This window comes from Macrosteles quadrilineatus, unplaced genomic scaffold (genome assembly GCF_028750875.1).
Source record: "Macrosteles quadrilineatus isolate MER2022 unplaced genomic scaffold, UCM_ALF_1.0 Scaffold_19__1_contigs__length_3004403, whole genome shotgun sequence".
Taxonomy (NCBI): Eukaryota; Metazoa; Arthropoda; class Insecta; order Hemiptera; family Cicadellidae; genus Macrosteles; species Macrosteles quadrilineatus.
This window is the reverse complement of record NW_026542612.1, coordinates 2,697,959-2,986,316: the sequence shown is the minus strand read 5'-3', so window position 1 is coordinate 2,986,316 and position 288,358 is coordinate 2,697,959. Positions and strand designations below refer to the sequence as shown.

The following is a 288,358-nucleotide window of genomic DNA, read 5'->3' as shown; positions in this document are numbered from 1 at the left end:
CACCATCATAGGGAGCTTACCTTCCCCCCGCTTATCATTCGCGTGCGAATGTCTGGAGGAAGTGCGTGAGGCTGAAATAGCTCGCTCGGCCCCGACCTAGGGTAAGGGCCCCACTGTTAACCCTCTATCGATCAAAGAGCCGAGGACGTTGACCCTACGCACCACTTGCACTTTTGTACTTTTTGCGAAATCGGGTGTACAGACGGGGCCAGCTGCAAGGGGAGCAACAACCGACGTGAGTAGAAGTAGACCCCACACACACTATTGTACACTCGCCTCGCTGCCACTGCCTACCATACCACCAGCGTTAGAGTACTAGTATTGCACAAACAAGTAAGTAAGTGTATAGCGAGACGGGACAGTCACTATGGCTTTCTTACGAATACAGTACTGTAATTTGGTTCGTTTACTAAAAAAACAACGCTAACCAAAGTTAGGCGAAAGATATAAACAAATAAATACAAGAGATACACTAGTATCTATATTGGTTATAATTTAACACCAATGAATGATGCGAAGTTTTCTCATGAGATTTGTTAAACAATTAAAGTAATCTTTGCTGAATTTCCACTAAGTAACTCAAAACAGTTCAGTGTGTAATGTTGGTACGGATGTAAATAAGGTACCATGACGTGTTTCGTTTACGTCATAACGTAAAAATAATTATCTCTAGTAAATCGTTAGTCTTGATCAATGAAAGCATCAGTTTTTGTAAAATTATTTTAATATATGTTATAGTTTGTGTAATGGTCAGAGTTGCTCAATTTGTTCAGCTCATATGTTCTCAACCCCCCCCCCCCCAAGAACGTTTCCAAAGTGTTGGAAATGTGGAGCGATCCGTCTGGTCGAGGAGAGAGAGGGCGCGCCGATGTTTTCAAACTGCATTGTTTGGCCAAGCCATTGACTCCTTTATAGCGCGGCGAGCACCGGGCACCAGTTTTTGCGAACGAAACGCTGACCTACCCGACCAGTCGGACGGCCTAACGCAAGAAATTTCGTGTTGCGACCGGCTCTTTGTCCGCGCGATTTATCGCGAGCCGGCGCTCCTCTCCGCAAATATTTTATCCGAGTTTATTGCCCTCGAAAACGACGAGTCCGAGGTTCGAACAGGAATACTCCAGCAGGGGTCTGAAACAAAGCGTCGCGTCCGTCGCCGGGCAAAAACAACACTGATCTGTGTGATACATGGCGATCTTGGCGTACAAGCTCAATCGTGAAATATTAGAAAACGTTCATGTGTGCACTTTATTTTGTACTATTCCGATTGAGTTCATACAACAGTTAGCATCTCTCAGTAAAACTCGTGTAGTAGTCCAGTAAAATAAGACATTTTGGTATGCAAAAGGTCGGGTAGTTCTGATTTTTGGATATGTTGTTAGTATTATGGGCCCATAACATAAAATCCAAGTTATCCACCTCGAGATACTGCCGCTCGCCGCGGGGCGCGCCACTTGTTATCGAAATATCAAAAATATGACAATTCCTATTGTTTTTCACTCAATCTCGCGAACCGTTGATTTTACCAAAAATTTTATATTATTACATTAAAGAAGAATAAATTTGTGACAGTTTGAGCCCAACAGCAAGTATGTAGCGTAAATAATGGTCAAAATACAGACCATCAAAATAAATAAATTTTCCAAAGACGTATAAAAATTGTGGTTTTTTTCAATATTTCCACAATATAGTTGTTTCAAGCAAACACCGTATTTATTTAGAGATTATACCAGTTTATTTCCTATTATTATAAAATAAATAATTGTATGAATAAAAATACCCCCACGTCAGCAAACCTGCAGACTAAGCGAATTTCCATTTGCTTGATTAGATTTTCACAAACCTATTTAAATAACATTAGGTTTAACTGGTACCTAGGTTTGCTGCTACAGGGAGGGTAATATCGTATATAAAATAATAATAGTATGATAAGAAACAAATAAATTTACCCAATTTTATAAAAATGTGTCTATAAATAAGGAAAAAAACAATAATTAAAAATCTTCGCTTTTGGAATAACTTGAGGTTTTTTAATTTACATTTTTTAATTTTCTCCGTAACCAATAACTGTAAAAAAACATTTTTATGTACTAAATTATTTGTTTTTAAGCTCTACAAAATTCTTTAATATACAATTGTAAAATTTTATGCTTTGAGGGTAAAAAATGAAAAAAATATTCTTACCGGCAAAATACCTATAAGACAACCGTTCCTATGGCCTTATCATGCTGATCATGCTTCGCGATCTCGTTTTAATAAATAAATGTACGTTTACATGATTCAATGATTCAATTATTTACCAGGCCATAAAGCAAACGCAATAGGCTAAGTCACATACAATTCAAAGTAAATGATAAATAGTCCATCTCTTGATTAACAAATAAAAGTAATGCTTGTACCGAACTCCACTAAATCGGACGATTTTTGGGAATCGTCGTGCTAACAGACGATAATAACTTTTTTGGTTACAGTTTAGTAAAATCTTCAGTTATTTTGGATACAAGGGTCTCCAAAAAATTCACCTAGTTTGAAAATTTATTTATTTATTGTAGTAGATACAAACTACTGTTCAACGACTGATACCATAGAGAAGGCTATGCTGATACATTAAATGAAAGGTAATAAAATAACAGTTATTTTAACACTATCACACCTCAATATGCGAACCATTTGTAGCCCTGCAGACATGCAAGCTATTTTTACTCATTTTTATCATTAATGTATTATTATTTGTATTATAATTCATTACCAAAACTGTGTTCAAGGTCAAATAGGTGTACGCAACTTATTGCCAACGTACGAAACTAAAACTTTGAAATATACTCTACACAGCACGAAATGATCATTACTCATCCATTTGAACAATAGTAACGTGAGGTATGTTTAAAACTATGGAGTCTTTTTCGGACATCCTGAATTTCAATTCATATTCAGCATGTCCTGTATAGATGGGCGCACTTGGCTTGGAAAAATTACCCGCTGCATGGAAGATCTGTAGAGTGATTGTAATTGGAAGATCTTATTTGACTGATCTTTCAGCCTCAATAAACTGTTAACTATGTTAAACTGCTTTATTTTGTTTTCATGTGAAAGTATTGTACCCAAAGCCTAGCTTAAATGTTTATGGATAAACATTTGACAGCTTTGGGAAGAGTAGTTTTGCCGTTGAAGGTATATTTTGAAGGTCTGTTTTTCGGCATCTAAACCTACATTTATTAAAACGAGTTCGCGAAGCATGATCTGGTCATGGGAACGGTTGCTTTATAGGGGTTTTTGTTAAGAATGGGTTTTTCGTGTTTTTGACCCACAAAACATAAAATTTTACAATGTGTCTCTAAACCATTTTTTAGAGCTTAAAAACAAATAATTTAGTGCATTAAAATATTTTTTACAGTTATTGATTACGGAGAAAATTAAAAAATGTAAATTAAAAAACCTCAAGTTATTTCAAAAGTGAAGATTTTTAATTATTGTTTTTCCTTATTTATAGACACATTTTTGTAAAATTGGGTAAATTTATTTGTTTCTTATCATACTATTATTATTTTATATACTATATTACCCTCCCTGTAGCAGCAAACCTAGGTGTTAAACCTAATGTTATTTAAATGGGTTTGTGAAAATCTAATCAAGCAAATGGAAATTCGCTTAGTCTGCAGGTTTGCTGACGTGGGGGTATTTTTATTCATACAATTATTTATTTTATAATAATAGGAAATAAACTGGTATAATCTCTAAATAAATACGGTGTTTGCTTGAAACAACTATATTGTGGAAATATTGAAAAAAACCACAATTTTTATACGTCTTTGGAAAATTTATTTATTTTGATGGTCTGTATTTTGACCATTATTTACGCTACATACTTGCTGTTGGGCTCAAACTGTCACAAATTTATTCTTCTTTAATGTAATAATATAAAATTTTTGGTAAAAACAACGGTTCGCGAGATTGAGTGAAAAACAATGGAAATTGCCATATTTTTTATATTTCGATAACAAGTGGCGCGCCCCGCGGCGAGCGGCAGTATCTCGAGGTGGATAACTTGGATTTTATGTTATGGGCCCATAATACTAACAACATATCCAAAAATCAGAACTACCCGACCTTTTGCACAGCAACCCCCTATTTTTTGTACATATTTACTGGACTATAGTTTTATTCCCTTTAAAAAGAGATTAAAGTATCGGGTGGGTATAAAGGAATTTTGCAAGAGTCGCTCCCTGTTTTCTCCATTCTTCTTGCATCGATTCCAGTAGGTTTACCAACTTCATTAATCGCGGCATTGAAAAGGAAATATTTTAAATTCTTTCTAAAAATCCCGTGTTCAACGCTACTTTATATATTGTGTTTTTCATCAGTCTCAAGTCTTGTTGGTTAGCTACTACAAGTATTTCCTCGCATATTGGCGAATACCGTGCGTTCCTGAGGCTTTACCCGTTCCTGTACAATCTTAACTGGATTTGCTTATACCCGCAATTTATAATTAAAAAGTATCCCCACCTTATCTGCATTTATTTAACTCAAATAACCTCAAAATTCCATCAGCACCTAACCTCACGTTATAAAATTACCAAACCATTTCTTTAATTTATGGAATTTTTCAATAAATCCTGCAATAGGGTTCATAAAAGTAAAACTTCGCGTTTTACAGAATAACAAATGGTAATAGAGTTATATGATTGTAGTCATGATATGTATCCTTACCTGGAAGTTACAATTATGAATACAATTTGTTTCTTGGCATTCCAACTACTCGTCCCTCTTTTTGAGAATAATTTCTACGTAGCAATCTAATTCATACCGTACCCAATGAATGCCCAGATTCTACAAAGATGTTCCTATTCTGCTTGTATTTTCATCAACTCACCTAACTCACATGTTCTGAAGAAACAAGATATCTACATGTTCTTTGAAGGTATGCCAGTAATTACTCTTCTCGGTTTGAAGACTACACTGGAACCTTATTTATTTGATTTATGATGGATGATCGAGTTCCATTTGTTCAACAATCTCCTTTGATGAATGGAATAAAAGATTACCAGGCAAAGAGTTTCATGGCTTAATCATTATCTAAAGAGAATCATCTCAAAGTTAAAGTGTATTTGCAGCAAAGTGTTTAAAACCCTTCAATTGGATTGCATGTCAATAAGCATAACATTAAAGAAGCAAAATCAATTTGACGAAAAGACGTTATGAATGCACACTAACCAGGTGGCGTTCGCAGAGGTATCCACAAAATTGAGCGTAGTCATCAGGGTTCATTTTATATTTTCATCGACCTTCATAATTATTTTTACCTACAGATTTAAGTGAAGACAACATTTGTGTAGATATAAATATTGGGGTAATTAGATTGTCTAAATATAGTTTTGTAATTAAGGGGAGTAAAAACACAGAGATGCCATTTAAGGCGTTTTCGGAGACCTGCATTTACATTTTAAGTTTAAAACCTCCCCCAATGGGTTAGTCATCAACTTTTTCCCAAAAAGGGCGATAAAGTTCCAGCTAGTGATATCCTAGAAATTAACCCTTACAGTTTCGGATTCTACCATTTTGGCTACTGATAACTGTATAAGAGGGCTTCATGTGATGATGATTATATAGGTGAAAACACGAAATATATTTCACTCTCTTAAATCTGAGACCTTCTTAACTACTAAAATATAACTAAATAGCCAACTAGATGAATATACAAAGTAAAACAATTTAACGCGTTTTTTACAATATCAAATTTTATAGATTGACTTAAATGAATTTGACTTTATTTTGATTTTAATAAATGTGAACATTTCAAAATTTAAAAACAATTTTACAGAAGTTATATTAATATTCACATTCGCATTGATTCCAGCATAACCGACGTGTTACACGTTATAATCAATCGGAAAGTGATCGGAGACGAAGGGCCTTCGAGTTTTGGCTTCAATAATTAATTGTGCTTCCTAGTTGTCAATGTTGATCTTGATAAGATCGAGCTATTTGCTACGTAGCGTACATAATAAAATCAACAATTATGCAATGAAACCTGTGCATGGATGATACGTAAACTTAGTTTAAGTGTATGGTTTATATTCAACCTAATCCATAACTTTTTTCACAAAAGCTAATATTAAAAATTCAGTTTTTCTCAAGTAAGCCACAAAAGCGCATAAAAACACAATATCAACTAAGACACTATTATTTAAAAAGCTGTATGTACTACCATGTAAACACGTCAACTTTGTTCGCATTGAAACACGTGGTTCTGTTCGCTTTAAACTCCACACTATTCATATACTAATTCACAAACCAATAATTCATCGCTAATATACGGGCTACTAAAAAGATTACAAGCTTTTCCCAAGTAAGCTTAGAACAATTCAAACACAACTTCAACTGTTAATTTAGTTGGATGGACCATGGGATGGACCGAAGGCAAACATGTTTGTTTTTTTATTATTCAAAATGGAATTGTCCAAACCAGATGTTATAGGATCCAAGCTAGTGTCCACCGTTTGATTATATTTATGATCCATACCGTTTCTGTTCTAATATCTGTGGAATTACTCTATCAGCTATTTTTCTTTATCTACTTCATTCAAAAGTCAACAGCTGATCTTATGCCTTAGTTTATATGTCAAATACTGCTTCCATAAGGATTACATTGATACTTTGGGACCCCGTGAAGCGGATTTCTGAGAGATTTTGTTAACGCCATATAGATGTTGGCACTCATAGATATGGTATTTATCACCATGCAAAATTTGAAAACGATTGCTTCAGCCGTCTAGGAGGAGTTTGTGTATTACGAAACGCATAAGACTCGACGTTTTCGCTAACAGAGAAGAAGAGCTTCGCTCGCTCCGCTAACAAAATGGAATATTATTTTAACCCGACCACAGCTCAAGTTCATGATGTTTGTGGAATAACATGGTGATTGCTATTATTTAACCTTCAAATTGCGTTAAACTCGAATAACAGCAAAAACCAATATCAATTGGATTTTTTCCATTAATAAACTTTCTGGACTTAATAGCCCAACATTTAATATCAATCAGGTAGGTTAACATTTTATAAAACAAGTAACTATTTGAAATAAAAAAATATGCCAGTATTTTTAATTTAAATTTACTTTACTTTACGTTCAAAGTAAAGTAAATTTAAATTTCAGATCAAATTAGCTCAATGATACCTTTTCTACATAAATTTCTTTAAAAGACCAAACCAGGCCACATAGTTTAATACCTTCCTAACGTATAATCACTAATATTAGCAAAACAAACTGGAAACAATTTTACTTAGAAAGGTAAAAATATACAACACCATAGACTTATGCAGCACCATAACAAATATAGTTCATCTTGCTGGCCGAAGTGCATTTTTCGATCCCAACTAATTTTCGTCGTTTTAGTCGTTCTTAAGTTCGTGCCAAAAACAGTCACTTTAGCCGCAGTGAAGAAAATTTACAATTTCATAATCTAATATTTGTCTTTTGCAGGATCCATTAATCAACATTCCAATAATCAATTGTTGGCCTTAAAACTCCAAAACAATACAACAATAACCTCTTCAAATGACTCGCCTACAACTACAACTAAGTGAATAACTCATACCAAGAGTGAGACGTGCCACCCACGACGAAAGTAGAGATAGAGTGGTCAAAATGGCATCAAGGGGTTAAGCCTTGTAATGAATGGTAAATATATGTGTGAAAGTCAAATTACAAGGTTCTCGAGTAGCCCATTACAGTGACCGCGCGATAATTATGTCGGGTCTAGGCTGCTGGAACAAGACGTATTAGCGAGGTGAGCAGTGGCAGTAGTAATGCTGGGGCGGGCCGTCTTCATCACGACTAATACAATATAATAGATCTGGGACACGCCTCATCCATCCACCAGTTCACGATATATCAATCCTCCATTGTTTGATTTATCTGCTGACATTGCTAGTAAAGCTTACGTGTGCGTCTTGTTTGTTATTGACTGTAGTGTGTTGCGTCATATTCACTACTGACACCTGTATTTACCTACCTTACTCGAAATTGTGCTGTATACATGAGCTTTTTTACAATGCACTATGTAAGTTAATGTTGTATGGCTTTGGATGGAAGAAGTTTTCAAATAATAGGGTGTTTTTCTTGCCTAAGAGACTATTTTTCTTGCCTAAGAGACTATTTCTCTTGCCTAAGAGGCTATCTCGTATGTTTTCTAAATATGTAGCCCTACAGTAGTTACAGCGGGTCATGGCATAAACACTTAGCAGAACGCCACTGGCGATCAGCGAGGTTTGAACCCGAAAGTACAAGACCAGCAGAGCCCCAACAAGGTAAACATTACAAATACAAATCCATAACAAATTAAAACTCTTTTTGGGTTTCCTATAACATTTTCGTCATCAAATTTATAAAATAATAACGTTTTCCTTGACAAAGCTCACATGAGAAAAACTCAAGTAAAAGGAGATTTAAATAACAACAACCAATACCGAAAATCAAACACACTCTTGTTTGAAAAATGTAGGACATCTGCACTACCTCAGCTCTCACTTCCTGAGTACAAAGATATCTTCCAAAGCCCATTTCCCAATCAAAAAGTGTAAGGATCTCTGCAATGTCTTACAGTGTCTTTCTCCCCCTGAGACTTAGGACCTCTGCAATACCTCATCTCTCTCGTTAACTCTGAGGAACTCTGCAATGCCTCATTTATCTCGCTAACTCTGAGGAGCTCTGCAATACAGTACCTCATCTCTCTCGCTAAGTCTTAGGACCTCTGCAATACCTCATCTCTCTCGCTAACTCTGAGGAACTCTGCAATGCCTCATTTCTCTCGCTAATTCTGAGGAGCTCTGCAATACCTCATCTCTCTCGCTAAGTCTTAGGACCTCTGCAATACCTCATCTCTCTCGCTAACTCTGAGGAGCTCTGCAATACCTCATTTCTCTCGCTAATTCTGAGGAGCTCTGCAATACCTCATCTCTCTCGCTAACTCTGAGGAACTCTGCAATAACTCATCTCTCTCGCTAACTCTGAGGAGCTCTGCAATACCTCATCTCTCTCGCTAAGTCTTAGGACATCTGCAATAACTCATCTCACTCCCTGAGTGTGAGTACCTCGCAATACTTCATCACTCACTCCTTGAGTGTGAGGACCTCTGCAATACTTCATTCCTCACTCCTTGAGTGTGAGGACCACTGCAATACTTCATCCCTTACTCCCTGAGTTCAAGGATATCTGCAATGGTTCATCTCTCACTCCCTGAGTGCAAGGACAATCTGCAATACTTCATCTCTCACTCCCTGAGTGTGAGGGCACCTGCAGTACTTCATACCTCACTCCCTGCGTGTGACGACATCTGCAATACTTCATCCCTGCTCGGATGCTCATTTATTCTTTTTCAATAAATTTCGCGCCAAATCTGGCGCATGTTGTTCTCATTTCGCGGAACAATACCACTGTGTGGCAGCCTATCTCCGCGTGGTGTCTTACGACATTATAGTTATACATTATTACTGTATAAAAGAACAATCCATTTTAAAGTATTAAATTTAAAAGTATCAAATTGTTTGTTAAAAAAATTTGATCTAATTTTTACTTTGTGTTGTTCACTACTTCCCTAACATTTTTACAATAACAAAACAATGCACATTCAGGTGTGGTTATAACTCTTTCAATTTATATAATCCCAGCTGTTTTCACACTAAAAGACATAATAATTGAAGTCAAACGGGGTGAAGCCCGTTTGTAACAGCTAACTTTAACTTTAAATATTACAGTACTGCCATATGCTTTAAATAAAGTTAAACCGCATGTTTTAAAGTAATCAAAGCAGACATAACCTAGATTCCCATGCTATTTAAATAAGAATGATTTTATTCCATAACAACCTTTCGGTGCATAATTAAGAAAAATGAATAATTTTCCCCAAAATTGCATGCCCAGGCCTTAAAAATGAGACCTCTCCCAGCTTTCTACGACCTCCCGTTCATTGTAAAATTTTGGGCTTACTGAATTAGATATATAGATTCATATAAGGTACATCTAAACAAAATCTGGTTATGAGCAATTCTAGTGGTTTTCTTTAGCTTTCTCTAATTAAAATTATCACACATTGTGCACATCGTCACGACAAGTTGTTATTGGAATCGCCAAAATCTTAAGAGAGATAACTTCATTATCACTGACACTTGTACTAAATGAATGGTTTGGCTAGGCGTAGTGTTAAAATAACAATGCTAATCAGGCTAATTTAACACTGGCTGTTTTATGCAATATAGTTAAACTACTAGTAAAAGCCAACAAATATCTTACTACAATTATTTCTAGGTTCTCTGGATGGATTTTACCATCTACACACGTAAAAAAAGCAAACCCATTTATTATTGTGCAACAAATAAAAGATTAAAAGGAATTTCGATCAAAAAGGTAGGGCCTACTATAAAATGAAACTATCAAACAATGGAATTGTACAATTTATTGGTGAATATCACTATGCCTAAATTAATGCAATATTCTTTACATGACTCTCAATACCTTTATCTAATCTGGGAGATAACTAATAGGGTTAAAAAACTTGTATTTTAGCATTGAAGAAAATTATACCAAACTAGCTTTTGTACCCATGCTTTGCAACGGGAAGATGACATGAAATAGAAAAATTTTGATCTTTACATCTGTTGTATAAAATATACACATCCACCAACGCTTTTACAGACAAAACTCAACCTTTATGGCCTTTGCCTTCAATGCAAAAAGGACCAGGTTTCTGCATCTAACCACAGAAAACGTAACGTAACAACAGGCCTAATGAGAGTCTTGTGCAGCTTCATCTTTGTCTTGTGAGTCATCGGCTTGGATTTGAGGATCTCAAGATTAGCATAATATGCTCTGTTACCAACCATGATTCGGTTTGTGGTTTCTTTCGCAACAATGTTTTTGCTATTCAGCTCTGCCCCAAGGTAAACAAACCTATACACACCCTTAAAACATTTTTTTATGTCTTTTAGTACATATTATTTAATTTACAAATGAAATTGAGCATTTAAGATTGCAGACAAAACTAATATGATTATCAAAACATCAAGAACTAAAAAAATTTAAAGTAATACGGTAAATGTTTAATTGCATCTCTGATTCTACTCTACAAAAATATCAAAAAACAACGTAACACTAATATACAAACCAGTTCTTTTATTTAGTTCCATAGCCTTTACATTTACACACTTACCATTAAGTAAACATAGTAACAGATATTTCACATATTTTAGAGCCAAACACTGTGTACAGATAAGTTTTATGATATTTTCCTTAGTTTGATTTAATCAGTGGTGTAGCAAAACACAATTACTAAATTTACTTAAATTTTAAAAATCAATGTGAAGTGCAAGCTATGTTAAGTTTACCCAACACATGTTAAGCAGTTAGAATTTATAAAAAAAACCGCCGCAGCAAACCTGCAGACTAAGCGAATTTCCATTTGACTAATTCGATTTAATAGTTTAGTATGAAATAAATGCATTTTCCAAATGTGATCAAAATATGCTCATAAACAAGCAAACAACATTGTTGTTGGAAATTGTCAATATTCAAACAAAATAGAGGCCAAGAAACCAACCGTTCTAATTCATATACAGTATATATATGAACTAGCTGTAACCCGCGGGCTTTGCCCCGTTTAACTTCTTAATTTTCAAGATTATCTCGTTCGCATGGCTCAATCACGTCCTGGTTGAAGTTTGTTCGCTACGCTCACTCACCTTTAGGTTGGAGCTTGTTCGCTACGCTCACTCACCTTTAGGTTGGAGCTCGTTCGCTACGCTCACTCACCTTTAGGTTGGAGCTCGTTCGCTGCGCTCACTTGCCTTCAGGTTAGCTCGTTCGCTACGCTAACTCGCCTTCAGGTTGAAGTTCGTTCGCTACGCTCACTCACCTTTTGGTTGCAAATTAGCTGTTGTCATAAATGTAAAAGAAATAATAGTGCTGCACCCTATTGGTAATTTTTGTAACTTTAATGCTATTGAACATCACAGAACAGAACCAACTTGTTTAATTGAAACAGCTGTTAAGATTCAATAATTTCATTTCTCATAAGGTTAACATGGGAAACTCCAGAGCCACTGGGGCGGAGCCCGAAAGGATTTTTGAAATAAGAATATGCCTATATGTTAATCGGGAATGTGAGCTATCATCATGCCAAATTTCAGCCCAATCCGACCAGTATTTTTCGCGTTCACTTGTCACAAACATACATCCATACATCCAAACTTTCTCATTTATAATATTAGTAGGATAATATGAATAAATATGTATTTGAACGGTTGGTGTTTTTGGCCTCTAGGGACCTCAAAACGAAAAAGTAAATCGGTCCCGGGTCCAGGTCTTACCATGAGTACTACGGTAATAGCTTATTCCCTATATGGGAAATTCGCTAATAGCCTCCAAATTCATACAAACATTCTATATGTACATTGTAATTTTCATACTGTTTACACGAAAATATATCAATAACATTAATTTCATAACTTAAGACGCTTTAAAAATCCAAGGCAGAGCCGGAGTTGATACAGCAACGGTTATAGAATCTTTTTTTAATTTCTATAATGATAGACATAGTTTTAGAATAAATAATTCATTACATAAAACATTTTTAGATTAAAATAAACCTACCTCATATTTATGGAAAATATTATATTTAATTTGATATTATTTAATGTCAGTGAGTCAGTGTTGTGTTGTTCAAAGTTGCTGTCGTGTTAGTGACATTGTCATTTTATAAGTGGTGTCTCGTGGTGGTTTTTTATGTGTGTTGTAATAATCCGTATACGATTATTAGAAAGTGTTAAGTTCTGTAGCTGTTGATACAGGTTCTTTTACACCTAAAAGTTCTTTGTGGCAGCATTTTGTGCGAATCGCTGACCAAAGCGGTACTTGTTGGCAAACATCCAAATATTTTGCTGAGTTTAAAAAGTCGATTAAAACAAAAATCGATTCCAGTAAGCCTAAACAGCCTAAATCTGTTGATAAGTTGGACAACATACAAGGCCCTTCAACTACATCAGGACCATCAGGTTCATTTACACAGTTGGTTCCATTAAAGGCCGATGTATCAGCAGTTGGTGGTGGGTCTAACGTAAGTATTAAGGAAAGTCAACCAAGCTCGTCAGCATTTATTTGTTCAGTGGGGGCTACACCAAAAGACCCGCACCCTAGGCCATATCAAGTAACTATAGCGAATGCATTCAGAAAGATAGAGTCTTTTAAAGAAGGTGGTGACCGAAGCCAAAAAATAACCCAAGCTATTGTTTATATGATTTGCAAAGACTGCCAGCCTTTTTCAATTGTTGAGCACACTGGCTTCAACAAATTAATGAAAACTGTAGCTCCTCAGTATTAAGTGCCGAGCTGGTTTACGATCAAAAGAATTATTAATAAGGTAAGTTTGTAGTGCAGATAAGGTGCAGATTAATATTTAGTGGGACAATCAGAGATTTTATGTTAGACACTGGACTAAATCTTGCTAATGAGTTGAAGTTAATTTGTTTGGAATGGAATATTTGTGACGAGGATGTCATCGCCGTTGCTACAGATAACGCATCGAATGTAACACTTGCTGTGGAAATTGCGTTCGGTAAAAATAGGCAGGTACCTTGTTTTGCCCACACTATTAGTTACAGAGAAGAGGATAGAGCTCAGTAACGATGCAACTGTCTTGATTGGTGAAGTCAAATCAATTGTGACATGGTTCAAACACAGTGGTGTTGCAAGTGACGAGTTAAGGAAATTAACAGACAAAAGACCAGTTCAATCTGTACCCACCAGGTGGAACTCGGTTTTTTATATATTAGAAAGATTTCTAGAGATCCGGCCTTTAGTAAATCAAATTGTCAATCAACACGCCAGTGCACCGCCTATGCTTAGTGCTGCGGAAATTGAAATGCTCTCAGATATTATTGATGTGTTGCGTCCTCTGGAATCCGCAACATCTGAGATTAGTGGGCATTATTATGTTACAGGAAGTTTGGCAATTCCAATTGCACACATAACTAAGCAAAAGCTTAATTATTTGGAACCGAAAACGAATGCAGGAAAAGAGCTCCGCAAACAAGTTTTGAAGCAATTCAATACAAGATTTGGCAATACTGAGCAAGTACATCTTTTGGCAGTTGCTACCATCTTAGACCCCCGCTTCAAAAAAATGTACTTTGACAATCATGTAGCATATTCAAAGCATATTGGTTTTATTGACAAAAAAATCAAAAATATGGACAAGGAACTCTCTGCAAAGCGATTGGCATCCGATTCGTCCTCCTCCGACTCTGAATTGGACCAGAGGCAGAGGCCAAAGGAACTCTTCAGTGATCACAACAAGACGATCCAGAAGAAGTGGAGGAAACCAGATAACAACAACAAAAACCTGGGAGGAGAACCTCGAAGACTACATCCAGAGCTTTCGTTGTATTTAGATAAGCGTAAGCCTGCGTGTTTATTTTTATTTTTTTATTTTTTTGTATTGGTAATTATGTAGGACATATGGCGCACTTAAAAGATAGGATAATTTTGATGTTTTCTTATAGATTTTTACCTGACGAATCCATTTCAAGCATTATTTTTCGTGGCAAACATTGTTTTAGTGGTCAAAATTGGAATATTCCTAATTCTGCTGGCCACTAAGGCTTTGGGGGGAGGAAGTTAAAAGTTGTCAGAGAGCAGTGTGTTTTACAAGAATATGCGGTAATATATGACGCACATATTGCATTATTTGTTAGTCAAGCTTAAATAACAAAATAAATATTCAAACCTTAACTACTAAACTAACCTAACCTAACCTAACCTAACCTAACCTAACCTAACCTAACCTAATCAAACCAAACCTAACCTAACCAAACCTAACCTAACCAAACCTAACCTAACCTAACCGAACTCGAACCGAACCAAACCTAACAAAACCTAACCAAACCTAACCTAATTTGCCATTATGGCGGTTACTAAATGAGGTGTAAACTTATATTATACTAGCTGTGTACCCGTTCTACGCACGGGGATCTTAGGCTATAGTATCAGTTGAAACCTTCTTATATAAAGAACAGTAGTTGGTTTGCATATTTTCAGATATGCTGGCCAAACTATTTATTATACATAACTTCATTTTATGTCGTTTGTTGTTGTTCCGGATCGGTATGACAATCAATAAAAGGCTAAATTGTGTCCGCCGGTCGATCCTAATGTATCCTATACATATATATGTTGTTGGAGATGCATTTCGGCGAAATTAAATCGCCATCATCAGTCCTAATATAAGATCTTGAGCTTCCCCATTAGGTGCATCTTGGAGTTTTTGAAACACATACACGAACTGTACACTTATACACATAACGAATAAAACATAAATACACGGTAGGCCTACTTTTATTTTTACTATGGACAAGTAGACGCGCGTCGGTCGTGTGCCGAGTCTTGACTGAAAACGCTTATTTAAAAAATGTAAGTTTCCCAGCAATATACAACACTGATTCAAGGTCTATTTCCCGGTTATTAAAACTCAAGAACAATTTTATGCACAAAGAATCTCTATTTTCATTTACTGTTACCCTACAAATTATTGCACTTGCGATTAATTAAATCCGTTATGTAAGGAAAAACGTTTTTAATCTTAATTGGTTTGGATTTGCTTTCAAAACGTGATCGGAAATGGTTGCGGTATTTGTAAACAACATTCAATGTAAACATATCAGTGACAGCTAGAAGAAATAATCTTGATTTGAACAGCTGTTCGTTATTTCATAGAAGAATATGTGCTAAACATTGGGAGAAAACTTTACAAAAATCGCACAAAATTGGGTTTTTAAACGTCCGTCATTTTATTTACAAAGTGGTGACGCCATATTTTAATGGCTAAAGACAATCTCGCCAATCCAGTGAATGCATTAAAATGATTTGGAACTTGATAGGTACTCTCGTTTTTCAGGAGTAGGCCGCGTAAAATGGCTCTTGGGTCGTAACAGACTGGAAGACAGACATAAATTTAGATGAGACTTGTTTCGGTTTCTCTCATGTATAACACGTAAAAATAACCAAAAAGTTTATGATTCTGAGCAATGTACAGACAAAACTCTAATTTTATTTATATAGATAGATAGATTTACTTTTTTGGAGAAACCCATCGTTTGCCACAAAAAAAAATGCTTGAAACGGATTCCCCAGGTAAAAATCTATAAGAAAACGTCAGAATTATCTTATCTGCCAAGTGCGCCATATGTCCTACATAAGCACCTTTGTATTATTATATATATATATATATATATATATATATACATAATTTATATGCTCTCCATCATATTTTGTTTACTTCTGCATAATGTAAACGAGTTCGCACGCAGCAGGTGGTCCAAGACTTAAGTTTCACCATGAGAGTCATGCTAATAGTTCACTTTCCAAAGGAAATGCACTAAAAACAAGTTGAAGTACGATAAAAAATAAATTGTGCAAAGTTTTATAATATTAATTTGGTAATTTGGTTTTCAGGTGCCCCCGCTGAGAAAATTCAACAAATACCCCTGCTTTTCCGGAAGCAGATGGCCACTACCTATTCATTACTAGCAGAATTGGCCAAAACCTATTTGATTACAATGGCCACGTCAGTTCCATCTGAGCAACTGTTCCAAAGTGGGACAAACAGTTACCAAAGCCCGAAACAGACTAGAGGGGAAACTGATTTCCAAAGTGATTTTCCTTCATTCCATTAAAGACACGCTATGGAGCTGGGAATGAATTAAAGTAGGCCTAAAGCCTTTGTAATGTACTAATAACTTGACGAAATTAAATACATTTTTTGATAACGTTTGATTTAAATTTGTTGTGTGTTTACTTGTGGTTTACCTATCCTTTTATACGAAACTATGGAATTTTTACTAAAACAATGATGTTTTGATCCAATGTCCTTTTTTTTACAAAATTAGGGAATTTTTATTGAAACATCGATGTTTCGGTCCGATTTTCATCGATGTTTAGAGGTCGATGTTTTCCACACATCGATGTTAACATCGATGGTCAGCATCGATGTTTTTTTATCGATGCTCATCCCTAATGTAAACACAACAGTGTAGTAGTAGTGTACTAAACATTTTACGATACAAAATATCCTGATGGCATGGCCAAACTTGTGGCCGACTTGTTATATTCTAGTTTGAGGAAGCAGCGCATTCTAGCGGAGTTTTAACCACCAACTTAACAGAAGGTATGCTGCTGCCACCAAGGAGACATTCGGGGAACTAGCAACTATCCTGTATAATGTAGACTAACAACAAATTTATACGCAGTATTTCCTTTGACTATTATTTCCTTTGACAGTATTGCCTACAACTGGTTCATAGATGGGATGGCTACTTCATTATAACACACAATGGTATTACACTATCCTGTTTGAATGTCAGATCAGTGTTAATTATTCGGTCCTTTTTAGCGAATTTCCCATATAGGGAATAAGCTATTACCGTAGGTCTCATGGTAAGACCTAGACCCGGGACCGATTTACTTTTTCGTTTTGAGGTCCCCAGAGGCCAAAAACACCATCCGTTCAAATTCATATATATATATTTATATATATATATATATATATATATATATTTATATATGTGTCCGTTAGCGCGATAACTCGAGCAAAATTGATCCGATGTTGATGAAATTTGGTACAAACGTGTAAACCTACATTTATTCGAACGAGTTCGCGAACCAGCATCATCGGACCATGGGATCAGGGGTTTATGGGGGGTTTTATGGGGTAAAAATGGGTTTTTCTCATTTTTGACCCTAAAAACTTTAAATTTCTAAATTTCTCTCTAGACCATTTTGAAGAGCTTAAAAAAACAAATAATTTAGTATATTGAAGTTTTTTTGAATGTTAATTGACAACGGAGAAAATTAAAGAACTTGTAAATTTAAAATTCCCATGTTTTTCTTATGGAGAATAAATAAACTGTTCTAGTTTGCTTGTTTATGGATATATTTCAATCAAATTTGGCAATTTGGCTTATTTCATACTAAGCTATCAATATTTCAATTGAAAAAACACACCTCAACATCTTTCCCGTAGAAGCAAACCTAACTACTCACTAAAATTAATGTTATTTAAATAGGAAATAAATCTGAAAATTTATAGGGAATATTTTAGTAGAAATCAAGCCGGGTGAATGGAAATTCGCTTAGTATGCAGGTTTGCTGTGACGGGGATATTATTTATGTATCAATTGATATTTTAATCAATTTTAATGCAGTGGAATTTTACTTAAAACAAAAACTAATTCCTACTAATCTACTACTGTACCTACTACAAAAATATTTGCATATCTAATTGTTGGTATGGTTATGGTTGAAAACAATACTATGCTGATACGTATGGTACATACTGTGTCCAGGCAATTGAGGGCTCTAGGGATTACTCTCGCCTAACAAGGGTTATACATGTTTCTAAAATATTAGGGTAGGGTTTCAGCTCACTGGACTGGAACATCACAAAAAAGAAGTATGGTTTTAATTAAATATATTTTTCCTACAGTTACCTAATAATGGACATGTTCTCTCACTGATTTGAGAAAGCAAAGTGGCCAATTCGCTCATCAGTGAGACAATGTTAACATTGTCTCACTCTAATTACTTTGTCTCACTCCAGATTTGCAACGTGAAGGCACGTTTCTTTACCAATTTATTTGTTTTATGGTACCTGTATGAGAAATATAATGTGCAACTCGAGTGCAAAAGTGCAATCGCTTTACTCGAGAAACCATTCCTCACTCGCCTACGGCTCGTGAGTAAGTATTTCTCTGGAGTGAGGCAATTGCTCACTTTGCTCACTAGTTGCACAAATAACTATTGTTTTGACAAAGCAGACAAACAACAACAACAATTTATTATTTTCTAAATAATTTTGTTGTAAGAAAATTCTTGTTTCTTGAATAACTCCCCCCTCCCACGATAATCTGAGCTGTCATTTTTCACCATGTAATGTTAAAACCTCATTAATAACTACTGTATAACTCCAATTCTAATATTTTTGATACTTCTTATTGACTTGCTATTGATTTTGATCTTTAAAGTTATTATTAATTTAAAACTAAACACAATCATATATTATTACCGTAGGTAATCTTATTTTCATCCAAAAGAAGAGCTATGCTTTTATAAACGGGCCTTGTGGCCACAATTAAGAGGTTTTAGGTTTGTTTGGGGGTGCAAGGGAGAGAAACATTCCCGCACAAGGTAGATGGAGATGGTCGCAAAATTATCTCTCGGGCCCATAAATTCAAATTCAAATTCTCTTTATTCATTCACAGTATAATAAGTTCCAATACAATAAATAGCGTCAAATAAATATAAAGATGAATTATGCCTTACTTGAATTGCTAAAACAATTATTATCTTTAAAAACAAGTGTTAAGCTTAAGAAGACTAAACAAAATTAAATAAAATTAAGTCATATTTTAAAACTAGAATTTATGATATACTAGCAGAGCACCCGTCCTTCGTACGGTGTTGGCATATATTATGAGTATAAAATGCTTATTGCAGTTATAATCAAGCATTGCGTTTGCAATGGGGGGAGGACACAGTTTGATAAAATTTTGTTCATAGATTTACGGTTTGATATAGTATAACACATCTACCATTGCCATAATGTTCTACCACTGCACCTAAACAATAGAAAAAAAATATCAAACATTCGCACAACATCACAAATTATACATTAAATTAAAAACTCAAACATAACTGTAAACAATCCTACTTTGACAGTTCTCATTGTGTATCACAGCTTTTTGTTGCTGCTTAGTTCAAATTAGCTGTTGTCATATATGCAAAAACAAAATAATAATAGTGCTGCACCCTGTTGGGAAACCTTATAACTTTTTAATGCTATTGCATATCATAGAACCAACTTGTAAAGTTGAAACAGCTGACTAAATTCTTTAATTCCCTTTAAATAGGAATAGTCATAAGATTAACATGGGGAACTACATAGCCACTGGGGCGGAGCCCAAAAGGATTTTTGAGATAAAAATATGCCTTAATGTTAATTGGGAATGTGAGCTATCATCATGCCAAATTTCAGCCCAATCCGTCCAGTAGTTTATGCGTGATTGAGCAACACACATACAAACACACACACAAACTCACAAACTTTCAGATTTATAATATTAGTAAGATATCTTGAATTCCAAAATTTGTCCAAAGAATACAAAGATAATGAAAGGAGATTATTATTCTTTTTTTTTACATCAAAACTATTTTCCTCTATTATAATTTTAGGTAAATTAAATAAGTATTTTATGCCAATGAAACTAAATTTCTTCTCAAAAACCTATGTTGTTCAACCTGCCTACCATAATTTATAGTGCCGAATATTTGTAGCCTACAATTATTTTGGAGGTTTAATTTTTTTACATGTAATATAGTTTCATAAATGTACAAGTCATAGACTGTGACTCGTAATACCTAATTTAGAAAAGAATGGTTTCACTGGTTTGGTGATTATTTTTGAATTTGAAAATAATAAGGAGTGCTTTTTTTATGAAGAATTTTGTCCAAATTTTTTTTGGTAGGTTCTTCCATAAATTGCTATAGGCCTACAGGATATGTGAGAATGTATGAATGCAAAGTATATGGTTTTTAAAGTATCAATCACACACCCTTGACATTTGCCACAAGGCATATCTACCTTTTGACATTTTACTAATTACTTGCTAAACATGCTTATCCCAATTTAGGTTTTGATCCAATATACAATCCGAGAAATTTTGTGTATACTACTTGACTCAAGTTTGAATTATCAAGGTAAATAGTCGGGTTCAATTTAGATCTTGATTGTTTTGTGGAGAATGATATAAAATTTGATTTACTCTAATTTATCAGGAGATTGTTACTACTTAAAAATCAATAACTAATAACAAATTTCAGTTCGACTTCCTCTTGGGAATTGCCTGTAACTGTGATGTTGGTGTCATCAGCATAAACACACACTGAACTTCCTCCATCACAGCTAGTGGGAACCCTCTCATATAACAAAGAAATAAAAGAGGGCCCAAAATAGATCCCTGGGGTATACCATATTTTATATTTTTGTATTCAGAGTAAACATTTGGAGTGTAAGAGTATTTACTATTTGGATGGTAGAAATAATTTATTTATTTAATTAAATTGTTTTGGACCACATTGTTGCCTTCCTTGCAAGTATGAACTGAAACACTTAAGCTCTTCATTATTTATATTTAAACTATGAGGAATTTCTAGCATTTTCTTATGTGAAACTGAGTCAAAACAACTCGTTAGTGGAAACCATTAATAATCTTGAAAAACAGCTTGACAATGAGAAGATGCTTCGCAGAAAATTAGAGCACACTTTGAAGAATTGGACAAGGAAAAAAAAAGACACGTTAAAAGAATATGAACAAGAAAATCAACAACTCAAACAGAACACATAAAAGATCTGACACAAGAACACAATGCTAAGCTGGATGAAAAAGAGGAAAATCTGGTTAGTACAAAGCCTGCTGTAGCCCAGACCCATCAATGTATAGCTGGTCACAGTCCTTTCCTCTTAGCTGAACTTGCTCAAATTAAAATGAAACAAAATCAAATGGAACACGTAATTAACACCCTGAAAAAACGGATGAACAAAGAGATGTCTAACATTTCTCCGATAACTCATGCAAATCCTTCCACTCCCACATCAAGTTCATAAAAAAAGGGCTCAAAGAAATCATAATAGAACTACATATTATGCGTATCCCTGCAAAATGCAAAATACAGAACCTAGAACAAACAAATCACACACTTGCTACTGACTGCCGAGAAAGAACCAGCAAAACCTTCAAAAGCACAACTTGGAGAGCCAGACAAACACCTACGAAAAAACTGCAAATTGAAACAACAACCATAGGAGAATCAGACAAACTCCTACTAAAAAACTGCCAACCAGGACTGGAAAAGTCGATGGATCCGACCTGGAGGCTGTGGCTAAAACTAAATTGATATTTATATCCAGGCTCGAGAAAAATACAAAGAAACAGTCAGTGGAGGAATATGTGATGAAGATGTGTAGCGGAAAAAACGTCATCTGTGAGGAAATTCAAACAAGGTACCCAACCTACAAATCCTTCAAGGTAGGTTTTCCATTACAGTTCTCTAATATAGTTATGGACTGCGAGAAATGGCCTGAAGGCATTTTAATTAATAATTTCATAGTCTCTAACAGACATGGGAATAACAAAACCAGGCCTAGGCCTACACTTGATAATGGGTTGCCTGAAAAAAACGTGTAGTAGACTCTGATGGATATAGGGAAGCAGAGTTGAATAAAGATAACCCTAAAAGATTAAAGATTATGTTTTTTAATGGAAGATCTATTTTTAATAAAATTGAATTATTAGAATCTCTCTTGTCACAAGATAACTGTGAATTTATTTGTGTAGCTGAGACTTGGTTAAATAATGTGAAGAAAACCTGCTTTAAAATTGGGGACTATTCTATGATAGTAGATTACAGTAGAGAATTGAAATCTGGAGGTAGTGTTGCCATTTTTACTCTAAATAATAACACAAACAAAGTAATTCCAATCAATAAACTGTAGGACCTCTCAGTAGAAGATATTTTTGAGTGCTGTGGAGCATTGGTTAATTGTTGTAAATATAAATTTGTACTTGTAAATATCTATAGACCGCCATGTGAGGCGAATTTTTATCAATTTATTGAACTCCTTGAAGATACCATAACGTACCTAAAACGAACATATTGTGACTTACCTCTGGTGGTCTGTGTGGGCCTAAATGTTGATTATTTGACAAGTAAGTAGCCTACACAGAGACTACTTAAATGATGTTTTGCAGTCAAACGATCTCCATGTTACATTCAATCAATACACTAGGATCGACCCTAATTCAAATCGACACAGCCAACTCGACTACTTTATGACTGATATTCAAAGATGCTCTTATTCCATAGATGTTTTCCCAGACAGCACGTGAGCTTGGACTAAACTTGGTTTTTACATATTTCTGAATTGGTATGACAAACTTGGAGTTTGGAACCCACTACAAATTTAAAACAGCTTTGGTTAAGTGAACTTGTGTAAATGCGCCAAAACTAAACTTGTTTTATTTACATATATAACCTGGTAGGCCAAGTCCACAATTTAAACACCTAACCAGACCCACGACAAGCTTGTTCATGTGAGTCTAAAGTGAGCAGTGCCATATGACAAAAGAATTTTCCCTCCACCCCTACCCAGAACGCTCCTAAAACCTGTTTCTTTGTGCTGAACCACCATTTTTGTTGGATTTAGACTTCCTCACTCTCAGTTGTCAGTTCTCACTTATCTAGTTCTGGTGTTGTGAGTTACTCGTTTCGTTACTAGTTGTGAGTTTTGTTTATGGTTTTGATACCAAGACGAAGCAAAGAAGAACTAAGGGATTCCTGTAAAGGTAAGATTTAAACTCCATTGATAAAAAATATAGGTACTTGTGTTGGTTAGTCTATGATGATATAAGTAAGCTAAGTTAAGCAAACAATTAATTTCATTGCATTAAGAACCCGTAGAATTTTGTTTATAGCCTAAACCTTTTGTGCTTTAACCTTTGACATACTCAGCGCTTCACTGAATCGACAACGTCACTCACTATACTATACTCTATAGTCTACTGCTGAACTCAACAGAACAGTGCCAAAATTTGTGTTTAACCTTAACCATTATAGTCAATGCCTTAACCTAGTCTACAGATAAAAACAGGCCAAACCATTAGTTTACGTTGTTTGTATTCAGTAGCCTTATTGATAAGTGTAAGTTCCATCACACGCTGTAATCATTATAAAAGTAAAATAGTAAGAAATAAAAGTTTGATAACTATTTTAAAAACAAAGGTAGGTTAACACCCTGTGTTTGCAACACCAACAAATTCCAAATAATCAAATTATTATAATAACAAATAAAAATAATGAAAAATGATTTAAATAATAAATTTTAATAAACCAAATAATTCTAATGCAATTGTATTTTTTATAGATCTTCTGAAGCAGGCGGTGGAGTTGATGGGTTCAGAAAAGAAGTTGAAGATGAAGTGGAAGATAGCGGGCATTGTATTTATTATATTAATAAATTGTCTTGAAATGTGAATGTCTTGCTTTCTAAACCTCATATATAACCAATATTTTTTCAAGATCACTCATAAAATAGGCTTCATTTTATCATAAATAATCTTTCTTGGTAAAAAATTAATTATAAGAAAAAATGTGGGCTAGCAAATGAATGGTGTGAAACAGCTTATATGTTAAATAGGTATAAATTATATTACTATTACTATAGCCTATTATAATAAGTATTATTATTATCTCTGATCATGACAGTAATTGAAGTATATAAAACTTCGTACCAAGTTCTGAGTGAGTCTATAGGTGTGAGCTTGTTTGCCCAAGTCTAAAATGTGCTAAAACCAATTCCAATATGAGTCTAAGCCAAGTCCAATATGAGCTTACTAAAATTGGGCTTGGGCCCCCAAGTCCCGAACAAGTCCATAATGAGCCTGCTTAATCCACCAGACCCGTTTTGTATCCATCATTCCAAGCTTAGAGTGGGTTTGTGCCCATGAGTTCACTGTAGGTTTGGGGTTGGGACTTGGGTTGGACTTGGGGAGCCAAACCCATAACAAGTTGAACAACTGCCAACTTCGGTCTCTAAAACAAGTCAAAACCAAGCCTACAGACTTTGGTCCCTGAGTCTAAACCAGGCTTGGGAACTTGGGCCAATGGACTTGGAACAAGTTCCCAGCAAGCCCATTGTGCTGTTGGGGTTACCACCACTTCTCTCAGACCATAGCATATAATTGTTTTTAAATTGGATTCTAGAAATTTCAATGTTGTAAAGAAAATTGAGAAGAGGAAAATTACCAAACCCAACCTAAACACATTTGAGTTTTTAATGAAAAAACAAAGTTGGATCATTGATGAGTCAACCAGTGATGTAGATAGTATTTTTAATACTTTTTATTCCTCCTTTTTATATGTTTTTGACGTGTGCTTTCCCAAGGCCATATATATGTGTAAGGATGACTCACATGTTAGATGGATAAACCAAGAAATAATAGAATCCCAAGAAAACTTGAAAGAATTGTACTGGCGTACAAGAGACAAAACTGATGATAACAACAAAATAGTATATTCCGGGTCTGACTTAGGGGAGGTACAAATGAGGCATTTAGTTCAAAATTCCTCCGTGAACAGCGCTGTAGTAGAGAGCACTTTGGCAATGAAGGTTTACCAGTCGCAAAAATAGTTCTGTTCATAAAATAAAATTATAAATGCCTCAAATTCAATTTTACTATATTTTAATTATAAAATTAAACTATCATAACCTAACCGAACTAACCAAACTTGCTGATAAAGAAATAATATAACAAAAGTTTAGTAATCAGAAAAATAATTCTTTTTATTAAATAAAACTAGAAATTGTTTAATTATTAAAATTTTATAATGACTTAATAATAAAATTAAACTGTAATAACCAAACCAAACCAACCAAACTTGCTGATAATAAAAAAATCTTGGACAAAAAGTTAATGCTACCAGCAGGATTCGAACCCGGGACCTATAGTAGATCAGCCCGGCACGCTAACCAATAGACCACCGTGGCCGATGGCTGATTAACGTTTGTAGCGTTCCCTCAGCTAATAAGAAGCCCTCAGCTGTCATCGTAGCCTCTTCTATACCTCCCCTGAGTAAATACCGTATATTCCAATGCTAAATATCAACACACTTTATTGCTCACTAATAGCACAGAAAACGTACTACTATAGTAAGAAACAATATTTCAAGAATAAAATTGACAATGCAAAGAACATCAGCAAAGAGTCATGGACTATTATTAGAAATCTAACATGTGATGATTATGTAAATAGTTGTAATATATGTTTGAAAATCAATGACGAGCTCATCACCCATCCGGGTACTGTAATGTGGCAAACATTTTTAATGACTATTTTGTTTCTGAAATCATCAAACTGACTGGGCCGGTTAGTGAAACAAATATAGATTTTAATGATAATTTATTGGAGAACGATTTCCATTTGTGGCCTACAAGTGAGAAAGAAATAGCTGACATCATCATTAAAGTAAGCAATAAACATAGTGCTGGAATAGATGAAATACCCTGTAGTTTGTTGAAATGCTGCAAGGACATCATTGCTAAACCCCTTGCCATGATAATTAACAAATCGTTTGAACAAGGTGTCTTTCCAGAAAAAATTAAAACCTCAAAGGTTGTGCCTATCCACAAAGGTAACGAAAAAAATCTCGTTAAAAACTTCAGGCCGGTAGCCGTACAAAGTGTATTCTATAAAATATTTGAAATTGTATTTCTAAGAAGATTAATTCCCTTTTTGGATGATACAAACCTGCTTAATGATCACCAATTTGGTTTTAGAAAGAAGAAATGCCCTACTGATGCGATATTTGACTTAATCATTGATTTGTATGATAATCTTGACGAAATAGGAGATCAGCTATGCATCTTCTATGACATGACTAAGGCGTTTGACCTTCTTTCACATGAGATACTGTTAAATAAATCAAAATTGGTATCAGAGGCAAGCCATTACAATGGATCTCTACATATCTCAAAGACATGAAACAAGTAGTCAATGTTAGACATTTAAGTCAAGATGGGCTATGTCGCCACTACCGTTCAACTCTATCACCTAATATTAATACCGGTGTTCCTCAAGGATCGAACTTAGGCCCTGTCCTATTCCTCCTCTACGTCAAAGACCTGCCTGATTCAATAACGACAGGAAAAACCTGGTTGTTTGCCGATGATGTTTGCCACCTTGTAAGAGGTAGTGATGCTCGATCCTTAAGAATCAACGCCCAAGAAGGGCTTAACGAAATGAGTAGTTGGTGTAACGACAATAAACTGTTACTGAATAGAATGTAATGACTCAAAATTCAATGTTTATAATTATAGTCCTTATTTTAATTTCAAACTCAATCTTGTTATATTTTCAATATTTATCCATGTCCATTGTTAATATTATTAAAACTATATTGTCTCAACATATATATAATTTACTATCAAAATTTATTCATTGGCTTATCCAAAATTATTATTCAAAAACAAATCCTCCAATCAGAACACCATCCATCTGGGTTCAAGATTATTAATAAAATTCAACCATGTTTTTATTTATGTGAACCCCATAACTTGATATGATTTACAACAATGAAAAGGAGTGTGCAGTTTAAAAGCATCCAAGAAGAACATACAAGTTTAAACTCTTAATTGTGCAAATAATTGTCATATTATAAAAGAAAGTAGTGTCAAAATTTCCAAATTTTACTGAAGAAAGAAGAATTTAAGCCTTTAAACTAAGAAGAAAATTATTATTACAGAAGATTGGTGAGAACATTCCATTTTTATTAAGTTATTGACTCAGACTAGACTCTTCAAGCATCCATTTGGACCCAATTTACCTCTCTTAATTAAAATCAAAATCCTTCCTATTTAACTCATTGTTTCTAAAAGATTATTTAATTCAAAACTTACCATAACTTACTTATTGAAAATTTAAATTTGAAATCTTTTGATTCGGCCAGCACGAATCCCCACCCCTGAACAATTTTTTGTAACCCTATTTTAATCATTTAACTTATGTACCATTAAACCTCATGCTTTAAAACCTCTGTCCTCAAATTATTATTGTTTAAGATAAGATTAGAATACAAACCATATTTAAGGGTTTATTTCAAGAAGTAAAACAAAGGCTCTTCAGATACACAATAGAAAAAAACCAGATTGTTGCCCTTTACTGCGCTCAGGAGGATCAACCATTAACATTGATAATTCTGTAAAATATCTTGGCCTAACCATCAGTGATGACCTGAGATGGCACAAACATATCGACAACATATCTGTGAGACTCACGGCAGTTTGCTATATGGTTCGAAGGCTCCAACCACTCCAGGAAAAAGAAGTACTAATGAAGATATACCATGGCTGTTTTCACAGCATCATGAAATATGTGATCCTACTATGGGGAAACAGCCCAGCTGCCCAACGAGTACTTCTCCTATAAAAAAGAATAATAAGATCTATTTTCTTGGAAACATTTCTCGCACACTGTAAGCCACTGTTTGAAGAAGCCAAGGTCCTTACCATGACAGCACTTTTTATCCTGGAGTCAGCACTGAGCGTAAAGAAGAACCCACAACTGTTCCTAATAAATGCAGCATTCCACAACTACAACACAAGGCAATGTAAAAATGTCCACCTAACCCAGGTAAACTCCACTTTAGTAGAAAATGGCCCTAAATTTATGTGCTCCAAAATCTATAACAAGATCCCAACTGAAATCAAAAATATTAAAGAAATAGAAAAATTCAAGACGTTACTCAAGAATTATTTATTGAAGAGGCCATACTACTCACTGACAGTACTTTGAAGATAAATGAAAAGGCCAATATTTTTTTGACGACCACGGCGCAGTGACGCTTCCAGTGGAAAAAAAACCAAAACTACAACTGGGAGAGTCAGACAAACTCCTACTAAAAAACTGCCAACCGAAACTACAACAGGGAGAGTCAGACAAACTCCAACTAAAAAACTGCCAACCGAAACTACAACTGGGAGAGCCAGACAAACTTCTACAGAAAAACTGCCAACGGAAACTGCAACAGGGAGAGTCAGACAAACTCCTACAGAAAAACTGCCAACGGAAACTGCAACAGGGAGAGTCAGACAAACTCCTACAGAAAAACTGCCAACCGAAACTACAACAGGGAGAGTCAGACATACTCCTACAGAAAAACTGCCAACGGAAACTGCAACAGGGAGAGTCAGACAAACTTCTACGAAAAAACTGCCATCTGAGACCTCAACAGAGCAAGTATCAACCGGGGGAACCAGCCAAACCCCGCCAGAAAAACTGTCACAAGTGTCACAAACGGTAAACGCTCGAGAAAGCCTGAAAGAGACTAAAAATAAAAATAAACATCCACCCCTTAATGCTAAGCCAAAGAGCAAAGACGAGGATTACAATGAATTCTTTGTAAAAAATATAGGATTTTATTCAGAACATATGAAGAAGCGTTATGGATACGTAGTAAAAAGCGAGGCAGCATCACTACATGATAATAACTTTGTATTTTCCTCACCTTCTCAGATTATTCCAATGCAGCCTGATTTTACTTTAAGAAAACTGCAAACATCAGCAGACAAGACAAATGCAACCTGGCTGTTTTTTAGACAATCGAGTCAGGATGTAAACTCCAAATTCATCCTGCTGCACCAAAATACACAGGAAGTCTCAAATAAAATAAATAGACTACAGAAAGCACCTTTTAGAAGAAACCAAACCTGACATAGTAATTCTGACAGAACATGGACTGAAACCTGACACAATAAACAGCACCGTCATAGCTGCTGGATTCTGCCTCAAGGCTCACTATAGTAGAATAGAACACAGAAAGGGAGGTGTATGCATTCTTGTAAAAGAAAGCCTTGAGAGTAGCACAGTAGCCATAGATGTTTCCAAGTATGTACTGTAAAGAACTATTTGAAGTAGCTCTTATACAAATAAAATTCAAGAACTCAAACCTGTTTATACTGAGAACCTACAGACCGCCAAACGGAGACCTTGAGGAATCATTAAACACCTTTACACAACTAATTGAGGAAACAAAAATTGAAAATTCTCCTCTCATCATCATGGGAGATTAACGTTGATTTGTGTAACCCTAACAGGAAACACATTATCTTAAATGAAACTCTTGCTATGCACAACATCCAGAGACTACAGCTTCCCCTACAAGAATAACAAATCTAACACAAACCTCCATTGACTGGATATGTACAAATATGGATACAAACAAACTCACTCCAGAAGTCATCAGTGCAGGACTTTCTGATCATACTGCTCAACTCTGTACTGTAAACTTCAACTCACACATCAACTCAAGTTATCCAGCCCAAATTGGACGCTGCCTAAAATATAAAAACCTGCAAGACCTCAAGTTTCTTCTCAGTCAAGAAAACTGGCTTAGTGTTACCTCAATAAACAATGCCGAAGAAGCTTTTAAAACTTTTAGTAACATAGTGAGAGTAGCTATGGATGCAGCCTGCCCCCAAAAGAAGATAAAGACACAAAGAAAGCATAAACTCAAATTCTCTATGGACCCAGAAGCAGTGAGACTCAAAGCCGAATTTCTTAAAGCTCTAAGAAAGTTTGAGGTGACGGGAAATCCAGATGACAGAAGGGTTTCAATTGAAAATAAAAAGAACTATATGACCTGTACTTGAAAACGATGCGGGAAAAGGTTAACTCTGACCAGTTGATGAAAGCTCAAAATAAATCTAAAGCTATATCTGGGAAACAATAAACACAGTGTGGTCCAAAAAGGAAACACCCCTAAATGAAATAACCATTCAAGTAGATGGCAAAATTATAAGTAATGTGACTGATGTTGCAGAGCATTTGAACACATTTTTTACACAGGTAGCAGAAAAAACAGTAGAGAAACAAAAACACCTAAAGAACACAGCTTAAACCCCACACGTAACTCAAACAGGTCCACCGTTTTCCTCCTTTCAAAGCACGGACGAGAGGCAAGTTAAAATGATGATAAACAAACTTAAAGCAAAAACTCGTCTGGAATCGATGAAGTCTCATCAAAAATACATGGCCTACCAATACTGCTACAACAATGATCTCGCAGTAAACATGTCTAAAAAACTCAAATAGCTTTTGGCCGTAAATCTCATGAAGTGCCACAACTTCCAGATGTAGAAGTGGAAGATGAAGCTAAGTTTTTGGGCATTACACTCGACAATAATTTAACCTGGACCCCTCATGTGGACAATGTATGTAAAATATTAAGTTCAAGCATTTATGCTTTTATATAAAAAATGCAACAGATGACATCATAACAAAAGTAGCATACTTTGCACTTTTTGAGTCGCACATTAGATATGGACTTGTAGCATGGGGTGGAACCTCTGCCACTAACATGCAAAGAGTTCTCACAAAACAAAAAAAGGCAGTCAGAATAACTGCAGGACTCCACAGACTCGACAGCTGCAGGGAAGCATTCGGTCACTCAAAGTACTTACCCTTGTAGCACTCTACATAGAGGAAGTTGTGTTATTTGCAGTAAGAAATAACCTTACAAGGTGTGGCAAAATGCACCAACACAACCTGAGAAACACCATGCAGTACAACCTTCCACAACATCGCAGGACACAGTTTGAAAAGAAACCCTCATACGCAGGAATGAAAATCTACAACAGGCTACCACCATCCAGATCTAAGAAGCAAGACAGAAGATGACCTCAAACCAGCTTTGCGTCAATGGCTCATTAATCGACCTTTTTACTCTTTAAAAGAATACTACAGTACCAACAGATCTTTGACTAAACAACACCTCAACCACATATTTAGAAAAAAATGTAAATTGACGCTACTACTATTCTTAATGAATGTGTAAATAAAGATTATTTGTCTATTGTCTATTGTCTTCTGAAAGAGTGTAGGAGTTTTGCCAACGGGTATCAGGTAGAAAGGGTCCCCATCCGTGAATTCCTCATACTGCGGAGTTTTGCCAACGGTTGTGGGTTGCGCGAGAGGGGGGGGGGAAGAGAGAAATTACACGTGACCGTGAGGGTGGCTTCCGCTCGGGGTGGACAAACCAGGCAGGATGCTGACTGTGTTCAAAGTAATGCAGTTATGCACCTCTGACTGTGAAAGGAAATGTATTGAATTTTTAACCTAACCTAACCTAACCTAACCTAACCTAACCTAACCCACTGCGACAAGCGCATAACTGCCGAACGTAGACAACCCTGTCAATCGCTCTCTCTCCCTCCCTCACATTCTTTCTCCCACTACCACCGTTGGCAAATCTCCGCACCAAGAGGTGGCCGAAGCATCCCCCCCATCTACCTAACACCCGTTGGCAAAACTCCGGTTCCCCTTCTGAAAAGTTGAGAAACATTTTAATTACCTTCTCATTTCTGTCGATTGAGTCAATTATTGATTCAATAAAATCGATACCAGCAGTTATCGTAGATTTTCCCTGTCGGGAGCCATGTTATGCTCAGGATCCAACAATGGTTTGATTCGAGGAAGGTTAAAAGCTGGTCATATTCATATACCTACTATTTTCTCAAAAAATGTTGAAAACACAGGCAATAACGAGATTGGTTTATAACTTGTGGGATCATATTCATCCCCCTTTTTATAGACTGGTACTATGGTACTAATTTGGCAACTTTTTATTTATAAGGAAAGATAGAGCAAATTAAATAGGATTTTATGATATGAGTTAATGGTTTTGATATAAGAGGGAAAGCATGTTTAACAATGGTAACTGGTATGTACTCCATCCCTGTTGGAAATTTATTATCAAAAGACTTAACTCTATCTTTTCTATTAGCTTTTCATCAATTTCTCTAAATTTGAAGCTGCAGGTTGGTCGGGGTGGTTTTCTAAGGTTAGATTCAAAACTTGTAGTATTTTTATTAATATTTGGAAGAACAATGTCAAAACTTTACCTACATAAGTTGGGTTTGATTCAATTTTGTCGTTGAGCAAAATTTTCAAATTTTCACCAGGATTTTTTGTAGCATTCACTTCAGAGTTAATAATTTTCCAAATTCATTTGGATTTTTTTGTGGATTTTGTTATTGAAGTATTGTTTTTTATTGTACGTCTATCGGCTGAAATTTTAATTCTTTGTTTAATTGTTTGATTTAATTTTTTTGAGGTTCAGACTTTAGTGTTCTTTATTGTTTTTATAAGTTTACTAAATTTTCCTTTTAGCGATTTTCCCTATAGGGAAGTAGCTGTTACCGTAGGTGGCACGGTAAGACCTAGGCCCGGGACCGATTTACTTTTTCATTTTGATGTCCCCAGAGGCCAAAACCACTATATGCTGAAATTTTAATACATAAAAATATGTGTATACCGGTGAACGGGATAACTTGAGTAATTTTTGTCCGATTGATGTAAGGCGGGAAACTTGAAGGAGTTTGCGAACCAGCATGATCTGACCATGGGAACAGGGTTTTACGGGGGGGTGGGGGTTTATGGGGTAAAAATTGGTTTTTCTAATTTTTAACTTAATACATCAAATTCCCCAATTTCTCTCTAAACCTTTTTAAAGAGCTTAGAAAACAAATAATTTAGTATGTCAAAGTGTTTTGTACGGTTATTGGCAACAGAGAAAATTTTAAAATTGTAAATTTAAAATTCCCATTCTTATGGAGAATATTGTAAAATGTTGTAGGTAGTTTGCTTGTTTATGGATATATTATGATCAAACTTGGCAAATTTTGTTAACTAAACTATTAATATTTTACTAAAAAACACACTTTATCAGTTCCTTGTAGCAGCAAAACCTAGGTACTCGTTAAACCCAATGTTATTTAAATAGATTTAATTGAAAATCGATTCAGACAAATGGAAATTCCCTTAGTCAGCAGGTTTGCTGCGGCGGGTGTATTTCATTTCATGTCATTGAAAATCCATGAATTAGAAGTAGTATTTTTTTTCTATTTGGCATATTTTAGGGAAACTAGTTTCAAAGGCATGTAAAAAGATCGAAATAAAACATCATACTTAGTTGTTACAGTGGCTTATACTTCAGACAAATCTTCTTTAGCTAATATAGTGTTAAAAATGAATTTATACTAGTCTCAGAAAAGCTCCTTCTAAACACTTTTTTATACTCTTTATTTTACTTTTCATTCTATCTATATACCTCAAATAATATTGCCCATCATGGTCAGAAACAGTGGGGTAACTACAGGTGGGGGATGAGGGTGATAGAACCCCCCCCCCCTAAGGAAAATAGTCTGCTTTAGTTAGGCCACAGACAAGGGAGTCAATGGTTAGGCTAAATAACCTCCTCCATATGGTTTAATAATGAACATTGTTCACAGAGGATCAATCAGGAATTGTTGCGGGTAATTTCAATCTTTGCGAATAAAATCGGTGATTTCCAGTGGCGATTGCATGGAAAATCATCTTATTAGGTTGGCAACACTGCCGCTCATGCGCTGTAAGTTCCTGCTCAGTCTGGTGAGTTCACCTGTACCTGTGTTCTGCATTCTGCAGTAATTTGTTGTTACTCACCATTTAGTGATTATGTGTCCTCTACAATGTCAAAGAGGAAAGCTTCACAAAGTTTAATAACAGATTCGTTTAGAAAGGGCCACTCTTTCACCGCGATAATTTTACCTACAGTCAGCGGCGTCGAATGAAAAAAATATTGGGGGGGGGACACTTTGAATTTCCTTAACTATTTTACGTGGATTTCCCAACTATATTACACAGATATCCAAACTATATATTACTCAAATTATCCCAACTATTACACGAATCTCCCAACTACAGTATAGGCTATTAATATCAAGTTTTAACAGTAGCCTAAGGTTATTTTACCTTTAAATCCTCTTTACAGCTGAAATACACAAATAACAAGAAATTATAAAGGTTTCCTCAAATTAGTGGTTTTGGCTCATTGACTGTCAGTCTTCATTGTTGATTGTGTCTTAAGTGTCTCAACAAATGTCCAACTGTAGGTCTACTGATCAATAATACATTAAGTTTTCAGCCTGTTAAAATCAATTTATAATAAAAACTCAGTAGATACAGCTCTTCACGCCCAGCTCAGAAGGCAACAACAACTTAATGATAATTTGTTCGTTTGTTGTGTTGTGATTATGATTTAGTTACTTGCTATTTCCTGATTCTGACCGGCCAAAGACAGCCTCAATTGGGTTGGTTTTTGGAGTTCTTTTGAACGTGATTACACTTCTAGAATGTCTGAAAACGCAAGTTTGGAGTTCTAATCTTTCAAAACTTTCCGGGGGGGCAGTCTTTTCTTGCTTTAAAATGTAAGCCACCATAATGTTAACATTTAATGTTCATTCGTCCGAGTTTGGATGCATCACCACAGTGGTCTAGTGCTGCCGCTCTTGTGCCATCCCTCAATTGTTCCATTGGAAGGGTGATGCAAGCAATCAAGTTCACGTTCCCTTCGGCCACTTACAGTTCCTCTCCTTATAGGGGGCATTTAATTTTTAATTCGTATTAAATACAATGTTAACCAAACAACAGGAAAAAAAATTCAAAGAAATGTTGATACACATTGTAAATTACATGACAATATGGTAAGGTAACAGGTAACTGCAATGCGAATGAGCACTTTTAAACTTTCACTTCGTCATACCGAACTGTAACCAAAACTACATGATGATTCGTTAAAATTATGATGTAAGGTAAATCAGTTCAACTATTACAAATAATAATTTGTCTTGCTAGGGGACTCTTTAACCAGACTTAGTAAGCAGATGTTAAAATAAAAATATAAATTCCGACTTTGCTCTGGAAGTAAGTCCTGCAATCTTTGGTTAACAAAGAACTATTTCATGTTCCAAAAGTTTAGCCCTTAAACTTTACTTGATGCCCTTTCTTAATATTCTGAGACGTATTTGCACATCTTCGTGAAAATACCTTTAATTTGATACTTCAAACGTTAAGTCTGTCCAGCCGTTATCGAGTAACGACTGAGAAAAGAAAACTGCTTGCGTATTAATATATAGATTAAATAAAGAGTTATACACACTTAAGACCAAGATAAGGTAAGTACGTATTAGCTTTGACTATTGATAGAGCTACGCATTCCATTCCAGTTTTAAAGTTGTCGCCAGTTTTGCATTCAAAAGGTAGCTGAAATAATTGAACCGCCAACAGAATGTTAGCGTACATTAGTGATTTCTATCAAATGAGAAAACTTTTTCAGCATTTAAGCCTAACTGACAGAACGACTTGTCATAAGCCACATAATCTTTTATGTCACATCAATTATCTCAGTAACAAAATTAATTTAAGTTAAAAAAATGTATAAAAGGAATCTTGGACTGCACTCCTTGATTAACTCATTCAACCATGTTATTCTTAATAAAAAAATTATCACAGCTAAAATCCAATCGGTATCCAAGAGTCAATAATATTAGTTTTTAACAGTTTTAAAAATTGGCTTACTCAAACCTGTAAACACAACAGCTTCCTAAATTCCAATAATTATTTCATTAATGGAAAAAAAACTTAACTGCTTTATAAAAACGAAACGGATAGCTCAAAGCCCTGTGGACAGATTTTATTTTAACTTGTTATAGTAAAGGCACGTACAGGAAATAAAGAGTTCCATTTAAAACAATAGATGGCTTGTATAATTAGAAATGAAGGGATTTAAAACTTACAATAGTTAAAACCATTTAAATCACAAAAACATAGCTCTTGTAGGACTAAGGATGATTGCAGCTGCTTACTGTGGTCATTTGATAATTTTCAAGCTATTACAAGACCCAAAATCATGTATCTAGCTACAACATTGTTTATTGACATGTTCAACAGAGAAGTCAACCATTAAATAGTGACACAGAAGTTAATACTGTTGTTTGTCCTCATACAAACCAAAACCCCGAATTTAATATTATGTTAACTGCTGGATTAAAGTTTTGCCAGTAGATTCCATTTACAGGGATCATTTTTTTTTCATTCAAAGAGATAATATTGAATGACTCTCAAAGTGCACTGTTATAAAATAAAAAAACTATGTTCTCAGATATTTTTTAAAGCTAGTTTGTCTACTATTTATAATTAACTATATGTTTCCTCATGGTTTAAATTAATTTTAGTCGGTGGACAAGAATAAAAAAGTATTTGACAGCAGCACACTATTGGCAGATCGATTAAACTTATTTTCAATATACATTTATTTTGTATCCTTTATTACTTTTGTTTATAAACACACATATCCCAGTCCCATGTTAAGACAAAAAATAACACAGATTACATCCAAACATAATAAATCTTTACTGCACAAAATCTGTTCATAAAAATACACCATTTATGGCTAAACACATCAAAGTCACGTAAATTAAAAAAGTCTTAACTGAGAATATGAAATCCAACATTGTATACAGCCATAAAAAGCATAGTAAATGACAGGTATTATTTTAAGGTTTAAAATATTTAGCTAAACATCACAGATTGTTTTATCTTTAATTATGGATTCTTTAAATAATGGATCCATGAACAGTAAAAATGTTTGAAAGTAAAATTAAAAATATTTGTTAGATTTTTACAGCTAAATGTTGTGTCAGGCATGTTAATAAAAACCAAACTTCTCTTTTATCAAAACCAGACTACATGTGAGAACTTAATCTAAATATATAAAAGGCAAAGCCCTCACTGACTGACTGACTGACTCACTCACTCATCACTAATTCTCCCACTTCCCATTTACCTAGGAGGCTGAAATTCGGTACACTGATTCTTTGGGCATTAAATAGGAAAACTAAGTAGTTTTTATTCTGATCGGACTCTCCGGCTCCGCCCCAGTGGCTCTGGAGTTTCCCATGTTAAGCTTATGATTTTTCATATTTAAAAGGAATTAATGAATCTTAACAGCTGTTTCAATTAAACAAGCTGTTTCTGTTCTATGATGTTCAATAGCTTTAAATTTACAAGGATTACCAACAGGGTGCAGCACTATATATTTTTTTAAATTTGTAACAGCTAATTTGCAAACAATAGGTGAGTGAGCGTAGCAAACGAACTTCAACCTGAAAGCAAGTGAGCGTAGCGAACGAACTTCAACCAGGACGTGATTGAGGCATGCAAATACGAATATGAAGTTAAACGGGGGCAAAGCCCGCGGGTACAGCTAGTACTTTATAATTTTCTGCTATCTGCTTTAATGCAAGCCTAAGGGTAGAAACACACAAACAGAGACTGGGGGCGGGGCGGAGCGGCACGATTTAGAGAGACAAAATCAAACCCATACAATCAAGTAGTAACGCGCACACAAACAGCTGAAGCGAGTGTAGCGGAGCGGAGCAGTTAACTTTGAAACAATCTCGTTTGTTTTTCTAGAGTTTGAGAGCGGAGCGGGCAAAGATCTTGTGGAAATTTTTAGTTCCACTTTCGCCAGTAGTCCGCTCTGTACCTCCATTCTACTGGAAATGGAACCTACCCAGAGGGTTTTGGAACCTTCTCGAACCTTCTCTTTTTGAAAGAATGTATCTCTTTATGTAAGAGGTCGAGGTAGACATGTATTGCATGAATCGCGATTAATGCTTCTTTAAGAAGTGGAAACAAGTGGTTATATTCACCATGTACCTCCCTTCCTCCATTCATTCCATGTAACCACTCCGATCGGTTTAAAGCATGCAAAATGAATGTTTTTAGTCACGTATTTTCACTGTAATGCAAATTGCGTGAAAACTTACTATGTGATATCTTGGAAATTATCGAGCTCTCATTTGTGTCGCTCTCGCTACTTGCTGAATGTGTGCGATGTCAATCGCTCTCAGTCGCGCCGCTACAGCTTGCACGGAATCGCCCCACAATCGCTGTATGTGTGTTTTTACCCTTATGGTTTAATCCTTGGGTTTGCTCTGAATTTACATTCAACAGTTTTTATTTAAGTTAAAAATTTAAATTAAGAGGTGTTATTAGTGACACCAGTTTTATTTTGTCAATGTAGCAAAACTCATTACAGTGAAACATTCTGTTTGATTTATGTGCCTAGTTTATTTAAATATAACATATTTAAAGAGTAAGTATTTTTTATTAAAAAACCAAATGTTTATTGACAAGTATTTTTTTAAATAACAGTGTCCTGATTTACAATACCGAATTGATTAATATAACTACTTAAAACAAAATGGGAATAAAAAATTGTTTAAATAAATATTCAACAATCCTTTACATTAATATTAATGTTCTTAATCTTTGCTGATATTTTCAGAGAAAACTTCTATGACATTTTCTAGTGAGGAAATATTACTTGAATAAACATGCAACTCCTGTTCACTATTAAGCTTACTCAAGTCTTCAATATTGAAAGTTTTTTGTAACACCCTAGATGTATTTTTCCACTTGGCCGGTCCACCACTTGTAGCTATTACATCTGTCGATTCTATGTTGTATTCATGGCCATTTTCACTTGTGTCAAGAACTACTGTTTCAAGAGATATTGATGCATCTAAATCTTCAGTAGTAGTATACGTTTCAGATGAATCAATACTGGATCCACATTCAACCATGTCTTCATTTTCAGTTGAAATGATTACGTAGTCATCATCTCCTCCTTGGTAGTTTGATATTGTTACTTCATACTGAGATGAGTCGTCTTTTACAGACATCATTGACTGATCCAACCCACCTTCATTATTTTCAGTTTTGATTATTACTGTTTCGGGATCTTCTACAACCTCTTCTACTTCCATCAGCTGTATATATTGGTCCTCAGCTACTTCTGTATAATTTACATTTTCTGTGACACACTCGTCTAGTTTTTCATTGTAGCCTGTTTCATTCTGTGAAGATGTCATTTTGGACTTAAGTAATGTAGACTTATTTGTTGATACTCCCTCTGAAAAGTAATCTTCCGTTTCTTCATTCTTTCTGGTCTCGGACTTAGACAGGGTTTGTGTTTGTTGCGAAACCGTGGTACCATCATCATAAATTATTTTACTTTCATCCATGTTTAAGGCTTTACAAATTTCTATATTACCCTCCTCAGTATAAATTATTTTATGACCAGTGATGCTTTCAAGTTCTCCATTAGCATTGATGATTAAACATGTCCCACCCTCTTCATCACTTTCATCAGCCATTAGTGAATATCCCTCAACATACTGATGGTCTTCATCAACAGGATAATATACTATATTTTCCTGTTTCACTGAAACAACTTGTGTGTCAGTATATTCTTCCTCCTCAGTGTGTTCATAAATCACTTTTTCATCATCAACACTGTTATTCTCTTGGCTATACATGTTCAGTGTATCTGAACTCATTCTTTGTCCATTTTCCAAATCCTGCATCTTCTTCTTTCTTCTTATGTTATTTTTACTGAAAACAACATTTTTGGGATTTATCTTAAAAGAGTCTACTATATTCCAAAGATCCTTTCTAGTTAACAAATGAACTCGCTTCGTATCAATACCATCTCTTCTGAAACTGTTAATATCATCAAGAATTTGATCGAATGGAACTTTTAAAGCAAGTTTTTTTGCTATCAATAATTTGTCATCCGGATCTATGCTCATTCTAGAAATGTCTTGATTGTGACCCAGGTGAGTGTCTATATAACTAACAATTGTGATTTTCTCCCCCATTTCAACTTCAATTTTGGCTGGGCAATGGGCATTTATTTTATTGGATCCTTTTACTTTCATGTGCCTCAAATTTCTCCCTTTAGGTATGAAATTGCCATCTCTGTGACAAAAATATGTACTTCTAATAAATCCATTTTTCCTCATACGACTACTTGACATTTTTACAAATCTTGACTTAGTTTTGTTCTCATACTCACTCTTCCAGACAAAAAACTCTTCAGGAGTTTTGAAATAAACATTTGTTTCCTTCAGATGTATACCATGCCAACTTTGATAGTGTTCACACATCAGCTTCCTGTTTAATGCTTTAAAGACACACAAAGCACAATTAACTGATTCAGAAATATCATGAACAGCACTTTCTAAATGTTTTATCAAGTTATATTTTTTCTGAAATGTTCTTCCGCACTGATCACACATGAATTCATTTGTTTTTTCTGCATGCTTCCACCTTGAATGTGACTCTAAGGTTGAAAGTTTGTAGAATATTTTGCCACATTTGTGGCAGAGAAAAGCATCATCAGTCTCCATCCCCTGTAACAAAACAGTAACATAAGTAAATTGGTACAGCTTAAGATTGCTTAGTGTTAAGAGTCAGTCTCTGCAATTGAACTTCAAATTTTCCTTTTTAATATTGCATGGGAAAATAGTATTTTTCACATTGTGCAGGTTAAACTTTAGTTTTAGTTTACTCAATCGAACTTGTAACTTTAAAACCTTTTATACAAGCATGTTATTTTATTTAAGCATTAAAGCCAGAAGCATCAAACACAGAAACACTAATTCTACTTGAACTAAAGGCCCTAAAAGAAAAACAGAATAATATGGAGTCAAAAATGAAGAAATTAGAAGATAAAATAACAGTAGAAGATTCCCAGCACCTAATAACCGAGAAAAAGGAGACTCCTTGCAAGCCAATTAACACACCAAGACGAGTTTCATATAATAAAAACAAATTGGCAACTACTAAGAAAACCCATTTCAGTGTTTCCTTGCAAATAGCAAAAAGCAAGTTGAGGAAAGAAGCACCAGAACACCAAAGTCAACCACAACAAACACAAAATCAAAATATTAAAGAACCCAAGGCCATCAAAATCCCAAAAGGAGTTTGCTCTACTTTCAAGGGCACTATATCTCCCCCAAACAAATCAACTAAACCAAAGAACACAGGGAAACCCCCGATCACCGCCAAGCTTCTTAAGCCGGGAGAGACCATTGAAGACTTCTTTTTGAAAAATATAGACCTATATAAAAAGAATATTCTGTCACACACCAAGCGACTAAACATGACCGAGATGGACTGCCTCTCTTCTCAAGGAGAACAGAAACATGAGCAGCTGCAGGAACTCAATTCAAGTCAACAATCCAATCACTCTACAGTGTCCCATACTATAACCCCTTTTTTAGAAACAAACAGCCTGAAAAAAGCAAAAGAAAAATCTGCAAATCTCCAAATAATTCTTGTGTAGCAATAATGCACCAAAATATTAGAGGACTTGCTACAAAGACGAACAGACTACACCATATTCTCAATGACACAAAACCAAGCATTCTAGTCTTGACTGAACACGGACTGAAAAAAACAGAGCTAGAAGCTACGAAAATTCCCGGCTACTCTTTAATTACCCACTTTAGTAGAGAAGAACATAAACTTGGAGGTGTTGCAATATATTCCAAGGAATCCCTTGCTGATACAGTATCAGCTATTAACATATCAAACACATGCCAGGAGTTAATTTTCGAAGCAGCAATGATTCGCATGCAGACAACAAAGAAAAAGGATATCTACATTCTGGGAATCTATAGACCCAGTGCCGGATTTAGGGTACTTGCGGCCCTAGGCCAAATTACTTGAGCGGCCCTCCCCCTGTGGTGAAAATTCCTTGCGATAGCGGAAGTAATAGTGACTATCTCCTATACATCAAGGGGACATCATCATCGACACCCGTGATCCTGGATGAAATCGTGGACATCTCTCCTAAACCAAGTCAAAGCCATCATAACTATGATGGCTTAGTGATCATAACCATCCGGGACCGCAGTAAAATCGTGAACATCTCCCGCGGGCCACAATCACGGGGACATCATCATCGAAACTTGCGATCGCGGCAAAGTCGTGTTAAAAACCTCTCCCGTAGACTGCGATCATGAGGACTTCATCATTGACACCCCCAGCCGCGGCGAAATCGTTAACATCTCCCGTGAACCGCGATCACGGGGACATCATCATCAACACTCGCAGCCGCGGTGAAATCATGAACATCTGCCGCGGGCCGCAATCACGTGAACATCATCATCATCGACACTTGCGATCGCGGCAAATTCGTGTTAAAAAAATCTCCCATGGACTGCGATCTTGAGGACTTCATCATTGTCACCCGCGGCCGTGCCGAAATCGTAAACATCCTCCTCGGTAAGCCACCACGGGGACATCCACATTGACACCCCCAGCCACGGCGAAATCGTTAACATCTCCCGTGGGCCGCAATCACGGGGATGCATCGTCAACACTCGCGGCCGTGGTGAAATCATGAACATCTGCCGCGGACCGCAATGACGGGGACATCATCATCGACACTTGTGACCGCGGCGATATCGTGAAAATCTCCCGCACACGGGCCGCAATCACGGGGACATCATCATTGACAGACAACTCGATACAGCATCTAATTCGTGAACGTCACCCGCGGCCGCGGCTAAATCACGAACGTCTCCCGCGGGCCGCAATCACGGGACATCATCACAGGCACCCGAGGCCGCGGCAAAATCGTGAACATCTCCCTCGGTCCACGGAGACATCATTATGGTCACCTGTGATGGCGGCAAACTGGTGGTTTAAAATAAATTATTTTTTTAAAATTTTATCTCAAAAAATGTTTTTCCCAATCCTCTGCGGCCCCCTCTTGCTTGCGGCCCTAGGCCGCGGCCTAATCGGCCTAGTGGTAAATCCGGCACTGTATAGACCACCAATCGAAAATGCAAGAATTGCCCTTGACCTCCTATCAGACACGCTAGAACTACAAGAAGTACACAAGAAAAACCTCATACTCATCGGTGACATAAATATCGACAGGCTCACCCAAGATTCCAAAAACGCCATGCTGGAAGAAGAGTTAACCACACAAAACATCTGGAGATTTCCTCTAGAGGCCACCAGAATAACCCATGACACAGCCACTTCAATAGACTGTATATGCTCAAACATACCATATGCGTATATTACTGGACAAGTTGTGCATACCGGTCTATCTGACCACACTGCGCAGCTGTGCCTGCTGAAAACACACCAAGAAGACACTTCCCAAAGATTTGTAATGAAAAGAAGCCTAAACAACACAAACCTAAACAATCTAAAGGCTCACCTCCATCTACAAAATTGGGAACATGTTTACTCTTCACCGAATCTTGAAACCTCCTACAACAAATTTCATAATATTCTTCAAACAGCACTGGATTATACATGCCCATTAAAGAAAACTAAAATTAGTACAAACAAAAAACATATGAAGTACTACGATCCTGAAGCAAAATACCTTAAAGAGAACTTTTTGAAAGCTCTGCAAAAGTTTGAGTTAACGAACAGAAATGAAGACAAATTAGAAATGATTAATAGAAAAAGGATATACGACATGAAACTAAGAAACCTAAAAATGTTCTCAACAGCTAGCTTCATAGAACAAGCTGACAACAAACCAAAAGCTTTATGGCAAGTTATAAACAAGGAAAGGAAAGGAAAATGTGAAGAGAAAACCCTTACAGAATTAGAAATAAATGGCAAACTCACAAACGACACAAAAGAAATGGCCGAACACTTCAACACATTCTTCTCAAATATAGCAGAAAATACCCTCGACCAAAACAGAGCAATCGTTATAGACCCTGAAACAGTGCTGAATGGAGAGGAACCAGTCTGCCCAATACAGCTTACCCTAACTTCAACATCCTATAAAGAAGTTAAAACGATAATAAACTCCCTAAAAGCCAAAACATCAAGTGGAATAGATGAGTTTTCCTCTAAGATGATAAAGCACTGCTCTCAAGAACTCATCTCTCCTCTGGTTTATCTTATAAATAAATCATTTAAAGAAGGCAAATTCCCATCCGCCATAAAAGTCAGTAAAATATACCCCAAACATAAAAAAGGACCAACTGAAAATGCTCAAAACTACAGGCCCATCTCTCTCATCTCCAGTTTCTCTAAAATCATAGAAAAAATTGCTCTGGCTAGATTAATGGCACATCTTAATCATAACAAACTCTTAACTGACAGCCAACATGGCTTTCGGAAGAATAAATCTACATCCTCAGCTATAACAGCACTAATTGAGTACGTCCTAGACCAGATAGAAAACGAACAATACATTTCCGCCATCTTCCTTGATTACAGTAAGGCTTTTGACTGCCTGGGCCACGACCTGATATGCAAGAAACTCGAAAGACTCGGTATAAAAAACTCTGCGCTAGAATGGTTCAAAAGCTACCTAACGGGACGTTCACAAGTCGTGGAACTGAAAAACTCATCAAATGAAGTCACAGAAAGTTTCAAATCTTCAAAAAGCAAGCAGACGAGAGGAGTTCCACAAGGCTCTGTATTAGGCCCGATTCTATTCATCTTATTGACTAATGACTTCCCCAAACAAATTGAGAGTGAAAATACTGTTGCAATCATGTATGCAGATGACACAACCATTTTGATCAAGGACAACACAGCCCAAAACCTTTACCTTAATTCAAAATCGATCCTAAATAAAGCTATCCTCTACTCAAAGAACAATGACTTAGCAATAAACCCCACAAAAACTACAACTCTGAATTTCAGTAAGAAAAAAGACATAGTACCTCAATTAGAGGATGTAACAATAGAAAACCACACAAAATTTCTCGGTGTTATCCTTGATAACAAACTAACATGGAAAGAGCACATCAACCACTTAAGCAAAAAAATCAGTACTGGAATATATGTCGTCAGAAGAATAAACTACATAGGCGGACTCTCCGTGGCCAAAACAGCTTACTTCGCACTGGTAGAGTCGCATCTTAGATATGGCTTGACAGTGTGGGGTGGAACTTCAACAAAAAATATGAATCGAATTCTTGTCCTTCAAAAGAAAGCCATAAGAGCCCTCGCCAACCTTGTCCCACCACAGACTTGCAGACTAGCATTCGCAAACCTAGGAATCCTCACAGTGGTGTCTCTCTACATACTTGAATCTATAAAGTATGTGAATGAAATAAACCCCCCAAGAAACCGAGACCTGCACCACTACAACACCCGTCATGGCTCCAAATTTGCACTACCAGTTCACCGAACAACTCTTTGGGAGAAAAAACCTTCCTACACCGGTTGCAAGCTGAGGAACCATCTACCTGACTACCTGAGAGACCTGACAGGCAACAAGCTACACCAGGAGTTGAAGAAGTGGCTAATCGCAAGACCCTTCTACTCAATAAAGGAATTTTATGAAAATTAACATGTACAATTCACTATTGTATTGACACTATTGTAATTCTTGACAAATTAACAATAAAGAAAATTGTATTGTATTGTATTGTATTTGTAGAAAACACTAAAATACATGGTCAGCTTTTGAAAAAAAGATAAGATATTTACAAGAAATGATGATTATATCAATCTGTTATGTACATCTTGAGTATTTCCATAATCTTTAAGTCGAATCTTTTAAAGTCATCAGAAATTATGACTGTTATTTGTTTTAAAATAACGCCTGTAATACTTAGCAATTGCTCGAATTCGAGCAACTGGGACCCTAGTAGTCCTTATTCTGCAAAATTGCAATTTATTGCAGACTTTTTAGAGATGTTACTTTGATGTATTCATTCAGCTTAGTGAAAACACAACAGAGCCTTTGGATGTTATTAAAAGTAATAAAAAAGGTTGTATATGTTTACTAGCGCTACTCAGCAACAAAAACCATTTAATTTTTCTCTACAAGAAATTTTTTTAAAGTGCACCGGTAACTTACCCAGATAGTAACATAAACAAAATGCTCAAACTCGATACTACAAAATAAGTTCAGGCCAAAGCAATTTTAATGCGCTTGGATTGTGACATTTATTAATTCAGCTTATATATTTCTCTTAACCAACGGATTATTCATCTGCAGAAGAAGTTCATTATGCTCTTATCGTGAATAACATCCAAACACAGAAACCTTGCCTAAAATAGTAGGCCTACTGTACCTATATCTTGACAGATGGTTTGCAGTGGCCAATTATGGACCGTGGCCCACTTGGTTGGCCTTAAGTGAGATTTGTGAAAATAACAAACTACACTTTGACTGTAAAACAAATTTCACAACCAGTAATTAGGTACCATTTAACCAGTTACTGTCATGCCATAAAGGAGGTGTTCCTTTTGGACTAGATATCCTCATCCTTTCTCAGATAAGTTGATTAACAATAATGCATGTAAACGTCACTATTTACATAATAATTTACAGTATTTGCTTTTTGGAAATGCAGCATTGCTTTGTCATTTACATTACTTGTTGCCAATGAAGGCGCATGACCATATGAAGAAGGTCTCTCATTTCAAGAATAAAAGCCAGCTTCACTACAAGTATATTTCACTACCGTACATCTAACATTCCGAAGATACATTCTATTGAATACTTTATGTAGGCTAATTAATAAGGCTGAGACAACTGACATCCGCATGTCATGGAATCAAAGTTACTAGGTGAAACCCGTCAAAATCGACAGTTACTTTCAAGGCTTACATTAATTCATCTAACTGCGATAAATTGTGTGAAATATACATATTTTGAGCATTTAGCATTGTTTAAAGAGTAATAAGTGCAAAAACAATAATGATATTAATTGCATTAGTTGCCAAATTTGGTTGATCATTCAATGAATAAAATATTCCCCATACCGAACCTCATCGGAGTTATTATTAGTATGTTATATGGCATCTCTTCCTTTGGAAGAACCTTTAAATAGTATTAAAATCGTATTGGTGGATCTTTTGTAGTTAAACACTTCCGTGATTTCATCAGTGTAATACGATTTTATTTCAAAAGAAAATATTTTTTGGGAAGACATATTCTTAATTCAAAGGGAGGTATATCCGCTACAGTGTAAGTTTGATTTTTCCTTCGTCACGTCGCGTCAGTTCATATCGTACTTCTGTGCCAATGAATGAACCCTCTAGCATAGTTTTGAGAAATTGATTGTGGGGTTACTGTTAAAGCTGGAATTCCTTGACATGGGGGATGTCAGTTAGTTGTCTCAGCCTTATCAATAACATGAAGTTGTCAATATAATCTCTCTGCGGAATGTTAGGTGTAGTGGAATACCTAAAGTGAAGTTGGCTTTTATTCTTTAACTGTTAGGGGCCTCCTAGTTCATATGGTCTTGCTTCATTGGCAACAAATAATGCAAATTACATAGCAATATGGGACATTTCCAAACAGCTAAAATACTGAAAATTGGCTGTAACGTATAGGCTATATTGACGTTTACATATTGTTAATCAACGTATCTTATAAAGGATTATGTGATCTAGTTTAAAAGCTATATGACCTTTCTGTCATGACAGTAGCTGTTTAAATAGTATTTTATCTTTTACCATATTTTACAGCCAAAATGTTGTGTTATTTTCAAAAACGTTACCAACCCAGTGCGCCAAAGTTCGTAATATAGACAGGTGCAAATAATTTGTCAAGATGGGTACCATTTTAGGCAAGGTTTCTTCTCTATGTTTGGATTTTATTAGACAAGATAAGAGCAGATATTTGTACATAAATATTTGATATGTGTAGAATAATATGATAAAATGTAGGCAAAAGTGGTGAAAAACGCAGACACCAACCCGTACAATAGATATAAGATAGTTCAATAAGAAATAATTTTAGAATTGCTGTAATAAAAGGATTTTCCACTGATTTCGTAATGGAACGTTATATTGCAAAACATGACATGATAAAGAAGAAAATCAATTTTAAAATCAGAAAATAATATTGCAAATACTTATTTGGTAAAATTCAGTAACTCCCAATATAGTCCAGTCAAATTAAACATAAAAAAGGGTCTTGCTTGCAAAAGGTCATGTAGTTCTAATTTTTTAGTATGTTGTTAGGACCTATACTACAAATAAGAAACCAAGTTTGCAGCTTCGAAATACCTGTGCTACCGGCGTAGTAGCCAAAAATACGTAAAAATCAGACACTTTTTTCACTTTTTGCTAAATATCTTCTAAAGTATGCCTCTAACAGAAAATAATGCCTTATCCTGTCAAAACAGTATAAAATTTGCTAAAGTTTGAGACTATAACGACTCCAATACGTCCATTATCAATGAATCTACAACACTTTAAAAACGATAGAAATCTTCAAAAAAATTAAAAAGTTTAGTCATGGTCTATTATTTTGTGTCATATTGTTAAAAGTACTCATCCAAAAAAAATCTATATGGAATTAAATGAAAGATAATTTAATTAGCTTTCATTTGAACCCCAGCAAGCACTTATAGACCCAATAATTCATTCAAAAACAGCAGATAACATAGAACATGAAAAACGGATGTTAGAACCAGTGTGAAAATTATTTATCAATATCACAGTTTATTTTCCTGTTGCATGTAACCCAATCAGCTGTTAGTTGGTGACATTAATATAAACCAGATGGATCCCAGTGGACACATCTAGACCCAATGGTTCTTTCAAAAACGGCAGATAACATAGAATGTAAGAAGGGGATTTAGCAGAAATGAAAGTAAACTATTTAACGGATCTGGAGGTAGTGATAATTTATTAAATAAAAAGAATAATTATATTACATGAGACTGACAAAAACCCAAGTATATTAGAAAGTATTTAAAATTTTCGGACTTTCACCGGCCTTGGTTCGGGAAAATGTTCAAATGCTTCGTTGCCGATGTTGGCCGGGTCATCCGATGTACACTCAATTCTAAGATCCTTATCCTCATCATCTGAAGCATCGAGTTCCAGTCTGGGAGTATTTGAGCAGGATTTTCCACCACAAGCTTGGCAAAGGATGGAACATTTCAGCCCTGCTTTACGGCAGCTGCATCTTCCGCTGCAACCCTTTTTGCACTTGCATGATATTTTGCGCAGGAGTATTTCGGGAGCAGGATCCATGGTAGACGTAATGGGGGTAAGTCCTTGATATTCGAGCTTCCATCCCCAATCAGTAGGATTTTTGTCAACACCCAACCATTTTTGAACTTGGTGGTAGCACTTGAGAGCGTGGTATCCTGCAGCATCCTCTGACGGTGGTAGACGGGCAAGGTTGATGTTGTTTAAAAAAACCCATCAGGTGGAGGATATTCACTTGTGTCATATACTTGAGACCGAATATCTTCTAATATTAATTCGGCCGCTGCCTTCACCACTCTTAACCGCTCTTGCTGAACATTACTATGTCTTGCCTCATACCAATGATCATACAAAATTTTGTGTCCACTATCTTTAAAACAAACTACTGCACCCCTGTTGGATCCGGCCTCTGATATCACGATGTCATCACCGAAACGTTTCTTGAGACGAGATTTCACTGTTCTTACATCAGGGATGTAATTACCTATTATCAGTTTCAAAAGGCCATCTAATGAGAACTGGCATTCTTCGCTGTTTTCGAATATGTGTTTATAGATACATTCCATCACTTCTTCTACATTATTGGCCGGTCGATACCCTCTCTTCTGCCCACTTGTTCCTGGCAAGGAGAATAGATTTTTATAGCACATACTATGATATCTCGCTTTAGCAGCTACCAAGTCATCCTCATTAACAGAGAGGCGTAGTTCAATTTCCTTACCCCACTCATCCCCTCGGCGTTGCGCTGCATCAAGCACTGTTTTCCTTGCACCCAATTGCTCAACTCTATGGACCAGATTTCTTCGTGAAAGTGGTAGTTTCTGTTGAAGCTTGATAAAGTCTTCAGTGATGTCTTCACCGCACAATAAATAAATACTGTGTAAGGTCGAACGGATACAACTTGATGCTCTTGTAGCATGCCTAGAAGAGGCCCAGCAGAAACTCATTGGTCACTCCCAATTGCCTAGTGCGATGCCAGGATGACAAGAAATAAAATTCCAGAAATAGAAGTTAAACAATTTTAATACATCAATCAATAATCAAGAGTGAACAATATTCCGTAATCAATATCCAATAACTAAACAATTAATCAATAATCATAATAATAATAATCAATAATAAATCAATAATATGCGCTGCATATCAGACCCCCTGATAATCTCAGGTAAAACATTAATAGAACCCAAATTAGCAAGTACGCTTTCACTGGTAGTACTTGACCCTTTTAGAAAAAAAAACACATATTTACAAAATTACAACTAGGCATTTACAAATTTATATGGAAGCAGTCAAGAGACAAGTTCAAAATGAGGTTACAAAACAAGAAACAAGTTACATGAAAATCAAAGTGTAGTCAGAAATACAAGTTAGGCCTACATATCAAAATACGAATTCATAAGAAGTAGTTACTTTTAGATAGGCCTAAGAAAAGTGAACAACTTAACAAGATATCCAGTTAGATTTGAAATTAAAGAAAATTGAGACAAATGCAGTCCAGCCTGCCCTAAAAGAAATATTACAAGGAATTTAAAACAAGAATCAAGGATGGGCCTATTTAATAGCCTGGTACAAATCTAAGAGCATGAATAATTAAATTTAACAATTGAACATGAAATCATACCAGACAAATTTACAATAAACACAGTACACAGTTACAATGAATTTAAAACTAAACTATAACCGAGCCACCAAGATCATATCCCTTAACGACAATCCATTTTTTGTTTTGTGTTTTTTTTTTTCATTTTAAATAAAATGATATATTAATCAAGGTAGGTTAGGCCTAAATTTAAAATAGTTTCCTTAGATAGACAGATTAATTCCGAAGGCTTTAGATCAACATAGTTGAGATCGGGTTTCGAGTTTATCGCACTTTCCACTGGTCCGCTCAGCATAAGTCCAGTCCCCACTTCCAGCACTGCCCCAAAATGAAATTACTCCAAGAGGATAAATAGGGAAAAGATCCCCAACCTGATGTCAGAATAACCAGTCTATGAGTAAAACTCTTTAAAACAGAATTGGAAATAGGCCGGTACAAAATTTAAATGTTGATTCAAGGTAAACTGCAGTTGAAAAAATTAAAGTCGGTTTGGCGTTATAGATTGAGTATCTAGGTAACTGTTGTTTGATTGATGATCCTGTTGCATGCTTAAAAATGGTTGTAAATGACCTTAGTGTAGAAGTGAAGAATTGACTCTGGAGAGCAGGGCAGCGGAGCCAGCGGGTTCCCAGATCAGCCGACACCTGCCCGACACTGCTTCATGATCAGACCCATCGTGGCACAGGCCCTCGAAACATCTGACAGAGTGTGGGGTGCTGGCCGTTCCGCTAGGTCAGCTTATGTTGGAGTCGTCAAGGTTGTGGGTAGCATGATTTGGTGCGCTCCGGGAGCCCCAGTAGATATGTTTTTAATGCTTCATTTTGAAGTCCAAAGCGTACGACTGAGACACCAAACTAAACTTGACGAAACTTCTCGCCATTATTCTGCTCAAAAGGCAATTTCATGTGTCTTCTCCGCCGTCAGTATCGTGAAAGAGAACGATGAACAGGGCTTACCGGACATAAAACGATTCTTCATTTGACTCTCACCCAAAAAAAAACTTCTAGAAACGATGAGAAGGAAAAGAGAGATTTGTTTGCGTAGCTTCTCTCGATCCCAAAATTACACAGAAGGGAAAAAAAACAGTTCAGTTCAGTTCAGTTTGCTGATTCCGCCTTCTCAACTGGAGTGTTACCAACCCAGTAGAGTGAATTGACAATTGTTCGTGCCGTGAGCGACGAAACTATACTATAACACGGCACACTCTAGTAGATACTGTTGTTTGTGGAATAGAATCCCCTCGTCTACGTACTGCAGCTTCCACATTGCTCACAACAGTATATCTTTTTCTACATGCATCATGAATGGTGACTTCATGAAGCGGACGAAGAAAAGTTAAATTTTCCGTGCGTGAGGCCACGTTTTGCACTCGCGTCTATAAGTGCTCGAATACCACGTTGTTTAACAATTATGACAGGGTCTTTATCTAGAGCCCTAAGGCACACAAAACAAACGCTTGTAGGAATAGACATATCACATCAAATCATTTTTTTAAACCAAGCTCTGCTTCTAGCAAAATAAAAGTAACACCATCACTAAAACTAAATAAACTTTAACAATTGAAATAATAAATAGTAACAGCTGATCAGCTGGTTTATATTAATATCACCAACTAACAGCTGATTGGGTTACATGCAACAGAAGAATAAACTGTGATATTGATAAATAATTTTATACTAGTTCTAACATCCGTTTTTCATGTTCTATGTTATCTGCTGTTTTTGAATGAACCATTGGGTCTATAAGTGCTTGCTGTGGTACAAAATGAAAGCTAATTAAATTATCTTTCCTTTAATTTCATATAGATTTTTTTTCTATGAGTACTTTTAACAATATGACACAAAATAATAGACCATGACTAAACTTTTTAATTTTTTTGAAGATTTCTATCGTTTTTAAAGCGTTGTAGATTCATTGATAATGGACGTATTGGAGTCGTTATAGTCTCAAACTTTAGAAAATTTTATACTGTTTTGACAGGATAAGGCATTATTTTCTGTTAGAGGCATACTTGAGAAGATATTCAGCAAAAAGTGAAAAAAGTGTCTGATTTTTACGGTTTTTTGGCTACTATGCTGGTAGCACAGGTCTTTCGAGGCTGCAAACTTGGTTTCTTATTTGTGGTATAGGTCCTAACAACATACTAAAAAACTAGAACTACATGACCTTTTGCACGCACGGGTGTTTAACTTGACTGGACTAATATGTGTGTTGTTTGAAATACAATTTAAAAATGAACAGCTGTTTCATTAAAAAGTATTATTTACAAGGCCAAAATGTAAACAACTCTGTGGAGGGATCTTTAAAGGCTTCTGGGGCAGAGTCCTAAGGGATTTTGCTTAGTTTTTCTTTTGATAACTCATTTACAGATCAAGACCTTTCTTTGGACACCTCTACCAAGTTTCTACGCCCAGCCGTCCTCTCAAATTAGTGGGGACAAAGTTTCAAATTAAATAATTAGATTCCCCCATGTTAATCTTATGGGAGAATACCCAACTTTGATGGCCTGTGGGGCAAAGCCCGAGGACTTTTATTACAGGAATTTGTGAAAGGGGGCGTCTACAAAAAAATACTTTATTTTGACACGTCTTTTGTAAAAATCCGTCCATTACTAACGGAGGAGTAGTGTTTAGTAGAAATCGCCTTCACGTATTATATATAAGGATGCTAAAAAAATTATTATTGTTGAATATAGAGGTGAGAATGAATAGGCACAGAAGTACGGTATGATGACTGACGTGACGAAGGAAAAATTAAACTTAAGCCTACACAGCTGGTGGGCCTTCCTTTGAAGTAAGAACATGCCTTCTCAACAAATAGATATTTTTCTAAAAAAAAAAAAAAAAAAAAATTCTTCTAAAAGCATTCTTCATTTTAATAAGTTATGGCTATTCATCAAAAAGAAGAACCAGTTAACATAGGAACCATAACACCTATGACAGACGTTATAAGAAATATTATGTTATCATTGAATGATCAACCATATTTTGTAACTAACACAATAGTCATTAATGTTTCTACACTTATTTATTACTCATTAAACTTGCTAAATGCTCACATTTTTTATAATTTCACTCTTTTTATCACAGTTAGAAGAATTGTCGTAAGCCTTTAAAGCAACCGTCGATATCAACAGGTTTCACCTAGTATAATATCAATTGGATTCAGTAATAACTTTAACTGCAGTAAGTTATGCTTTAAGTTAGGCCTTTAAAGAAAATATTTTTGCTAAGCATGGAATTTCTTACTGTTGGGCTTTCATTACACATATGGTACCATATAATATAATTAGGCCTAATTAGTTGCTCATACATGAAATTATGCACTATTGCACGTTGTTGATTTTAGGCACTGTGAGATCATACTTTTGCACATTTTCACTTTTAGGCACTGTGATATTAGGCCTATGCACTATACAGTATGGCAAGTTTTCACTTTTAGGTCAACTGTGAGATTATTAACTATGTTGGTTAGCAGACGTTGAGGGTTGAGGTGAGGACGATCATGATGTTATTGAAGTGGCATTGGGTCTAACTTAAGTTATAGCCTATTTCTTTTATTTTACAAGAAGAAATTCCAATTTTTATTAATGTTGATGTGATTTATACTCCCCGCAAACATTCGTGGCGGCTGAGGGATAAGGACGGCTGGGTGGTGGCCCAGCCCCTAATTAGCCCTCGCTCGGCTGCACTGGGTTTTAACCTAACTTAGGCCTACCGTAAATGTGAAAATTATTGAACATCAATGTTTCGAAAACATCCACTATAGCCTAGATGCTCGTCCCTAAGGCATAACTTAACTAGCCTACTGAGAGAAGTTCCAGGATCCAGATAGGCCCCTAGGCCTAGGCTACAATCAGTACCTATATGATTTGGGAGAAGTTAGGCCTATAGGCTACTTAAAACTCTAGAAATACCTTTTATTTAGGAAACTGGTGCGATTCCTTATTTTTTAAGGAAGGTAGCCTAGTGAGTTAAGTTAATTGAAATGAAACCATAGACCTAGTATAATTTAGTCTACAACTTACACTTCATTTATGTAATTCCCTCGAAGATCAACAATGGCGGATGAAAATTGACAACTCCATAGCAGACTTTTTATTTAATCGTAAAAAGATTAACTTTTTAATTAGGGTATGACAAAAATAAACTTTAAATAAATTATATGTCAGAACAAAATTCAAATTATGTCACAAAATACTTAGGACAGAAGACAAGAAATAAAATCATAAAAGGTTAACGCCAGACCAAAGAAAATGAACATACACGCAGTGAAAAAGCAAAGAGTCGTTCATTTTCCACTCCAAAGATGATCTAACACTAACGAACCAACCAATTGTGTGATCACAGCCTTCTAGAGAACAGAGAAGGTGAATATTTTTGTCGTCATTACTGTAAAAGTTACTAGCCTTGCCTTTTACCTTTTACCTTTTACCTTGGTCCTCTTCTCCGTAGTCGTAGAGACTAGGGAATCGTCATCTTCTTTTTTTGTTGTGTTATTGTAGTGTTAATGTGTGTGTGTATGGTGTAAAGTGGGTTTATTTTAAAGCCTATCTTTGTGGTGAGCAGTGTGCTCTTCAAAGAACTCATCTAATTTGTAGAATGGTTTTTGGACTAAATATTCTTTGAGTGATTTAAAAAAAGGTTTTGGAGATTTGATTTGTTTTATATGTTCTGGGAGAGCATTAAAGATTTTTGACCCCATGATTTGGGGTATTTTGCTGGTTTTTGACAATCTGTGTTGTTGGATATCGAAGTTTGTTTTTGTGTTTCTCAAGCTATATTTGTGGCAGTTTTCCCTAAGCTTTGGGGGGTTTAGTTTTAGGAGGTTTACAACTTCAAGGATGTATAGGTTTGGAACGGTAAGGATTTTGTTTTTAACGAAGTATGGTTTACAATGCTCTTGTGGTTGTAGGTTCTCAATGATTCTTAATGCCATTTTTTGAAGAATTTGGATTATGTAGATGTAACAATCCGCCGCTGTCCCCCAGGCTACTATTCCGAAGCGTAAGTGAGATTCGAAGAGTGCGTAGTAGGCTATTTTAGAAGTATTTTTATCAGTTGTAGAGCGTATTCTTCGTATAGCAAAAAGTGAGGATGATAATTTTTTCCCAAGTTTTTCCAGGTGGTTATTCCAGGTCAGGTGTTGATCAATGGTTATGCCCAGGAAAGTTGTATGAGTTGCTGTTGTTATCAATGCTTCTTCGGTTGATAGTTCAGGTTGTTTACTTGTGGTGGCGAAGTTAACATTTAAAGTTTTGGATTTGTTAATTTTGAGGTCCAGGGTTTAACAAATTTCTATTGCTTGCTCAATTGTTTCTTTTATGTATGATGATTCCTGGCCAATTTTTGTGGGAAAGAGGATGGTTGTGTCGTCGGCGAAGATAATGCTGGTCTTGTCCATTGGTAGAAGGTCTGGTAGGTTATTTATGTAAATTAGTAAATGCCTTAGTACTACCATAGATAAAACATACTCCCTTGTGTTGGTTAGTCTATGGTACTACACATAAAAGTACGTATCTCCACTATAATACAAAACTAATTAACATAGATTAAATACCCCGCCGCAGAAAACCTGCAGACTAGGTGAATTACGATTGAACAGACTCAGTATAATAGATCATAAACATAAACAAATGGAGTAACTGATGAAATTACATTAACATATGGTTTGACAGCTCCATTTAAGTAATGTGTTAAATAATGTTTACATTCGGGCATAGACTAACCAACACAAGTAGACTTCTCATCCCATTGTAAATTTTGAAGCACGTTTTTCGTGTCTAGTTCATGTACGTGACACATGGACGCTAGTGTCGACGAAACTTTGTTTCTATTATTTTAGGGTTAATTTCTTGATTTGTGCTTTACTGTTTGGTTATATAAGGGGACAAGTTATTGTTTATGATTAGATCGTATTATTTGGTAAAACGAGGTTTTAAATGGCTGTAATAACGGGAAACAAATTGTAAACAAAACACGACCTCTACATAAAACGTACAGGAACTAACAATAAAATTGTCTTCAGCTGTTCCATAAGGATGAGAAATCTACTTGGGGGAGTATGTTTTATCTATGATTCGGGCTAGTGACATCATGTCATATCGAACAATATCGAAGCGGAAATAGTTCTATATGTATCCTCGGAACTGTAGCTTCATGTGTGTGCAATTTGAGCCCAGTCGGTTCAGTAGTTTTTGCGTGTTTGAGTAGCAGACAGACACACACACACACAAACAAACACACACACAATCTCATCTTTCTAATGTGAAAGTTTGTGTGTTTGTTTGTTTGTTTGTATGTTTGAAGTTCAATCACGCATTAACTACTGGACGGATTTGGCTGAAATTTGGCATAATGTTGGCTCACATTCCCGATTAACATATAGGCATATTCTTATCTCAAAAATCCTTTCGGGCTCCGCCCCAGTGGCTCTATAATTCCCCATGTTAACCTTATGAGTATTCATATTTAAAGGGAAGAATTTAGTCAGCTGTTTCAACTAAAAAAGTTGGTTCTATGATATGAAAAAGCATTAAAAAGAGTAGTGGAGAACTACCGGTTTTACCCCACTTTAGACACGTTTTTCCCATGTTATTCTTATGGGGATTATTTTTGGCCACCAAATCTAAAATCCTGATCTTTGCCTACAAATCCCTATAAAAATTGTCAAACCTTATTTCTTAGTTATTCCCCATAAATATATTTGATATTAAGCAAAAATAAAAAATAAACCATTTATTGACCCATGTATGTGTATACAGGGTGAGTTTTAATTGTCCCCCCCCCCAACTTTTTTCTACATTTTTTCAAATATCAATCCCAGACCACTTCAAAACATTGTTGGGTAGTAAGTACTTCATTTTGATAAGGTGGCCATTTCCGGCCGCCATCTTGGATCCGCCATATTGGATGCAAAATTTTTTTTTCAAATGTAAAGGTGGGGTTGTGACCCATTATTTCAAACTAAATTTTTACCCTGATTACAATGCCGCAAACCGTTTAAAAAAATCTTCATTCATTCTAAAGTTATGAGGGCTTTTTAAAACTTTATTTTTAGCCCATTTTAACATTGTGCATTTACAAACTAAGACCATAATCTCAAAATAGTGCTAGATAAAGATAAGTATACACTACCAGTAATTGTCGACCTATTTTCACTTGGTTATGACTGATGTATTTTTTTCGGTCGCCATCTTGGATCCGCCATTTTGAAATGTGATAAATTATTTTAAATATGAAGGGGGTGTTGTGACCCATCATTTCGAACTACTTTTTTAAGCTGAAGACAATGCCGCAATCCATTTTTTGTTATCAAGTTTTATTTATGAAATATTGAAATTTTTTTGTTAAAAATGTCAATATTTCAAAATCAAAAAATGAAAATGAAAAACGGATCATGGAATTAAGTTCAGCTTAAAAAAGTAGTTCGAAATGATGGGTCACAACGCCCCCTTCATATTTAAAATAATTTATCACATTTCAAAATGGCGGATCCAAGATGGCGGCCGAAAAAAATACATCAGTCATAACCAAGTGAAAATAGGTCGACAATTACTGGTAGTGTATACTTATCTTTATCTAGCACTATTTTGAGATTATGGTCTTAGTTTGTAAATGCACAATGTTAAAATGGGCTAAAAATAAAGTTTTAAAAAGCCCTCATAACTTTAGAATGGATCAAGATTTTTTTAAACGGTTTGCGGCATTGTAATCAGGGTAAAATTTTAGTTCGAAATAATGGGTCACAACCCCACCTTTACATTTGAAAAAAAAATTTTGCATCCAATATGGCGGATCCAAGATGGCGGCCGGAAATGGCCACCTTGTCAAAATGAAGTACTTACTACCCAACAATGTTTGGAAGTGGTCTGGGATTGATATTTGAAAAAATTTAGAAAAAAGTTGGGGGGGGGGACAATTAAAACTCACCCTGTATGTATAGTAGTATAGTTTGTCGCTGCCGTTTTTTGAGGTGCGAGGTTTTTGGGCCAACTCCCCCCCCCTCACCCCTCACCCCCTAACCACTCCCCTCTGCCCCATGCACAATTGCTAGTACATCTATCATTCCCCTTTCCAGTTGATATATTATATTTCTATTTCAAAATCATGTATGTGCGAACTCGGCTCATGGCGTGGGCACGCTCCGGGCTCCTGCTTCTTGCCTCTAGTGGTGACGTGGTGAAAATGTCACTCCCTTGGGCTTGCTCCTTGCTAGTCTTGGATCTGTTGAAGTAATTTTTAATTTCTAGCTGAAAATTTTTAAAATTTCCAAAATTTTGAAATTTTCGAAAAGTCTATAAATAGAAGTGGCACAAATTTTTTTTGTTATATATAAAAATGAGGCCCACCTGTCAACACTGCTCTGTGTCGCTCTCCACCAAAAGTAACCTGATTCGCCACTACAAGGTAATTCATCAAATGAATGTATGTAAAGTTTGTAATTTAATCTGTGATAGTAACATTGCTCTAAAATCACATACATTACAAAGTCACAAGAGTTGTAGTTTTTGTAAGAAAAATATTGTTGGACATTTTAGAAGACATGTAAATTCTTGCAACAAATGTCCATACACGATGATTAAATTTGTTGGTGAATCGATTAGAGCTGAACTTGAAAATAATCTCAAGTCTTGTCCTCTGCCGATAAAATGGACGTTAGTTAGGAGAATCAAATTTATAAAATATTCAATGGATCAAAATGGAAAATTAGTTAATGCGAAAGATTGTATTGCGGATTTTAGAAGCCTTACTATCTTAACTATTGAGAAGAGAGATTTAAAGCCTCAAATTGAAAATGCACTTTTAAAGATTGATGCTTCCATACACAAATATCAAGCCCAAGGCAGTGGATGGATATATGAACATACTAAATATTGGCAGTTGCACGTTTACAAGTATAAACCCCTAACTCCAAAGTCATATATCCCCACACCAAAAAGTATTCAATCAAAACATGCTGTTTTAAATATAAGGAATTATGATAATAAATGCTTTCTTTGGTCGATTTTAGCAGCTTTACATCCAAGGAACTCTAATGAACATGCTGAAAGGATTTCTAATTATGTACCCTATGAAAGTCAGTTAAATATGGCAAATATAAAATATCCAGTAAAAATATCTGATATAGATAAATTTGAAACACAGAATAATATAAGTGTTAATGTATTTGGGGTTGAATATGATAAATTTATACATCCATTAAGAACAAATAAACTAAATAGTAATACTCATATAGATTTATTATTATTACAAGAAGGTCGTAAATCACATTACTGTTTAATTCGTGATTTTGATAGGTTAATGCTACGGTCTACAAAAGATAACAATAAGAAGTATTTTTGCAAGTTGTGTTTGCAACATTTTTACACTAATGATATATTAGAACGTCACACAACATATTGTAAAAACTTTGATGCCCAACGAGTGGAAATGTCTAAACAAGATACATTACAATTTAAAAACTATAAATATCAACTTAAAGCCCCATTTGTGATTTATGCAGATTTTGAATGTTTTATAAACTCAAACAAGCATACTCCATCTGGATTTGCATTTGTTGTAGTAAAAGATTCTAAGATTATTTCTGAAGAGTTATATAGTGGTGAAAATGTTATGGACATGTTTTTCAAAAGGTTATTTGAGACTTATGACTTCATTAAACGTCAAATGTCAATATACATTCCTCTTGTAATGACTCCAGAGCAAGAGGCGTCTTTCCAAAACTCAACACATTGTCATATTTGTGAAAAGCCCCTATATTTTGATAGGGTGAGAGATCATTGCCATTCCTCTGGGCAATACCGTGGAGCTGCCCACAATGATTGTAATTTAAACCATAAAGTAACAAAGAAAATACCAGTATTCTTCCATAACTTGAAAAATTACGATGGGCATTTAATAATGCAACACTTGGGAAAGTTTAATCGTAAATTAAATTGCATAGCTAAAGATATGGAAAAATATATATCATTCTCTGTAGATGATTTAGTATTTTTAGATTCATACAACTTTCTGTCCCTTCCATTATATAAATTGGCTTCGAATTTAAACACATTTAGATTCATACAAAATCCACTACTACAACGTAAAGGTGTATTTCCCTATGAATATATGAGGGGACCAGATAAGTTTGCAGAGTCTCTACCCCCAATTGAGACATTTTATAGTACTCTAACTAAAGAACATATCTCTCCCAATGAATATGAACATGCTAAAAATGTATGGACCCATTTTAATATAAATAATTTACAAGAATATCATGATTTATATCTTAAAACAGATGTATTGCTACTGGCTGATGTGTTTGAGACATTTAGAGACTTGTGTTTAAAAGATTACAAACTTGACCCTGTACATATGTATTCACTTCCTGGACTTACATGGGAGGCCTGTCTTAGAATGACAGGAATAAAATTACAATTATTCAAAGATATTGACATGCATTTGTTCATAGAAAGTGCGATTCGAGGAGGAGTCAGTATGATTTCTACACGTTATGCTAAAGCAAATAATAGATATATGGGTGAACACTATGATCCCAATCAAGAGAGTGTCTATTTAATATATTTAGATTGTAACTCGCTATACTCAACAGCGATGTGCGAGCCGCTACCTATGGATGGATTTTGTTGCTCGAATGAGATAGACTACAAATATAATCAAAATGATGAGTTTGGATACATTTTAGAAGTTGATTTAAAATATGATAAAAGCTTACATGATTTACATAATGACTATCCATTAGCACCAGAGAAAATGAATGGCAAATTAATGCCAAATTTAAATGACAAAACTAAATATATTTTACATTATAAAGCATTACAAAAATATGAGGAATTGGGTTTGATTGTAACAAAATACCATAGAATTTTAAAATTTAGACAGTCTAAATGGCTTGCGCCCTATATTAATTTTAATATTGAAAAACGCAAATGTGCTAAAACTGATTTCGAAAAAGACTTTTATAAATTGTTAAATAATAGTCTCTTTGGTCGAACAATCATGAATCAACGCAAGTTTCGTGATATATATCTCAAGGATGAGTCACTATTAACAAAATATGTCACTAATCCAAGGTTTGACTGTAGCAAAAAGTTTGATAACAATTTACATGCTATACATTTAAATAAATTAGTTGTAAAGTTTAATAAACCAATATATTTAGGAATGACCATTTTGGATATCAGTAAAGTAATAATGTATAATTTCCACTATAATTATATGTCAAAATTTAAGAATAAAAGATTTCTAATGACAGATACAGATTCATTAATGTATGCTATAGTTACAGAGGACTTTTACAAGGAAATAGAATGTGACTTACACTATTTTGATACCTCTGGATATAGTAAAGACCATTTCTTATACTCTGATAAAAATAAAAAAGTCACTGGAAAGTTTAAAGATGAATTAGGTGGTCATATTATGTATGAATATTGTGGTTTAAGACCAAAGTTATATTCTTACATTCCTCTAAAATGGTTATATGAAGAAGACAAGCAAGCTTTAGAGGTGAAGAAAGCTAAAGGAGCTGATGGTGCCACTGTTAAACATCTCCTCAGACATCAACATTATTTGAACTGTCTTGCAACTGGGCAAGATTACTATGAGAATGTGACAAGAATTAAATCTACAAATCATCATCTTCAAACCTTGACCATGAACAAGAAAGTACTATCTTTTTACGATGACAAGAGGTTTATTCTAGAAGATGGCATCAATACTCTTGCGTTTGGTCATTATAAAATCGATGTTCAAAATGTGTAGATATATAATAAATGCAAATGCTAAAAAAATCTTTCATTTATTTACCCTTACCATCCTCTTGATAGAATTGGTCAAACATAAATCTATATTTGCCATTATTCTTTGACCTTTCTTTGTCTATTACGAAAAAGGCATATTTAGTTTTATCCCAACATTGATGACAGAGATTTTTAAATTGGTCAAATGAAAAGTCATTACCAACATGATTGTGATATACATGTTTTAAATTTAAATCATCTTGTTTGAATAATATTAGGAAATTTACATTATCACGTAAATGTTTGTGTACTTTGCTGTAAGATTGACACAAGTAAAAACAGTTAATATTTTTATGTCGACCCATTGAGAAAAATTGTGTAATATTTGGACTATTTATGTCATCAAATACAACAACTGACTGTGATTTTACATCATTTGGTGTGATTTCACAGTCAGTAAACGTGTGTAATTTCACTTCATCACACAAACTAAATATTTCAATTATTTTTTTATATTTTTCTTGTTCTAACGATTTGGATATTAAATATAAGTTTGTAAATTTTAATCCTTCCTTTCTTACAATTAAGTTATAAATTACAACCGTCTTCCCACTTCCACTTGGACCGCAAATAACACATCGAATATTGGTAGGAAATAGACCCAACTTCTTTGGTATATTTTCCTTAGTATGTACTATTTTAAATTTGTGTTTTTGTTGAATAAAAGACATTTTTTATATAATAAAAATGGTAAAAAATGTTAATAAGAAAACATGTAAAAAGGGCAAAGGTTTATTCCTAAAGCCATACAGGGGTCGAGGGTTATTGAATACTCTTATAAATAACCTTCCATTCCCACTTCACATACCATCATATCGATACTGTGGACCTGGAACGAATATACGTGAGAATCTAGCTAAAAATGTACCTCCAAAAAATAAACTAGACTCTTATTGTAAAGAGCATGACATATTCTACATGAATAATCCCGATACCGCTGCTCGGAATAAAGCAGACATGAGATTAGCAGACTTAGCTTGGACTAGAGTTACAGCCAAGGACGCAAGTCTTGCTGAAAAAGCTGCTGCTTATGCAGTGACAAATTTGATGAAGGCAAAAGCAAAAATGGGAATGGGATTAAAATTTAATAAAAAAGATGGACAACTACCAGCTGTTAGAGGCCGCAAAAGACGTGCCTCACTTCAGAAGGGTGTACCTAAAAAGCGAGCTAAAAAATCTAACACCAAGAGTAAAAGAGTGCGGAATAGTTAATTTAGACAGTTCATCTGGCACACATTGGACAGCATATCGTAAAAATAAAGATATTGTAATTTATTTTGACCCATTTGGAATCCAACCTCCAAAAGAAGTAATTAAATATTTTGAGGGATATAAAATCTACTATACAACTGATCAAATACAAGATTTAAATAGTTCTATTTGTGGAATTTTATGTTTATCATTCATAAAAAATATTTCTTTATAAAAATGGATTCATTTACTATAACATTTTCGGGTACAGAGTCAGAGCTAAAGTCAGTGTTCTTCCCTCCCATAGAATTAAATGATGATTATGTAATTGGATTAGTAGATTTTCAAAGTTATAATTCTATATTTAATGTGAAAAAACCTCTAAATACTTTAACATATTACAAAGTAGAGAAAATAACATTACCAAAAGGAGATATCTCAATTGATGATTTAAACCAGTTATTAAATGGCAAACTTAAAGTTATAATAGATAAAAATGGAGAAGCATTAATTAATACTAAATCCAAACTTTTATTCAAAGGGCTTATTCCAAAATTAAATCAACTTAAAGACAAAAAATTAACCATTAGTGAAGGTGATGATGTTTTCTATTATGACCACAATGCTCCAGTTACAATAGAAATTTCTGAAGGAACATATGAGGTGGTTGAGCTTGCAAAGGAAATTCAAAAGCAAGTCCCAGACTTTTTCCTTACAGCTAATAATAAAACTATGAAAGCTACACTACTTTCTAGCCACGTGTTTGATTTTACAAAACCATGTTTAGGGTCTGTTTTATTGGGATTTAAAGGTGTTTCTACTCCTGGTGTTCAGTTTGAATCTACAAATAAAATAAACATTAATAATGCAAATGTGATTAGAGTAAAATGTAATATTGCAAACGGGTCCTATTTAAATGGCAACAAATCACACACCATACATAGCTTTTATCCAGAAGCTCCTCCTGGCTACAAAATTATTGAAGTTCCAAGAAATATTATATATTTTCCTGTAAATAAGAGAAGTTTAGATGTTGTCAGTATTACATTTGCCGATCAGCATGACAAGGCAATTGACTTTAACGGAGAAGAAACTACAATTACTTGTCATATAAAAAAGATATGAGAATTTATAAGAATTTATCTATAAGTGTACAAAATGCTAGGTTCCTAAAGTCAATAGGACTAAAGTTAAAATTTTCTATTAATAAAAATGGAAGATTTTCTAGACGTTACAGGGAAATCCCAATTCGACGATAGTATGGTTAAAATTACAAATCACTCCTATGTTCCCCACAATACTTTAGCAATAAATAATTCTGATGAAATTCGAATATGTATTAATAATCAAGATTTGCTAACTCTCCCATGTAGAAGTTATCTGTATATTAAGGGAGAAATTGAAAATCATGATAAAGGTCATTTTATAAATAATGCATTTGCGTTCTTATTTGATGAAATTAGATACGAAGTCGCAGGTAAAGAAATAGACATTGTAAGAAACCCAGGAATTTCTAGTCTTATGAAAATATTGAGCTCTTACAATAAAACAACTAAATTGTCAAATGTAGCATTTGATTCTGACACGAATTTAAAAGAGTTCCATAAAGGTGGCAAGTTTAGTACATGTTTACCATTAGAGTTGTTAATGGGTGTATTCGAGGATTTTAATAAGGTATTAGTAAATGTCAAACAAGAATTGGTGTTGAAAAGATCAAAAAATGATTTGTATTGTATATTAACAACCGCTAGTGCTCCAGCCAGTGGCACTGCTGATTTGATTCCTAAAATTACACTTAACTCAATTCAATGGGTTATGCCACATGTGATACCATCAGATGGGGAGAAGTTACAATTACAAAAGATGTTATTGCAAAATAAAAATTTGCAAATTGCATTTAGAAGTTTAGAGCTGCATGAACTTCCATCATATCCTAATACCACAAGACATACATGGTCAGTAAAGACATCTTCAAGTTTGGAGAAGCCTAGGTATATTATATTTTGTTTCCAAACAGCTAGGGATAATAGTGCACGAAAAAGAACTGATGAATTTGATCACTGTAAATTAAAAAATCTCAAAGTATTTCTAAACTCTGAATATTATCCTTACAGTGATTTAAATCTCGACTTTGAAAATGGAGATGTCTCTAAAGCTTATGAGGTTTAGAGGGACTTACTATAATACTATCCCAGATCCTATGATTAGTAGGGCCGAGTTTATGAAGAAATATCCACTAATCGTAATAGATTGTTCTAGACAGAACGAAACAGTGAAGGAAGGAATTGTTGATATTAAATTAGAGATTGAAACTGCAGAAAATGTACCAGCAAATACATCTGCATATTGTTTGATAATACATGATAAAGTGTTTGAGTACAATCCTTTGTCAAATGAGATAAATAAAATGTAAATAAAAGATGAAAAATATTCAACAAGAATTGGTTGACTCTGCAAATCAAATAAGAGAGAAATATAGAGCTTTAAAACGTGGCAAGTTTCTAGATGCTGAAGAGAGGTTCCAAACATTCCAACCTTTACTAGAGCCATTACAAGAATTAAAGAAAATCACATCAGAGAGGCCTCGAATGGAGATACTCCCAATGACTCCATCTAGAATATCAATGATACCAAGATTACAACCATTACAACCATCCACTCCACAGAAATTAGATTTTGGTCTTTTAGCATCAGACTATTTAGGAAATTACCTCAGTAAAAGTAGTATGACAGACACTACATATGGTATTAGACGAGAAGCAAATAAATTTTTTATTGGAAATAAGGAAGTTGATATTGCCAATGATGATGTTACAGTTGCAAATAAAACCTACAAGGGGACAAAAGGTTTATGGGAATTGTTAACGTTAAAAGAACCTGAGAACTATACTCAGGCTGATTTGCAAAATTATAAAGAGATTTTAGAAGCTACAAATGGACATTTAAAGAGTTACAAAGATGGTGCACCAATTTCAAGTAATAGACATACTAAATATCTTAATATAATTAAACCTCTATTTAAATCTGTTGGTGAAGGTTTGAGACAAGTGACTGGTAATAAAATAGACTATATTTATTGGGATGATCCTAATGAGCTTGTAGATAGGTTAAGACTTCTTTGGCTAAGTCGCCAAGCTGGTAACTCAGGAGTGGATAATGAAATAGATTCCATTATTGAGGAATTGAGAGAAAGTGGAATTATTTATTAAATAAAAATATGTTTATAGATAAATTTTATCGTTTATATAATCCATATAATAAGCCTGCAGAACCCAGGGCGGCAACCATGAGTAGTGAACCTACTTTAAATTTACAAGACGATAGTTGGAATTGTTTAAACCGTAAAATTGGTAATGTTAAAGATGGGGAGATTGTAGATGATGTATCAACTTTGGGACAGACATTAACTAGAAAAGGTGATGTCTTTTTACAAGGTAAAACTAAATATGAGTTTTTAGAATCTAAGAATAAAAATTGGAATGCTAAAAAACAGAAAATTACTAATGTGAAAAAGGGTGAAAGTTTAGATGATGTGCCCACTTTACAACAGACTTTAATACGAACAGATGGTGGTACATTTGTACAAGACAATAATAATTATGAATTTTTAGAATCAGAGAATGGTGTTTGGAATGCTAAGAAACGGAAAATTACTAATGTAGAAAAGGGTGAGAGTTTAGATGATGTGCCCACTTTACAACAGACTTTAATACGAAAAGAAGATGGTAAATTTATACAAGATGATAATAATTATGAATTTTTAGAATCAGAGAATGGTGTTTGGAATGCTAAGAAACAGAAACTTAGCAATTTGATGGAAGGTACAGATAGTAAAGATGCTGTGAATGTTTCACAAGTTCCAAAAATGGAAGCAGGCTATTGGAGTTTTTATAATAAAAGGTTAGTACGTGTTAAACCTGCCATTGATGAAACTGACTGTGTTATAAAAGAACAGACTATAACTTTTGATAAAAAAGAAAAATGTTGGGATGCCAAAAAACAATTTATAAGGAATCTACCAGAGGGAGAACATTCGGATGATATTTGTCTAATGTCACAAGCTATGCATTACGATGGATCAAAATTTGTATATGGAGAAAAAATTTTTAATTTGATGGAATATAATCCTGATTTATTAGTTGCTGACCCCACATCTTTGAGTGGATTTAAGTATATAGATAATAGACCATATATACCAGAAAACTATGTATTTAAAAGAATGGAAGATAATCTATTGATTGGGGCTAATGGTGATGTATTTAGAGTTACAGGAAAGGATGATGTTATAAAAAATGAATGAAATTGCATACGAACTTCATAAGCCTGCAAGAAAGAATTTCATTAGAAGGTCTTTTAAAGTATTGGGTATAAACGAAACCATACAAATAGATTTAATTGATATGCAAAACTATGCTAGAGAGAATTCTGGCAATAAATATATTTTAACTTTAATAGATACATTTTCTAAAAAAGCTTATGCTGCTCCACTAAAGAATAAGACGGGTTTGGTGGTTACAGAAGCCATTAAAACCATTCTACCAAAGGGGGTTAAAAACATTCAATCCGACAGTGGAAAAGAATTTTTTAATCAATATTTTAGCAAACTAATGAAAAAATTAAATATTAATCACTATCACACATTTTCTACAACTAAGGCTGCAATTGTGGAGAGGTTTCAGAGAACTTTAAAGAATTGGTTATATAGAGAATTTAGTGCTCAGGGGAGTTATAAATGGTTGGATTTACTTCCAAAGTTAATTCGAAAATATAATAATAAGGTGCATAGATCTATAGGAATGAAGCCTAACCAAGTGAGTATTAAGAATAGTAAATATGTGCATGAGAGGTTGCATGAAAGCACTTCTAAAGTAGTGCAAGTTAAAAAGCCAAGATATAAGGTAGGTGATAGCGTGAGAATTTCCAAGTATAAACATGTTTTTAGTAAAGGATATACCCCAAATTGGACAGGGGAACTATTTACAATAGCAGAAGTAAAGAATACAAAGCCTGTGACTTATATCTTGAAAGATGAAAATGGTAATATAATCAGAGGAGGCTTCTATACAGAGGAGTTGTTAAAGACCAAATATAAAGACATGTATTTAGTAGAAAAGGTAATTAGGAGAAAGGGTGATTTATTGTATGTCAAATGGCTTGGGTTCCCAAGTAGCCAGAACTCGTGGATTTCCACTAAGGATGTCCAAGGGAGCATGCCCACGCCATGAGCCGAGTTCGCACATACATGATTTTGAAATAGAAATATAATATATCAACTGGAAAGGGGAATGATAGATGTACTAGCAATTGTGCATGGGGCAGAGGAAAGTGGTGAGGGGGTGAGGGGTGAGGGGGGGGAGTTGGCCCAAAAACCTCGCACCTCAAAAAACGGCAGCGACAAACTATACTACTATACATATACACATACATGGGTCAATAAATGGTTTATTTTTTATTTTTGCTTAATATCAAATATATTTATGGGGAATAACTAAGAAATAAGGTTTGACAATTTTTATAGGGATTTGTAGGCAAAGATCAGGATTTTAGATTTGGTGGCCAAAAATAATCCCCATAAGAATAACATGGGAAAAACGTGTCTAAAGTGGGGTAAAACCGGTAGTTCTCCACTACTAAAAAGTTTTAAGATTTACCAACAGGGTGCAGCACTATATATTTTTTGCATTTATGAAAAAAGCTAATTTGAACTTAGCAGCAACAAAACACTGTGATTCGCAATGAGAACTGTCAAAGTAGGATTGTTTACAGTTATGTTTATGTTTTTCATTTCATGAATAATTTGTGATGTTTTTCGAATTGTTGATAGTTTATTTTTCTCTTTTGTTTAGGTGAAGTGGTAGAACATTATGGCTATGGTAGATGTGTAATAGGCCTACTATAGAATACTGTAAATTTAAAAAAGCAAATTTTATCAAACTTTGTCCTCCCTTATTGCAAACGCAAAGCTTGAGTATAACTGCAATAAGCATTTTATACTTATATTCCAACCCCGTACGAAGGACGGGTACTCTGCTAGTTTATATATATGTGTCCGTTAGCGCGATAACTCGAAAAAAAATGATCCGATTTTGATGAAATTTGGCACAAACGTGTAAACCTACGTTTATTCGAACGAGTTCGCGATCCAGCATAAATCGGCCCATGGGAACGGGGGTTTATGGGGTAAAGATGGGTTTTCCCCATTTTTCAACAAAAAATTTTGCAATTTATTTCTAAACCGTTTTGTAGAACTCAAAAAAATTTAGTATATAAAAACTAAAAAATAATTTAGTATATTGAAGCGCTGTTGTATGCCTAACGGTAACGGAGAAAATTCAAAAATAGTGTAATTTAAAATTCCCATGTTATTCTTATGGAGAAAATGAAAATTGTTGTAGTTTACTTATTTATGGATATATATTGATAAAATTTGGCAAATGTATTTATTTCATCCTATACTATAGACGTATGGTCAAAAACACTTTTACCTTCCCCGTAGGAGCAAACCTAAGCACTCGTTAAATCTAATGTTATTTAAATAGGGAGTAAATAAGTCTTATTTGTGGAAATATTTGAGTAAAAATGTAATCAGATAAGTTGAAATTCGCTTAGTCTGCAGGTTTTCTGCGGTGGGGGTATTTTGTTGTTGCTTAGTTCAAATTAACTGTTTCTATAAATGAAAAAAAAATAAATGCTGCACCCTTGTTGGTAAATCTTATAACTTTTAATGCTTTTGCATACCATAGAACCAACTTTTTTAAGTTGAAACAGCTGACTAAATTATTTTATTCCCTTTATGAATACTCATAGCATGGGGAACCACAGAGCCGCTGGGGCGGAGCCCGAAATGATTTTTGAGATAAGAGTATGCCATGCCTATATGTAAATCGGGAATGTTAGCTATAATCATACCAAATTTCAGCCTAATCCGTCCAGTAGTTAATGCGTGATTGAACTTCAAACAAACACACAAACTTTCACATTTAATATTAGTAAGATAAGTCTGGGAATGCGTTTTCTATAACAGAATGAATATTTGGCTGCAGTTTACAAAAGTTTTAAGAAAACTAAATCTCTTTTGTGGTTTGGTCTATTTGAAATCGCCAGCCCAATTTAGGTACCCTTCCACCTAGGGCCCATCAACAAAACTCGAAGGTATCCAGAAGAAATACTCAGATTTCTTGGTGTCCGTCAAGGCGTGAAGTCCCAGTGGACATCCTTTAAAATAAACGGTGAATCAGTCATCGTTGCAGCCTGTAGACCTAGCTCACTTGCCGATGTCACAACGTTTTTTGTGGTCCAGTTTACTGTATTTATTTTATGTTGTGTTTACTGTTGATGGTATATTTTGACTGTTGTAGTGTAGTTTTACTGTTTTGTTTCAGTGTAACATTCATTTGTCACTTTAAATTTCAGACATCCGCCAAGCCACGATCGATGTTATTATTGATATTTTCTTGTTTATTTTGTTAATTCTTCTGTGTCATCATTGAACCAGAAATAAATACTGTAAAAAAAGAATTTAATAATATTTTCTGTGGTTAAATAAAATGCCACGAGTATTAAGAATGAGGTTTGAAACCCATAGAAGACTAAGTTTAGTACGTGAATTAGACAAAATTTTGTGAACGCCGCATTGGATTAACTGATAGATCTAGAATCTCATTCTCTTGGACCCATAATCAACATGCAGATTTTGTGATGCATTATATTTCAACGCTGAAAAACACAAGGGGAGTGTATACTGCGTGTTTTCTCAGCGGAAAATTGAGCCAGCTTAATGTAATGTACCTACGTGTAAATGATTATCTGAAACAACTTTCTAACTTACAAACAATGACACCAAGTTGATGCATTTTAAAACCCATGGCAGAAACTTTAATAGTGCTTTACCTATGGTAACTTCGTGCACTAAAATAAAAAATGACGTAGGCGGGCCATACATTTTCACTGTGAGTGAACGGTCAAGTTCAGCATCGTTTAGGGATTAGAAATCTAAACCAGCATGACACAAGCTGCTACGGGTCCGCGGAATTGGCTAACTCTGGAACCCGCTAACCCCATGTTAAACGCCCTATCTTCAAATTTGGTCGATGAGAGGAACTCACTAACTTGTTCGGTTTCGGAATTGGCTAACTCCGGAACCCGCTAACCCGCTCTAGAGCCGGGTTAGCGAATTCCGTCCTCGTACGGAAGTCGCTAACTCGGTCCCTCGGCGGAACTCGCTAACTCCCAATCAGAAGCCTCGCGGGCCGTCCAATGGGAGCCAAGCACGAATATTTTTGGCCAGTGTTGCCGAAAGTGTAGTACCTATATCGTATCGGTACCATAATGTCGTATCCTACGATTAATTAGGAGTAAGAGCAACGTAGTCGATAAAATAAATATATTTAGAAGTATATTTAACATTATTCTTATTACTATTAGGGTGGAAAATGCATTATAGTCTTACCATAGCCTAACCAAGTAAACTTTACATCCCATTGTAAACTTTGAAGCTCGTTTTTCGTGTCTAGTTCATGTCCGGTGACACTGATCGCTAGTGTCGACAAAATTGTGTTTCTATTATTTTATAGTTAACTTCATGATTTGTTCTTTACCGTTTGGTTATATAACTAGGGGACGTGTTATTAGTTGTGATTAGAACGTTTTATTTGGTTAAACGAGGTTTTAAATTACTGAAAACAAGAAACAATTGTAAACAAAACACGACCTCTAAAGACAGTGCGCCGGACAGAACTAACAATACAACTGTCTTCAGATGATCCATAAGGATGAGAAATGTACTAATATAAGGGAGTATGTTTTATATGTGGGTTTCTTACTTAAATAGTAGCTTATTGGTATGCAAAAAGATAAAAATGCACATTTAATTTGGATCTATTACATGTTATGAAATATATTTTCGTAGTCCGCCATTTGTTTCTTTTATTCGAATAAATACCATTTTGTGAACTTCTGCAAATAAAATTATTGAGTTCGTATTTTATATACTGGGCTTGTAACCTTAAATCATAAATCATAATAAAATTTACACGTTAAACGTCATTACAGAATTACATTGTAGTGGTAATGTATTTTTAAATAGAGCTATTGAATTTAAATAAATATTTATCAATACATTATAAAATGGTAGGCCTAATGTGCATTAAAAGTTAGTCTATGCATAAATACAACTTGTAAATTTCTTTTATCGTAGGCTATTAGTGTAGAACCCGGGCCATCCTCTTAATTTTGTTGAATTAATATTAATTTTACGTCTTTCAGTAGGCTTACTTGTTAAAAGTCTGGAGTTTTTCTCCAGGCTGGTTCTAAATGGACCCAGGCGTTCTTGTTTGTTACAATTCTTATGAATGGTGGCCATAGCTAAAATTACTTGATCTTATCCAAAAACAAAGCTATTGTCTATTGTGAAGCTCACTCAGTACTGGGGAACGGTGAACCGAGCAATGGCTTGGTATTGTTTATATCGATTGTGAAAGCAATATAAAGGAAACCCAACACTCAAATCAGGAAAATCCGTCAATTCGTTTATTAAGAATCGTGAATTAAAATAACCCTGTCACGTTTTATTATATGAATATTATATCTTCTCCTATTTTTTACTAGTGGTGCTTAGGTGTACAATCTAAAAACGGTTTTAAAACATGTAACATTATTGCTAAAAAATGCAACACATTTTAGAATTAGGCAACTATTTACCCTCCAGCATTGGTTTAGCATTAGCGCGCAGGTCGTTTTTTAAGCGGCCGAACTATAGTGCTTTGCTACAATGCTTTGGTTCAAACTATTAGGCCTAGATAAAAACTTAGTCTATGTCATCATATTTGTACACGTAAGTTGGACGGTTCAACGACAAACATTTAATTTATAAAATCTATGAATTAGTTATGAAAGTTACGATGGTTGATGACTGTATTAATTAATGGTTTTGGTTCATTACGACATTACAATTAAATCTGTTTTCCCGTGTTTAAGAACTTACGTGTATTTTAGCTTAATTTCGTAGAGGTTTAATTATTTAGTACCAATTAAACTAAATTTTGAATATTTTTCATTTTCTATTATTTTCTTTTATACTGATGGCATTTATATTTAAGATCGAAATCATAAACATTTAACTGGCCATTGTACAGTTTAATAAAAAACACTTTTTCATGATTTTTTAATTGCCTTTTAATTACTTTGGGCTAGTTATCTGTTAAAAGTGGAATTGATAACAAAAAACAATAACATTTACTGTATCTTTATAGACACTGACATTTTGAAATACGGCAGTGTACGATTATTTTGTCGTACAAGTTGGCAACGCTCCGAGCAGTGGGCGCGGCCGGGTTAGCGACTTCCAGAGTTAGCGAATTCCGCCGCGAGACAAAATCGAGTTAGCGGGTTCTGGAGTTAGCCAATTCCTGACTGAGACGGTTAGCCAGTTCCAAAGTTAGCCAGTTCCGACACACGACCGAGTTAGCGAGCTCCTGAGTTAGCCAATTCCTACGTCTCGCTGCTACGTCCAAATTTATTTCTACGACACAGAGCAGGCAAAAGACCAATCGTCGAATAATGTAGCATCAGTGTTCCTGCCAAAACGAGTGTTTTCACATTCACGGATTACCTTGATGTTGCTCCCGATCTGATCTAAGTCTTGTCTTTCAAACGAAGTCAAGATCTTCATTACTAACAATAAGGTGAGGAACATAAGGTACTGCCCAATAGATATTTCGTCACGATGATTACCACCTGTATCAATTTTGTAATAATATTACGGTTGAAATGGAAAAAGAATAAAATAAAATATTGCCATTCTCAAGCTATTTAGGAAATATTTCTGCGACTGTTTCTTTCAGTAAATAATGTACACGCATGTCCGTATAATTTTGTTTAACTCCTATAGTTAATTCCTATAAATCTTGTTTATCAGTCAAATATAACACCTCGAATAGACTTTTTTGCACCTTTAGCCATTTTATGAAATAGAGGATACAATATCCTTCCCTGCTTTCGCATCTGCTCACAGCTACATTAACTTAACTAAACGCAGGAAACTGTTAAAACCAGGAAAACAACAGTGCGTACAGTAGTCGCAGTTAGTCTGGGACCCTTGTGTACTAATCGTCCCTCACACCAAAGCCATGAAGACAGCGCTGAGGCGCTGAACAACCCCAGAGAGCCGTGTGGGCCAGATGTTTTTGGAAATGAGCAATACTCCCCTCTACACCCCCCGCCATAGCGCGGCCGCGCACCCAGACTACTAGCTACGACTACTGTACAAGTACATTGACATGTCTCGAAATGGTCTGAACATAGCATGGTGAAGGGGCCGGAGCCCCCCTGCCTGACACTGAAAACGACAACTATTGTCAATAAAATTGCTGTTGTATTTTGGTACATACATATTAACAATTGTTAGTATTGTTCAATGTCTATGTTCATGTTTGGTCCAAGCTGAGCATAAAAAAACACGAATTAAAAACTTATAATACCCCCGGCGCAGCAAACCTCCCGACTAAGCGAATTTCCACATGCCTGAATTGATGTTCAATTGAATGTATTTAATTAACACTAGGTTTTATGAGTAGGCTTGCTGCTACAGGGTGGGTAAAAAAGAGTTTTTTTTTAATATTAATAGCTTAGTATAAAATAAATAAATTTACCAAGTTTGATAAAAATATATCCATAAACATGCAAACTACAACATTTTACAATATTCTCCATAAAAATAACATGGGAATTAAAAAATAGAATTTTTTTATTTTCTCCGTAACCAATAATTGTACAAAAACACCTTGGTATACTGTTTTTTAAGCTCTTTAAAAAGGTCTGGAGAGAAATTGGGAAATTTTCTGTTTAGAGGGTCAAAAATTAGAAAAAACAATTTTTACCCCATAAGACCCCGTTCCCATGGTCCGATCATGCTATTTCGCGAACTCATTTAAGTGTATGCCGCCTTACACTTTCAAACAAAATGTTATCAAAATCGGACAAAAAATACACTTACACACACACATATATATATATATTTGAACGGATGGTGTTTTTGGCCTCTGGGGACATCAAAAGGAAAAAGTAAATCGGTCCCGGACCTAGGTCTTACCTACCATGCCACCTACGGTAATACCTACTTCCCTTATAGGGAAATTCGCTAAAACCAAAACGAAATAAAATACGAAACGAAAACAACAAATCCGGCCTAAGACGGCCCTGAAGGAGCATTTAGATTATTTTTGTTTTTAATTTACTTTGACTTTTATCTCGAAGTAGTTCGACTTTATTCTTGAAGTACTTCGACTTTATTCTCGAAGTACTTCGACCTTATTCTCGAAGTACTTCGACTTTATTATTCTCGAAGTAGTTTGACATTTCTATTTCTAGTATAATTTCAACACACACAACACTTATCTCTGTTTCTGTCGTTGTCTTTTAAGCGTCCACTCACTTATGCAAATGTCATGCTTCGATAAAGAATTGAAAGTATTTCAGGCTGTTGAAGGCATAAATTAAAATATTGTTCGATCAGTTCATTAATGTCATATTCCATGATGTGTGCTAAAAAAACACTATCTCTATCTGCCAATTCTGATCAAAAATATGTCAACAAAAGCACCCCTACATCAACAGTAAATGCTCATAAGTAAAAGTTTATATAAGTCCTGTGGAGGAACTGTCCAGCAATCTGAACTTGTCACCTCTTGCCCTGCGACGTGACGTGGCTGATGTTGTTCTTCTCTGGAAGATTGTGAATGGTCACATGAACTGTCCAGATCTCCTAGCTGAAATCGACCTCAGAGTTCCTACAAACACAAGATCTCGAGATCTGCTGGGTCGAAGATACCACTCAACCAACTTCGACTTCAACAGCCTTTTCGCAAGGTTTATTCGCCTGGGAAATCGAGTTGCGTCTGGGTGTGACCTGTTCTTCGATGGACTTCACCAAGTTCGTCGGCAGGCCTCCTCTCTCTTCTTTCTGGGAAAGACTAGTAATTAATTATTGTTGTTTGTTTATCGTTATTTTCTGTTGTTGTTATGTTTGAGTAATTATTGTTGTTTAATTGTTAATCTTATTTTTTGTTGTTGTTATGCTTTGGATATTTATAACCTGTTATATTTTTGAAAACTTATATTTATTATCAAACTTTGTATAACTATTTTGTTGTACTCTACCATCATGATTGTCTTTGTAAATTGGCTGCTGCCGTTGGAAATAAATAAATAAAACATAAATAAACAGTTTAAGGCACGTTTTGCTTGGAGCGACAGGTGCGACGGTCGCGCAGCGACTGTCGCCCAGCGGCAGTCGCGGGGTGGTAGACTGTTTTGCTTGGAGCGACTTCTTCTTCCTGGCGTCATGAGACGTGGTAACGCCAGTGCACCTAACCTCAAAAGGGCGCACTATAAAGTCACTAAATAAATTCGATTAATTCACTTAGTAAAACAGGTAAAACTTAACAATTAAGTATTCTTTATAGGCCTAGTTATTTGTTATGAGAAACATTCCAAAACTGTAATGTCACAAGCCAAAATGTAATAAAATTACTTAATTTATCCGTAAATTGCAGTACACAAGCATAACTTGAATTGGAAATCAGTGTTATAAATAACCTCCTCACAGAGTGAAAATTATATTTTGTTGATTGTATTGTTAATGAAAAAATATACCATTATATACTCAATTAATATTTGAATAGCCTCTTCTTACCACATTACTGTAATAATTGGCTTTTTATATATTTAAACATAAAACGCCTGACGTTTAAGCCAATTTGATCAATAACCGTTTATACAGAACAATTTGAATCACCTAAACGAAAATGTAATATTGGAAGTCTTTAAAGTCGACAATCTAAATAATCTACTAAAAATAACTTGTTATATAATAACATAATACTAAGCTAACCTGACGTTGTTGTACTTTATTCTTTGGTCTTTGAAGGAGATATGTTTCAAATCATAAAGCGCAGGGTGTTTTGCCACTTCTTCTAAACGAAAATGTAATATTGAAAGTCTTTAAAGTCGACAATCTAAATAATCTACTAAAAATAACTTGTTATATAATAACATAATACTAAGCTAACCTGACGTTGTTGTACTTTATTCTTTGGTCTTTGAAGGAGATATGTTTCAAATCATAAAGCGCAGGGTGTTTTGCCACTTCTTCTAATAAACGGTCGTCTTCCTCAATCCTCACCACTAAAATTTAACTTAATCCCAGACGTTGTCCGGGTAGCCAACGACGCCATAACGAAAATAAAAGGTAATCAAACTTGTCAAAATGTTGTACACTATAAAAACAATCAGAAATATAACTGTCGCTAAGCGACTGTCGCCCCTGACTGGTCTTGGAGCAGTGCCCAGCGACTGCAGCTCGCGGCTCTAGCGTAGCGACAGTAGCTTCAAGCAAAACAGGACTATGCAAAACCCCTTTGATCAGTGTCCCGCGACTACCGCGCAGCGACCGTCGCACCTGTCGCTCCAGGCAAAACGTACCTTAATAGTTGTGGTTGCAGTTGCCGTGAGGAGAGGAACTACTCAACTACTTCGAGAGATAAAAGTGGAAGTAAATGAAAAACAAAAAGAAACTGAATGTACCTTCAGGGCCTTAGTACCGGCCAGAGTGATTATGATTATGGGGATTCAAGTTCAGAATTAAGTAGGTAGTAATTTTAAAATTAATTTTTTAATTAAAAAGTTAATTTTCTAACTAAAAAATTATAAAATAAATTTAAAGATTTTCTTAAATCGACGTGAGAGGCTCTCCCACAATCCCCCACTTCTTCGCAGAAAAGGTTCTCATCAGTTTCATACCGTATTGTCAATGAATTGCTTTTCCGACATCCCTGCAAAGCACGTTTGTGGCACTGAGCTATAATGTGGCTTCCGCAGGCGTACCAACCCACTATTACAATCCGAAAAAGCGCCGATGACCGATGAAAAGAGCCGCTAACTTCAACTTCACAACGGTGTTCGTTGTTCGTGTTTGTGTGTTTGTGTTTGTGTGTGTCACAACACAAAGTTAGACTGGCCAGGCCTTCCGCTTTATTAGACAATGGAAAATGAAGTTAAATGTGTTGTAAAGTGGAGTGGTAAAGAATATGAAGTTGATTCATTATCTGAAAACGACACAGTCGGAACACTTAAAGATGCAATTTATAAAAGAACCGGAGTAAGGCCTGAGAGACAGAAACTGCTCAATCTAAAATTTAAAGGTTAGAACAGAGTTAGGTTTATAAAGTAGACCTAGGCCTGGAAGCTACATTAAAAACATACCGTGTTTATTAACTTAAGTTATTAATTTATAATTATATTATAACTAATAAAATCTGTTGGCTTAGCTCTTAACTTTACCATAACTTACAACTTTTTACCGGTAAAAATTTGCCGATTTAGGACTAAATAAAAATTTACATCAAATTTATAGAAATTTCAAGGAGAACCTCAATTAAACAACTAGGCCCTAAGTTTATTCTCATTTGTTTTTAAGTTACCGTACTTATTCATTAAAAAAAAGATTTATGAAGATGATTTATGGTAAGTTAAGTTAGGCTATTGGGTTCCCCACTGAGTGCGGCCAAGCGGCAATAATGAGGGTCGAGGCGCCTTGGGGGTGGACAAGGCTGCACTTTAGATTACGTCCTAAATTTACTCACATAGCCTACTGCAGTTTGGTTAAGGTTAGGTTTAGTTTAGAACAGCTTCATTTTATAATCAGCTAATGTATAGGCTACACTAGGGCCTAATGTAGGCCTAAGTTATAATAGTAAATGTAGGACGTAAACTTAAGTGCAACAATGGACAATAGACGGATTATCAGACCTAAAACTCCCCAGTGGTCCAGGGAAAGCTTGTTGTAGAGGGTAAAAACTTATACTTCCAGGTAGTACCGGTAAGTTTATGTAATTGTGACGAGCAAGAAAGCCAGTACGGCAAGCACTATGCGGTAGTTCCTATCACACAGGGCACAGAGTCTTCCTCCAGCGTGCGTAGTAGGCTACAATATGGGAAACGAGTGCAAGGGGGGTTAGGAGAAGCGAAGGTGTTGGACTTTGTGCTAGACACCTTTTAAGTGAAGATATCAAGTTTGAGCTAGACAGTAGTGCCTACTGTGGCGCAAGAGTTTTTTGTTTTGTTGGGGGCGCAAGAAACAGACACTTACTTACGGTACCTTTGGAAAATATCTGGAATAGCTTGACAGTAGAATTCTCCTCACTTCAGTTCCCACTTATGACTCATCTCTGCCACTGTTTGCATATTAGCCTATCATTGACTACATCTTAAGTTAATCCCATTGTTTGTAGGCTATTAATGTTTTATGTCATCTTTTCATTACTCATTAATGTCGGTTGCTTTTGTAAAATCGGGCGAGAAACATATTAACTTATCAATTGGTTACCGTAGCAAAAAGATAAGTTACTGCCGTGTTTTTGCTCTGATTGATTGATTCTGTCGGGGCGGACCTTGTCCTTTACACCATCACGTGTAATGAACCATATTTTTGGTCATATTACATAATTATTTAAACAAACTGAATACAAAACTAAAATAGCCTAACGGATAGTTTTGCGCATGGTTTCTCGTCAGTGACGATGACGAACATTTTAAGTATATGGTTTAAATGGGAGTGTGACTTGTAGTTTTCTCAAAAGTTCATGGGTACTTTGGGCTTTATGGATATCCAATGTCTCTGTTCGGATGTTTGTCCTTTATGCGTTGCCTAACCATTCATCCGAACACCATGAAACTTTAGAAAGTTGCTTTACATTTGACTGGGGTTGTTTGTATAAAAAAAATTGAAAATTCCATCAGAGCTCTGCCCTAGTGGTCATTATAAAGTTACAATGTTATCTTTGTGGATAAAAGATTTGTTTACATTTGAACAGATGAATACTTTTGAATGTAGGGTACACTCTTAGCCCTAGAAGTGGCCAATGGTCCTGGCGGGACCATTTCACCGTGCACCCTTAGAATGGCCATGGTCCCGCCGGGACCATTTATGTCCAAACATTTTTTAACGCTAAAAACTAATTGATAATTATCTTTAAAGTGCATAATTCATATACCATTCGAAAGATAACATTCTAAACTTTCATTTTATTGTATAAACGAACCTTCTAGCGTCAATATGTCAACGTAATTGCAATTTAAATTTGAATGAAAATTTCCGCGCGAATCTACTTCCACTTGTAGTGTTGCGTAAGCGCTAAACACATAAAGTTAAGAAAATCATAGCGAGGTTAGTTTGTTCCCTATCTGGATGCGAGTTATACCACTAGATAGCAGTAGGGTTGCTGAATATTTTGGCATAGATTATTTTATCAATACATCGATAGCAAAGAACATATGATTTTTAGAAAACACGTAATTTTACAAAAAATAACAAATGGCCAATAGTCCCGCCAGGACCATTTCTAAAGTCGAAATATATATATAATGGAATATTTATAACTATTCAAATATAATATCCTTTTGTAGCGTAGGAAACGCAGAATAATTTAGTGTTGAGAAATGGCAGCCCTGCTCACTGTAATTTCTGTGTTCTGTCAGCAACAAAAGAAAATTGCCATCTGACCAAGTTACTCTGTTTGTTTTGTGCGGATCAGCTGACTTACGTTTTGAAAGTAAATATTGTTCGGCGAATATCTTGGGAATCATTCTAATTTCAGATTTTAGCGAATTTCCCATATAGGGAATAAGCTATTACCGTAGTACTCATGGTAAGACCTGGACGCGGGACCGATTTTTTTTTTCGTTTTGAGGTCCCTAGAGGCCAAAAACACCATCCGTTCAAATTCATATATATATATATATATATTTATATATTTATATATATATATATGTGTCCGTTAGCACGATAACTCGAGCAAAAATGATCCGATTTTGATGAAATTTGGTACAAACGTGTAAACCTACGTTTATTCGAACGAGTTCGCAATCCAGCATGATCGGACCATGGGAACGGGGGTTTACGGGGGGTTTTATGGGGTAAAAATAGGTTTTTCCTATTTTTTACCCAAAAAACATAAAATTTAGCAATTTCTTTTCAAACCATTTTGTAGAGCTTAAAAAAACAAATAATTTAGTATATTGAAGCGTTATTATGCGCCTAATGGTTACGGAGAAAATTCCAAAAAATTGTAAATTTAAAATTCCAATGTTATTCTTATGGAGAATAAGTAAACTGTTGTAGTTTGCTTGTTTATGAACATATTTTGATCAAATTTGAAAAATATTTTTATTTCTTACTAACTATTAACATTTTACAAAAAAAGAACAGTTTTACCCTCCCTGATGCAGCAAACCTAAGTACTTGTTAAACTAATTCTATTTAAATAGGGAATAAATGTTATATTTTTAAGTAGACATTTCAGTGTAAATCCAATCAGTCAAATGGAAATTCGCTTAGTCTGCAGGTTTGCTGCGGCGGGGGTATTTTGTAGTTATGTAGTGTATTTTGTTAGTAATGTTTATGTGTTTTAGGCCTAACAGTAATCTTTATGCATGAATATAAACTGGAAAGTCTAATATCTGAATTTTTTTACATAAACGGTAAATTTTTAGTTTTTTTGTATCATAAACGGGTAATCAAAAATTGTTTACTGCCTACAATGTGACATATTTGTATTCCTTAGTTTATAACTTACAAGAATATGTGTAGGCTACTATATTATTATCACTAATTACCTTACATGAGTTATCTCCTAGTTACTAATTATTCGTCTCACGTGACAAACCTTGCGATTTTTCGTATTTTCTTACATAACACATGTAAATAAAAATATTTCCCCCATGTGTTATACATTTCTATAAAGAGAATTGAATGTACTATCACATTTTTATAATATGTTTGGCCTACAAAAATCTGTAAAAAATTTTTTTACAAAAATGTCTTTGAATTTTTTTCTATGTAAACGGTAAATTTTTGGATTTTTGTATTATAAACGGGTAATCAAAAATTTTTTACTGCCTACAATGTGACATATTTGTGTTTCTTAGTTTATAACCTACAAGAATATGTGTACCTACTATATTATTATCACTAATTACCTTACATAAGTCATCTCCGAGTTACTAATTACTCGTCTTATGTGACAAAATTTGAATTTTCTTCATTTTCTTACATAACATTTGTAAAAAAAATATTTTCCCCATGTGTTATACATTTCTATGTAGGGAATTGAATTTACTACAAAATGTATATAATGGTTTTGGTCTAAAAATTATACTGTAATAATAACAAGACTTTACTTTTGAAATTTCAATCAGAATTTTTTATGATTTTTTTATTTCGCAAAAAAGTTACTAACTCAGATTCAATTTTTATTTATATATTCAGATTCTCCTGCTTTTTTTGAATAAAATGAATACAAACATTGATAGGTTGAGTCCATATTTGTAATTTTGACAGATTTTTAAAAAAAGGTCTGCAAAATCACCAAAATGGGTTGGCCATTCCCCACTTCTAACATTGGCCACTGCTAGGGTTAAGGAAACAGCTTGTATTTAATAAGAATCAAAGAAAATTGACAATATTTCAACCGAATTTATAAGTTGGGTTCTCTGATATTCAACAATTTTAAAAAGTGAAGGTTCATCAATAGAGAGTACAGCACTACTTTTTCTTCTCCCCATGGTGAAGCACGGGTAAAGCAGCTAGTGTTATTTAAATTGATTTAGGTAAAAATCCTATAAGGCAATTGGAAATTTGCTTAGTCTGCACGTTTGCTGCGAGGGTTAGGAATAACATTGCCTAATTATTTTACTCATAGACCTATGAATCCTATGATGCTGTAATTTTAATCTCTGCAGTGAAAGAAATGTGCGTGGTGTGAGGCTTACTCTGGCTCCTGATCCAGAGGGATAAAAACATTGTACAATATAAGTTTAGGCCTACGGTACATCTAAAAGAGTTGTGCTTTTATTTCAAAATAGATTACCTTTTCATAAAATTGTAGGGTTGATCTATTATGTTTAGCTTAATGCTTGGATGTACATTTAATTTTAATTTTGATGCAGGAAAAATGCCAGAAAATGAGTGTCAACTCTCACTTATCAAAATCAAACCGGGATTCAAGATCATGATGATGGGATCTTTAGAAGAGGACATTGCTGACGCCAGCACTCCACCTGAGGACTTGCCAGAGGTTTTTGATGACTTTGATATTGAAGATGAAGAGGAAGTCGCAATTGAAAACAAAGAAGTGTATCTTGCCAAAATTGAGAAGCGAATTCGAGAGTATGAGGTAATTTAAGTGGGTTTTAGATAATTTAATGATTTTTTTATACAGCCTATGCCTAATCATGGTATGCCAAGAAGTCAAAAGTTAACTAAAAGAAAGAAATTTATGTTTGGGGATAACCTTTAAAAAATTCCTAATCACAATTTCGGGTTTTCCCAATTTTTCACTCACATAAGCCTATAACAAAGTATATCAAACAAATCAAATAGAATCGCCTTTATTTGTCTTATTATGTCAGTGATGTAGATATAAAAGTAACCTAATTTTGCTTTAGAATTGGAGCAAATCTGTATTGTAATTTAAGAATTTGTATTTAAAAAACTTCCCTGAAAATGTTCAATAAATCCTCCCTAAGGGCACAAACCTCAATTAAAGGCTTGTTTTCAATCACATTTAGCTAGAGATGGGTGTTATAATCTATTTATTTAATACGCGAGCAGGTTTTTTCTGACAATTACTCCTCTGAAACTACTGAACCGATTGACATGTTTTTGGTGTCATTGGAAAGAGTGTAACTTGAAGTTGTGCAGGAAACTTTTTTTAGGAAATAATTAGAGAGTGAGGCCCTGGGGCCCTTTTAAAGTTTTGTATTTCCCCATAAGATTAACTTGGGAAACAAAAATTGTTATGAAACTCCAGCTGCTGTAGGAAATTAAAAGTGAGAAGAAGAACGTATGTTAATTGTAAACAGTCAATAAGTTTGCTTATTAAATGGTTTGCTACAGACATTTACTGACTCGGTTGAAATGAAATATTTAGGCCTACTATTTGAATTTGGGTTGGCGTAAATATTACAGTGGAAAAAAGCGAGAGAGCCTGGATAATTTTATATACTAAAAAGAAAACTGAATTAACACTGTGCTGCATTTCTTGGTAATCATTGAAAGAGCCGATTTGCAAACTATGGAAACATAGGAAAGTCATAGAACACCACCAAGGAGAAGAAATAGAAATAATGTTTTTTTTTTTAGAATTTATAATCGTTAAAAAACATGATCAGCTTTTGAAAAATAATATTTACAAGAAATGTTGATTATATCGATCTGTTATGTAGGCTACATGTTGAGAATTTCAATAATCTTTGAGTCAAATCTTTTAAAGCCATAAGAAATTATGACTGTTATTCGTTTTAAAATAACACCTGTAATACTTAGCAATTGCTTGAATTCGAGCAACAGGTACACTAGTAGATTATAATAGATAAATTTTATTAGACAAGCTACATAGAATAGGTATAAAAGATAGAGCTTTTGATTGGATGAAATCATATTTCACCAAATAGGAAACAGTTTGTCCAAATCGTAAACCTTTCTAACAACTTCAAACATTATTACAACTCTCAACTTAGAAATTAAAAATGGCATAACACAGGGATCAATACTCTCAACTTTATTTTTCAACTGTTATTTGGCAGACATACCAACACCGACTGGCACAAGTAAATTAGTTCTATATGCTGATGATGCCACTTAAACAATATCAGATAAAACTCAGATAAATATCAGTTAAGAATAATATGACCACTTTGACTAGTTACTTCACTCAGAATAATTTAGCAATAAATAAAGAAAAAACAATTTTCATGAACTTTAAAACCCCACGGTCTGCAAAATATCCATTTGAAAGTCTATATATCGGAACAAATCAAGTACCTAATTAGTAAAACAAATAAAACTAAATTTGTAGGTCTAATAATAGATTAAAATCTAAACTGGAACTCCCATGTACAAGAATTAATTGCTAAAATATCTTCAGGTGTTTTTGCCATTAGCAGATTGCAGTATTTCTGTGAAACTGAAACCTCAAAACTAGTTTATTTTTCATATATACATTCAATAATATCTTATGGCATCTCCTTATACGGTTGTACAAGCTTAAATAATATGTATACAATTCTTAAATATAAAAAAAGCGGTGAGGCGTATATTGAAACCTCAACGAAAAACACATGTAAAAGAATATTTTATTTCACTTAAAATAATGACAGTTTATGGGATGTATATATATGAAACTATCATCCACTTCAAAATGGGAACATACTCTAAAACCATTAGGAAGTACTCGTGAGTATAATACTAGAAATAGAACCATTTCACCGATCTCACTCAGCATTATCGCCCCAAACAGGAAACGAGTAGACGGTCAGACACTAGGTTGGATATCCCAAGGATTTGGTTATTCCAAGGTCGGATATGAGGGGTTCTACTGTATTAGCGAATTTCCCAATAGTAAAGTAGCTATTATGGTAGGTGGCACGGTAAGACCCTAGACCCTGGACCGATATGCTTTCTCATTTTGATGTCCCTAGAGGCCAAAAACACTATCTTTCAAATTGTTATATCTTATCTTACTAATATTATAAATCTGAAAGTTTGTGAGTTTGTGTGTGTGTTGCTCAATTACGCATAAACTACTGGACGGATTGGGCTGAAATTTGGCATGATGATAGCTCACATTCCCGATTAACATTAAGGCATATTTTTATCTCAAAAATCCTTTTGGGCTCCGCCCCAGTGGCTAGCCTCTAAAACAGTAAACTTTTTTATTTTGAAAATAATAAGCATAAAAAACAATTAAAATTTGGTTTAATTCAAGTTTTATTTACATGAATTGAAATCACTACTTACTTACCGTATTGCATTTGATAATTAGTCAGAACCTCTGGATAAACTATGTTTTTTGTATATGAATTGTTTTCTGTATTGTTCTGTTCTCTTGTATTTGCCATATATACTCTGATTCCATCTGATGACTTGACTCTGCTAAATGCAACATATAACTGTCCGTGTGTTAAAACTGGTTTATCTAAGTAAACTCCAGCTTTCTGGAAGGTTTAGCCTTGTGCCTTATTGATAGTTATAGCAAAGGCAAGTCGTAAGGGAAATTGCAGTCTTTACATGTGGAAAGGCATGTTAGGATCTGTTGAAATAAGCTTTATTCTAGGCAAAAATATTATATTTCCCTTTCCAGATCCCGTAATAATTTCTAATTTTATGCATTTGAAAGCCAACACCTCGGCGACGCGGCCTTCCTCCGTTGTTCATTACTATATTTAGGTAGAAAAGAAGAAATACGATAAGATAACTATAGATCACCATAACTAAAAATTATACATTGCTGTAGTAAACAAACTGAAAATCATAAAAAGTACAGCTGGTATCTATATCAAAGGCTATGAGTACACAGATTTTCAGAAATACAACTAATACAAATCTGTGGCACAGCTGTTTTAATTTCAAAAGGATGTAAACAAATTAAACCCCATGTTGTTTTAATGGGAAAAGTTTTATTCTGTTGCGAATTTATGGTAAAAAAATAAGAAAAATGAATAGTTTTCCCTCAAAATTCACGTCAAGACCTTTAAAATAAGACCCCTCCGATCCTTCTACGGTCATCCAGTCACTCACAATTTCTTTACAAAAATTTGACTTACAGAATTATATATATAGATTAAAGAATTTAGTCAGCTGTTTCAACTTTACAAGTTGGTTCTATAATGTGCAATAGCATTAAAATTTATAAGGTTTCCCAACAGGGTGCAGCACCATTAATATTTTGTTTTTGCATATATGACAACAGCTAATTTGAGCTAAGCAGCAACAAAAAGCTGTGATACACAATGAGAACTGTCAAAGTAAGATTGTTTACAGTTAGGTTTGAGTTTTTAATTTAATGAATAATTTATGATATTGTGCGAGTGTTTGATAATTTATTTATTTTTTCTAATGTTTAGGTACAGTGGTATAACATTATGGCAATGGTAGATGTGTTATACTATATCAAACCGTAAATTTATGAACCAAATTTTATCAAACTGTGTCCTCCCCCCATTGCAAACGCAAAGCTTGAGTATAACTGCAATAAGCATTTTATACTTATATGCCAACCCTGTACGAAGGGCGGGTGCTCTGCTAGTCTATTATATACCTTACTTTACCTCCTTGGCCATTCAAACCTAAGCTGGTTTTTGGCCTCGCCAACAAGTTGCCTCCACTGTTTTCTCTCTGCTGCTTGGTCAATTTTTGTCCCCATCCGCTACCCCACCATAGTTTGGATCTTCTTAGCGGTCTGGCAAACTTCAGGAGACTGTTTTCTTCTCTTCTCGCTATGTGTCCTGCCCACCTCAATCTTCGGCTCTTAACAATAGTTACTATATCTGGGTCTTCGTAAAGTTTTCGGAGTTCTCTGATCCGCCATATTTCATTTTATTTTATAGGTTCGAAAATCTTTCTTAATAAATCTTTTTCTCAAAGACGATTAATCTCCTTTCGTTTTGCCATACTAGTCGTCATGACCATCCTTTGCAACGGGAAGGGAACGCTAAAGAGAAAAATCATGTTCGTAGATCTGCTGTATGAAAAATTATTAATTCAAAAATAAATGTCCATAATTTTGATAAAGCAACAACGGAATAATTTTAAAACACGTGGCTTATATCAATTTGGCAATTCTAACATTAAAAGTAGGGCTAATTCAAGTATAAGAACAACATTGAAACTTCGAAAGCCATCAGGGCAAATCCCTATGAGTGTATTACAATAAAAAATGACTAGGTCTATTAAGCCTGTCGTATATTGGCTCTGTTCATGGAAAAAATCAGCTCAGTTGGTAAGTAGGTTTCACTTTATTGACATACTCCAAACTTTCACTACTATAATATTAGGCCCTTCCATTCAAGTCATTGAGTTGATCAGTAATGTGTAACAATTGATATACTCTATTGCCTCCCTAATTATCATTTATTGAAGTTGGCCACTTCAAAAGATGAATTAACACCTTTTTGAGTTGATGAGCGCGCAATCAGCTCAAATAAAAAAATTAGAGGATCATTTCAAACAATTACTCCAAACCCAACCAGACAATAGCCATTGTATCAGTTCACCAGCTCAACTGATAAGGATGTTTCTACTGATAAGAGAGTAGCCTGGGGCAGAGCGGTCCAAACCTTGAAGAAGACCAGTTGTACCTGTCTGAAGATTCTTCATGTTGTCTTCATGAAGATTGAAGAATATTCACCCTCGCACTTTATGTGGATTTTAACCATTTATTTTTAAATGGATGAGGTATGTTAATGTTATATTCTATATGATTGAATTTCAGTTACATAAATTGCAAAATTATGATATTTTATCCAGAGTTAATTACCAAATTCAAACCACATGTTCTTGTATCATGTAAAAACAATCCGGTTCAGGTCTACTCCTCAAAAATTGAATATTTTGTTGGAATATTAATTTATTAGGTTCATTAAATGTATTTTTAAACATTTCATGTGTCCAAAATAACTTTAAAAATCTATATCAAGTTAGTCTGTGGAAAATAATACAACAAAGTGAATATTTTATTTATGTATTTAAATTAATTGAAGAAATAATTATCTTTTGAAATTAGTCTACTGTTTCCTAGAATAAATAATGCTTTGAAATTATAATTAAATTGTCATATAAAAATATTAATATTACTATTTTAGTACCCTTTAAAAAAAATGTTAATTTCATTCACAAGTAAATATGCTACTTAGTTCTTAAAGAGGTAAACTAAAAAAAGAAACAATAATACACTGGTTTGTACTGCATTATAGTTAATTTATTGTAATTTGTAAAAGTGTTCAATTAAATGTTAGCTTTGTTCTGTTGAATGTTTTGAAGGGTAAAATATTACCAATTAATTAGTTGAAACTGAATATGTGTTATATGTGATAAATAATATTGTATTGCCACTCATGAAAGGATAACACACAAAGTATATTAAATTGTATGTAAATCTTGTGTATTACTGAGAAATTAATAGTTAACAAATGAATGAGTTATTTAAATACTGTAAATAGTTTGAAGTTGGAAATGTTATTAAAGTAGAATTATGTAGCACACATTAGTATTCAACTAACTGATGAATTTAAATGATGTATCCCATATCGAGTATAATATTTTTAATTGGAGATTCTGTTGAACAAACAATAATTGGATTACAGTAGGCCTTGATGTAAATATCAGTACAGTACTTAAAACAGAATATTTGTATTCAACATATTCAATTTAATCTATTATTTGCTTGTTTTACTTCCAACACAATTAATGTTTTATTTGTATAAAGTATAGTGTAGGGTAACTTAATGATGGATTAATTAAAATAATTGTTTATTTTATGGAGAACTTGCAAAAGGATTAAACAATTATGTAACAGCATTTATGTGTATATTTCGGTAATTGCTTAAGACTATTTATTGGGTTTATTGTACAGGGTTTTTGTGAGCCCTTCACACCATACTTGGAGGATCTACTGTGACAGCCTACAGGACTTGCCTACTGTGATTACCAGTATCTTCACACCTATCTGGACCTCATTGACCCCGTGACCTGTGTGCTATCTACTTGTGTGAGACAAATCGGTCTAGACCGGAATTCCCTTGATAGCTACCTTGTGCGGTGGACTTGGTGAGTGACACATTTACCTATTATTTATTGCCTGGACTTAACAAGGACTTATTGGAGGACAGCTCAAGACACTTGGACTATTCACGCCTGCCCGGATTAATCTTTTAGGTTAAATGGGGCCCCGGTCATTGAGTTTTCATGTATTTGTAATTTAGCTAGTAAGATTTTGGTTAGTGTTTGTTATTGTATTTATATGTCTTTGAAACTGTGCATTTAGGTGAGCTATTGAATGCTTTGAGCTTCAGAAGGGAGACTATCTGATCTAGAATTATATTCTGTTTCTTATCCAGCCATTTGAGCACACCTCAGAGGGAAAGATATTACATTGATTGCAATACTGTATTCACAAATCAATTGATTTATCTATTTATTTATTTGTATAGTTGCTAGTGATTGTCAATTGCTCTTGATTGCCTTAATTTCAAAGGATTAGATCCTTGGTTGCATGGGAATGTAAATCATAAATTATTGTTCTATTGACCTTGTGTATTATCATATTTGGTATAATAAATTCTCTAGCATGGCCATGTACACAAGCGTTGTTGTGTTCCTGTGTACTGTCTAGTTTAAAAATTTATTGTTGTATGTTGGTTTAATTATTGATTGGTTGATTACTTTTGACACTTAAAAGGATTTTGAACTTAGTAAACTACCCAAAAGTTCTTGGTTAGTAGTAAACTATATAGCCTGAGTTATCTAGTCATATCATCAACTGATAAGGGGTATGTGAGTTCTATGCTAACTGGGTAACCATTTACTACTGCTGATTATAAGTGAACTTGCTGATAATAGTATTATTGTTGTTGTCATTTTGGAGTAATAATTGGTTTGAATTTGGTAAGCTATTAGCCGCCCAGCTGATTGTTTCTTTTTATTATCTCATCCAAAATATCATCCCATGAGTACAGGAGAACTTCCTTGTTGGACCCTGTTTAAATTCTACTCTACAACACGGTGGCGCCCATAATAAACACTAAGAACATTCAGTTTGGATTATTTAGTAAGGTGTAAGCTTTGAGTTGGACCACCCCTTCTCCCTGAGAAAGCTGAGGCAAATTTGGGAAAGGTTACGAAAGGTTACAAATGGCGCCCTGCAACGTGGGGCCTTGAGTAGTAAAAAGGAAGCTTATACCTGGTTTAATATTATCTGGTTTACTCTTATATGAACTTTAGTTATTCTCTCTTAAATTTGGTGGCAACAATCAACATGTCTGCGCACAACATGAGAAAAGTTGAGGTTGCGTATGAATTGAAAATTCGGGGACTTTCAGCCGATGGTTCTGCTGGGGATCTGCGTAAAAGACTGTCAAAGGCAATGGCTAACAATGTACCTGTGGATGATGCTATAGTCAATTCCTTGGACCCAGATGAAGAACTTCAATGTTGCAAAGATATATTCGAAGATGTACATAGTCTTGTTTCTGAATATGAGGGTGACTTCAATGACACTGAGTACCAACGTATTTCCACCAGGCTTTGGCACTTGTATCCACGCATTGGGCGTATACCAATAGTTACAACTGACTCTGGAGATTCAAAAGAAGATACTAGGGGAAAATTGCTGGAAGAGACTAAGAAATTAATGGATTCTTTTCTTGTAGATCCCAAGTCCAAACAAATTTCAAACCTTGATAAGGTATCGAAAGAGAATCTAGCGGGATCTTCGTCCAAACCACAAGCTGTTCCTGCCCCATTGACTTTGTCAGACGGCACAATTGGAGATGTAGATGGCAACAAATCTTCATTACCGAAACATAACTTGGTTGAATCACGAAGCTACCAGAGAGTTGAGTCACTTAGCCCATTTGTGTCTAAATCCGTTCCCGTGTACAAGTGGGGTTTGAAATTCGATAACCAAGCCAAACAAACTGTTGGAGCATTCCTAGAGCGTGTGGAAGAGCTTTCTAGAGCTAGAGGTGTCACTCATAAGGAATTATTTGAGTCGGCTGTGGATCTCTTTTCAGGTCAAGCTCTCATTTGGTATAGGTCAGTTCAGTCTAGAGTCAACTCTTGGGAAGAATTGAAGCGGGAGATGAAGATTGTCTTCCAGGCACCTGATTACAATTTCCGGCTAATGCAAGAGATCTTTAGTCGTACTCAAGGAGAAAATGAAAGCATTGATCTTTATATTGCAGCAATGGAAGGTTTATATAGTAGACTGTCTGAGAAGGTTCCAGAGGCCACTAGATTAGCACAGATTTATCACAATCTGCACCCTCAGCTCCATGATAGACTGGCGTTATGTGACATCCAAACATTAGAAGACCTACGGTGCATGGGAAGGAAGGTGGAAGCTAGCCGACTTCGAGCATCAGTACCAAGACAGCATCCAAGAAGTGCAGTGACCTTAGAGCCTGATTTGGCTTATGAAGAAGGAACCCATCGTAGAGGACCTTGTTCATCAGGGAAAGTTTTTAGTTTAAACCAACAATCCTTACAGAGAACGGGAAGACCTCAAGACAGACCATGTTGGAATTGTGGAGAGTCAGGACATATGTTTAGGTTTTGTAAGGAGCCTATGAAGAGATTTTGTTATGGCTGTGGCAATCCTGACAAGACCAAGAGAGATTGTAACAAATGTAGCCCTCCAAAAAACTTGTAAACTTGGGAGCCAGCACTAATGTTCAGGTTGACTCCCAATATTCTCAACCAGCTATAAAACTTAGCTACTTGTTCCAGTCTGACAAAAATGACAATCGGCTATATCTTGATGTTAGAGTTTTTGGCAGGAAAATGAGAGCTCTTCTGGATTCAGGAGCTACTCATACAGTCTTAGGTAAAGATGGCCTTTGGGTGATGGATAAATTTCCAGCCAAACTGAGAACGACACCAACCCGATTTGTTGAGCTCGCTGATGGAAAACAAAAACATTTGGTTAGCGGATATATACAGTTACCAATTACCCTGGAAGGTCGGACAAGAAGCTTGCCCGTAATAGTTGTTCCGAGTCTTCAACAATCGCTTATTCTAGGCATTGATTTCTGGAATAAAATGCAAATCATTCCTTATGTTCATACTAAGACATGGGAGTTTGCACCTGATGTGAGAATTAGTGAGATGAGCACTCTTCCTGAACCAGAGGGAATTCTTTCAGAGGATCATCTTAGTGAAACACAGAAGGCTGAACTTCAAAAATTTCTTTCTGACCAGTTTAAAGAAGAAGGCGATCAGAAGACCCTGGGACGAACTACATTAGTGGAGCATGTCATTGATACCGGAGATACTCAACCGATCAAACAGAGATACTACCCCATGTCACCAGCTTTGTTGAAGACTGTTCATGAGGAACTGGACAAGATGTTGGCCTTAGGAGTTGTTTCACCCTCAAAAAGTGCTTGGTCAAGTCCAATAGTGATGGTTGATAAACCAGATGGCACAAAAAGATTTTGTGTGAATTTCAGGAAGGTGAATGATGTGACAAAACGAGACGCCTATCCCTTGCCTCAGGTGACCACAATATTAGACCGTCTCAGAGATGCCAGATTTCTAACTACACTAGACGTTAAGTCTGCATATTGGCAGATTCCCTTATCGCCAGGAAGCAAGGACAAAACTGCTTTCACGGTTCCAGGTCGTGGATTGTTTGAGTTCAACACCATGCCGTTTGGGCTTCACAATGCCCCAGCAACCTGGCAACGGTTCATCGATTCTGTTCTGGGTGCGGATCTTGAACAACATGTCTTTGTATATCTTGATGACATTATTATCGTAACGCAGACTTTTGAAGATCATCTAGAGGTGTTGAGAAAGGTTTTCCAGCGTCTTCAAGCCGCAAATGTGACCCTTAATAAGGGAAAATGCCACTTTTGTCGGAGCGAGCTACGCTATCTGGGTTATGTGGTAGATGTTAGAGGACTTCGGGTTGACCCTGAAAAGGTGGAGGCAATTACCAGGATACCAATTCCAACTAGTCAAAAGTCAGTCCGTCAATTTTGTGGTACTGCATCGTGGTATCGCAGGTTCATTCCCAATTTTGCCAGTCGACTGTACCCTTTATCGTCCCTTCTCAAGAGAAGCAATAAATTCGTGTGGACAGAAGAGGCTCAAAAATCTTTTGATGATATACGGAGCTGTCTTGTTAAGGCGCCCATCCTTAGATGTCCTGACTTCAGCAGACCTTTTACAATCTCGTGTGATGCCTCTGGAGTTGGTCTTGGAGCTGTTTTGAGTCAGACAGATGAACAAGGGGAACATGTGATCGCCTATGCCTCACGCACATTAGCAAGGGCGGAACAGAAATTTTCTGCAACTGAGCGGGAGTGTTTGGCCGTGATCTGGGCCGTTGAGCGGTTTAGACCGTATGTAGAGGGCACTCACTTTACAATTGTGACAGACCACTATAGCTTATTATGGTTGCACAATCTGAAGGACCCCCAGGGTAGGTTAGCACGTTGGGCCCTGCGTCTACAACCCTACAGCTTCAATTTGATTCACAGGAAGGGTAAGGAGCATGTTGTGCCTGATATGCTGTCTAGGTCCCTGGAAATGGACGAAAATCCAGTAATGGTAGCCAGAATTGATGGAACTGAGGATAAATGGTATACGAAGATGATTCAACAAGTTACGGAACATAGTGACAAATACCCTTCATGGCGAGTCGATGGAAATGTGTTGTGGAAATTGGTCCCTGTTTGCACAAGATTGGGTGATGGAAGTTCTGAGTGGAAGAAAGTGGTTCCAAAAGGAGAGCGTTCTGAAATCATCCGGATGTGTCATGACGTACCGACTGCGGGTCATATGGGCTCTTTCAAAACCTGTTCTAGAGTTAAACTGCAATATTATTGGCCCAAGATGCAGGAGGATATTGCAAGGTATGTCTCCCGTTGCAAGATTTGTCAAACGACTAAAAGTGACCAACAAAAACCCACTGGATTCATGGGAGCTCGTCGTGGTGTTTCAGAACCTTGGAAGATGATAGCCTCAGATTTAATTGGGCCCCTGCCAAGATCTACTTCTGGGTACAAATACATTTTGGTAGTGACAGACACCTTCAGCAAATTCACCTTATTGTTTCCTCTACGAGCAGCAACAAGTTCACTAGTAGCAAAACATTTAGAACAAGATGTCTTCTTGATATTTGGAATTCCAGCATACCTCGTTTGTGATAACGGATCTGAGTTTACTGGAAGGGCTCTAAAGATGCTGGCTAATGAATATAAAGTCAAGATTTTGTATAATGCCAGTCGACATCCTCAAGCAAATCCTGCCGAGAGAGTAAACAAAACTATTGGAAATATGCTACGAGCTTTTGTAGGCGATAACCACCGGCTATGGGATAGAGAGCTTCCCAAGATTGCTTTTGCTCTCAGAACAGCCAAACATGAGACTACTAACTACTCACCGGTCTTCTTGAATTTTGGAAGAGAGTTGCTTCTTAGAACAGAACCTGCTGAGTCCATTGAAGATGGTCAAGAAGTAGAAGAATCTGAAGATTACGGCTGCAAGATGAAAGGACTGAAGACACTGTACCAGGAAGTTCAACAGAGGTTGGATGACGCTTACAGCAAAAATTGTGCGAGATATAATCTTAGAAGACGACATTTGGAATTCAAGGAGAATGATCAAGTCCTCAAGCGAAACTTTCCAGTATCTGATGCTGCAAACCATTTCTGTGGAAAGTTGGCACCCAAGTTCACTGGTCCATATATTGTGGCAAAAAGGATCTCTCCTATAATTTATCAACTGAAGAAAGAAGATGGCACTCTGATCAGAAATTGGCACATCTCTGACCTCAAACGTTACATCGCATAAGAAAATTTGGGAAATTTTCTAAAGGAGGAGGAGTATTTGTAACAATTGATATACTCTATTGCCTCCCTAATTATCATTTATTGAAGTTGGCCACTTCAAAAGATGAATTAACACCTTTTTGAGTTGATGAGCGCGCAATCAGCTCAAATAAAAAAATTAGAGGATCATTTCAAACAATTACTCCAAACCCAACCAGACAATAGCCATTGTATCAGTTCACCAGCTCAACTGATAAGGATGTTTCTACTGATAAGAGAGTAGCCTGGGGCAGAGCGGTCCAAACCTTGAAGAAGACCAGTTGTACCTGTCTGAAGATTCTTCATGTTGTCTTCATGAAGATTGAAGAATATTCACCCTCGCACTTTATGTGGATTTTAACCATTTATTTTTAAATGGATGAGGTATGTTAATGTTATATTCTATATGATTGAATTTCAGTTACATAAATTGCAAAATTATGATATTTTATCCAGAGTTAATTACCAAATTCAAACCACATGTTCTTGTATCATGTAAAAACAATCCGGTTCAGGTCTACTCCTCAAAAATTGAATATTTTGTTGGAATATTAATTTATTAGGTTCATTAAATGTATTTTTAAACATTTCATGTGTCCAAAATAACTTTAAAAATCTATATCAAGTTAGTCTGTGGAAAATAATACAACAAAGTGAATATTTTATTTATGTATTTAAATTAATTGAAGAAATAATTATCTTTTGAAATTAGTCTACTGTTTCCTAGAATAAATAATGCTTTGAAATTATAATTAAATTGTCATATAAAAATATTAATATTACTATTTTAGTACCCTTTAAAAAAAATGTTAATTTCATTCACAAGTAAATATGCTACTTAGTTCTTAAAGAGGTAAACTAAAAAAAGAAACAATAATACACTGGTTTGTACTGCATTATAGTTAATTTATTGTAATTTGTAAAAGTGTTCAATTAAATGTTAGCTTTGTTCTGTTGAATGTTTTGAAGGGTAAAATATTACCAATTAATTAGTTGAAACTGAATATGTGTTATATGTGATAAATAATATTGTATTGCCACTCATGAAAGGATAAAACACAAAGTATATTAAATTGTATGTAAATCTTGTGTATTACTGAGAAATTAATAGTTAACAAATGAATGAGTTATTTAAATACTGTAAATAGTTTGAAGTTGGAAATGTTATTAAAGTAGAATTATGTAGCACACATTAGTATTCAACTAACTGATGAATTTAAATGATGTATCCCATATCGAGTATAATATTTTTAATTGGAGATTCTGTTGAACAAACAATAATTGGATTACAGTAGGCCTTGATGTAAATATCAGTACAGTACTTAAAACAGAATATTTGTATTCAACATATTCAATTTAATCTATTATTTGCTTGTTTTACTTCCAACACAATTAATGTTTTATTTGTATAAAGTATAGTGTAGGGTAACTTAATGATGGATTAATTAAAATAATTGTTTATTTTATGGAGAACTTGCAAAAGGATTAAACAATTATGTAACAGCATTTATGTGTATATTTCGGTAATTGCTTAAGACTATTTATTGGGTTTATTGTACAGGGTTTTTGTGAGCCCTTCACACCATACTTGGAGGATCTACTGTGACAGCCTACAGGACTTGCCTACTGTGATTACCAGTATCTTCACACCTATCTGGACCTCATTGACCCCGTGACCTGTGTGCTATCTACTTGTGTGAGACAAATCGGTCTAGACCGGAATTCCCTTGATAGCTACCTTGTGCGGTGGACTTGGTGAGTGACACATTTACCTATTATTTATTGCCTGGACTTAACAAGGACTTATTGGAGGACAGCTCAAGACACTTGGACTATTCACGCCTGCCCGGATTAATCTTTTAGGTTAAATGGGGCCCCGGTCATTGAGTTTTCATGTATTTGTAATTTAGCTAGTAAGATTTTGGTTAGTGTTTGTTATTGTATTTATATGTCTTTGAAACTGTGCATTTAGGTGAGCTATTGAATGCTTTGAGCTTCAGAAGGGAGACTATCTGATCTAGAATTATATTCTGTTTCTTATCCAGCCATTTGAGCACACCTCAGAGGGAAAGATATTACATTGATTGCAATACTGTATTCACAAATCAATTGATTTATCTATTTATTTATTTGTATAGTTGCTAGTGATTGTCAATTGCTCTTGATTGCCTTAATTTCAAAGGATTAGATCCTTGGTTGCATGGGAATGTAAATCATAAATTATTGTTCTATTGACCTTGTGTATTATCATATTTGGTATAATAAATTCTCTAGCATGGCCATGTACACAAGCGTTGTTGTGTTCCTGTGTACTGTCTAGTTTAAAAATTTATTGTTGTATGTTGGTTTAATTATTGATTGGTTGATTACTTTTGACACTTAAAAGGATTTTGAACTTAGTAAACTACCCAAAAGTTCTTGGTTAGTAGTAAACTATATAGCCTGAGTTATCTAGTCATATCATCAACTGATAAGGGGTATGTGAGTTCTATGCTAAACTGGGTAACCATTTACTACTGCTGATTATAAGTGAACTTGCTGATAATAGTATTATTGTTGTTGTCATTTTGGAGTAATAATTGGTTTGAATTTGGTAAGCTATTAGCCGCCCAGCTGATTGTTTCTTTTTATTATCTCATCCAAAATATCATCCCATGAGTACAGGAGAACTTCCTTGTTGGACCCTGTTTAAATTCTACTCCACAACACGGTGGCGCCCATAATAAACACTAAGAACATTCAGTTTGGATTATTTAGTAAGGTGTAAGCTTTGAGTTGGACCACCCCTTCTCCCTGAGAAAGCTGAGGCAAATTTGGGAAAGGTTACGAAAGGTTACAAATGTACTAAAATTATTAACCGGCTATGAAATAAGGTAAATTGAATACGACTGTAATAAATAAGGTGCAACACCAATGATAACTAATTTGTAAATAGTGTTATGTTGGTATGTAAACATGATTCTTGCTGTTACCACTTAATGAAAAGAACCAGTACCAAAAACCAACGTTAATAGTAGTTAAGAACTATAGTACATCCGACCAATTTAATGTGTTAATCAAGTCCCGAGGTCAATGCTGTAATGGTCACACGCATGTATATTATTACTTCATCTTTTTTTGACCATCTGTAAAAAATTGCAATTTAAAAAGTAAAGTGGTATTTGCCGTGTATAAATAAATAAATAAATAACCTCGGGACTTGATTAACATCTCAATATCATTGATCAATATCATTCTTGGTTTTGGATTTTCTCACAAAAAGTTATCGGAAATCAAAGTTATTTTCCATTAGGCCTAATTACATTATTTGTAAACAACTTTTAATGTAAACATATCGGTGACAGTTTGAAAAAAAAAAACATTATCCAAACAACTTTTTGTTATTTAATAGATGACGTATTCTCTGAACAATGTTTGGTACCTATGTAGTAGCCTAAACATGTTGGGTTTTTTAACGTTTTATTTTTATTTCCTAAGTAGGTAGGCCATGTAATCTAGGGAAAAGTAGGCCTACCGGTATCAAGGATCGTTGTCGAATAGGTTGTTATGAATAATTGGGTAGGCATACCCAACTACTATATCAACCCAACTAAGATACAGGCTATGGGCCTATTGGCTGTATGGTTCAGCGATTGCAGCACATAGCGGTGAGTAGAATGAAACAGAAAGTGATACATTAGAAAAGTGAGTTTAGCATCATCCGTAAAACTCTGTTACAATCACCCACTCCAGTTGTGATGTTTCACTTTACACTTTACACAACCACCATTGAAACGTCGTCAATGAGTGGAAACCTTAATAGTTTGATAAATGTAAGTTTCCCAGCCTTATACAACACTGATTCAAGGTCTTTTTCCCGGTTATCAAAAATCCAGAACAATTTCATACACAAAGAAGCATATCAATTTCATTTACGGTTACAATACACATTATTGAACTTGCAATAAGTAAGGATGTAAGGATGTGATGATCCTTTATGTAAGGAAAATCGTTTTTAATCTCACTTGGTTTGGTTTGGTGCTTTCAAAACGTGATCGGAAATGTTTGCGGTATTTGTAAACAACATTTAAGTTAAACATATCAGTGACAGCTAGAAAAAAATAACCTTGATCCGAACATCTGTTTGTTATTTCATAGATAGATGATTATGTGATAGACGTTGGGAGAAAACATGACAAAAATCACATGAAATTGAGTTTTTAAACGTCCGTCATTTTATTTACAAAGTGGTGAGGCCATATTTTAAAGGCTAAAGACACTCTCCCCAATCCAGTGAATACATTAAAATGATTTGGATCTTGATAGGTACTCTCGTTTTTCAGGAGAAGGCCGCGTAAAATGCCTCTTGGGCCGTGACAGATGGACAGACAGACAGAAATAGAGATGAGACTTGTTTCGGCTTCTTTAATGTATAAAACATAAAAATAACCTAAAAATTTATAATTTTGAGCAATGTACCTAGACAAAACTCTAATTATATTTATATAGATGAGTTTGACCGGATGGTGTTTTTGTTTTGGCCTCTGAGTAAAGAAAAAAAAAAAAAAAAAACGAAAAAGAAAATTGGTCCCGGGCCCAGGTCTTACCATGAGACCATCATTACAAGTGTAAATTTGCTAAAAAACCATTAATGCCTATGCACCATTAACTTTATATATTGTAAATAGAAATACTATTTTTATATGAAATACATGTAGGCCTACTATTGCCTTTGGGGAGCGAGCTGGCGTAGTGGTTAGAGCGCGGGACTTCAGTCCCTGAGGTCCCGGGTTCGATCCCCGCCAAGTCACCAAGGATTCAATCTAAGTGATAATGCCGCAACCCCTAGGTCTAGCCTGAAGTAACTGGCTGGGTAGCTGAGTGGTTATAGTGCTCGCCTACTAATCAAAAGGTCGCCGTTTCGATCCTGAGAAAAGTCAGTAGTTTTTTGATGGTTCAAAACTGGACCCAGCTGTTCCTGATCATTGGGCTTTAAATAAATGATCCTGGCTAAAGTAACAGCTGATTTTAGTCAGTAACAAAGCTACACAGATCATCTCACACCATTCTACACTCATCCTTCACTCATATTTGGGTTAAAATACGCACCTAAGTGGCGTCCCCATCTTAATGATTGATAATTGATAATTGAATCTGAAAAACAATCCCAGGCTCGTGCCTAGCGTCCTAGGAAAAAAAATTGTCTTTGGATACTGCAAGTAGACGTCTCGTTGACATAAACCAGTTGTACCACTGACTTCGGATACTGTGAGTAAACATCCCATTTACGTGAACCAGATGTTCCATTGACTTTGGATACTGAAAGTAGACATTCCATTAATGTGAATCAGACCATTGACTTGGAAAGTCAAACTCAATAGTTAGACAAAGACAGCTAGACGTGCGCCCTGTCAGCTGTCGACTGTTGAACTACCAGGTATCAGTGAGGTTTTATTGACATTATTTAAGTTTTTTGTTACTTTTATTTATATTATTTGAAGGGCAAATTTATAGCTGCTTACAGATTAAACTGCTGTGTGAACCAAGAGAAGGGAAGAAACTACTCGTACTGGATATTGATTACACGTTGTTCGATCATCGATCAGTCGCTGAGTCTGGCTATGAGCTCATGAGACCTTATCTGCATGAGTTTCTCACTTCTGCTTATCAAGTGAGTGTTTTTAAAGGAATAATGATAATATAAATGAACTTCTTTACGAAAAGTATTACCTCACATTTACTGAAGAAGTAAAATTACACCAGTACCAAGTTAAACATTAATTTTAAAGTTTTCTTTTGTCCAGGATCCTTTATAACATCCACAAAATGAAATAATACAGAGTAATATTGGGAAAACTAAGAGGACTTTGTATTAACTTGCTTATTATAATCAAAATTTGTGAGAAATATCAATCTAAACATAGTCTATAATAATGGTACAATACCTCGTCAAGTAATCCAAATGTTTATTGAGGTTAACAACCTACATGTTTTGCCATAAATACGGCATCGTCAGGGTTACAAAAACGAAGACATAGATGTCACACGCACACAATAAATACACGTATATTTGTATATTAGCTAGTACAGCAATTTTTTTTTTCTCTAGCCCAGGAACCAGGGGGGGGCAAATACCCCCCTGACCCCCCCCTGCCCCCCCCCCTAAATGACGCCCCTGTACACAAATGCACCCACATACAATATCGCTAAACGACTAGAAAGAATCCTAAAGGATAATATAGTGCTAGACAATAACCACAGCCTAAGGAATTCCTTTGATTTCATTGACAAAATTAAAGATTGGCACATACAAAACCACCATTTGCTTGCCTCATTCGACATAGTGAATTTATACACGAATGTGCCCATAGAAAAAACCATAGATATAATACAAACAAACAAATCAGCTATGTTACTAGAGGAAATAAAAGAGATTATTGATCTGTTAAGAGAGATTTTGAGACAAAACTATTTTGCATTTAATGGGAAATATTATTCTCAAACTGATGGTCTGGCAATGGGCTCCCCATTCTCTGGAATTTTATCTAATATAATATACTTAAATTACATTGAAAATGAGTACATTTTATCCGACAAGAACAAACATCATTCTAAAATATTATTATACAATAGATTGATGATATACCATTGTCTTGTTTGATGGCAGTAAATGGCAGTTGGATGTATTTTTATCTAAACAAAATAGCCCCAAGACTAAAGTTCACCTTAGAAACAGAAGAAGACATCGCAATACATTTCCTAGATTTAACCATAACTAAAATTAACAATAAATTTTATTATAAAATCTACAGGAAATCCACTTTTTCAGTTCAGACCATTCACGCGACCTCCTATCATCCACATTCTCAAAAAAATAGCAGCATACTGCTCAATGGTACACAGTATTCTAACGGTCCCTTTAAGTCCCACAAATTCACAAATCATCTACAAAATCATAATGCCAAGATTGTCCAAGCCAATATGTTAGGCAAACAGGTCGTGGGTTCGCTACTCGCAACAACGAACACAGGCCCAAACCACGTTTAATCAAACAGAATTCAGCGTTTGCCCAGCATTTAATCGACCTAAACCATAACATGAGTGAGATTGCTGATGGCCTTGAGGTGCTACATAAATGCAGAAAAGGTAGTAAACTAAACACGTTAGGGGAATTTGAAATTTACAAATTATACCACGACAACCCCGCCAGTGGACATAGCCTCAACGAAAAAGGATCTAAGGACCAGTGGTTGTCCAATAAACTACTTGAAAATTATGCCATAAGTTTCCTGAATCATTAGAACGGCAAACGGTTCCAGCATGTCTTGTTGGACTACCCCAGTGATCATTACCTTAATAAATAACTATGGTCTGTTTGGCATAGACATTTTTATTCTGTGCATTTTGTCTTTATTATTGCTTCTATTCATAGCACAGAAAAACATGATGAATTTTCCTGTGAGATGAGAATGTCTAGTTTTATCCTCTGAAAATATTATGACCCTAGAGTCAAGAATTTATTGTTTGAAAACCAAACCACACTTCCTGCTTGGACACGGATTACACAAGCTACTGGGCTGACTAGGCTGTAACTAAGTAAGCAGGACTAGGTAGCGGAGCACAGGATCATTCGGAGCCGTTCACTTGAGCGTACGACGACAGCGATCGAGCTTGGTGTCGCAAACCATCTTCAGGCTCCGCTTCCTGGCCAAGTGTCGCGACTAATCGCGGCTAGCTAGTCAATAGCTCTAACGATGTAGCAGTACACGTAGCCATATCGGAGTGTTCACACGAGCGGTCTGTCTTCGCGCTGCAGCTCGCATACTTGCCTTTGTTTTCATTGTATGCCAGTGATGGATCCGAGTGGTTTTGATATAGATATTTTCATCGAATTGGCGAAGCAACGGCCGTGTCTTTGGAACACTTGAGTTTCGGAATATCATGATGAAATTCATAGTTAACTGATAGAAAATAAAGTTAGTTTTTGTTGAAGTTAGCTGTTTGTTGGGCAGTTGTTTTAAAGGGTTTCGTATGTAATGGAATAATGGCACATCATGGTAACTAACTATAATAAAAGTAATGTTTGCGCACAATGATTTAAAAGACGGCTCCTACCATTTCTTCCAAATTTTTTGAAATAGTTTTAGGATAAAAACAATATCCATGTGAGGCTCTGTTCTGGGAAAATTAATTTTTCATTAAAAACTTAAAATCAAATTTTAATATCTTTAACATTAGTCTTGTGGACTGTCAAGTAGCTATGACAGTGATACAAAAATGTAAACTAATGAATTGTAACATTAGGCTTGTGACAAATCATCTACAGTACAGTAGTAAATTACAAAATACAGTACAAAGGAAAAGGGAATTTCTATGAATGCTATTGAACATTGCTTATGTAATACATTTGGATTGTATGATGAATTACTAACCATAGGGATAATTACGACTGTTCAAAAACATTAAGTGATTTGCCACAAAACATTACACACTGATAATGAACTAAAAGTCTAAAGGAAAGGCCAAGGACAATTTGTAGTTTTCGACGATGCGCCACACGAATTGATACTTTATTACACCATCCCGTAATTATAGTTGCCACGTTCCGCGATCCCAGTGACTAACGCAATAACGGTCAACAGATAACAGATGTTTTGTATCACGTGTTAATATTGAAGCTTATTGTAGACATTTTATAAATTACTCGTCAACAAGGAAAAAAGTTTGTTAGGTAAGTTAAGAATGAGTGTATGTCTACCAAAAATGAATTAACTTTACAACTTAATTAATCGTAGTAAAACTGAAAATATTTGTAGGCTTATAAGTTATATTTTTTTTACCTCTTGAACAAATCAAACACCTCGAGCAATGCTCGGTCCCCTGGTACTTTTGTTTTAATCAAACATTGTCACATTTTACATTTCTTCAACAGAAACAAATGACTTAAACTTGTCACTGTCAGATAATGAACATCAACTGAGGACCCCTCGGTGCTTGGGGTGTTGTTATTGGTTGTCACTGCCCTTCCACGGGCCCACTGCATACCATATAGTACAATAACATAGTATAAAAATATTCGTGAAATTCAAAACATATTCTGTAAGGCCTAAACGTGAGGTATACGTAATAACCTAAAACATATTCAAAGAACACTGTGACAACCAGCCCCAATACAATATTTTATTAAAATAACTGTTTTAACACAAAAATATGTAAAAAATCTTAACAGCCTATATTGTTTAAAAACATTGTCAGCAAAGGGTCGTGGCTTTCAAACTTGTCTTAGCTTCAAAACATGTGTGACTTTCAATCCGACTCTTAATTCTTATTATCTATTCAACCTTGATACTGTCATAGAAAGCTTTAAACTCTTCTGGCATATATCGGGACATATCATCTAATTTATTATAGTACAATGACATAGTATAAAACTATTAATAAATCCAAAACATATTCTGTAAGGCCTAAACGTGAGGTATACGTAATAACCTAAAATATTTTCAAAGAACACTTTGACAACCAGTTCCAATACAATATTTTATTAAAATATTGTTTTAGCACAAAAATATGTAAGGCCTACATTGTTTAAAAACATTGTCAGTAAAGGGTCGTGGTTTTCAATCTTGTCTTAGCTTCAAAACACATGTGACTTTCAATCCGACTCTTAATTCATATTAGTCTATTCAACCTTGATACTGTCATAGAAAGCTTTAAACTATTCTGGCATATATTGGGAAATATCATCTAAATCCTTCTTCTTTGCAGGCTTTATTCCTAAGGAACTGGTATACAAGTTAGTAAACGCTGCTACCTTTACAGGGGGGTAGATTCTTTTGGTGTTTTTCATTTTCTTTGCCAAACAGTGTGACGTCCATGGTTGCAAGACATTATGTGATGGTCTTGCACGTAGTGTAATTGGGTCGTCTTTGGTGATCTGGTACCATACGTGGTCTGTTATGTTAAACTTAGTTGTACACAATGAATTCAAGACTATATCCATATTTTTGAAGTCCTCGCCGTCCATAACATCTACTTCAAATGGTCGGGAATAATCCTTGGCGTTTGCAATGATTTCGACAAAATGAAAGGGGATGTACACTTTTTCCCCTTTTTTGGCTTTTTCGATCATTGCAAAGTCTCGGTCACAAGGAAGGAAACTGTAGCCTGTGGACAAAAACTTTTGTTCCACAGTCGAAAAATATTCATTTACAAGGAGGTGTTGTAGCAAAGCAATCATGCGCCAGTTATTATTCTGGCCAACACATCTATCGGACCAAATAACCAAGTTGCGTATTTCACCTTCCTTGAGTTTAGAAAAATGTAGAGTTATGTATTTTAAAACACATAAAGCAACTTCGGCTGAACCTCTTTTCCCAACAGTCTCATCCCAAAAACACATCATGGCCTTATTCGTACCTGCATTGTGTATGGCTAAATTGTAACATGAAAGTTGTCTTTGATGAAATACATTGTTGTGCGTAAGGTTTGGACAAAAAAGAACCTGTTGAAGATCAACACACAGCACAATTGTGTTTGGGTTAGCTTTAGCAAATGTAGTGTCTTCTGCCAATGACTAATAGGCAAGATCTGCCTTTGAGTGGTGAACTTGACTTTCTCTTTCGACTTTTTTTCTTTCGTTTTCATCGTTAGCTGCTGTTAATTTGATATAGAGCCGATCGCAATAGCCGCAAGTATCAGACCTTGGCACGCCAAACCTTAAATTAAAATCGGAATTAAAAACATCTCTATACATATGAAGAGTTAATTGCGTCTCGGAATGATTGTTAACAAAGAGCTTCCACATTCTTCTTATGTTAAGGTTAGGGTTTAAACAATTTCTTTTACACTGGGAGCGAGAGTAATGGTTTTCCTGCAATGGAAAAGAAGAAATGTGTTGCCTTATTAGGTCCTTAGTTTCATCCGTTACTTTATGAGGATGGTTTCCATGTAAACCTCGTCCATCAGACAAAGTTCTGTCAAATTTTATCTTGTCCACAAGTATCTGGACACGGTGTGGCGTGACATTAAAAATTGTACATAAGGTATTTCTGCATACACGAACGTTGTTGTCTTTCCTTGGAATGAAGTACTGGACGGTACAATGTCTTTTGGAAATATCTTAACTTACCCTTCGCTGATTAATTCCTCCCACCTTTATACAAGCCTTGGCTAAGAACGTAGATTGGCCGTTGTAGTCCAGCTTGTAGAATTCACCAAACTGCTTCCTCTTCTCATCATAGCTTAGTTTACCACATTCAAACTGGCAGGAACATACTCTTTCCTAAAAAAAATAAATACATGATTAAAATATAAACTAGCTGTATGAATATAACAATTTAGGTACACTAGTATTCTGAACAAAAATATAGGCTATAGACTATGCATCGCAAAACAGTTTGCCTAACGAATTTTGAAGATATTATAACAGAAATGGATTGTTATAATTAAAATTTTCAAAATTAATAAAATGTAAAGGTTGTTCATTAAAATTTTCGGTCACATATAAATTAATAAAATTCATATCTTACATGCTAAATTACATAATTTACATTATTAAATTACATAACAGCGGTTTATTTTTACAACAGGTGGCGCTTAAAACGTTATTCAACGTACCTCTCCTGGTGGCAGTTTTCCTGGAATGGGTTTATTCTTTTTCGTTGTATACGGCAATCCAGCGTTCCTTGATTCCTTCCGTATCTTGTTTTTCCATCTGCACACATTAAGTTTACGTTTTTTCCCATTATTCAGCCGTTTCTGGTCACCGGGTGACAGCGACACGCTAGGCGGGGCATCCATCGGCGGGCGGTTAGAACGTTGTCTGCACGCGCCCTGGCAAGACACAAAAATCCCGCCAATTCCGAGAGGCAAAATCAGAGCTACCAACTTAAAAATCTTCAATGCTAAATATACCTACGTTTAGGAAATGTCGTTTAGAACCTTGTACACAGAATATCTTCATTTCAGAAATTTTGTCGCTTGCAACGTTATTCAGCGGGCCCGTTCAATTCCAATTAAATATTTGATAATAAATTCTTACTACATCACATTTTGGTGCTAAAAACTATTATTGAATTCATCGTGGTACGTTTTAAGACATAAATCATGCATATATATTTAACTGCTATAACAGAATAAAATTTAACTGGCAAACTTAAATAAATAAATAAATAAATAAATCTTTATTGTCACATAACGTTTACAAAATATAGCAATGCTATAAAACAGGTGACATTGTCAATACAGTATACAAATACCTTAAAACTAAGGAGTTATAAAAGAATAAAATAAACTAACGCTATGAAAATAGAAATAATTGTTGTAGACAAAATAGATAAACTTAAACATTGCATTTAAAATACCAAATAATTACACATCTTGATCACATAAAAACTCATCTATACTATAATATGTTTTCCTTAAAAGAAAATTAGTAAGGCTGCTCTTGAAATGCTTAGACTGTATTCTGTTTTTGAATACAGTCTACTTATAATGGTAAATTACCATGTACAGTATCATGATAAGTACGGTATAGAGTAAAATATGATAGGTTTGATTACGCAAATTTTCATTTAGGTTATTATTACCGGCGTTTTAATTTTATTAGATAGCAATTGATAAATATCTACTCAACATCTTTTTTATCAATGAAATTCACAAACCACTAAAATATAACCCTGCATAAATATCTCAAATTCTCCAGTAAAGCAGTTATACAATGATCAGTCGCGCTTCGCTTCTCTACGGCACACGAATCTGAGGTTCCGAGGCGAGCGGATGTGCAGTTCCGGCAAGTCACGTGGGCGCGGGGAGCAGGGCTCAGCTGTCTGTACTTTGCGCCCTAACAGCAGACAGCACTATGGTTTTACTGCCCGCCACATCTACTGGTCAGTGACGTCAGCGCAATGATCGCCCCTTCCCGCCAGAGTGTGCTGATTGCTTATTCACAATCAATGCATGGAGTATTCTGTCTGTAGTGTTTATATAGTCAATGGTCTGACTCATGTTTGAAAGTAAGGTAATCAAATCACTCGGCATAAATAAAACTGCCTTTTACTGTATTAATTAGCAAATGTTCCTCAGTGCTTTACAGGATAACCGTATAATTATCTTGAAACTAAACTGTAGTATTGGTCTGGAAAGTATATGATAACAAGTGAATTATGTTTCTGCTAATTGAATTTTATTTCAATAGCAAACTCCACTTGTTTTGTTCAGAGAGACGTGATTCAAACCCTTAACCTACAGCACTGGCTCCCAGTCAGACAACATTTTCATTAATTTTATAACTATATTTGATTTCAAAGCATTTCCGGATAACTTAGGTCCTGTTCTTTGAGTTAGGCATGTGCATACAGTTGAAAATTAAAAGTTGGATTGATCATGATTAATCTGACATGACTATTAAAATGGATAAAATGATTTAAAAAAAAAATGTCTCGATAAAAATAAATATTGTGTATTCTAATTCAAATCAGTTAGAAAACACATTGACAATGAGTTTGTTACTACTCTTACAACTAAATTAATGTTTTTTTTCTAACCATATTTTATTTTTCAGGATTATGATATAGCTATTTGGTCAGCCACAAGTATGAAATGGATTGAGAAAAAGATGGATCTCCTGGGAGTTTCAAATAATAGTTCATATAAAATTATCTTCTACTTGGATTACCTTGCCATGATATCAGTTCACACACCAAAATATGGAGTTGTTCAGGTTAGTTGATTAAGGTATTACTATTATACCAAGTTTATTTTCAAACTCAATATACTTGATATTGTCCTATATTAAAAAAACACTCCTATATTAAAACAAAACACATAACACAAAAATAAGACAACTTTATATTTTGTCCCTGTTAGGTTTAGAGACTTCATCAGAAGGGATAAGAAAGAAGACTGACTGTTAAAGTATAATTTAAAAGGTCCACAACAGTACTGCCAGTTGAAATACAAATTCCTGTTGCTATGTCCATTTATATATACATACACTAATAAATACACAAAGTGGTTGATTAAAAATGTAGTGAAAAAAATATGAAGCTAGCTGAGGAAAGGGGTGGGTGGATTATCTTATGTTAAGGCGGGTTACACACCAGTATCGCAGACGTAATTTGCCAATATTTATGGTTGTGGGCATGATGTCTGCGACATAATAAAATACAAACCATGGAAAAGGCACGTGCTGGCGACATGAAAGTGAAGGAATCACAAAATTCATCAGTTTCAATAATGTCATCATCAGAAGAAGATGATGTGTTGTTGCTGTTGTTCTTTCTACAAAAACATTAAAGATTACTTCGTGGTAATTTTTCAAAGTATATAGAGCATTGCGGAGTTAACTGGCTAAGAAGTAAACCAACTTGGTGTATTGAATACTGGCTTGAAAATATAGTGCGATCAACTACATTAAAGTAAACAAAATGGGAAATTCATTACATACATTTTGTAGACAATCTAATTTCCTACATAGAAAATTTCCCATAAAAAATCTGTAGAAAAAATTTTACCTAGGGCGCGTTTGAAATTTAAAAAAAAATTAGAGATGGGCCGATACCAAAAATTGTCGATACCGATACCGATACCACCAAAGTACTCTTGATACCTATCGATACCGATAACTTCCGATACCTATCTTTTTTGCACAGTTTCTTCCACTAATAATATTATAAACTGTTATACCATAAAAAAACACAATATGTATGTGTATCAAACTTATATTTTGGTGTTAAAGGTTTATTATTAATTGCAAAAAACAATTGCAAAAATATGGAACTAAGTGTTTATTTTAAAATATGCCTACTGTAAATGTTTGAATTTGACTAAAGCATGAGATCTAATAAAGTTTCCTCTAATTTATAAATAGGCTTATATAAGTATTTATCTGTCATTTGTCAGTTTTTGTATTTTATTTGAAATTGCATCAATTGTCTTAGTTAACTCATTAAGCTATAAATAAAAAAAAAAAAATTACGTACCGGTACATCTTGGCCTACAAATACTCTGTAAGTTTTTTCCCTAAGAGAGTAAAAACAAACTTCCTATATAATGACAGTTTCTCACTAGTTGTATGAAAAACAGTTATATATCTTACACATTCATAAATGAGGATATTTTTGAAATACAGAATAACTAATCAACAACCTTTATATTCTTAACACTTTTATTCCTTAGCTTTTCTTCCTTGAAAATGTCAACGCAGTTTTTCACTTATTTTTAGTAAAGATTATCACTTATAATTTCTCGAAAGAAATCTACGTGTGAGCTATGAAGAGCAGACAAGAGACATGCGTCACTGCCACAAAAACTATTCTCTACTGTGAATGAATGAACTGACACTGAGTGTTTATTAGTGTGAAGCCCCGCCCACCGTCTAACGGGACATGGGGTAGGAAAAAAGAAAGTTTGCTCTAAAGCCTGGTTCACATGCCCTCCCTCACCCTCGGCCACAGTCGCTTGCAGATTTCCATTACACAAAAGTTTCTGAGTGTTAATTTTAAAACACTGTAAATGTTTGAATTTGACTATGATGAGATATAATAAAGTTTCCTCTAATTTATAAATAGGCTTAAAAGTACTAATCTAAGTCATTTGACAGTTTTTGTATTTATTTTTAAAAGCAATTGCGGTTATACTTTAAAAAAAAATTACATAGGTACATCGTGGCCTATAAATATTTTTGTAAGGAGAGTCTTTTCTCTAGTGAGTAAAAACGATCGTGGTCAAGGAATGACTGTGCTAAAACAGCACATTGTTAATTTTTACAAAAGTATTTTGATTGAAACCTGGTATTTTTTAAGACATTGTAGAATAAGTCGACGTCTGTGGATAAAAGTATGGCAATAGATAGGTTTTACTTTTAGCCTACAATAAAGATTATGTTTTGGGACTAGAACCTCCAAAAGAGTGCTTTTATGAAACATGCCATAGTTTTATTTAGTAACAAAATTGTTTGACTATGTTCCCGATGATACCAAGAATGAAGAGGATAGGTTCGGCAGAGTGGATTCACTGTGCCACTGTGTGTTTCACTGTGTGGGCACATAAAACAATGTCTAAGCAATCGTCATTTGCTCCATTGAAACACGAAAATCGATTGGCTGACATGGTAGTGCATTGTCGCCTCCTGACCAATAAGAACTGTTGTTACATACTATTGTCAACATTCACCATTCGTTATAACATTACAAAATCGACATGGACTAAGGCTTATGATATTTTTCAATAAATACATTATGTCATAGTAGCACTTAAAACTTCACTTAACTCTTTAATCAGGTAGATAGTACAGATAAAAATGGACCTACTTTTTGGCGTAATTTAAAGCAAGCCAAACCATACGACAATGACGATGTTAAAGTTTAATGGTTGAATATAATTTTTCTAATGATGCGTATAATGCAGGGATGAAACTGAACATTTCGACGTGTTTAGGTTATTTATTTTGTACTAAAAATAAAAATAATACATCTAAATGTCTGACTTATTGATACAGACATTGTTTAGTATAATTAATTTCGTGTGGCAGGACATTTGCGTGCCGGTTGTCTCATGAGTTGAGTCTGAAGGGATTAAATAAAACTCACACATTTTCCTTTCTTGTTATTTACTTGTCAAATATCAACGAAATCGGCACTCTACTACTCGACTCGAGTTGCGAGCATCTTTAACTAAGTAGGCAAACAGCTAGGATTCGTAGCATTCAGTGGTTCATCAGTGTCAGTTTTGGTATCGAACCCAAAACAGGCAAGTATCGAGTATCGACGATACCTAGATTCAAGTATCGGTATCGGCCCACCTAAAAAAAAATCAAACTTTTTTATTTTTTGTACTTTACCGAAAACATTTTTTTCTTCCTTATCCTGAATAACATAATATTTTTGCAAAATTTATTACTCCATTATTATTTGTTAATATATATATTTCAGTATTTTCTCCTGTGAAATAACTTGTCTAGGCAGTATTTGTGTGTGTGTGTGTTATAATATAATGTTCGAGTAAAATTTGTGATTCATGGAAACCAATGGGAAATGGTCATGGAAATTATTGACAAATTTTCTGTGGACACCCTGTACTTGTAAGGAGACGTAGGTATTGGCTAACTCAGGAACTCGCTAACTCGGTCGTGTGTCGGAACTGGCTAACTCTGGAACTGGTTAACCGTCTCAGTCAGGAATTGGCTAACTCCGGAACCCGCTAACTCGATTTTGTCTCGCGGCGGAATTCGCTAACTCTGGAAGTCGCTAACCCGGCCGCGCCCACTGCACGGAGCGTTGCCAACCTTGTAAGACAAAATAATCGTACACTGTAGTTCAAAATGTCAGTGTCAATAAAGATACAGTAAATGTTATTGTTTTTTGTTATCAATTCCACTTTTAACAGATAACTAGCCCAAAGTAATTCAAAGACAATTAAAAAATCATGAAAAAGTGTTTTTTTTTGTTAAACTGTACAATGGCCAGTTAAATGTTTATGATTTTGATCTTAAATATAAATGCCATCAGTATAAAAGAAAATAATAGAATATGAAAAATATTGAAATTTCAGTTTAATTGGTACTAAATAATTAAACCTCTACGAAACTAAGCTAATACACGCAAGTTCTTAAACACGGAAAACAGATTTATCTTACATGTTGTAAAACCGTTTTTAGATTGTACACCTAAGCACCACTACAATGTAATTCTTTAATGACGTTTAACGTGTAAATTTTATTATGATTTATGATTCAAGGTTACAAGCCGAGTATATAAAATACGAACTCAATAATTTTGTTTGCAGAAATTTACAAAATGGTATTTATTCGAATAAAAGAAACAAATGGCGGACTACGAAAATAGATATTTCATAACATGTAATAGATCCAAATTAAATGTGCATTTTTATCTTTTTGCATACCAATAAGCTACTATTTAAGTAAGAAACCCACATATAAAACATACTCCCTTATATTAGTACATTTCTCATCCTTATGGATCAGCTGAAGACAGTTTTATTGTTAGTTCTGTCCGGTGCACTGTCTTTAGAGGTCGTGTTTTGTTTACAATTGTTTCTTGTTTTCAGTAATTTAAAACCTCGTTTAACCAAATAAAACGTTCTAATTACAACTAATAACACGTCCCCTAGTTATATAACCAAACAGTAAAAAACAAATCATGAAGTTAACTATAAAATAACAGAAACACAATTTTGTCGACACTAGCGATCAGTGTCACCGGACATGAACTAGACATGAAAAATGAGCTTCAAAGTTTACAATGGGATGTAAAGTTTACTTGTGTTGGTTAGTCTATGGTAAGACTATAATGCATTTTCCACAATAATAATCATAGGAATAATGTTAAACATACTTCTAAATATATTTATTTTATCGACTACGTTGCTCTTACTCCTAATTAATCGAATTCACCTGACTGCATTTACTGCCCATGCATTCCCGACGACGCGGAACACACTTTTTTCCGCTGTCCACAATGGGATATGCTTCGCCAGGAGGCCATTCAACATCTTGGGGTGCTGTCGATTGAATCGATCTGTGAGACCTTGCTGAAGGGTGAGGACAACTGGGACTGCTGGTCGCACTTTTTCCGGAATGTCCTTCAAGCTAAAAAGAACGATCTAGATCGGAACATAGTCTAGATTTGATAAGAAATAAACGGCTAGACACGGCGTAAGCCCCTCGGGCGTAGGCAAACTCGGCCTAGTTCTGATGAAGTGCGACAAGTGTTCCCAGGCTAGTGTCCGAAGAGTAGAGGAGGTTTTTAGTGGGTAGTCTCTGGGCCTTAAGCCCGTTGGAGTCCCACACTACAGGCTAGCAACCTGTGTGCATAAATGCATTTTCCCACCTCTCCCTAAAAAAAAAAAAAAAAAAAAAAAAACTCCTAATTAATCGTAGGATACGACATTATGGTACCGATACGATATAGGTACTACACTTTCGGCAACACTGGCCAAAAATATTCGTGCTTGGCTCCCATTGGACGGCTCGCGAGGCTTCTGATTGGGAGTTAGCGAGTTCCGCCGAGGGACCGAGTTAGCGACTTCCGTGCGAGGACGGAATTCGCTAACCCGGCTCTAGAGTGGGTTAGCGGGTTCCGGAGTTAGCCAATTCCGAAACCGAACAAGTTAGCGAGTTCCTCTCATCGACCAAATTTGAAGATAGGGCGTTTAACATGGGGTTAGCGAGTTCCAGAGTTAGCCAATTCCGCGGACCCCTTGTAAGGTTGAATTTTTACGAATTTTCAAAAAAAGGTCTGCAAAATCGCCAAAATGGGTTGGCCATTTCCCACTTCTAACATTGGCCACTCATAGGGTTAAATTGTTGTAGGCTACTAATTGAATTTTTGAACTTGTTTATTTTCATGTTGTCTAACTAAAAAAAACTGTTTTAAGTTAGGAAATAGAATAGGCCTAAGCCATTTTTTACTAAACGGAGAATAATGTAATGTATTAATTTCATATAATACCAATGGTATAGTTATGTTTGATCTATGTTGATACTCTATGGATATATTCAATTCTAAAGTAACATGAAATACAATTCCTTCTTGAAGCAGCAGCCATGTCGATTAGTTCTTTCTCTACCTGTTATACTAGAACTAAAATGTTAAATAATGTTAACTATGTTGAGCAAGTCTCAAGGTATAGTAGTATAGTAAAGTAAATACACTATAATAACCATAATTGTTTGAATTTTTTAGACCTCATTATAAAAAACATCAGAATAAGTTCTAGAAGGACAGGTAGAGAAAGAACTAATCGACATGGCTGCTGCTTCAAGAAGGAATTGTATTTCATGTTTAGAATTGAACATATCCATAGAGTATCAACATAGATCAAACATAACTATAAGATTGGTATTATTCTTTCCTCGGACCTATAAGATAAACATTTTAAATCCAATAACTTTATAATACCGGGTGCGGCAGAAAGAACTCCCCTATTAGGAAAGCTAATAAAAACAAAACCAAGTAAGATATGACATTTTTATTGCTATTAACCAAAAACACACATTATGCCATTTTAAAAAATATAAAATTATAGTGCTTTAAATAAAATGTAGTTTTAATAATCGATAATTTAAAATTATCGTGTTTTAAATAAAATGTAATTTAAATGGCAGCCTCCAGTGTTAACACATTGGTTCAAACGTTCCCGGTAGTTGTCCATTACCTTGAGCAGAGCCAGTCTGTCGAAAATTGGTAACCCAGGAGTAAATAGTCTTTTTATCGGGAACAGGGTCCCGTCGACCATGCGCGAAGTGAACGCGAAAGGCGCGTTGAGTGGCTACAGGTGATCCGCCATTTTGAATGAACTGCTCCACCACAAACGCGCGATGCTGCCCTGACCAAGCCATTGCGTACACTGAAACGGCACGTACGCATCTATTCAAGGACACAAACACAACCCCCAACACTCTACCTCGCCGCTGCTCGCTACCGCCAACCTTAATCGGGGAGTTCTTTCTGCCGCACTCTGGTCGCAACATTCGCGCTTGGTCGACGGGACCCAGCTCCCGATAAAAAGACTATTTACTAGTGGGGTTACCAATTTTCGACAGACTGGTTCTGCTCAAAGTAATGGACAACTACCGGGAACGTTTGAACCAATGTGTTAACACTGGAGGCTGCCATTTAAATGACATTTTATTTAAAACACGATAATTTTAAATTATCGATTATTAAAACGACATTTTATTTAAAGCACTATAATTTTATATTTTTTAAAATGGCATAATGTGTGTTTTTGGTTATTAGCAATAAAAATGTCATATCTTACTTGGTTTTGTTTTTATTAGCTTTCCTAATAGGGGAGTTCTTTCTGCCGCACCCGGTAAAACAGCAATTGTGTTGATTTGAAAAGCCTTGAAGTGAGTTTGGCGGCCGTCTCAAACACACACTTTTAAGTAAGTAAAAGTGTGATAGTCAATGAGATGATAGAAATACGCGCGAAAAAAATAATCAATAATTTACTGGAGAAGTAGCGAGTTGGTGAGTAAGACCTTGGGCGTTGCCGCTTCCCAATACCTGCACCGCACCCACTGCTGGTGGCAGTGGTGGGGGAATAGCGAGTGTGTACTTGGTAGCGGGTTAGTATAAAAAAAAATACAGGGGTTAGCTCTATTTACATGTACCACAATTTACTAAGGTGATGTAAAGTACTTTTGGGGGGTATTTTGAAAATCACCCCCCACCCCCAAATAGGGGTTGCTGGCAGGGTTTCCAGTCCACTTTAGGTCAGGGAAAAATCGGGACATTGCCCCCTCCCTCCTGGATTAACATAGGCTTAAATACACCTATAAGGGTTTATATGGGTTGTACCAGTGAAAATAAACACATTATTATTGTAATTTGTAACAAGAAAGTAAAAACTACTTTTTGATCTATATGACAAAAAATACCCCATTTTGGGGTTAGCTCAACATTTTTTAATATAAAGCCCCATCAAGTGACACCTCATTTCAAATGCCATCAGTGAAAACTATGCCCCTATCTCCAACCAATATAAAATGGTGTCAGTTTTTAGCTTTCATCAACCTCAGAGACCCCACATAAAAATGCATTATAATACCCAAATTACCATTTTATCAGGTTGTACAGTAGACTCCCTCTAGTTCGGCTTCGGTTGGATCGGCCGCCGGATGGTCCGGCCCGGTCTCAGGGGGACAAGTCACATCATCACGGGCGAATGACCTTCGACAGGACTCAACTTGAATGTTTAGTTTCCGGCGTAGAAGTGTCAGTCTAGTTGAAGGGAGCTTCTATTGGAGAATTTTTGCATATTACCTGTGATAAACTATGTTACATAACCCGAAAAATAGAAAAATACCAAGAACATTTTACATTGTTTTTCTTCAGTATAATATGTTGAAATGCACTGTATAATTAACTAGGTGGCGTTTGCAGAGGCATCCACAAAATTGAGGGGAGTCATCAAGGGTTAATATTATATTGTTTTTGTCATACTGCAGTAAAAACAGTCGTTTTTAATGCATACGTTGCGGGTCTAAAGTAGCAATTTTACTCTTTAGGGAGCAAAAATCGTTTTTAGCCTCTATGGAGTAAAAATCAGCTGTTGTCAACTCAGTTTAAAATTTCTATTGTAAACGATTGCATGTATCGAAATATGTATCGATTCGTACTTCGTAATCATTTTAACCTACAGTCTACAGTCTCTTCCCATAGCGTTTTAGCATTGCAGATACATTAATCCATTCCCAAACTCAACACTGCTCACCTTTACTACTTGCTTCTCCACCCCCTACGTCGTGGACCTGTTTCCCTCTCTTCCCATAGCATTTTAGGATTGCAGATACATTAATGTGATTGTCAGATAGTTGATGTGTTGTGTTGATGTGAAGACAGTTCCTACACTCTGCACTGCAAGCCTTACTACTTCCTTCACCATTTCCTACGTTATAGACCTGTTTCCTTCCCTTCTCGTAGCATTTAAGTATTAGATACATTTGTCTAACTGCCCAAACGGTTCCCCCACTCTGCACTGCCAGTCCTTACTACTTCCTTCACCACTTCCTACGTCGTGGGGCCTGTTTCCTTCCCTTCTCATAGCTTTTTGGGATTAACGATACATTAATCTAACTGCCACGGACGGTTCTCACACTATGCTCATACTTTATTACTTTCTAAACCACTTCCTACATCGTGGACCCGTATTCATCACTTTCCATAGCAATATAGTATTTTAATCTAAAACTTCAATCTAATTGCCACAAACATTCCCCATACTCCGCACTGCTAGCCTTTACTACTTCTTTCACCATTTTCTATGTCGTGGGGATGTTTCCATCCCTTCTCATAGCATTTCAACATTGCAGATACATTAATCTAACTGCTACAAACGGTTTCCAGTTCCCACACTCCACACTGCTCACCTTACTACTTCCTTCACCTCTTCTTACGTCGCGGACCTGTTTCCCTCTCTTCCCATAGAATTTTAAGATTGTAGATACCTTAATCTAATCGTCATAAACAGTCTCCACTCTCCGAACAGCTCGCCTTGACTACTTCCTCCACCACTTCCTACGCCTCGGACCTGTTTCCCTCCCTTCCCATAGCATTTTAGGATTCCAGATCCCTTATCTAATCGTCATAAACAGTTCCCACACTCCGGACTGCTCGCATTTACTACTTCCTTTACCACTTCCTACGTCTAGGACCTGTTTCCCTCCCTTCCCATAGCATTTAAGGATTCCAGATCCCTTAATCTAATCGTCATAAACAGTTCCCACACTCCGAACTGCTCGCATTTACTACTTCCTTCGCCACTTCCTACGTCACGGGCCTGTTTCCCTCCCTTCCCATAGCATTTTAGGATTGCAGATACCTTAATCTAATCGTCATAAAAAGTTCCCACTCTCCGGACTGCTCGCCTTTACTACTTCCTTCACCACTTCCTACGACATGGACCTGTTTACCTCCCTTCCCTTAGCATTATTGGATTGCAAATACCTTAATCTATTGGTCATAAACAGATCCCACACTGCGAAGAACTCGCCTTTACTACTTCCTTCACCACTTCCTACGTCGCGGACCTGTTTCCTTCCCTTCCAATAGCATTTTAGGATTGCAGATACCTTAATCTAATCGTCATAAACAGTTCCCACACTCCGGACAGCTCGCATTGACTATTTCCTTCACCACTTCCTACGTCGCGGACCCGTTTTCCTCCCTTCCTATAAAATTTTAGGAATGCATATACCTGAATCTAATCGTCATAAACATTTTCCACACTCCAGTCTGCTCACCACTTACCTACTTAGTACTTCCTTCACCACTTTCTATGTCACGGACCTCAAGCTATTGTCGTCCTTTGATTATATTTATGATCCATTACGTTTCTGTTCTAATATTTGTGGAATAATGCTATCAGCTATTTATTTATCTACTGCATTCAAAAGTCAACAGCTGATCACATGTCTTTGTTTATGTGTCAAATACTGCTTCCATAAGGTTTACATTGAAACTTTGAGACCCAGTGGGGCGGATTCCTGAGAGACATTTTTAACGCCATATAGATGTTAGCACTCACCGATATGGTCTTTATCACCATGCAAAATTTGAAAACGATTGATTCAGCCGTCTAGGAGGAGTTTGCGTATTACGAAATGCACAAGAGTCGACGTATAAGAGCTTCGCTCGCTCCGCTCAACTATTTCTGACCATTTTTTATATGCAGTAGGTTCCCCCATTATTGTTTATGAAACATCACGGTTGATTTAACAAAAATAAATGGAAGCAAAAACAAGAAATAGCCACCATTAGCTTCAAGGTCAAGCTATCGCTTGCACTGACAATCGTCTGCTGTGCTGTGGGCTTGCTATGTCACAACAGTTTGTGATTAGGTGAATAGTAACCATAGCAACTTGTTGAATGTGTGTATGAAGAGAAACCAAAGAAAGAATATGAAGAACAAACAGAAAGAATAAGTGGTGTTTTACTTCATCCATTGATATCTTTATCTTATTTTACGACTGTTGTTATTATCTTTAATATTCATTTGATACAGTATTAGGCGTTTTCATGGGTATGTAATATAAAATGTTTGTGGTTGTTAGTTATCCGTGGTCTCCCTCCCCCCTATTACCCTGAATAATTGAGGTTCTACTACATTCGGTTAGTCCGGCCATTTTGTAGTCCGGCCAGTAGTACGGTCCCGAGGTGGCCGAACTAGAGGGAGCCTACTGTACCAGGAAAGCTTATCTCTTCATAAGACAAACAGTGTACATTTCAGTTGGTTTCACTATTTCTCCTTGGAATGCAAAATGAAGCCCAAAAATGTCAAATGTAATGCATGAAAGCTAAAAACTGCCACCATTTTGTACTGGGTTGAGGTTGGGACCTCTGGTTTTCACCGATATTTTTTTGAACTAAAGACCTTCAAAATAAGGTGTCACTTGATGGGGCTAAATGTTTAAAAATGTTGAGCTGCCAATAGGCTAATCCATTTTGGGGTCCAGGGCATAATTGTCATACTGATCAAAAAGTAGTTTTTACTTTCTTGTTACAACAATAATAAGTTTAGTTTCCCTGGTACAACCTGTAAAAATGCTAATAGGGGATATTGGTGTATATGGTTACATGGGCTCTCAAAGGCTGATGATAAATACGAAATGTCCGCTGTAATGTAATGCGTTGAGAATGACACCTCTGGTTTTCGCCGATATTCTTTTTAACTAATGGTCTTTAAGATGATGTGCTACTTGATAGGGATTGCTATTTAAAACTTTTAAGTTACCCCCAGCAACCCTTATTTGGGGGTGGGGGTTAATTTCAAAATACCTTAAAAAGTACTTAACATTACCCCAGTAACGTGTATCGAAGCTTGTTTGAATATATGTAGCCGTTTGAAAATGAACCTCAGGGGGTTTGTCTAATTATGGGACACCCAGTATAGGCAAACACCGATAATCAATATTTTTGTAAACAAATAACCTGCAACATAAACATTTAAATGACAGTTATGGATCCAGCTGTTAGTTAAACCAGCACTGAAATGACTTTAAATTGTTAGTGTTGGCTGCTTGACTGAAAAAAATTAAAACCGAATAAAAAAAAATGAAACCCTAAACTAAAACTTTGGCTTCAATATATCCCCTTCCTTTCAACACAAAAATCATGAAATCTGTCAAGTGTTTGATTCTAAATCGTGAAAATAAAAAATACCCCCGCCCCAGGAAACCTGCAGACAAAAAGAAATTTCCATTTGCCTGATTGGATTTACACTAAATGTCTCCTTAAAAATATCACATTTATTACCTATTTAAATAACATTAGTTAGGAGTGTAAAAAGGTGTTTTTTTGTAAAATGTTAATAGTTTAGTATGAAATGAATGCATTTTCCAAATTTGATCAAAATATGTTCATGAACAAGCAAACTACAACAGTTTACTTATTCTCCATAAGAATAACATGGTAATTTTAAATTTACAGATTTTTGGAATTTTCTCCGTAACCTTTAGGCGCATAATAACGCTTCAATATCCTAAATTATTTGTTTTTTAAGCACTACGGACGCATATATAAAAAAATATATATGAATTTGAACGGATGGTGTTTTTGGCCTCTAGGGACCTCAAAACGAAAATCGGTCCCGGGTCTAGGTCTTACCATGAGTACTATGGTAATAGCTTATTCCCTATAGGGGAAATTCGCTAAAACCCTGTCACGTTTTAATATTATAATAAAACTGAAACAATCTAGAAAGTATTAATATGTTTAGTATGATTCTGTAGAATTATAAATATTTTACACCATCATTAAATTGGGTTCAGTCTTGGCTCAACCAGTAACTTAGCTCGTTGTGTTTACAGGTGAAGCCTCTCGGAGTTATTTGGGGCAAATTTCCACAGTACACATCAGCAAACACAATCATGTTTGATGATATCAGGCGCAACTTCCTCATGAACCCATCAAATGGTCTTCGTATTCGAGCCTTTCGGCAAGCTCATGTCAATCGATCAAGTGATAAAGAACTGTTGAAACTCGCCAAGTACCTTAAGGAGATAGCTACGGTAGAGGACCTGTGTACATTAAATCACAGAAACTGGGAGAAACTTGTGACGAAAAAAAGAAAGGACAAAAAGAGAAAAAGGAAACGGTCTGGGACAGGAAGTAGTGTGATGGATGGGAACAGCAGCTCTGCCAACAGCGACAACGCAGATTGTGGAGGGTCATTGAGTGACAGTGGACTTGATGATGATAATGGGTCACTTGACGGTGCTAACCTTTAACAAAGCCTTGAGTGCATTTCACAGACATTAATTAATACGTATTATATATATATATAGATTTAAATTATGGTTTCATTGTTAATTATTATGTTGTTGATATAATTGTACCATTTGAATAAACATTTTTCTACTACTCTCAATGATGTTTTATAGTTTTTTTAATTTGGTGTGAAACACAAGTATTGTTACACAAAACACACCTCATATTTACTGTGTTTCCCATGATTGTTTTTCCCTAATTTTTGTTGAAAACACGAAAAACATCGGCTCCAATGATTTCCTCTAAATTGTTAGAAATTATATAGTTTCAGGCTAAAAACAATATCCATGCTAGCCTCTGTTCTGGGATCTATATATTAATTTGAAACTGTTTTTCTTTGTGACAGCTAATTTGAGAGAACGGCTGTGCGTAGAAACTCGGTAGAGGTGTCTAAAGAAAGGGCTTGGTCTGTAGATGAGCCATCAAAAGAGAAACGTGGTAAATTCCCTTGGGGCTCTGCCCCAGTGGCCTTTAAATTCCCATCCCATGTTATTCTTATGGGGGAAAACAGGATTTTGTCACAGCTAATTTCAGAGAACGGCTGGGCGTAGAAACTTGGTAGGGGTCTCTAAAGAAAGGTCTTGGTCTGTAGATGAGCCATCAAAAGAGAAACAAGGTAAATTCCCTTGGAGCTCTGCCTTAGAGGCCTTTAAAGTCCCCTCAGCAGATTTGTTTACATTATGACCATATGTATAATTTTACACTACTTTTTAATGAAACAGCTGTTAATATTTAAATTGTGATCTAATGAATTCGTCAAAATGAAGTATTTATTTGCAAAGGTTTTTTCTGATTTTAAAATTGATTTTCTTTTGCATCGTGTCATGTTTTGCAATATGATGTTGTAATGTTATAATGTGCAATACAAATCAGTGGAAAATCCTAATATCACAGTAACTCTTAAAATTATTTCTTATGGAGTTAACTTATGTCTAATTGTATGGGTTGTTTTCTGCCTTTTTTACCACTTCTTGGAGATTGTACGTAGGCGTGTTGCACGTAGATGATATTCTTTGGCGTATTGCATCTGTAGACGATACTTGGGTTGGTGTAATTATTACAATGGAAAAAAACGAGAAATCCTGGACAATTTGATATAGGCCTACTAAAAATAAAACTGAATTGGAAGAAATAGAATATATGTTTTTTTATTCATTTATAATCGTTATTATATAGTAATACCAGAAACAAAAGAACCCTGGGCCGTTTAGAGCCGCGCAGGTTTGAATGGTACGCCACACCTACCTGCACGAACCACGTGATCTTTTCGTTTCTGCGCAGGTTGTTTTGTTCTTGGGATATCTATAGAGAACCTAATGCGGCTATGAGTGGGAAACATTTGTAGAAAACTCTAAAAAACAAGATCAGCTTTTGAAAAAAGATAAGATGTTTACAAACAATTTTGATTATATCTAACTGTTGTGTACATTGTAAGTATTTCCATAATCTTTGAGTTGACTTTTATACTGTCATCGGAAATTATGACCATTATTCGTTACGCCTGTAATGCTTCACAATTGCTCGAATTCAAGCAACAGGTACACTAGTAATTTGTTAATCGTGAAAAAATTTAAATTAAATTTTAATATTTTTAACATTGGTCATATGGATAGCTGAGTAGCCAAGACAGTTTAATGAAAATGTAAATAAATGACTTGCAACGCAACATATATGCTTATAGCAAATCATCTACAGTCATGGTGGAAGGAAAAAACATAGGTGTGCTATTCCCACAAATTCTGACGTCACTCGGATTGCAAACAAAATATCACCTGATTGTAACTGTCAAATTAGTATGTATTTGTTTTTATTTGATTGTTATTGTTTTTATAATAATAAAAACAATAACAACCAAATCAAAACAAATACATATACTAATTTGACAGTTACAATCAGGGGCCCATCTATATCTATATCGATACTATTATATAAAAATCTAATGGTATCTGTCTGTATGTGTGTTACTAATAGGTGCAAAAACTACTGAACCAACTAGGCTTAAATTTTACAAAAATATAGCTACCATACCAAGGACCATTATAGGACTATTCACATTTCGATACTGACCGTAGGCTTTGCCCCTTTGGCTCTAAGTTCTAAGGTGAACATTTTAAAAGTAAATATTGATTGGTCTCCATGGCTGCGATGAGAACACTAACAATGTTTGTTTACATTTGCTTTGACATTTAAAAGTAAACAAGAAGAACTGCTAAACTGCATATTTCACAATTTCAGACAGCTGATACAAAGAAATTAAACATAATATTTTCCATAACTATGAAGTAGGTTTGTTTAATCTAACCTTAAATCATGGATTATTTATTCTAAAACTATGTCAATGATTATAGAAAAAAAGATTCTATAACCGTTGCCGTATCAACTCCGGCTCTGCTTTGGATTTTTTAAAGCGTCTAAGTTATGAAAATATTGTTATTGATATGTTTTCATGGAAACAGTATGATAATTACAATGTATAGATGTTTTGTATAAATTTGGGGGGCTGCTTTAAATAAATTCTAACGGCTTAATAGTCCAGGAAATATAGATTTTGACTAGGAAAAAATTAAAGTGTGGATTTTTTTTTCATGGATGGCTTTACTTTGGTCTAATGAACAAAAATGTAGAGTTCCCCAATTATAGTGTGTGCGGGAATTTCACAGTCTTCGTAAAATGTTCTAACGGCATATAGCAAATTTCTCCTACAGGAAATTAGCTATTACTCACGTAAAATTGGTCTGATTCTGATGAAATTTGGTACAAACGATTAATGTAGCATATCAGATTTAAAGTTCGAAAACCAGCCAGATCGCTTAATCCAAAGGGGTGTTTTGGGGGGATTTTGTATCCCAAAAATGGGGGGTTTGAGAATTTTACATTTAAAGTTTGAAAGATTCAAATTTTTTAAAAATATTTTCAAAAATTTTATATTACCATAGGATTCAGCTTTAAAAAAACACACAAATTGGTACTTTTATCATTTCTCTACTCCAATTGGTTACCGAGATATTGAAAGTGCTAAAGACAGTACGTTGTCTAATGCTATTCTTATGGAGGGATAGAAAAGTTGTACACCTCGCTTATTTGTGAACGTATACTGATGGAACTTGCTATACGGCTTCATCTCGTTGTGGTCTATTAATATTTAAAAAAAAAAAAAACATTTTCCAAGTGTTCCTGTAGCAGCAAACCTGCGTACTCAGCCCCCATGTTATTCTTATGGAGAATAATTATTCATATGCTATACAGTACACATATATAATATTTATATTTCTTGTTTATAAATGCATTTTAAAGAAACTTGGTAGGTGGTTTAATGTACTAATACAAAGTATTTCGCAGGAACCCTGCCAAACTTCGAGAATTGGTTCCTTGAATCAAAACTAGAAAAAAATGCCCCATATGCATATGTTCTAAACTCACTCGTTTTCTATTTATACGTAAAAATAGTTTTTTTTGTTTTCAGTGTATCTGGCTTTACCTCTATATTGAAAAATTGACAAGATATTTCGTTATTTTGGTCAAATATGTTGGTTGTAACTAATAAAAATAAGTTTGCAAATAAAATATTTTCAAAAAAATCTTGATTAAAAATTATTTTTTGTTTTTGACAGCTCTTTATGCTCCATGCTTCATCATTGAAGCCATTTAAGCTTTTTGCTTGCAACTTTACCTAAAGTTGTAGAATTTAACGGAGAACAAGGAAACGTGAGTTTATGAATACCTTTTATTGGGGTGATTTTTGTCAACATCTAAAATATTGTAAATTATAAAAAATTAATTTAATAAACAAATTGTATATTTAGCTTATTTTAAAACACATCCTGATAAAAGTTTGTATATGGGTTCTCCTAGTTGAGAAGTATTGTATAATCACGTAAAATTTCCTTTTTTCGTTTTTTATGATAGAAAACAAGCATACCCACTTTCCTATGTTAACCTTATTGGGAAAATATAAAATATGATAGCTCGCATATTTCTGAACACATCTTATTAAAACTTGCCCTTTTTTAGTTGAGTACTACATGATTATGGCATAAAATATCCGCTAGATCAACGCTAAAAAGGTTACAGTATTAATGGCTACAAAAATAAAAACATATTTCGTATCTAGTTTTTTTTCGGATCAAGTATTGGATTTCAAAAGATTTTTTTACCATAGTCAATATTTTTGCACAAAGTAGTAATGGTAGCTCTTTAAAATTTAATATTCTATATAATCACAAACACTTTTTTGAAATATTATATATTTCATCTCTAGCGGATTAGGCTAAAACGTCCATTATACAAACAAAAAGTTGGAATAACTGTTTTTCCCCTCAAGGATGGGAGTAAGCAGGCTTCGTGCAACAGAAATGTAAAACAACAGATTTTAGGCCATAATCATGATGAAGTAGGCCTACTCAACCAAGAGAAGGGATATACTACGTTTTAATAAGAGGTGTTCAGAAATATGCGAGCTATCGTATTTTATTTTCTTTCCATAAGGTTCAAATAGCAAAGTGGGTAAGCTTGTTTTCTATCGTTAAAAATAAAAAGAAGGAAATTTTAGGCCATTATACAATAGCCATCAACTACGAGAACCCGTATACCAACTTTTATTAGGATGTCTTACAAAATAAGCTAAATAAAAATTTTTGTTTTAAAATGCTTAGTTTAATTAATTTTTAATATTTTACAAGCTTTTATATTTTGACAAAAATTATCCCAATAAAAGGTATATATAAATGCACATTTCCTTGTTCTCCGTTATATTCTACAACTTTTGGTAAAGTCATAAGCCAAAAACTGGAATGGTTACTACATGAAGACCTGTAAAAAACAAAAAATAATTTTAAATCAAGATTTTTTCAGAAATATATTATTATTAATCTTTTTTATCATTCAAAACCAACATGTTTGCCAAAAATAGCACTAAATGTCTTTTAAATTTAAAACTCTATCTATCAATGCAAGTTTTATCAAAATATCTTGTCAATTTTTCAATCTAGAGGGCAAAATGTTCTACAAATACATAAAAAACCTAAAAAACATATTTTTACGTATAACTAGAAAACGAGTGAGTTTAGGACATATGCTTATAGGAAATTTTTTCCAGTTTTGACCCCAGGAACCATTTCCTGAAGTTTGTTAGCGTTCCCGAGAAACACCCTCTATGATGAAATGAACTATGAGAGGCCTCCTGCAAAAAAAAAAACAAAAATTAGAGATTAAGTAAAAAATCTACATTGCGAACTTATTCTGTGAGTGCTATGTTAGGTTTACATACCGTATTAGATGTATTCATGGAATAAATATATGATTAACCTGTTTGATGACTTTTTTTTATTGAATTAGTCTACTATTGAGAAAGAATAAAAATTCTTATCCAGATTTTTTAAATTGTTTTATAATTAATTTCATTTAACAAGCAGATTGGCAAATCCGCACACACCATCAATGGGGAACTTTCTGTATTTGCTTTTTATACCTAATAGAAGGTAAAAAAGGAATAAAAAATCTGGCTTTAATTATTTCCTAATTTGATGATATTTTTAGCTTTATTTCCTGGACTATAACATGTGTTAGATTAACTTAACATAACTTGCACATCACATTGTTTATGTAAATTAAGTTATAGTGTTTCCCTAAACCTATGCTTGAATTAAACTAAAGAATATCACCAATAACTAAATTGTACTTGATTTTTGTTTTCTAAAATCTGTTGTATATGTGCAAATATATTTAATTATCAAATGGTAATACAAAATACTCTTATTTTATCTTAACATAGCTTTCAGTTCATATTTACTTTATTTTATAGATTTTTTTATTATTTGTGTTTTGCCACACCACTGAATAAATTAAACCAAGGAAAATATCATAAAACTAAGCAGTACACAGTGTACTTTTGTTTCTAAAATCAATGAAATATCTGTAAGGTACTATGTTTACTTAATGGTAAATGTGAAAATGTAAAGGCAATGGAATATGGAACTGATTAAAAGAACTGGTTTGTAAATTAAGTTGTTTGTTGATATTTGTGTAGAGTAGAATCAGAGATGCAATGAAACACATACTGTTTTCGCTATTACATTTATTAGTCCTTGATAATCATATTATTTTTGTCTGCTGTCTTTAATGCTAAATTATTTGTTTAAAATGTTTTATAGTACCTATAGATAGAGTTTATTTAATATTTAAAAAAGACTGTGTTGATAAGGCACAGCAAAATTTCTAAAGTTTTATAACAGCTGACTTAGTTTTGCTAATGATTAATTGTGAGTGAAGAAACTGAAGATGGAAGGATTTGTTATTTTATAAAGAAGAGTGAAATAAAAAAAATCATTTAAATTTAATAATTTAGTATTTTTACAACTTCAAAATTTAAATTTAAAATGTCAAAAATAAAGAAAATAGATATGTAATCAAGGGAGATGAAGGTAAATCATGTATGTGAAAGTTTTATTCAAAGATTTGGTCAGTTTTTCTCATATCAGCCTACACAAGATTTAAAATTAATAAAAACCAAAATGGTGGTTTACAGTACTTACCAGATTTAAAAGTTATAACTTAAACGTTTCTATTAAGGCCATAAAAGTTTAATTTTGTTTCTAAAAGCGTTGGTGGATGTGTAACTATTATATGCAACAGATTTAAAGATTAAAATGCTTCTATTTTGTGTCCTCTTTCCGTTGCAAAGCACGGGTACAACAGCTAGTTTCATAATAAAGTACAAACTAATATTATTAGTAAATCAGCTGATCGCCCAATGCAAATCTAATGGAAATTACAAGTTACAACTTGTAACTTGTAGTTTATTATGAAATGGGCCCCAGGTGATCTTTTGTTTGCAATCCGAGAATATGTGGGAATAGCACACCTATGTTTTTTCCTTCCACCATGATCTACAGTACTGTAGGAAATTACTAAATACAGTACAAACAAAATAAAAGAAGATTCCAATGAACAACATTTAGCATTGATTATTTAATACACTTGGGGATTATTATTACTAAGCAATGAAATAGTTATGACTGTTCAAAGAGGAAAAGTATTTTACCGCAAAAGATTACATTATTGTATAAACAAATGCTGAACTAAAAGTCATGAGGAAAAGCCATGGACATTTTGTTAAAACTAAACTAGGTAGCGTTCGCAGAGGCATCCACAAAATTGAGCGGAGTCATCAAGAGTTCATATTATATTGTTTTTGTCATACTGCAGTAAAAACAGTCGTTTTTTATGCATGCGTTGCGGGTCTAAAGTAGCAATTTTACTCTTTAGAGAGTAAAAATAGTTTTTTAGCCTCTATGGAGTAAATATCAGCTGTTGTCAACTCAATTGTAAATTTCGATTGTAAACGATTGCATGTATCGAAAATATGTAACGATTCGTGCTTCATAATCATTTTTACCTACAGTTTAAGGAAGAGAACATTTGTGTGGATATAAATAATAGGATAATTAGGTTGGATACATCTTACAGTTTCGGATTCAACCATTTTGGCTGATTCAGTAACTGCATTAGAGGACTTCATGGGATGGTGATTATATAAGCAAAAACACAAAAATATATGGCATTTTTTCAAATCTGCGACCTTCATAACTACTAAAACATAACTAACCAGCCAATTATCGTCATATACTCGGTAAAAAATTGTGTTTTTTCAATATTAAATATATAGATTGACTTAAAAACAATCAATAAAGCAATCCAGTGAGCACTCCGGACTGCTCACCTTCACTACTTCCTCCAACACTTCCTATGTCACGGACCTGTTTCCCTCCCTTCCCATAGCATTATTGGATTGCAAATACCTTAATCTATTGATCATAAACAGATCCAACACTCTGGACAGCTCGCCTTTACTACTTCCATCACCACTTCCTACGTTGCGGACATGTTTTCCTCCCTTCCCATAGCATTTTAGGATAGCATATACCTTAATCTAATCGTCACAAACGGTTCCTACAGTTCAGACTGCTCGCCTTGACTACTTCCTTCACCACTCACTACTTCGCTGACCTGTTTTCCTCCCTTCCCATAGCATTTTAGGATTGCAGATATCCTAATATAATCTATTCATGTTTTTGATAATGACTACGTAGTAGTCGAAACTATAGTCAACAGACACCGACTAAGGAATTGTGGACGTCAAGGTACGTAACCTGTTATAACTAATCTAATCGTCATAAACAGATCCCACACTCCGGACAGCTCGCTTTGACTACTTCCTTCACCACTTCCTACGTCGGGGACCTGTTTTAATCCCTTCCCATAGCATTTTTGGATTGCTGATATCTTAATCTAATCGTCTTAAACAGTTCCCACACTCGTACTGCTCGCCTTGACTACTTCCCTCACCACTTCCTACGTCACGGACCTGTTTCCCTCCCTTCCCATAGCATTTTAGGATTGCAGATATCTTAATATAATCGTCTTAAACAGTTCCCACACTCTGGACAGCTCGCCTTGACTACTTCCTTCACCACTTCCTACGTCGCGGGTCTGTGTCCTTCCCTTCCAATAGCATTTTAGGATTGCAGATATCTTAATATAATCGTCTTAAACAGTTCCCACTCTGGACAGCTCACCTTGACTACTTTCTGCACAACTTCCTACGTCGCGGACCTGTTTTCCTCCCTTCCCATAGCATTTTAGGATTGCAGATACCTACCTTAATCTAATCGTCACAAACGGTTCCCATAGTCCGGACAGCTAACCTTAACTACTTCCTTCACCACTTCCTACGTCGCGGACCTGTTTCCCTCCCTTCCCATAGCATTTTAGGATTGCAGATATCTTAATCTAATCGTCTTAAACAGTTCCCACACTCCGGACGGCTCGCCTTGACTACTTCCTTCACCACTTCCTAAGTCGGGGACCTGTTTTCCTCCCTTCCCATAGCATTTTTGGATTGCAGATATCTTAATCTAATCGTCTTAAACAGTTCCCACACTCGTACTGCTCGCCTTTACTACTTCCCTCACCACTTCCTACGTCACGGACCTGTTTCCTTCCCTTCCAATAGTATTTTCGGATTGCAGATATCTTAATATAATCGTCTTAAACAGTTCCCACACTCTGGACAGCTCGCCTTGACTACTTCCTTCACGACTTCCTACGTCGTGGACCTGTTTTCCTCCCTTCCCATAGCATTATTGGATTGCAAATACCTTAATCTATTGATCATAAACAGATCCAACACTCTGGACAGCTCGCCTTTACTACTTCCTTCACCACTTCCTACGTCGCGGACCTGTTTCCTTCCCTTCCAATAGCATTTTCGGATTGCAGATACCTTAATCTAATCGTCATAAACAGTTCCCACACTCCGGACAGCTCGCCTTTACTACTTCCTTCACCACTTCCTACGTCGCGGACCTGCTTTCCTCCCTTCCCATAGAATTTTAGGACTGCACATACCTTAATCTAATCGTCGTAAACATTTTTTACACTCCAGACTGCTCACATTTACTACTTCGTTCACTACTTCCTACGTCACGGACCTCAAGCTAGTGTCGTCATTTTGATTATATTTATGATCCATACCGTTTCTATTCTAATATCTGTGGAATAATGCTATCAGCTATTTATTTATCTACTGCATTCAAAAGTCAACAGCTGATCATGGCTTTGTTTATTTGTCAAATACTGCTTCCATAAGGATAACATTGAAACTTTGAGACCCAGTGGGGCGGATTCCTGAGAGACTTTTTTAACGCCATATAGATGTTGGCACTCACCGATATGGTCTTTATCACCATGCAAAATTTGAAAACGATTGATTCAGCCGTCTAGGAGGAGTTTGCGTATTACGAAATGCATAAGAGTCGACGTATAAGAGCTTCGCTCAATTAAAACATACCTCGTCTTGCAGTTAAAATAAATAGTGTTTTTTAATTCACTACATGTTTCGCCATGTTGGCATTTTCAAGTGGTACACAGAAACATTGAAACATTATAATATCCGAATTGGACTCGTCAAGTTGTAGAAATTGACATTGAATTCTGCTTTCATTGAAAGAGGCTATCCACAAAAACTAATATCCAATCAGATCAAAAAACTCAACCAAGATAATAGTTTTTCAAGTGATCGTAAATTTATTACTCAAAACTATCCTGGACAACAAAAGATTAACAGTGTAATGAAAGTAGCATTCAATATTTTGAAATCTTCCCCCAGTACTGAAAATTTATTTTCCAGACCACCACGTGTTATTTTTAAAAGGCCACAAAATTTAAAAAATATGATGGTGAGACCCAAAATTCAAAATTCTCGGCCTTCAAACAATTCTAAACACGGCTGTGAACCATGTCACAAGCCTCGATGTGGTATTTTCAAAATTATGAGTAATACAACTGAATTTGATAGCAAAGCTACTACAAACAAGGTTTATCCGATTGTTGGTAGATCAACTTGTGAAACTCACAATGTGATTTATCAACTGTCGTGTAAACATTGTCCAAAAGATTACATTGGCCAGACTTCAAACTCTTTAAGAGTTCGAATGACAGGCCATCGTTTTGATGTGGTACATGAAGAAAAAATAAAACCAATCTATAATCATGCCACTCATCACAACCAAAATTTTGAAGGCTGCTATACCCTTAAAGCCCTTCACAAAGTAAACCCACATCAAAACCCTAAATGCAACCAACTGGTCTTAAGAAACTATGAATTGGCTCACCAGTTGGTACTGAAAACAAAGTTCCCCTCTGGTTTAAATTTAAGATCGTAAAAAAGTTATTCAACTCAGCTGAATTTTTATTTTCTTTTAGGCTGATTTTATGTTATGTACTCAGGGGTTCTAGTGGGGCCTTGGCTGTGGGCTTCTCATTAGCAGAGGGAACACCATTACCGTAACAATACGGTTTGCAGCCATCAGCCTCGGTGGTCTAGTGGTTAGCGTGCTGATCTGAAATGCTGAGAGTCCCGGGTTCGAATCCCGCTGGTTGTACTAATTTTTTGACTAAGATTTTTACTTTCTCCCCCTATACCATAGTATATGGAGAAAGTATTGTTTTCGTCAAAATTTTCGAGTTTGAGTTTTGAGTGGATATATTCGTTTTGGGTCCCCCTGGACCCAAAAAAGTGGTTTTTGAAGTGATGTCTGTGTGGGGTCGCCGGATTTCTACCCCCGGATATTTACCCCCATGAAAAAACGCCTACGTCATTTTGACGTCACGAGGGGCGGGGCTTATACACGTTCGAGAAACAGCCCGCGACTGGAAATCTACCCCCGGACATCTACCCCCGGACATCTACCCCCAGACATCTACCCCCGGACATCTACCCCCGGACATTTACCCCCAGACATCTACCCCCCGTGGTCAGCTCTGCCGCGTATGGGCCAATATTCATTGTTGTAATTGATTTTATAAATTGCTTTATGTAAATCAACGGCTCTTTGGTTAATCATTAAACTCTATTATCTAGTATTAAGCATGTGATATGTCATTGCCTTGTTTAACATTATCTATCTTCCTAATAAAATAAGCTGTAACAGCCCTTTTTCACTCAAACTACTTCACTGATATTTATGATTGAGGTGTAATTTTAAATCTTATGATCCAGCTCAACGCAAAATGGTATTTAAAACTATATGTTGATAAAGGACTTCAAAAGTAAGACCCTTAAGGATTTGATTCATTTCCAGACAGTGATTTAAATGGTTGACCAACTTTCACATAGGCCTACAGTAACAGCATTGACTTTATATCTCTACACGTGTAGAGATATAAAGTCAATGGTAACAGCTAAGGGCGCATGCATGAGCGCGGATCGGAAGTGTTTATCACAAAAGATTGACCAATACGATTTTAATACTATTTAAAGGTTCTTCTAAAAGAAGAGAAACCAGTTAACATTGTAATAATAACTCTTATGACGTACGGTATGGTAAATATTTTATTCATTGAATGATCAACCATATTTTGTAACTTATGCAATAGTCATTATTGCTTTTACACTTATTACTCATCAAAAAAGCTAAAGAGCTAAATGCTCAAAATTTTTATTACTTCAATCTATTTATCGCAGTTATATGAATTAGCATAAGCCTTGAAAGTAACCGTCAATGTTGACGGGTTTCGCCTAATTCTGTTCTGTATACTACCTTAAAATGCCTCATTTTAAAATTTTACTGACAGGAAACCTGCTTATTCACTTCCAGATGGTATTCTTATGAATGAATCTTTTGAACACTTATTTATTGACATAAGTTGACAAGTTTTGTTTTAAGGCAGGATTTTCCAATAAGACTTTATACATTCTCTGAATATGCGAATGTGCTGCAATGGGGGTATTTAGGCGTATATATATATATATATTAAAAGATATTAGGCTATGCTTAAAAAATTGAACGCGGCCATTATTTTGAATTTTAATAATTGTCTTATTTTAGGTCTTTAAGAGAAAATACTTTAAAATCCTTTCTTAGTACGCATCTAAAATCTTAGAAACTATTTTTTTACTACTAGGTGATGTGAAAAATTTACCATTATACACCTGACTTTTATTGATCCTCTTTCTCAATTAATTTAACAGTTTACAACTCAATTGTCTTATTTTAGGTATTTAAGAGAAAATACTTTAAATCGTTTCTTAGTACGCATCTAAAATCTTAGAAACAAATTTTTTTACTACTAGGTGATATGCAAAATTTACCATTATTCACCTGACTTTTATTGATCCTCTTTCTCAATTTAACAGTTTACAACTGAGTTTTGGTTTACCAAACAATTATTACTACTAGGCCTACATTGAATAAACTGGAAGTTCACCACAGTTTATTCACTTTATCCTTTAAGAAATGTGTGCAAAAACAATGGTTCAGTACGATGTAACACTTGACCATGTGAAAAGTACGCAATATTATATTATTTTCATAACTTTTTCATCTCATAATTGCAGTTGCAGACGATCTATTCATGTTTTCACAACCTGACTTAAAAATTGATGTGATGAGTACTACTCACATTTCACTTCTGTTACTGTATGTGTAAAAGTTGGTCAACCATTGGAAGCACCTTCTAGGAATAAATCAAAGGCTTTAGGGGTCAACCTTTTGAAGCCCTAATCGAAATTCATTTCAATTACCATTTTGTGCTGCGCTAGATCTTAAGCTTTTAAAAGACATCTCGATCGTAAAAATCAGTGAAGTAGGTCGGGTTGAAAAGGACTGTTACAACTTATTGAATAACAAATATGGATAATGTTAAAACAGCATCGACATATCGCATGTTTACTACTGGATATAAGAAGGTAAAGAAATTTATAAAATCAATTACAACAATGAATATTGGCCGATACGCGGCAGAGCTGACCACAGGGGTATATGTCTGGGGGTAAATGTCCGGGGGTAGATGTCCGGGGATAGATGTCTGGGGGTAGATGTCCGGGGGTAGATGTCCGGGGGTAGATTTCCAGTCGCGGGCTGTTTCTCGAACGTGTATAAGCCCCGCCCCTCGTGACGTCAAAATGACGTAGGCGTTTTTTCATGGGGGTAAATATCCGGGGGTAGAAATCCGCTACCCCTCTGTGTGTGTGTGTGTGTGTGTGTGTGTGTGTGTCTGTGTGTCTGGATGTGTACAGAGCTAGGGACTACACCTGTGGTCCGATTTCAATGAAATTTGGTATGTAGGTTCTAATCCGTGGTATCTCCAGGCGTTTTTTTCGTTTTTTTGAAATTTTGATTTTTTATGGGGATTTTCCCATAAAAACCCATAAAAAACTGGAAAAATAGGATTTTCTCAAAAATGGCCCGAACGATTTTGATAAAAATTTAGTATGTTGTAGCCCTTTAAATTCTGAACAAAATGGTACAAATCCCATTTCTGTAAAAATTACGGTTCAAAAGTTATGGTAAATTATGTTATTTTCCCATAAAACCCCCATAAAATAACAAAAAATAGGATTTTAGACAAAAATCCGGTTTTGATTTAACAGAGTATGTTGTGATCCTTACAATTTTGATAGGTTTTGTCATTTTTTAGAAAATTTTATTTTTAATGGGGATTTTCCCATAAAACCCCATAAAAAACTGGAAAAATAGGATTTTCTCAAAAATGGCCCAAAAGATTTTGATAAAAATTTAGTATGTTATAGTCCTTTATATTCTAAACAAAATTATACAAATCCCATTTCTGTAAAAATTACAGTTCAAAAGTTATGGTAAATTATGTTATTTTCCCATAAAAATCCCCCATAAAATAACGGAAAATCGGATTTTCCCAAAATTGGCTAGAACGATTTTGATAAAAATTTAGTATGTTATAGTCCTTTAAATTCTGAAGAAAATTGTACAAATCCCATTTCCGTATATTTACTCTCACCGCTTACTCATGAGAAAGGTTGTTGACAATCTTATGGGAGAAAGTATGTGTCAGAATGCTGATACCGTTTATTTCATTATCAGCAAGTTTGGTTGGTTTGGTTCGGTTATGACAGTTTAATTTTATTATTAAGTCATTATAAAATTTTTATCGAGCAATTTCTAGTTTTATTTAATGAACATAATTTTTTTTTCTATTAATTAACTTTTTTTATATTATTTCATTATTAGCAAGTTTGGTTAGTTCGGTTAGGTTATGATAGTAATTTTATAATAAAAAAATTATAAAATTGAATTTGAGGCATTTATAATTTTATTTTATGAACAGAACTATTTTTGCGATTAGTAAACCTTCATTGCCAAAATATTCTCTACTAGAACGCTGTTCGCGGAGGAATTTTGAACTAATGCCTCAATCGTACCTCCCCTAAGTCAGACCCTGATTTTATTATTTTCTTTGATCTGTACTCAATTATATGTTCTCAACATTCAACTACTATATTTGTAAACAGTTCATATTTGTTTGTTTTGTTCATCTATATATATAAAAGGCAAAGCCTTCACTGACTCACTGACTGACTGACTGACTCACTCACTCATCACTAATTCTCTTACTTCACATTTACCTAGGAGGCTGAAATTTGGTACACTGATTCTTTAGGCATTAAATAAGAAAACTAAGCTGTTTTTATTCTGATCGTACTCTTGGGCTCCGCCCCAGTGGCTCTGGAGTTTCCCATGTTAACCTTATGAGTACTCATATTTAAACGGAATTAATGAATCTTAACAGCTGTTTCAATTAAACATGTTGGTTCTGTTCTATGATGTTCAATGGCATTAAAGTTACAAGGATTACCAACAGGGTGCAGCACTATTATTTCTTTTACATTTATGACAACAGCTAATTTGCAACCAAAAGGTGAGTGAGCGTAGCGAACAAACTTCAACCTGGAGGCGAGTTAGCGTAGCGAACGAGCTAACCGAAAGCAAGTGAGCGCAGCGAACGAGCTCCAACCTAAAATATATTTACGTTATTCCTTATGGTCGATTTAGGAGAAAATCATTTTATTTCATCCTTGTACGGTATGACGTTTTTCCGTAATCAATTTGAGACACCTTATGTGGGACACCATGTATATCATTATATCATAACATTAAACCTAAAATAATAGAAAAAAAATGTCAAGACTAGGACCCATTGTCTCTAACATGAACTAGACATAAAACACAAGCTTTAGATTTTACAATGGGATGGCAAGTCTACATGTGTTGGTTAGGCTTTGACCAACCTGTTGTTGGTTTAGACTAACCAAAAAAAGTAAACTTCTCATCCCATTATAAATTTATAAATATTTTTTTATCATACAAGTTCATGTCCGGTGACACTGATTGCTAGTGTTGACAGAATTTTGTTACTATTATTTTAATGATTTGTGCGTTACTTTTTGGTTATATAACTAGGGGCGGAGTAATTGTTTATGATTAGATTGTTTTATTTGGTTAACCCATTTGCATTGGATGACGTACCAGTACGTCAAGTCAGCAATGCCCAGTATCACAGCTGACGTACTGGTACGTCAGAGGCTCGAGAACGCCTGCAGCCGCGAACCGTCTTCCCGCGCGTCAACCACCGCAGTAGAAGCTGTAGCTAATCTACCCCCTCCTCTCAGCCTTGAGAACCTTTTAAGCAGTTATGCAAAAGAAATTACTAAAAAACGTGCTGACTTTGAAGGTAACCTTCAAAGAGTTCTTGAAGGTTTGGCCCCTGAAGAAGCTCCAACCTCACAACTGTCTACTCAAGATGATATCAATGATGTTTATATCAAAATTCAAAGCATTATCGAATCTTTGAATCCAATAAATTGACGAACCACGTACCCCTTCTGCGCATAGCAAGCCGCAAGCATTAGCAAGGTTCAATTTTTACTCATGCATCAGTAAATATTAGGCTCCCGAAGCTGGAACTAAAACACTTTGATGGCAATCCATTACAACGGGTTAGTTTTATTTACCTCTTTGACTCTAGTGTACACAAAAATGTGAGTGTGTCTAATGTGGCCAAATTTCAGTACCTTTTAAGCGTTGTGTCGGGAGAACCCCTCAGCTTAATTAAATCCCTTAACATCACCACTGCGAACTACTTAGTTGCTTATCAACTCCTTCGTGACCGCTATCACAACACAAGGCGGCTCACCACACTGCATTTAAACCAGATAATGGACCTGCCGAACATTACTTTATATATATATATATAACACCTTTTAGATTGAAGTGTCGTCGTTGAAAGAATATAACACGCAACGATTATGTCTATTTAATGTAGCATCTACAACAAACCTATATCTTTTTTTATAAAAAATTGAATAAACAATTGTGCAGTGTATCGGCAGCTTTCGCCCAACAATAGACACACTATTGACAAATCAAGGAAACAAAATAGTACTATCGTATTAACACGTTGCCTACCAACCATCACACTCCTCTGTACCTATTATCTAGCACTACCAGGTAGTGATGTGTGAAAATAGTGGTAAATTTATTGCTCTGAAGTGTTAAACACAAAGACAGAAATTGAAACAGTCCTTTACCAATCCGTATATGTAACAAATTGTTTGAAAACAGATAACCATACAATCCATCACAGAGGTTATGTTAACGTGAGACTTAAAAAAATGACATTCTTGAAATCACACCGTACAGCCAATTGTTGTACTAACTAGCCACCATCAGTCCTTTAATTTTGACGAAGCATACATGTTATAATATTCCTTATAACATAGGACTAAACATTGTATCGTGTCACGTTGCCGAACTAGTCTTGTCTTTTAAACTAATTTAGAAAGTATAAAAAATCGGTATTCTTCACTTATTTAATGGAATGGTACTAATACGGTACTTCAAAGGATTAGCTCAATATTATTATTTGAAAAATTACTCATATAAAGTTAAACAAATAATGTTATTAACAATAATGTTGTGGTTCGGATTCCACTATGAATTGTAGGTCCCTTAGTTGCCATTAGCTGTTTGGGCTATTAATTAACAGCTGTGTCTAAGGAATGTCGGCCTTAGTCACTAACAAGACTACAAGATCCCGCCACTCATCCTACACTCATCTCCATTCATACTTGGCTTAAAATACCTACATAGTATGGTCGCCATTTCATAAGAAAGTATAAAGTAAAGTTAAACAAATAATGTTATTATCAAAGAAATTAGGTTTCTGATTTGGTTATTCAACATTTACATACAATATTTCGTTTTACCAAGTAAAATGGGTATAATTTATGCCATTTAGTGTTGCGGAATAAAACTCTGCATACGCCCGCTCCTGTTTTACGGTGAAGCGCCTCCTCGAGGTACGAGAGAGGGCGCGTACGGAGTTTTGTTCCGCAATAATGCAATTATACAAATACATGCAAACAAAATATATTTGATAATAATTATAAATGAAATAATTCATTTAAACATGTTTATAATTTTGTATGTATAAAATATAGTTTGACAATAGCGCATGAGGAAATAAACTCTGCTCTAAGGACTTACATGATAGGGCGCACGCGGAGTAAACCTCCGCAACACCACGTCACTGAATTGCAACTGACAACAAAATGAGGAGGAATTCGGGGGTAAAAATAGCTTAGGGGCATTCCCAGGATGAAGTGCGTGAAGTGTAGAGCCGGGCCCGACTGCAGACACCCATTATGCATATTTATATTAACAAAAACTACAAGTGCGGAGAAAAACTCCGCAAGCGCCCCCTCGAGGGTTAAAATGGCGTAATAGGATAATAATATGTTCATAGTTATTTGATACATATTATTTATTAAAAATGTATAAAACATATTTGTACACACTACAAGAGTTTTACTTACAGAACAGTATACTGTTCCTAGCATTCACAGAGTGCTGATGGAGAACAGGTACAGAGCATTTCAAATGCTTACAAAATCTCACTCACTCCTAGGCGAGGGGGTTTAGTTAATAATACAACTAATGTTTTGACGGGAATACATAGTAACTTTGAGATCAAAAATATGTTTTATTAGCCTGAAATCAATAGAATGAAGCTGCTGAGGTGCGGGATGTGGGGCTGGGGTGTGTCAAGGTCAATGACAAGACGTTAATGGCCGGACATTTTGCAAACAGCTATTACTACACAATAGCCACGAGCTTTTAAGGAGAAAAATTGTCTATTATTATTTAGCTGATTCAGCCGACGTTATTGGCCGAATCCTTTTAATTTATTTTATTATCATTTACTAAAAGAGTTACTGCACCAATCTATTTAAAGCTTTGTAAAAATTTCAATTTTTGTTACATTTTTGGCCCTAAAAACAGTTTTTACAATACTAAAAATATATTTATATTTGAGTTTCTCTGATACATACTTCCGACTACAAGAAATAAAAGGTTTTTTTTCCAAATTCAGTCTCGACAAATAGTATCGGAAACAGCTAAATCAAAAGATATATTTTGCCCTTTTTTAGAGGGGTGGTGAAGACTCTCAAGACAATCATTACATGCAAGGAGAAACGAAATCAGGAGCTTTTGAATCAGTTGCACAAATTATCTTGAGTGTCTTATAAAAATGTCACCTTAGAACTAGAATAATATATACTTTGTAATTGGTTACAGGAACATTGAGACATGTTGACCAGTCAATTTGGTCTCTTCTCTTCTCATATTTATTGAGTTGGACTACTCTCTCCCTTAACACTGCTTTCACTGGAACAACTGGTCTCATCAGAAAATACAATCTCTTGATTACTCTGGCTGAATTCATAAATTTTCAAGGCTTCTTCTAACTCTTCTCTCATTTCAAATTCCTGATTTTCTTCATTGTCAATTTGTAATGTCGACTGATTATCACGGGAGGACTCAAGATATTTCTTTACAGATTCCAGTTCTTTAGGAGGCATCTCAGATATGTGTATAATATTTGAAATTAGTCGTCTTTTCTTCCAATTTCCCAAAACATCAGGTGATAAACCTTCTTTTTGATTCAGGCATAAATTGCAAAAACAGTTCAAAGCTGACAGAGTTCTAGTATCAGATCCAGAGCAGCCAGAAAAAATGTAACGATGTGTCAAAGAAACGCCAGCTTCTTGACGTTTCTTTAACAGTGTGTCTATAGCATTTTTCACAGCAGATGACAGTATGATTACAATTTCGCTGTTATGGTGTACAGTAATGACAAATGTACACCTTTCTGAAAATTTAAACAGGAGAGGCATCATCTTGTTGCACTTGACTAGATTTTGTATTGAGCTGTCAGGTCGTAACGCATATTCTATAACTGATATTTGTTCAATAGTCGTGAAATCCACTGGATTGGTCAAACACAAATAACACAATGTGTCAGCAGCAAGCTCGTGCCAGACAGCTTTGGCTTCATTTGAAATGGCTTTGCTACACAGTGCATCTGTCAGTTTAACTATGCTCTCATTTAATAGATTTTTTAATCTTTCTATGTTACTCACGTCAACTACAGGTTTCTTTTTCTTTGATTGTTTGTAGCTTACTTCTCTTTGAGTAGAGAGTTTGAGTTGTAGAGTGGGGTCAGACTTAAGTTCTTTTTCATACATGTTATTGAAAACGTCAAAAAAGTTTATTGCATCTTTTGCAGCATCCAAATCACCCCTGAACAAACATTCCCCTCTCCATACAAATGCACTTATTGAAATGTGTGAATATAATTGTTTATAAAGGTTAGTAGTTCCTGTGCCTGTGGCTTCTCTCAAAAAATAACGCAACGCTTCAAAAAGAGCATAGACACTGTCAGGTCTTAAAATATTTTCAAACTTAACCCCTTCTGAATTTCCAGTCACCCTACTATACAAGTGAACGATGAATCCCAGTCTTGTCAACAACACCAAACCTTCTTCTCTACACCTCTCATTGATAAACAGATATGATACAATCCACATTATCAACTCATCGTTTTTTGCAAGGGAACCAAATATTCCTTTCAATCTGTAGAAATAATGATCTTTTAACTTTTTGACCTCACTTTTCTTTAAATGGCTCAACATTGCCTGACTTTTCATTAACAAATTCTTTTCCGGCTCTTGTACCTTTGTCTCTGAGACATCCTTAAACATACAGCATTCATTATGATGAGTAAAACAATCAATATGAATAAAAGCAGCACATAGTGGGCATGGCAAAAATTTGCTTTTGTCAATAGTAAAGAAAGTGTGATGCCAGCCCCCTAAACATATTAAAAAACCAGTGTTAGCCTCAAGGACTCTACAATTATGCTTAAAATCACCAACTCTTGTTAAAAGAGTCAACATTTTTTCTTTTTTATGCTTTCCAAATGCAAGGGCACTTAGCACTTCTTTTTTTTTAGGGTGTTGTAAAACAAGATGTGTTTTCATATCAGCAACTAGGTCATTACAATAGAAGCAGCTATGCAATTTTTCAAGCAAAGTGGAGATCAATGTTGAAGGCTCTTTTTCTGAACTGGTTAACAAATCGTTAATGTTGACATTGATTTCTATATCATTCATTCTATATCTATCTTCTATACCTTTCTTTCTTTCTAGATCTTGAACGCGTACTATTTCAAAACCTTGATTAGCATCTTTTTTTGATTTCTCTGATATCTCAAACTTTGCCACTTGTCTAATTTCTTGTTCTTCATTTTTTGTTTGTCCTAGAGCAAAAAACAAATACAAAAAATGATTAGTTAAAACAAATAGACATCATGATATTCTAGCAAGTAAAAGTTATAAAAACTTTACATCTCATGCATCATCATATTATAGACATTAAAACTATCCACCAATCAAACCAATATTCAGTATAATTTTTGTGTGTTTTACACATGGCATCTATATTATTTACACGCTACATGAAACTTTGTAAAGAAAAAGGCTTTTTGTTTTACGATTTAACCCTACATATTATATACCGTACCAAAATGTTTGTCTACGCATGTAGATTTGCAAACTGACCTTTTATTTCTGAAAAAGTCCCTTGGGCTCTGCCCCAGTGGTTTTTAAAGTTCCCATATTATCCTTATGAAGAACATATTTGTTTACATTATGATCAGCTGGATAATTTAATTGCTGTTAATATTTTAGTTTCAATTTATATTTAAGGAAACTGTGCTACAAACATTTACTGACTTGGTTAAAATGAATTATTTACTATTTGAATTTGGGTTAGCAAAGGAAAAAAAGCGAGAAAGCCTGGACAATTAGATATACTTAATAAACCTGCCGCAGCAAACCTGCAGACTAAGAGAATTTCCATACATTACAAATCGTTCCATACATTACAAATTGTCAGATTTATTTCCTATTTAAATATAATTAATTTTAATGAGTACTTAAGTTTGCTGCAACAGGGAAGGTATTGAGGTGTGTTTTTTTATGAAATGTTGATAGCTTAGTATGAAATAAACAAAATTGACAAATGTTATTAAAATATAATATCCATAAACAAGCAAACTACAAGTTAATTTAATCTCCATAAAAATTACATGTGAGAATTTTAAATTTTACAAAATTTTTTGAATTATCTCCATAATTGTTAGACATACAACAACGCTTCAATATACAGGGTGGCTGAAAAGTAACTTGCACCCCCTCTTAACTTTTCAACCATTTGAGATATTTGAAATCTGTTTGCGGCAATCTTCTTAGATATGAGGGGCTACAATAATTATGGTCAATTTTGAAAATGTTGCCCTTAGGGGTAGTGGGGGTAGGGGGTAGCTCAAAATTTTCAAATGACAAGTATAGTCGAGTTTGGTATCATTTTACAGGTCTTGACGAAACATAAAAATTGACATAAAGAAAACCAAAATCGGCCCACTAATAACAAAATGGCCTCCTAAAACGTTTCAAATCCAAATAACCATGAGGGTGGCTGAAAATAACTTGCACACCCTTTAACTTTTGAACTATTTGAGATATTTGAAATCGGTTTGCGGCAGCTTGTTTGGATATAAAGGGCTACAATAAATATCGTCAGTTTTGAAAATTTTGCCTTTAGGGGTAGCTGGGGTAGGGGGTAGCTTGAATTTTTCAAATAGTAAGTATAGTCGAGTTTGGTATCATTTTGCAGGTCTTAACGAAACATAACAATTAACATAAAGAAAATATAAATCGGACCATTAATAACAAAATGGCAGTTCAAAATTACTTTTAATAACCTTTGTCTTAACCATTTTTAGTTGCCATTTTGTTGTTAATGGTTTGATTTCTATTTTCTTTATGTTAATTGTTATGTTTTGTCAAGACCTGTAAAATGATACCAAACTCGACTATACTTACTATTTGAAAAAATTCAAGCTACCCCCTACCCCAGCTACACCTAAGGGCAACATTTTCAAAATTGACCATAATTATTGTAGCCCCTCATATCTAAGAAGGTTGCCGCAAACAGATTTCAAATATCTCAAATGGTTGAAAAGTTAAGGGGGGTGCAAGTTACTTTTCAGCCACCCTGTATGACCTATGGGGAGCGAGCTGGCGTAGTGGTTAGAGCGCGGGACTTCAGTCCCTGAGGTCCCGGGTTCGATCCCCGCCAAGTCACCAATGGATTTTATCTAAGTGATAATGCCGCAACCCCTAGGTTTAGCCTGAAGTAATGTGAAAAACAATCCCAGGCTCGTGCCTAGCGTCCTTAGGACAAAAAAAAATATATATATATATGACCTATGTCCCCTACAAGCCTAGTATTACATTATCTTTGGCTGTTGCTCCCTGTGTTCTTGATTGGGTAAGATGTTTGTGTCACCCTGTGCTTTTCACCAGCTTATGTGGCATCTTGAGGGGTCCAATTCAATTCAATTCTTCTTAACTTATCTTTTTATCACTAACACTATTTTTCCAAATATAGACTTTAATGTTAGTAAAAAAAGACCGAAATGAATAGGGTGACACAAACATCATACCTACTCAAGAACACAGGCAACAATAACAAAGATTATCTAAGGTTATTCAAGTTCTTGTAACTTGAATAGGAACAAAATACATGACTATTAAATTAAGTTGTATTTTAAAATAAAAACAAAACACTAGGTGTACAATGCAGTTTTCTGCTTGCAATATCGAGCGGAGCTACTATATCAATCTAATACCTTTCCAAAGTCAATGCTACATCTGTTTCTTGTAAATGAGATATATACTTGCAGTATCCAATGTCAATGGTATATTTGGTTCACATAAATGGAATGTATATTTGCAGTATCTAAAGTAAATTATAAGTCTGGTTCAAGTAAATGAAATGTCTACTTGCAGGAACCAAAGTTTATGTTTCATCTGGTTCTCATAAATTAAATGTTTACTTGCAGTATCCAATGTCAATGATATATTTGGTTCGCCTAAATAGAATGCCTATTTGCAGTATCCAAAGCCAATGTAGCTGGTACACTCATTTTGGTTCACATAAATAGAATTGCTATTTGGAGTATTTAAAGTCAATGGTCCATAAGCCTAATTCCGGTGACCCAAATTATTAATGTAGTAAATAATGATCAATGATATTAAACTGTTTGTTCTTCCCTTTTCTTTGTATGGTATTTCTAACTAGGTGAAACCCGTCGAAATCGACGGTTACTTTCAAGGCTTACGTTAATTCATCTAACTGCGATAAATTGGGTGAAATATACATATTTTGAGCATTTAGCATTGTTTAAAGAGTAATAAGTGTAAAAACAATAATTATATTAATTGCGTTAGTTGCCAAATTTGGTTGATCATTCAATGATTAAAATATTCCCCATATCGTACGTCATAGGAGTTATTAAAAAGTGTTATATAATATAGTCTATACTATTATAAAGAAGAGGTGGTGTCTGTGTGTGTGCATGTGTGTTTGTATGAGGTAATCTCAAAAACTACTGAACCGACTGGGCTCAAATTGCACACAAATGAAGCTACAGCTCCGAGGATACATATAGAACTATTCCCGCTTCGATATTGTCCTAGGGCTCTGCCCCGTGGGCTTTCAAAAATTTGAGGTGAGAGATTTAAAAGTAAATATTGATTGATGGTATCCATGGTAACAAAGAACAAACCTACAAAGTTTAAAAATGTAAACAAGCAGAACTAACTGTCAGTATGTTTTATGGTATATCTTCCTTTGGAAGAACGTTTAAATAGTATTAAAATCGTATTGGTGGATCTTTTGTAGTTAAACACTTCCGTGATTTCATCAGTGTTATACGATTTTATTTCAAAAGAAAATATTTTTCGGGAAGACATATTCTAACCTCAAAGGGAGGTATATCCGTTACAGTGTAAGTTTGATTTTTCCTTCGTCTGGTCACGTCAGTTCATATCGTACTTCTGTGCCAATGAGTGAACCCTCTAGCATAGTTTTGAGAAATTGATTGTGGGGTTACTGATAAAGCTGGAATTCCTTGACATGGAGGATGTCAGTTAGTTATCTCAGCCTCATCAATAACATAAAGTTGTCAATATAATCTCTCTACGGAATGTTATGTGTAGTGGAATACTTGAAGTGAAGTTGCTTTTTATTCTTGAACTGTTAGGGGCCTCCTTGTTCATATGGTCTTGTGGCTTCATTGGCAACAAATAATGCAAATGACAAAGCAATGGGACATTTCCAAAAAGCAAAAATACTGTAAATTGGCTGTCACGTGTATATTGACGTTTACATATTGTTAATCAACGTATCTTATAAAGGATTATGTGATATAGTTTAAAAGGAACATGACCTTTCTGTCATGATAGTAGCTGCTTAATGTTAATATCTGCTTAAATAGTATTTACTCATATTGTCCTATTTTTTACAGTCAAAATGTTGTGTTATTTTCAATAATGTTACCAAACCAGTGCGCCAAAGTCCGTAATATAGGCAGGTGCAAATAATTTGTCAAGATGGGCACCATTTTAGGCAAGGTTCTATGTTTGGATTTTATTAGACATGATAAGAGCAGATATTTCCACATAAATATTTTATATGTGTAGAATAATATGATAAAATGTAAAGAATTGCTGTGACGAAAAGGAATTTCCACTGATTTCGTAATCAAATCAAATCAAATCAAATCAAATCAAAATGTCTTTATTTCGTAAAAGTAATCATTTTGACAGTTTTTACAAAATACAGTATCAGATTACCATAAGAATATAACTGAGTACTTGAACTAAACGAAATGAATCCCACATGGGAGAACCCGTGCGTGGGAGTGAGTCATTCTGTACTTTAATATGAAAGAGAAAAAAAAAAATTTATACGTAATAAGAAACAAAACAAAATACTTCTATCCACTGGCATGATTCCAAAGCGCTAGCGGAATTTTGGCAAATCACATTGGAACATAGATAAAATGATATCAGGTTGACTCGTTGACTTTCCCCTACCATTAACCCCCCAAAACGCCCCCCTCCCCCCCCCTCAACACACACACACACACACACACACACACTCACACAGACACGCGTGCAAACACAAACACACGCTGTATCAGCTGTATCACCTATTGTCTGTATATGGAAACTAATAATCTATTAGCTCCATCCCTCCCAATGAGTTTTAGCCAGTGAACAATGTGTTTTTTGTACGTTGTAATTGAGTGTCTGTCATAGTCTCGTAAGTCTAGTGGAAGGTTAGAGTAAATGATGTGTGCAACGTAATAGCAATTTGTTGTAGAAAATGTCTTTGTAAGTCTGGGTAAGCGTATGCCTTGGCCTAGTGCATGTCGAGTATTATGGTCATGTTGTGGACGATCAAAGAGTGACTCGTGGTGTTTGTAAATAAACATCGAAACTGTTCTGATGTATATTTGCGTTAAATCAAGTACATTCATTTCGGTGAACAGAGCATCCGACGAGTATTGCCTACCCTTGCCCAGTGCCGCTTTTATGATTGCCTTTTGTGTTACAACAAGAGGTTGTAGAACATTGCTGTAAGCACAGCCCCAGGCAATTATCCCCCCCTCAAGCAGTGACTGTACATAAGCAAAATATGCATTTTTAATTTCATCTATTTCAAGAAAATGGTGAAGTTGGCGAAAAGCAAAAATTAGTTTTCTTAGCTTTTTGTTTAAGTATGACACGTGATCTGCCCATGACAATTTTGAATCAAACACAACTCCAAGATATTTATAATTTTGAACTCGATTTATTACCGGGCAGGCACAATTGTTTCCGATTTCAAGACCACATGAATGAATTTTGATTTCGTTGCGAAGTGTGTCCCCTCGAGCTCTTAAGGAGATTGGAATAAATTTTGTTTTAATGACATTGAGCGTTAACACATTCTGATCAAACCATTTTTTAATTTTTGACACGCCTCTTTCGGCATTGGCAAAAGCTGAGTCCCAAGTTTCGCCTTGGAATAAAACTAAGGTGTCGTCAGCAAAAAGGTAAAAATCACCTTCAATATTTAATTTCACAAGATTGTTAATGTAAATTAAGAATTGTAAAGGCCCTAACGTGCTACCTTGGACCACCCCAAAGTCTACATTACCAAGATTTCCATTGATTCCATTAATATTTACAAACTGCTTTCTATTATCAAAATAAGATCGGAACCATTGCAGAGCTACACCTTGAACACCTATCAGTTCTAATTTTTTTAAAAGGAGCGATCTATCAACTGAGTCGAAAGCCTTGGCCAAGTCGAAAAATACCAGAACAACACGCCTACCTTTACTGATGGCCAAATTTATATCTTTATTAACTTCGAACAATGCATCTGTGATGTTTTTTGATTTTCTAAAACCAAACTGGTGGTGAGTTAAAATATCGTGCTGGTTAAGGTAATGAAAAACTTGATCTTTGATAATTTTTTCCAAAATCTTAGTGAACACACTTAGCAAAGAAATTGGCCTAAAATTTGAGATATTGGTGACGTCACCGGACTTGTAATGGAATGTTACATTGCAAAACATGACATCATAAAGAAGAAAATCAATTTTTTACTTTCTCCCCCTATACCATAGTATATGGAGAAAGTATTGTTTTCGTCAAAATTTTCGAGTTTGAGTTTTAAAGTGGATATATTCGTTTTGGGTCCCCCTGGACCCAAAAAAGTGGTTTTCGAAGTGATGCCTGTGTGTGTGTGTGTGTGTGTGTGTGTGTCTGTGTGTCTGGATGTGTACAGAGCTAGGGACTACACCTGTGGTCCGATTTCGATGAAATTTGGTATGTAGGTTCTAATCCATGGTATCTCCAGGCGTCTTTTTCATTTTTTTGAAATTTTGATTTTTAATGGGGATTTTCCCATAAAAACCCATAAAAAACCAGAAAAATTGAAATTTCTAAAAAATGGCCCGAACGATTTTGATAAAAAGTTAGTATGTTGTAGCCCTTTAAATTCTGAACAAAATGGTACAAATTCCATTTCTCTAAAAATTACGATTCAAAAGTTATGGTAAATTATGTTATTTTCCCATAAAACCCCGTAAAATAACAAAAAATAGGATTTGAGAAAAAAAATTCACAAAAACACAGTGGGGAAACAGTGGGTGTTTTAATTTAACATAGTATGTTATGGTCCTTAAAGTTTTAATGGTTTTTTCATTAAAAAAAATTTATTTTTTATGGGAATTTTTCCATAAAACCCCATAAAATACCGGGAAAATAGGATTTTCCCAAAAACGGCCCGAACGATTTTGATAAAAATTTGGTATGATATAGTCCTTTATATTCTAAACAAAATGGTACAAATCCAATTTCTGTAAAAATTACGGTTTAAAAGTTATTGTAAATTATGTTATTTTCCCATAAAAAAACCTATAAAATAACGGAAAAATCGGATTTTCACAAAACTGGCTCAAACGATTTTGATAAAAAAATGTTATGAAGTCCTTTAAATTCTGAACAAGATTATACTAATCCCAATGCCGTATATTTACTCTCACCGCTTACACAATATGATAAAGGTTGTTGACAAACTTATGGGAGAAAGTATGTGTCAGAATGCTGATACCGTTTATTAAATCTGAAAATAACATTGCAAATACTTATTTGGTAGAATTCAGTAACTCCCAGTAATGTGTGTTGTTTGAAATACAATTTGAAAATGAACAGCTGTTTCATTAAAAAATATTATTCACATGGCCAAAATTTAAACAAATCTGCGGAGGGATCTTTAAGGGCTTCTGGGGCAGAGCCCTAAGCGAATCTACTTCGTTTTTCTTTTGATAACTCATTTAAAGACCAAGACCTTTCTTTGGACACCTCTATCAAGTTTCTACGCCCAGCCGTTCTTAGTGGGGACAAAGTTTCCAATTAAATATTTAGGTCCCCCATGTTAATCTTATGGAAGAAACCTCAACTTTGATGGCCTGTGGGGCAAAGCCCAAGGATTTTTATTACAGGAATTGGTGAAAGGGGGCGTCTACACAAAAAATACTTTATTTTGACACGTCGTTTGTAAAAATCCGTCTATTATTAACGGAGGAGTAGTGTTTCGTAGAAATCGCCTTCACGTATTATATATAAAGATGTGCTATTTTAGATGATTGACTAATATATGTTGCGACCCTTGTTTACCTTTTTATTGTTATCACGCAAATAATGTCAGGAAGGCCCATGTTAAATTTTTTAAAAGTTTAAATTCACATAGGAAAAATCCCTGTCGACCAATTTGTACCATTTCAGATTTATACCTTCCCAGGGTTGGTTACTACGACTGTGCTAAATTTCGTGCAGATCTCTTCATCCGTTCAGGAGGAGTATTTGTAAAACAAAAGCAGGAGTGTAGTATAAGAGCTTCGCTTCGCTCTGCTCAATTAAAGATACGATAAAACAATAATAATAAGCTAGTTGTTACCAATTGGTTTTCAAATACTGTCATGACTGGAAATGGAAGAATTTTAATGTAAACATATTTATTAAAATTATATTTTGTAAAATGCAGTTTAAATTGTTCCATAGTGGATGACTAAATTATTGTAATGAGTTTACTTTGAATAGTTAGTGTTCGCTTACGCTTCACCAAAAGTTTTTTTTTCCAGGAAGCTAGTTCTAGCCCGGAACTGTCAGGATATTCCTAGTGGGTTGCGGCATTATCACATGGATAAAATCCATTGGCCATTAGCGTGATTTGAACCCGGGACCTCAGGCACCAAAGTCCCGCCCTCTACCACTAGACCAGTTCGCTCCCCTCGCTTACACTAATGGTGGTAACACAATCGAAACAAACCAAATGATTGACTAAGTCAGTTAACAGATTTATATTTAGTAAAATTTAAAAACAAGATGGACGTTAAGTCAAGGGGTAACTTGTACAAGAAAAATTGTGTTTTCTTGGTTGTATTCACTTATTGGTATAGTATCACAAAATGTTATAGTTCGTCATAAGGGCTAAAAGTATTCTTTCACCCCTCGGTAATTTGAATTTGACACGTGAAGCCGATTTTTGTTAACACAACTCCTCCCTTATTTGTGGACCAATTTCAATGTTTAAGGTGTCAAAATATTCGTCTCAATATGAAGTTTTGCAATAAGGTTTTAGAATTTAAAAATTCCTACCCCTCTCAAAGTTCGGATTTTCCCCATAAGAAATGCATAGAACAAATTTAAAAACAAAAAACAGCTGTTTATAAAAAGAAACTCATTAGCTTTTGGGGGGTAAATATTAATGTTTGTAATTTTCAGTAGGTTAAGACCAAGTTAAACAATTAATCAGTTTTGTTGGAAAAACAGAAAATGCCTCGAGTTTAAAGAAGAAATTATTGAAAACGGGAGAAGGAGACGATTAATAGAATTATGGAATTATTATAGAATTATTAACCTCGGACCTGCCCACCTTTAACACATGGAGGCAACACCAATGATGACCTCAAGGAGCCAGCGAACCAAGTGTCCAGTGAAAGTGGAAAATATGGGCAATATAGTGTCAGTGACCTGTGCTCCAAAGTTCCAGCTTTAAACTAGATCTTTATGACAAAGAAAATATTTCTGCATGTACATATAGGGATCTAAGAAAAGATAATTGTTTTAATAATTCCATAAAATGTTCTAATATAAATTCCTCTGTACCAATGAAAGTCTTGCAACAAAAATATGTTTTACAAATCAGTACCTAGTTCAAATAATATTAATAAACAACCTTGGATTTTGCATTGGAATATTCAAGGCTTCATGAATAACTATAATGATTTAAATTTATTTCTTGAAAACTTAGAAAAAAATGTCAAAATAATATCTCTAAATGAGCATTGGCTGTCTGATAACAATATACTCTCTTCTGTCAAAAGATTAGGAAAATTCAAGGTTGGGGACTATTTTTGTAGGAAAATTAAAAAAAGAGGAGGATCTGCTATTTTAGTATCTAATGAACTTGATTTTAAACTAAGAGATGATCTAAAGTTTGAAAATGAGGAAAATTCTTTTGAAGCTAGTTTTATTGAGATAACTCAGTGGAAAATCCTTTTTATTTCAATATACAGGATTCCAAATCATGATATTGATAAATGTTTTTTGAGCAAATTTGACTCTTTGTTAGATAAGATTTCACACGAATTACAGTTAAAAAATATTGTTATCTGTATGGATCATAATATGGACTTTTTGAACGGCGGTAACAGAGGAAAACAATTACAGTACATTTGTGAACAGCATGGTTTAAAACATCATTTTGTGGATCCCACAAAACTCCATTGTCTAAATCATGTATTGACAATGTTTTCTCAAATAATAGATCTTTAACCAGCCAGGCTCATAAAATTGTAATAAATGCAGGTGACTCGGACCATGAAGCTCTATTATTATGCCTGGGTGAAATCAACACAAAAGATTTAACTAAGTCTAAATCCATTTTCAGAAGATTTTTTTCATGTGATAACATGGAAAATTTCAGGAACAATCTACAATCATCATTATGGCAATTTGACCCCTCTCTTGACGTTAACATTAACTACAATAGTTTTCTTTCAAATGTTTTGTTGAATTTCAATAATGCATTCCCTTTAAAACTATTTAAATCCACAAATAAAAAAAGTGAACACAAAAATTGGGTTACAAATGGAATAAAAATTTCGGCAGGGAATAAACGTTTGTTGCACGAAGAATCAAAGTGGAACAAAAACCAAGACTTTATCAACTATTTTAAGACATATAAAAAATTTTCAAAAAAGTCACTACCCTTTCTAAAAAACTGTCAAATGAAAATTATATTAAAAAATCATCGAATATAACTAAAGCCACTTGGGCTGTACTAAACAAGGAGATGGGCGTAAATAAAAAGGACAATGAAATTCCATATCAAATTGAGAATACATCCCAACAGAATAGTTACAAAATAAAAAAAGAATTGGCTAATAGTTTTAATGAGAATTTTCTGAATGTAAAAAATAAGGTTCAATCTAATCCACAGATGGAAAAAAGCAATGAGTTTCATGGTCAGTGAGCAAAAGAATATGTTTACATTTAATAAATTAAGCATATCTGATATAAGAAAGATAGTGTTTTCTTTGAAACCATCCAAGGCTTCAGGGTGGGATGAAATTCCGTTATTTGTTGTTAAACATGTAATAGACTTTATCCAAGAACCTTTGTGCAAGCTCATAAACCAGTCTCTGGAGCAGGAAATTTTTCCTGATAAATTAAAATATTCTGAAATTAGACCATTATTTAAGAAAAACGACAAAAACAACCTAGACAATTATCGTCCTATCTCATTACTTCCATGTTTTTCCAAAATATTTGAAAAAGCTATTGATATTCAATTAAGATCTTTTTTAGAAAGTAACAACATCTTAAACAATACTCAATTTGGTTTCCGAAAAGGGCACAGTTGTCAAACATCAATGGCAAGAATGGTTAACTGCATCACACGGGCTCTGGATGGATCTCAGAGAGCAGCTGGTGTTCTCTGTGACCTGTCCAGGGCGTTTGATTGCGTTGATCACGACATCCTCATTGGTAAATTTAAAAAAAATTGGTATTAAAGGCAAAGAAATTAATTTATTTTCTTCTTATCTTTCTAATCGGTTTCAGAGAACTAAATTAACCAAAAATAATGAAACTGTTTATTCAACTTGGGGGAAAGTACCATGTGGTGTGCCTCAGGGGTCGATACTGGGCCCTAGTATGTTCATAATCTATGTAAATGACCTACATAAAGTCTCCAATATGGAACTCTTTCAGTATGCAGACGATACTATGGTGCTATGTACGGCACCCAGTATCGACTCCCTGCGACACACACTCGACAGGGAGGTGCAAGCGCTCAGAGACTGGTTCCAGGTGAATGGGTTGGTTATGAATGATGATAAAACTCAGCTTATAGAGTTTAGTTCTAATAATAATCAATATAAAACAGGTAAAATTACAACATCAAAATCTAAAATGCCACTGCAGCAAAATGTGAATTTTTTAGGTATAACTGTCAATGAAAATCTTAACTGGAAATCACAAGTTGTTAATTTGATTAAACGATTAAACCGCTGTATTTTCTCTCTTCGTGCAATCAGACAAGCTGTTGACTTGAAGACTAAACTTATAGTTTATCATGCTTATTTTTCTTCAATAATGACATATGGTATTCTGGTTTGGGGAAACTCATGCCACTCCAACAAAATATTCAAACTTCAACAAAAAGCAATTAGAATTATTGGGCGAGTTCCTCGTAGAACTCCTTGTAAAAGTCTTTTTCAAACATTTTCGGTTTTAACATTTTATGATCACTATATTTTAGAAATTTCAAATTGGGTTAAAGACAATCTCTCCTCATTCATGAACCAACCCATTCATTCCCACCACACTAGATTTAAGAGTTATATTAAGCCTGTAACCCATAGCATAGACCAGCGTTTCCCAACCTGTGGTACGCGTACCACTAGTGGTACGCAACGGTGACTGCGGTGGTACGCAGTGACGTACGAGTAGGCATAGTAATTTCACCATTTTTTGCACCGGTGTGCCACTATTAACAATTAATTGACCACCGGCAACTGTAGGCCTATCTAGTTAAACAATACATTAGAACAAGGACGAGTTAATTTGTTAGATAGCTATTACAGTTACTGGCTTATAACAGTAGCAGTCAAGTAATATGTGCGAGATTCAAAATTCATGCCCCCAGTCATCAGGCGATAGGCAGTACGAGTACAGTACATGCACGGATTCGGAAATGATCGGGATGGCTCGGCACTCGGCTCGTCAGCGCTGCGATTCCCCACCACAGTTCATTGACCTCTGTAGTCGCTCACTAGTCAGTCGCTACTCTATTTCTGTCAGTGTCAGTTTAGTGGAATTCACTGTGTGATTCACTGTGTATTTGTTTGAGGTTAGTTTCCTTTGTGCTTACGGTACGCTGTTGATATGGATAAGTTTTTAAAACGAAGTCAACCTGGTCCTTCAACCAGTAGTTCTCAACCTAAAGTTTTCAAAATTAGTGAGAGTGAATTGAACACTGTTGGTGGTCCTTCAACCAGTTCTTATGGGTTTAAAACTATTCAAAGTGATATGAAAACTGTTGGCAGTAGTTCTGAAGGTACGGACACGCCTACTGAACGTGATGTAGCCCCGACTAGTAGGCCTACTCAGTCATCCAAAAGTACAGCTAAGGTAATTAAAAAAGAGATCAGACGAAAGTACGACCCTAGTTATTTAGCTTTTGGGTTTACTTACACTGGGGATTTAAATGAGCCTACTCCACAGTGTGTTATTTGTATGGAAACATTATCCAAACATAGTATGAAACCGTCCCTTCTCATGAGGCATTTCAATACAAAACACCATAATTTAAAAGGGAAACCTGTGGCTTATTTTAAAAATAAAGAAAGTGAGCTTAAAGGTAGCAAAAACACAATGAGCTCATTTTCATCTCTTAACACTCGAGCAGTTGAAGCATCGTACAAAGTAAGTTTAAGAATTGCTCAAGAAGCTAAACCACATACGATTGGTGAATCCTTAATCCTACCTGCTGCCAAAGATATGGTTTCTTCAATTTTAGGAGAAAAAGAAGCAAAGCTGCTTGATGTTGTGTCGTTATCTAACAACACGGTAACACGAAGAGTAAAAGACATGGCGTTAGATGTCAAACGCATGTTAATCGAGAAAATAAAGAAGAGTCCATATTTTTCACTGCAAATTGACGAAACAACAGACATTACAAATATGCCGAATTTGCTGTGTTATGTTAGATATGAAGACAGTAACAGGGTAAATGAAGACATGTTATTTTGTGAGATATTACCGACACATACAACTGGTGAAGACATTTTTGTTAAATTAAATGGTTTTATAAATGAGCATGATCTGGATTGGAACAAGTGCGTGGGACTTTGTACTGACGGAGCCGCCGCAATGGTAGGTCGCCACTCTGGGGTTGTGGCTAGAGTAAAACAAGTAGCCACCCAAGCAACATTCACTCACTGTTGTTTGCATCGAGAGGCTTTGGTAAGCAAAAATTGCCCTGAGAGCCTAAAGAAGGTTTTAAGCCAAGCTGTTAAAACAGTAAATTTTATCAAGGCACGTGCTTTACATTCTCGTTTGTTTGCAATACTGTGTGATGATATGGGTAGTTTGCACAGACAGCTATTGCTACACACCGAGGTCAGATGGCTATCGAGAGGAAAGGTTTTGACTCGTCTGTTTGAGCTACGCAATGAGGTTTTTGTATTTTTGTCCGACAAAAACTTTGAATTTAAGGACTGCTTCGCAGATGAACTGTGGATGAGTAGGTTGGTGTATCTGGCAGAAATATTTTCAAAGCTCAACGAACTCAACCAAAGTTTGCAAGGAAATAACAACACCCCTTTTCGAGTTAATGACAAAGTATCTGCAATGAAAAAGAAGCTGAACCAAGGAGCGAAAGAAGCAGAAGAAAAAAAGATTTCACTGTTTCCTACTCTTGAGAGTTTTGTTGACGAAAATGACATCCAACTTAGTCCTGAATTTCTGGCTGACATTAAAAACCATTGTCTCAGCTTAATTAACAGCTACAACCTTTACTTTCCTGAGGACTTGAATGAATATTCCTGGATCCAAAACCCGTTTGCAGAGATAGAAATGGCACCAGACAACTTGACTGCACCAGAAAAAGAACAGTTGTTTGAACTAAACTGTGATTCGGAACTTCGGCAACAATTTTCAAGAATGATGCTTGTGGACTTCTGGGTCGAAAGGCGTGTGGATTACGGACAAGTAGCTGACAAAGCAGTTAAATTTTTGCTTCCATTTTCAACTTCATACCTGTGTGAGACAGCCTTTTCATCTCTTGTGTACCTTAAGAACAAATATCGAAACAGACTTCTAAATGTGGAAAATGATCTCCGTTTAAGGCTAAGCAATCTTCGACCAGACATTCCAAAGCTAGCTTCCAAAATTCAAGCTCAACCTTCTCATTGACGTTTTTTTGTATTCTGTTGTCTTTTCCATTTTTTGTTGCAATAGGCCTATGTGTCATATCTAGAGCTTGTTTCTTGTTCATTTTACTGTAATTCATTAAATGTTGCAACACTACACAGAATTTTATATTTCATCCTTTTGGTTGTAAAGATTAGTTAGGTTTACACAATATTAAAGATTTTTCCATAGTTAACTAGGTATTCATACTTCACGACTAGGTGGTACGTGACATTTTTTGGTCTAGTGAAGTGGTACACCAGTAAAAAAGGTTGGGAAACACTGGCATAGATTAGAGAAATTTCATTTATCTCCCCAATATATAGGCCCACAAGTTTACAATAAGTTACCACTCCGCATAAAAAATATTGATAGTAAAACACAGTTCAGATCCACCCTGAAGACCTGGTTAAAAACCAAAAATTTTTTTTCTATAGAATGTTATTTAAATAGGGACGTTAAGTTACATTAATAATTTAGTAAGACATTTTTGTTATTTCTTAGTTTTAGTATATCCTGTATATGACTTTATGTCCTGTCAAAAAATGATGTAATGACATGTAGTAAATAAATAAATAAAAAAAAATAAATAATAAGATATCTTGCGTATGAGGAGAGTAGAATGGTGGCCATTTTATCACCTACACAGTGTTGACATTTTTTTGCGTAACCATTTCGACCAATCGAACTGATTTCTTTCGATTAGTCAACCAGTGATCGATGTCAACCATCGTTTTATTTGCTGAAGAAGAGAAGACTGACTAAGTCCTGTTCTGTAGTCCTCGTCCTCCTTTCGGTTTCGGTGTCTGTGTTCTTGTCAAGTTTGCATTTCGCAATCTAATGTGGTAGTTGAATAGAATCGTATTTGAGTTTTCTGTTAATATATCTGTTAAGTTTTCTGTTGTTGATGTCGGTCGTTGTTAAGTTTGGTTATGAGTTTGATTATTGAATTGAACCTTTTATGTTTTGTTAACTGTTAATGTTTCGTTCGTTCTCGTTGTGGAACTAAGCCAAGGTGTCAAGAAAGATGGAGTGTGAAGAGATGTCACTGATGTCAGAAAATCAGTACATGTATTCCCGCACGTATGAAGAATTTTTGGGCGTTCTTGCGGAACATGAAACGGCCACTAAGAGCAGATTTGTTTACCAGAAATGTTCCAAAAGGGTTTTAGATGTGAAAGGTAAGTTAAGTCGAAATTACTGAAGCAGTAAAAAATTCCACTAAGCCTAAAATCTAACAAGAATTGGGCCTAGGCCCTATCATATTTATTAATGAGAGAGAGAGGGAACTTTATTAGGCCTAAGTACCTACATTAGCATTATTTTGCTTAGAAATCGTATCATATAAATAGGCCTAGGCCTAAGCCGAAATAAAAATGAGGTAGAGGATATGTTTGCAGTCCGGGCTTTTCCATACCTCCACCCTCCTCCCGCCAACACTGCCCGCGCTAGGCCAAGTGCCAGCTTCTATGATTTCATGAGCTTTACACCGTTTCTAGGCACTAGGGGTACTTTCAAAGCAGGACACCAAATAACCGAATGAAAATTGTGATTGATTATTCGTAATAGGCTAACTAATAGGCCTAGGCCCTATCATATTTATTAATGAGAGAGAGAGAGAGGGAACTTTATTAGGCCTACATTAGCATTAAACTTATTTTGCTTAGAAATCGTATCATATAAATAGTCCTAGGCCTAGGCCTATGAGGTAGAGGCAATGTTTGCTGTCCGGTCTTTTCCATACCTCCACCCACCTCCCGCCAACACTGCCCGCGCTAGGCCAAGTGCCAGCTTCTATGATTTCATGAGCTTTACACCGTTTCTAGGCACTAGGGGTACTTTCAAAGCAGGACACCAAATAACCGAATGAAAACTGTAATTGATTATTCGAAATAGGCTAACTTAAGTTATCAATTATTTCTTGCGGTTCTAGGCTAGGCCTACTTATCCAACCAAACTAACTTAAATAGATATAACTTAAGTTACCCTAAGTTGTCGAATGAAATAATCGATGTATCGAAAATTTAATTCGAATGAGTGTAGGTTTTTTTAAGCCCTGCTTATGAAAGTTAACCCATTATAAGTTATCAATTTAACTTACTTGCAAAATAGCCTAGCCTAACTTATTGTTTTTTTCCAATGTATAACTTAACTTACATTGAATTTGATTTGTTTATGTGTTTATTCATATTTAATAAATAAAAGTAACAATACCTAACTTAGGCCATTTAAATAAAGAAATAAATAAACATAGGCCTACAATATTTTTATCATTATTCCTCTGAGAAGCTTAATATATCACAGGTTGTCTCCCTGAAAACTAAATTAAATTAGTCCTAACGGTTTAGCCTACCTAAGAACTTTGTTCAAAAAAATCTCCATTAACTTAAAATGCATTAAATTTCTTAAACAATCTTCCAACACATTTAGGCTAAAGGCAGGGTCAGATCATCTGAAATTCAAAAGGAAGTGAAAATAATTTCTATTAAATAAATTCTAAGTAGGATACTGTGACAGCGTCCTTGACTTCCTGACTGACGGCTAGAGTCATAATAACTTAATCCCGGTAAACAAAGTGATTAGTACCGGTAAAGATCATGTTTAATGTTAATTTTATTATTAGGTATTAGTTAAATGACATCGTCTACTTACAGGATTTTAGTAGGCCTAGATGTAAATATGTCTATTATACTTGGTTCAATAAATGAGTTATTGAGGTATTAAGAAGCTTGGCCTAGCCTAACTTATATTGAATGGATTTTGGAAAAGGAATTTGTACAACAAAGACTCATACCCAAGTTACCTCTTATTATTTAGACAATGAACATTGAAATTTTATGTTCTGCTCCACTGACAATGTCAATGCATGTAAATGTCCATGATCAATAAATGATTTGATTTGATCCATCAGCCTTGATAGTGCCACAAGCGCTCATGTTCCTCATTTATTTGTATACGCTTACGGCCTAACTTATGGAATCCTTAAGTCCTGATACTATTCTCATAGTTATTCTCAATGGTTCGATCTTGCGTATAACTGTTGAGTAAAACAGATTCTAAACTAAATAGGCCTAACTTACAGTACGTATGGAGATTAATCAAAACTCTGAAAAAATCTCTAAGTTGACACAATGTAGCTGGCTCTATCTTAATGTATTATAACTTTGGTTTCTGTTATTGTTGACAGCTGCTATCTCCAAACCAAATGTAAGGATTCATTGGCAAGAAAATATTCCACATATTTGGCTAGAATCTTCATTGTTTGTCTGCCATCAAGGAAAAGATTTTAATGCCAATAAGAAAAAGAAGTATTCAGAAGATCGGGAATCAAAGGTAAAATTTATTACTAGTGAAAGATATTAGGCCTACTGAAACAGAATGTTAACTTTACTTTTGTAAAAGAATAGGCCCAACTTTGGTAATTTAATTTCAGAAAATCTTAGCCTAATAGTATTTATGTCACAAGTACAGTTATATATAAGTGAGTGCCTTAAAAACTTCTAAAAGTGTGGTAAGTTAAACGGTAATTTCGCAATTTGCTTTCCCTACAACCGTTTTTTTAATTACATTTGTAAAACTTCATTGCCTAACTCTTTCTGTTGCTGTTTTCGGGGAATAAGTACCAGTAGAACCTCTTTAATCCGAACTAATTGGGTTGGGGGGTTGTTCAACCAATTGAATAGTTTGGATTACAGAACATATTGTTGTCTTTACATAACAATAGCTAAAACATGGCTAAAATGGATTGTAATTGCTATGGGAAAAGTTAAAAAATGCTTTTTAAATTTAAATACAGTTTGTTTATTTACAATAGTAAACATAGTGAATTTAAACAGTACTGTACTGTGTATAGAGTACAGCAATCAGGTGTTCGTATTAGTGAACGTTCGGATTACGGGGGTTTGGATTAAAGAGGTTGTACTGTAACTTAAAGCAGAATTCTAACCATAAGTAGTATGAATTCTGCTACGAATATTAAATTTTTTAGTACTGTACACTGAATGTATTTAAACAGTTTATTTACAACAATTATTAAGCTTAAATGAAAATAAACTAAATACTATTAGCAAATTTTCATTGAGTGATCCAACCTTTTATTACTGTCAATTTGATTAATTATTGTTTTTCCTTGTAACGTTTCTTTGATTTTTTTAGTAAATGTCCCTGAAATAAGCTGAAAGTTCTGTGTGCCGTTATTGAATTAATATATTTTTTCAGGCTAAGAATGATCATGTGTTTACTAGACACTACAAAAAAGTGCAAACAACAAAAAAACTGGATTGTCAAGCTAGAATTAATGTCAAAAGAGTAGTACAATTCAAAAATCATAAGGTAAGTACAAAAAAGCAACAAAAGTTACCTACAAAAAAATGCATGCAGCCCATAGTATGCTGAAACACCCAATTGTGTTACGGTCTACTCTTAGCAATTCAAAAACTAGATAGCCTAAATTGAAAATTTTGATGATTCAGAATAAAATTTTAGTCTGTAAAGAATCTCTTAATATTTAAGGATTAACTACCTATTCATTTTTATACACTCCATATTACAAAGTCCAAAAAAAGGGCTGACCGATTTGGAACTCACAGTAATTGAATTTTCATCGGCAAGACAATATACGGTACTTTCCTGTTATCTGGTACCTGCGAAAAAATTCTTTAACCACAAGTACAACTTCGTCGATCCAGAGTCCGGAGCACATACTACCGTTTAGGCTAGGTTTGGTTAGGTTACTTACAATACTCATGCTTTTGATAAACTAACCTAACCTAACCTAACCAAAGTACAACTTCGTCGATCCAGAGTCCGTAATTCGTTACTTCTGGCCACCCGAAACTCAGATGTAATAATTGTTTGTTGTTTTTGTTTGATTAATAAACGCAGATACCATATAACAGGAAAGTACCCAATGTACAATTCGAAAGAAAGGATTCCTTCCTATAGTACCTTAACAGAGAACTTTACATGTTAGCACGGTATGGTAGTTCCTCTGTGGAAAACTCAACCTTTGTACAGGGTAGGCCTACCGATCACTGAAGTCATGTGGATTTTACTAGGGGCTCACAGAAAAATACAAAAAATTACTGATTTTCCATAGTAGGCCTATTTGAAAAAGTAACACTTTCATCAATAATTTGTCAACATTGTCAAACAAATAAAAGAAAGTGCCAGTCTTCTGATACTGTTTATTTTACTTATAAAAAACTAAGTTTTATTCAGAACAATGTTTAATATAGCCTACTCTACTTAGGCCTGGATTAAAAACAACAAAAATATTTTTAAGTACAAAGTTTAAAGTCATAAAGCGCTGCATGCAATCTATAAATTGTTAACACGTTCGCTGCAGCCCACCAATGGCAGGCGTAGCCCCGGTGTTGCGCAGTGTTGAGAGAACTCGTTTGGCTTTCAAATATTTCAGTCTGACGATTTGATAAGACCTACGGTGATGTGCTGCAAGAGTCGATATAGTCTCCTGAAATACTCACAGACAGCAGCACTGTCTGGAACTAGCAGATCCCACTGTATTGCCGATTGGATAAAGAAAGACAAGACAAGAAGTTTATTTCTAAGCTTGCCAGAAGGGTATTTTACAGGGAAATTTACGGGAACCAACTGAACAGTGTACAAAGCAAGTCACACACTAAACGCTAACATATTTTTGTTTAATTTATTATATGTTTCATAGTGTATATTTTTCTGTTGCAGTTGACTGGTGATATAACAGCAAGGAAAAAGCGAGCTGCCTCTGAGGCTTTAAAAAAGGGGATCCTCGATGAGACTTGTTTTGGAGAGGAGTGCTACATTTATAGCTTACCAAAACTAGAAGACCACAATAACCATTTAATTGGGTTAAATGTTGCAGTTATTGAACCAATTTCTAAGGAAATAAGGAAATTTATTGCTGAACTAGTTGTTAAAGGAGAAAGAAGTCCTCAAGTGGTTGCAAAGCTGGCACAGGCCTTTGCAGAGAATGACCTTAAAGAAAGAGACAGATCTCGCCGAAAGTTTTTTCCTGACATGGCATCAATTAGAAACTTAATATCGGCCACAAAGTTAAAAATAAGAAGGAGCCCTGTTGATCAAGAAAATTGTTCCCAAATGTTAGAGGAGTTTCAAAAAGACAGTTCTAATCAAATATTTTTCAGACCGTGCACTGTTGCTGAAGATGAGGATGAAAACTCTAATTTGTATCTCGTAGAAACACCAGCAACTTCAAAACATTTGCTGTTTGTTTTTCAAAACAAAAACATGCAATTCCTCTATAGAAAATATGGCACAAACACAATATTATTGGATGCAACCTACCGCACTTGCAAATATGCGTTACCGCTATATTTTGTAGTGGTTGACACCAATGTCAACTTTCAGGTTGTTGGTGTAATTATAACCCAAATGGAAACAAAGGAGGCTATCAGTGAAGGATTGAGAATTTTTCAGTCCTTCAATCCGGATATATGTCCTAAATTTGGAATGGTGGATTTTGCAATGGAGGAGATTTTAAGCTTGGAGGAGGTATTTTGTAACATTCAAGTGTTCATATGCTCATTCCATCGCGAGCAGGCATGGACTAGGTGGGTTTCCAAATCAAAAAATGCTCAAGTCCCAAGAAAACAATGCTTAGAAATGTTAAGGAAAGTAGCTTATGCTGTAAGTGAAGAAGAATTGAATGAAGCCATCAGCAATTTAAAAGAATGGGAACACTACAAAAACTCTCCTTTAAAAAACTATTTTGAGAAAACTTGGCTTCCAGAAATAAAACGCTGGGCGTTATTTTTCAAACCTGTTGAAATGTTTTTAAACTCCAACAATGGTGTGGAAAGGATTAATAAGGAACTTAAGTATGGATTCCTAGAGGGTTTTAAAGGTTGTTCGCTTAGCGAAATGATTTCTGTCGTACTAACCAAGTTTTTACCAGAAAGGTTCCTAACATATGTCAGAGAGAATATAAAAATGTCTACATTGTCAAGGAAATACACGGATGATCTCCCAAATTTTCTTAAAGAGAGACCTAAATGGTTTATAGACCATATTTTAAGCAGAATAAATGCTGCAGATAGTATACCCAGCAGCACTGAGGTTATTCAGAAATCATGCTGTGTTTATGAAGTAAAAACAGTTGCAACAAGCTATAGAGTAGCCTTTGAATTGCCAGCTAAACAAGGTAGCTGTAGCTGTCCAGATTTCAAGAAAGAAAGATTGGTTTGCAAACACATAATTTATGTTGGCAGAAAGTATCCTGAATGGAATATTGACTTTATTCAAGAATGGTTATTTGACAACCCAATTTTTTGTTTGGATACTGATGTTGGCATTTGTACATCAATGACAGTCGATGAACCTGCTACTGAAATAGCTTCGACTTCCACTATCCGCAGTGAAGAGATAGTCGCCTATGCTGAATTACCTCGGAGGGGATGTAAGAAACGCCAAATGATCAACAAGATGAATTCTACCTTGAGATCAATTCAATCTGTCATGTGGAACCTGGATGAAGATGGACTTCAAGAAGGCTGCGATATATTGGATGAAGCATTAAAAGTTTTAACTGCTAAAGTTACAAGTGATAAGGACAATGGGTTGCCAATGCCGCCTCAACATTCATCTAAAGACCGTTTAAACATCACTACAAGCAACAACAACACTAAAATTAGCAACAGGGATAACTATGGAAAGCTTGCCTTGCATAGAAAAAGAGGTAATTTAGCCAAAGATTACATATCTATTAGTTTTAGTATATTTGTAAGTAGGCCTATATACTGCTCCCATACGATATGATTTTACGTAGGCTATGTTGAAAGCAATCAATGGTTGTGTCCGTATACAAAATAACTTTAAACTCATGAAAAAATTATCTGCTTTTAAGGACATTTGTTACATAAATGTTCCTTGTATTAAAATTTTGTTGAACAAACCAGCAAGATCGGACGATAGCGACAGGTTGTCATGGTGAGTGTTAATGGGGTGTTAGTTTTTACCTTCAAAACAAGAAATTCCAATTTGCTATCCTTAGTTATATTTTCAAGAATAAGATTAAAAAATAGTTGGGCCTATGACATTATTGTTATACAACTATAGAACATATGGGCTGTACATCTCCTCAAGACACAAAAGTAGGCCTAATAACTAACAATTTCAATATCTGAGGTTTGAAAATAATTCTGTAAAATTTCAGTTACTTCTAATTCCAAGGTTTATTGACAGATAAATTATTGATTTAAGTATTTTGGTTTTCAGGACAGAATTGTAGAGTGGGACTAGCAGCAGACCTACTCAAAGAAGCCAGTACACTGCCTATTATAGAATTTCCAGAAGGTAGTGGGGCAAAGCGTCTGAAGCACGAATAATTTATTTATTTTTATAATAAAAACCCTTTTAATATAAAAAGTCTTGTATTATTCACCGAGTGTTTTTATTTACGAAGTAATTATTGTAATAGCCTATGGTGTAAATTGAAAATTAATTTAACAGGCCTATGTAGGCTACTAATATCTGCTGGTATTTTTACCAGGCACTGTTATACTATTTTAACCTCCCTCAATAACAGCTTAGTTAATGAAATGAATAGTGTATCACAGTTTCAGAATTTATTTTTGTATCATAGATCGTTTTGGACAGCATATGCACTATTTTTTTGCTAACTACCAAGCATTGTTGGAGCCCGCAACACCCAGATGAGCCTCTGGCGTTAGCGACTGAGCTTCAGACTTGTGCCCAAGAGGTAGCAATGTCATTGGTTCAGATCCTGATAACCACCACTCTGTTTTCCGTAACCCGCTTAGGTTACAGTACTTAGATTATTTTAAAGTGTGCCTTTACGAACATTAAAGAAGTAGTCTACAACATACAAAATTTACAGTTCTTTACAATTTACTTGTACTATGTTTAATTTCTTCTAAACCCTTTTGAGTCAACTTACTGTACAGGTTTATACCTGCTATCTGTCTTATACCCTTAGCAGTCACGCTCCCAGTCCCAAGGGTGACGGTACATAGATGTTTTATGGTATAGTTCACCCTTCTTCTGTACCAGCTCAACCCTTGCTTTGCTAGATAAGTTAAGCTCCACGGGCGGCAAATGCAAGGTGGAAAGAGGCTGCCGACCTCTTAAAAATATAAATAAAATATTGGAAGAATAAAATTGAAACTTTGACATGATACTGAAAAGCATGAGGTCAATTATTTAGCAAAAGATCATAAATAAATTGAAAGTAGGCTCGAGACTAGTGATATAGGCCCTAACTTACATCTAACCCAGAACATGGGTCTAATTTCAACTTGAGGATGAAAATCTTGCACGTTTTCTCATAGTATTTGACCAAGATCCTTTGGATTACTAAGGCAAGTAACATTCAAGCTGTCTAGCACCGAGTCCTCTCATGGTAAGTTAGGCCTAACTATGGTAAGTTAACTGATGTTGGGAGCTAGGGGTACCTAAGCATAGTAGGTAATAGGTAGTATGTTTTATCTATGATAGGCCTAGTACCCATTCCGCTACGTGAACAGTACCATTGGCTATATACCATGACTTATGGTAAATAGCCAATGATAGTACACATTCAGCTAGGTGAATTGCACTCCTACTGATCAATCCCGACAGCAAATTTAATTGGCTACACATACAATTCAGAAAAAGATTTTCGAATGTGCTACCTATTCTAATCATAACTTGACCACGGCCAAGTGTTTTTAGGGCCTAGGTCCTCTTCCTCTACATCTGACACTGTCGTGTCTAGAATTAAGTTTGGCCTAATCAAATAAAAACTGAGGTTGTTCATTAGAACATGGTAAGCATAGGACTTGAGTAAAACTTTATCTCAATTTACATTTGATATTTTAGTTAACTTATGGGTTTATGTGTAAAAGACGACTGGTAAGTCCCTTCTCTTGAGTTTGGAGTCAACCTTGCCTATCAAGTTTCGTACCTACATGTTACTTGGTGTTTAGGTTAACTTAGTTACAAAATCATACAATTATAAAAGGTTAGGTAAACTCAAGACGTGGTAATTAAGTTATTAGTTAGTTGAAACATTAATTACTCGTTTTTGTTTATTATTTTCGTAATTCTTTTAAGTTTGTGTTGTTGACTGTTAAATCAATAGCAAGAAATAAATACATCTCATCCTATATCGACTCAAAAGGCAAAGGGCACTGGGCACTTGGGCAGGGCACCCTGGCCTGGCACTCAGTCAGATCAAGACAGAGCTTCAGTTCAGCAGGCGGAGGCGGCTTGGCTTGGCAGAGTTCAGTTGACATCGAATCGACATCGACACGAACCACATGACATCGACTACCGATATGTCGATATGATTACGAACGATATTGAACCGATTTATGTCAACACTGTGTTGGTGATAAAATGGGCACCGAGTAGAATAAGAGAGGCCTGGTCTAACCCCATCCAGATACACATTCACGTGGTGAGATGAATAATATTTGCCATTTCTGCTATGCAACTTACTTTGGAAGTGAAATAATATACGAAGCACATTGTGTTGTAACGGTAGTAAAGTAAACTTGCCTAGTGTCAGATAAAATGAATGCATGCAAGAAATGTTTACTTCTGACACTGACAGATCGAGATATTTGAAAACATTTAGTATAAACTATAATAATGCCTTGGCTATGATAAGTTCAAGTAGTAAGAGTATACCAAGTCTTGGTGGACCTTATGTTTTAATTGTAAACTTTTGTATAACTCGCTCTACTTCAGTTGAGAAAAAAACGCAAATGGATTGTTTACATCTAGGTTATATTGCCAGTTTCTCGGACAAATTTATACAAAGTCTTTTGACTGAATTCACCAACACAATCCAGACATTTAAAGTCAAAATAAGAACTTCTTGATCAGCATTGTACGTGTTATTAAATTTACGTAAAGTAAATAAAAGATACTTCTTATAACACTTAAAATATATATTTAAGCTTATACTGTTACTCACAAGACGGTAAATATACAAAAAAGATGGTAAGTGGTGATCGATTTCGATTGGACACTCCAATCATCCTCAGACCCAATAGGCGAATGACAAGAATCTTGAATGGCGTCCCCTACTTGAAGTAGGGCACTTCAAGTTCATGTTTTTTGTTTTTCATTAGGTGTATAAATATATAAGTTTTTAGGCGTACCTACCACCACGTGAGCACACAACATACAGCTGTCCGTGTTAAAAACATGCATTTTCTAAATTTAAACCGACCCCCTGGTGCCTTATAATGGTGATTGCAAAAGCAAGACACAAAGAAAATTGTAGTTGCTTAAATTCAGATGGTAATTCAGATGAAATCATCAGTATTCTTGGGATTAAGACTATTTCTCCTTTAAACTTACCTATGATAATTTTTGCTTCAATCAATTTTGGTGTAATTTTTTAATCATCAGTCTGGTAACGTTGCACAGCTTCGTCGGATTTAAGTTTCGCATTCGTATTATCGGAGTTCCTTCTTTTAATAACAGTAATGTGGTGGGTTAATTACAAATTGGGAGGCATTTCAATACCTGAGAATGCATGTACAATTATTATTAACTTCATAATTTATGTTAGATTGTGTGGGTATAGAACAAAAGATAAAAATATTAAGGCATTGCCATCCTTTTTATTGTTTGGTAATACTTTGATAAAGGTTTTTATGTTTACATATCAAACATTGGAGAATTTAAACGTTGTTGGGTGGACAAGTGAGCTGCGATTGGGGTTTAATATATTTGGACTTATTCAAAAGTAAAATAGTTTTCTGTGTTGCACTCTGTGAAAACATTGTGGCACTATTTCAAATCATAACTAATACAGGATGTTGTGATTATTCAAACCTACAAAACAGTTGGTGAAAGTAAACATCTGCGTTTAAATTATATTTATTTCATTATGGTGTGGGTAGCCTCCGGATTACGAATAATAACTATGATAGTGGTTTAAATACCTTATTCATGCAATCCAATTGTTGTCTTCACAACTAGTTTCAACCTGCTAGGAGGTCATCATCAGGTGTGTACAAGGATGATATTACTTCATATGAAGTATATGAAGTATGAATATATGAAGTAATATCATCCTTGTACACACCTGATGATGACCTCCTAGCAGGTTGAAACTAGTTGTGAAGACAACAATTGGATTGCATGAATAAGGTATTTAAACGACTATCATTGTTATATTTATTTGTAAACATTGTAGTTCAAAAAGTCTGACATTGGCCCACTTAAAACCCTCTGGGGCGAAGCCCCTTTGACGGATCTACACCAAACTTCAAACAAACCATCCATGAATAATGATTAATAATGCCTGAAGTTTCATTACAATCTGTCGAGCGGTTTCAGAGGCCATAAGGTACATCTATTATATTATTAAAGTGATACAATACAATTTTATGTAAATGGTTAAGGTCATTAATCAAATAAAATTATAAGCATACTAGTGGCTTATAGTGACAAAACAACTTATTACAATTCAGGTATTTAAACAAACTCAGAATAACATTATCTATGAGTCAGGATAGGTATCCCTACACCATATATTTTGTCTTTTGTTGTTTTTACAGTTTGTTGTCCGTAATTGTTTGCTTTATTTGTTAATGTTATTATTAATAAATAATTTGAATCCCTCCAGAGGTTCAACATGAAAAGGCAGCAAACATATAATTTTTTGTGAATAAATACTGGTTTACCAAGGTAGCTTTGGTCTTGTGGTTAATGCGGATAAATAAAAGCTTCCCTGATTGGAATTTTAGAAATTGTCTTCGTCAAATATATATGAAAAGGCAAATATGGGTGTTTTGAGATAAGCTCATTTCTTGGCCAAAACCTCCAAACTATCCCAGTTATTAGTTCTAAGTTCTAAGTTTATACTCCTTTTGTTAAGGTTAAGGTTTAAAAAAATTAGTGTAAAGTAAAGGCATCCCATTGACCAAACTTAACCCTAGATTTGTTTTGATCAACATAAAAATACTACTGTAAGTTTACGTGGTGGTATTCCTCCTAAAGGTGTGATTGACTTTAGATATGCTATCAAAATAGTCCTAATCATCGGCTGATTCAGGGTTGCCACCATAGTAGGATGATAAAATTCATGCAGAATTCATGGTTTTCATTGGTAGTTTAAAAGAATTCATGGTCGATGCGCTTATACAGTTTCAACACAATTGAGTTTTGCTGATTTCATAAACTGACGTTAAAGATGCAGTTTCTTTGTGTGTTACTTTTCAATAACCTTTCATACTTACAACAACAACTTTTTAGAGTGATTTATAAACATTCAAAACAAAGTTGAAAACAAAACAGGTCCAGCTATTCTATATGAGATATTGGAGAATAATTGTAAAACATATTAAGTCTAGGTTTAATTCAGTCTTTCCACCGAAATAAAACAAAAATCCAACTCACCCGGCCAAAAAATTCCTGTTTTATCCCCTACATGAATGTCATAAAATGTGCACTCTGGTTTCTCTTATTCCACAACCTACTAGGATATGATGGTTTTATCCAACAAGCTAAAAAAAACAGGCGTCAGAGTCGGAAATTTGGTTTTTATTTCGCACCCCGTTTCAAATCCCTGCATGGTCTAAAACTTCTGTTTTTGTTATTTAAGTCCCCATACCCCTTTTTCATACGCGGGGGTATGCCTACTAATGATTTTTCGAACTATATATAGTCCTCAGGAAGTCTCAACTGACATCAGCATCTTTGGGATGACTTGGAATGAACTAAGCAATTGTTTCTGATCGAGGAACATGTTAAATAATCATCTTCACACAGTATTTTCATGGTGTTCGTTTCTATGAACTGTTTTTAAATATGAAATATTTTTTATTTGGAAAATGTAATGGTACTGGTTGAATAATTGTTCCTGATTTTGAAAATTCATTGCCCATTGGAGAAATCCATGCATAATCCATGCCTTTTTTCATGGTCACAAGAATTCATGCATAATTCAAGCTTTTCAAGGTTTTCATGGCTGGTGGCAACCCTGTGATTCCTACTTATTTTGTGACTGGTTAGTGGTTAGGGTTCCATTGCCCAGTCAACGAAACCAATCCCGAAATTTATTTTCATCGGCATCTTCGACATCCATATTTTTGGTTAGTATTAAGAAACTACACCTAGGTTTTATTATTATATATGGATGCTCCCTTTACCAACGTGCATGCTATGCTATGTTGTTTGAACCTTTTTTGCTTGGAGCAACAGGCAGTACCTGGTTAAAATATCCTCCAAACAATATTGTTTTTCCGCCCATTGTAACTTGTCACTTACTTAATGAACAAATATATTGCCTGTACGAACCTATTTCATCTTTATTCCCAGGTTGTTTTATAAGAGTGGCCGTTGAGGTTATTCCACTTCATACAAAATTTTGATTAACCCATTGGCGACCTATCACGAGTATACTCGTGATGGCTTCAAGTGGCCCAAAACCACCATCACGAGCTATCTCGTGATGTCAACATACTTTATTGTTATTCTTTACACTGGCATTTAAAATTATTTTTGTAGCTTTTTACAACTTTTAGGGCTATATAGAACATTAAATGTGATAAAAAAGCTATTTAAAGTAAATTACTATATGCCGTAATATTTATATTCATTGCGTAATATGGACCGATTTTGTTTGCTGCTGTTGGTCACTACGTCGCTAGCTAGTGACTGCGTAATAGTCAGCTGTCACAATTGTAACAACAAAATTGTGTTATTATGTTTGTAAACATTATGTGTGTCTACGTTTTCAAATAATATGATTCATAATATTGTAAAAATAAATATTTCTTTCTGTTCTTCTTGTTAACATGGTTTACTATTTGATTTCTCTCTTAATTAATAATCACAAACCCTCCACATTATTTAATAGTCCTTCGATCCAAGATATCACTTTAAGCGATTTGGAATATTATACACATCCACTAAACTCATCTTATATTAATATTTCCTCATTTTACACATTGTTTTCTGTGCCTTTGAACTCTTACCTAACTGAACTCTTATTTCCATATTGAAACTGTTAACCCTCCAAGTGTCTATAGTTTTGGTCTTAATGTTCGCCCATTTATTGCGCAATCGCAGGGTTTTATTAAAATGTATCTTAGAAAATTAAAAACAATGTAAAGTATACTGTTTTATATATCATTTTGTTTGGAAAATTATGGGCTTCAATGTAACATATAAAACATTACAAAAAAAAATGTTCAACAATTTTTGTGGGGTTAACATTTCTCAAAAATTATAAAATAAATGAAAAAAAATTATCTTTGCGCTCAATAAATTGTTATAATTTATAGGTCTACAAATATTTTAAAATAGCCACTTTGTTCAGAATTTTATGAGGATTCCAAAAATATAATAATATAAGGAAGTAGGTTTGCAAATAAATAAGTTAAGGCAAAAAACAGATTTCGGTACATAGCGTTTAGCTAAGAATGCATAGCCTAACCATAGCTAGGAATCTGGCTGATAAATTACATCAATATATCACTACCTTACTTCTTCAGGATCATCAACCAGCCCTTCAAAATCACTTAAATCTTCTTATACCGTAATGCACCACATATATCACAACTTTTGATTTTTAACACTAAAACAATGATAATAGCTATTTACCTTACAAGTGTAGTAAGAGCGTTTTTACATCACGCAGGTGAATGTTGTGCAACGAGCGGAAGCGAGTTGCATAATTTACCGAAGTGATGTAAACACGCTCTTGCGTAACGTGTAACGTACATGATTTTACCTGACCCGACAATATACAGGAGGTTACGAACAATATTTTTCATTTTCCATTTCACTCATCTTCTAAAAGTAACGTTCATTTACAAACAAAAGCTAGGTTAGGAAAATTCTTCAAAACATAACAATAAAATTCAAGCGCACAGCTGATTTCTAGCGTTGAACGTCGTTGGCTCCATAGAGGTATATATTTTAAGTTATTCACTCAATGTTATTTAAATGGGTTTCATTACATCACCGAGTGAGTTTTTTCCAACTTTACATCACTCGAGAAGTAACGAAGTTATATACATCACGCTTGGGATAGGGAAGTTTAACATGGCGGGTTAGGTAAACATAATAAAACACATCAGTCTTCAGTGCGAGGTTAACCAAGCTGTTTACAAATACGCACGTCAGCTGACTGCTACAATATTTTCGGAACTAAAATGAAAAGCATCTAGAAAAACGTTTACCTAAATTTGAACTTTCAAAATTTGATGGAGATCTAACTAATTGGACATCATTCATAAGTCTTGGACATCATAGTTCAATGCTGATAAAGCTTGGGTGTTTTCATTGAAACGATTGACAAAATCTCTCACACCAGTGATATTTGAACTAGAAATGTTAGGTAGATCTAGCAGTTGATTTAAATGTAAAAGTTGTAGACGCCTGTCATTGTGGTATCTTTCTCTCAACAAATTGTATGCTACTGCATAATTGGGTCCAGTAATTTGGAGACTTCGAATCAAATTTAGTGGCTCTTTGTCCAATACACTCAAAAGGTATTGAAATTTTATTACACTAGACAAAGAGTCATTAATGTGGATAGTGGAGTCATAAAAAAATATTTTTTTATTTGATTGACATGGCGATTTTCAATTCATTCTGAATTCGGAGGAAGATTTATCAAAAGAAGATGCATTATTCTGGCTACAGACTGAATATTGTTGAACAAATGATAGAGAACATCGCACTCCCAGAAAGAAGTTCTCCGGGGCACCGTTCTTTGCAGGACGATCCCCTCCGCCTTCAAAGTAAAGCTTGGGCACATTTTCCAATGGCTATTCCTCCAACTGGAAAGAAAAACCGTCCCACAAGAAACTGCAAAGTGTGTTTTAAGAATGACATCCGGTCAGAGACGCGTTACATATGTCAGAAATGCCAAGTCGCCCTCCATGTGGATACGTGCTTTAAAGCGTACCACACCAAAAGGGACTACTAGAAAAAGAAGCTAAACTGTAAATAGTGTAAATATGACTTGTAAAAATGTTAATGGTTAAATTTCTCAGTTTTTTAGTAAACAGTTACTATAATATACATGACAATGGAAATTACTTACATCATCTCTCATTGGTAAGTTAGCCTACAATAGCCTACTGATTTTCCACTAACGCATGCCAAGTTAGTTTATTAGTTTTATTTTGTAGGTACATTTACATATTATATACCAAGAAATCTAATTAAATACATAGGCCTACTGTGGGCTACATTATGTAGAAACTTGCTATGTTTATTCTGATAACCAAGAGATGTAGGCCTACAGAAATGTAAAAAAGACAAGTGGACACGTTTTTATTTGTAAGCCAACATTTTACCACTTGTAGCGTTTTAGAAAATATTATATAAAAAAAAACTAAATATTGTATTTAATTAAATCAAAGTTTTCTATGTAGAGAATTAAATATTCTACACAAAAATATAAAAGTTAAAGCATTTCACTATTTTTATGAATGAAAAAAATTGCTTACTTTCAAAATTGTATATACATTTTTATAAATTTGTAAGTATTATATTAATAAATTTTTTTTTTCTTAAAAGAACTTAAAAAGCATTCTAAGGTATAGAGAATTTTATAAGGATTAAGAAAAATATAATATGAACCACATTTGGATGAAAACAAGGCCCCACTAGAAAAATAGGCCATGCTGCAGGATCCATGACGTCACACTAGTGGATAGATTTAATTGATAAATTCATTGCCATCACAATTCCCATATATTTTAGGTAAATAAACAAGCTGGTTGTTTTTAAGATTTTAATGGTAAGAGTTTAGTACAACTATCCACCACTGTGACGTAGTGTTGCGCTGCCCGTGCTGCAGCATGGCCTGTTTTTTCTAGTGGGGCCTTGATGAAAAACACAAGTGTTATAGGCTTTTAGTTAAAACCTTGCAGTTTACATGTTAATCTTATGGAAGAATGTTTTATTTTGTTTACCATGCCATGTTTGTCATTTCTTGATTAAATTAAATTATGGAAACAGCTGTTGTAATGATAACCTAATTTTTTAAAACAAATCTATGCATAACAAATGAGAGCTATCAAATAGGTTTCTATTCCATTTGTTTTTTACGAATATTTGTTGTCAAGTGAGCAAGGCAAGTGAGCGCAGCGAACGAGCTCCAACCTAAAGGTGAGTGAGCGTAGCGAACGAACTTCAACCAGGATGTGATTGAGCCATGCGAACGAGCTCATCTTGAAAATGAACGAGCATTTGACATAAAACCACATTAAGACAGGACGCTGGACGACGTCTGTCGGGCCAGCTAGTTAATATATAGATAGATGGCACATCAAAATGAAGCTCAGAGTGTGTAGATTTGCCGAAAAGTATTGGTATGAACAAACTCCCTTAGGGTTCTGCCCCACAGGCCGATTTCCAAATGGCTACGCCTTACATGTTAAGAAGTTAACGTTATTCGACTAATTGATCAAAAACAGCTGTTCAATGAAATTGACAGTAGTTTGTTTATTTAGACTTTTGTTTACGTATATTATTATTTACTTTTTAACATTCAAAGAGGTGCGGTAACTGAACACTGATGCTATTTCTAGCTGTTTGATACAAGTGAGTGTTCTAAGATGTTTTTTTGTAAGACGATGCATTATGAGATTTAAAAAAACATGTCTGTTGGTTGTCCAAGAGGTTGTCACTGATCTTTAACAGGACGTTGTGAAAGAGAGCAGCGAGTTCATGTACAACCACAACCACGTCGGCCACCTCAGGACGTAAGGTATCACCTCAGGACGTAAGGTATGAAGGTCCCACTTGATTTTGTAAGAAATGAACGGCTAGACACGGTGTAAGCCCTTCGGGAGTAGGCCAACTCGACCTAGTTTTGATGAAGTGCGACAAGTGTTCCCAGGCTAGTGTCCGAAGAGTAGAGGAGGTTTTTAGTGGGTAGTCTCTGGGCCTTAAACTTGTTGGAGTCCCACACTACAGGCTAGCCACCTGTGTGCATAAATGCACTTTCCCACCTCTCCCTAAAAAAAAACCAACAACGACTGAGGAGGCACTCAACGGTGTATTTGTGTGAAAAGTAGGGTAACCTTAAAAACACTGCACGTTGATATTGGTGTGACGAAACAACATAAATAGAGAACTTAAGTGTTATTTTTAGTTTTGTGTTTTTTTATTTTGATGTGTATTTATATTTTTATATTTTCTGATGGAACACGAAGGACACGTCTTCATTCAGAATTGGCGGTGGTGTATGTAAAATCGTAATTATTATTTACTAGCTGTTACCCACGGGCTTCACCCCGTTTGACTTCATAAGTAAAATTATTTACCTAACCCGCCATGTTAAACTTCCCTATCCCAAGCGTGATGTATACAACTTCTTTACTTCTCGAGTGATGTAAAGTTGAAAAAAAACTCACTCGGTGAGGTAATGAAACCCATTTAAATAACATTGAGTGCTTAAAATATACTTCTATGGAGCCAACGACGTTCAACGCTAGAAATCAGCTGTTCGCTTGAATTTTATTGTTATGTTTTGAAGAATTTTCCTAACCTAGCTTTTGTTTGTAAATGAACATTACTGTTAGAAGATGAGTGAAATGGATAATGAAAAATATTGTTCGTAACCTCCTGTATATTGTCGGGTCAGGTAAAATCTTGTACGTTACACGTTACGCAAGAGCGTGTACATCACTTAGGTAAATTGTGCAACTCGCTTCCGCTCGTAAAAATCATCAAAAACATCACCTGCATGATGTAAAAACGCCCTTACTACACTTGTAAGGTAAATAGCTATAATAAAATTATTGATTGGTTAAGTTAAGCTGAAATAAACCAAACAGAATACAGTAATACAAACAAATAAGAACAGCTGAGATATTTTTAACATTAGGTATATGGAAAGTTCCCTTTAGAAAGGAATTATGACCTTAAAGGGCAATTTATTAAATAATGGATAGTTTTTCGCAAGGTTTCTCGTCATGACGAACATTTTAAGTATATGGTTTATGGGGGTGTGACTTGTGGTTTTCTCCAAAGTTCATGGGTACTTTTGGCTTTATATATATGGATTTTCTGTACCTATATTGTTTAACACAATTTTAAACGAATAAAACAATTTTTTAAACACAAGGTATGGGACAAAGCGATTTTGTAATAAATAATAGGACAATTTCGTAATAAATACATTTTTGATCAGCATTTACAAGTTATTAAATCTCCGGAATGTAACTAAAATTACGTCTAATAACGAATAACATTCTTCTATTGGGTCTGATGATGATTGGAATGTTCAGTTAAAATCAATCATCACTTACCTTGTGCCAGCCTTAGGCCGGCCGCACACTGATCAAACAAAATGTCTTTCGACAAAACGTTTTGTCGAAAGACGTCGGAAGCGAGTGGCCTACCATGCAGTTAAATGGAGGCATCACACACTGATGAGACAGAGGCTTCAGACGCATTGTTTTGTCTGAAGACGTTTTTGGGTGTTTTTGTGATCGCCTCCAATATTTCGTCTGAAGCCAAAACGCGGTCAGACAAACAGTTCTGCGCATGCGCGGACCGCGGATACAGTACAACCAAAGAGTACAACTTCTCTATATATTGTAATAATTTTTCTTGCAGTAAGTAGTAGTTCATTTTTTATCCATGCAGAAAATAATAGGCCTACAAATGTTATTTCAATTTCAAATATTTCAGCTTATTCCATAGGTTATATTGTGTAATATTACATGTCATTCATTCATCATTAACATTAATTTCTCTACTATTTTGTGTATTTTCTCCCATAATGTCTGTTAATGCCCCTGATAATGTATTATTAGTTATTTAATATGTTTCCCCTTGTTAATGTGTTATTTTATCCAATTTTGTTAAATGTTATATGATATCCCATCACCCCACAGAAACATCATCTTATTTTATGTTACAATATAATATTTATGCCAATTCTCTCCATACCTATCCTGTACTCATTAAAAACCAACAATAATCATTTACTTAGAATAATATATAATTGTAAGAAAATTGCAAAATAGTAATAACATCTTAAATATAGTATCACTTTTCAAAATTATCCAAAGAAAATCAAAATTACTGTGGCAAGTGTCATTTATGTGAATTAACCAGCTGTACATCATTTCAACAATGGACATGGACTTCCTGAGCTTCTACCATTGCCTCTCCCCAGATCCTGCCAACTCTTCACAGTGTGAACATCATTTTATTGGACATTGTGTTTGATTTAAACTAAATTCATAATCCCAAAGTATAATCTAAATTTTAAATTTCTTATCATCTAAAAGTATTCAGTACAAGTGCCTTGAAGAGTATCAAATTTTAACGAACCCCTATTTTATTTACTACATAATGATACAAAGGTGAAGACAGACACTCCAAGTTTGGTAACCATCATCCATCTTGTTTAACTAAGGACAAATTTAATCTTCATTGGACATTTAATTAGCATAGCCTAATAGGCCCAATTAACTTAACTCATCAAGATATACAAATTTCAAACTGAACTTTTATTCAAAATTTAATCTTCAAATTCTATTTTATTTCATTAAATTCAGTGAAACCATTTGGAATCTTTCTTTGGACATTAACATTATTATATTAATAGCATCACGAACCTAGTATTTCAGAATAATAACTAAATTAAATTATTTGCATTTTAAAGAAGCCTAATATATCATTTGAACCGGCACGACCACCCCTCCCAGAGATTAAGAGCTCATATTTAAATATTGATTAGTACTTCAGAAGAAACCAACCCAATATAAGCCTAGAATCTTATCATCCACTTTGGAACCCCCACCATTTTGAAAATTTACCATTGTTAACTTAGACCCTGTAGCTAATTCAACCAATAACTTATCTTGTATTTGTATTTCATTAATAAATTTTATATTGTAACTTACCAAATCTATTTATTCTTAAAATAATTCATATATTATAAGATTAAGATAAAGACTTACCTTATTAGACAGAAATAAAACACAAATTAGGAATTATCTTTATTAAGAAAGAAATGACTTTGAGTTCAATGTGGGCTAACTTAATAGCCAAAGGAATTTTGTAGGCCTAAGTTAATGAAAGTCTATAGAAAGCTTTATGGTGCGTAGCAATTGTAATAATTCTCTTTACAGTTAGTAGTCGTTCATTTTAGATTTATGCAGAAAATACAGAAATTGTATGCTCCCTTCCTTCATTTAGTTCTGTAAGTTGTATAAAGTTCCACAATATAATTGCTACGTCCAATTCCTCACCCATTTTATTAACATCACACAATCTCTGGCTTTTCACACTGGTCCACAGCTGGCTGAATCTAGTTTTCCCTCCTGTTTTTGTCTTTAGTCTGAGACCACCGCACACCAATGCTACATTTTTGTTTCCTGACAAGACGTCTTCCGACAAAATGTTTTGTCAAAAGACGTTTTGTTTGATCAGTGTTCGGCCGGCCTAAGTCTATCAAACACTTTCCAAACAGTTGTTGTCAGGGACAGCAAAACACATCAGGCTCCTTCCTTCTAATAGTAATTGTTAACTTTCACCTACAAGCCATGTCTTTTAAAAATAGAAAATGTATGTATGTTATAATGTGAAGAAATCCATTTGGTATCTGTATAGCTATAGTTACAGACATTAAGATCTGCCTTTGTTTTAAGGGTTATTCTAACATTCCAAATCTATTGGCAGAACATTAATCTAGATTTATAAGACACATGACATGAAATGGATTAAGAAGCACTAAAATTTTACATTGGGCATGAAAGTTATCTATTTATCTTACCCTGAATAGAAGCAGTATGCTGACGTTTGGGAGCAGTACGCTTGTATGTTCTTACAGGAGCCTGCAAAACAAACCACGTTGGTAAAACTAACCTTGTCAACGCACATGCATCATTGTGCAAAGAAATTTGTAAAATAACAGAATCAAGATCATCCCACCAGATATGCCTATTAGGTCTGAATATGATTGGAATGCCCGATCAAAATCAATCAAATCTTGTATGTGATTTGAATGTCTTGTATGTTAATTAAAGTAAAGTATACTGTAGATCAGTATTTAAATAACAATGAATCAATTGTAATAGTATATTTCGTATCTAGGGACAAAAATTAGGTTTTGCTGGCTCGAGATAGTTCGAGACCAAGTCAAGAACTTAAAACAATCGAGAGCTGCAAAACCATTTCAGTCCGTGGTACGAACGCTATTTTTCACCGCACTATACCCTATTACCAATATTCACCACAATAATAATGCACACTAACAGTCAACACAACTACAGTAGACCCCCTCTTAACCGACCTCGTATTAACCGATAATCGGATTATCCGCCTTTGATCGTAAAATAATACAGTTTGTTTTAACCGACCTTGCTTTGAGAGCAGCTCGGTTTAACCGCCGCTTTCTAGGAATCTCGGCATTTCCGCTCCCACGCTGGGCGATGAGAACTGAACTATACGCTTATCTCCACAGGATATGACTAACAATAAGTTATTTTCATTTTGTGTTGATCACAAAAAATATAGCATAGCCTATTGTCAGTTTGTCATCATCGTTCGTAGCTCGAGCACATCTGATCAGATATGTTATCTGTGCGGCAAATTTATAACATCATAAAGTGCGTTACGATTTTGAGAACTGATTATCTCATCGCTGGAGTAAACAAACAATGCAACTTGTAGGGAGGGCAGGGAAGGGGTGTTAACAACTCCAAGGTCAAGATAGTTTTTGTGCCTCGAACCTCCAGTGAGTGGCCATAAATAAACGTCCTGTCTTGTAACAAAATTGTCGCTTGTATCTTTAATGACGACAAAAGGTTCTGTACTGTATTACGATGTATTTGGAAAGCATTAATTAATACACTACAGTAGTAAAGTTATTAAAATAGGAATTTTATTGACTCTTGCCTAGTATTATAATATATTCACTGAAAGTAGGCCTATTTGACTTAACCGTGTTTTGTGTTTATTTGTGACATTTCTATCAATATGAAAAAGGAGATAAGAGTAGTTTATTTTATAAATAATGCAAGTATGACTTCAAAATAATGATTATATAATTCTAAATGAATAGCACTTCATTATGTTATGATTTTAGGGATTGCCCGTTTTATCCGACCTTTTGCATTATCCGACCTAGGTCCGGTCCCATTAGGGTCGGTTAAGAGGGGGTCTACTGTACAACTTTAAGGTTATGTGAAGAAATAATTTGAGGAATCAGCAAAAATAATGATAAATAGTTGCTAGGCAGCGGTGACAAAACACTAGCGTCTCGGGGTCCTGGTCAGAAACCGATGAGAACCTTTTTTCAGTATGATAATTTTTTGTTGGGCATCACTCACCTTATTGAAATCACGAGAACGCAGTCCTTGTCATATCACAATCAACACAGTTCATTGCACATAAAAATATACAAAAATTTAAATAAAACTAAATTTAAAATTTCAGACTTAAGTTCCCAACACCGACGTTTCGCCGCACCAAAATCAACGTGCGGCGTTTTCAAGGTTATTTCTCTTCTCACGCAATCGTTGTGAGCGCCTAACCACGACTGACGTCCCCGGTGGTGGAGGAGGGGGAGGGGAGATTCTGTTATCTAGAACAGCTGATGGCATTATCTTCTTTTGTTTAGATTTTTCTATGCATCCTTTTTTTTCTATGCCAGCCGTTTGGGCGTAAAAAGTATCCTCAGTAGTATTACTTTCAGTTTGAGGATACTTTTTACGCCCAAACGGCTGGCATGGCAATGGGAGGTGTACTAAGTCCCATTTTAAGTAACATCTTCATGGATGACTTTGAACAAAAAGCTATTACAACAGCTGAGGTTAAGCCTAAGTTATGGTTGCGTTACGTGGATGATGTTTTTTGCTTGTGGGAAAGTGGCATTTCAGAGCTTAATAGGTTCAAGGAGCATATAAACAGCATTTGTGATACTATTAAATTCACTATTGAATTTGAAAATTATTGTAAGCTTCCGTTCTTAGATGTAATGGTTGATAGGTCCTCGGACACTTAGCATACCAGTATGTACAAAAAGCCTACGGCAACAGGACAATACTTACATTTTGATTCATACCATCCGGACCACGTAAAATTAGGTTTAATAATTGGGCTTATTAAAAAGGCTAAACTAATCTGTAGTGATGAACAGACTTTTCAGCATGAGGTAGTAACTATTAAAAACCGCTTACTTAACAGTGGGTACCCTAAAAGATTCATAAATAAAGCCTTAAGAAAAATATCCAGCTCTGATACAAGTTTACCACCTAAAGATAACAAACCTCTGGCCACAGGATGCATTCCGTATATTAAAAACCTTTCGGAGAAAATACGGCGCGTGAATGCTAAGCAAGGTATTAGGACGGTCTTTACCTCAAAAAACACGATAAGAAGACATGTATCTAAAGTGAAACCTCCTATAAAGTGGGAGGAAAGCTGTGTATTATACAAGGAGCCTAATTGGAAGAAAAGGAATATTATTGAGGCTTTGTTTATTACTTCAGATCAAGATTCATTAGCCAACGCATCCATTGATATCAGCCCGGTTTACAATACACTAATAGAGAAAGAAATTAAAGGATGCATAGAAAAATCTAAACAAAAGAAGATAATGCCATCAGCTATTCTAGATAACAGAGTCTCCCCTCCCCCTCCTCCACCACCGGGGTCGTCAGTCGTGGTTAGGCGCTCACAACGATTGCGTGAGAAGAGAAATAACCTTGAAAACGCCGCACGTTGATTTTGGTGCGGCGAAACGTCGGTGTTGGGAACTTAAGTCTGAAATTTTTAATTTAGTTTTATTTTTATCTTCTAAATATATAAAAGGCAAAACCCTCACTGACTCACTCACTCACTCATCACTAATTCTCCCACTTCCCATTTACCTAGGAGGTTGAAATTCGGCACACCAATTCTTTGGGCATTAAATAGGAAAACTAAGTAGTTTTTATTGTGATCAGGCTTTCGGGCTCCGCCCCAGTGGCTCTGGAGTTTCCTATGTTAACCTTATGATTTATCATATTTAAAAGGAATTAATGAATCTTAACAGCTGTTTCAATTAAACAAGTTGGTTCTGTTCTATGGCATTAAATTTACAAGGATTACCAACAGGGTGCAGCACTATTACTTTTTTTATATTTAAGACAACAACTAATTTGCATCCAAAAGGTGAGTGAGCGTAGCGAACAAACTTCAACCTGGAGGTGAGTTAGCGTAGCGAACGAGCTAAACCTGAAGGCAAATGAGCGCAGCGAACAAGCTCCAACCTAAAGGTGAGTGAGCGTAGCGAACGAACTTCAACCAGGACGTGATTGAGCCATGCGAATACTTAAGAAGTTAAACGGGGCAAAGCCCGCGGGTACAGCTAGTTTTTGTATATTTTTATGTGCAATGAACTGTGTTGATTGTGATATGACAAGGACTGCGTTCTCGTGATTTCAATAAGGTGAGTGATGCCCAACAAAAAATTATCATACTGAAGTATTGACCTCACCTAATATACCATGTCGTTTAGGAATAGAACCTCTTTTGCGAAGGAGTGACGTCACTCTCGTCTCTTGAGGGAACACCATTATCGCAACGATACGGAGTGCAGCCATCGGAATTCGTGGTGTAGAGGATAGGGTACTCGCCTGATGTCCATGAGGTAGCCAGATCGAATCTCACCAGTGACACTAACATTTTGTCAAAGATTTTGCTTAGAATGCCATTACTTTTTAACTGTACATCTTTTGTTAGAATTTGAAGCATTTATAATTTTATTTTAAGAACATACCGTACAGTTTTTTTTTTGTTTTTTTTGTCCTAGGACGCTAGGCACGAGCCCGGGATCGTTTTTCACATTACTTCAGGCTAGACCTAGGGGTTGCGGCATTATCACTTAGATAAAATCCATTGGTGATTTGGCTGGTTTTGAACCCGGGACCTCAGGCACCGAAGACCCGCGCTCTAACCACTAGACCAGCTCGCTCCCCTGGTAGAACCCCAGTTAACTGAAATAAAGGGGGGAAAGCCATTTCGGATAACCAATTTTTCGGTTAACCCGTCATATGCTAAAGATAGCCTATGTATTACCGCGGTTAGTTGGAAAATGGATTTAAAACAATTTCTAAACAATATTTTATTTTAGCTACAGAAATGCTACAATGGGTTAGAAACAGTGGCCTAACAGCCGACCCATACCCACGGTGCGGGGGCAAGGCTTAGGGGCCCGGGAGGTTGAGATACTCTTTTCTCCTAAAACTGTCCGTAAAACCGATCCTCTGTTCACGGATATTTTTCTCTCCTGACAATTTTTTTTAGAACACAATGTGTATGTAGATACTTTTATTCTGCCAAATCTACTGAAGTTTTATCTTTTAATTAACAAAATTGTTAACAAAACGCCAACGCCCGCCACAATTACCCGACAATGTGTAGGTCTATTGTCTGTGTGATTGTGTTGCTTCTTGCTTCAGGCTAGGAGCTGTGCGCCTGCCGCCTGGGGGAGCCAGCCCCTCCTCCCTCCTGCACTACCCGCTCACCCTCACGTGTAACTCAGCTGACCGTAGATCACCTGATTTTGATAAGAGATCCATGCGGTTGACTCATCAGCAGTGCATTTTTACATTTTAAATGGAACATTTTTAATAGTCGAGGTTATAAATGATTGTCTTAATCATGAGTAATTTTGGTATTCAAACATCAATCAAGTTATTTGTAATTGTAAATTATTATTGTAAGTTAAGCTAATTAAGTCCAGGAAGTTATTAGCAAATAATTATTTTACATTTTAGTTTTGCCCTATAATAATAATTGTGTTTGGTTAAATACAATATTTTGCTACTCTACTGACTTTGTGTGTTAGCCTATTTATTATTTTACCTCACAATTCGTTAATGCTACATAGACTTATTTTTTATGAAGGTCAACGCTTGAAATCCATACAAAGATGCCATATTTTATTATATTTAGCCTGTGATAAAAGTATGTAATTTTTTAATCTACCGACCATTAGTATATGAGTTAATAATAACCATTGATAAGAACCAACCGAATAAATAATTTACAAAATGTGTTTAATGTATTAATTAAATGTTAAACCTTTATATAGTACATTCTGATACGGATAAAAAAATAAGGTATTTTTATTTCATTTTAAAACTATTTATTTAGGCCCATAATCACTGATATTGACGGTGGGGCACACGGAAGATTTCTCAGGTGCCGTTTGACGTCACTAACTGCTGACGTCACTAACTGCTGCGTCTGAAGAAACAGACAATTTTATAATTTTCTATTATTAAATTAAACTGTCATAACCTAACCAAACTAACCAAACGTGCTGATAATGGAAAAATCTAATAAAGGTTTACTAATCTAAAAAATAGTTTTGATCATAAAATAAAATTATAATTGCCTAAATTTCAATTTTATAATTTTTTAATTATAAAATTAAACTGTCATAACCTAACCAAACCAACCAAACTTGCTGATATGAAATAATTGTTGATAAAAAGTTAGTGCCGCCGGCGGGATTTGAACCCGGAACATTCGGTTTATCAGCCCGCAACGCTATCCACTGCACCACCGAGGCCGATGGCTCATAACCGTATCGTTGCGGTATTGGTGTTCCCTCAAAGTGACGTCAGCAGTTAGTGACGTCAAACGGCACCTGAGAAATCTTCCGTGTGCCGTTTCGCTGATATTGATATAATAATGTAACATTAGGCCTATCATCATACCATGCCTAAAATACTAACATGTCTTTTTATAAAACATTATCCATAATTTATTTACTACTCAATTTATGATGAAACAACTGTTTGATCATTGTATCGGTGGTCCAAAAAACGCAGTAGTGAGGGAGGAGGGTGTTTGATTATGTTGTATCGGTGGGCTAAAAATAACTCAATAATTACTCATAGGAGGGGGGCCCGAAAAAAAAGTTTGCAGGGGGGCCCAAAAAAAACTGTTACGCCACTAGTTAGAAAATACTTTAAACTAAACAACTGAAGTTACTAAAGCATTGATATTACTTATATTTTAGCCCTGTATTATTTTATGGAACCGTTTCGGTTAACCCGAATTTGGTTAACCGCGGTTCTACTGTAACTATTTTTTGATTAGTAAACCTTCATTCGATTTTTATCTTAGTTCTTTCTTATATTATCAGCAAGTTTGGTTAGTTAGGTTAGGTTATGACAGTTTAATTTTATAATTTTTTTTAAATCGACATGAGGTGCTCTCCCACAATCCCCCACTCCTTCGCAGAAGAGGTTCTCATCGGTTTCTGACCTGCCCCCTGAGACGCTAGTACAATAAAACAAGTCTATTGCAATGCTATGGATACTGACTGTGTATTTAATATGCGTGTTAAGAAAGTAAGCAAACAGCTCATTTTCAGCCCTAGGGATTTAAAAACCTGCTCTGCCCCAAATGACGATGACAGCTGCCATAGACAGCAATACATAACTTTCTGCCTCCAATAAACAGTTAAAAACATTGTAGTGTGGTGAAAAATTATATAGCCTAACATTGTTGTAAATATCATTGGCCTAATCTTTAAAACTTATTAACACGTTCGCTACCACAATTATATGTAATTTACGTTCACACAGGGGCGTTGCCTTGGGGGGGGGGGGGGGTAGGGGGGATACTCCCCCCCCTAGAATCTGGGAAAGAGAAAAGTTGGGAATTTCCTTGCCACAAGTTGGGACAGTTGGGAAGTCAGATACAAGAAAAATATATTTTTAAACTAAACAAAATTTAAATATTTGCGAAAATCCATCAAAGATAAAAATATCTTTGACTTGGACAAATAAACTTGACGCTTCTTTGATTTCATTTAACTTTGATTAAACAAGGCTAAACCATGGCTAAACACGCCTTATTTTAAGAAATCAATAATCAATTAGCGGTATAGCTTGTTGGAATTTCGTTTACGAGAATTTTTTTTCCTTATTGGACGTATGTGGGCTACCTTGATCCTGTCCTGTGTTGATGATTCAGAATGATTCGTCTGCGAGACTGTGAGTTTGAATTTTGAAAGTGCAAGCAATGTAGCTCTTCTGTTCAATTATGTTGTTTGTTAGTGTTTACAAGAAATTCAAAAATATTTTTCCCGTCAGTCACGTGAAATATATTTTATACCTTTTTTGTGGTATTTGGAGCAGGCTAACTGACCGGAGTAGGCCTACTTGCTAATAAGCAGATTAAAATAACAGATAGGTTTTGTGTATCGGTATTACCTCTAAAACTCTTATTTTTTAATAACCTAAATGAAATATGTATTCTCTGAATATTTAAAAAAAATCTACACAAGTTATTTATCATTCCTAATTAGGGATTAACAAATGAATCAACTAATCACTCTGAAACAGATCTACGTGGACAAAACATAACCTAAAATTTGATGTTTGACTTTCACTCTAAGTTTGATTTTTGTCTAAGTTCTAGTTTCATGAAGATGAAGGTTAACATTTTTATTATATGTATAAGTTTATTATCAACCAAGTTGAACGTTTTTATTTTATACGAGTCTTATTTTAGGTTTATTCTTTTCTATAGACTAGAATAATATTATTCACAACACTGATATTAAGTTAATATTTCATCATTACAAACTTGTTTAGGCCTACCCTAGTTGTAAGTTTTATGAAAGTTAAAATGTTGATCTCAACTTCTAAAAGTATTTTAATTTCATTAATTTTTTATACAATATTTTTTCTATACTAATTTGTACTCTGAGGCTTATTTTATATCCCTAAAATTTTACACTGCTACGTCTGCTACCACAATGGTTTGCAAAGTTTTTTGGATATGAAACATTACTGGTCCAAGTTTTTTGAAGTCATAAAATTTCATTATGAATTGGTAGAAGTTTTAGAAATTGAGTAATCTTGTATATATGTAAAACTAGCTATGTTTTGTTAATGCAAGTTTATAAATACTGAATTGAATGTTACTGCAGTGTAGTATAATAATTTGTAGATTTTTAAAAATAGTACAGAAATTGATTTCTAAAAAAAAGTTGGGAAATCTATGTTAAGCAGTTGGGAAATTTGAGGCTTCTCCCCCCCCCCTGGAATTTAACCAAGCAACGCCACTGCATTCACATAGACCAGCGACGCAATTGTGCGTCGCCTCGTTTCTCACAATAGACCACCGACGCATATTTGCGTCAGCTGGTCACATTGAAATAGACTAACGACGCACAGTTGTGTCGGTGTTCTAATGTTATTAATCAGCGTATTTCTTAGCAACGGTCTATTTTAAAGCCCTGATTTTATTGTATCGGTCTAGAGGGATATCTGCCGCAAATGTGCCTTGCTTGGTCTGTGGATATGACGATTGGTTACGTCACACAACAGTTGGCAACATTGTTGTTTACATTGTGTATTCCGCGACATCACAGAACAGATGTAAACGTTATAACCTTTGCAGTTTTGGCTAGTGTTTAGTGGAGTGTCTTTATTTGATTGTGTAAAAGCTTGAAAAAAACAAATTTACAACGACGCTTACGTGCATCGCCTGGTCTATTGAAACGAAAATGTAATCTTTTTAACTGGATTTCATTAAATAGACTGACCGACGCATATATGCGGGGTTTTAAAATTTGCTCAAAACGATAAATAAAAACAATATTTATTGCTTACTAATTCACTTAAGGTTAATATGAAGTCAATTAGTCCATTTAAACAATATTTTTTTTTGGTCTGTCGGCAATGTTGTTTCTATATCACTTGGTCTGTAAGCAACGTCATGATCATTCCTTTTGGTCTGTAGGAGTGACCAGACCGACGCAAATGTGCGTCGCTCGGTAGCGAACGTGTAAAAGATTTTTTTTAATTTAAATAATTACTTAATCAGCATTACCTACTTCTTCCATTTACAAGAAAATAAATGAATGGAAAAAAAAGAAAGTGAATTGAATGGTTAGCATACTTTATTTTGACTATAATAATGGTACAATACCTCGTCAAGTAATCCAAATGTTGATTGAGGTTAACAACCTACATGTTTCGCCGTAAATACTGCATCGTCAGGGTTCCAAAAGACATGTCTTCGTTTTTGTAACCCTGACGATGCTGTATTTACGGCGAAACATGTAGGTTGTTAACCTCAATCAACATTTGGATTACTTGACGAGGTATTGTACCATTATTATAGTCATATAAAGTAATCCAGGGGTTATCAACATGGAATTTAATACTTTATTTTATTTACTTTCTATTTTTTACTAACAATAAACTAAAATAATTTGGTTTAAAAGATGGAAAACCCGCATAGACTAGTACAATTTATTAGGAAAACTAATAACTAAAAATTAGGGTAGGCCTATTATTAATCCTATTATTTATCTTCTTTTTAACGAATTTCCCCTATAGGGAATAAGCTATTACCGTAGTACTCATAGTAAGACCTGGACCCGGGACCGATTTCCTTTTTCGTTTTGAGATCCCTAGAGACCAAAAACACCATCCGTTCAAATTCATATATATATATATATATATGTGTTTATATATGTGTCTGTTAGCGCGATAACTCGAGCAAAAATCATTCGATTTTGATCAAATTTGGTACAAACGTGTAAACCTACGCTTATTCGAACGAGTTCGCGAACCAGCATGATCGGACTATGGGAACAGGGGTTTTATGGGGCAAAAATTGGTTTTTTCCATTTTTGACCCTAAACACTTAAAATTTAGCATTTTCTTTCCAAACCTTTTTGTAGAGCTTAAAAAAAAATATTTAGTATATTGAAGCGTTATTATGTGTGTAGTTGTGACCTAGCGTCAGCTGACTAATAGTTTGTTTATGTTTACGTTTTTGGCTATTTTGGTTGTTATGGTGACGAATAATTGGTAGAGTTAGATTATGTTAAAAGTTGAAAGAGAAGGTTCCTTTTTTTGTTGTTGTGAAAATATAAGTAAGTTGAAGAAAGCTCTGAAGAGTTTTATTTTCTCATTCATTTTCCCACAAGCTATTTCGGCATGTCTGGAAACGGTACAAGATTTTCGGATTTGATAAAGTTGTATGATGGCGAAGGAGACTTCTCGGAATGGCTGAAAAAGTTAGAGCTTGTATGTAAACTTCAGAAGGTTAAAGAACCTTCTGAAGGGATGAGTGCTTCCCTTGTTTTTGTCTGGAGGAGCATTTGCCGTCTACGATGGGCTTACCGACGCAGTTAAGAGTGATTACTCAGCCCTGACCGAAGCTTTGCCCCAGGCTTTCTCTGCTAACTGTTTCCAAGCGTATGAGGAGTTCATATCTAGACGTTTGCTTCCAGGAGAATCTGTTGATGTCCACGCATCTGATTTTAAAAGGTTGGCCAAATTAATAGATTCTTCAGTTTCTGACGAGTGGATAAAGAGTTCTTTTGTTCACGGACTACCCAGAGAAGTTCAAAATCAGTTAAAGGCAGCATGTTGTTTGCAAGACATGGAGCTGTCAAAAGTGTTAGAAAGGGCGAGAAGTTTAGTGAATGGAAGTGAATCCAATGTTGGAGCCGCCGCTCAGATGAAAGTGTCCGTAAATAAAAGACAGTATAGTAGAAAATGTTTTATGAATGAATGAATGAATGAAATGAATGAATGAATGAAATAATATGTTTATTTTCCACATAATGTACAGAATACAAAATACATACTTCTTAACGTTACAATTACAAAATATAAACTAAAACTAAAATAAAAAGAAAAATTTCTGTACTAACATAATTTATTTGTTTTTTTGAAAATCAGCAGACATAGGCAAGTGCTGCCTGTGCGTCCGCAGGGTTGCTATAAAAAAATTTATCTGTAGCTCGGAAGGCCATCTAGCAAGATCATGCCCACAAAGAAAGCCGAGTAGCACCTCGGGAATGTAATTTGTTTCCGATGTGGAGAGGCAGGACATTATGCTCCAAAGTGTTTACAGGCTCACAAAAACGAGTAAAAGGGGCCACCCTTTGTTGCGCGGGTGGCTAACCTTGTTTAACTGCGCAACCACAACTGCCGACGTTGATGGTAACTGTTGCTGGAAGTGTTGTGCATTATTAGATACAGGGTGTTCAAGAACTATTATCTCACCGAGTCTTGTCAGGTCTAAGAAACTAACAAGGCCCACAAGTCAACGAGTGGTAATGATGAACGGGGACGTAGTAGACTGTAACTTAATGTGTGAGACAGAGGTGTCTGTTAGTGGGATTAACCTATCATTAAACTGTTTAGTTGCTCGATTATTGCCAAACTATCAGGTGCTATTAGGAATGGATGCGATTTCTGCAATGGGCGGAGTTACGATTCAGGGGGATGGTGGCGTAGAATTTAAAAAGGGTTTGAGTACTGGAGCAGTGGCTGAGTCTGAGCAAAATAGTGACAGTGACTAGAAAATCATGAGAAAGATTGAATCCAAGCAAGACATTTATATTGATTAGAAATTTACAGAGAAGATCATTATTGAGGACTGTGATTTTAAGGCAGAATTTGTTGATGGAAAATGGACAGTGAAATGGAATTGGAAGGATGTGAACAGAGTGCCTATGTTGGAAAATCAAGTAACAATGTACAGAATTCCTGAGAATGCTACCGCCTTCGAAACTGAAGTTCAAGAATGGATAAAAAGTGGTTGGCTACAGCCCTATCATGGAGAGTTTGAAGGTGTGATTCCTCTGATGGCTGTCATACAGCAAAATAAGGATAAAGTGCGGCCTGTAATGGACTATAGAGAACTTAACCAATTCGTTTCCAGCCATACAGCTGGAAGTGAGGTTTGTAGTGAAAAGTTAAGATTGTGGAGGAGATTAGGTGAGCATGTGAGTACAGTGGATCTACGTAAAGCGTACTTGCAAATTCATATTGCTCCACATTTGTGGAAATTCCAAGTGGTCAAATTTAAGGGTGAACACTATTGTTTAACTCGACTTGGGTTTGGGTTGAACGTTGCCCCAAAGATTATGAGCAGTATAGTTAACAAGGTTTTATCGATGGATCCGATAGTTGGGAGTGCCACCGATTCATATGTTGATGACATTGTCGTTAATGAAGAAATCGTCAGTAGTGATGTTGTGATTAGATTGTTGGAAACATATGGTTTGTTAGCAAAGCCGGCAGAAACGCTTGATGGAGGTAGAGTATTAGGACTAAGACTGAGAAGAGTAGGAGGAAAGCTAATGTGGTACAGAGATAACAAATTAAAACCTGTGGACCAAGTTAAAACAAAGAAAGATGTTTTCTCGTTGTGTGGGCAATTGATTGGACACTATCCAGTAGCAAGCTGGCTTCGCCCTGCATGTAGTTTCGTTAACGAGTTTCGAGACATTTGTCGGATCTGAAGTGGGATGATTTAATCAATGAACTTGTGCAAACTATGTTAACAAACATTATGGATCGAATCGATGAAAGAGACCCAGCCACTGGCAAATGGGCTGTGTCCCCTGGAGAAGAAGGAAAAGTATGGTGTGACGCAAGCAGCCTTGCTATCGGAGTGTGTCTGGAAATTGAAGGTGAGATAGTCGAAGATGCTTCTTGGCTGAGGAAGCAGCATGATTCAGCACATATCAATTTAGCAGAATTGGAAGCTATCCTAAAAGGAGTAAATTTGGCCCTGCGTTGGGGGTTAAAGAAGATCGTATTAATCACGGATTCAGCCGGTGTCATCTATACTGACGGGGGACCATCCTATCAAAACACATGGGTTAAGTGAAGTTTTGGTTAGAAGACGATCAAGCCTATTTAAAGACATTATTTTGGAATGCGGTCTCAATGTACAAATAGAACTCATTAAGTCACAGTTCAACAAAGCAGATCTTCTTACAAGAGTACCAAAAAAATGGTTAGCAAGAAACAAAGAAACTGGCATTGCACTTGTGTGTAAGAATGAGAGTGTTGAGAGGGTGGATCAAAAGTCATTGGTGAAACAGGTTCATGACTTGCATCATTTTGGTGTTAACCGTACTTTATTCGCCATTAGACGGTGTCATCCAGACATTAACTTTACCACAAACGTTGTTGAAGAAGTTGTGAAAAGTTGTAAAGAGTGTCTGTCAATTGATCCATCCTGCATCAAATGGGAGCCTGGGTATTTGGATTGCCAGAACAATTGGTACAGGCTTGCCATTGACGTAACACACTATGGTCAAAGCAAGTTCATGACCATTGTGGACTGTGGTCCAAGTAGGTTCTGCATTTGGCGCCGGATCCCTAAAGAGACAAAAGATCAGATTTCTAAAGTGGCCACCACATGAGATTTTGATGGACAATAGTGCAACATTTCGCTGCTAAGAGATTACTCAGCTCTGTGATAAATGGGGTGTTAAAATTGTGTTTAGGTGTGTCAACCGGCCAAGTGGAAACGGGATAGTTGAGCGAAATCACAGAACAATCAAGTGTATGGCCGCAAGAACTAAGGGGAGTATCCAAGAGATGGTCTATTGGTAAAAATTTACACCTAAAGAAGGATTAGATGGCGATTCATCGCCGAGTTCCCAGATTTGTTCGTACCAATGGGGATGTAAAGGTGAACCTATAAAAGGTGAAGTGTATGAAGGGTCACATTTTACAGTCAGCGATCGTGTGTTTGTCAAGCCGCCAAACCCATCCTGTACTTCGAGATGGAAGGAAGGAGTGGTTACTGGACAGTTTTCGCCAATGAGTGTTGAAGTCAATGGCATCATCACATAGCAGATGTGCGAAAAGTATTTGAAAGTAAAAACGAAAGTGGAAGTTGTGTCGGCACCTCGAGGGCGTGTAGTGGTGTTGACACCACGGGGGCGTGTAGTTGTGAACTAGCATCAGCTGACTAATAGTTTGTTTATGTTTAAGTTTTTGGCTATTTTGGTTGTTATGGTGACGAATAATTGGTAGAGTTAGATTATGAAGTTGAAAGAGAAGGTTCCTTTTTTTGTTGTTGTGAAAATATAAGTAAGTTGAAGAAAGCTCTGAAGAGTTTTATTTTCTCATTTATTTTCCCACAATGTGCCTGATAGTTCGAAGAAAATTCCAAAAAACTGTGAATTTAAAATTCCCATGTTATTCTTATAGAGAATAAGTAAACTGTTGTAGTTTGCTTGTTTATGATCATATTTTGATCAAGTTTGGAAAATGCATCCATTTTATACTAAACTATTAATATTTTACATAAAAACACCTTTTTACCCTCCCTGTTGCAGCAAACCTAAGTACCACTCGTTAAACTAATGTTATTTAAATAGGGATTAAATATGATATTTTTAAGGAGACATTGTAGTGTAAATCCAATCAGGCAAATGGAAATTCGCTTAGTCTGCAGGTTTGCTGTGGCGGGGGTATTTTAATGTCCTTATACAGAGTGAGTTTTAATTGTCCCCCCCTAACTTTTTTCTACATTTTTTCAAATATCAATCCCAGACCACTACCAAACATTGTTGGGTAGTAAGTACTTCAATTTGAGAATGTGGTCATTTCCAGCCGCCATCTTGGATCCGCCATATTGGATACAAAATATTTTTTTCAAATGTAAAGGTGGGGTTGTGACCCATTATTTCGAACTAGATTTTTACCCTGATTACAATGCCACAAACCGTTTTTAAAAATCTTGATCCATTCCAAAGTTATGAAGGCTTTTTAAAACTTTATTTTTAGCCCATTTTAACATTGTGCATTTACAAACTAAGACCATAATCTCAAAATAGTGCTAGATAAAGATAAGTATACACTCACAGTCATTGTCTATCAGGGTAAAAATCTAGTGAGGTCAGCAGGATTGCTGGGGCAGGGGTATTTGTATATTTACAGTCTCGTGAGTAACAGTATAAGCGTAAATATATGTTTTAAATGTTATAAGACGATCCTTTTATTTATTTTCCGTAATGATTGATAAGTAAGAATATTCTGTAACTTGACTTGATGTCAAAACGTATTTTGACCATGATTTTTACTTTGTTGTCTAATATTTTCTTATATGTCAAATAAAGATAAACCACACACATTGTCATTGTCACTTTGTCAATGGAAGAAAGCTTGGGCGAAAGAAGGGGAAGATATTCTAAATACCATAATTTATACCACTTCTCATTTAAATGTTTTATTGTAATAAAAAAAAACTAAATTACTATCAATATGTTTAATAGTTTAACTGTAGTTATTTCCATATAGTACCTATATCTTACTACCCACATAGCACCGAATATTTATTTGATATCAAATAGCTATCAAATTTTTGACATTTGAATATCAAATTGATATTCACGAACATTCGTTTGATATCAAATAAACGTTCAATTTAGGTTCAAACGTCACTCAATTTTACATCAAATAAATATTCAAATTGAATATAAAATAAATATCAAATTTGACATTCATAAATTTATTGGTAAAATATAATAAAGAGAATATGATTGAATTTACATTCACATTTTAAATATGATGGTGATAAATATTGATATAACATTTTTGACATTCGAATATTAAATTAATATTCGCGAACATTCATTTGATATCAAATAAATGGTCAATTTAGGTTCAACCTCACTTAATTTGACATTAAATAAATATTAAATTGAATATCAGATAAATGTCTCATACATTTATTGGTAAAATATGTTTAGAAGAATTAGGTTGCATTTTTCACATTTCAAATTTCATGGCGATTAAAATAATATCAGTTCAGACTTCTTTACTGTTCTTACCTTGATTTGACTTATTATTCTGAAGTTATAGGTAGTTTGTTAAAGTTCTTGGGTGACCCAAAAATGTAAATATATATATATATATTTCTTATTTGACAAAACATTAACAAAAGTATCACAAAACATATTTGTTTAAAACAAAATTGCATTCAAGGAAAACATTTTAAAGAAAAAACTTTGTTTGAATGATAAAATAAGTTTAATTAAAAATTATTTAACACAAATATAAAAAAGATATGTACAATTTACAAAAAAAATAATTCTGGTCTTCTTCATCTCCCAAATGGCCTTCTTGAGTTTTCTATTGTTCCTGTAAATGAGGTTCAACAGAGTTATTTTCTAAGACAGCTATAGATAAAATATAATATGTTAGACAAGGGGTCTCCAACCCTTTTTCCTCGGTGAGCACTTTTTTGTCTAAAAACGCCACCGATTTAGCAACTAACGTTAATTGTTCGCTACTCTATCGAATCACAACATCATCTACTATCGATGCGATTGTAGTTGTCGTTTGTCACAAGGTAAAGGCTTTTTGTGATACGGACGAAATGAGAGCATTCTATTATAAAATTAAAATGTCGTAACCTAACCAAATTAACCAAACTTGCTGATTGTGAAAAAATTGAATTAAGGTTTACTACGGACAAAATGAGAGCATTCTATTATAAAATTAAACTGTCATAAGCTAACCTAACTTGCTGATAATATACAAAAATATACAAGATAAAAATTGAATGAAGATTAGATTTAACAAGGTTAGGTTTGCAGCCATGGAGAAGGTAAAAAGTTTTTTTGAGCATACGTCAATAGTATAGGATAAAGTAAATAAGTTTGCCAAATTTTATCAAAATCTATCCATAAACAAATAAACTACATAGTTTCCTTTTTTATTAATCTAAAATACAGTTCTGTTCATAAAATAAAATTATAAATGCCTCTAATTCTAACGAAAGATGTGCAATTAAGAAGTAATCACATTCTAAGCTAAATCTTTGACAAAAAGTTCAATGATTTTTTTGTGAGAATAGGCTATAAAATTTGACACTTAAAATGTCAGCTAGTTTAAGATTTCAATTTGTAGTTCTGCCAATTAGGATCAATTAAAAATATATATATTTAAATTAATCTGCCGCTACTTGATTACTACTAATATTCCCCTAGGCCTATTGAGATAAAATTAGCAAGTGAGAGACATTTACTATGTTCCTATTTAAATACGTTAACCTGCCAACTTGGAGACAGGGTATTGTACACAAATTTTGTTGAATGGGGAAGAGACAGTTAATTGCTCTTAATTATGGTATGAGCCGCGAGGTAAATAAATATACCATGGCTGAGCCTGCATTCATTGACAAAGTTCTCTTTTTACACCTCAAGGAAATCACGGTCAACAAGAAGGGTGTTGCTGGGATTGCAAAAGACAATCAGGGCACCGTCGAGACTGCAGTATAATATGCTCATGAGTCTTGGCGAGATCATGGGAGATGATCTGATATAGCTGAGACCACCTGACCACACGTGTTTACGCAATCGTGGGAGAATATAATTGGTGTTTGCTATAAAAAATAATAATTTTCAAAAACGTATGCTGGCTTTCTGCTGGCTGGAATAAAACTGCACGAGGGCCGGATGTAGCCCACAGGCTGTAGGTTGGAGACCCCTTCGTTAGGCATTTTTAAGACCTATTTTTTTACTATACCTGTACTTTATAATTAAATTTGTCGATAAGGCATTGAGTTCTTGACAATAAAGAAAAAAGAGATGGATAAAACCCCAGATTAAGTTTTGCTCATTTGCATAGCCTGTCACTGAAAATTCACAATTTGAAAAGAAAACATCACAGTAGTTAGATGTCGGCCTAATCTGTTAATTATAATAAAATTTAAGTTCTATATTAGGTAATTAGATAAGCAATCTTTTCTTTAACCTAAATTATAAATAACTCAATAAATTTACCTTGAATCAATCCTAAACTTTGCTGGGCGAAGCCAATTCTTGATTATAGTAGCAACAACATATATTTCCATTACACCACGATCCTAGTGTTCTTGCGTACCGGTTCTGCCTCTGTATAAAAGAGATTAGTATTAGCACTAGAATTTGTATATATTTTAATTTTCCTGATCAACACCCAGGATAGCCTACAACTAGGTAGACATATTAAATTGTTAGTGAAATCTATTTTATATTTTGATGGCATTTGCTTCTTTTGAGTAGCCTTGTTAAAGCTAAATCTAAATCTGAAAATTGAAAATTTTGACCTAGGTAGTGGTAAAAGTAATCCTCAGTCACTTGAACGGACAAATATTGGGGTGAGCACTGACTGAAATGAGTGCAACGGTCGGATGTAGTTTGGTGTGTGTATAGGCCTATGTGTGCGTTTAAAAAAATTCAACTAATACAGTTTTCTTTTACACAAGTTAGCACTGCCGGAATATTTATATAGTGTAAATCAAAGACTTCCTATATAAGTGGGTCACAAAAAAGAGAAACTCTCTTAACTGTGTGATGAACCTTAGGCTACGTTCCCCTACCCAATAGGTACCTATCATGAATTAGGTTGTGTTTTGGTGGTAGAGCCTAACTTATCTACAGTTCCTAAGAGAACCTGCGATATATTATCGGACGGTATATATATCTGATTTTATATTAATATTGCAAAACCAATTCACCAAATCTGCAAATCATAACTCAATTTGATGTTTACATAGTGAAAAAACATAGGGAACGATGTATTGAATCGGATAATTATTGATATATAATGTTATTCATCCGATAATATATCGCAGGTTCTCTGCGGAACTGTACCCGTTATGGCAAAAAAGACATACACAGTCATGGCGAATCAAACAGAAAAATTGAAATAAAAACACCTAAGATTGAAACTTTATTTTAACTTATTTTAACTTTGAGAAAACCTAATTGAAATATATGTATGCCTACCTATTTAATGTCTGATTGTAAATAAAAAAAAAAAAAACTTACGCAAGATAGCTGGCTTCAGATGCAGATTGCAAAAGAAAAATTTATTCCTCCTTCCCAGCCTACAGGCTGCTAGACAGCCACTTTGTCACTCGGGAGAATTGGTACCGTAGCTGCAAATTATTCACTGCTACCAAATAATAACTTCCACCAAAGCTGCAGAGTTATCAACTGAAACAATGGAGAGAAAACTACTTTTAGTTAAATTCATGCATACCTTTCTCTGGCCTAAATATGTATCAAGATTAGTTAGGCCTAATCATTGGTTGGTAAAGGAAGCAGACAACAACTAAAATACAAAAGACTAAGAGACAATACAGGGGTAGACTTTCGTATCTGTTGTCAAAAACAACCGAATGAAAATATCGATCGTTATAGCCTATGTTCATTCAGTTGTTTTTGACAACAGATACGGAAGTGTACCCCAATTCAGTTTAAAAGGAAAATGGATTTCAAATAGGCTAGGCTATTTCTTTTATAATACCGGTAAATTGTAACCTGGTTGAGGTAGAATATGTTAGGCCTAGGCTAGCCTAAATTAAGTTAACTTATTCTTGATGGTGAATTTACATAAACTTAAGTTAGTGACTGACGTAAAATATAACCCACATAACTTAGTAATATTTCAAAATTAGCCTAACAAGGTATTACAACACAGTATGGTATTCCATTTGCCTTGTAAACCAGTAAGTTAGTCCTACTTACTAGCCTATATATTGAACACTATTTTCATCCGGAAGTTGCCCTTTGAAGCTAAATAAACTACTGGTTCAGTAAGAACTAAGCAAGCCGCCTAACTTAGTAGCTTACGCCTAGGCCTAATTAGTATGCAGAAAAATACTTCCTCTAAAACAGATTGCCTATTTTGAGGTTTCAGATTTATCTATTTATACTTAAGTTAAGGCATTAGGAATGATAAGTTGGCCAATTTAATTTGTACAGTAGCTTAACTTAGGTCTAGGTAAGGCCAAGGCCTAAAATACGTCTATGTTACTAGGTATAGTGACTTATACTTACATACTCCAAGGATCAAAACGTGAAAAGATGTTCGGTGTAGGTTATGCCAATCCCCAGTCACAAAAATAACAACTCTAAACTAACAGTGACACACACTAAACAAAATATCAGCACACTTAAGTTAACTGATTTGAGGTTATGTCTTGTTCTTGAATCTTGATACTCTTGTTGCTTCCATAGTTTATTTTCACTACTTGTGTAGCCTACTCAACAAGTTAGTTGTCATAGGTACATTTTACATAAATCGTGTACTTTCCCTCAAAATGGGCAATTTGTTGGTTAATAAATAAATAAATCCACACCGTGAGTAAACTGGCCACCACTGGTCGCGCGACGGATTTTGTAATTTGTTTTGTATTGTATTGTAATGTTTTGTTTTGTTTGCTGAGTTAAGGTTAGAATTAAGTTGGTGTTTTGTCTTGTCTTCAGTCTTCCTCTCTTCCTTTCATTCGAATGGGCCAAGTCAAGCTCAAACTAGATACTTAACATATTTTTAGAATTTTATTACACTTAAAAAAATTTTAATTTACGTTTGGTTTAATTTACTAGTAAAAATAAAATTATAAGGCCGATCGTTAAGAGTTTGACTTTTTTATTAATAAACAAAACTTTTAAAAAAGCTGTGTTTCCTATTCACTCTTCTTGAAATGTGTAGTACGGTAAGCCTAGATTCAGAAAAATATCAGATGTTCCAACAACTCCCCCCCCCGCGAAAAGTCAAAATCCATCATCAATTAATTAAAAATTACAGTGTTCAGTGTTCCTTCCTATTATTAATTATTTTGAGATAGTTGACCTCCGACCTCCATGTTACAAACTGTAGGCTGAGGACTAATTCTTTACTCTAAAAAATTTAAAAAGTTAAATCTAAAAATTTTTAAAACTAGTATATTTGGAAATTTTCAAAGAGAAAATCAAATTTTTAACATTAAGAATATTTAGATAATATTCTAAATTTGATGTTATTTGACTTTGATATTTTGAAGATACAATAAATATTCAAAGTTTGACATTGTTTGACTTTGACATTTTGAACATTAAATGAATATCAAATAAATATCAAATTTTTGATTTGACATAGTTTGATATATTGAACGTTTATTTGATATCAAATAAATATTCTGTGCTATGTGGGTAATATTATAAATGTGAAAGTTTGTGTGTTTGAAGTTCAATCACGCATAAACCACTGGACGGATTGGGCTGAAATTTGGCATGATGATAGCTTAAATTCCCGATTAACATATAGGCATATTCTTATCCCAAAAATCCTTTCGGGCTCCGCCCCAGTGGCTCTGTAGTTCCCCATGTTAACCTTATATGAGTATTTATATTTAAAGGGAATTAAAGAATTTAGTCAGCTGTTTCAACTAAAAAAGTTGGTTCTATGATATGGAAAAGTATTAAAAAGTTATAAGATTTACCAACAGGGTGCAGCACTATATTTTTTTTTTGCATTCATGAAAACAGCTAATTTGAACTAAGCAGCAACAAAAAACTGTGATTCGCAATGAGAACTGTCAAAGTAGGATTGTTTACAGTTATGTTTATGTTTTTCATTTCATGAATAATTTGTGATATTTTGCGAATTGTTGATAATTTATTTTTCTCTATTGTTTGGTGAAGTGGTAGAACATTATGGCTATGGTAAATGTGTAATACTATAGAATACTGTAAATTTAAAAAAGCAAATTTTATCAAACTGTGTCCTCCCTTATTGCAAACGCAAAGCTTGAGTATAACTGCAATAAGCATTTTATACTTATATTCCAACCCCGTACGAAGGACGGGTACTCTGCTAGTTATTAATATTTCTTTTTAATAAACCGTATTTACTATTGTGTTAGTTATAACTCTTTCTTTTTATTATTACTGTAAATTAAATGCTCGAATTTATACTTGACATAATAAGATTGGTTCCTCATTGTATTGTTTGTACTATAGAACACACAGCTCAATATATTTCTACTCTCTTTACAACAACAACAAAATCGAACTCAACAATTAGAAGAAGAGTTTTTAGTCAGATTAACATTGACAACTTTTGTAAAGCACTTGACCAAACAAATTGGGACAGTTGTTACTCGTTTAATACAGCAAATGAGAGTTTTAATTGTTTTTTTAATTATTTCTATCTGGCATTTTTGGAGGCATTTCCAGTTGTAACAAAAAAGATATTGTGTGAAAATAAAAGTAATAATGATAAAGGTTGGATAACAGATGATTTAAAGTTATTATGTCAAAAGAAAAGAGATCTGTTTGAAAATTGTAAGATGTCTACTAACACAAAACTTTGGAGAGATTACAAGGATCATTGTAAAGACCTACGCAAAAGAATTAAGATTTCAAAGAGAAACTATTTACATTCAGTTATATCTAAATCTGGAAATGTGACCAAAAGTTCTTGGAATGTAGTGAAAAAAGAATTAGGCCAAAAAAATAAAGACAGTCAAATATCTGAGCTTGTGATCAAATCTTCGATTGTCAAAACTCCTTCTGCAATTGCTAAACACTTTAATGATTTTTTCTCTAAAATTGGTGACAATATCACAAAATCTCCCGCCGCTGAAGCCATTAATTTAGTTAGATGCAAAACTTCTGATTGTTTTAAATTTAAATTAGTAAATGAAAAAGATGTTCTAGATGCCATTAAGTCTCTGAAAAGTAAATATTCTGCAGGGTGGGATGAAATACCGGCCCCTGTAATTAAAGCTGCTGCATCTTTTATTGTTAAGCCTCTTACTTTTGTTATAAACAAAAGTCTAGGAAATGGAGACTTCCCGGAAAAACTTAAACACTCTACAGTGATTCCTATTCTTAAAAAAGGAGATAAAAAGTCAATTGATAATTATAGACCAGTGGCCTTGTTACCTGTGCTATCTAAAGTTTTTGAAGAAGTGGTACTGAAACAAGTTGTTCCATTTTTTGAGAAACATGTTTTACATTCAAATCAGTTTGGATTTAGAAGAAATAGTTCAACAACTCAAGCCATGTTTAAATTAATAACAAATGTTTTGGACACCTTGGATAGGTCGCAGAGCACTGCTGGTGTGTTCTGTGACCTGTCCAAGGCTTTTGACAATGTTAGACATGATATTTTGTTAAAAAAGCTGGAATGTTATGGTATGAGTAGGGAGGTTGTCCTGTGGTTCGGCAACTACCTCCAAAATAGGTTGCAAAAAGTAAAGATTAATACCTTGAATGGAAACTCAGTTTTTTCTGATTGGAATAAAGTACACTTGGGAGTTCCTCAAGGTTCAAAGGTTGGGCCATTCTTGTTCTTAGTTTATGTCAACGATTTGTTTTCAAATGTAAATTCAGATTTAATTTTATTTGCAGATGACACAACAGCAATAGTCAAAGGTAAAGACAAAAATGAATTGGCAGTTAATATCTCTTCCTCTGTTCAAAACATCAGTTTCTGGATGAGCAAGAACGGTCTAAGTTTAAATCATGCCAAGACTAAAATATTAGAATTTTCCGCCTCCTCAAACAGGTCCAAAGAATTAATTTTTGCAGTTCCCAACACCAACATTGACAAGCGTCTACAGCCTGACTGATCACTTATTGCAAAGGAAAAAAACTGGCCAGTAGCCACTGAAGAAGAAGAACCAATTTTTGTCTGCTTGATTTTGTGACGTGACGTTGACGACGTATCGTTCTGGCTGTCGGCTATGTTTTGGTTTAGCTGTTTGTTTGTTTCCTTTACATCAATTTATTAATTATTAGTGTAGTAATTCGATTTTGTCTATTTCATTGCAATTATTCATTTTGTTTCCATGTAAAGATTAAAAAGAAGTTATTTTTATTGTGATATTTATTTATGATCGCTGGACATGTAACTTAGATGTTGTGATAAGCTAGGCCTATTTATGTTTTGTCAAAGTTTTGTGTAGTCTTATGTAAAATATTAATTTTGTGGGTAGTGTTATAAATGTTTAATGTATAAATTAAAATCCATTTCTGTGAATAAATAGCATGTTACTAAACTTTATTAAAATGTACTTTTATCCTTTTGTAATTTTGCCCCTTAAAGTTTTTTTCGTGTATGTCTATGCCTATTCAATTTTTACATGTTATTCTTAATGATAATTAAAAAGATGACATTAATTAAGGCATTATATCTATCGTGGTTAACCTTCCGGCCAAGCCTATTAATTCTTGCTCCTTAGCATTATTTTACACTCCATAGCAAAGATCTAAACATTTTAATGGCCGTTGAGTCTTTCCCCATAGGCAATGCTATTTAACTTACATGAATGCAGGCTAAATAAGTTAATGAAAGTGCAATGAATGAAACTGTTGAGAGATTGTAATACAATTTTCGGGTAGACTTCCGAATCTGTTGTCACAAACAACCGAATGAAAATAGGTATCGATTGTTCGATTGTTTCATTCGATATGTCGTTTGGTTAGTTATAGTAACCTTAACTAACTAACCAAACGATATATCGAATAATGGATATATCGATCGATATTTTCGTTGGGTTGTTTGTACAAACAATAAGTATATCGATATAGGCTATTGATTTGTTTCTATCCGATATATTGATTATAACAAATTGAAACATATCAGTTGACAACTACGATAAGGATACAGTAACTAAATAAATATTGTTTGTTTAGTATCAACAAGCAATTAAAAAAATATTATAATGAAATAAAACTGTTTTAAACTAACCTAACAAACCAAAATAATTTCAACATTCCGTTTGATAGCCTATTCCCCATATGCATTTTCTGTTATCAAACGGAATTTTGAAATGGTAACCTAGCCTACAGCAAGTTTGGTTAGTTATGTTAGGTTAGTTTAGAATAGTTTCATTTCCTAATCCAATATAGGCCTTTGGGCCATTATTTCTGCCTAAACAAGGTTAGTTCTTAATTTGTAATTTCAATGCGTTTGAAGATATTAAAACAGAAGGAATACGGATCGTGAAGTAAAACAAAAATATCGATATATCGAAAAAAAATCATGGATAATAATTAATGTCCCCTTTAACATCAAAGTACCCAAACATAATTTGTGGTCTGGTGTAAACCCAGTGTTATACAATTTGCCCTCTCCTGTTAAAAATCTGACCTTTGCCAAGTTAGAGCAGTATTTTTTGGTGGGAGGAAATTTGTCTTTGGAAAAGTTCTTCCTGTATAATACCATTGGATTCAAAATGAAGGATGTAGGCCTACTTGTAAACTGTTTGTTATGACCTAAGTTTAATCACTCTAATAGTGGCCGCTATACACAAAAATTGCAGTTGGAATGAATTTCTAAATTTTTATCTTTGTTTTTGTCACTGTTCTCTGTATACCAGAGGCATCTTGATAATCACAAAAACATTTAAGGTAAAGTGGTCCAAACCCATCAAATGTTGTGGATGTGTCAGTAATCGAACCTGTCATTCTTGCTCTATAGTCGGAGACACTACCTAACCACTAAGTAGGCTAGCAACACACCATCTTATATTCCCTTTCAAAAATAAAAAGGTTGAATTTGAATAGGCCTACTTGAAATGTATTGAAGTATAAACAATAAAATAATAATAAAAATTACAAACCCCAATTCCAGTGAAGTGAATAAAAGAGGCAACGTTTTCCAATCTACTTCAAAAATTTGTAATTTTAAGTTGAAAAATTGTGTTGTATTGATTTTTGTAGATAGGTAAGTTTACCACTTTAATAGGGCATTTTCGTTGCTTTGACGACGGAACATTAGGCCTAAAATTAACTGTCCAAAAAGACAATGATCCAAGAAAATGTGTGTTTTAAAAAGATTGCTTAATACTCTTTGAGATTAATATTTCATTTTCATCACACATATTTTTGCACTGGTTTGCATGTATATATGCCTACTTGTGATGGCTTACAGTCAACTTAAGTTGAGTAAAAACTAAAAGGTATTTCGTTTAAGGTCAAATTTTTTTAAATGTATAAGTTAATCTGTCAGACATGCCTGTAAGTTACCGTTATGTTACAAACTTGACTTAACTGCATCCCAAGTAAACCATTATAAATGGAAGAAATTACAAATTTACGCCAAATTAAATTTACTTAAAAACAGTGATTACAACCCATGCAGTTCATATTTCCTAGCCAAGCCTAGCATAGAGGCAGAGGACAATTCAATATATTAGGACTAATGTTATAGATTTGTCATTGGTTTCATCTAATCAGAATTAAATTTGGTTTGTTGACATAAAATTATACTATCCTGGTAGGTTTAAACTAGGTTAATCCTCTCTCATCCTCATATCCAAGAAAGTATGAAAGTGTCTAGTTAATTTTGAACCTAACTTATTAATTTGGAAATCCAAGTAACAAATGGTGTAGCAATAATTTTAAGAACTAAAAGATCAATGATAACGTCAACATTAAAAAAAGCTTATATTTATTCAAGGTGAAATAATATACAACAGAATGTTGGTTGGTTTTGAGGGTTGAGGTTATGTTATAAGGAGTCTGACTTTGTTTATGTTTGTTTATGCTGCTAAGTAACAGACGACAGACCGCAGTCATCAACAAGATGGTTCTTCTTCTTCAGTGGCTACTGGCCAGTTTTTTTCGTTTGCAATAAGTGATCAGTCAGGCTGTAGACGCTTGTCCAACATTGACCTTCCTGTCTGTAAATCAGTAGATTTTCTGGGACTGACAGTTCAAGATAATTTAAAATGGAATAACCACTGTGACCATTTATATGCTAAACTAGATAAAGCTATATTTAATCTCCGAATTATTAGAAGAATTTGCGATGACAAGACAGTGATGTTAGTATACCATGGTTATTTTTTATCAATTATGTCTTACAGTTTGTTGTGTTGGGCAAATTCACCTTCTAGCAAATATATCTTTAAACAACAAAAAAAGGCCATCAGAGTCATTGCTGGCATTAGCTCAAGAAAATCATGTAGATCCAGTTTTAAAAAATTCAAACTTTTGACCCTTCCTGCTCTTTATATTTTACACTTGGCACTTTTCATTAAAAACAACCTTTATTTATTTGAAAACTGTAAAAAAACTCATAGTTATGAAACTAGACACAAACAACTTTTGGAAATTCCAAGCCACAGATTAGCTTTGTTTCACAATGGACCCTATTATCAATGCATACAAGTCTACAACAAATTGTCCTTTTATTTCACAGACCAGTCTTTGAGCCTTAATAATTTTAAAAAGAAACTTTCAGAAAAACTGATTGCACTTTGTCCTTATGACATAAATTCATTTTTATCCTGTCAACTGTAATCTTAATATTTGTATATATTTATTATGTGTATTTATAATGCATGATTTGTACTGACATGTCACATATTCATTGCTGATATTCAGCCTCTGTATTATGAATTTTTGTGATGAATAAATTGATTTGATTTTGATTTGATTTGATATATATTTTATTCACCCCGTACGTAGAACGGATACAAAGCTAGTTCCTAATATTATTAATTTTAGTAGTAGTTCAATTACATTATTAATTATATTACTACTATTATAAGACTAATCGATAACCAGTTTGCTTGGTTGCGCCTGGAGACCTTAATTTACATATAACCCTTGTAATATATATTTAAAGTACAACAATTTTTATTGATTCATAAACTTACTCTGACAGTGGTAAATGATGTATCGACACTGGTCAGATCATCTTTAATTTCTTCATTGCTGACCTTTTGCTGACACGTCTCTATTTCAATCTCCTAAAAGAAAAATCAATGGAATACATACCTCAAACAACAAATAAATATTTAACAAATGGGCATCAATAATATTAAATGAGAATCGAGGAGCACATAATACCTGTTTTTAATTATGATCATATCATGTAATTTTTGCTAAACTTAAATGCTAATAATAAAATGTATAATCATTTTTAGATTTTAAGAATATAAATAATAATTTTGAACAGTGTGATCCCCTCACAATGAGTGTATATACAAGTCATATAGTGTATATACAAGTGTACATACGAGAGTGTATGTACAAGTCTTTAAGTAATGACTAGACTTCTTATCCTACTACAATAACATTAAAACAAATATACTTATCCTACTAAAAAAGGCATTTTGCATTATGCAAATGAAAGTCCTTCAGGTAACTCATCAACCCTCCAAAAAGAACAACCATTACATCCAATGGACTACAGAAACATCTAAATAAGGAGATGGCAAGTCACTATTTTATTTTGAGTTGGTTTTTATTCTAGAGCTAAAATTATCTGGGTAGAGCTGAGTTATATGTTGAACACTGGTTGGAGTATGTTTCTGGATAGGTCTGGCGCGACTAGGATGAGCTAAGTGCCGAGACAGTTAGCCTACGCCAAACTGCAAAAGGTGCTGTAGCTGGACCGAAACAAACGGTGAGCGGCAGGCTCGATGTCGACTCAAAATTCAGACTGACTATTCTCCAAAGGGTTTGTATTCATTGGTTTTTGTTAACTCAGACTGTAAACACTTATTTAGGATACCTAGGATACAAAATCAATGATAGATTTTAAAGATAATCAAATAACATGTTGAATCCATTGAATGGTTTGTACTGTAAACAAAAAGCTATCACAATAGTTCCAAACCTGTCAATAGGGTAATTTTCTAACATATTTTAGTGAAATTATAATGAGGCAAATGGAAATTAGCTTAGTCTGCAGGTTTGCTGCGGCAGGGATATTTTATTACTGTTTACACAAAAATATATCTAAACAATAATTCTCATAAGTGTAAAAAAAATCATTGATTGTTACAAATATTCTATATTTATAAAAGAGGAAGTTTGTGTATATATATATATATATATATTTGAACGTTATGGACTCCGAAACCGCTCGACAGATTGTAATGAAACTTTTAGGCATTATTAAGCATATTCAAGGTTGGTTTGAGTGCAGATCCGTCAAAAGGGCTCCACCCCAGTGGCTCTGGAGTTTCCGGATGGGTACACGGGAGGGACTATGGCTAAAGGTGACGTCATATCTCTAGTGACTAATGTCTTCTTTTGAGGCAACAAGATTACCGTAACGAGACGATGTGTTTCCAGGTGCGTTCGTGGCATAGTTGATAGCGCGCCGGACTGGTGTTCAGGAGGTCTCCGGTTCGAATCCAGCCAGGGACATTATTATGTGTTTTATTACGTTTATCATTGTTTTAGTGTTTATGTGGCACATACTGTACTTTCTCACATTAGCTTGCCAAAAAACTTTCATGGATAAGCGTCAGGACTGTAGCGTATAAAACTGTCACTCCCGTCTAATTTCATCGTCTAACTTTATGGTCAAAGATTTTGCTTAGAATGCAAATACTTCTTAACTGTACATCTCTTGTTAGAATTTGATGCATTTATAATTTTATTTATAAACAGCACTTTTTTTAATAGTAAACCTTTATTCGATTTTATCTTATATTTTTTTTATATTATCAGCAAGTTTGGTTGGTTAGGTTAGGTTATGACAGTTTAATTTTATACAGTAGAGTCTCGCAAACTCGGCGTAATGTGGACTGGAAGGGTGCCGAGTTTGCGAAATGCCGGGTTATCAGGAACTTGTGTTAAAAATAAGAGCTATACAGTTTTTAAGGTTTTTTACCGCCTTTTTTATTTATATTTATATTACAAGTCAGTATTAAGTCATCAGATATAGTACGACAAATCCTTAGTACCAATTGTGAATAATTTGACTTAAGCTGGCTTGAGTCCATGATTAACTCTACTAACTCTACTACTAGTGACTAAAAAAATCACTAATTTTCTGACTAAGAGCCAGGTGATGGCCGAGTTATCCAGACTGCCGGGTTATCGAGTGCCGAGTTTGCAGGACTCTACTGTAATACTAAATTTTAAAATTAATTTTATAATTAAAAATTATAAGTTAACATTCATTTGATTTTTATCTTATATATTTTTTATATTATCAGTAAGTTTGGTTGGTTAGATCATTAAATCAGCCAGATCAGCCTGATCATTAGATCAGTTTGGTTGGTTATGACAGTTAAATTTTATAATTAAAAATTGTAAAAATTTATTTCATAAAAAAAAAAATTATTTTATAATTGAAAAGTTAATTTTATAACTCAATATTTAGAAAAATAATTTAAATTTTTTCAATGTTAGCCGTAGTCCCTCCTGTGTGCCCCAACGTTGGAGTTTCCCGTGTTATGGAATTACAGAATCTTAACAGCTGTTTCAACTAAACAATTTGATTCTGTGATAATCATTGCATTGAAGATGGTGGATCAAACAGAAGATTAGACATTTTAATATATGACACAAAATCTAAAAGTGGAATTATAATTGATCCAACCATACGGTTTGAAATATAAAAAAACCAACCCTTAGAAGTAGATGAAGAAAAGAGAAAAATGTATATTAAAAAAAAATGAATGAAAAGTGAAAATTATTTAAGAAACAAATCTATAGTATTAAAACGAAACAGTGTTTTTTTATTTCACGATTCTGAATCAACCACTCGACGGATTTTCATGATTTTTGTGTTGAAAGAAAGATAATTTTGAGAACTAGGGAATGTCAAAGCCATAATTTTAGTTTAGGGTCCCAGTTTTTTAGAAATTAAGTTTTAATTTTTAAAAAGTCCAGCAGCCGACGTTAAGATTCTAAACTAGCTTTTGGCATAAATTAATTTGCTTAACATAACAGCTGTAAACATTCAGCTTTTGTGTCGCAAATTCAGCATTTGGATAAAAATGTAAAGACATACTTAGGGTTGACTTATTTATACTATGTGTAATGCTAATCATTGATACTAGTCCAGTGCAATTAACTCCAAAATGGCAAAATTTGGGAAATTAAAAAAAAAAAAAGTTGAAACCTGTTGGAAATCATTTATTAAGGTCTCCTGAACCCACAGAAGAAAGTCCCAGAAAATCCCATGGGGACTTTTCCGCCATTTTGAAAAATAAGTCGGCCATGTTGGATTTATGCAAGCGTTTACGGAAATGGGTGTTACTAGTAAACTAATTGACTTAAAAACCTCCTGTTTGCATAAAAATATATTGTAAACTCCAAGCTATATATTAAATATAAAAATACCCCCGCCGCAGCGAACCTGCAGACTAAGCGAATTTCCATTTGCCTGAATTTATTTTAAATTAAATCTATTTAAATAACATTAGGTTTAACGAGTACCTAAGTTTGCTGTTACAGGTAGCCTAATAAAATGTGTTTTTAGTAAAATATTAGTAGATTAATATAAAATAGATCAATTTTCCATGTTTAATCAATATATTTCCATAAACAAGCAAACTACAACATTCTACAATATTCTCCATAAGAATAACATAGGAAATTTTAAATTTGCAGTTTTTTTTAATTTTCTCCATAACCATTAACCGTACAAAAAAACTTTAATATACTAAATTATTTGTTTTTTAATCTCTTTAAAAAGTTCTAGAGAGAAATTGGGACATTTTGAGTTTTGAGGGTCAAAAATGAGGATGATTTAGTAATACCAACATTTCAAAAAGAGTTCCCTGCTAACCCCACCAACAAATCAAGATTTATTGCACTATTAACTGTACACCTCACAAACATGGGATGCCAGGTTTCACAAGCTACATCTAACGCAGACACTCTCATTGTTTCAACAGCTCTGCATATTTCCCCAACAAAGACTTTGGTACTAGTGGGACAAGAAAGAGACCTTCTTGTATCGTTGAATACTCTCACTCGATGCAACGTATTCATGCTCATTCCTGCCAAAGGAAACAAACCTCACCGCATTTTTAATATTAGGAATCTGCAAGAAGGTTAGGTGAGTTACAATATTTTCTTTTCCTGCTACACGCATTCACGCAGGTTGCGATACAACCTATGCCATATTCAGCAAAGGAAAAACCGCGTAGGAGAAACTCCAAAACGATGCAGGACTTCAGGAATCCGTCAGTATAGCCAAAATATATGGTGTTAGTAGAGAAGTAACTAACCTTAACATTGCAAGGCACCGCATGTACATAAGAACGATAGCAAAGCAGGGACTTAGTGCAAATTTCAACCTCGCCTCTATTCCCCCAACCAAAGCAGCAGCCCCCCAATACACCCTGAGGGCTTATCATCAAATTCAGCAGTGGAAAGGTGTTAATCTCCTAGCTACGGACTGGGGCTGGAAGCTTAGTGCTAGTCAGGGTCTAATACCTGTAACACCTCTTCAACGACCTGCTCATCAAAATCTACTAAATCTTATATTCTGCAACTGCAAAGGCAATTGCGAGAAGTATTGTTTGTGCCGAAGAAGCTATATTATTCTCATATGTGCAAAAACTGTGCAGGATTTGGGTGCGGTAATACACTATCAGTTACTGAAGATAAACTTGACGACCTGTTAATCTTAATATTAACTAGTGAATGCTCCTGTCTACTATATCCACAACGTTCAAACAAAACTTTGAAGCTTTAAGGGAAATGTGACAAAAATATGTGACGGCCGGGTCAAGCGTCTGAGCGAAAATGTATCGAATGCTTCTATTGGTTCTTGAGTAGGATGGTGAAAATTTTTAGGTAAACCCTTTTAGTGTATTTGAAAGAACATTTTATTCTCTACAATTTTTATTAAAAGTTTTCCTTATAACAGTAAACCAAAAGGTTACTTGGTGAAAAATGCTAATTATTAGTTACAGTATGTCAAAATAAATAAGTTTTAAATTAGTAAATAAAAGTATAAAAAAATAAAGTAACACATTTTTAGTGAATTTCCCTATAGGCAAAGGCGTAGCCTTGAGTAATTTTTGTTTGATTTTGACAAAATTTAATGTGAAGGTGTAAAGCGGGATAAAATTGAATGATTTCGCGAACCAGTATGATCAGACTATGGGAACAGGGTTTTACGAGGAGGTTTTATAGGATAGAAATTTGTTTTTAAAATTTTTGACCGTCAAAACACCAAATTTCCTTATTTATCTCTAGGACATTTAAATAGCTTACAAAAAACAAACAATTCAGTATCCCAAAATGTTTTTGTACAGTTAATGGTTATAAAGAAAATTAAAAAAAACTGCAAATTTAAAATGTCCTATGTTATTCTTATGAAGAATATTTTTAAATGTTGTAGTTTGCTTGTTTATGGAAATATATTGATTAAACATGGAAAATTTATCTATTTTATATTAATCTACTAATATTTTACTAAAAACACATTTTATTAGGCTACCTGTAACAGCAAACTTAGGTACTCGTTAAACCTAATGTTATTTAAATAGATTTAATTTAAAATAAATTCAGGCAAATGGAAATTCGCTTAGTCTGCAGGTTCGCTGCGGCGGGGGTATTTAATTTTTATATTTAATATCTAGCTTGGAGTTTACAAGACATTTTTATGCAAACAGGAGGTTTTTAAGTCAATTAGTTTACTAGTAACATCCATTTCCGTAAACGCTTGCATAAATCCAAGATGGCCGGGCTTATTTTTCAAAATGGCGGAAAAGTCCCCATGGGATTTTCTGGGACTTTCTTCTGTGGGTTCAGGAGACCTTAATAAATGATTTCCAACAGGTTTCAACTTTTTTTTTTTAATTTCCTTACTAAAATGCTATTTGCACTGGACTATACGTTCAATTCTTCTGTAAGAGGATGACAGATTAATCTTATCTTACTAATATTATAAATGTGAAAGTTTGTGTGTTTGTTTGTTTGTTTGTTTGTTTGTTTGAAGTTCAATCACGCATAAACTACTGGACGGATTGGGCTGAAATTTGGCATGATGATAGCCCACATTCCCGATTAACATATAGGCATATCTTATCTCAAAAATCCTCTCGGGCTCCGCCCCAGTGGCTCTGTAATTCCCCATGTTAACCTTATTAGTATTCATATTTAAATGGAATTAAAGAATTTAGTCAGCTGTTTCAACTAAAAAGTTGGTTCTATGATATACAAAAGCATTAAAAAGTTATAAGATTTACCAACAGGGTGCAGCACTATATTTTTTTTTGCATTTAAGTAAACAGCTAATGTGAACTACAGCAACAAAACACTCTGATACTCAATGAGAACTGTCAAAGTGGAATGGATGGCACTCACAGTTATGTTCAAGTTTTTAATGTCATGAAAAATTTGTGATTTTTTGTGAATTTGTAATTATTTTTTTTTTTATTGTTTAGGTGAAGTAGTAGAACACAATGCTATGGTAGATGTGTAATACCATAGTATATCGTAATTCAAAGAAGCAAATTTTATCAAACTTTTTCCTCCCCCATTGCAAACGCAAAGCTTGAGTATAACTGCAATAAGCATTTTTAACTTATAAGCCAACCCCGTACGAAGGACGGGTACTCTGCTAGTTTAATATACATAGTAAAATACTAGGATGTTCAAATTATTTTAAAAAAGCAATCTTTTTAATCTTCGATTTGTTTTAGAGCAATATAATTTGTTTTAACTAACAGCTGGTTAAAATGCCCTATAGAACTATGAGGTTATTTACTCAGATTTTGTCATTGATTATGGGAAATAAGTAAGATTAGTAGACCACCGAGATAAGTAACACCATCGATGTGTACAAGTCGAGGCTCTGTACACGAGTTAAATAAAAAAAGAAATGCAAATTATTTTACCGCTCAACTTTTTTGGAAAGGGTAGGAAAATCACAAGTTTTACATGTTTTAATTCATCTTGGCAGCTTTTTGTTTACAAACAATGTTTTTGAATGCCTGAACTTTGCTTGGATTAGGCCCGGAAATATTGATGTCATAAAGATGGAGATCAAGAATCCTCAGGAATACGATTTTGAATTACCACCACAACCTCAGACGGGTATTATCCAAAGATATACAGATGAATGACATAGATTGAACACAACGTCATCATTGACCTAGGATACTGCAATTAGACTAACCATCCTTTTATGAAATCTAAAAAAGTTGTTTGGTGTGTGTTTAGTTGTGGTTACGTTTGGAGGCGCTGAATATTTTATAGTTTAAATAAATGAATATGGGGAATTACGATGTACATTGATTCAATGAGGGTGGTTCAATTATCAAGGATATTGGAACTGATAACGGAATGGATAATAAACATAGACAATTAATTACGTCACTAGCTTTACCAGTGTTTTTACTTTTTAAATTCCTTCAACATGTGCCCAGTTCTTTTGTTCAAATGAATATTATTTTTGACTCAGCTGTTTTGTTGTTGTGTTTACTTTTCTTTGTTTACACTTATTTATTTAGCAATTGATGCAGTGAAATTGACATAAAGGATGTGTGTGGACGATTCGTTTAGTGATATCAGGACACCAACGTTATAATTATGTGTACTGTGAATTGTATTGGATGTTTTCGTTTTATTTTAGGGAGTTTCTATTCAGACCTACTGGAAATTTGTGTATAGTATAAGTAATTGTATTGTGGTGATATTGATTATGGAAGAGGTAGGTATGTGATGGAAGGTGATATCATTGACTAGGCCTATACACTTCTCAATTGATAATTAATACTCTTTCTACTGTAGGCTGCAATAAAATTTGTCTTTATACGTGTAAACTAGCTGTTCTGAATTATAGGCCTACACCGTTTTAACTGAATACTCCCGTACGTAGGACGGGCTAACACCTCGTATAATATTAATTCTATATCAGTAATTGGCATAATGATTGGTGCAAGAGGGACTATTACAACATTTTTTGACGAATTAAAAAAAAAAATATTATCTTCCATCAAAATTAAAAAATTAAATAGTCATAAAAGTGCTAAAAGGATCATGTACAGTTGGATTTTTTTTTAGCTAGAAGCGTTAAGGTGTGGTTGAATATCTTTGAAGATGAACCTATTTGGCTGTAGTGCGATCATCTATTCATATGTGTCAAATTCTGAGGTTAAATCAAAACAAACAAACTGGCATGTTGTCAATGAGGCATTTAAGGGCCGTGTTGTATTACTTTAAGAAAGGAAATAATGCCCATTTAAGAATAAATGAATTAATTTAGTACATTTCATTGTCTAATTTATTATAAAACATTCAGCATTTAGGCTACTACATGTTATAAACCAAACTCGAATCTTGCTATCTTAACCTATAAATATGAAACTGCCTAGTAGAAAAATAAAAGATCTTTTTGAAAATATATAGTTATATGCTGTTGAATTCTAAAATGTCTGGGTAATTTTTGTCTAAATGTAAAACTTTGAAATCTTTTTTACGAAAACATAATTTTTATGACATTTTCAAAGCCACATAAAATATTAACGACCAATCTTATAAAGATTCTGAGATATACAAATTGTAGGGAATTTATTGTAGTTTTAGAATATTTAAAAATGTTTTACATAATCTTAAATAAACGGTATCAGCATTCTGACACATACTTTCTCCCATAAGTTTGTCAACAACCTTTATCATGTGTAAGCGGTGAGAGTAAATATACGGAAATGGGATTTGTACAATTTTGTTCAGAATTTAAAGGACAATAACATACAAAATTTTTATCAAAATTGTTCGAGCCAATTTTGGGAAATCCGATTTTTCCGTTATTTTATGGGGTTTTTATGGGGAAATAACATAATTTACAATAACTTTTGAACCGTAATTTTTACATAAAAGGGATTTGTACCATTTTGTTCAGGATATAAAGGACCATAACATACAAAAATTTTATCATAATCGTTCAAGCCATTTTTGAAAAAATCCTATTTTTCCGTTATTTTATGGGGTTTTATGGGAAAATCCCCATCTAAAATCAAAATTTCTAAAAAATGAAAAAAAAACTAACAAAATTGTAAGGACCATAACCTACTATGTTAAATCAAAACTGGATTTTTGTCTCAAATCCTATTTTTCGTTATTTTATGGGGTTTTTATGGGGAAATAACATAATTTACCATAACTTTTGAACCGTAATTTTTACAGAAATGGGATTTGTACCATTTTGTTCAGAATTTAAAGGGCTACAACATACTAAATTTTAATCAAAATCGTTCAGGCCATTTTTGAGAAAATCCGATTTTTCCGGTTTTTTATGGGTTTTTATGGGAAAATCCCCATTAAAAATCAAAATTTCAAAAAAATGAAAAAAACGCCTGGAGATACCATGGATTAGAACCTACATACCAAATTTCATCGAAATCGGACCACAGGTGTAGTCTCTAGCTCTGTACACATCCAGACACACAGACACACACACACACACACACACACACACACAGACATCACTTCAAAAACCACTTTTTTGGGTCCAGGGGGGCCCAAAACGAATATATCCACTCAAAACTCAAACTCAAAAATTTTGACGAAAACAATACTTTCTCCATATACTATGGTATAGGGGGAGAAAGTAAAAAAGGTGCGCAAGCAAATATATGATACTGCGTACCAATTTTTACAACCACAATCAGTGATTAGTTTTTCAAGTATTTCACAACTTTGTAAAATATTATTATAAATTGAATTCAGTATTGTACACATGAACGAGTGGGTAGACGAAAATACACATTTCACTAAACAAAACACTACAAATAACTATTTCACAATATTTTATAATTTACTAAATAATACCAACAACAAAATATGGTTTTTGAACGTTTGTCATTTTATTTACAAAGTAGTAAGGCCATATTTCAATACTTAAAGTCACTCTCACCAATCCAGTGAATACATTAAAATGATTTGAATCTTGATAGGTACCTACTCTCGTTTTTCAGGAGAAGGCCGTGTAAAATGCCTTTTTGGACCGTGACAGACAGAAATTGAGACTTGTTTCGGCTTCTTTAATGTATAAAACGTAAAAATTACCAAAAAATATATAATTCTGAGCAATGTACAGACAAAACTCTAATTTTATTTATAAAGATAAACACAGACTTTTGAGTCGTTTCAACATTAAGGATAGGGTATAGATTCATCTAAATGCAAGCGGTGGTCGACACTGGGCCGGTTAAGAGAGGATTTACTGTAGCCAATTTAGAACTTGTTTTAATACAAATTCATATATTGGGAATTCCCTTAGTTTTCTATTGTATGGCTTTTGTGGCGGGAGATGGACTAAGAAGCCTATTTTTGGGGTAGGCTAGGCTCCTAACCACAGGATCACATCAATGATTGGTAGACTATTAAACACGTTTCTCCAGGACAGAACTCTTATGCTGTCACTCCCGTCTAATTTCATCCTTTGTTCATATTAACACGTTTGCTGCAGCTTTGTGATGGCTGGCCACTGCTGGGAGCGCGGACAATTAATGCCCTGTGTGGATGAGTGCGCAAAAGTTTTTAAATTTAGTTTTATCCAATAGGAGACATATTATAGCACATACTGTGTCCCAATTATTTTGAACGCAGTTTTACAAGAACCCAATAGATAGCAGCACTAGTCAAAACTGCTAGCCAGCCCTCAGTACTGCCAAATGGAGGGAAATAACAGGAGCGAAATACTCAAATACACAAAACCGTGAAAACTGGTTCAAGCACAATTTTGAGGTTAGGTTCCTTTCATAATGCTACAGTATATTCATTATAGTTATTCTATTCCATATCATTAAATTCAACCCTTAGCTCCAAAATAAAATAAATTTGTAACAGTCCCTACCACCAATAAAATAGTCGGATCTGAAAACTTACTTTACCAGATTGAAGTATGAAACTGGCACAATAAGCGGCAAAGCCGTTTCAAGGCAGTGGCTAACCTCACAATGAAACAATAGTTTGTAAACGGAGTATACTTGTCATGCGCCACTGGAAAGCGCTAGCGGTGACAAGATTACTCGCCATGCACAGTGAACATGTTAAGCTTAAAATATAGTGATGTTTTGCTGACATTCATTCAAGGTATACATACAGTATCTAAATGTGATTTTCTAGTTACAAAATATAATCTTAAAAGATTCCTTGGTGCTGGGGGCTTAGGTATCCTAAGGGTGAAAACGTTAATACAATACTCAAGAGGCATTTTGAATTACCGGTATTACTCAGGTATAGGTTTGAGGTACACAATACTTTAAAAAGATAGAGGTAATTGAAGCATATAAATACTTACAGATGAGTTTGGACAATCCACTTGTTGTACAGGCCTACTAACTTTGGTATATAACTTTGGTGGTGGGGTTTGTATAACAACATCATTATTATTACGAGGTATATTTGGGATTGCATTTCCTTTCATTATTTTTCTGGATGCCTCTTCGAATGAGTCATCAGTAAAATGTTTTTCACACACTGCTCTATTCGACAATTCACTCTTTGTTAAATTAGGAAGGAATTGTTCATCACAATAGTGAGTCCACTTGTAGAGTAGATCATTGTTATGGATTGGAAAATTATAAAATTGAACAGAATCGATGGATTTAATACTTTTGCACCCCAGGTAAGAACACACAATTTGTCCTTTGGATAATGCTTTGGAGACATGGTCTCTGCTGGTTTCCTGAAAAAAAAAACTTTAAAATCATTGCTCAAATAATAATAAATGAACAGTATCAACAACCTGACACATACTGTACTTTCTCACATTAGCTTGCCAAAAAACTTTCATGGATAAGCGTCAGGACAGTAGCGTATCCAGGGAAAGGGTCCCAAGAATTTGTATTTGAGGGGGCCCCGATATATTATTTTATATTATTAAGGATGATTTGATTCTTGATATCAATTGTCCATTCTCGATACCACCGATACTTGGACATTGGTATCGGTATCGAGAATCGATCGTCGACCAATACCAGACACTTTTTGCGAAGATTGCACGATCGAAAAATTACCGCTTTTGCCGCAATCGCTCAAGACGACAATGATATTTCCATGACCACAGGAGATGATGATGATGTCTCCACGGCCAAGGGAGATAGTCAGAATTTCGCCGTGATTGAAGAAGATGACGATAATGTCTACAAGACAGCGGGAGATGATCAGAATTCAGCATCGATCACAGGAGACTATGATGATGTTTCCGTTACGACAGGGGATGCTCATTATTTTTCCGTGACCGCAGGAGATAATGCTAATTGTTGCAAATGGACTGTGTCTAGATGATTTTTATATTAATTAATTCATCAATGTTTTTATTTACATTTGCAATTTCTTTTCTGTTTTCTTTTCTTTTTTTCTTTTTTGTTTTCTTTTTTTGTGTTTTCTTTTTTGTTTGTTTCTAATAGTTGGTCTTGTGAATAAAAATTGAAAGAATGTGTTCAACCTCTATGATTATTTAATTATTTTTTAACCATATGTTTTTTATTTACTTTCTTTAATAATATTGTCTTGTATTAATGTCTTGATTAAAAACAGTTTAGTTTCTTTTGATCTTTTAATTTTAATCTAAATAAGAAATAGAACATGGCGCAGTCGAATGAAGAACCCGTATCCCTGAACATTAAGCCTCCTGAAGCCTTTTCCTTCAATCCTCACGACTGGAAGACATGGAAGACTCGCTTTGAGAGGTATTATTCCCTTAGCAATTTAGCTCTACATTCTGGTAAGCATCAGATTGACATGCTTATATACTGTATGGGGGAAAAGGGAGAGGATATACTTAACTCATTCAGGTTAAATGACAATGACAAATCTAATTACAAAGTTGTTCTAAAGAAGTTTGACGATCATTTCCTTCCAAAAAAGAACCTAATTTTTGAACGGGCTAGGTTTCTAAAACTTAAACAGGGTTCCATGCCGATTGAGAACTTCATCACAGACCTTCACAATCATGCAAAAAACTGTGATTGGGGTCAGATTGAAGAGGAGATGATTCTGATGGTTTTGATTATTGGTATGCAGGACGAATCACTAAGTGATCGTCTTCAACTTGAACCCGAATTAAAACTTAACACAGCTATTAACACTATCCGTAGATCTGAAGAACTAACAAGACAGAAACAAACACTAAACTTGGCTGACATAGCATTAATAAACCAAAACACTCAACATTTAAGTAAATCAAACATTTCTCCTGATAAATCAAACAATAATCGATACTTTAAGCCAATTTATGACAATAAAAGCCTGTCCAATGTCGAAAAGAGATGTTTTTGGTGTGGCTCGACAGTTTTACACAAAAGATTCAACTGTCCAGCTAAACAATACAAATGTGGGTTTTGTAAAAAAGTCGGTCATTTCCCAAATGTTTGCAAATCAAACAAAGTCAGTCAAATTGAATATGATGATTCTCCCCTTGAAAACCCCACCGAAAATGTTTGCTCTCAGTACATAGACCCTCAAATTGGCTCTGTTGACAAAACCGTACGTGATGATCCTTGGTCTGTAGTGTTAAATATGAACGACAGTGATGATGTTCTTTTCAAAATTGATACAGGAGCAGACGTAACGATTTTGCCTTCCGACATTAAATTGAACAAGAAAATCAAACTGAATCCCACATCCAAAACATTTAGCGGCGCAAATGGCCAAGCTTTGTCAATTTTGGGAACTGCTACAGTCAAACTATCCCATAATCACAAAACATGTTATGAGACTATATATGTTTCAAAGGGCACTTCCCAACCCCTTCTAGGTAAACCTGCAATAAAAAAATTGCAGTTACTTGCTCGAATCAATGAAATACAGCCATCCTGTAATGACTGGTATAACAGACACCCTAAATTGTTTGAAGGCTTAGGTTCTATTGATGTTAAATACAAAGTAGAACTGAAAAATAACGCCAATCCATTTGCAATCAACACACCTCGTCGGATTCCTCTTCCTCTTTGGGAATCTACTAAAGAAGAGCTTGAAAGAATGGTGTCAATGGGGGTGATTGCTGAGGTACACCATGCCACAGACTGGTGCTCTCCAATGGTTGTTGTACCAAAGAAGGACTCTAACAAAGTTCGCATCTGTGTGGATCTTACTAAATTAAACAGATGCGTCAAACGAAGATACTATCCTATTCAACCCATCGACATAACACTTGCCCAAATCTCAGAAGCAAAATGCTACTCTAAATTGGATGCTAATAATGGATTCTGGCAGATCACATTGGACGAAGAATCCCAAGATTTGACAACGTTCCTGACACCGTTTGGACGCTTTAAATTTCTGAAACTACCCTTTGGAATAACATCTGCACCAGAAGTATTCCAGGAATGCGTGAATCGAACCCTTAAAGGTCAAATGAATGCACTTGCGCACATGGACGATATAATTGTTTGGGGGAAAACTCAACAAGAACATGACTATTTCTTAGAAGAAGTACTTACCAAACTTGAACGTGCAGGCTTCACCTTAAACAGAGACAAATGTTTGTTCTCTCAAACCTCCTTAACCTACTTAGGTCACCATCTATCCGAATCAGGAATCAAAGTCGATGAGACGAAAGTCGAAGCTATAAGAAAAATGGCACCTCCAACAGATATTTTGGGTGTACAAAGGTTACTTGGCATGGTTAACTTTATTGGCAAATACATACCTAACAAAAGTAGATTACTAAAACCCATTACCGACCTTCTAAGTAGAAAAAACGAATGGTGTTGGGGGTTTGAACAACAGAAAGCATTCGATGAACTTAAAGAATTATTGGCATCTCCACCTCAACTAGCATTCTATGACAAGGATAAACCAACTATGATTTCTGATGACTCATCAACACAAGGCTTGGGTGGAGTACTTTTACAACAACAAACAGATGGAAATTGGAAACCTATTTCTTATAATTCACGTACTCTGAGCGAAACTGAACGAAACTACTCTAACATTGAACGAGAAGCTCTATCTCTAACATGGAGCTGTGACAAGTTTAAAGACTATATTGTGGGCAAGCACGTCACGTTGGAAACAGATCACAAACCTTTAGTAAGTATTTTGACTACTAAAGAGGTCAATGATATGACACCCCGTCTTCAAAGGCTCAGACTTCGAATGATGAGATATTCCTACAATGTTACATATACTCCTGGCAAACATTTAGCAACTGCTGATTGTCTCTCAAGAAGCCCTGTAGCAACTAATGAGAGTTATGATTTGGATGAGGAAGTTGAACTGGCCATCCACACAGTAACAAGAAACATTGCCTATGTAACTGACATGGTTCTTGATAGAATTGCATCGGCACAGCGGGCTAGCTCAGAACTCAGGGTAATTAAATCTTACTGCTCAACTGAATGGCCTGATAAAACTAAGATTCCCGATAATCTTAAGCCATACTTCACAGTTCGGGATGAAATCTCTTTTTGTGACGGACTATTGCTTAGAGGAGAACGTCTCATAATCCCGACAACTCTTAGACAAGAAATGTTGACAAGAATACATACAGGCCACCTAGGCATAACGAAATGTCGACTTAGAGCCAACAATAGTATGTGGTGGCCAGGAATGTCACTTGACATTGAGAAATTTGTTAATGATTGTCCTAAATGTACTGAACATAGAACACAACATCATGAACCCCTTTTGCCCAGTGAGCTTCCATCTCGTCCTTGGGAAAAGGCAGCGATTGATCTCTTTAAACTTGAAGGAACATGGTTCGTAGTAATCACTGACTGTTTTTCACGTTATTTTGAAATAGCTACATTAAAAAACCTGTCAACTGCTGAAATAATCGAAAAATGTAAATCTGTATTTTGCCGTCACGGTATACCAATTGAGCTACGATCTGATTGTGGTACACAGTTTGCTACCAGATACACTGGTCTTGAAAACTCTGAATTCAAAAAGTTTGCTCAAAGCTATAACTTTAAACTTGTGACGAGCAGTCCAAGCTACCACCAAAGTAACGGTGCAGCTGAAGCTGCAGTCAAAATAGCGAAGAGTGTGCTAAAGAAAAACAAAGACGACCCATATTTGGCCCTCCTAACCTACCGCAATACACCTCTATCCACAAGTGGATACAGTCCTGCTCAGCTAATATACAACAGATCACTGCGAGATAATCTGCCTGTTTTACCTAAAAAACTTGAAATCAAACCCGATCTCTCCCAACTACAGGAAAAAGAAGATACTTACAGAGCATCTTACAAGAGAAACTACGATAGGCGCTACGCTACAAAAGAACTTCCATCGCTGCCTGTAGGTAAAAAAGTATGGATCCAAGACCTAAAAAGAGAGGGGATTATTATCAGCTTAGGACAAGAGCCAAGGTCATACTGGGTTAAGACAGGAAACACTACGTTGAGAAGGAATCGACACCACCTTTTGCCTTACAAAGGTAATACAACCAAACCGAACAATCCTATTCCTTTATCCATTAAAGATACAATGCCAGATACTCTGCCATTTACTACTGTTACTCAAACCAACTCGTCCCTATCAAATACTACTGAAAAAGCAACTACTACTCCATCTAGAACACCCCAAGATTACAGTAAATCTTTTTCACGATCAACAATTCCCAATCAAGAAGCTGCAATTAAAAAATCATCAAGAGGCAGAATTATAAGACCAACCAAACGATTTCCAGAATAAACTTTGAGAAAAAAAAAAAAAACTCAAAGGGAAAGATGTTCAACCTCTATGATTATTTAATTATTTTTTAACCATATGTTTTTTATTTACTTTCTTTAATAATATTGTCTTGTATTAATGTCTTGATTAAAAACAGTTTAGTTTCTTTTGATCTTTTAATTTTAATCTAAATAAGAAATAGAACAGAATGTATTGTTCTATGTTTTTTGAGTTTTATTTAAAGACCATCCCTTTTAGAAGAGTCAGTCTCGTGTTTTAACATTTGGCGACGTGTTTATGAAAACATCTGATTGAATGAATTAACCCTAGATCCGCTGACCATTTTTGTCCAAAACGCTATGGGTTTTAGGGCATTTTTGCGTTATATTTAGTTACATATAATTTATAAGTTAGTTATTACCAAAAACACCAACATATTATATATCATTTTATTCTGTATAGATCAAGGAACATTTTAATGACAAACATGATGGACTTACCATATTCTGGAGTATCAGGAGCCTCGTCAAATTTGAAAATATATTGTCGAAAAAAAACATTTTCCATCTTAGGTGACATATATTGCACTTCAAGACTGACATTAGGGACTTCATATTACATATAAAAGAAGCACAATTTTATGCTGAAAAGAATGATGTACAACACTTATAGTTCAAATGTAACTAAGAGTATCTGATAGGCAAAAAACAAATTGGGCGCTTGGGCTAAAAATCCCTGTATTTTGCCTTCATCGTGTCTAGATTATTCTCTCATTTATTATCTTCTCATTTTGCACTAAAAGTCATTTTTTCATCCAAACATTTTACTTCCTTATGCTAAAAACAAAATCTATTTACATAAAAGGTCCAAATAAAACTTGAAAATGTCATAAAATATTATTCAGCTTATACTAAGTCAGAATCAGCGCGAAACTAGTCAGAATCACTTCCCGCTGCTGCCCTGTCATGCAAACTAGGCCTCCCTCTATTGGTTGGTCTCCAAAAGTGGTTCATTTTGTGGAAACAGGCTGGATGTACTCCCCCATTGCAGCCTGGGCAGTAAAAATGGCTTCTAGACTTTTTGCCTTCAGCAGCACACACAAGACATCTACGGAGTTTTACACCTGGAAGCCGAGTAAGTATATGGCCGATATCCCCTCCAGGGCCAGGCATGGGGTTCTCATTTTGCTGGACAGGGACTTCATCCCCCTCAACTAGAGACTCTATTATACTTACAATAAAGTCATGCCTATTCAGTGGCCTGTCGGTATTTTTGGAATAGAGAATCCATGCGTCAAATAGTGCCATGTCCATTATGTTGTCATAAATTTTCTTCCAGTATTTTTTTGTTTGCCTGGAACCTGATACATGGTAAATAGATTTATCTTTTGAGTCTACTCCCCCCATGTTTAGGTTGTACTTATGGATTAGGATTGGCTTACGTGCTTGTCTCCCACTCTTACTCGTTACAATGTCGTCTTTAGCGTAACAGCCAGTAGTAATCAAATATACAGGTTTCCGTTTTTCTTTCTGCTTGTAACCTACCAATAAAATTTCTTTTTTCCTGAAATAAATGCTTTGCAAGGGTTCTAATTTAGTTTCAATTACCTTTTTCGAAAGATCTTTTGACTTTTTATTTACTGTGCCAGTTAGGTATGTTTTGTGTTCTAATAACTTTTGTGTCACTGGGATCTTGGTATAGTAATTGTCCATGAACAAATGGTATCCCTTTCCCAACAAACTACACTTTCTCATCAAATGCATAACTACCTTTTGAGTAAAAGGGTCATTTCCATCTTGGCCTTCTAAAAAGCCCTTGCCAGGATAAAGTTCAGTATGTAAAACATACCCAGTCTTGCTGTCGCAAATTTCAAACTTTTTGATACCGAATCTGGCATGGCGCTTGTTGGGCATGTACTTGATATAAACACACCTATTCTTCATGCCTATCATTGATTCGTCAAGAGATATGTTCTGTTCAGGAATGAAATATTTTTTGAATGCTGCATTCATTGAATCCAAGAAAAACCTTACTTTATACCAAGGATCATGATTAGGTTGGTCTTTAGGAATAAAACGAAGAGAACTGACTTGGAACATCGACCGTATAGCTTCAAATCTATTTAGGGACATAACACTAGAGAAAAAAGGTGTTGCTTGAGATTTAGACTTGCTCCAATAGTCTGTTATATTTTTTTTCTTGATCAACCCCATATTGAGTACTAGTGCAACATACTTTTTTATTTCCCTTTCAGTCACATCGACCCACCTAGTTAGCCTACTCTTAGGCCCAAGCAATCCAGAGTTTCTCTTTGTGTTTATAATTTTGTTAGCATAGGCATTTGTATTCCTAACTATCAGCAGCCAAATAAGATTACTAAAAAAAAGATAAAAGTATTCAATAGGGTTACTATTACGGGGTGGGCAATTTCTAATTCCTGGGTGTCTCACTTCAAACTTCTCCTCTACATCAAACTCCCGTTCAGGTGGATATATTCTTACCCATCTAGGATTCAAGCTTACATTTATGGGCCCAATAAATTGTCCTGGGGGAACATCAGGATCATTAGGAGCAATTTCAGGAATATCAGCTTCAGTTTGTCTAGGTCTAGGCCTATAGTACAGGACAGATAGCGATTAACCTAGAACAAATTAGTTCAAGAGTAAATTCTTCTGGAATGTGTTTGGGACACACTCCTTAACATTTCCTGAGAATTCCCAAAAAATCCCACTTCAGCAAAATCCGCCATCTTGGAAAATGGCGGCGAAACAAATCAAACTTGCAAGGTTTTACGGAAAATGTTATAACTACAGATTTATTCTACTTAAAATAGTCGTATGAAGCTCAAACTACTCTAAAGAAAGTTTACTTCAAGAAAATAACACATTTATTGGTATTTCATAGTTGTAATATATAATAATTGTAGCTTAAATACGATTTTTGTTATTTCAAATGTGTCTCGTTCATTTTTTTCTGATTTTACGCCGTTAATACATAAATTATGTATATACCACCCAGTTATTAAAATGTAGAGATTTAAATTTCAAACAATATACATATGACTTTTGTGATATTAAGCCAACAATCACGCCAATAATACGATTTTGAATGCACCAGTGTGCGCAGCGCGTAGTGCCGTGGCGGCTCGGCACCGCGGCTGACCTACAACAATCATCCGCTAACCACTGCCGAATTCACAGTCAAATATGTGGAAAACGTTATATGATGTGTAATTTTATACAACAATGCATTTTATTATGAACAAAAAAATATTTGATCACATTCACTAAATACTTCTTATATGATCAATGCTAAGTTTATTGGTTTTTGATCTGCAGGAACCAATTAATTACCAATTATGGTTTTTAAAAAACTTGATGCTAGTGATGGCAATTATACCTTATTACTTGGAATTTTGCAGACATTTATCATTACTTTGTCTTTACTAACCAGTTATGGCAAATGTCCGCAAAAATACTACTATATTAATTAATTAAGGGATAATAAGATATTTAATATTTACCTGTAACTGTTGTTATGATATATTCTTGACAAAGAATTTTGATTTTATTTACATATTTACAATTGAACAGGTTAATTTTAATAGTATTAATTGCCCAAAAGTCCTGCAATAATATCGGTACTAATCCATTAGGCTCAGCATTAATGTTCTTTACATACAAATTTTGTTTAATTTTGGATGAATTAAAGCAAGATTCGAGTTTGGGTTATAAAATGCAGTACCCAAAATACTCAATGCTTTTAAATAAATCAGACAATATACTAAATTAATTAATTTGATCTTAAATTAATATTTTTTCGTAAGTAATACAAAATTGTCCCTAATTGACAACATGCCAGTTTGTTTGTTTCGATTTAACCTCAAAAATTGACATGTGAACATTGAACACATGATCACACTCACTTTCAGCCAAAAAGGATATTTCAACATACCTTAACCGATTCTAGATAAAAAAAATCCAACTGTAGGCCTACGTATTTTTAATCGAGTTTTCGACAACTGGACAATCTATAGTGTACAATGATTCAAAGTATCTTTTCATTTTTTATTTAATTTTCAAAACTTGTATTGCTTTTACAAATAATGTTAATCACTTGGCTTCATGTTCCTTATTAGTTATTTTTCAGTAACCTATAACAATAACGGTACCTATCCACTATGCTGCGAATATATCATTTTCTTTACTTTTAATTGGATGTCTTGATGCATAAGGGAACCAAGCGACACAGATGAGAAATTAAGAGTCAATGTTTATCGTAGGTCCTAAATTATTTAAAATTTAACAACAATTGTCCTTTGGTTTTTAATAAGTGTAAAAAATCAAGAATAAAAAAATTCATATATGAATAAAAATTTTTAATATGCATAAGTTTAATTTTAATAACAATTATTAGACACATTAAGCAATATTTACTAATGAAAATAAACGTATATTTTTTTAAAGCTATAAAGGATATTTAAGACAAGCATTAAAACATAGTTCGAAACCGGAATAATAAAGTAGAAAGAAAATTTAAAATACCAAACTTTATTGATTACATGAATGATATTTATTCTGTGTGTAGTTTAATCAAGGCAGTTGTCGTATTAATACATCTATTAAAAAAAATATATCATATAACCAATCCCACTGTCATCTTTCATTCATATTCCGGTTAGAATACACAGCCAGTGATGCGTCCCAGTCTTATCTGATAAAATTATCTATGTTGTATTCTTTTTAAACCATTATTGTATAATATTCACATTATTCACCATAAAGTAATTATTGTATCAAATATCAAAAGATTAAACATGACAAGGGTCTATTCTTGCATTTATTACAAATAACGTAAATTTATGTTAAATTCAGATTTAAATTTTTTAATAGATTTTTTTATTAATTCAAAATAAAAATAAAAGATTAAAGTAAAGAGCATTTATTCTCAGCCTAGTGTATTGGTATCGTTATTATTGCAGGATTTTAAGGCAGTTTTTAACGGCAAGGCACAATGAAAATCTTTAACAATGAAAAGATAAATTACCCTGTTCAATTAAAATATCTTATTATAGGTTATTTAATTATTATAGTAGGAATTTTGCAGACATTTGCCATAGCCAATTATTACAAACAAAGTAAAATAAATGTCTGCAAAATTCCAAGTAATAAGGTATAATTGCCATCACTAGCATCAAGTCTTTTAAAAACCATTAAAAAACTCGAATTTTGCTTTAATTCATCCAAAATCAAACAAAATTTGTATGTAAAGAACATTAATTCTGAGCCTAATGGATTAGTACCGTTATTATTGCGGGACTTTGGGGAAATTAAGACCATTAAAATTAACCTGTTCAATTGTAAATATGTAAATAAAATCAAAATTCTTTGTCAAGAATATATCATAACAATAGTTACAGGTAAATATTAAATATCTTATTATCCCTTTAATTAATTATTATAGCAGTATTTTTGCGGACATTTGCCATAACTGGTTAGTAAAGACAAAGTAATGATAAATGTCTGCAAAATTCCAAGTAATAAGGTATAATTGCCATCACTAGCATCAAGTTTTTTAAAAACCATAATTGATAATTAATTGGTTCCTGCAGATCAAAAACCAATAAACTTAGCATTGATCATATAAGAAGTATTTAGTGAATGTGATCAAATATTATCGTTCATCATAAAATGCATTGTTGTATAAAATTACACATCATACAACGTTTTCCACATATTTGACTGCGAATTCGGCAGTGGTTAGCGGATGATTGTTGTAGGTCGGCCGCGGTGCCATGCCGCCACGGCCCTACGCGCTGCGCACACTGGTGCATTCAATCTCTTATTATTGGCGTGATTGTTGGCCTAATATCACAAAAGTCATATGTATATTGTTTGAAATTTAAAGCTCTTCATTTTACTAACTGGGTTGTATATACCTAATTTATGTATTAACGGAGTAAAATCAGAAAAAAATGAACTAGACACATTTGAAATAACAAAAATCGTATTTAAGCTACAATTATTATATATTAAAACTATGAAATACCAATAAATGTGTTATTTTCTTGAAGTAAACTTTCTTTAGAGTAGTTTGAGCTTCATACGATTATTTTAAGTAGAATAAATCTGTAGTTATAACATTTTCCGTAAAACCTTGCAAGTTTGATTTGTCTCGCCGCCATTTTCTAAGATGGCGGATTTTGCTGAAGTGGGATTTTTTGGGAATTCTCAGGAAATGTTAAGGAGTGTGTCCCAAACACATTCCAGAAGAGTTTACCTTTGAACTAATTTGTTCTAGGTTAGGGTCTTTTTTTGCATAACTGTCCTGTACTACTAGGCCTGTGAGGCTCACTCACCTGAGGTGCTGGAAGTTCTAGAGATAGGGTAGGCCTACAATTGGAAATTTCATTTCTTGCCTGTTCAACATCAGTAATTGAAGTATCACTATCAAAGTCTTCAGGTCCAGGATTCCAGATTTCCCCACTTCCAGATGAAAAATCAAGAAGAGATTCATCAGAGCTTTCATAATTTTCACATACACCATTCTGACCAATGTCACTATCAGGATCGTCGGCATCACTTTCAAGATCTTCTAAGTCATCAAAAGCGTTCAACGCATATCGAATAGCACTAGAATTGCTTAGTTCACTCATTTATAAATAATTTTTCTATTATAATGTTCTAATAAAACAAAAACACTATATAGGATTGTAAAACAGTCGTACACAACAACAAAACAGACAACAGTCAATGCCGGCAGACGACAGCTGACCAACGGCAACAATCCACAAAATCCAAAGACTTATAAAACAGATAATATTCGTTTTTGGATTGCCGACTGCCTTCTAAATATAAACTGACTGTTTCTCTTCAGTACTATATGAAAACTATTAAAATCGGGCGACGATTATTGATTTTCTGGCTGTAATAGTGACGCGCTGCAAAAGGTATCGCGATCGCGACTTTAGCGTTTTAAATAGGGTTAAAATAGTCGCGATCGCGACTCATAGCGGATAGAGGGTTAACCCTCCGAGTGTTAAGCGTCGCGTAATCGACGCACAACACACCCGCCGTGGTGTTATGCGTCGCTTTTGCGACACACAAACATCGTTTACGGCGAAGGCTCTGGGACTGACTGAATCAGATTGAACTGGATCGAGATTGGTATCGTTGTTTTCGGCAGATTCTAAGCTTTCTCCTGATGTCTGTTTCTAGACGCTTTTCATTTTAGTTCCGAAAATATTGTAGCAGACAGCTGACGTGCGTATTTGTAAACAACTTGGTTAACCTCGCACCGATGACTGATGTGTTTTATTACGTTTATCATTGTTTTAGTGTTAAAAATAAAAAGTAGTGATATACATGGTGCATTATAAGAAGATTTAAGTGATTTTGAAGGGCTGGTTGATGATTCTGAAGAAGTAGGTAGTGATATTGATGTACATTGTCGGCTAGATTCCTAGCTATGGTTAGGCCATGCATTTTTAGCTAACGCTAAATGTATGAAATCTGTTTTTCACCCATAACTTATTTATTTGCAAATTTACTTCATTATATTTTTGTAATCCTTATAAAATTTAGAACAAAGTGGCTATTTTAAAATACTTGTAGACTTATAAATTATAAAAATTTATTGAGCGCAAAAATAATTTTTTTCGTTTATTTTATAATTTTTGAGAAATGTTAACCCCACAAAAATTGTTGAAAATTTTTTTGTAATGTTTTATATTGAACCCATAATTTCCCAAACTAAATAATATATAAAACAGTATACTTTACATTATTTTTAAGATTCTAAGATACATTTTAATAAAACCCTGCAATTGTGTAATAAATGGGCGGACATTAATACCATTACTATGGACACTTGGAGGGTTAAAGAACAGTATTTCAGAATTCGTAACAGTGAAGTTTTTTTAATGTGATTTATCATATTAAAATAATGTCAGGATAGTAATTATGTTTTGTTAACTTGTTCATAAAGATTTCTAGACAGCTAAAGGTAACTCTTAGTGGTATTACACTGAAACTATTCTCTACATTACAGCCTTCAGAAACATATTTCATAAACTGCATTTTAGCACCTTGAAATACAAAAATTTCCGGGGGGCTCCAGACCCCCCTATCCTGAGAGACTATTCCTTACCCCCCCCCCCCCCCAAACAAAATCCTGGCTACAACACTGCAGTGGTGTATCATGATTTATTATGGGGAATACCACTAAGTTACAATGTTACAAACACTTTTTAATTTTAATTTTTAAAACAAAAGAGGTTGTACCATTTGCTAAGAGTTCAAAGAACTATAATGTACTAAATTTTAATCAAAACTAGTACAGCATTGGGGGTTGTAGCAACTTGTTAAGGGTCAAAGGAAATATCAAATTTTAATTAAAATCGTTCGGCCCATTTTTGAGAAAATTTTATATTTTGTTTGCTTTATTTTATTAATTTTTATGGGAAAATAACCATTGAAAATTAAAATTTAAAAACAAATCAAAAACACCTGGAAGCATTATGGATTAGTACCCACAAACAAAATATCATCCAAATCGCACACACGCGCGCACACCCACACACACACACACACACATACACACATCACTTTGAAAACCACTTTATGGGTTCAGGAGGATGTAAATTGTATATAGGTAACTTCAACTCGAAAATGTTAAAAAACAATACTTTGTCCATATTAGGGGCACAAAGTAAAAGTTAAGACGTATCTCTTATTTAACTTGCCCAAGGAGTAGCCATTGATACTATCTGTGAGATTCTCAACAGTATGGTGCCAATTGTTAGTTGTGCAACATAACTTTTTGCCTTGATTATTTTAACATTGCAACATTCATTTACCTCCATTCATCATTGTCTTTCCTTCTACAGAAGGAACATATCTAAATGATTCAAAATCTTGGGCAAAAACCCTCTTCACATTTTAGTATATAGAAATATGAAAAAAACTATTGTTGTGACGATATGTTACGCTGATAGAAAGAATGAACTTGGGAATTTATTATCAATGTGCGACAATGGTAACAACTAAAACACTAAAAGCCAAATGTGCTCGATTAATTAAACAACTTACTGATAAAAAAAGCTCATCATCAAGTGGAGTTACTGGAATTGGGGAAGCAGTATTCTTCAATATTTTTTTTATAAAACAGTTGTCAGAAAAATGTTTTTCACAAATTTTTCGTAAAAGTAATTGATTTGGTGGTAGCTGGTAGAGAGACTCATCTTCACAATAACGGATCCACTGCTTGCAAAGGTCTTTGTCATGAGATGGGAAACAATAAAACTTAATAAATTCATCAACCATACTAGTACTAAAGCACCAATCAACAGAACAAAATTTTCCTTCAATAGCATTTATCTCCATCATCTGAAACAAAAAGATCAATTACATCTTTGAACTTAAGTTGTTTAAATTCATTCCCATTGTTTATAATGACTCATTAAAATTATATAAAATTGTTAAAATTCGGTTGTCATGAATCTACAACCAAGGGCAGATATCATATTAACTTATTAATCAAAATATGTATTAAGTGACATGTATTATGTGACCGTGGTACACATATATGTAGACATTCAATCTATATGAACGGGTACGCGTAATTGGCTAAATCCGGAACTTTGTAACCCCCTCTAAAATCCCGAAATCTACAAAGCCTGTTGTTGTTTCTTTTCGTCTATAAATGAAAGTTTCAGAAACTGAAGAAGGAGCTAGTAACTACAAAAATTCAGTGTGTTTATTTGTACATTTTCATCAATTTTTGTCATTAAAATAAGCTACAAAATCTTTAAAGTTATGGTTTAAGATCTGTGTTTCTCTGCAATTAAACAACAGTATATTAGACTGGGACGGTTGCGTTGTCCTGTAATCGAGCTACTAGGATTAATTATTACTGTATTGCACTGTGTATGTGATACTCCCTGGTGTGGATTAATGTCCGCACTAGTGAGTACTATAACTATGTGCAGTGCTATCCTGATAATTAAACCAATTTGATAATACCAAGGCAAAAATGTGGTTCCGATTCCACTATAAACTGTACAGTATGTCCCTTAGTTGCCATTAGCTGTATGGGCTATTAATTAACAGCTGTGTCTAAGGAATATGCCGGCCTTAGTCACCAACACGACTACAAGATCACGCTACTCATCCTACACTCATCTCCATTCATACTTGGCTTAAAATACCTACCTTTGTATGGTCACCATTTCAAAGAAAAAGTATTAGTTAATATGTTTAGAATATCAATGTCAAAGGAACAATTAATTATTTGCAATTGAGTTTCATCTACTTTAATACTTTCTTATTAAATGGCGACCATACAAAGTAGGTATTTTAAGTCCTTTGTCATTGTCATTATGCATAGGGCAAATTGTGCTTCAACAAATGTTGGTGCACAAAACAATATTCATATTTCTTTTGACAAAGCCTTTGAAATGAGGGGTCACTCAATAGGGGTTGCTATTTAAAAAAAATAAGTCACCAATACCCCCTACCCTGTAAGGGACGTTAAAAAATATTTTTGATGTAAAAACTGTGGATCCTTTGTTAAAAATCAATGCCACAAACAGAATATTTCTATCTATTTAGGTTAAAAAAATACACATTTGTTCCAATACTTAATTTACACACTGTATAATGTCAGTTCTTTTCAATATTTAGTAGTATTGAATATTTGGTAGTATACTTAATTTGGCCTTACAAGTAAATAAAGCCTATAACACACTCTAATAAAAAATGTTTGACTTACCCTTTTTATATGGCAGCTATTTTTTTCAATTACGACTTGTGTAGAAGGCTTAGGAATCTCAAGAAGAACATGCATTCCAGATGTTATATTAGTTCCCTTAATGTTCTCCAATGGTACATTACATTCTTCAGCATTTGACTCTCTTTTTTGTTTTTTCATGGCTGGTTCCTGTTAAATACAAAAACGGTTCATGTAAACAAAATTTATTTTGTAGCCTTCTATTAAAGCTACCAAAATTTAACTGTGTTGTCTTTGTGAAATCTCAAATGTACTCGACAGATATTATTTTTTAAATTTTAAGAAGAGGAATTAAGAAAACCTAAGGTTAATCCATCTCCTATAAACTTTTATTTAAAACTACTAGAGTAATTAAATGGGAAAAAATATATATGGCTGTCTCCATAACACAGACATAATACCAATTCGTAATCTCCACAATTGACCCAGTTAATAAATAATTGAGTTTGTTTCCTTTTTTCTAAGAAAATGTTCTATTATATTTCTCGGTTGGTTTTTCATAACATATGCAGTACCAGATATTTCATAATCATAACAGGGCTGATTGCTGCAACATATTACCATTGACTATTGGATACAGAAGTTGTTGTATTAATAATAGTCAAAGATATTACTTTGTTACAAATAAAAATAAACAATGCAAAATTGCGATTTCTATAGAAATTTCTGTTAATCTGATAACAAATTTTGCCCTAATTGGTCATTGTTCACTTGCTTTATTAGCAAGCTTTATTGATTTACACAAGCGTGGTTTTTAATCCTACTACTATCCTACTAATATTATAAATGAGAAAGTTTGGATGTATGGATGTATGTTTGTGACAAGTGAACGCCAAAAATACCGGTCGGATGGGATTGAAATTTGGTGTGATGATAGCTCACTTTCCCGATTAACATATAGACGCATTCTTATCTCAAAAGTCCTTTCGGGCTCCGCTCCATTGGCTCTGGAGTTTCCCATGTTAACCTTATAAAAGTAATCATATTTCAAAGGAATAAAAGCATTTTGTAAGCTGTTTCAAATACACAAGTTGGTTCTATGTTATTAAATATCATTAACCAATTATAAGGTTTACCAACAGGGTGCAGTGCTATTACTTTTTTTGTATTTATGACAACATCTAATTTCAACCAACTCGCAAAAAAATGCTGTTAAAAATAGTAGAATTGCAATAATACATTAACTACTAACAAATATATATGTGGTTTGGTTCATTGACTTAAAATATTGCAGTTGAGTTAATTGTATGCAAGTTAAACTCATTCTAAACACATTCAAATATTTAACCAAACTTCTCTCTGTTGGTTGTTTAAACTTTTAAGTGTAAAAATGAAGCTTTTCAGTTTAGTTTTTCGTTAAACTAAGTGTTCTTAAATGTCTAAAAGAAAATCAAACCTTTCTCAAAGCTCAAAAAGAGCAAGATGGATGAAGTTAGCGAGAATTCGAGAGGAATCGCCTCAAGCAGAACAGCACAGACATGAGCAGGCTGAGCGACAGGTAGTCCTCAGACAGTTAGAGGCTCCAGAAGAGACTGAAAATAGGCGGCAGCAAAATGCTCAGTATCTAGCCACCCAGCGAGCAACAGAAACTCCAGAAGAGACTGAAAATAGGCGGCAGCAACATGCTCAGTATCTAGCCACCCAGCGAGCAACAGAAACCCCAGAAGAGATTGAAAATAGACGACAGCAACATGCTCAGTATATGGTCTTACAACGAGCAGCAGAAACCCTAGAAGAGATTGAAGCTAGACGGCAACAACATTCTCAGTATCTAGCCACACAGCGAGCTGTGGAGACAAATGAAGAAAGGGAGGCACGTAGACAAGCAATTGCTGAGAGTGCAGCACGCAGACGTCAGCTTTTAGCAAGAAATATCTGGGCTGGATTTGAATGTGCAGCTTTCAACTATGATGCAGAATTTGAATACCACCTCCATTCGCAGCTAAAAACTGATAGAATGAATAAAGAATGTGTTTTCTGTGGAGCATTGAGGTGGAAAGAAGAACCAGAGGGGATGTGTTGTTCAAAAGGTAAGATATCTATTCCAAGGTTGGTGGAACCAGTAGAACCATTAAGAGAACTTTTCATAAATGATACAGAAGAATCACGTCAATTCCTCAGCAACATTAGAAAGTACAACTCTTGCTTTCACATGACGTCCTTTGAAGCCGATAAAGTTGTATCAATGCCTGGTTTTTATCCAACATATACGATTCAAGGACAAGTATACCACCGAATCGGATCATTGCTTCCTGAATTAAACAGCAAGCCTCAGTTTTTGCAACTGTATTTTTTGGGGGACGATGAAACTGAGGAACGTTGTCGGATTGTTCCAGGTGTTCAAAGAAGGACAATAGAAAAGATTCAACAGGTATTAAATGAAAACAACACTTTGGTCCAGGAGTTTAAAACCGCAATTGAGAACATGCCTGATGAAAGTTGTAAATTAGTAATACATCCTGATCGGGTTTTGCGTGGACAACATGAAAGGCGCTACAACGCACCTACTACCAACGAAATAGCGGCTGTTATAATTGCAGATGGTGAAAATACAACAAGTCGGGACATTGTCCTACGTAAACGAAACGACACGTTGATTCGAGTTTCTGATACTCATAGATTCTATGACGCTCTCCAGTATCCTGTAATTTTCTGGAATGGCCAGGAAGGTTATCATTTTGACATTCCACAAATTAACCCCGCTACTGGATGCCACACACCTAACAAAAGAGTATGGTGTATGTATTTTTATGCGTTTCACATTATGGTGCATCATAATGATTTTAATCTACTGCTGCGATGTAAGCAACTGCTTAACCAATTCTTGGTGGATATGTATGTGAAGGTGGAAAGCGAACGCTTAAGATTTATATCACTAAACCAGAAGAAACTGCGAGCAGAGAATTACATTCATCTTCAAGATGCTATAAGAGGTGAACCTAACGTGAATCCTAATAATTTGGGGAAAGTTGTGATCCTTCCATCTTCTTTTGTAAATAGTCCACGTTACCTCCATGAGTACACACAAGATGCTTTCACCTATGTACGTAAATATGGGCGACCTGATCTATTTATAACTTTAACATGCAATCCTGGTTGGGTTGAAATTACAGAGGAGCTTATGCCAGGCCAAAGACCAACTGATAGGCACGATCTTAAAGCCCCTGTATTTAAGATTAAAGTTCAAAAGTTAGTGTCTCTTCTTACAAAAGGAAGAATTTATGGCGAGGAACAATGTTTCATGTATAGTATCGAATGGCAAAAAACGTGGACTGCCTCACGTACACCTATTATTGTGGCTCAAAGAAAAATTACATGCGAACAATATTGACGACATAATAAGCGCTGAAATCCCAGATTCATCAACATATATGTGCCTGCACAACATAGTGCTTAAGAACATGGTAGGTCCCATAATCCAACGTCCCTATGTATGAGGAACAGAAAGTGCACTAAACAGTATCCCCCGAGCTCTAATAAAAGATATACAGACAAGTGACAATGGATATCCCGAGAACAGAAGGAGAGCACCTGAAGATGGAGGATACACTACCTCTATAAAAATTCGGGGTAGACAAGAAGAGATTATTATTGACAATGGCTGGATCGTCCCCTATTCACCTCTGTTAAAAATAAAATCTTCAAGGCTCATGTAAATGTAGAGTTTTGTAGTTCAGTGAAAGCCATTCAGTACATATGCAAGTATATTAATAAAAGGAGCGATCAGGCAGTTATCACCGTTGAGCCTGAAAACATTGTGCCAACGAAGCTGCATGGCGTCTTTTGGGACTGCCACTTCATGAGAGACATCCTACTGTCACGCACTTGGCAGTACACTTACCTAATGGTGAAATAGTCTACTATACGGATCAAAACTTTGAAGAGGGAATTACGACACCCCCAAAGACAACACTGACACATTTTTTCCATTTATGTGAAAATGACAATTTTGCAAAAACATTATTGTACGCCGAAACACCACAATACTACACTTGGAACCCAACTAGAAAAGAGTGGAAGCGTCGTGTTCAAGGGACGTCCATCGAGAACTGGCCGGGAGTGAAATCAAGAGATGCTCTGGGCCGAGTGTACACGGTGCATGTAAGTAATTTTGAATGCTTCTGCTTGCACATGCTTCTAAATAAGGTTAGAGGACCAACAAGCTTTATAATGACCTCAAGAAAGTGAATGGACAAGAGTATTCAACATTCAGAGAGGCGTGTGAGGTGTTAGGGTTGATGGAGCATGACAATCATTGGGATGACACAATGGAAGAAGCGGTTCTATGTCGCTCACCAGCAAAACTCAGAGAACTTTTTGCTATTATGATCAGTACTTGCGGCCTATCTAATCCCCTTCAGATGTGGAATAAATACAAAACAGCACTAACAGAAGATATAGCCCATATGTTTCAAGAGGTTGATGAGCTTATAGAAGGCCGCATTCATAACGAAGGACTTAAGATAATAGAAGACGAAGTTTCTTCAATAGCAGGGAGGAAACTATCCGATTTTTGATTACCTATGCCACAAAGAGATGAGCAACTTTGTAATGACGTTATAAGAGAACTTAACAACTACGATAGGGTGGATTTAGAAACTCAAGTTCGAGAATCAGTCTCCAAGCTATTGCCTGATCAAAGGGAAATATTTATAAAGATAGTACAAAAAGTAGAAACTGAAGACGGGGGTATCTATTTCATTGATGCACCATGAGGAACTGGAAAAACGTTTCTATTGAACTTAATTTTGGCACAAGTTCGAAAAGATGGCAATATTGCTATTGCTATAGCTGTTGCTTCATCAGGTATAGCTGCAACTTTACTAACTGGGGGACGCACTGCACATTCTGTATTTAAACTGCCTCTTAACCTAACAAAGGAAGAAATGCCTACATGTAATATTAGTAAAGGTAGTGAACGGAGTGTAATTTTGGAGTGGTGCAAACTCGTTGTGTGGGACGAGTGCACAATGTCGCACAAACGTGCAGTGGAAGCAGTGGACAGAACTCTACAAGATATTCGGGGCAACTCGACTTTGATGGGTGGTGTAGTTGTTTTGTTGGCTGGTGATTTTAGGCAAACATTGCCTGTTATTGAGAGAGGAACCCCCGCAGATGAAATTGGTTTGTGTTTAAAATCATCTTGTTTGTGGGCCAAGACAGAAAAATTGTACCTTAGAACCAACATGTGAGTTCAACTTTTCAATGATGAAGACGCTGGCACATTTGCCCAAAATCTATTGACAATTGGAGAAGATCAAATTAAAACCGATTCGGAAGGCAAAATTGCTCTAACAAGTTAATTCTGTCACCCTATGAGCTCTGAAGATGAACTAATTAGCAAAGTTTTCCCTGACCTCCAAAAAAATATCATGAACGATAAGTGGGTGTGTGAAAGAGCAATATTGGCTCCAAAAAATGAAACAGTTTCCAGGTTAAACAATAAAATCATCCAGAGATTAGACGGCAACACCTATGTCTACCGATCAATTGATACTGCCATCACAGATGATGATACTGTTAACTATCCACAAGAGTTTTTAAACTCTTTGGAATTAGCTGGTGTACCACAACACCAGCTGGTGGTAAAGGCGGGAGCTCCAGTGATCCTAATGAGAAATTTAGAAGCACCAAGACTGTGCAATGGAACCAGGTTGATCGTAACAGAATTAGGCAGAAACATCATAAAGCATCATCAAGTTCTCCATTGAAGATTTTCTGTTCAAATAAAAATGTATTAAAAAGAAAAAGGATTATTTTATTTTATTTTATGTTATTTATTTGTTTTAGTTTTCACTTTTATTTTACGCGGGCAAAGCCGCGGGTACAAGCTAGTCTTCAATATAATAAATTACATCTAATTTATTCAATTACAACAGAAAAATTTGTTAAATGGAATAAGTCATCCAACCCCAAAGGGTTAATAAGCATTTATACTAAAGGTTATGTTGTATACACATAAATGTTGTTTATTGATTTTTCCTACAGTATGGGCAACGAGAGTATGCAGTTGGCAGCAGCCAATACTAAGACTAGACTAGCACGACGCTGCAACATTGGCCGTTGACTACCACTCAGCCGTCATCGCAGGCTGTGGCGACCGTAATTAAAATTTACTAAACAATATTTTTAAATCAACTGGTATAAATTTCCACCGTGGAGACAAATTTGTCAAGCCTAAGTATATAATATTAATATATTACAGAAATTAACAGAGCAAAACGTGATAGTATTGTACTTAAAATATATTAATGTACCGGTAATCATTTATTTATCAATTATTAGATTTGGAAAAAATGCTCGGTCCTTGTTGGTTCTTTCAATGTTACGTGGTAAATAGGCTTCACCCTCAACTGCACTCTCTGGTGGTCCATATTTTAGTTTAGTTAACTGACTGGGAATCACTAATTTACTGTAAATGACCAATTTAAAAGAGATTTTATAAATAAAATTTTAAACTGGAAATGTGACTTACAAAGCTCAATACTTCTACTGTAGTTGGCTCTACCTCAGCGCTTTCTATATATATCTCCATTTCTTCTTGATTGTTGAACATATCAACAGCATTATTTACCACAGCTTTTGCATGATTTTGAGAAATGGTGCTAGTGGGTAGAGCTAATTCTTTTCCCCCATATACCAACGGCTCATTTGCTGGAAGCTCACATGCTAATGGCTCATTTGCTGGAAGCTCACATGCTAATGGCTCACTTGCTGACAGCTCACATGATAACAGTTCATTTGGTGGCAGAAGCTCACATATTAATGGCTCAGTTGCTGGCAGCTCACATACTAATGGCTCACTTGCTGGCAGCTCAGATACTAATGGCCCATTTGCTGGCAGCTCACATATTAATGGCCCATTTGCTGGCAGCTCACATATTAATGGCCCATTTGCTGGCAGCTCACATATTAATGGCTCAGTTGCTGGCAGCTCACATACTAATGGCTCACTTGCTGGCAGCTCAGATACTAATGGCTCATTTGCTGCCTGCTCACATAATAATGGCTCACTTTCTGTTTGCTCACATACTAATGGCTCACTTGCTGCTTGCTCACATACTAATGGCTCACTTGCTGTCTGCTCACGTAATAATGGATCACTTGCTGGCAGCTCACCTACTAATGGCTCATTTGCTGTCTGCTCACATAATAAGGGCTCAGTTGCTGGCAGCTCACTTACTGTCTGCTCACATAATAAGGGCTTACTTGATGGAAGCTCACTTAATAACGGCTCACTCGCTGACGGCTCACCTCCCCCTTCCTGCAAAGACATACACACCTGAAAACAAATATTCAGTACGGTAAAATAATAAGCCACGTCACTTTGAGCCCCAAAGACCAATATAGCTGTCATAAACAGTGGTAGAAGGGTGGATTATTTGAGCCCTTGAGATCCATAGTGGCAAAGGTCTTTTTTTTAAACTCAAGTATTTTGTACCAATGGATAACACTTTTTTAGTTCTATTTGTGGGCAAAGTGGTATAAGTCAATTGCAATCACCTTCAGAGGAGATTTCAGAGGGAATTTTTTTTTTCTCCCAAACAATCAGCTGGTATCTTCGGCAATTTCATTTAAAAGTATTAAAGTATTAAGTATTAAAGTATTAAGTATTAAGTAAAGTATTAAAGTACAGTGGTTCAAGTCAGACTTGTACCACTGCTGCAAACAACATTAGTTCAGTCAGTGACTAGTACCCAGGCCGAGTGTAGGAGTTTTGCCGACGGGTATCAGGTAGAAAGGGTCCCCATCCATGAATTCCACATACTGCGGAGTTTTGCCAACGGTTGTGGGTTGCGCGAGAGGGAGAGGGGGAGAGAGAGAGATTACATGTGACCGTGAGGGTGGCTTCCGCTAGGGGTGGACAAACCAGGCAGGATGCTGACTGTGTTCAAAGTAATGGAGTTATGCACCTCTGACTGTGAAAGGAAATGTATTGAATTTTTAACCTAACCTAACCTAACCTAACCTAACCCACTGCGACAAGCGCATAACTGCCAAGCGTAGACAACCTTGACAATCGCTCTCCCTCCTCCCTCCCTCCGTCACACTCTTTCTCCCACCACCACCGTTGGCAAATCTCCGCTTCAAGAGGTGGCCGAAGGCATCCCCCCATCTACCTGACACCCGTTGGCAAAACTCCGGTTCCCACCCAGGCCGCCTTTAACTCCAGGCCGCGGCCTTCGAAGTGGCAACGTCGCAAGTAGGGTTGTAACAGCTGTTTTGTTTGAAAGCAGCTAACGGTATTTAAGTGTATTTACGAAAGCTTGGTTATTTTCAATTTATATTGTTTTGGTTTTCAATTCCGTATGTTTTATTTTCAATATTTTATTGAATTTATGTTCATAAATTTAAAATTAAATTGATAAAGTGCAAATTAATGAGCTGATGTCACCTGTCTGTCATGTTATCTTATGGGACGTCTGACACTAAACAAACCTACTTGCGACGTTGCCAATTGTTAAAGGCGGCCGTGCTTGTACTACTCTGCCACTTCATAGACTGTGACACAAAGTATGGATAAACAAAGTTAAGGTTGTTGTTTTTCTGAAGTTTTCAGATCACGATTTTTTAAATCAGTGGCTGTGGTTTGTCAGAGAAATACCCTTAAAAATGCTATACAATGAATGCCTAAATTAAGAAATGGAATTTTGTGAAATCGACATCAGTAAAAAGAAAACGTGAAATAGGCCTACAGTACATTTAAAGACAATTTCACTCCAGCCTTTGTATACTAGTCAGGGCAGTACAGAGCAAAATAAAACAAGATTATGTTAGATTTGTTGCCCTACATGCCCCCGGTCAAACATGAGTTCTACAAGATTGTTGATACGCCAATTGCAACAAAGGAGCGTCCCGTTTCAGGCTCAGAAGATGACTAGGAGGATGAAGATTAATAAATTTATAAGGCCTACAGTTGATGTAGCTTAAATTATGCTTTAAGTCGATAAAAGTTAAATTTTGTATTCATTTGATAAAAAAATATTTTACTAATTTACCTAGCAGTTGCATGAAAATATTGTCAAGACAGAGTGGTATAAGTCATTTCAACCCCTACAGAACCACATCATACAACAAATTTCTACTAATCTATATTTATAAAAGAGGAAGTTTGTATATATATATATATATTTGAACGTTATGGACTCACAAACCGCTTGACAGATTGTAATGAAACTTTCAGGCATTATTAAGCATTATTCAAGGATGGTTTGTGTGAAGTTTGGTGCAAATCCGTCAAAAGGGCTCCGCCCGTGTTTTATTTTACCAAATCATATGTTTTCTTGTAATTTTTTTTGTGTTTTTCATCATTACGAATTAGCATTGAATATATAACACCACAAATACTAGACAAATGTTTTTTTTTTCTAGTATTTGTGTATAACACTATTTTGTTATATATAATATTGTGTTGTATTCAACATTGAATATAATGTAGTAGTGTCATACAATGTGGCAGTAGTCTAAAACATTTCATAGTAAGTACCATCATAGATTAAACATACGAGTATGTTTAATCTATGGTACCATTTAATCGAAAAACAGTAAAGCAGTAAATACTTGATACGAGCCCTTGCTCAAATCCATCTGTGGGTTCGTCCTAACTCGCGTCGTGGGAACGAGGCTAGACGAGTGTGGCCACGGTCAAACTGTTCCATGTCGGTCGCATGTGAAAACGGAAAACCCAAACTCGCTGGTTACAGTTCGGACAAAGTTTCTGTGTGCGCGACCAGATCTGGTCGGGTTTTTGGCGAGGGTGTTGGCGGGGGTACTTTTGTGAAAACATTTGTGTCTAGCTACTCACTCACCCAACTACTAGTTGGGCCCAATACTAGTTGGGCTAGCGACCTGTCCGCGCGCACAGAAGTTTTGGCCGAACTGTACAAGTGTGGCCCTGGTCTAACGGGCAATACATTTTTTAGGTAACCATTTATAAATAGTTTTACTATAATACTGTACTTGTTTTGCAGCTCTTACATTTTATGTTTGATATCATTAAAACACTCTGATTTATATTATATATATATATCTGATCATATCTCAATCGTGGCAAGATTCATGATGACTTGCGTATCGCGGCAAAAGCCGTGATGATTTCTTGTGATTGCGGTGACGTCCTGTATTCGTGATAGTTTGCTGCGGCCGCGATTTCCCACAAAACGAGAGAGGCTATTCGGTAAGCGTCTAGTAAATTTTTTAAGTTATCAAGAAAAACCATAGTCCGAGGGGTTCCCATACGGGTTCAGTAGTTTAGTGCTTGGGTTTAGTGTATGTCATTAAAGTGTTATAAAATCTTTACAACTTAAGCTATATGTCATTTTGTGCTGTTTTGGTTAAATATATGTAAATACAATCTTGTCAATTTATTTGTAACTATTTATTTTCCACTAAGGCTACTTAGATGAGAGATTTTCAATTATATAAAACATAAATAGGAGCTGCAACAAAGGTATTATATTTAAAACTACTAGTGTACCTGTTGCTCGAATTTGAGCAATTGCGAAGCATTACAGGCGACTCACAAAGATTATGGAAATACTCACGATCTACACAACAGTTAGATATAATCAAAATCTTTTGTAAATATCTTATCTTTTCTCAAAAAGCTGATCTTGTTTTTTAGTGTTTCTAAAAATTTTTCCCTCTCATAGCCGCATTAGGTTGTCTATAATAACGATTACAAATGAAAAAAAAAACATTATTATTATATGACTATTTCTATGTTTCCATTGTTTGCAAATCGGTTATTTCAATGATTGCTCAAGAAATGTAGCATATTGTTAATTCAGTATTATTTTTAGCCTATATCAAATTGTCCAGGATTTCTCGCTTTTTTCCATTGTAATAATTTCACCAACCCAAGTTTCGTCTACAGATGCAATACGCCAAAGAATATCACCTACGTACAATCTCCAAGAAGTGGTAAAAAAAGGCAGAAACCAAGCCATACAATAGATATAAGTTAACTCCATAAAAAATAATTAAAAGAGTTACTGTGATATTAGGATTTTCCACTGATTTGGTAATAGAACATTATAGGCTATTGCAAAACATGACACGATTCAGAATAAAATCGATTTTAAAATCAGAAAACCCCATTGCAAATACTGTACTTCATTTTGAAAAATTCAATAAATTAAAATTTTAATATTAACAGCTGTTTCATTAAAAAGTAGTGTAGAATTATGCCATAGATAAAACATACTCCCTTAGTAGATTTCTCATCCTTATGGAACAGCTGAAGACAATTTTATTGTTAATTCTGTACGGTTTTCTGTAGAGGTCGTGTTTTGTTTACAATTTGTTTCCCGTTATTACAGCCATTTAAAACCTCGTTTAACCAAATAATACGATCTAATCATAAACAATAACTTGTCCCCTAGTTATATAACCAAACAGTAAAGCACAAATCAAGAAATTAACCCTAAAATAATAGAAACAAAGTTTCGTCGACACTAGTGCCCAGTGTGGCGTACATGAACTAGACACGAAAAACGTGCTTCAAAATTTACAATGGGATGAGACATGATGGTTTGTTTGCATATGGTAAACAAATTTGAAGAGGCAACTTTAAAGGCTTCTGGGGCAGAGCCCCAAGGGAATTTACCTCGTTCCTCTTTTGATGGCTCATCTATAGACCAAGACCTTTCTTTAGAGACCCCTACCAAGTCTCTACGCCCAGCCGTTCTCTCAAATTAGCTGGGACAAAAACCCAGTTTTTCCTCCATAAGAATAACATGGGATGGGAATTCAAAGGCCACTGGGGCAGAGCCCCAAGGGAATTTACCACGTTTCTCTTTTGATGGCTCATCTACAGACCAAGACCTTTCTTTAGACACCCCTACCGAGTTTCTACGCCCAGCCGTTCTCTCAATTTAGCTATGACAAAGAAAAACTGTTTCAAATTAATATATAGATTTGCATGTGGTCACCTAAAAATATATTGCCTGTTAAGGCAGCCACAGTTACGATATTTACTGCTTTACGGTTTTTCAATTAAAAGGTACTTGCTATCAAAATGCTATAATACTAATACTACCACCACTGAATATACTGTATAACACTATGACTATATTCAATATTGAATACAACACTATATTGGATATAAAACGTTAGTTACATATTCAATGCTAATTTGTAATGATTGTCATTCAAAAGTCTTTGGAAAATTACAAGAAAACATATGATTTGGTAAAATAAAACACGTTTTGCTCGCACTGACGTCACTATGCACACACCTTCTTTCATACGCCTTGATGTTCAATAGCATTACAAAAATAATAGGTTCACCAACAGGGTGCAGCACTATTATTTTTTTTTAATTTATTTATGACAACAGCTAATTTGCAACCAAAGGGTGAGTGAGCGTAGCGAACGAATTTCAACCTAAAGGTGAGTAAGCGTAGGAAACAAACAAACTTCAAGGAGGACGTGATTGAGCAATGTGAACGAGCTCATCTTGAAAATGAACGAGCATTTGACATAAAACCACATTAGGACAGGGCGACGTCTGTCGGGCCAGCTAGTCTGATATAAAAAGATGTATACACTATTAAATTTAACACAAACCTGGTTTTAATTTATACAGTTATGAATACCGTACTAACAAACTTTAAATAAATTGTATGATTTTAATTAGTGTTGTCAACTGGCAATGTGGCAACGTCGCACTAGCCTTATGTCTTGTGATTGGCTGCCACCATCTGCAAACTTACGTGGTCACGACTTTAGTTAGCTGGCCTCAACAACACACACCAAAGCTAGATCTAAATTCCAGTTGCACTGTTGTTAAATCAATGAGCTACTAAAGCCGGGTTTTCCTAAGCGCGGAAGTGGAGAGCGGAGAGAGGAACGTGGAGAGCGGACTCCACTTGTCTTAGGTAATTTAATGGTAATGTTTTCCTAGAAGCGGAGCGGAACACCATGTTAATCTCTTTTCTGCTCTCCGCGTTCCTCTCTCCGTTCCGCGCCTAGGAAAACCCAGCTTTAGTAGCAGTGCTGTAAATATAATAATATATCTTCTTCCAAGCACTAACAAATTATATCAGATAGTGTCTGTACTAAGGCCCCAAAGCAGAACGTTTCTACACTTTCTGCAACGAACTAGGAAAAATACAACAATTTTCTTCGGGTTTACACGGTTCAAGTTGCATGTGTCATAATTTTCATGAATATTTGGGGAAAAAAAGTTTTCAAACTCTCGTATCCGCTCAAATACGCCTACTGTTATCACATTGAATCGCTTTAGTAATTCAGTTATATTATACGGTATGTAAATTAAGCCTTGAAACAAATCTGTATTTTAAAATCGAAATAGATAGAAATATTCTGTTTGTGGCAATAATTGTTAACAAAGGTTCTATTGAGTGACTCCTCATTTTGAAGGGTTTGTCAAAAGAAACACAATGACGCAAATCCGAGGTGAATTATCACCTCTAGCCAAAATGGCGGGTATTCCAAAATGGGTGCTTTTTCACATAAATTAAACTTTGGAATACCTGCCATTTTGGCAAAATGAGGGGTCACTCAATAGGGGTTGCTATTTGAAAAAAATAAGTCACCCCCTACTCTGTTAGGGGGGTTAAAAAATATTTATGATGTAAAAAATTGCAGAACCTCTTTGTTAACAATTATTGCCACAGACAGAATATTTCTATCTATTTCGGTTTTAGCGAATTTCCCTATAGGGAAGTAGCTATTACCGTAGGTGGCACGGTAAGACCTAGACCCGGGACCGATTTACTTTTTCATTTTGATGTCCCCAGAGGCCAAAAACACTATTCGTTCAAATTTTTATATATGTATATATATATATATATATATATATAAATACGTCCGTGAACGCGATAACTTGAGTAGTTTTTGTCCGATTTTGATGAAATTTGGTTTAAAGGTGTAAAGCGGGATAAACTTGAATGAGTTCGCGAACCAGCACGATCGGACCATGGGAACGGGGCTTTACGGGGGGTTTTATGGGGTAAAAATTGGTTTTTCTCACTTTTGACCCTCAAAACACAAAATTTCCCAATTTCTCTTTAGACCTTTTTAAAGAGCTTAAAAAAACAAATAATTTAGTATATAAAAGTATTTTTGTTCGATTATTAGTAACGGAGAAAATTAAAAAAAATTGTAAATTTAAAATTCCCATGTTATTCTTATGGAGAATATTGTCAAATGTTGTAGTTTGCTTGTTTATGAATATATTTTGATCAAACTTGGCAAATTTATTTATTTTGTACTAAGCTATCAATATTTTACTCAAAAACACACTTTATTAGTTTCCTTGTAGCAGCAAACCTAGGTACTCGTTAAACCTAATGTTATTAAAATATATTTAACTGAAAATCAATTCAGACAAATGGAAATTCGCTTAGTCGGCAGGTTTGCTGCGGCGGGGGTATTTAAAATACAGACTTGTTTCAAGACTTAATTTACACACTGTATATGTTCTTACTCACAATCGAGGCACCGAATATTGACATAAAAAATTGCAGAACTTTTGTTAACAATTATTGCCAGAAACATAATATTTCTACAGTATCTATTTCGGTTTTTAAAATACAGATTTGTGTCAAGACTTAATTTACACACTGTATGTTCTTACTCACGATTGAGGCACCGAATATTGACGTCACAGCTTCTGTTTATGTATTGCATGACGTTTTGTAGCCTTAAGGCCATACCACACCGACATCCGCCGCTACCTCGAGGCAAAACGCCCGTGGACGTTTTACTTCGAGCCATGTCACACCAAAGGTACCGCGTCCGCGGCGGGATTTTTAAGGTAACATTTATTACAATTTGTTTTACATTATAAACACATCTTACTAATTTAGTATTCCTTGTAAATTATCAGTTTTTTTAAATAGTTAAGTTTTTTAGAAACAATTGAATGTTTATTTATTTGTAGTATACATTAAAAAGTTAACTATAATTAATTATTTGTTTTATTTGAAAAATAATATAAAAGATTCATGTAATTTAGATATTAATGTCGCTCATCATGATTTGAAATATAAATATAAAGTATCAGTGAAAGAAGTAAAACTTCAAAGTAATGCATTTTATATAGAAAACAGCAGCAATAAATGTAAAGCAGCTTGGTATTTAATTAAGAAAAACAAAGTATCTATAGTCCTCGCCACCCTAAGTTGAGGCAGCCCAAAGCCGCACTAGATATACGGCGTGCGGCCTTAAGCTGCCTCAAGTTAGGGTGGCGAGGACTATAGTGATGTAATATCACCAAAGATTGATTCAGACATTATCAAAAATCTATCTATATATTAATTACGTAAGCCGACGTAGAACGACGGGAGAGGGCTCAAATTAAAGGTCTTGATCCCGTGACGGCGGGAAAAATAGTGAAATTCCCAAAATCTTAACACAAAATTAGAAATAACGTAAAATTTTCTCCATAAGAATAGCATTAGAAGGAATTTACTGCTGATTTGTGTTTACTTCAATACAGCTGATCGTGATTTATCATTAAGCAAGTAAGCTTACATTTGGATTACCGTACTCATTTGCCAGTCAATTCTGCAATGTAATGTGTACTATATAAAACCAACTATATAAAGGGATAACGTTACCCTTAATAATCAAGACTTTTTAGTTATGTCAAAGTTGAAATAAATTGATTTCAAGATTAAAGAAACGATTCAAGATTAAAAAAAGATCTTCTTTGTTTTGATTTCAAAACATATGTTAAAGATTTATTCCACACTTTTTTTTAAATTTACTAACATTTATATTTGAGATTTACTGTAGTGTTTAATCAATATTTTGTATGAAGTGGAATGACCTCAACGGTTAATCTTAGAAAACAATTTGGGAATAAAGATGAAGTAGGTTCGTACAGGTATTTGTTAATTAACCCGAAAAAAAAGCTGTAAACCTTTTTTCAAAAAACATTCCATTTTAACATTACCTTCTCTTTATATATTTGAAATAGCAAAGTATGTTCATGCAAATTCTTTCTTTTTTGAAAAATATAAAATAAATCATAACTATCAAACGAGAAATAATAACAAAACTTTTCAATATCCCAAACATTCGCACACAAAATTTGAAACTGGGCCTCTTTACATGGGATTAAAAATCTACAATCATTTACCTAATTCATACAGAACTTTATCAAAATCAAATTTTACATATAAACTGAAAGAGACTTTGAGCCAAAAAGCGTATTACAAACGTATACAACCGTACAAACGTTACAAGCGTATTCAGATGTTTTTTAAAGATAAATTGTAATAGTTTTTACTCTTGTCAGGGTATAATTAGATTAAGGAACCTAGATATAAATTGACCATGTACCAGCTTGGGAATTACTTTTGTGATTATTGTATCAGGCGTTATGTACAATAAAGCTTTGTCTATTGTCTATTGTCTAACCCTCCGAGTGTTGTGTCGAAAAATCAACACATAACACACTTTGTGTAGTGTTTTGTGACGATTTTTTGACTCACAAACACTGTTTACGGCGAAGGCTCTATGACTGACAAAATCGGATTGAACTGGATCGAGTTAGGTATCGTTTTATTTGGCAGATTCTAAGCTTTCTCCCGAGGTCTGTCTCTAAGGGCTTTTTTTTCTCGAGCCGATCATAATTGTAGCAGACAGCTGACGTGCGTATTTGTAAACAGCTTGGTTAACCTCGGACCGATGACTGATGTGTTTTATTACGTTTATCATTGTTTTAGTGTTAAAAATCAAAAGTAGTGATATACGTGGTGCATTATAAGAAGATTTAAGTGATTTTGAAGGGCTGGTTGATGATCCTGAAGAAGTAGGTAGTGATATTGATGTAAATTATCAGCCAGATTCCTAGCTATGGTTAGGCTATGCATTCTTAGCTAAACGCTATGTACCGAAATCTGTTTTTTGCCCATAACTTATTTATTTGCAAATCTACTTCCTTATATTATTATATTTTTGGAATCCTCATAAAATTCTGAACAAAGTGGCTATTTTCAAATATTTATAGGCCTATAATTTATACAATTTCATTGAGCGCAAACTTATTTTTTTTTGAAAATTTTCCAAAATATTTTTTTTTACCTACAAAATTTTTTTGAAACAAATGTTTCTTATGTTTTATGTATAATATTGAAGCCCATGATTTTCCAAACAAAATGGTATATAGAACAGTACAATTAACATTGTTTTTAAGCTTCTCAGAACCGTTTTATTAAAACCTTGCAAATGCGCAAAAAATAGGCAAACATTAAGGCCAAAACTAGGGACACTCGGAGGGTTAAGTACTTAAGTACTGCTTTGTTAATTGCTCCAAGCAAAAAAGGTTCAAATAATATAGCCTAGCATGCACGGTAGAAAAGAAAGCATCTATATATAACAGTAGAACATAGAGGTAATTTCCGTTTCTTAAAACTAACAAAAAGTATTTATGTCGTGATTAGTTTCGATAACTAGGTAATGGAACCCAAACCAGTCGCAAAATAGTTAGTAATTAAACGTTGATTAGGCCCTTTTTTTTGTAGAATATGTAAATCAATCGCACCTTAAGGAGGATTACCACCACATATACTTACACTAGGCTAATAATAGTGGTTTTTTTATGTTCATCAGAAACAAATTTAAGGTTAAGTTCTGTCAATGGGATGCCTTTACTTAAGACTAATTTTGTTAAACCTTTACAAAATGAGCATAGACTTAGAAATAATAACTGGGTAGGGTAGGGATGCTAATTTAGCGGTTTTGACCAAGAACTAAGTTTATGTCAACACACCATTTTTTGCCTTTTCTTATTTGACGAAGACAATTTCCAATACTGTATTTCAATGGTGGAAGCCTTTTTATCAGCATTAACCAAATAACCAAAGCTACCTTAATAAACCAATATTTATTCTTTAGCAGTAAAACCTATGGAATCATTAAAATTCTATATTGAAAATAACATCAACAAAAGCAAACAAAAACAAATAACAAACTGTTTTTGTTTTTTTTACACAAAAGATATTAGACCATGAGCCACCAGTATGAAACCCTCCCCCCCCCCCCGTGGGAATTTATGACTTATACTTTTTTTTGGTGGTATTACCTACCAGATTAAGATTTCAGTTGTTTGCCTCTTTTAAATTACAGCATATTCCGGAAAATGAAGAAAAACTGTTAAATTTAAAAACTGTTTTATTTAAATTACAAAAGGGTAGCCTACATTAATTATTACTGGTGCAATATTTGTTATGGACTTCTTCAGTATGTATTATTCAAAGGCTTCCAATGAAAATAAAAAAGTGAATAAAATACCCCCGCTACAGCAAACCTGCAGACTATGCGGATTTTAACTGGCCTGAATTGATTTTTAATAAAAATCTAATCAAATAACATTAGGTTTAACGAGTACCTAGGAAAGAGGTTTTAAGAGATTCTATCATAATAAAAGAAATTTTATTAAAAAACTTTAGACGTTAATTTAACTGGAATGTATACGGTTCGTCGTAAGAAGGTCGTAAGGTTCGTAGAGAAAATTTGTCTTATCAAAATCGGATTTGCAACGTTAATTTTATTTTTTAAAGCTATTTAAAAAATGTGCTACTTGATATGGGTTGCCATTTAAAAGTCTTTAAGTTACCCTCAGCAACCCTGTTTGGGGGTAGGGGGTGGATTTTAAAATATCACCAAAAAATACCTTACATTACCTTAGAAACGTGTATCAAAGCTCGTTTGAATATATGCATATTTGTGCTGAGCCCATTCATTATGTAGCAGGTTGACCAGTGTTATTCCTTATTTTTGCCATTATCTAGGAGTTTTTCCAATCCCGTGGAATCTTGGTTTTAGGACCTCTCATTAAAACGTATCTCCATATCCCCTTCTCTCTCTTTCAATTATTTTAATAGATACATCTAAATAGGTATCCGTAATAAAGTCTATCCTGCTGAATTGGAAAACGGCTCAAGACAATCTCTGCTAGTTCACCAGAGGTTTCTGGAATATTATTAAGAACCTAAAAGTAAGCCATGCCGTCAATTACATACATAAATTCTTCAGTCTTGGGAGGTTCATCACCTATTCACCCTTGTTCGCCAAAGCATGGAACAGTTTGGCTTTTTCTGTTTTTTGTTGGACATCCATCGGCAGTGGCTAAGGCCATGGTACTGGACCTGATGGGTACGTCCACAATGCACGGGTATGCCATCAGCGTCTCAAGGCTAATAATACATTCCTGGGACAGCAGTAAAACTCCAGCAAAAATATTTCTTTCGGCTCTTATCTCAATTAATCTGTTTGTAGGCAGCTTTCACTATATTTTCTACATTGAGTAAATTGTCTTCCACCGATTCGGGTACAGGTCTTCCAGATGATTAACAGAATATCCAGGAATTCTGATCACGGTTTTCAACTTCAATCAGATTAAAGTATTGTTCAAAAGTACAGTACTTCGTTTCATTTCATGTGCTTGCATGTCACGTTGAGAACAATCTGATGACTTTACCATACCTGCATTTTCAAATGCTAACTAGCTGTGGGCTTGTCCTACGCACAGGAATCAACTAATAAAATAAAATAAAATCAAATAATCTACACTAGAGGACCCATGCTGCTCCGCAGCGTTAAAATAAATATCATATCTGAAAAATAATAAAATTTATGGTATTTTGATTGTTTGTGTAACGTCTTAAACTTAACTGATTTAAACGATCAATAGCTCAAATTAAAGCCTATAATTTGTTGATTTGAGTCTGAAACATACAAGAAACATAAAGAATATACTGGAGCTATTGATTTTAAATCATAGAAAAGCCTTATAAAAATATATTTTATTTTGGATGTTCAGTGTTGTTTTTTATGTTTGCTTGAAACTCGTCCAGTTTGAATAACTAATACAGTATCTTAAATGCAAGCCAGTATTTTACTGAAGGTTCTTAGACCAAAATATATAGGATTATATAACTATAAATGGTGAAATACAACTTAAATTGAAGTAAGAATTCAAAAAATTATCAAATCTATGTTTTTTGGTCGAGTAATACAGTAGATAAATATATGCCGATGCTTGATGTAAAATCTATACGTGCATACTATCAATTTGAGACCTCAATCATGAAAATCGATCGAGTAGAAGAGCCAAACAAACTCCGAAAAGAAAAAAAAACTAATTTAATTCCCTTAAGAAATACATGGGTAGCAAATTTAGTTTACGTATAAGCCGAGTGGGACTGTAGATAAATATATACCGAAGCTTAATATGAAATCTGTGCGTGCATACCTTCAATTTGAGACCTCAATAATGAAAATCGGTCGGGTAGAAGCACCAAACCAACTCGGAAAAGAAAAACAAAATTTAACTCCCAAAAGAAATACATGGGGAGAAAATGTTGTTTACGTATAAGCCGAGTGGGACTGTAGATAAATATATCCAGATGCTTGATGTTAAATCTGTGCATTAATACCATCAATTTGAGACCTCAATCATAAAAATCGGTCGGGTAGAAGAGCCAAACGAACTCGGAAAAGAAAATCAATTTTTTTTTTAATAAATATATTCTAACTATCATTATATTTTTGTGTTTTTCCGGAACATGCTGTAATTCACAAGGGGCAAACACCTAAAACCTTAAAGTGCATGTCAATACAAGCACAAAAATGTGTAATTCAAAAATTCCCACCAGGGGGGGAGGGGGGGTATAGACCAGCCTCCGCTCTATATGTTGTAGCCTACTGGGATATCTATCCTGACACATGTCTCTTTTTAATTGTATTTAATATTACAATAATTTCTTTTCCATTTGAGCTTTTTAGGGACTTATGTCCCTACAAGCCACTAGTTACTTCATTAATTCTATTATTTATACATAAAAAAAAAAAAAAACACTAGACAACCAAAGGACATATAGCTCTTATTTGGACATTGTAGATGAAAAATTTAATAAAAACAACACTGTATTTAGTTGGAATGAAATAACATCTAAAATGAAATGATAGTTAATGCAGTAAAGAAAATGAAAAATTATAATAGTAATGATGTGTATGGAATGTCAAACAAATTAGTAAAAGGTATTATCCATAGTTTAAATGTACCCCTTGCGATGAGTACAAATGCATTGTTAAGGGAAGGATTATTTCCAGATTCCATGAAGATTTCTCACGTTTGCGCGGTCTATGAGAAGGGTCCCAAAAACAAGCCCTAGAGTTATCGTCCTGTTTCAATTGTCCCAGTCCAACTAACGTTGCCGTCGGCGTCCCGTCACTTCTACCGCCTGAAGAGTTGGTTCTCAGTGTTCTAATTTTTTTCTACGCCAGTGGCACTTTACAAGGGGTCAATGTCAGAATAAAGGTGTTATGCAACGTTTTTGTGGTTGTTGTGCCGGGAATTAAATCCGTCCTTTCCGCATCTAAGTCTGAGACATTACCTACCATTTTGTTGTTGTTTCGTGGCTGGCAACATAACATAACAATTGGGTTGTGTTATTCTTAAATATGATATCAAGTGCTCTACATATGAATGATATTTAATATTGAAAGTTTTATAACTTTCTACGGTAATCATTGAATTACATTACTGTAATAACAAATTCCTATCGCTGAACTCAGATAAATTAATATTCAACTAAGTTACCTTTCAAGCTTTGACTATTGATAGAACTTCTTTTCTTTATCCAATACTTAATTCAAGTTTTCAACCATCTAGGTTAAAATGATTGATAACATTAAATGCCAAAAAATAAAATATGAAGAAAAATGCGGCCGAACGTCGAACGCCAGCATCGGACACTGCCGTTGCCGTATATGGCTGAAAGCGTCCGTCGTCTGCCAATCTTCCCTACTTTTCATAACACACAAAAAATAGTCAGACTCGAACGATCCCGAGGTTTGGGTTAGAGTTTGTGATTAGTCCATTCGTTCACCACAAGTGTAAACGCTACAATGAATTTCAATTTGGTAGAACGATTTGCAATAAAAATTATTAAAGTTCCCCTGGTATAATAGTTTATCTATATATACAATATTTTGGGGGGGTCATGACCCCCCTGGGACCGCCCTTGCATAACTGTGGGTTCATCAGATGACATTAGCACGAAAAACAGGATAATTACCGATACAAAGGATATGTTTGTAATGTCCACATCTTTACTTATGAAACTTGTTATAGATGTTGATACTTCTGAGACAAATGATAAGTTAAATTTATGAAATAGGTTGTATTAAATCTATAAATGTTCTTTTTATGTATTGTTTTATTAAAAACTATGAAACCTGATAGCTCCGCTTAACTGGCTCTCACTAATGAAAGCAAACCTAGTTATTCTATAAACTATTGCCTACTGAACTGCATTTAAAAGTTAACAGCCGATTTAGGCCTATGCCTTTTTTATGTGCCAAATACTGCTTCCATAAGTATTTCATTGGAACTTTGAGAGCCTATAGGGCGGATTCCTTGGATTATTTTTTAACACCATATAGATATTTGCACTCACCGATATGGTCTTTACCACCAGGCAAATTTTGATAAAAATTGCTTCAGCCATCTAGAAGGAGTTTGCTTATGACAACATGCAGAAGAGTCGACATATAAGAGCTTTGTTCAATAAATTTTAATGAATATAACTATATAAATTTGATTGGATGGTGTGTTTGGTCTCTGGGGAGCTCAAAATAATAAAGTAATTCAATCCAGAGTGTAGGTTTTACCTACTGTGAGACCTACGCTAATAGGTTATTATGTTTATGGGAAATTCACTGAAAGTAAAGCAGTACCAGGTTCAGGTCTCACCATCAGATCTATGGTACAGTAGACCCTCTCTAATCCGGCACTGCACCACTCCGGCACTCCAGTAATCCGGCGACTTTTGACGGGAGGTCTTCCCCGATCGCGGCAAAATTCTGATTATCTCCCGCGGCAGTGTAGACATCATAATTCTCTCACGTGGTCATGAAAACGTCATCGTCGTCTTGCGCGATCGCGGCAAATTCATGAACATCGCCAGCAGACGTATAGACGTTATCATCGCCTCCCGCGGTCACGGAAACGTCATCGTCGTCAAGCACGATCGCGGCAAAATCACGAACATCGCCAGCGAAGGTATAGACGTTATCATCGCCTCCCGCGGTCACGGAAACGTCATCGTCGTCAAGCACGATCGCGGCAAAATCAAGAAAATCTCCCGCGGACGTATAGACGTTATCATCGCCTCCCGCGGTCACGGAAACATCATCGTCGTCAAGCACGATCGCGGCAAAATCATGAACATCTCCCGCGGTCATGTAGACATAATTGTTGCCTTCCACGGCCGCAGCAAAAATTTTATCATCTCCCGCGGCCGTGTAAACATCATTGTCTACTCCCGCGGTCACGGAAACGTCATCGTCGTTTTGCGCGATCGCGGCAAAATCATTAACATCTCCCGCGGTCATGTAGACATAATTGTTGTCTTCCGCGGTCGCGGCAAAGATTTTATCATGTCCCGCGGCCGTGTAAACATCATTGTCTACTCCCGCAGTCCCGGAAATGTTATCGTCAACTTGCGCGATCGCGGCAAAATCATGAACATCTCCCGCGGTCACGAAAACGTCATCGTCGTCATGCGCGATGGCGGCAATTTTACGATTATCTCCCGCGGACGTGTAGACGTTATCATTGCCTCCCGCGAATACGTAATTGTCATGCCCGTTCGCGGCAATAGCGGTTTCCGATCACGCGAACTTCGGAGACGTGTTTTAATTGCATTTAAGTGTTTTTAATGATAACATTCCAGTAATCCGGCATTTTCACTAATCCGGCAGTATGGCGGTCCTATATCTGCCGGATTACTGAGAGTCTACTGTAGTAGATTATTCCTTCCATGGATTCGATAAAACAGTGTTGGTATGACAAAATATATGGTTCATAACATGAGCTTTATTTTGGCGTAGGTTGGAACTAAAATTTCCCGTAAAATCCCGTATCACAATGCTTTTGTCCCGGTTTCTGTGATTTCTCTGGTTTCGGGGATTTCTCTCTTCAAGCCATATTACAAGGCCACTGACTACTGATCCAGGCAGTGCTGCAATCACCGCTGCTCTTTTGTTTTTCGTCAGATTGAAATATTTTAGTGCCAATTGCGTTCGCTGATAAGGTGCCGCGCCGGGGCTCAGCCCGGGCCTCGCCCCCATTGGCGAGCGCCTGTTGGAATGCCTACACTGAACAAGTTAACTCTCTCTTGGCTTTTCATCGGTTGTTAAACTTGAGCTCATATAAAAAAAGAGTAACATTAGTCACTAATAATAAAATCCATACATCTTAGCTACCAACAATGAAAAAAAAAAATAAAACAAAAAACATACTTGATGCAACAAATAATCTGTTTAATAAAAAATGTCCATTTATTTGGATAAGAAATGGTTTTAATCAACTTTCATAACAGTAAAATTAATGAATTTTGTGACTTCAATCATTTTCAGTGCAAGCTCCAATCAACTCTAGGAAGTTTAAGAAAATCTCTATGATATCAACGTATATTTGAACAGCACCAAGAATGTACTCTTCTGGGCTCAGAGAAACTCTTCTTCCTCCAATAATGGCTTGAGTATCAAATATTAAAAATAAAGAAAACAGAATAACACAAACTCCGGCATAGATGATATTGACAATGCGACTCTTCGTCACCATTACAATGATACCAGCAACAACTGCAAACAACATCACCACGACCATCATCACACATACAACCATCGTGCAACTGGTAAAGTCAAAGGGGCAGATGATGGCCATTACAGTAATGGCGACTGTCACTAAAACAGTTAACATGAAGGCGTAAAATACCACTTCTGTGTCCAACCTAGCAGTGGAGTAGCCACACACTCCTGCCATTCCTAGAGTCATGAGGAACAATAAGACAATATTTGTTGGAAAATTTCTTCGTGTGCTTTCACAACAAACAAGCATAAAGTAAGGGACCACAAAAACCACCAGACATATAAATATTCCCCATGGATAATCTGTCGCAAACTCCTGCACTTCGTCTATCATCAGGAAAGGTATGTTCAAGAGGGTGGTGAAAGCCAGTTGTAGAGTAAGGATTGTGTAAACCTTGAACACAAACTTTGACCGGATCTTGGAGTCGTCAAAAGCAGTATCAAACTGTTCATCATCAGAAAAGTCTGCTGAACTTTGTTCATTTATGATATAAGGCCCCGCTTTGCCACCTTTGGCACTAGCAATTTCTGCCATCTGAGCTCCCTTCACTCCAATCATTCTTATTCTTTACTACTTCTCAGTTGATAATATGCAGGAAAGTTGTATCACTAAACCTGTCCAAACAAAATACATTAAATTGGTCAATTAGTATTGGCATCCCCCAATTATTCTATTAGATTACTCATAAATAACTATTTGTATCTCTATTTCAACCGAAAATAAATGTTACTAGTGGCATGTGAAGTAAATAAATACTAGCCTATACAAAATAAAAGTTTTACTACCACATTGAGTAATATTTTATGGTTTTAGGGTTCCATTTCCCCGTTGTTGAAGCCAATATTGACAGTTGACACGAAAATCTTTGGTTTGGGTTTGGGTTTTCAAATAGTATCAATTATAGATAACGTTTTCCCTGGTTTTAATATAGTACACAGTGCATTACTGAGTTAACTGGCTAAGAAGTAAACCAACTGCTGCGTGTACTGAATACTGGCTTGGAAATATAGCGTGATTAACTATATTTAAGTAAAACAAAAATGAGCTGTGTATGGCTTCCAATGCTAATTTTTTGGAGAAAATGTTACGTTAAATCTAAATTTCAATTAAAATTTTGGGAATACCACTATTTTAATCGCCGTCACGGGATAGAGACCTTTAATTTGAGCCCTCTCCCATCGTTCTACGATTTTGGTACCTCTAGGCTCAATAATTCTTTCGCCCCCTATTCTGGTAAATGTTACTTTCTTATAAACCTCTATTAAAATCTATATCTGACAAATGCTGTCTTAAACACTTTTAATAATTTTATGAACTTAATAGTGGAATAAAGCTTGTGGGACTGAGACAAAACTATCCAACCCGCAGAACATTCCTGCAACAAAGCATGGCCATTGTTACTGCCGAAGTGGCTTCAAATTTCAGGCCTAAAACACTTACTCTATACAGTACAAGATACCATAGATTAAACATACTCCCTTAGTAGATTTGTCATCCTATTGGTTTAGCTGGAGACAATTTTTTAAACCATGATACCCCCTATACATTCATTTTGGTGCCATTTCAGTTACCTATTTAAAACCTCGTTTTACCAAATAAAACAATCCAATCATAAACAATACTTCATCCCCTGGTTAAATTACCACACAACTCATACAATTAATCCTAAAATAATAGAAACAAAATTTCTTTTACACTAGCACCCAGTGTCACCAACATTAACTAAATACTGTAGGCTACATGAAGAATATTCTTTAGAAGTTCCTTAAATTTGTGATGAGTAGTCTAATTTGTTGATTAGTCTATGGTGATACTGCATCTGATTATATTCGAAAAGCACAACAAAGTGATATATTTCAGCCAACCATACCGAACCTCAAGCCTGCTGAGGAGGGAATTGAAATAGTCCTTTGGAGGGTATTGATTTTTTTCAAACCTATTGCAAAACTAGATTCATATTTTTTCGATAATTTTCAAGACATTCTCATTGTTTTCTTGAACATTCAAAAAAACGTATGATGTATTTTTAGTTTATCCTGCAAGTTGTTGTTAGCAAATCAAAAGATAGGACAATAACTTTCATTTTGCGCGGTGAGGGTGGTACAAACACATGCACCTCTAATGGCACTAATCACTCCGAGCAGTAGTGCAGAGCCAGCGATAGGCAATGGCAATACAATGCGTACCGCTCGACAGCATTCACCTACAGTAAGTATGACCAATTTTATAACAAATTTTATATGTACCTAGGTAGGAATCGCTAGGGGCTCAAAAGCGCATTCTAAAAATCTGCAACGATGACATCATAGTTTAGTTCAAAATTCCTCCGTTAACAGCGTTGTAGTAGAGCTGTCAGATCTCCTCTTGAGGGAACACCATTACCGCAACGAACGATACGGAATTCAGTCATCGTCATCTGCCTCGGTGGTGTAGTGGATAGCGTACCGAGCTGATAAACCGAAGATACTGGGTTCGAATCCCGCTGGCAGCACTAACTTTTTGTCAACAATTTGTTTTCATATCAGCAAGTTTGGTTGGTTTGGTTAGGTTATGACAGTTTAAATTTATAATAAAAAAAATATAAAATTGAATGTTAGACATTTATAATTTTATTTTATGAACAAAACTATTTTTTAGATTAGTAAACCTTCATTCGTTTTTTTTCATTATCAGCACGTTTGGTTAGGTTATGACAGTTTAATTTAATAATTGAAACATTTTAAAATTAATTTTATAATCTTTCTTAATTTTATAATTAACTAGGCCTAATAGTTAAGTAAAAATTACGCGTGTGCTCTCTACTACAACGCTGTTAACGGAGGGATTTTGAACTACACTATGATGTCATCGTTGCAGATTTTTAGAATGCGCTTTTGAGCCCCTAGCGATTCCTGTACCTAGGTAATGTTGGCAAGTAGTGTACCTTTACTGAGACAGATTTTCTAAAATATCAATTATGTTAAGTTACCAGTACTGGTAGCCTATGGTTATTTATTTTTATTTATAGATTTTTTTTTATTTTCCCCTCGACCGTGCGCCTCCTAGGCCTATTGGGAAACCCAGCCAACAATTTAGGCTAATTATTTATGTTTAATATGGACGAGGCCTGTTCAAAAAGTATCTGACCTTACTTTTAATCTAGTACCTCATTGAGTTTTTTTTTGCTAACCAAAATGACAGAACGGGTGGAACCGCAAAACTAGGTGATACCCAAGTTTAACAATTCTCTTCAAGACGCTAGGGTGTTACACAACTAAAAGTGTTACAACAGATTTAAAGGCGGAAGAACTTCGGTGGACAGTGATCCTCGTTCTGGGAGACCATCAACAAGTTGAAACATCAATCAAGATTGAGTTTTAGTGATGGAGGATTGACATATTTACTGTTCAAGAGCTAGCTACGGAAGTTGGAATCAATATTGGTTTAGTTCATTCAATTATAATGGAAGATTTGGCTTTGCACAGAGTTGTTGCAAAATTTGACCCAAAGAACTTGACTGATGAACAAAGAGAATTGTGGCTTGAAGTTGCTCAAGACCTGGACATGTATTCAGAATTACCCAAACTATCTCATAAACAGTTATAAATTGTGATGAGTGCATGAGTGAACGGGTATGACCCCGTAACCAATGCGCAGTCTAATCAGTGGAAACACTTAACATCGCTGCGGAAAAAAAGCACGCCAAGTTCAAAGCAAAATCTAAGTCATGCTGACTTGTTTTTTTTTTTACTGCAATGGAGTATTTTAACTGAGTTTTATAGTCATGAGTACGCATCTGAGGGACAAACCATTACTCAAGAAAGAGTAGCCTAGGTCTACTACTTAGAAGTTTTAGGATTCTAAGTACGTGTATACGCGATGCAGTGCGTCCCAAGCGTCCTTTAATTTGTCGGCCACAAACTCTTGGTGGCTTATCAGGACAACGCTCCAGCGCATTCTTCCAATCTGTTCAAAACTTCTTGGTAAATCATAGCAGCATTTTCCAGTGCTTCGCCAGGCCCCCTGAACCGGATGTGGCACCATATGACATCTGGCTGTTCTCTACCTTGGAAATGCTCTCAAAAGCAGAAACTTCAATGAAGAAGGAAGTTGTTGCAATGTTGCAATTATTCTGTTTATTGGTAATCATTCTGGGCAACCACTTGTCAAAAAGCTGTACTCAGAACCCAGGACCCTCTTCACATGCTGGCTGCTGATGTTGGGTAGAAGGCAGGTCAAGCAGGCACTTGCTTTCATCACTGGACATGACCATTTCAGGAAACACCTAGCTACACTATGGGAATCATAACTGAAAACCAGGAGTGTTGGGTTTGCAGCATGTCCGTGAGACTGCAACGCATCATTCTGGATTGCGACAAACTTGGGGTTAGGAGAAGGACTCTTATTTCTTCAAAAGCAGCCAGATGATGAACCAATCGCTAAGTTAACATTGGGCAAATGAGCTTATGGACATGGTCTAGGACACAGTTCTTGGCAAATGGTAAACGGGGCAAACACAATTTAAACCAGTACCTAGTATTTTTTTTTTTTTTTTGGGTGGTGGAAAAATGCATTTAAGCTTACTCACACATGCTCAATGGCCTCTCAGTAGTACTGGATTCCCGCGGGCTCAATATCCGCAGACTACCGGCTACAAAACCCCTTCATCTCCTAGGAAACTAACTTAGCCTGAACTGTTTGACACATTAGCCTACTTCGGGCTAGGCCTTTTAAGGGGAGCACGCTGTGAGATAGGCCACAATGCTAATTATATGGGGTAACAAGCTTCTATATCGGTACCAATATCTCAAAAAATATATGAGATATTGATCTGAAATTTATTTTGATGCTCCTATACATATAAAACAGTATAACCATGCAAAATAATTAATTTATGGCAAATAGTTAGAAAAATATATTATTAAAAAAATTTTATATAAATTTTTTTATTATTTTTTTATGAAAATAAAAATATTTATACCATTTATAATGAAGATAATATTACATAGTTGCATCATTCTACTCAACAATCTAGCAGAAACAACTAGTGAAAATTTCAAGTCTCTACTCATGACGGTTTCCATAGAAACGGTACCTAAACACTAAAAAACAGAAGTTTCGGGAAATTGAACTTAAACACGAACACGAATAGGCCTACACTGTCACTAGTGCACTAGAAAACCTCCTGGCAAGAATTCAACACAGAGACTGTCTTCTAGTTTCCTTTTTGTTAACCTTCTTCTTATTCTTTGCTTTTTATTTTCTTCCTGCACTTCTCTGTCAGCTTTTTTTATTCTCATTTGGTCGATTTTTGTAAGCCTAAACTATATAATAATAGTAAACTTTCCTGGTTTGATTCATACCCGCTCCAAAACATTTGCCTTAGCAATTTATTTCCTCTAAACTTGTGTTTCCCAAACTTTCTAATCATAGGCATTTTGATGAAAAACTAGGCCTAATTTACTTGAAAGTAACGACAAAACTCTAAACTAAACACCAAATGAATAAAATCCCAACAACAACAACAATCAACAATCACTGGGATAGACGACAGATGTAATTTGATGTAAACATTAGGTAAACAAACAAAGTAGAAGGCCAGCAGAAAATCTGTAAATATTCAGTGCTACCAACAGCACAAATGAAATACTCCTTAGTGTTTACTAGTTATACTATATACTAAATTTACTTAGTTAGATGGTTACTATTTGTGTGGAAACAATGAGCATCTCAGGAGAGCACGCTAGTAGGCCTAGCGCCAAACATGTGTAAACATTATTTAATTGTTTTATTTAGCTGAAAATATACAAGTTATGTATATAGTGTTATATATTTTCTTAAACAGCATAAAACGGGCAATAAGTTTAAAGCATTTTCAAAAAATCAATTTTTTTTACCCATCTCACGGCATGCTCCCCTTAACAATGCCACTAGGGCTTACCTTCTTATTTCCTCCGAAAACTAAAGCCGACCAAGAACTGCCAGCTGTTAAGAGAAAACTAAAGCCAATTAACTTAAGTTAGTTCTAAAATGAAAGGGACCACAATTTGACTCTCTGGAAAAGTTAGGGTAAAGTATAAAAGTATTAAAAAGTTTTTAAACTGATTCTTTAAAATAAAAATAGTCTAACTTATTGATGGATTGGTTGTTGGATTGATTTTTACCTAATGTAATAGCATAGCCTATAATCAACTACGTTATGAGCATAAGGGACGGCTGCACTTTACTTGACGTCCTACACTCATTCGATTGTTTTTTCGATTCGATATTTTCATTTGATTGTTTCATTTGATATATCGTTTGGTTAGTTAGGTTAGGTTAACCTTACCTAACTAACCAAACGATATATCGAATGAAGCAATCGATTAATCGATATATCGATCGATATTTTCATTCGAATGAGTGTAGGACGTCAAGTAAAGTGCAGCCTAAGGGACTAAGAGATGGTGCAGCATGGAGAGGAGCCTTAAGTTCAAAAAGACCCAAGTTTTATTTAATTTGTCTGAAAATCAAGGAATGCGGTTTATAAGTGGGTAGACTTCCATATATTTTGGCACAAACAACCGAATTAAAACACTGTATTGATTTTTTGATTGTTTCATTCTATATAGGTAGGGTATTGTTTGGTTAGTTAGGTTAGGCTAACCTTAGCCCTACCTAAGTTAACTAACCAAACTATATAGGCCTATCGAATAATCTAGATATATTAATCGATATTTTCATTCGGTTGTTTGTGCCAACAGATAGGCTACAGAAGTCTACCCTTATAAGTTATTGCAGACATAAGCACTTTGAATCAAAGGAAAACATTTCCCGGGGGATTGGTCCCAAGATTTAAGAGGGCTGAACACTCCATCACCTTTGGGCGCATATAATTTAGTCACAATAGCTTAGGTCTACCTATCTTATTGTAACTTAACACTTTTGCCATAGAAAAAGCCTAGGATGAAGTCAATATTATTGACTTAAGTTTAGGTAGGCTAGGTGCCCACAGTAGACAGGTACCGGTACTACCAAATAAACCTCTCCTAATTGTAAATCTTAGGCCGCCTAGGCCTATTTTGGCATAATGTTCCTTATGTCATTACACTTGCTTAAGTTACCTTATTACATGTGTCCATTAGCCTATATGTTAAGAATAAGATATTATAGTGAAAGCCAACATGCACTGATTATACCTAAGGGTATAATAAAACAAAGTCTTACTGTAGGTCCAGTGTCGGTGTTGAGTGATTGATGATTGTCTTGGTAACAACTTGAGTTCATTTTAAGCTTAAGTAAGCTGGACATTTTCGGAGGCAAACCATACGTTTAACCATTAAAGATTCGAAGTGAATAAAAGTAGGCCTAGGCAAGACAAAATTGGGTGAACAACTTTAAAGATTTTTGCTATAAGTTTTAATCGAAATTTGAACGAACGAATCACACACAATCCAACGACAGTATAAGAAACAGAAAACTTCTTTCAGTGTCTTTCCTGGGTTGCAGGCTGCAGTCTTCCTTGCTTCGCTTGACAATCCAATCTTCAATCAGTTCAATCTTACAAACAACAAGATTTAACAGAAAGAATTAAACAACAAACAGCTGTCAGTTACAGATGATCTGAAGTAATCTTGGAATTGGTGGAAGTAATGGTAATCATAGGAAACGTGCCATCACTATGACGCCGTGTAGTGTCCCGTGAGCCTTGCGGGAACTCGACCCAACAACAAGCTGGTGACCACTGGACCACGGCCACTTAACAAAAATGGACGAGGAATGGAACTGGAAAGTGTGAACGTCATGAAATTGTGACGCAGAGTCTACGTCATAGAGCGTCCCGTGAACCTTGCGGGAACACGACCCGTGGCGACATTGCTGCACTGCTCCTAGCTCCAAGCTCCAGAGCTGCATGTTAATGTTGCAGCTCCCACCCAGACTCAGCCATAGAGCCATTGTGTGTGTATTTTTGGAGTAGACAGCTTCCTTGAAATTTATAAATTGTGATTATTGTGAATAATTTACAACAATCTGAAGAGTTTTCGATTAACAAGTAATGTCAAAGACGGTGGACCTCGAACTGAAAAAGGTTAGGCCTATGATTTGTATTAAAAAAGAGGCTGCACTTTAGTTTCTGTGGTTTCTGTTCTACATTTACTCACATATACTGCATATTTGGTTTGAGGTTAGGTTTATTTAGTTAGGCCTAAGTGGTGGGCATCATGAATGAAAATAACCGAATCAATCGGTTATTGATGCCAAACAGGCTAATTCGGTTATTTTATCCTGATTCAGTTAAATAAGTCTTACCGAGCGATTCGGTGATTTAACAAAAAGTTTGTCTGTTAAATTTATTTTACCCTACGATATTTTTTTACCTTTTAGCGAATTTCCCTATAGGGAAGTAGCTATTACCGTAGGTGGCACGGTAAGACCTAGACCTGGGACCGATTTATTTTTTTCATTTTGATGTCCCCAGAGGCCAAAAACACCATTCGTTCAAATTTTTATATATGTATATATATATACGTCCGTGAACGCGATAACTTGAGTAATTTTGGTCCGATTTTGATGAAATTTGGTTTAAAGGTGTAAAGCGAGATAAACGTGAATGAGTTCGCGAACCAGCATGATCGGACCATGGGAACGGGGCTTTAGGGGGGGGTTTTATGGGGTAAAAATTGGTTTTTCTCACTTTTGACCCTCAAAACACAAAATTTCCCAATTTCTTTTTAGACCTTTTTAAAGACCTTAAAAAAACAAATAATTTAGTATATAAAAGTATTTTTGTTCGATTATTAGTAACGGAGAAAATTAAAAAAATTTTAAATTTAAAATTCCCATGTTATTCTTATGGAGAATATTGTCAAATGTTGTAATTTGCTTGTTTATGGATATATTTTGATCAAACTTGGCAAATTTATTTATTTTGTACTAAGCTATCAATATTTTACTCAAAAACACACTTTATTAGGTTTCTTGTAGCAGCAAACCTAGGTACTCGTCAAACCTAATGTTATTAAAATATATTTAATTGAAAATCAATTCAGACAAATGGAAATTCGCTTAGTCGGCAGGTTTGCTGCGGCGGGGGTATTTGATGTTATAGGCTTGGCCTACCTATAAATTATTACAAACTGATATTTTTAACCCAAAAATTGTTACACTAAAATACTTTAAGTTATTACTTTTATAAATAAGTTTACTGGGTGGGCCTATTGACTAAATGTTAAGTTATTTGGTTTATCATCACATCATCAGGTAAAATTAAGTTGTTGTTTGGAATAGTGAATAATAACTAAAATTGATTCAGCGATTCATTCGACGAAAAATCACCGATTGACGATAAATGATTGCTAACTTATTCAGTTTCTCATAAGAAAAAAATAGTTGTGGTTTGGGACAGTAATGACTAAAATTGATTCGGCGATTCAATCAACTAAAAATAACATGATGGTTGGCCTCTGGATCGTTAAAGTTAGCACTAATAAGGTTTAAATTACCTGGCTTCTGTCTCCGATCCTGGTGTAATTTGTCGCGACTTATCCATCACCGGCGCCGCATCACGTTTCGCAGTCGTTCTTTAAATAATGTTTAACTTAAATGTTTCGTGTGTGTAAATGTCTACATGTTTTTTGTAAAACCATGAGGAACTCAACACTGAGGAATGTTTTATAAAGGAGCTGGCGTTCAACAAACCTGAAGATGTGCCAGTAATAGGCATGAAACGGCTTTAGTTTCATAAAACTACCGAGGATCGGAGACAGAAGCCAGGTAATTTAAACCTTATTAGTGCTAAAAATAACAGATTGATTATTCGATCATGGAAACCATTCGGTTATCCCACCACTAGGTTTAGTATCAGAACAGTTTCATTTTGGTAAGGTAAATATACCCAGTAGTTGACATCAAGCCAGTACTTGAGTTAGTTGACACTTTACAAATCAAAAACTAATATTAAAAGTTCATGTTAAAGTTCCTTTGTGTTCAATATCTTAAAAAAAACTTCAAATGTTTTCCTTCATTTTCATTGCAACATACCCTTGGTTAGCTATGTGTTTGAAATGTGGTGTAGCTAAAAAGTTCACTCTACCTGTTGGAAGCCTCTCATCTTGTGATTTCTTATGGCTTTGAACAAGGTACAGGGTTGATAAATAACTTTGTTTGAAACATAATTTACCTACTTAAAGTCGGGACCACATAAGTTTGCAGTTGAGGGAGGAGCCTATTTACCACATGGTTTTGAATGGACCAATGAGAACGGTGCGGTGTAGCCAAATCTAATAACTTAATACCAGCTGATTTGAAAATATTGCTTTGTATATTTTAATTATAGTGTTGTCATTGGCGATGTGGCAACGTCGCAATAGCCTTGTCTTGTGATTGACTGCCACCAACTGCAAACTTATGTGGTCCCGACATTTCAGCCTCCTTAGTTTTTTTTTATACCATATAAATATTAATATAATTTCAACTTAGGTACCGGTAGGTAGGCCTACTTTTTTAACTTATGATTAATGGGTAATGATTTCCAGGCTAAAAACACCATTTGTTCAAATTTACACACAGCTTATATATATATATATATATTTATATTAGTAAAAATGAAATAAATAATTAAACAGTTAGTACCCTTTATGTTACTAATTTATTGAATAACTAACATGTTTCAGCTCTTAGGTCATGATCACAGTTATGAACAAATAGTAAATGTTATGAAAAGAAATGTTTAGAAACCAAATTTAACTTACCTACTAGTGGCCCGTAGGGGCCATAGCCCCTAATTTAGACTACAATAAAGAAACCATATATAAAAAGACAAATATTTGAAATATGTTTTGTTAAATTATCAATTTTATGTTACTTAAAATTAACAGTGTTTCTTGTTTTATATCTTGGTTTTCCTTCCGTTGGAGTCGTATATTAGTTGCTTCTGATGTGACAATGAAATACAATTGTAAAATAATGATTAAATCAATAACACAACATATTAACAAATGGAAACGTACACACGGTTGGCCTGAACCCGGAGAACATCTTTTTTAGTTTAAAATTGATGATTTGTTTTGCAATCTTACGAATTCTCTTATAGTTTCCATTTTGAGAACCACATGTAAAGGACAAAATTATTATTAATTATTATGAAGGAAACTCCCCATTTCGCGGTAGTAAGTCAGAAATATATCTATGAATTTGTCCCTGAATGTCAAGACAGTAAGGCCCATTTCCCGGAATCTCTTTTTGTGTAGCGCAAAGCGACGCAAAAGCCATTGTACTGTTATATTGCCTTATGTTTTTTATGAATTTCGAATCATGTAAAAACAGTTATTTTAGTTCGTCATTTACTTGTGGTTGTGGCATGTCCATTGTGGCAACATGCGTTGAAATGTCCATTTGTGGCCTTCTCTGCAAAGTGAAATGCGCCACAATGCATGCAAGTGCTTTAATAGATTGTGAGAAACAACACTCAACTCATTTTCCAGCGTTCTTCTAAAGACAGGTTGTAAAACAGCTTCTGAATTTCTTTCACAGTTAGGCCCTACATGACGTTCTCTTTGGCATTTCTTAAGTCTGTCGAATTCCTGGACACTCTTCCCCGTCTTGCAAGTCTTCCCCTACCCTGTCTAGTTACTTCACTCATTAGTCATTATAAAAACGGAAAACAAAAAAATTAAACACAATTCAATAATTCATTTCGAAACATTATTTACCAACATTGACTTTCGGAATAAATGTAAACATTGCAAATAAATAAGTAACAGCTGATAGAATGCAGACGTTTTTCAGTCCCCATGCATTTCTTATGGTGGATATTTTATGTTTTATCGCGTTTTCTGGTAACTTTATGGGAATTCTGCTATTTTTCCCGAGTCCCTGGGGTCAAGACCTTTAATTTAAGACCCCTCCCACTTTTCTGCGACTTACCAGACGTCCACAATTTTCTGGTAAAAATTTGGTCTTCGAGAATTATATATAAGGATATGGTTTTATTCATCTTAATAATCTGCTACATTTTAAATGATAGAATTAACACAAAATTAAACATTAGGGTACATACATAAACAAAACAGCTGAAGAAATATTTGACAGTACAATAGAAATCATATTATAACATTCACCCCATCTTTTTTTTTATGTAGCCTAATCCCTTAGATAGGTGGGATGTCTTCGGACTCTATTGAAACGACGCAGGTTTGTTTCTTTGTTATTCCTCACAGAAGTAGGGGTCACGGCCTCATGCAGAGGGGATGCTTCGATTTCAGATTGAATAGAGTTCCCAATTTCAGGTTGAAGCAGGTTAGATTAACATCTCAGGTCTTGAAGTAAGGGATCTAGTTCTTGACTGGGATTTTCCGAAGTCACATACTCATCCTCTTGTTGGATAGCTTCAGTGGGAATAGCGAGATGTCGCACCGATACCAGAGCCTCTCTACCATCTCTATATTTGATGCGAGCATAGTCTGGATTAGCCTCTATCAGCTGAGCTTGTTTCACTAAAGGTTCATATTTATTATTTCTTACATGCCTTTCTCACTAATACTGGTCCTGGATTCATGAGCCATTGAGGTTGAGAGGTGCCATAAAATGATCGTCTCTGGTGTTTGAAAAGACGTTCATGTGGTGTGTCTCATTCGTAGCTGTACATAGTAACGAGCGTATACAATGCAAAGTTTCGGGCAAAACATACTCCCACTGTTCTGTCTTCAGACCCTTGTTTCTCAGAACAAGAGATACAGTCTTTCAAATCGTTCCATTATATCGCTCAGCTTGAGAATTACCTCGAGGGCTATAAAGGTTAAAATCGGCTAGTGGCGATTCTTTTGAGTGTAAGAAATCACTCAGTTCTTTTGACATGAAAGCAGAACCTTGGTCGGAGTGGACAAACGCAGGCATACCAAAGATAGTGAAGATTGATGTAAGTGCTTTGATGACAGAAGATGCTTATGTGTCTGAGCAAGGAATATCAAACGGATAACTTGAAAACTCATCAACAACCGTCAGTAGGCCTATATATTTATTCCTTGTCACATTGGCCCCTTAAAATCAATGTTAAGTCTCTTGAAAGGAGCCATTGCATGGATGAGTGTTGATGGGGTTTTTTGGTAGAACCGAGGTTTCACTTCCGCACAAACAGAGCCTGAAGCGGTCATTCGCCTGACATCTTCGATAGAGTAAGGGAGATTTTTACTTTTTAAGAAATGTTCTATTCCAGGATGTCCAATGTCACAATGAATTCTACGGAGTTTTTCGGAATCTCTACAAGAGATGGAAGATGAAACTCGTGAAAATGCATCTGCTACTACATTTTCCTTGCCAGAACGGTACACTATGTCGTAAGAGAAAGGTGCTAGTTCCAATCGCCACTTTAAAATCTTGTTGTTCTTAACCTTTTGCGCGTGTTTCTGATTGAACATATAGGACACAGATTTCTGGTCTGTAATTAATTTAAACCGTCTTCCAATCAGGAAATGCCACCATTTCTGTATTGAATCGAATAGTGTATTGTGAGGGCCTCTTTTTCCACAGCAGGTAGATGTTGTTCACTCTTAGTTATGGTTCTTGAAAAGAAACATATTTAGCCTTCCAGCTTGTGAAATGGTTTTTATATAAATATTCCAAATTTATATGGTTTTATTCAAATTAATAATCTGCTATATTTTAAATGAGAGAATTAATTATGTTTTCAGGACTTTTTTATGGTTTCTATATATGTAGAATTCTTCTTTAATGAACAATTTGTCTTTGTTTGGTTCAAATTCAATTACTGATAAATTATTATCTACGTTTTGATATTTATGATTAGTTTTTAGTAAGTGTTCTGCATAGTTTGATTTCATACTTGTTGAATTTTTAGACTTAAATGCCTGTATATGGAATCTTGGTATCTTGGAATCTACATTTAAAGCTTCTACTAGTTTGGCCAATATAATACTTGTTACAGTCTGTAAAGGAAATTTTTTAAATGCCGCTTTTGTTAAATTTCGATGATTCTTAGTTATTTGTTGATGTTTGGAAACTTTTGAATTTATAATCTTAAAGACGTTGTTTTTTGTTCTATATGTTGCTTTGTAATTTGTTTTAGATAAGGCTTTCCTTATTGCTTTATTTAATTTAGAGTTATGAGGGAGATGTAGGCCTACCTACTATTTTTTTTTTCAATTTCTCTTCTTTCTTCTTTTGTTTCTTAATTTTGTTCTTCATCATATTATCAATGAGATTGTCTTTATATTATATCCATTTTTGGCTGCAATATATTTTATTATCTTCTTTTCTTTTTCAAAATTTGTTTTGTTTAGTGGCAATGTAATTAGCCTGTAAATCATAGAATGAAATGCTGCAATTTTTTGTTGCCAAGGGTGGTTTGATGATTATTATGCATTATCATTCAATGCATTATCATTATTATTCACGCAAATTGCTATAAGAATGTGCAATTTGGATAGTTATATCTCACTTCTACTTCCGGCAACAGTCATTTTTAGAATTTTCCAAATTTCTTAACATTAGCTAATAAAATCTCATATTTCTCAACTTTTAACCTACATAATGATATTTTCAATGGCATTTTTAGAATCGTCATTAAATTTTCTATCAAACCACGTATAATATAGTACAGCTAAACCTATTTAAAAGCTTTTAAATTTAACATAAATAACAAATTTTAAAAAATCAATAAAAAGGGTGCTACAACTCGCTTAAGAAAATTTTGAATCAAGACGTGTTAAAAACTGTCAAATAGTATAAAAAACATCTCCACATTTTAAGCTTTAAAATGATATGCAATATGTGACATGTAATGTCAGCCTAAGGGGAGAAATACAGTATTGCATTAAACATAAAAATAATCATTTTTTATTTAAATCCACTCATTAATTACGAGAACGCATTTAGTGAAAGTTGTGTGCAAAAGGTATCTATTGTCGGGACCACGTAAGTTTGCAGTTGAGGGAGGAGCCTATTTACCATATGGTTTTGAATGAACCAATGAGAACCGTGCGGTGTTGCCAAATCTGTTAATACCAGCTGATTTTAATATAATGCTTAGTATATTTTAATTAGTGTTGTCAACGGGCGATGTGGCAACGTCGCACTAGCCTTGTCTTGTGATTGGCTGCCACCAACTGCAAACTTACGTGGTCCCGACAATAGTGAAAGTTGTGTGCAAAAGGTATCTGTATTACCCCAAGTAAACTTGTAAAATTTAATACTGTAGTATAGTACAGCCCAAACTAGTAGTGCTTTGAATGCCTCGTAAAATTAGTGAAATTTATAAATACACACGTTAGTTGTGATTACGAAGATACTGATCATATGTAATTAAGATTATTTCTACTGAACAAATTTTTAACCCTTTGAGGTCGAATTTTTTCCCCATGTCAAGAAATTTGGAAAATTCTAAAAATGGCTGTTGCCGGAAGTAGGAGTGAGATATAACCATCCAAATTGCGTATTTTTATAGAAATGTTTGTGCATAATATTGATTTAAAATATTTGACACTGACTACCAAACACCCTGTATAAATCTGCTAGGCCTAATAAGCCAGAAAGAGGGCTACACATTGCAAGACCATCATTCTGTTTGTAATATTTGTTATTGTATTCAAAGTAATTTTGTTCCAAAGTATTTTTGTGAGATTGATGATGTCTTTTATTTAATTTTGTTTTAGAGATTTGTTTCTTATTAACTCTTCTTGTATGATATTAATTGTTTCTTTCATTGGGATAGGCTATTTGAATACATGTTAACAAAACCGAAGGAAATAAATATTGAATTTTGTGGAATTTGTATGTTTTTTTTATGTTGTTTACCAATTCATATGAGTTTTTGATTTCAAAGTTATGTTTTTAATTTATGTTATTTTTTATTTTATCATTGAGAAATTTACTTCCATTGTATGTTGGTGCCTTTCTGAAGTCGAACACTGGTCTTATAGGAATGTTTGTTTTGTGGGTTTTTGGTCGACCTTGGAGTGTAGGAGATTTTGGATTGTTCATTTTTATGCGAGTTTTAGTTTGTTTTGGAATAGTTTTATATTTTGTAATAGCTTGGTTTATGTTTTTTGAATAATCATTAGTTGGATCTTTTGTCAAGGTGTCAAAGTCATTATTTTGAATGAACTCGGTAATTTTGGAATCATAATCTTGTTTGTTAATGATAACAATTGAATTGCCTTTGTAATAATTGCATTTTTTCTACTAATTTTTTTGATATTGATGATATTATCTTTAGTTCTTGTTTAGATTTGTTAACCATATTCGTTTTTGGAGTTTCTTTCTCTGTTTTATTAAGTTTGTGTATGAAGTTGTGTCTAATTGGTTCTTGCAATTTTACTTGTAATTTTACTTCTAATTGCTGCTTCAATATCTAATAGATCATTTTCGTAGACATTGTCTTTGAAATCTAGGATTATATTGTATCTCTGTGATTTTTCTAGTAGGTTTTTTTCATGATTTGTAAAATTGATATTACTTAGGTTTTGAAGTTCATTACTTAAATTTGTATCATAGATTTTGTTAATCTCTATATTTGTGTTATCTGCTTTTTGAGATTGAATAAGATTTGTAAATATTTTCTTTATTTAGAGTTGCAATTTTCTTTCTATTATTGGGCGAGTCCAGTTAGTTATGTATTGTATTATTTCGTCAATAGCAGAAACTATTGACGAAATAATACAATACATAACTAACTGGACTTTTTTGGTATGGTATGAATAAGAATAAGAATAAGAATATGTTTATTGTCTTTCAGGCTACATAAGCATTAACAAAGTCAAGTTTACAGCAGAAATGCCAAGTCTCTATACTAATAATTAGGCCTAAGGGTAATATCACATATCATAGAAATATACAATTCATAGGAACTATACAAGAATCAAAAATTATACATAACAGATTTCAAACATTAAAATTCTATCTGTTTTAATAAGAAAAATTCACTAAGTGAATAGAAAGGATTTTTAGATAACCACTCATAAAATTTGTTCTTAAAAACTTTAACAGTATATTTCTTACTAAGATTAATTACTTTATTATATACCTTAAGGGATAGTACTACATGACTAGACAGTGATTTGCTGAGCCTATTGTACTCAATTACTGCTTTATCCCTATTACGAGTGTTGTAACTGTGCATATCCCCAGTGAGTGTAACAAGATCCTGATTTTTTAGTATATAAGATACAAGTTCAAAAATATTATGTTTTGATTAGTTCATGGTAAATTTTCTTCTTTTGTTCAATAGTGATTTGTAGTTTGGAATATAGGTAGTTTATTTCTTCTTTTGTCCAAATTTTCCTTGATGTTTCTAATGTTTTTGTTGCGGCTTGAGATTTGCATTTTATGTTAACTTGGACATAATTTGGAATGATGTTTTCTCTCAAACAATTCTTATTAAATTTCAAATTTTTGTTATATATATGTCTATGTGTGTGTGTGTCCGTGAATGCAATAATTTTAGTAATTTTGTCCGATTTTGATGAAATTTGGTTTAAATGTGAAAGGCGGGATAAACTTGAATGAGTTCGTGAACCAGCACGATCGGACCATTGGAACGTGGTTTAATGGGTAAAAATTGGTTTTTCTCATTTTTGGCCCACAAAACACGAATTTTTAATTTTTCTCTAGATTTTTTTAGAGAGCTTAAAAAAACATATAATTTAGCATAAAAAGTGTTTTGTACGGTTATTGGTAACGGAAAAAATTCAAAAAATTGTAAATTTAAAATTCTCATGTTATTCTTATGGAGAATATTTTAAAATGTTGTAGTTTGCTTGTTTATGGATAGCCTATATTTTGATCAAGCTTGGCAATTTTATTTATTTTATACTAAGCTATTAATAGGTATGTTACTTAAAAACACACTTTATTAGTTTCCTTGTAGCAGCAGACCTAGGTACTCGTTAAACCTAATGTTATTTAAAAGATTTAATTGAAAGTCAATTCAGACAAATGGAAATTCGCTTAGTCAGCAGGTTTGCTGCGGCGGGGGTGTTTTATTTTCTATTATACATCTATTCTCTTATCCTCTATGATCATGGTCTCATCAGGAATTTAATATATTTTAGGCATTCACTGAACTTCAGCAAAAGATGATCGAAACCACAACAAAACTACAGCTGGCAGATATCCAGATTGATGGTCTAAAGCGCCAGAAGCACCATGCAGAATTGACGGCCCAAGAAATTAAGGTAAGGCACTTGAGCTCACAGGTTTCATAATCATAACTTTACCATATTTTAAGACATTATTGTGAGGTAGGGCCTATCTATATAACCTATTAAAGAATATTGGTTTTTTTTAGTCTGTTTGGCTCTTCTACCCAACCGATTTCTATAATTTTGGTCTTAAATTAAAGGTATGCATGCACCGATTTGCCATCAAGTATCATCACTCATTTATCTACTGTATTAGGCCTACTCGACCACAAAAACATAAATTTGATTTTTTAGCAAATTTCCCATATTTAGCGAATTTCCCATATAGGGAATAAGCTATTACCGCAGGTCTCATGGTAAGACCTAGACCCGGGACCAATTGACTTTTTCGTTTTAAGGTCCCCAGAGGCTAGGCTACAAGAGTTTTTTTTTTTGCTTAACAATAATTAAATATACCTAAACTTTCTTTTTTCCATTATATTGAATTTTAGCCTCCTGATCACAGTTAAATACTAAATAATGGTGTAAATACCTGCATTTATGTGATCAATTTGTTGCTAAATTGCAACCGGTTTCGACTCACAAAGGAGTCATCGTCGGGCCAGTACAGATGTCTTCTTGCTTCATTTGAAGGTTGTCAATTCATGATAAATAAATACATTTAACACGCACACGTACACGAACATAAAAACAAACATTTAGGGCTAAAACGAAAGATAATACAATACGGTAACGGGACACGACGTGATCGGGCGGGGGTTATGTCTAGACTGCCGGTCAGGATCAGCGTGGTCAGTGATGACGTCGTGCCTGGATTTCCCGATCAGCTGATAACTTCATTCACAACTGTCCCTTGCGCTAGTATCTTGATTGCAGTGTCGTAAATGTAATTTGATTGAAATGAAATCTTGTCATTGTTATTTAGAAATCAGATGTTCTGCTAAGGTCGAGGTCTGTGCCGCTGTAGTTCTTTTTGGTAGATGTTCTTTAAACCTTTTGTTGAAAGAACTGGATGTTTGGCCTATATAATATTTTGGGCAGTCATTACAATTGATTTGGTAACTGTTTTCTCAAAGGTTGCAGAAGGTGTCTTGGGACGATTTTTTAATAAAGAACCAAGTTTATTATCAGTTTTGAACGAAACTGTGATTTTATTGCTGTTCATTATATTTTTAAATTTAGTGTTGAGGAACGAACCATACTTCGCAGAAACATAGGTTTTCTTTTCTTTATTTTCGGTTTTTTTATTTTTATGCTTGGAAATCAGTTTATCAATCAGGTTGCTTTGGAAACCATTGGAAACAGCTATATGTTTGATTGGATTGATTTCTTCGGTATAATCTATTGTGTTCATTGGTATTTCTTTTTTTGTACATAAATGAACTCTTGGCATTAATCTACTTGTGTTTTTGCCATCATCAATACAGAATTCCATTCACCAATTAGATGGATTTATACGTTTCTAATTACATGTTGTATAATTTATAATTTTCAGACTCTATCCCCCGAAACAAAAACGTATGAAAGTGTAGGAAGAATGTTTGTACTGACAGAAATTCCAGTTGTTTGCAAAAACTTGCATGAAAAAATCAGTACATGTGATGAGAAAATAAAGTCTCTTGAGGTAAGCCCTAGAAAATATTTTGTTAAAGAATAGAAAGAGGTCATTGAGTGTTAGGAAGTCTTTTAAATTGCCCAGACTTGCATGAAGTTTTTAAGACAAGCTTTTAAGAAAACTTTCCACCGTTTACAACTATAAGATATTTTTTAGTTAACTTTGTGCTCTGAACCTTTGTTAGCATTAATTTTTTTTTTTTAAATAGCCTAACTTAAATATAGGGTTATTAAAAAAGAATGATGGAAAACTAAACGGTTGGTACCTACGTCTTTTTCCGTGATTTCAAATAGCTGATTGTTACACCAATGGAAATGGAGTGTGTATAAGTTTGTTTTAACAAATGTATGTTTAATCTCAGTTAATTAGTTGAGTACTACAAAGCCTGTCAACAAAATTGAAGAATATCAGCAAGAATCGAAGCTATGATATATGAAATATGTACTTTTTGGCTTGTCAGTGCCCTTTAATGCTTATAATAACTGCGGTTTGAATGGCTTTTGTCTCAAACGCTTGTGTAAACCCGTGGACGGTGGTATATCTTGTTCCCTACCAGCTTTGACTGTCAAGGTTTTTGTTTATGGACTCCGTGCAATCTTGGCTTAAATTTTCTCCACAGCATCTGGCGGAGTCCGAGTTTACAGCATCGCGGACAACGACGATAACGTTTCACGATTTTGCCGCCGGATGTCGACGATGATGTTTCCGTGACCACAGGTGTCAATGATGATGTCTACACGGCTGCGGGAAATGTTCATAATTTTGCCGCGATCGCAGACGACGACGCTGACGTTTCCGAGACCGTTGGAGACAAGGATGACGTTTCCGTGACCGAGGGAGACAGTCAATGATGATGTCTACACGGTCGTGGAAGATTTTCATGATCGTAAAACACCCAAATTGGCTAGTTAGAATTTTTCATTGCTGCATATTTTTACTTGAAAACATCCCTTTATCTTACTAAAACTTAATAACAGAAAGACAGTGGTTAGTTTAATATAACCAAATTATTTCAAAAATGTAACCAACTGTAAAAATTGGTATCGTTATCATTGATCAAGAATCGAGAATCGGTTGGCCTACATTTCGGTATCAATTTATCACTAATAGTTTAAAAAAACTAGTCTTGAAAAATCTGGAATTAGTCTTGAATTTTAAAATGCAAATAAAATTGACACCCTGTGTAATCTATTTGACTATAATTGCGACGTTCCACGATCCCAGTGATGCAATAGGTTTTATTTTTTAACCTCTTAAACAAATCAAACACCTCGAGCAATTCTCGGTCCCCTGGTACTATCCTTTAAGTAAATTTTGTGCAGATTTATAACAGACCCTATAGTGATTTTGTGTTGTTTCAGAGCAACAAGGGCTATTTAGAGCGAAGTTTGAAAGATAGCAAGAACAACTTGAGAGAAATGGTTCAACAGCGCAAAGAGGCTCCTCAGGAAGCCACATAACTAATATTATAAATAGTTTGAGGTTAACAATGTAACAAAGAGCTCAAGGGCATAATTTTTTAGGATTTTTAGTGAGGATAGCAGGCTTACCTGATTGGGAAAGAGTCTAAATGACATAAGAGAACAAAACTTTACCCTATGAACACAAAACATTAGATATTTCAATGTCACTGACACTTTTCAACTAAGGAAGAGAGAGAGATATATTATATTATAGTGTACTTTTTGGCAACATTGTTGCAATAACTTCCTGGTCACCATTAGGCCTCTTTCTTCTTTAGTTGAAAATGCTGTCAGTGACAGTGAAATATTCTAATGTTTTGTGTTTATAGTGTAAAGATGTGTCTTTCTTGTGCCAGTTTGTACAGTTTTCTATTCAGGTAAGCCTGCTATCCTCATTACTAATCCTAATATTATAAATTACTAATCCCTCCTTTAGAAATATTTATTTATTAATAAATTTGTTAACACAACTTTATGATATTTTGTACTGTTTATTGAAATTAAACATTTGCAGTAAAATACTACAGTTTAGTTTATAATTTTAGCATGAGAATGTCTTAACCTGAGAATGAGGACTTAATTTTGTTCGGTTTAATTTATTAACTTAACATAATATCAATCACCTATTTAACCTTTCAACACATTACATACAGTAATATTGTATAAAAAAAGTATAAAATTAAATGTATCATCAAAAAATAAAGTGATTTTTATTTGTTAGCAAAAAACACCTGGGCCATTTAAAAACTGACCTAGTTTTTTAATCTTAATTAATTATTTAAAAAATTTACTCCAGTTGGAAGAGCCTATTAACCCTTCAACAATGTTTGAGGTACCTATGTACTGCCATTTAACGGCAGGGTAGCCTGCATTTACTCGCTGGCGCTTGAGTCAGTGGCAGCTAGCTAGCCCATAAGGACTCTCGGACGCCGCCCTCCCAACAATACATAAATAAATTAAATTTTATCATAGACAATTAGAATTAAATATAGACCGACAGCAGTGCTGCGGTTAGCCTATGTTAGTGTAAGTCCTTCCGTCCCATCTCTCTGACCTCCTTCCTTTTGAAGGCTCTAGAGAAACTCTCTCTTCAGAAGAGAAAATGAGGGAGATGAGATGCAATAGCACTGTTGTGTTACAGGATGTTTTATATGTAGTGAGGTTTAGATGCGTTGTTGGACCTAGCTAGATGTGTACCTATATCAAAGTAAAAACCCTGTACACATTTTTTTTTAATACCTGAATTGCCATTAATACACCTACTTCACCAAAGCCATAGATTAAACATACTCCGTGGTTAGTCTATTCCAAAACTTGAACACAGCTCACATCCTCTACGTACTCATCTACACTTGCACGGTTTTTATTGTATGACACAATTTTCTACCCGATTATCAAAAACTTTTATGCAAAAAATCTCACGAACTTCTGACGTTCTTTCTTGAATGTAATAATAAATGATTATTGAAAGTAGACAGAAAAAGGCAAGTGCCAACCCCTACAATAAATATAAGCCAACCTGATAAGGAATAATTGAATATTCCTTTGAAATTGACATATCCCCCACTGATTTCATATGCACTTTCCTAAGAGTAGACGTTTGAACAAAAAGTTTAATACGTATTAAATTCATCATTTTGTTAATACTATAAAAAAAAAACTTGCCATGCAGTAAAGAATCATTTTTAAAATCATAAATAATAATGTAAATATTTAATTTTCACAGTTGCAGTAAATGCTCATAACACTTGACCATTGAATACAATTATTTAAACTAGTGGTCGTCCAGTGGTCGAAACTCGACCTAAAATATCCAATGTACAGGCTTCTCTATTTTCACCCCACGCTGTAAATAAAACATGTGATTGTAATTTCTTCCATTTGTTTTGATTTTCTGTTTATATTTTGTTGTTATTTCGTCGCCAACATGGCAACCCATAAAGGCCATGTTAATTTTTTTTTAATTTCAAATCAATTTTTTGTGCTTATATTTGAGCCTATTTTAATTTTTAAAGGGATTCTGCACTTCTACAGGAAAATATCTTTCTACAGGTATGCGTAGATTTTCCCTGCGATGCACACGAGCTGAGAAAAAAGGTTTTAAAGAAACATGTTTGCCTATTAATATAAAACTAGTGTACCTGTTGCTTGAATTCGAGCAATTGCGAAGCATTACAGGCGACTCAAAGATTATGGAAATACTCACGATCTACACAACAGTTAGATATAATCAAAATCTTTTGTAAATATCTTATCTTTTTTCAAAAAGCTGATCTTGTTTTTTTAGTGTTTTTAGGGTAAAAAAACATTATTTCTATTTCTTCTACTTGGTTCTGTCCCTCTCATAGCCGCATTAGGTTGTCTATAATAACGATTACAAATGAAAAAAAAAACATTATTATTATATGACTATTTCTATGTTTCCATTGTTTGCAAATCGGTTATTTCAATGATTGCTCAAGAAATGTAGCACAGTGTTCAGTTCAGTTTTATTTTTAGCCTATATCAAATTGTCCAGGATTTCTCGCTCTTTTCCATTGTAATAATTACACCAACCCAAGTTTCGTCTACAGATGCAATATGCCAAAGAATATCACCTACGTACAATCTCCAAGAAGTGGTAAAAAAGGCAGAAACCAACCCATACAATATATATAAGTTAACTCCATAAAAAATAATTTTAAAAGTTACTGTGATATTAGGATTTTCTACTGATTTGGTAATAGAACATTATATTGCAAAACATGACACGATGCAGAAGAAAATCAATTTTAAAATCAGAAAATCCATTGCAAATACTGTACTTTATTTTGACAAATTCAATAAATCACAATTTAAATATTAACAGCTGTTGCATTAACCCTCCGAGCGTCACTTGTCGAAAAATCGACTCACGACACACTTTGTGTAGTGTCACTTGTCGATTTTTCGACACACGAACATCGTTTACGGCGAAGGGTCTATGACTGACTGAATCGGATTGAACTGGATCGAGTTAGGTATCGTTCTTTTTGTTAGATTCAGAGCTTTCTCCGGAGGTCTGTCTCTAAGCGCTATTTATTTTAGTTCCGAAAATATTGTAGCAGACAGCTGACGTGCGTATTTGTAAACAGCTTTGTTAACCTCGGACCGATGACTGATGTGTTTTATTACGTTTATCATTGTTTTAGTGTTAAAAATCAAAAGTAGTGATATACGTGGTGCATTATAAGAAGATTTAAGTGATTTTGAAGGGCTGGTTGATGATCCTGAAGAAGTAGGTAGTGATATTGATGTAAATTATCAGCCAGATTCCTAGCTATGGTTAGGCTATGCATTCTTAGCTAAACGCTATGTACTGAAATCTGTTTTTTGCCCATAACTTATTTATTTGCAAATCTACTTCCTTATATTATTATATATTTGTAATCCTCATAAAATTTAGAACAAAGTGGCTATTTTCAAATATTTATAGGCCTATAACTTATACAATTTCATTGAGCGCGAACTTTTTTTTTTTTTTTTTGAAAATTTTCCAAAATATTTTTTTTTACCTAAAAAATTTTTTTGGAACAAATGTTCCTTATGTTTTATGTATAATATTGAAGCCCATGATTTTCCAAACAAAATGGTATATAGAACAGTAGAATTAACATTGTTTTAAGCTTCTCAGATCCGTTTTAATAAAACCTTGCAAATGCGCCAAAAATAGGCGGACATTAAGGCCTAAACTATGGACACTGGGAGGGTTAAAAAGTAGTGTAGAATTATGCATATGGTCGTAATGTAAACAAATCTGAAGAGGCAAATTTAAAGGCTTCTGGGGCAGAGCTCCAAGGGAATTTACCTCTTTCCTCTTTTGATGGCTCATCTACAGACCAAGACCTTTCTTTAGAGACCCCTACCAAGTTTCTACGCCCAGCCGTTCTCTCAAATTAGCTGTGACAAAAACCCCGTTTTCCTCCATAAGAATAACATGGGATGGGAATTTAAAGGCCACGGGGGCAGTGCCCCAAGGGAATTCACCATGTTTCTCTTTTGATGGCTCATCTACAGACCAAGACCTTTCTTTAGACACCTCTACCGAGTTTCTACGCCCAGCCGTTCTCTCAAATTAGCTGTGACAAAGAAAAACAGTTTCAAATTAATACATAGATAAGCCTAGATTTGACAAGATCCACAGTTTCAGTTAGCCTACAGGTATGTTGGTGTACAGATTTGAAATATCGAATGAGACTAACCTACAGTTTGGTTCTAGATCTATGTTCTTAACACGTTCAACATATTCATAACTGTTCTTTACATTATTATAAATAAACTAGGTGAACCCCGTCGAAATTGACGGTTGCTTTAAAGGCTTACGATAATGCTGCTAACTTCGACAGAGTGAAATTATAAAAAATGTGAGCATTCAGCATAGTTTAATGATGAGTACGGTAATAAGTAAGTGTAGAAACAATAATCTTGACTATTGCGTTATTTAAAAAATATGGTTGATCATTCGATGAATAACATATTTCTCACACCGTCCTTCATAGGTGTTATTGTTCCTATGTTAACTGGTTTCTCTTCTTTTTGATGAATATAATAAAATGAAGAATGCTTTTGGAAGAATCTTTAATTAGTATTAGAATCGTTTTTGTGGATCTTTTGTGGTACACACTTCTGCAATTTCATCAGTGTTATGCAGATTAAATCTGTAAAATCGGTTGAGAAGGCACATTCTTACTTCAATGGGAGGCCCACCCTAAAGATGTCTAAGTTTTATTTTTCCTCTGTCACTTCAGTCTTCATACCGTACTACTGTGCCAATGAATAACCCTATAATTTTAGCAATAATAATTTTTTTAGCATAATTTTGATTCCATGACATGCAGATGTCAGTTGTCTCAGCCTTATCAATTGCATAAAGTGTTCAATATAATCTGTCTTCGGAATGTTAGGTATAGTGGAATATACTTGCAGTGAAGCTGGCTTTTATTCTTGTAATGAGGGACCTCGTTCATATGGTCATGGGACTTCATTGGCAACAAATAATGTAAATGACAAAGCAATGCTGCATTTCCAAAAAGCAAATACTGTAAATTGTTAGGCAAATAGTGACGTTTGCATGCATTGTTGTTAATCAACATATCTTAGAAAGGATGAGGATATCTAGTTCAAAAGGAACATGACTTTTCTGTCATGACAGTAACTGCCCAACTCTAATCTCATGAATCTATGATGATGTGTCCTGAATATGACAAAATATTGGCAAAAGTGGTCAAAAAGGTAGACACCAATTCGTACAATAGATATAAGATCATTTTCCACTGATTCAGGATTTTCCACTGATTTTGTAATGGAACGTTATATTGCAAAACATGAGATGCTGCAGACCAAAATAAATTTTAAAATCAGAAAATAACATTGCAAATAATGCTTATTTTTGACAGACTCAGTAACTTCCTATAATATGTGTTGTTTAAAATACAATTTAAATATTAAAAGCTGTTTCATAAAAAATTAGTAAAAAATTATCCATATGACGATAATGTAAACAAATCTGGGAAGGGAACTTTAAAGGTTTCTGGGGCAGAGCCCTAAGTGAATTTACTTTGTTTTTCTTTTTTTGACTCATCTACAGACCGAGACCTTTCGTGGGACAAGATATCCTATACACGCCGGTCTTATCTATTTTGTCACCTATCTCAGTTTTATTCGTCAACACGTTTTTAGTACGGTTTGTAGTTCTGAAGGCTAGTTCAATGCCTTGTATAGCGAGTTCTTTCTTTAATGTGTGTAATGTGTAACACGATATAAAGAACACCGACCAGATCCTTAACACCATAAACAAAAGTCTGCGTTTGCTCAACACCTTGTAGATTGTAATCATTCAATGAGTGATATTATGACCGGCTTGGAAGTTTTACATTATTGCGGGAAAGGTAATAAGTTGGACACACTTGAGGAGTATGAAATATATAAAATGAACATAGACGAAGAACACAAGGAATACATCCTCAATGATAAACTACAGTTCAAGTCCCACTCCCTCTTCAATACTGTTATCTCATCTGGAACAGCTGACCACTGAGCTGATAACAGAGAAGGACGAGACAAAGTTACATAACCCGTGTCCAGTCTACCTACAACTGCTGCCGTGCCGTGTCATGATAGCGCTATCGTGTTTTAAATGTTCCGTGTCCCGTGTTGTATTTTATGTAAATTATTTGATGTTTTGACGTAAAGCTCG

General features: G+C 34.9%; 4 protein-coding genes and 2 long non-coding RNA genes across 9 annotated transcripts; 3 read left to right on the top strand and 3 right to left on the bottom strand.

Moving 5' to 3' along the window:
• Window positions 1–36,210: 36,210 nt before the first annotated feature.
• LOC129005285 (uncharacterized) lies at window positions 36,211–55,146 on the bottom strand. The gene is made up of 2 exons (XM_054434132.1): window positions 54,900–55,146; window positions 36,211–40,727 (listed from the first exon to the last, which is right to left on the bottom strand). Exon 2 carries the CDS (start codon window positions 40,722–40,724, stop codon window positions 38,796–38,798), a length of 1,929 nt encoding a protein of 642 aa, XP_054290107.1. The 5' UTR covers window positions 40,725–40,727; window positions 54,900–55,146; the 3' UTR covers window positions 36,211–38,795.
• Window positions 55,147–78,867: 23,721 nt separating this feature from the next.
• On the top strand, window positions 78,868–123,167 carry LOC129005291 (ubiquitin-like domain-containing CTD phosphatase 1). 2 transcript variants are annotated; one of them, XM_054434141.1, is made up of 5 exons: window positions 78,868–79,066; window positions 83,871–84,097; window positions 101,800–101,946; window positions 109,837–109,995; window positions 122,608–123,167. In XM_054434141.1, exons 1-5 carry the CDS (start codon window positions 78,907–78,909, stop codon window positions 123,025–123,027), a joined length of 1,113 nt encoding a protein of 370 aa, XP_054290116.1. In that variant the 5' UTR covers window positions 78,868–78,906; the 3' UTR covers window positions 123,028–123,167. The 2 variants fall into 2 exon arrangements, with proteins under 2 accessions (XP_054290116.1, XP_054290117.1); XM_054434142.1 differs by lacking the exon at window positions 101,800–101,946.
• An 18,020-nt stretch (window positions 123,168–141,187) lies between these two features.
• On the bottom strand, window positions 141,188–268,699 carry LOC129005318 (uncharacterized). 2 transcript variants are annotated; one of them, XM_054434175.1, is made up of 8 exons: window positions 268,139–268,647; window positions 242,789–243,577; window positions 236,296–236,463; window positions 234,615–234,911; window positions 220,202–220,588; window positions 208,848–208,940; window positions 181,408–181,468; window positions 141,188–144,043 (listed from the first exon to the last, which is right to left on the bottom strand). In XM_054434175.1, the coding sequence occupies exons 1-8, from the start codon at window positions 268,220–268,222 to the stop codon at window positions 142,071–142,073; spliced, it is 3,852 nt and encodes a 1,283-aa protein (XP_054290150.1). In that variant the 5' UTR covers window positions 268,223–268,647; the 3' UTR covers window positions 141,188–142,070. The 2 variants fall into 2 exon arrangements, with proteins under 2 accessions (XP_054290150.1, XP_054290151.1); XM_054434176.1 differs by lacking the exon at window positions 141,188–144,043 and adding an exon at window positions 177,466–177,631 and having other exon boundaries at window positions 268,139–268,699.
• LOC129005320 (uncharacterized) lies at window positions 161,877–164,490 on the top strand. The gene is made up of 3 exons (XR_008491816.1): window positions 161,877–162,005; window positions 162,891–163,004; window positions 164,379–164,490. It is a non-coding gene; the product is annotated as an uncharacterized LOC129005320 (long non-coding RNA).
• On the bottom strand, window positions 197,489–201,632 carry LOC129005319 (uncharacterized). The gene is made up of 4 exons (XR_008491815.1): window positions 201,250–201,632; window positions 200,236–200,403; window positions 199,207–199,317; window positions 197,489–197,560 (listed from the first exon to the last, which is right to left on the bottom strand). It is a non-coding gene; the product is annotated as an uncharacterized LOC129005319 (long non-coding RNA).
• A 152-nt stretch (window positions 268,700–268,851) lies between the features above and the next one.
• LOC129005296 (prefoldin subunit 1-like) lies at window positions 268,852–282,840 on the top strand. Of its 2 annotated transcripts, none has more exons than XM_054434153.1 (4): window positions 268,852–269,000; window positions 278,977–279,099; window positions 280,562–280,690; window positions 282,043–282,840. In XM_054434153.1, the coding sequence occupies exons 1-4, from the start codon at window positions 268,968–268,970 to the stop codon at window positions 282,139–282,141; spliced, it is 384 nt and encodes a 127-aa protein (XP_054290128.1). In that variant the 5' UTR covers window positions 268,852–268,967; the 3' UTR covers window positions 282,142–282,840. The 2 variants fall into 2 exon arrangements, with proteins under 2 accessions (XP_054290128.1, XP_054290129.1); XM_054434154.1 differs by lacking the exon at window positions 268,852–269,000 and adding an exon at window positions 271,021–271,050.
• The last annotated feature ends 5,518 nt before the right edge of the window (window positions 282,841–288,358 follow it).

Excerpts from the sequence above, each read along its gene's own strand:
- LOC129005285 (XM_054434132.1), bottom strand. The coding sequence starts at position 40,724 with ATGGAGACTGATGATGCTTTTCTCTGCCACAAATGTGGCAAAATATTC.
- LOC129005291 (XM_054434141.1), top strand. The coding sequence starts at position 78,907 with ATGGAAAATGAAGTTAAATGTGTTGTAAAGTGGAGTGGTAAAGAATAT. Across the intron at positions 79,067-83,870 it reads GCTCAATCTAAAATTTAAAG|GAAAAATGCCAGAAAATGAG; the intron begins GTTAGAACAGAG and ends ATTTTGATGCAG. Across the intron at positions 84,098-101,799 it reads AGCGAATTCGAGAGTATGAG|ATTAAACTGCTGTGTGAACC; the intron begins GTAATTTAAGTG and ends AGCTGCTTACAG.
- LOC129005318 (XM_054434175.1), bottom strand. The coding sequence starts at position 268,222 with ATGTCCAGCTTACTTAAGCTTAAAATGAACTCAAGTTGTTACCAAGAC. Across the intron at positions 181,469-208,847 it reads CATCATTTACCACTGTCAGA|GCTCCTGTAAGAACATACAA; the intron begins GTAAGTTTATGA and ends TTTGTTTTGCAG. Across the intron at positions 144,044-181,407 it reads GCATACTGCTTCTATTCAGG|GACAAACAAAAAATGAAGAA; the intron begins GTAAGATAAATA and ends TTTTTGCTCTAG.
- LOC129005296 (XM_054434153.1), top strand. The coding sequence starts at position 268,968 with ATGTCAAAGACGGTGGACCTCGAACTGAAAAAG. Across the intron at positions 269,001-278,976 it reads TGGACCTCGAACTGAAAAAG|GCATTCACTGAACTTCAGCA; the intron begins GTTAGGCCTATG and ends AATATATTTTAG. Across the intron at positions 279,100-280,561 it reads TGACGGCCCAAGAAATTAAG|ACTCTATCCCCCGAAACAAA; the intron begins GTAAGGCACTTG and ends TATAATTTTCAG.